General features: G+C 46.3%; 3 protein-coding genes and 1 non-coding gene across 6 annotated transcripts; 3 read left to right on the top strand and 1 right to left on the bottom strand.

The window, feature by feature from the left end:
• Positions 1-20,377: 20,377 nt before the first annotated feature.
• PITPNM3 (PITPNM family member 3) lies at positions 20,378-216,500 on the top strand. 3 transcript variants are annotated; one of them, XM_038759618.1, is made up of 20 exons: positions 20,378-20,463; positions 65,933-66,028; positions 92,878-92,985; positions 116,865-116,912; positions 139,002-139,078; positions 141,386-141,621; positions 159,541-159,730; positions 162,158-162,277; positions 163,255-163,439; positions 166,414-166,586; positions 176,634-176,804; positions 187,121-187,315; positions 189,880-190,028; positions 200,006-200,122; positions 202,798-202,914; positions 209,363-209,511; positions 210,324-210,473; positions 211,682-211,865; positions 214,108-214,236; positions 215,408-216,500. In XM_038759618.1, the coding sequence occupies exons 1-20, from the start codon at positions 20,442-20,444 to the stop codon at positions 215,714-215,716; spliced, it is 2,925 nt and encodes a 974-aa protein (XP_038615546.1). In that variant the 5' UTR covers positions 20,378-20,441; the 3' UTR covers positions 215,717-216,500. The 3 variants fall into 3 exon arrangements, with proteins under 3 accessions (XP_038615546.1, XP_038615547.1, XP_038615545.1); XM_038759619.1 differs by lacking the exon at positions 20,378-20,463 and adding an exon at positions 24,900-24,953; XM_038759617.1 differs by lacking the exon at positions 20,378-20,463 and adding an exon at positions 63,917-64,047.
• Positions 61,092-61,198, top strand: LOC119939874. Its single transcript, XR_005454829.1, has one exon. It is a non-coding gene; the product is annotated as a U6 spliceosomal RNA (small nuclear RNA).
• Positions 216,501-221,341: 4,841 nt separating the features above from the next.
• On the bottom strand, positions 221,342-227,394 carry PIMREG (PICALM interacting mitotic regulator). Its single transcript, XM_038759703.1, has 4 exons — positions 227,101-227,394; positions 225,430-225,746; positions 224,567-224,662; positions 221,342-222,357 (listed from the first exon to the last, which is right to left on the bottom strand). Exons 1-4 carry the CDS (start codon positions 227,392-227,394, stop codon positions 222,249-222,251), a joined length of 816 nt encoding a protein of 271 aa, XP_038615631.1. The 3' UTR covers positions 221,342-222,248.
• A 7,422-nt stretch (positions 227,395-234,816) lies between these two features.
• On the top strand, positions 234,817-250,403 carry AIPL1 (aryl hydrocarbon receptor interacting protein like 1). The gene is made up of 6 exons (XM_038759630.1): positions 234,817-234,957; positions 237,694-237,873; positions 240,312-240,500; positions 245,680-245,856; positions 249,476-249,617; positions 250,087-250,403. The coding sequence occupies exons 1-6, from the start codon at positions 234,862-234,864 to the stop codon at positions 250,287-250,289; spliced, it is 987 nt and encodes a 328-aa protein (XP_038615558.1). The 5' UTR covers positions 234,817-234,861; the 3' UTR covers positions 250,290-250,403.
• The last annotated feature ends 473 nt before the right edge of the window (positions 250,404-250,876 follow it).

Here is a 250,876-nt window from a genome sequence, read left to right as displayed (position 1 = left end):
CATGGATCTGGAAGTCAGAGGACCTGAGTTCTAATCCCAGCTCTGCCATTTTTCTGCTGCATGACCTTAGGGGATTCCCTTCACTTCTCTGAGCCTCAGTTACTTCATTTGTAATATGGGAATTAAGACAGTGGCCCTCACATGAGACATGGACAAGATTAGCTTGTATCTACCCCAGGAGTGCCTGACACATAGTAAGCACTTAACACGTACCAGTAAAGAAAGGAAAAGCACTTAACAAATATTATAAAAAGAAAATTATCTTTTCCAGGTGGAAAGAGCACGAGCCTGGGAGTCAGAGGACCTAGGCTGTAATCCAGCCTCTTCCTCTTGCCACCTGTGTAACCTTGGGCAAATCACTTACTTTCTCGGTTTCCTCCGCTGTTAAAAATGAGCATTCAATGACTGTTCTCCCCCCTACTTAGACCGTGAGCCTCATGTGGGATGGGGACTGTGTCCAATCCGATTAACTTGTGTCTACCCCAGCATTTCAAACAGTACTTGACACACATTAATTGCTTAACACATACCATAATTATTATTACTGTTATTCTCTGGAGGGTTTTTGACATTGTAAAAACAGCTACTGTGCTCCTGTGGGAGAGTATATACTTCTCTTTTTTCTATCAGACCAAAAAAAAAAATGAGGATTCAGAGCTAGGAGCACATTTGTCAAAAAGTTCATTTCTCGTCTCAAGAATTTACCACCAGACTTTGAACTGCAGAAGCCGTAAATTAATCAGAAGAGGCCACATTGCCATAAATCTCCGCCAACAGCCTCTGTGGCCTTCAGAAGAGTCAACCTAGTAGAAGGGAATCTTGCCGACCTTGTTGGAAGCAGCCAAATGACACATGGCCCATTGAAACGGAGGTGGCTTCATTTCAGCTGCAACCTAGCCAGACTTCAAATGGTCTAGGTTCAGGTGAAGAGATTTTTAACTGCTAAATTGCAAAAAGTGCCCATCCTTCTTTGTTGCCTGGGTGTGGGCTTGAAAGATAGAACCTGTCATTGAACCGCAGTGGGTTTTGGGTAAGTCAAATAGCTCTCTGTCTTAATAAAGCCACCAAATGAGAAGCGTAACGTACCCCATGAAGAAGTGTTGCCATCTGTGCGTATCAAATGTTTTGGGATCTACCATCACCAGCACACCACAGAAGCAGTACATATTTACTATTCTATTTATTGTGTTAATGATGTGCATCTAGCTTTTTTTCTATTTATTTTGATGACTTGACACCTGTCCACATGTTTTGTTTTGTTGTCTGTCTCCCCCTTCTAGACTTTGAGCCCATTGTTGGTTAGGGACCATCTCTATATGTTGCCAACTTGTACTTCCCAAGTGCTTAGTACAGTGCTCTGCACACAGTAAGTGCTCAATAAATACAACTGAATGAATGAATGAATAGTGTATAGAGTGCAGGCCTGGAAGTCGGAAGGACCTGGGTTCTAATCCCAGCTTTGCCCCTCATCTGCTGTGTGACCTTGGGCAAGTCACTTCACATCTCTGAGCCTCAGTTACCTCATCTGTACAATGGTGATTAAGATTGTGAGTCCCACATGGAACAACCCGATTATCTTGTACCAGCCCCAGCAATCAATTAGTAAGTGGTATTTGTTGAGCACTTACTATGTGGAGAACATTCATTCAATCGTATTTATTGAGTGCTTACTGTGTGCAGAGCACTGTACTAAGCGCTTGGGAAGTACAAGTTGGCAACATATAGAGATGGTACCTACCCAACAACGGGCTCACAGTCTAGAAGGGGGAACACTGTACTAAGCACTTGGAAAAGTACAATACAGCAGAATTAGCAGACAGGTTCCGTGCCCCTAACAAGCTTACAGTCTTAGTGCAGTGCCTGGCATATAGTAAGCGCTTAACAAATACCATAAAAAAGTAACTTTTTTCAGTAACTATGATGAGTAAAGGGCTCTGTGTTTGTCCACATCTTGACAAGCTGAGTGGACAGCAACAGCAATTTCTGAACAAGTGAGAGTTTGGGGGATGTTCATGTTGGGGTTGCAAGGGGCAGCATGGCTTAGTGGCAAGAGCACGGGCTTGGGAGTCAGAGGGCATGGGTTCTAATCCTGGCTCTGCCATTCATCTGTTGTGTGACCTTGGGCAAGCCACTTAACTTCTCTGTGCCTCAGTTATCTCATCTGTAAAATGGGGATGAAGACTGTGAGCCCCATGCGGGACAACCCAATTACCTTGTATCTACCCTAGTACTTAGAATAGTGCTTGGCACATAGTGAGCGCTTAGCAAATATCATAATTATCAAAGGAAAGTGTGATGGGAGATGAAAAATGTAGAAAAACCTTTGCTTTTCTCAGTCTTTCTGGGTTGACCACTCTCTGGGTTATTTTAGCAGGCGTAACTATTGATTTTATGTTAGTGCAACAATGGAATTGATTATAGTTGTCTCCTCTATCATATTTATTAGCAATAGCCTCTTGTTTTAATGGTAATAAGTGCTTACTATGCTGACAAGCTTATCAGGTTGGACACAGTCCCTGTCTCACATGGGACTCATAGTCTTAATCCCCATTTTACACACGAGGGAACTGAGGCCCAGAGAAGTGAAGTGAATTGCCAAGGTCACACAGCAGACAAATGGCAGAGCTGGGATTAGAATTCAGGTCCTTCCGACTCCCAGGCCCAGGCTCTATCCATGAAGCCACACTGTTCCTCAGTGGCCATCCTATCAGCAGTGCATTGCCAAGAGCCAAGGATGAGAGCAAATTTTCCCTGTCCCAATGTGCACTCAGGTTTAGAGCTGGTTCTAACGGAGAGTTAGTTAGTGAACTGCACTACTAAGAGCTGGTGGAGGGGCTGCCAGGGCTAGTAAATTGGCTGATGAATTGCTACTTTTTTGTGTTTGGTCACAATATCTGACCCACTTGGGGCTCCCAGTCTTAACCCCCACTTTATCGATGAGGAAACTAAGGCACAGAGCAGTAAATTGACTTGCCCCAAGGTTACAGGGTACAGAAGTGATGGAGCTGAGAGTAGAACCCAGATCCTTCTGAATCCCAGGCCCAGGCTCTATTCACTAAGCCACACCACTTCTCAATACCAACTGCCCCAATCACAGGTCTTTCCTGAAGGTCTTCCCATTATCAATGGGTGGGAGGCGAGAGAGGAGAGGCTCCATCCTCAACCATCCAGGGGTATGGTGGGGGCACCCTCTTCCAGGGGCTTCGAGGACCTTACTCTCCCCCTCTCTTTGTGGGGAGAATCAATTGCATTTAATCAATTAATTGTATTTATTGAGCGCTTACCTTGCGCAGAACACTGTAAGAAGAGCTTGGGAGACTCCAATACAATAGAGTTGGTAGACATAATCCCTACCCTCAAGGAGTTTACAATCTAGTTGATGAATAATAATAATCATAATATCCATAGAAATAATAGTAATAATAATGATACCTTTACCTATTGTCCTCTCCCAGGTACTGGTCTCCTAGCAAATGGTTTCACGGACATTGTAACCTGCAGCTACAAAAAACTCTCGGCTGCTTTCTTCTTAAACATGTTGTTTTGTGGATATTTTCTCCCTGATCTGTATTTATCCCAATCTGGCGACCCTGTAAGATGGAATGAACTGTGAGCTGGAAGAGAAATGTATTCCTCTTTCCTGCTTGCTTAAAATATTCCTCTTTCTCTTTCCTAAAAAAATAGTTTGAGAGGCGTTTTCCGGTTGCCATTTTCCACGTAATCAATATGCTCTTGAAACTAAAAATAATTGAAATCTGCAGGATGAAGGGGAAAATGAAGTGCGTTTTAGAGTAGTAGCTGCATTAACTCGGGGGAATTAAGACTGTGCAGCCCGTCCTTCTGGGTTCATGACTGAGTATAAAACTTGGGCAAGGAATCAGTTACAGATTCCTGCCCTTGAATGGGAATAAACAACCTCCCCTTTTCTCTTTTCCCAGTCCTCTGACTCCCAGGCCATGCCACTTCTGAATGGGTGGAGAAGGGGGAATCTAACAGGAATTGGGGCTGGTTTCAACGCTTCCGTCTGTATTTAATCAATCCTTTCTCCGGATTCCAATCCATCATAAATTGCAGCTGGGCAATTATGTTCATTGGATACTGTCAAAGCCCTTTAGAGATTTACAGCCGTGGAGTTTTGCATCGAGTAAGAGGAACAGAGCCTCTCACAGAACTGTCGAGTTAAGCACGATAAATACACGGCCGTGGGAGATCAGGGCTCGGCACAGAGCTAGAGCAAAGGTGGCCTGAAAATCCAAGAGAGAGTCTCGGGAACTTGCTGCTTTCACCATTTATCTACAACTCAGTGATAAATTTTTGGGAGCAATCAGCTCCTTTTTAATAACCTTCAGAAGTGATTTTAGGTAAAGCTGGGGGTTAATCAATCTCCCCCCTTCTAGACTATGAGCCCGTTGTGGGCAGGGATTGTCCCTCTTTGTTGCTGAATTGTACTTTCCAAGTAAGCGCTCAATGAATACGATTGAATGAATGAATGAATGGATTGAGCAGTACTGTGTGCAGAGCACTGTACTAAGCTCCTGGGAGAGTTCTGAAACCCAGGTCTGTGCTCTGTCGATTAGACGACACTGCTTTATTGTTTGGAAAATAGTAAGTTCTTAACAAATACCACAATTATTGTTAGGAATGACTGGTCTTAACTATTCCTGGAATTCCTTTACACTTACTTCATTTGGGGCAATGGATTCCCAGACACCGAGCAAAAATCTACCGCGATATTTTTGTTGCATTTATTTTACAGCCCCAAATAAATCCCTGAATAGGCTGGAAAAAAATGTGGAACTGAACTGTTTGATCTCTGAGTAAATAATCCAGCACCTATGGCTACTTCAGACCAGCCTCATCAGAATTGCATCTATCCCAGTGGGGTGAGAAGCCCAAAATGTTTTAATCCTCATTATATGTCAGAGCCTGGGACCAAATGCAGTCTGATCTTACCTGGAAGAGTGGTGTTACTTGCATGGTTCTGTGAGAAAAGAGGCAGTTAGGAGTGAATGAAATTGAGTTTATGTCACCCAGATCCTTTAGAGTGTAATCGCTGTGAAGGCAAGGAAGGCATAGCTTACCCAACTGTACTCTCTTCAGTGCATAGCGCAGTGCTTGGCACAAAGTAGGCTGTCATTATAGAATAATGATGGTATTTGTTAAGCGCTTTCTATGTGCCAAGCACTGTTATTATTATGGTATTTAAGTGCTTACTATGTGCCAGACACTGTTTTAAGTCTAAGTGCTGGGTTATTACTATTATTATTATTATATTTGTTAAGCACTTTGGGTAGGGACCATCTCTATATGTTGCCGACTTGTACTTCCCAAGTGCTTAGTACAGTGCTCTGCACACAGTAAGCGCTCAATAAATACAATTGAATGAATATGTGTCAAGCACTGTTCTGAGTGCTGGGGCAGATAACCTGTCCAATCACAATCCCTGTCTCAGCTGGGGCTCACAGTCTTATGTAGGAGAGAGAACAGGTATTGAATTCTCATTTTACAGTTGAGGAAATTGAGGCCCAGTGAAGTAAAGTGACTAGCCCGAAGTCACACATCAAGCAATTGGCAGAGCCGGGATGAGAACCCAGGTCCTCTGACTCCCTGTCCCACTAGGAGTTCCTGACTCCTTTCCACTAGGCCACACTGCTTCTGTCAAATCCAGATTTCTAGTGCCACCCTGGGACCAGGCATGCCTCGTTGGAAGGGGGCACTGGTAAGTCTTGGCATGGAACAGAGACCTAGTTCCCATTTAGGGGTAAGCCTAGTATGGGTTGGGGTTAAGAGAGAGGAAGTGTATGGGCTCACGTCTACCAAGCTGTTACTATGTACCAGGCATTGTACTGAGCACTGGGGAGAATACAAGCAGATCGGATTGAATGCAGTCCCTGTCCCATGTGGGGCTCACCATCTCAATCCCCATTTCACGGATGAGGTAACTGAGGCACAGAGAAGTGAAGCTACTTACCTAAGTGGACAAGTGGCAGAGCTGGGATTAGGACGCATGGCCTTCTGAATCTCAGGCCCGGGCTCTAACCACCACGTCATGCTGCTTGGTCAAAGAGGGTGCTAAAAGAAAGACAGAGGAAGACCCCAGCTTTCTAATGTGTTCTGGTCAAGAAGTGGCAAGCAGCTGCTGTCCCTGGAGGTCGCCCCGGTAGGGTGTAAGCCTTTTAGTCCATCCCCGCTTCTTGTGGGCAGGCCTGCCTCCAAACCATCTCAGGGATGTAGCCATCTCAGTCTCCAGAGGAGTATTTTCCCTCTTTTCTTGGAAGCCCTTTGCTGTCTCATCCCCAGCTTTAGAAAGGGATTTCCATTTAATCACCAGCGGCAATTTCCCGAACATCTTCTTAACGCAGACCCAACCCACTTAGGCCAGGACGATGCTTTCTTGACAGACTCCGGTCTCTCGGCCAGTAATTTAATTGGTGTCTTATCGGGCGATTCCTCACCTATGCAGTTGACCGGGAATGCCCCCAAATGGGCCGTTTCCACTTCCGCAAAGGGCCGGAACAACTGGACATCTCCACAGGTCTTCTTTTAGTCCAGCGGGTAATCCAGTGTGTCTCCAATAAGCGGATTCAATTCTTTCTGGGCCTCCTGACCCATTCAAATTCTGAAGTGGATAGCTATGACCCAAGCCATCTCCCGATCTTGAGGGGGAAATTAAACTGGCAGCTGGAGAGGGGGAGAGTTCAGCCAGCCTCTCTGCGGGAAAAACGGATCATTTGGTCTGGTGAAGCATCTCCCGGGCCAAGCGAAGGGAATCACAAAAGGCTGCAGGATGTTGGGGGCAGAGTTATTTCAGCACCTTGGCTTTGGTACCGGTTTATGCCTAAAAGAAGATCTGGGGACTAGACATAATGATAATACTAATAATGTTGTTTAAGTACTTACTTTGTGCCAAGCACTGTACCAGGCACTGGGGTAGATACAAATTAATCAGTTCTGACATAGTCCCTGTCTACACGGGGTTCGCACTCTAGGAGAGAGGGAGAATAGGTGCCGAACCCCCGTTTTACAGAAGAAGAAACAAGCATAGAGAGGTGGAGCGACATGCCCAAGGTCACACAGTACGCAAGTGCGGAGCTGAGATTAGAACCCAAGTTCTTTGACTTCGAAGCCTGGGCTCTTTCCCATAGGCCAGATTGCTTCTCTGATGGTCTAATTTCTCGTCTATTTATGCCCTTCAGACTCTCGTAGTTCTCACTGAGCACTGAGGATCTCCAAGGGAAATGGGCTTGGGCTGCAGTAGATGGAAGGGTGGATTCCATGACTTGAGGGATAGACATTAGTCAATAGTAGTTTATTCAATCGTAATTATTGAGCGTTTACTGTATGCAAAGCACTGTACTAAACACTTGGGAGAGTCCAATACCACAACAAACAGATACATTCCCTGCCCATAACAAGCTCACAGTCTAGAGGGAACAGTGAATAACTGGAAGACAACAATGGCAGTTCTCCCCGACTTCCTTTCTCCCTCCCTCCCTCCTCTTCTCCCTCCTTTCCTCTCCTCTTCTCCCCTCCTTTCCTCCTCCCCCTTCCTCTCCTCTCTTTCCATTCCCCCCCTCTTTTTCAGTCAATCCATCAGTGGTATTTATTGAGTGCTTACTGTGTGCAAAGCAGTGTAGTAAGCACTTGGGAGAGTACAGTGTAGCACTAGGCAGAGTCGGTAGACATGTTCCCTGCCCACAAGGAGCTTATAGTCTAAGGAGGAGACAAACATTAATATAAATAAATTATTTCTAATATATAATTTATAGATATGTACATAAGCAGCCTGGCTCAGTGGAAAGAGCCTGGGCTTTGGGGTCAGAGGTCATGAGTTCAAATCCAGCCTCTGCCACTTGTCAGCTGTGTGACTTTGGGCAGGTCATTAAACTTCTTTATGCTTCAGTTTACCTCATCTAGAAAATGGGGATTAAGACTGTGAGCCCCACGTGGGACAATGTGATCACCTTGTATTGTCCCCAGCACTTAGAACAGTGCTTTGCACATAGTAAGCACTTAACAAATACCATCATTACTGTTATTATTATAAGTGCTGTAGGGCTGAGGGGGGTGCTAATTTCAAATGTCCGAAGGTCACAGGCCTTGTACATAGTAGTTGCTCAGCTGATGCTTCTGGTCTGATTCCGGTGGCTCAGGGAATGCAGGTAGGGCAGAGTAGAAGCAGCGTGGCATAATGGATAGAGCACAGGCCTGGGAGTCAGAAGGTCATGGGTTCTAATCCTGGCTCTGCCGCTTGTCTGCCTAGTGACCTTTCATTCATTCATTTATTCATGCAGTCGTATTTATTGAGTGCTTACTGTATGCAGAGCACTGTACTAAGTGCTTGGGAAGTACAAGTTGGCACCATATAGAGATGGTCCCTACCCGACATTGCTTCTCTGTGCCGTAGTTACCTCATCTGGAAAATGGGGATTGAGACTGTGACTCCCACGTGGGACAGGGACTGTGTCCCACCCCATTTACTCGTATCTGCCCCAGCGTTTAGCACAGCGCCTGGCACATAGTAAGTGATTAACAAATACTACAATTATTATTATTGTTTATTATTGGGGGGGCTGGCCAGCCCCAGCTCTCACAGGAAGAGCAACTTGGGGTCAGAAGCCCCCCTCCTAACCCCCAGCAGCCCCTAACTTCATTGCGCGCGCACACACACACACACACACACACACACACACACGCACGCACATGCACACACACACATGCGCACGCACACATGCGCACACACACGCATATGCGCCCCTGCAATGGACAAGTTCGGCCCTCCTCCCTTGATCTGCTCTGCGTCTGCCACCATCTCGGGCGGCAGTACCATGAGGCCAGAGGCCACCCGGGTTAAATTGCCTGTTATTTTTCCTTTCAATTAGGAAGAATTCTTGTGAATAAAGAAGTTAAATAGCCCCAGTTAATTTAACAGCTCAGAGTCCTAATGCATTTTGCAGGCGGCTGATCATTGGCAGAGCCTGGGGCGATTGGAGTGAAACTCAAAGACCTAGAGATTGGTTATGGGGGTGGGGGTCGTCCCTTTGGTCCTTCCCCCGACAAAAAATGCCAGGTTCTCATCATGCCTGATGGGCAGTCTGAATCCTGCCCAGGCCGGCACCCCTGAGGTCACTGGGGGCAGGCAATGTGTCTGTTTGTTGTATTCTCCTAAGCGCTTAGTGCAATGCTTTGCATGCCGGAAGTGCTTAATAAATACGATTGAATGGATGAGTGAATGAATGAGGATTTTCCAGCCTATAGAGGAAGGAGACTCAGAGAATCATTCATTCATTCTTTCAATCATATTTATTGAGCACTTACTGTATGCACAGCACTATATTAAGCTCTTGGGAAAGTACAATACAACAAAAAACAGTGACATTCAGTCAATCAACCAATCATATTTATTGAAGGCTTACTGTGCGCAGAGCACTGTACTAAGCACTTGGGAGAGGACAATGCAGCAGGATTAGCAGATATGTTCCCTGCGCATAATGAATTTACAATCTAGAGGGGGAGTCCTTCAGACAGCCAATCGTATTTATTGTGCACTTATTGTATGCAGAGCACTGTACTAAGTGCTTGGGAGAGTCCAGTATAACAATATAGTGGGCACATTCCCTGCTCACAACGAACTTATAGGATAGAGGAAGAGATGGACATAAATATGAATAAATAAGAAATTTATAATATATAATTTGTAGATATGTACATAAATGCTGCGGCATTGGAAGTGGAGAGAATTATCAAATGTCCAAAGGTCACAGATTTAGGGAAAGAGTGGGAATGTCCAGCAGTCAGGCACTGGGCAGCAGGGTAGAGTGGATAGAGCATGGGCCTGGGAATCAGGAGTCATGGGTTCTTATTCTGGCTTCGCCACCTGTCTGCTGTGTGACCTTGGGCAAGTCACTTCACTTCTCTGTGCTTCAGTTACCTCAGCTGTAAAATGGGGATTGAGACTGTAAGCCCTGTGTGGGACAGGGACTGTGTCCAACCTAATTAACCTGTATCCACCCCAGTGCTTAGAACAGTGCCGGGCACACAGTAAGTGCTTAACATACCATAATTATTATTATTACTGATGATGAGACTGGACGGACTCAGTCACCCCAGCTGGGAGAAGCAGTGCTGCATAGTGAAAAGAACAGGAGCCTGGGAATCAGAGACCTGGGTTCTAATCCAAGTTCTGCTGCTTGCCTGTTGTGTGACCTTGGGCAAGCCACTTAACTTCTCTGTGCCTCAGTTTCCTTCTCTGTAAAATGGGGATGATACCCTTTCTCCCTCTTAGACTGCCATGTGGGACTGGGATTGGGTCCGACGTAATTATCTTGTATTTGCACAATTCTTGGCATAAACTAAGCACTTAACCAATCCTGCTATAATTCTTATTACTCAGTAAGGCCAAACTCAGAGGGGCTGAACTGGGCTGGACACCTTTGGGAGTGGAAACAGGAGGGGGCTCTGACAGGGCCTCTTATTTCAGGATGGACCCTGGCCTTGGGGTGCAGAGTTGGGGCTGAGTTGGTGGGGGAGATGCCCTGAAACCAGATGGCGGATTCCCCTCCCCAAACCCTGCCACTCCATTCCTCAATTTACCAGCCTTGCAAGGCAGCGGGAAAGCCAGGAGGGGGCAAAAAGGAGCCAGAATGTTCCCAGTCTGTTTCTTCTCCCTGTCTTCCTCCTTCCCCGTTTCCCTTCCTCCCTACCTCCCTCTCTCTCTCTGTCTCTCTCTCTGTCTCTCTCTCTCTCTCTCTCTCTGTCTCTCTCTCTCTCTCCCTCCCTCCTTCCCTCTCTTTCTCTGCTTCCCTATCAATCAATCAATCATATTTATTGAGCGCTTACTGTGTGCAGAGCACTTGTGCTAAGCGCTTGGGAGAGTCCACTAGAACAGAGTTGGTGGACTTGTTCCCTGCCCACCATGAGCTAACAGGCTAGAGGGGAAGACAAGCTTTAATGTAAATAAGTAAATGACGGATATGGACGTAAGTGCTGTGGGACTGAGGGAGGGGTGAATAAAGGGTGCAAATCCAAATGCAAGGGCGATGCAGAAGGGAGTGGGAGGAGAGAAAATGAGGGCTTAGTCAGGGAAGGCCTCTGTCTCCTCCTTCCCTCCTTCTTCTTTCCTTATCCTTATTCATCCCTCTCTCTTTCTCCTCTCCATTCCCTCTCATCCTTCTCCCTCTTCCCCCCGTTTCCCCTCTGCCCCCTCCTCTTTCCCTGTCTCTCCCTTTTCCTTCTCTTCCACCTCTCCCTCTCTCCCCTCTCCCTTCCCTCTCATCCTCTCCCTCTCTCTCCATCTTCCCCGTTTCCTCCCCCCACTTCCTCCCTTCTCTCCCCATCTCTGTACCCCTCTCCCTGCACTCCTGGCTGGAGGAGTGGGTTCAGAGAGAACCATCTGGCACCTGCTGTAGCCTGCCGTGATTTGTTTAGCTTTGTGATTACGGCATTAATTGGCTGCGGCGCTGTGGCTCATCTCGGATCCTATTTATAGACTGGGGTGGGAAAAACCTCCTCCAAACCAGCTCATGGGGGTCGTCCTGGCCTTGGGATAGGAGATCACTAAAGCTGGAGGGGGAAGGAAGGGGCGGTCTGTGCTGGCAACCCACCGGGAGGGTGCTGAAGCCGGTGGTGGGGGTGGGTGGGTGGGTTCATGTTGGCATTCAACCAGGAGAGTACTAAAGCCGGGGTTGTGGCGGGGAAGGTCTGTGCTGGCATCTGACCAGAAGAGCACTAAAGCCGTGGGTTTGCGGTGATGCCTCCGCCCGGACCAGGTGGTGTCTGCAGTCAGAGCCAAGGCCCCTGAAGGGTGGCTGAGGGTCGGGGTTGGGGGTGGAAGCTGGGGTGTGGGGAGGGGTGGAAGCTGAGGGGGAGTGGAGGCCTTCCAGTCGGAGTATGGAAGCCCCTTCGAACCCAGGGGGTGGTGGTCCCCAGGGGTGCTGGGAGTGTGAGATCATCTCTAGAGAGAACTAAGAACAAAGAAGAGGGAGGCCAGACAGGGTGGGAAGGTTTAAGGTCCAGCCTACTTGGGAGCAGGGGAAATAAGATTTGACATCTTAGTACAAGTGCTTAGTACAGTGCTTTGCACACCATAAGCGCTCAATAAATACGATTGAATGAATGAATGAATGAACCTCAAGGTGGCAGACCATGGGAGAGATAGGTGGGGAAAAGAAGATCTGGATATGCCAGGTGGTTTCTGAAGAGATGCCCCCTCCCAAATCCTTTGCAGAGACCCCTTTGGCGGGAACTCTCAGGTGACAGCACTCGGGCCATGGATCTAATAATACTAGTGGTATTTTTTAATGACTTACTATATACCAAGCATTGTACTAAGCTATGGGGTAGATATAAAACAATCAGATCAAACAAAGCCTGGGATGGGTTAAGTCGAGCCTGCTCAGACTGTCCAAGGGGGAGGGAGAACAAGTATTTAATCCCCATTTTACAGATGAGGAAACTGAGGCACAGAGAGGTTTCCTGTCCTGGGGCCAGTAACTTGCCCAAGGTCACAGAGAGGAGGGCTCTGGTAGCCTTATTTTGGGGAAGAAGAGTGAATGGATATGCATGGTTACTCCCCTGTTTTGGGGGGTTTTTTTAATGATATTTGTTAAGTGCTTACTATGTGCCAGGCACTGTAATAAGCTCTGGGCTAGATACAATCCAATCAGGCTGGACACAGTCCCTGTCCCATATGAGGCTCACAGTCTTATTCTTCATTTTAGGCCCAGAAAAGTGAAGTGGCTTGCCCGAGGTCACAAGGGAGACAAGCAGTGGAGTCAGGATTTGAACCCAGGTCCTTGTGAAACCCAGGCCTATGCTCTATCCACTAGGCCATGCTGCTTCATAACAATAATAAGGGTCCTGTTCAAGTGCCTACTATGTGCCAGGCCCTGGGATAAATTCAAGGTTGGACCCAATCCCTGTCCCACATGGGGCTCACAGTCTCAATCCCTAGTCTATGGATGAGGAAATTGAGGTCCAGAGAAGTGAAGTGATTTGCCCAAGGTCACAGAGCAGACGAGTGGCAGAGCCAGGATTTGAACCCTGGTCCTCTGGCTCCCAGGCCTGTACTCTACCCGCTAGACCACACTGCTTCTGTTTGAATCACCTGGGATGGGTTAAGTCGAGCCTGCTCCGAGGCAGGAGATTGTGCTACATGGTATTTGGGGGGTTGGGTGGACATCTGAGAAAATGTCCAAGACCTCCTACCCAGGCTGCTTCCCAGGAAGCTCCATGAGGGAGAAGGCTCTCAGGAAATCTCGCTTTCCATCCCTCCCCTGCTGTCCCTGGCTGGCCGACTGGCTCCTCGGAGCTGCCCTCCTCCTACATCCGCGGGCAGGCTGTGGCCTTCTGACCTTGACCCTGCAGGGACTGAGTTGCCACGACCTGCCCCGAGGCCGACCAGCCCAGGGAGGAGAAGGGAGATGGGCAGCTCCGGCTCAGACCCTGCAGAGGAGAAGCCGAGCACGTCTGCCAGCCAGCGCTCTGCCAGGGCTATTTATATCTTCTCCTGGGCCGATTAAAGCCTCCTCCCAGGACTGGGCCCGGCTGGGCCGCGCTGCAGTTCCCCCCGCCCCCTGAGCCCCTCCAGAAACCGACGAGCTCCCAGTGAGACCAGAAAGCGGGGCTCCTTCCCCGGACTGTGTCACCCAAGTGGGGAGCATGGGGCTCCCCCAAAGGGCCCCTGATAATGCAGCCCTCAGGGGAGGATAGCCTGGGCTGGTGAAGGTGACAGGGTGTGTGTCATAAAAAAATTAAAAAAAAAGACAGTAGGAGAATCTCCAGCCAAATCCTCTGGGCCATGAGCACCAGAGGAGCCTCTCTCCGGTTCACAGCAGGCTTGGAGCAGCACTGAAGCCTGACACTTCTGGAGGAGACAAAATGTCTTCTCCTGTCAGAGCTCTTGGGAAATAAAGAGGGAAAAGCTATTGTAGATTTAGAAATAAGCATGTGTCCGTGTGGAAACTTCTTCTTTTGGGGTGTGCTGCGGATGTAATGTGACCTACACAATGAAAATCTACAGCCTCAGTGTTTGTTATTAGCACAAAGGACACACTCTCTCTCTCTCTCTCTCTCTCTCTCTCTCTCTCTCTCTCTCTCTCTCTTTCTTCCAAAGTCCAGCTCCATTTGAGGAAAACCCAGAATTTCAGGGAATGGTAATAATAATAATAATGGTGGCATTTATTAAGCACGTACTATGTGCAAAGCACTGTTCTAAGTGCTGGGGAGGTTACAAGGTGATCAGGTTGTCCCAAGGGGGGCTCACAGTCTTAATCCCCATTTTACAGATGAGGTAACTGAGGCACAGAAAAGTTAAATGACTTGCCCAAAGTCACACGGCTGACAAGTGGTGGAGCTGGGATTTGAACCCATGACCTCTGACTCCAAAGCCTGTGCTCTTTCCACTGAGCCACGCTGCTTCTCATGGTACAGGGAAGATTAGAGATGCAACATGGTTTAGTGGATGGAGCAGGGGCCTGGGAGTCAGAAGGATCTGGATTCTAATCCCGGCTCCACTGTTCGTCTGCTATGTGTCTTGGGCAAGTCGCTTAATTTCTCTATGCCTCAGTTACCTCATCTATAAAATGGGGATTAAGAGCTCTATGTGGGACAGGGACTGTGTCCAACCTGATTCACTTGTATCTACCCCAAGCATTTAGAACAGTGCTTGGCACAAAGTATGTGCTTAACAAATACCATTATTATTATGCCATCATTGTTATAGAAAGGACCTGGGGTCCTGGGGAGAAAGGAGAGTTCTTGGGCTTGCTTATCTCAACCTCCCCTGGAGCCCTTTCTCCTCCTGGAGGATTTTCTGGGTTCACATTCAGCTGCATAGTACCACAGTCCCCGATTGACACCTTTCTCCCCCTCCCTCCCCCCACCAACTGCCCCCTCCCCCCAACTCATTCTCATAACCCTCCGCTTTAGAGATCTGTGTCAGTCCCTCACACACCACATACTGGGTTGGGAAAAATAATATCTAGGAATCCGCTTGACTCTTAACAGGATCAAGGGTATCTGATTTTTTGGACAGCCTCCCTCCTCCTTCCTGTCCTATCCCCCTCTCTCTCAGCTTCTATATCTATCAATCAATCAATACCATTTGTTGAGTTCTTACCGCATGCACAGCAATGTATTAGGTGCTTGGGAGAGTAAACTACAATAGAGGGTTTCTGACTTTAGGAGTTTACAGTCTATTTTGTGCTGGACATTGTACTCAGACCTTGACTACTAAACACCAAAATAAATTTCCTAAGGGAACTGGAGGGGAAGGATCGGAAGGTAAGTTAGGAAGGGGCCCCCAGCTAGAGATGCTTTATTGCTGACTTTTGGAGAAAGTTTGAAAGCCTCTTTTATCACCCAGGCTGGATTCACTGATAGCCCCAGGATCAGTCAGCAAAGAGCAGGTCAAAGTGGTGACATTTTATAGGCAATCCACCTCTTTGGATATTCCTAGCCACCTAGCCCTGGGATTTACAGTCCTCAGGCCAGCCAGGGCAACAAGCAGGATAATTCCTCTCTGTCACCGCAGGGTTTCTGTAAAGCCATCAGCTTCTTGCCCCGGGAAGCAGGAGCTTTTCCCCAAATTCCAACCCTTTCTCATCATGGATGCCAGGCCCCATTGGAGACGAGAGAGCCGACCTCTTTGTTCAAACCAATGCTTTGTGACTGCATAGGACTGAAGCTGTTTGCAAAGCATTTAAGTGACTTACAGAGCCAGTCCTGTGACATCAGGATACAGCCTGTGATTTATCTCCCGGTTCATCTGCTCTGGACCGTTTGCTCCGGGCTGGCGGAGGCAAGGGAAGGCCGGCAATGGAAGCAGGGGTCAGTCTGGCTGGGGGGTGTCAGACTTCTGAGGTCCTCCCATCTCCCTTTAGGAAGTCCGGCCTGCCGTGTCTTTCCGGCTTGAATTTCAGGCCAGAGGCTTGGCGGGACACGGCTGTTTGCCGAAATGGTTGAGAGGCATGAAGCCAGCCAGAACCATCGGGACTCATCTGCTGGAGGCTCAAGTCACATCTGTCACTGCACCTGGATCAGGGACACAAAAGTGTGCCATACACAGGCGGGTGAGACCTGTGTGTAGAGAAGCTTGTCTACCCATGTGCACGGCTGGAGAGCTGGATGCACACAGTCTCCATTTGGGCACACAGAGGCATGTTTGCAAATGCCTGGATGCCGTGCCTAACTGGCCCTCCTTCTCCGGGCTCCGGTTGGGCTCTGGGTGGGCCGCTGCGTGAGGCTTCCATCCACATCCAAGTACGCCAGCTCCATTCTGGAAGCCGAGACTGCCACCGGCAGCAGGCAGATCCCTCTTGGAGGATGGCAGAGGCCAGTCCGGAGTGCCACCCTCCCCCTTATGTGAGCGGAGCTGGCCTGACACGCACCCTCAGTGACATCTGAGAGGAACAGCGCCCCAAGCCCTGGCACTGCTGAAGAAGCATCACAGACTCTCGCCCACTGAGGGCTAGGGCCAAGCTGAGCAGTGACCGGAGATTGCTGACTCCCAGAACTGTGGAAATGCTTGGCTTCCTCAATGCCGATCTCCCGGGAGTCCTCAGGCTCTAATTCTGGCTCCGCCACCTGTCTGCTGTGTGACTGTGGGCAAGTCACTTCATTTCTCTGGGCCCCAGTTCCCTCACCTGTAAAATGGGGATTGAGACTGTAAGCCCCATGTGGGACAGGGACTATGTCCGATCCAATTTGCTTGTATCCACCCCAGTGCTTAGTACAGTACCTGGCACATAATAAGTGCTAACCAATACCATAGTTACTATTAGTATTATTATTTTCCATCCCCACCACCCACTGGTGCAATCAAGGGGAAGGAGCTCCCACCCTGGTGCTAAATCTCATTCTGCTGGGTGTCCTTGGTAAAGCTGGGAAACCTCTCTGTACGTGAATTTCCTCCTGGAGAGAATACCCACTTCTCCCTAGTTCCCTGCAATACTGGAAGCTGCAAGGAGAGGTATAGTGGGAAAAGAATGAGGAAAAATAAAAACTCTCTACAGATTCAGGATGCTCTTGGGATCGGGCTCTTCCCCTCTCCATTCCTGGGACTCTGTGCATTCAGCTCAGCTTCTCTTTAGCTTCTCTCTTGTCTCAGAATCCCACCGCAGCCTGCTCTCTTCCCAACCTGGATGGAGTGCTTCTTAAAAATGCTGGTGCAGAGACTAATTCCAAATACTTGCTCTTCTTTGCTTCTATTTGTACATTTACTGTCAAAATGAACAAAAATGCCCAGTCATCTGCTCTCCCAAGATCTCAGGTCCTTCCTGACTCCCTAAATGTTCCAGTGCACAAGTCTCTTTGCTCGCTAGCTCTTTGAAAGGAGGGATCGTGCCTACCAATTCTATTGTTTTACACTCTCCCAAGCACTTAGTACAGAGCCCTGCACTCAGCAAGTGCTCAGTAAGTACCATGGATGGATGAAGGTATGCCTCTTACCCCCCCACCCCGCTGGGTGGTGGTGGTGGTGTGTGTGTGTGTGTGCGCATGTGAGTGAGAAAGACGAGTGTAAGTGTCTGTGAGTGGGACACTGGCAAACGTGCTTTGGGATTTTGGAATTTGTAGCTCTATGGAGCTCTGGGTCAGCGAACATCTTGGGCCTTTAACTCAATTAATCAATCAGTAGTTTTTTTGGAAGGCTACAGTGTGCATAGCACTAAACTGAACACTTGGGAAGGTACCATAGAAGTAGTAGACATGGTTCCCGCCCTCAAAGAGTATACTGTCTAATGGGAGAATCAGATACTAACTTCAATTACCCACAGGAGGAAATTAGAGAGTAAAAGGATATGTACCAAAGTGCAATCTCGGGCGGTGTTTAGGTTAAGTGTTTTAAAGTGTTTAGGAGGTGTTGGAATGCTGAAGTGGCAGTCTTGTCTTATATCGTCGAGTTGTTTCCGACCCATAGTGACACCATGGACACATGTCTCCCAGAACGCCCTGCTCTCCATCTGCAATTGTTCTGGTAGTGTATCCATAGAGTTTTCTTGGTAAAAATACAGAAGAGGTTTACCATTGCCGCCTTACACGCAGTAAACTCAGGTCTCTGAGCTCATCTCTCTCCCATGCCGCTGCTGCCAGCATGAGTGAGTTTTGACTTACAGCAGATTGCCTTCCCCTTGCTAGCCAATGCCCAAGCTAGGAATGCACAGGCCTCTGCTTGACTCTCCTTCCCGTAGCTGAGACTGATAGAGTACTGGAAACTCTCCAGGTGTGACTGAAAGGGAGGTGGCAGTAGGAGGGGGAAAATTGGGTGGGGGCATGACAGGCTGATCAGGGATGGCTTCCTGGAGGAGATGTAATTTCAGAAAGGCTTTAAAGATGGAGGGTTGTGGGGGACGGGGACGGGGGTGGGAAGCTGGGGTCTGCCAGATCAGAGTCAGCATCTGACAGGGACTGTCCTGGGTCTTTCACAGTTTCTGTGTCAGTGCATCTGTTCTCTGAGCTGTGGTCTCTATCTGGGTCTCCTTTTCATAGTCTCTCTCACTCTGTCTGTGTCAGCGGTCATATTGTGTTCTGCCAATCCCTGAGTGCAGTGCTCCCACTAAATGCTCAGTAAATACAATTGATTTCCTCTGAATCAGGGCCTCTGGGTGGTTATCACCTTCTGAGTCTCTCCATCTCCATGCCATTTTCTCTTAATCTCTCCATCTCCACGCCATTGTCTCTTAATCTCTCCATCTCCATGCCATTGTCTCTTAATCTCTCCATCTCCACACCATTGTCTCTTTCTGGGTTCTGGGTCATTCATTCATTCAATCGTATTTATTGAGCACTTATTGTGTGCTGAGCACTGTACTAAGCGCTTGGAAAGTACAATGAGGCAAAAGATAGAGACAATCCTTACCCAACAACGGGCTCACAATCTACAAGGGGGAGACAGACAACAAAACAAAACAAGTAAACAGGGTCTGTATTTCTGTGCTGTTGGCTCTTTCTGGGTGTCTGGGTCAGAGTCTCTCGGCATCTCCTGTCTCTGTGCTATCATCTCTTTCCGGGTCTCCATCAGTTGCTTTTTCTCAGGGTCTCTCTGTGCAACTGACTCTGGGGTGGGGGGTGTCTGGGACTGAGTCTCTGGCTCTGTCATGATCTCGTTCTGGTCTCTGTGTCATTATCTCTTTCAGGGTCGTGGTGGCAGTCTCTCTGATCCCGGCTCCGCCACTTGTCAGCTGTGTGACTTTGGGCAAGTCACTTCACTTCTCTGTGCCTTAGTGACCTCATCTGTAAAATGGGGATTAAGACTGTGAGCCCCACGTGGGACAACCTGATTACCTTGTATCTACCCCAGCGCTTAGAACAGTGCTTGGCACAGAGTAAGCACTTAAGTACCATCGTCATCATCTCTAGTCTTTGTGTCATTATCTCCCTAGTCTCTGTGTCATTATCTCTTTTGGGATCTCTGTGGCAGAGCCTCTATGTCACGATCTCGTTCTGAGTCTCTGTGTCATTATCTCTTTCGGGGGTCTCTGTGGTAGAGTCTCTCCAGTCTCTGTGGCAGTGTCTCCCTGGTCTCTGTGTCACTCTTTCTTTCGGCGGTTTCTGTGGCAGAATCTCTCTACTGTCTGTGTCATTATCTCCCTAGTCTCTGTGTCATTATTTCTTTCGGGGTGGCTGTGGCAGAGTCTTCCTAGTCTCTGTGTCACTCTTTCGGGGGTCTCCGTGGCAGAATCTCTCTACTGTCTGTGTCATTATCTCTTTCGGGGTGGCTGTGGCAGAGTCTCCTGGTCTCTGTGTCATTATCTCTTTCTCTGTGGCAGAGTCTCTAGATCCCGGTCTCTGTCTGGTTATCAGTGGCAGTGTCTCTGTGTCTCTTTCCCGGGTCTCTGGCTGTCCCTGGGTCGCCCCGCTCAGACTGCGGGCCGGCCCCTCCCGGACCCGGGGCCTGGGCAGGAGACGGAGCGTGTGTGTGTGAGCCTGTGTGTGAGAGAGAGAGAGAGCGTGTCTACGTGTGTGTGTGTGTGTGAGCATGTCTACGTGTGTTTCTGTGTGTGTCTGTGAGGGTGTGTTTGTGCATGTGTGAGCGTGTGTCTGCGTGTGTCTGTGTGTGTGTGAGCGTATCTACGTGTGAGTCTGTGTGAGCATGTGCCTATGTGTGTGCGTGAGTGTGAGCATGTGTCTGTGTGTGTGAACGTGTGTCTGCGTGTGTGTCTGTGCGTGTGAGTGTGTGAGCGTGTATGTCTGTGTGAGCGTGTGTGTGTGTGGTGGGGGGGTGAGGGGTGCGGGGTCGGGGGTCCTGGCGGTGGGCTGGCGCAGGGCTCCCCCGGCTCGGCGGCTCCTTTAAGGGAGCAGGGAGGGACCGGGACCCGGAGGACCAGCGGGAGGAGGAGGAGGAGGAGGAGGACTAGGACCAGGAGGACCAGGAGGAGGAGCGGGGAGCGGGGTGCAGGGTCCCGGGCTGGAGCCGCAGCCCGCCCCGCAGCCCCCCGGGGGACATGGCCCAGGCTGGACAAGCAGGTGAGGGGAGGCGGGCCCCGGCGGGGGCGGGGGGCGAGGAGGGAGGAGAGAGGGACCCCCCACAGGCCCCCCGGGCATTCCTCCGCTCCCGCTGCTGCTGCAGACTGGACCCCCGGGCCGGGGCCGGGGGCTCGGAGGGGGTCCCCAGCCCCGCCCCGCCCCGCAGGTCCTGTTCCAGAGAGGCAGGTGGGCAACCGCACCCTCTCCCGCTCAGGTGAGACCCCCGGGCGGGGGATGCGCTCGGGCTGTTTGCGGGGACCCCCCCCCCCCCCAGCCCGGTCACTCCCGCGCGCTCCTCTTCCCCACCCCGCCGGCTCTGATGCTCCCCGGGGGAGGTGGAGGAGGGGAGGGGAAAGAGGGGGCGACCGCCCCCCCCCGCGAACCCCAACACCCCGTGGGGGACGGAGGAAGGCCGGGGGGATTTGAGGGTAGGTTGCCCTTTGACTCCATCCTTTCCCCCCCTTCCCTCACTTCGCCCAGGAGACCCCCCTCCTGCCCCCACACCAGAAAAAGAAATCAGGCTGGGATGGGGAGGGGGAACAGCGAGCAGCCTGCCTTCTTCTCCCCTCCACCCCCACCGTGCCTCCCCCACTGTCTTTGGGCCCAGAGGCTTAGGGGTCAAGGGGCACCTAGGAGGCCCCCTGACCCAAACTGGGACCCCGCCCACCTTAATAATGATAATAATGATGATTAATAATGACGGCATTTGTTAAGCGCTTATTATGTGCAACACCGTCCTAAGGGCTAGGGTAGATACGAGGTAATCTGATTGTCCCATTTGGGGCTCGCAGTCTTCATCCCCATTTGACAGATGAGGGAATTGAGGCCCAGAGAAGTGAAGTGGCTTGCCCAAAGTCACACAGCAGGCAAGTGGTGGAGTCGGGATTAGAACCCACGACCTCTGACTCCCAAGCCCGGGCTTTTTCCACATTTTCCAGAGCGACGGGGGGGGACCCCCTCTTTCCGTGCCCCACCTCCTTTTGAAGCCCCGGCTTTCAGGACAAGGGCTATTCTGGTTCAGAGAAGAGGGCAGGGATAGGGTCTATCAACCGCATGGCCCTCTTCCAGGCACTTAGTACAGTGTTCCTCATGCAGTAAATGCTCGATAAATACCTCTGGTGATTGATGATTGATTGATTAGCTCCTTCCCACCCAGTCACATTCAAGAATCCACCTTGATTTATTTCCCCCTCAAGAGGTCAGCTGGCTAGGGGACACCGGTTGCCCTCGCGCTTTGGGGGGAGCCGCTGAGATGGGAGCCAGCTCCTGGTGGGCGACGTGAAGGGTGCGATGGAGATGGTAGGTACGCATCAGCACTCAACCGCTTAATTGCTCCCTCTGATCGTATTCCCTCGGAAGCCCCCCCCATCCTGAAGTCTGCACTTCCAAAATGACAGTCCGCACCGTGGGGAGCCCTGGCGTTCACCCCACTTCCACCCGGCACCCCTCCCTTCCAGCTCCTGCCCCATCGTTGGCGCTGTTATTAGATCGAGGGAGTGGGTTTGCCTTTAGCCGTTCTGGAAAATCCAGCTACCTGTTACATTAAGTGGGACACCCATCGATCAATCAGTAATGACAATGAAAGTAACTGCTATTTATTCAGCGTTTACTCTGTGCCAAGAACTGTGCTAAACCCCCGGATAGGCACAAGAGAATCAGGTCAGACACAGTCCCTGTCCCACATGGGCTGGAGTAGTGGATAAAGCACGAACCTGGGAATCAGAAGGTCGTGGGTTCTAGTCCTGACTCTGCCACTTGTCTGCTGTGTGACCTTAGGCAAGTCACTTCACTTCTCTGGGCCTCAGTTAGCTCATCTGGAAAATGGGGACTGAGACTGAGCCCCATGTGGGGCAGGGACTGTGTCCAACCCGATTTGCTTGTATCCATCCCAGTGCTTAGAACAGTGCCTGGTGCATACTAAGTGCTTAACAAATACCATTATTATTATTATTATTACTATTAATAACACTAATTATTACTATTATTAAAGGGTAGGGAGAACAGACATTGAATCCCCCATGTTACGGGGAAGGTAAGGGATCTGTCCAGGGTCACACAACAGGCAAGTGTTAGAACTAGGATTAGAACCCAGGTCTCCTGACACCCAGGCTCACGCATTTTCCCCTGGGCTAGGCTATGCTGCTTCTCCCATAAATGGTATTTGTGGAAAGCACATTTTATTAAGTGGTTGGTGAAATACTATAAAGTTGGTAGACACGGTCCCTGCCCTCAAGGAGCTTATAGAACAGCTATTTAAGGACTAAAAGACCCTTAAATAAAGCTATTTAAAACCTAACTGAATCCCAGAAACAGCATAATCAATTCATCCCTCGCTGCCTTTTCTGCACAAGTGGAACAGAGACTTTGTCTCATCTGAATCTAATCTCTGCTAGATTGTAAACTCCTTGAAGGTAGAAATGGCATCTCCATTCCGTATTGTATTCTCTGAAGCACTTACTAGTCCTGTCCATACAGTAAGCGCTCAGTAAATACCATTGATTTGCACAGTGATTGGCACATAGTGAGCACTCAAGTGGTGTCATCGTTATTATTTTAGGGAGAGACTTCGAATTAGAAAGAATTGCTGGTCCGAGAGGGGAGGGAGATGAGGTATCTCTTTTTGGTCGCATTCTCTACCGGACTGACTCGCAGACAGCCCTGTGGACTAGGAGGCCTGGCTCAGAGATGATCGCCCATGGGATCCAGCTGACCCCCGCTCTCTGGAATCTCGGCTCCAGGGGAGGCATTGGAAGGGTGTGGAAGATGGAGATGAATGGAACCAGATTTTCCTTCCAAACCTGGGATGGGAAATGAAGACACTCCCAAAGGGGGTGAGCAGCCCCTTCTGTGCTCTCCCCCCACCCCCCACCTAAAGGGGGGCTGGGATTGCAGGAAGTTTAGGTGAACCTCAACTCCCTCCTATGCCACCTGGGAACTCTGGTGAATCTCAGGATGGAGAAATATGAAACCAGCCATTCGGAGAACCAGAACAGCTGAGCAGTAAACCAGCCCTCTGCACAATAATAATAATAATAATGGTATTTATTAAGTACTTACTATGTGCCAAACACTGACACGGCAGGGATCTGAAGCCGATTACTCCCCCCTTTCTCCCCCCCCCCCAATCCAGCAGGGATTCCCATAAGCCTATTGAAAGCACACCTCCTCCAAGAGGCCTTCCCTGACTAAGCCTTACTTTTCCTCATCTCCCTCTCCTGTTTGCTTCACCCTGACTCACTCCCTTTGCTCTTCCTCCCTGCCCCGCCCCACAGCACTTATGTATTTATCTATATTTTATTTATTTATATTGATGCCTATTTACTTGTATTGATGTCTCCCTCCCTCTAGACTGTGAGCTTGTTGTGGGCAGGGATTACTGCTCTTTACTGCTGTATTGTACTTTCCAAGCACTTAGTACGGTGCTCTGCAAACTTTAAGCCCTTAAATTCATTCATTCATTCATTCAATTGTATTTATTGAGCGCTTACTGTGTGCAGAACACTGTACTAAGCGCTTGGGAAGTACAAGTTGGCAACAAATAGAGACAGTCCCTACCCAACAGCGGACTCACAGTCTAGAAGATACAATTGAATGATTGAATACGGGATTTCCATAGTACAGTGCCTGGTACAAAATAAGCGCTTAACATATACCATTAAAAAAAAGGTGCTTATGTCCACTGGCTTGCCTGCTTCCCTGATCTGCAGTTTATTTCTATGCCTGCCTCTCCCATTAGACTGTATGCTCCTCAAGGGCAGGGATCATACCTACCAACTGTATTGGACTCTTCCAAATGCTTAGTACAGTACTCTGTATGAAGTAAGTGCTCAATAACTACCTTTGCTGGATTGATGGGGTTAACTACCACTTGGTGTGCTGTGATTGGCAAACTTCTTGCCCCAAGTGGCCAAGTTCTGCTCAGGACCTGGAATTTGGAGGAAAGAGGGAAGGGACAGCTGTAGCTTTTTGTGATTAATAGCTTCTTTCTCATGGGCCAAGGGAGAGATTTTCCCTCTCCTGAGGGAAAAGGACACACCTGGGAGTGTGAAGTATCAACTCCTTATCCCATAAGAGGGAGGGAAAAGAGGAAAAGCAAAAAGATGTGGGAGAAAATAAGGGGAGTGCTTCTTAGTATTTTTATATTGTACTCTTCAAAGTGCTTAATAGAGGGCTCTGCACACAGAAAGCCCCCAATAAATGTGGTTGATTGATTGCTTCTGTCTCGTCTCTCCTGCAGACTCTCCAATTTCCAAAGACAAGGTATGTACTGGGCTGGTTTGCCCTGTAAATGAGCTTGCGATGACCAGTCCAGGGATAGAGGGAAAACCAGACAGCGGGCCTGGGGGAAATCAGGCTGCGGTCTCTGGCTCTGCTGTTTCCTTTCTCCTTGCTGTTCTCTCCTAGAAATCTGGATCTGAGAGGGTGTCTGCTTCAGGCTGAGGCTTGTGTGCCCGGAGACTTGTCTGACTTGGGGAGAGAAGTAGGGTTGGGTGAGTGAGAGGGATGATTATTTGGGGGGAGAAATTGGAGGGATTAATGAACACTAATTGGTGATAATGATGGTGAAGATGGAAATAAGCTTCTCTTAAATGGGAGAGGTCAGGTGCCCAAGAATCCCCTTCCCTTAGTGCTGGGTGGGGTCCTTGGGAACAGGGAAAGGTGGTTCTGTGAATCTGTTTGTTTCTACCCTTTAGTGGTATGTGTGTATGTACACATAATCACTTCTGCAGCCTATAATTTGGATTACCTGCGTTGTAAATATTTCTGCCTATCCTTAGTGTAAGCTCCTCATGGACAGGAATGTGCCTTGTTTATTTCTTGCATCCGGAGAAGTTGTGTGATCTAGTGGAAAGAGGACAGGACTGGAAGTCAGGATTCCAAGGTTTTAATTCCAGCTCCACCACCTGCCTGCTGAGTGAGCTTGGGCAAGTCCTTGACTTCTCTGGAACTCAGTTTTCTCATCTGTAAATGGGGGAGTAGATACCTGCTCTCCCCTCTTAGGTGCTGAACCCATGTGGGACTGTGTCTAATCTGTCCTCGTTGTATCTACCCTAGCACTTAGCCTAGTGCTTGTCACATAAGTGCGTAGCACATTCAATTATTGTTCTTATTAGTACAGTGCATTGCACCCTGGGGTGGGAGTTAGTAAATGTCATCATGGCTACTACCACTGTGGGGCTAGGAGTGGTGGCTGCCCAAAGCCAGATAATAATAACTGTGATAATTGTGGTATTAGTTGAGCTCTCTTCCTCCCTTCAAAGCCCTGCTGAGAGCTCACCTCCTCCAGGAGGCCTTCCCAGACTGAGCCCCCTTTTTCCTCTCCTCCTGCCCATCCCCCTGCCCTACCTCCTTCCCCTCCCCACAGCACTTGTATATGTTTGTAATAATAATAATAATAATGGCATTTATTGAGTGCTTACTAAGTGCAAAGCACTGGTCTAAGCGCTGGGGAGGTTACAAGGGGATCAGGTTGTCCCACGGGGGGCTCACAGTCTTAATCCCCATTTTACAGATGAGGTAACTGTGGCACAGAGAAGTGAAGTGACTTGCCCAAAGTCACACAGCTGACAATTTGCAGAGCCATACAGATTTATTACTCTATTTTACTTCTACATATTTACTATTCTATTTATTTTGTTAATGATTGACACCTGTCTACATATTTTGTTTTGTTGTCCATCTCCCCCTTCTTGACTGTGAGCCCGTTCTTGGGTAGGGACTGTCTCTATATGTTGCCGACTTGTACCTCCCATGTGCTTAGTACAGTGCTCTGCACACGGTAAGCACTCAATAAATGTGATTGAATGAATGAATGGTATTTGTTAAACTCTTGCTATGTGCCAGGAACTGTACTAAGCGCTGGGGTAGATACAAGCAAAGTGGGTTGGACCCAGCCCCTGTGCCAGGTGGGGCTCACAGTCCCAAATCCCCGTTTTACAGATGAGGTAACTGAGGCCCAGAAAAGTGAAGTGACTTGCCCAAGGTCACACAATAGACACGTGGTAGAGCTGGGATTAGAACCCATGGCCTTCTGACTCACAGGCCCAGGCTCTATCCATTATGCCAGGCTACTTCTCAAATGTGGGTGCAGGCACCCTGAAGCAAGGCCTGAAACCATGTCTCATAGCGGCTGCTGACCTCCTGAATCCCAGAAATGGAGGCTGGGTTCGGGAGGGGTTTAGAGGAGGTGAAATTCCCCAGTGGGCTAAGGGAAGCAGGTGGCCTACTGGAAAGAGCACAGGCTTGGTAGTCAGATGATCTGGGTTCCAATCCCAACTCTGCGGCCTGACTGCTGTGTGGCCTCGGGCGAATCACATCACTTCTCTGGCCAGAATTTTCCTCATCTGTAAAACGGGGGATTCAGTATCTCTTCTCCCTCCTACTCAGGCTGGGAACCGCACGTGGACTGTGTCTGACCTGATTATCTTGCCCAGCGTGGCTCAGTGGAAAGAGCACGGGCTTTGGAGTCAGAGATCATGGGTTCAAATACTGGCTCTGCCATTGTCGGCTGTGTGACTTTGGGCAAGTCACAACTTCTCTGTGCCTCAGTTACCTCATCTGTAAAATGGGGATTAAGACTGTGAGCCCCCCTTGGGACAACCTGATCACCTTGCAACCTCCCCAGTGCTTAGAACAGTGCTTTGCACATAGAAGGTGCTTAATAAATGCTATTATTATTACCCCAGTGCTCAATATGGTGTTTGGCATAGAGTAAGCACTTAACAAATAGCATCATTGTTGTTGTTCGGGTCAGGTGCAGATAACTCAGACTTTGTTGATGGGGATGTGCTGGGGAAGATAAAGGTAGATACCAAACCGGGGACTGTGGCAAGAGGGCTTGGGCCTGCATTTCCAAGAGAGTTCTCCCTCAAGTTCAGAGTGGCAAAGGGGCATTTCTGTTTTCCCTTCCTATATTATACTCCCCCAAGTGTTTAGTACAGTGCTCTGCACGTAAGAAGTGCTCAAATGCGATTGATAGTCGATATTGGAGGTTTGTAGAGCTTTAGTAAAGAGGCCTCCTTTGGGCAGGGGGGATGGAGTGGGAAGGCCCCCCGTTGGACTGGACGGTTTCAAGTCGGTTATTCAGTGGTGTACTTCTTTCCGGATCTGTGTCGTTTCTCCACCCTCAAACTAGGTCACCGCCCGCTGAGGACCCAACCTGTCGCAGTATTGCTCAGGTGGACCCCGGGAGGGAACCGCTGACCCCCATTTCCCTTCCTCCCTCCCTGACCTCGCTGGAGTTGGGAGCCACTGACCCCAATCTGCCTCCCTGACCTCGCCAGAGTCGGAAGCCGCTGACCCTAATCTCCCTCTCTAGCCTTTCCAGAGCTGGCAGTGTCTCTGCCGGGAAGTGCTGAGGAATGAGTCTGATCCACTCAGGGAAGTGGCAGGGGTTGGCTCTGTCCCTCATCGGGAGGGGGTGCTCCCGTCTCTCATCCTTTTGTTCGTCAGTCGGGGGAAATCACTGAGGGGGCCCATATCCCACCCTCTGCCGCCCCGGTTAGCCTGATCCGGGATTGGGGATAACGCGTCTGGGATGTATTCGTTTTCTAAAGGTGATGCTCCCCAAGGAAATGCTGCTCCAAGGTGGGGAAAGGGGGTCCTTCCAGATTAATTTTAATTGCAAAAAAAAACGCCGGACCAACTCAGTGTTCCCTGAGATGTGGAATGTGGGGGGTCTGCTCCTGGGGGGAAATCTGTCCTGGTGGGTTGGAAGGATTTGACTGGAAGTTTATTCACTGCAAGGCCAGATTAAGGGCCAGAGGCTGAGAAAGCTGGGAGCCAGCCCCCCAAGTTCTGCCCTGCCAGAGCCACTTAGAGCACAAGATAAGAGCTGGTTTGGGGGTTGAGGGGAGGCTGCTGACCATCTAGGTGTTGGACCTGGGGCAACTGCCCATCCCTCCCACCCAGTGGCTCATCAGGCCCTCCTGGCCATGAGGCAATAGCCCCTTTCCTCCCCAGCAAGTCTCCAGGTGGGCAGGGGTGAGGGCCAGGGACGAGAGGGTTGGGGTTAATGAGATCCTGGGACCGGCTGCCAGGAGAGTCCACTTCAGAGCCCCCCATGCCTCTGCCAGTGAGCAAGAGGGCACCCTGGGAGGGTCTTTTCAGGTCCCCTAAACACCTAAGCGCTAAAGCTCTCCTGGGAAAATAATTCAGGCCCCTTGTACCCCATGTTGACATGCATGGAACAGTTTTTCATTAAGCCCATCTGGGGCCCAAGGAGCAGCACCGTGAATGCCGTAGGCCACCAGGCGGTCATCACGGTAGCCTCCCTGGTAGCCGCTGCAGGTTTGGTTGCCCACGTATTTACTGTGCATGGAACCCTTCCCTCTGCATGGACCATGTGCTTGGCTGGGTACCTCTTAAGCACTTTGATGATCCCCACCTCCCCAGCGTGGCACAGTGGATAGAACATGGGCTTGGGAGTCAGGAGGTCCTGGATTCTAATCCTGTCTCCTCCATTTGTCTGCTGTGTGACCTTGGGCAAGTCACTTTACTTCTCTGTGCCTCGGTTCCCCCATCTGTAAAATAATAATAATGGCATTTGTTAAGCACTACTATGTTCAAAACACTGTTCTAAGCGCTGGGATGTTACAAGGTGATCAGGTTGTCCCATGTGGGGCTCACAGTCTTACATTTTACAGATTTTACACATTTTACAGATGAGGTAACTAAGGCCCAGAGAAGTGAAGTGACTTGCCCAAATTCACACAGCTAAGTGGCGGAGCCGGGCTTAGAACCCATGACCTCTGGCTCCCAAGCCCATTCTCTTTCCACTGAGCCACAACCTGATTAGCTTGTATCTACCCAAGCGCTTAGTACAGTCCAGCTTTTCTTTGCTTAGCACACAGTTAGCGCTTAACAAATACTATTATTATTATCATACCTACCAACTCATATTGTACTCTCCCAAATACTTAGTACCAGGCTGTGAAGATGGTGAGCTCTTAATAAACACCACTGATTGGGAAACTATAAAACATGACCCCTGTTGTGATTTTAGGGGAGCCTAGAAGATAGTATGAGTGGTGGTCTGTTGGAAATGCAGTGGAAAGGAGTTCCAGGTCAGAGGGAGGACGTGGACAAGGGGTTGGGGTGAGGTAGACGAGATTGAGAAACAGAGAATAGACTGGCCCTGGAGGAGGAGGAGCGCTCTGCACACAGTAAGCGCTCAATAAATGTGATTGATGAGGAAAGCGTGCAGGCTGGGTCATAGTAGGAGATCAGCAAAGTGAGGTAGGAGGGGAGAGCTGACTGTGTGCCTGAAAGCTGATGCTTAAAGAGTTTCTGTTTGATGTAGAGGTTGATGGACTATCACTGGAGGTTTTTGAGGAGTGAGGAGACAGGACTGAACTTCTTTCAGAGAAATGAGCTGGTAGCAGAGTGAAGTATGGCCTGGAGTGGGGAGAGACAAGGAGGTCAGCAAGGAGGCTGATGCAATAGTCAAGGAGGGTTATGATAAATGTTTGGATCAGCGTGGTAGCATTTTAGTTGGAAAGGAAATGGCAGATTGTAGAGATGTTAGGAAGAACCCACAGGATCTGGTGATAGATTGATTGCGCGGGTTGACTGAGAGAAATGAGTTGAGGATAACGCCGAAGTTACGGGCTTGTGAGACAGGGAGGATGGTGGTACTGTCTCCAGTGATGAGAAAGTCTGGGGGAGGGCAGGATTTGGGTAGGAAGATGAGGAGTTCTGTTTTGGACTTGCTAAATCTGAGGAAACAGGGAAATGTCCTGAGGGCAGGAGGAAATGCGAGAACATAGAAAAGGAAAGATAAAAATGGTGACATTAAAACCACTGTAAACTTTTCTGTGGGAGAGGATGATTTTTGGCTGCATAGCCCAAACAAGCACACAGATCCTTGGGGGACCTGAGATTCGACAGCGGCTGTGACGGGGTCTCAGAAGTGACCATTCTTTTCCCTGGAAGCAGTAAAGGGGGCGATGGAAAACAGCCTGGAAGTGGGGGGTACTTTATAAATACTTGAGAAGCAGCATGGCCTGGGAAATAGGACCTAGGAGTCAGAAGGACCTGGGTACTAGTCCTAGCTCTGCCACTTATCTGCTGTGTGACCTTGGGCAAGTTACTTAACTTCTCTGTGGCTGTTACCTCATCTGTAAAATAGAGATTAAGACTGTGAGCCTCATGTGGGACAGGGACTATGTCCAATCTGATTATCTTGTATCTACCCTAGAGCTTAGAACAGTGCCTGGCACATAGCACTTAAATACCATAAAAAAGGACCCATTTTCCTGGCAACTATTCACCATCTGAGTTGTGTGCTTAAATGCTGATAAAAGCGATCAGCAGATCAAATCCTCTCGGCAGAGACACCTGACCATTTCAAGTCTTCCTGGTTTTGAATTGGGGCAGGAACCCTCAAGCCCCTTTAACTTCCCCTCTTTTGTACATCTTGGAAATCCTATTTTTTATAGGAGCCACTCCTGGCTGGGAGGAGATTTTTCTTAGATCGGTGGCTTGTCCAGCCTATTTGAAATGGAAACAGCATTGGAGGATGCAAAATCTGTGGGTTTCGTTCGTCTAAGGTTGCTAGATTGTTGCTGGAAAATGGGATCGAGTTCCGAAGCCTTTGGTGGGGGTGAAGGGCGAGCGAATGAGCTGAAATGCCAATCAGTGAACTTTTAGAATTTCCCTTACTTGCCAATGGTATCTCAGAGGCTCAGGATGGGACTTGAACAGTTGCACAAAAATCTCAAGTGATTTCCTTTCTTGAAGTGCCACACAGATAATGGTATTAGCCACTTATTACATGCCATGCCAATCAATCAGTGGTATTTGAGTGCTTTTTGTATGCAGAGCAGTGTACAAGTGTTTGGGAGAGTAACATACAGTGGTTAGACATGCTCCCTGCCCTCAAGGAGCTTATAGTGAGATGGACTGACTGACTGAATTACAGGTAGGGGAAGCAACAGATGTGGACATGAGTGCTGAGGGGTTGGGTGGACATCAAAGTGGGAAGCAGCATGGCCTAGTGGGAAGAGCGTGGGCCTGGGAGTCAGAGGACCTGGGTTCTAATCTTGGTTCTGCCACTTGCCTGTTGTGTGACCATGGGCAAGTCACTTTTCTGAGCTTCAGTTTCCCCAACTGTATAATGGGGATTCTTTTTTCCTACTTAGACTGTGAGCCCATGCGGGACAGGAACGCTATCCAACCCGAATATCTTGTATCTACCCCTGCACTTAGTACAGTGCCTGGTACATAACGCTTTACAAATTCCACTTTTTTTTTTTAAAAAAAAAGGCTCTCAGTGGGCACCGATCTTAGTTCATAGGTGATGCAGAAGAGATGGAAATAGGGTAGGTAGATGAAAGCACTTATGGCATATCCATTATTTATTTATATTAATGTGTCTTCCCCCTCTAACTGGGAGCTCATTGTGGACAGGGAATGTATCTACCAATTCTATTTTATTGCACTCTACCAAGTGTTTAGTACAGTTCTCTTCACACAGGAAATGCTCAGTAAATACAATTGATTGATTGGATGGCTTCCTGGTGGAGATGTGATTTAGTAGGGCTTTTGAGATAGGGACAGCAGCAAGTTGACGGAGCAAGGTCCTGGGTGTCAAAAGGACCTGGGTTCTAATCCAAGCTCCACCACTTTCATTCATTCATTCATTCAATCGTATTTATTGAGTGCTTACTGTGTGCACAGCACTGTACTAAGCGCTTGGGAAGTACAAGTTTGCAACATATAGAGACGGTCCCTACCCAACAGTGGGCTCACAGTCTAGAAGGGGGATACAGACAACAAAAGAAAACATATAAACCAAATAAAATAAATAGAATAAGTATGTACAAGTAAAATAAATAGAGTAATAAATATGTGCAAACATATATACATATATACAGGTGCTGTGGGGAGGGGAAGGAGGTAAGGCAGGGGGATGGGGAGGGGAGCAGGGGGAGAGGAAGGAGGGGGATCAGCCTGGGAAGGCCTCCTGGAGGAGGTGAGCTCTCAGTAGGGCTTTGAAGGGAGGAAGAGAGCTAGCTTGGCGGCTGTGCGGAGGGAGGGCATTCCAGACCAGGGGAAGGATGTGGGCCAGGGGTTGAAGGTGGGACAGGTGAGAATGAGGCACAGTGAGGAGATTAGTGGTAGAGGAGTGGAGGGTGTGGGCTGGGCTGTAGAAGGAGAGAAGGGAGGTGAGGTAGGAGGGGGCAAGGTGATGGAGAGCCTTGAAGCCAAGGGTGAGGAGTTTTTGCCTGATGCGTAGGTTGATTGGTAGCCACTGGAGATTTTGGAGGAGGGGAGTAACATGCCTAGAGCGTTTCTGCACAAAGACGATCCAGGCAGCGGCGTGATGTATGGATTGAAGTGGGGAGAGACAGGAGGATGGGAGATCGGAGAGGAGGCTGATACAGTAATCCAGTCGGGATAGGATGAGAGATTGAATGAGTAGGGTAGCGGTTTGGATGGAGAGGAAAGGGCGGATCTTGGCGCTTGGTTGAGACCTGCAGGATTTGGTGACGGCTTGGATGTGAAGGGTGAACGAGAGAGCGGAGTCGAGGATGACACCAAGGTTGCGGGCTTGTGAGACGGGAAGGATGGTAGTGCCGTCAACAGTGATGGAAAAGTCAGGGAGAGGGCAGGGATTGGGAGGGAAGATAAGGAGTTCTGTCTTGGACATGTTGAGTTTTAGACTCAACAGACATCCAGATGGAGATGTCCTGAAGGCAGGAGGAGATACAAGCTTGGAGGGAGAGAGGGAGAACAAGGGCAGAGATGTAGATTTGGGTGTCATCAGCATAGAGGTGATAGTTGAAGCCGTGGGAGTGAAAGAGTTCACCAAGGGAGTGAGTGTAGATCGAGAACAGAAGGGGATCAAAAACTGACCCTTGAGGAACCCCTACAGTAAGGGGACGGGAGGGGGAGGAGGAGCCCGCAAAAGAGACTGAGAATGAACAGCCGGAGAGATAAGAGGAGAACCAGGAGAGGACAGAGTCTGTGAAGCCAAGGTTGGATAGTGTGTTGAGAAGAAGGGAGTGGTCCACAGTGTCAAAGGCAGCTGAAAGTTCGAGGAGGATTAGCATAGAGTAGGAGCCATTGGATTTGGCAATGTGACCCTGGACAAGTCACTTTACTTCTCTGGCCTTCGGTTACCTTATCTGTAAAATGGGGAATAAGACTGTGAGTCCCGTGAGGGGACGTAGACTGTGTCCAACCAGATTATCTCATATCTATCCCAACCCTTAGAACAGTGCTTGACAGGTAGTGAGGGCTTAACAAGTACCATAAAAAAGAAACAAACGAAAACACCTGACTGGATCTGAAAAGGCACAGTTACAATACTGCAGGGGAAGCTTTTTCCAGGGTGGTTCAGAGAAATGCAGTTTTGGTATGGTGGGAGTGAGTTTCATTTGTGTTCTCAGGGTCTCTCCTAAGCAAATTGGGTCTCTGGACCCAAGTTTTTTTGTTTTTGTTTTGTTTTTTTCTGTACTAAATCCTTGGTAAGAGTACAATAGAGTTAATAGAGACATGAATCCTGCCTTCAATGAGCTTAGTCTTCCCTAACACTCTCTTCCCAGAGGCTGGAGTACTGCATTTGATTCAGATCTCCAAGCCTCCTCTCTAATAATAATAATACTGATAATTATGGTATTTAAGTGCTTATTATGTGCCTGGCACTGTACTAAGCGCTGGGGTGGATAAAAGCAAATTGGGTTGGTTACAGTCCCTTTCCCACATGGGGTTCAAAGTCTTGTTCCCCATTTTACAGATGAGGTAACTTAGACCCAGTGAAGTGATTTGCCCAAGGTCCCACAGCAGACGAGTAGAGGACCTGGGATTAGAACCCACGACCTAACTCCCAGGCCTGTGATCTAGTCACTATGCAATGCTGCTTCTCTTTGCCTTCATCATTGGCTCAGACACCATCTGGGCAGGTGACCAGCAGGCCCGGCTCATCCAGAGGCCCACAAGAGATGTTCTGTTCTTCTTTCCAGAGCAGGCCCCAACCCGCCTTGGCCTTCAAGCTTGGGATGCCTTTGGAATGTGACTGAACGTGCTCAGTCTGCTCTCTCCCCACCTCTTGAAATTGTCTCCTAGAGCAGGCCCTCCCACGGGACAAACCTTGGGCTCAGGCGTGGCCAGGGTGGACAGAATCCAGAGAAGCTGTGTGGTTTAGCCAGAGCCAGGGAGTGGGAGGGCTGGGTTCTGATCCCAACTCCGCCACCTGCCTCCTGGGAAAGTCACTTAACTTCTGTTCTCCCTTCTCCTTAGATTGTGCATCCCATGTTTGATAGGAACTGTATCTGTCATGATGTCTTCTATCTACCCTAGCACTTAGTACAATGTGTGGCTCGTAGAAACTCTATTATTATTATTTTATTATTGTTATAATTATTATTATTCAGACCCTTCCCTTTCCTGCCCATTCTTCCAGCAAAGAGATGAGATTGAGGTAACAATAATAATTATAATTATGATATTTAAGTGCTTGCTATGTGCCAGACACTGTACTAAGTGCTGGGATGAATACAAAGAAATTGGGTTGGACACAATTCCTGTCCCACTTGGGGCTCACAGTCTTAATCCCCATTTTACAGATGAGGTAACTGAGGCACAGGGAAGTGAAGGGACTTGCCCAAGATCACGCAGCAGCCAAGAGGCAGAACTGAGATTAGAACGCAGGTCCTTTTGGTGCCCAGATCCATGTTCTAGCCACTAAGCCACACTGCAAGATGGAGCAAAGTGTAAGCACTGGGCTGTAGTAGGAAAGGAGGGAGGCGAGGGAGCAAGGTGAGTGTTTTAAAGCTAACAGTGAGGAGTTTTTGTTTGATGTGGAGGTGGCTGGGCAACCACTGGGGTTCTTGAGGAGTGGTAAAGTATGGCCTAAACATTTTTGTAGAAAAATGATCGGGGTAGCAGAATGAAGACTGTGAGCCCGTTGTTGGGTAGGGATTGTCTCTATCTCTTGCCGAATTGTATTTTCCAAGTGCTTAGTACAGTGCTCTGCTCACAATAAGCACTCAGTAAAGACGATTGAATGAAGTATGGACTGGATTGGGGAGAGACAGGAGGCTGGGAGGTCAGCAAGGCTGCTGAGCCGTCCCCTTGATTCCACCTATGAAGGATCCAGTTTGCTTTTCTGTTAACGTCTGGTTAATTCTTCACTGTTCAATTTGGGTGGTTCAGCTTCTTGCACAGATATGTAGCCTAAGGGGTTGGGCAGGGGGAGGGCAGAGGGAGGTGAGGAAGAATTGTAGTTGGAAGTTCCAGCATGGCCTAGTGGTTAAAACATGGGGCTGGGAGTCAGAAGGACCTGGATTCTAATTTCAGCTCCACCACTTGACTGCTTTGTGACCTTGGACACGTCACTTCACTTCTCAATTGCCTCAGTGACCTCATCTGTAAGAAAGGAATTAAGACTGTGAGCCCCATGTGGGACAGGGACTGTGTACAACCTGATAACTTGCATTTACCCCAGTGCTAAGTACAGTGCCTGGCATGTAGTAAGCGATTGACAAATGGCATATATATATATATATATATCTTAAAGGTCCAGATTTGAAGTGGGCCACACTATTTGCAGGATGCCACTCCTTGAAGTGCTCAAACACACCCCAAAAGGCCAACCTGGGCAACATCTTCCCCCAAATCCCGAAATTTGTGTAAATCCTCCTTTGGAGATTTGTATGAGGAAAAGATAGGTGAGAGATGGAGATTGAAGCCCTCCAGACTTGGATCCAAAATGACACTGGATTTTTGACCCTCTCCATTGCAAATCCCACCATCTTGTCCATCCTCAACACCCACCACCACCGACACTCTCAGCTCCTCCCTCTCAACACACTTACCTCATCTCTCCCCATCAAGGAATGGCTTTGTTTTTCATGAAAACTGAATTCCAACGCCACTCTTTCCTTCCCCTCCCCCCTCCCCTTCCCACCTTTGTTTCTCCTTCCATTATTCCCAGTAGTGATTCATCATGAGCTGGGAAATCTTTTGTGTAACAGATGCCGGTTCATTATCATATAATTCCTGTTTCCCTCAGCGATCCTAGATGAGTAACTTTTTCCTCTTGGCTTTCAGCCCATCCCTCCCTCTTTTTTAAAGAAAGGAGGTGGAATGACCAAAGAGACCTGTGAAAGGGCAGGTCCACGGGGTGCACTGTGGGCCAACACTTGGTGTTTACAGTCCCATTGACCCGGAGATATTTCTACCTCGGGGGGGGGGGGGGGGGGGGGGGGGGATGGGGATGAGGAGATGGGGTGTTTCGACTCTCACCACAGATCCTCTCAACCTTTACCTTTCCCCTTCTACTCTAGGTGAGCTAAGGTCAGGAAGGAGGGAGAGCCACCATGCCATAGTACTGTTCATTGGCTGGAGACTCCATTTCCCAGCAGCCTCGGAGGTGTGGCCTTCGGCTCCCGGTCGCCCTAGCTGAGAGCGACGTTTGGGAGGCTGAACTCATGCTGGGTTCCTGGTGCACCCAGATTCCCTCTGGCAAAGGGAGCCAAGCACTCCTAAAATCCCACCTCCTCTGACAAGCCTTCCTTGATTCATCTCTCAGCTCCCTGAGCCCTATAATTCCATCGGTCAACTCTAGCGCTTATGAATTTATTTATAACCCCCCCTCAGCTTTCATATCTTTATCAATCAAAAAATATCTGAGTGCTTACTGTTTGCAGAGAACTGTACTTAGTGCATATATATTGTGTACTTATATGTATAAATTACTCTACATGTATATATCTTTAATTTATCTGTAATTTATTCATAGCAATGTCTGTCTCCCCCTCTAGACTCTAAGCTCATTGTGGGCAGGAATGTCTATTACTGTACTCTCCCTAAAGCTTAATACAGTGCTTTGCACACAAAGTGCTCAATAAATACGATTAAATGAATATAAACATGCACACCTAGTATATTTGCACTTAATTATGATGACCACATGTAAATATTTTCATGTTCATCTCCCTTTTTAGAGAGTTTAAGCTCCTTGTGGGCAGGAAAGGTGACACTTTTGTTATTCTAAATTTCCCAACTGACTAGTATATTGCACTGCACCAAGAGAGGGCTCAATAAATACTACAACTAACTGAGCCACCTCTCTATATTATCATGGAAAATTGGCCCCTGGAATACTACTTTTATCCCTGGAAATTCTTTAGGAGAGTCATAATAATAATACTAATTGTGGAATTTTAGTACTTATGCTATGGCAAATACTGTACTAAGTGCTGGAGTAGGTAGGAGATATTCAGGTCAGACACAATAGCCATCCCACAGTGGGCTCAAGGTTTAAGCATGGGGAGAACAGGTATTGAATCCCCCTTTTTCAGGTGAGAAAACAGAGGCACAGAGCAGTTAAGCAACTTGTCCAAGGTCACACAGCAGGCAAGCGGCAGAGCTGGGATTAGCACCCAGGTCCTCTGATTCCCAAGCCTGCACTCTTTCCACTAGGCCACACTGCTTCACACTACTAGATGAGACAGAGGAGCAACAGGGAGGTGATGGAATGTGGAAACTTCTGTGTGAGGGAAGATGGACAAGGTGAGAGCTCTATAGTATAAGATGAAGGGAGAACGGGTATTTTATCCCCATTTTACGGATGAGGAAACTGAGGCCCAGGGAGGTTAAATAACTTCCCCGTCATCACACAGCTGGCAAGTAGTGGAGCCAGGACTAGAATCAACGAATAGTGCTTACCCTGGGCCGAGTACTGTACTTAGGGCTTGGGAGAGTATGGTAGAGTTTGTAGATGTGGTGTCTGCCCTTGAAAAGATGACAATCTAGTGGAATTCAGGTGCTTTGCTTTACTTAAAGTCTTTTTTAAAAGGGTTTTTTAAAGTCTCCTTTCTGAATTGGAATTCCTTCTTAGCCATTCCCATCCTGTTACACTTGAAAGCTTTTTTTAAATGGTATTTGTTAAGCATTTACTATGCACCAGGCACTGTACTAAGCACTGGGGCAAGATAATCAGGTTGGACACGGTCCACGTCCCACTTGGGGCTCAGTTTTAATCTCCATTTTACAGACAAGGTAACCGAACCATAGAGAAGTGACTTGACTTGCCCAAGTTCACACAGCAGACAAGTGGCAGAGCCAACATCCTTCTGACTCCGAGGGCCATGCTCTATCCACTAGGCCACACTGTTCTCTATGAACACAGCTGTTCATTATGAACTCTTCTGATCCTAATGAACATTTGTCAAATACTCTCACTAAAGTCTTCCTCCTGAAAGTGGTAAATACCCAGAATTCCATGTGCTGACCAGCCTATTCATATTCTTTCTTTCTCTCTTCCCCTCTCTCCCTTTTGCCCACTCTAAAAAAAGAGCAGGTGTTGGGGTGAGGACTTCAGAGGGAACACAAGCTTTTGATCTTTGAAATAAAATTAAAAGCATAAAAATATTAGCAAATGGGCAGCCTTGGCCCCATCTGTAGACCCGGAAAGACTTAACGCAATCAGGGAGTGTTAATGGAGCACTATTAAGTGGGAAACCTGTTAGCCGGAGCCGAAATAAAATTACAGCTTTATTGATGTACTGAAGGATGCATTCGGAGGAAGGCGAGGAATCCATTTAGATGCCAGGGACGGCTGTGGTCTGTTCCCTCCGGGTCACAATGAGAGCCCCTCGTACTGGGAGGGAGGTAGGGAGGGGGTCTCACTTTTTCTTTTAAAACCAGAGACCTTCTTGCTGAACTTCAGCCCAGAGCTTGTAGAATAAGAAATGACTTTCTCCCTCAGAGATGTTCATTGATCCAGAGTGGGAGACTGAGGGGTGGGGGAGGTCTGGCTCAGAGGTGGGGGGGACTCAGAGGCCCTGGGCTCTAATCCCTAGTTCTGCCACTCATCTGCTGTAGGATCTTGGGCAAGACATTTCCCTTTTCTAGGCCTCAGTTCTTTCATCTGCAAAATAGGGATTCTGTACCTTCTCCCTCTTACATAGATGGTGAACGCCATGTGGGACCTGATTGTCTTGTGTCTAGCCTAGCACTTAGTACAGTGCATGACACATAGTAAGCACTTAAAAATACCGTAATTATTATTATTGTCATTATGAGTTGGCCCCTTTAGATTATTTCAATCAATCGTATTAAAAGCATAAAAACAGTAACCTCAGCCCCATCTGTAGACCTGGAAAGAATTAGTGCAGTTAGAAAGTGTTAATGGGGCACTATTAAGTGGAAAAACTGATAGTCAAAATAAAATTGTGGCTTTATTAATGCACAGGACACTGTATTGAGTGGTTGGGAGAGGACAATGAGAGTGGACACATTCCCTGACCACAGTGAGCTTATAGTCTAGTCGGGGAGACAAACATTAATGTAAGTAAATTACGGATATGTACATAAGTGCTGAGGGAGGGGTTATAAAGGGTGAAAATCCAAATGCAAGGGTGATGCAGAAGGGAGTGGGAGAAGAGGAAATGAGGGCTTAGTCAGGGAAGGCTTCTTAGTGGAGATTTGTTTCTAATAAGGTTTTGAAGGTGGGGAAGGTGATCCAGGCCAGAGATAGGATGTGGGTGAGAAGTCGGCAGTGAGTTGAGGTACAGTGAGTAGATTGGCATTAGAGGAGTGAACTGTGTGGGCTGGGTTGTAGTAAGAAATCAAGGAGGTAAGATAGAAGGGAGCTAAGTGATTGAATGATTTAAAGCGTATGGTAAGGAGTTTGATGCAGAGGTGGATGGGAAACTACTGAAAGCTCTTGAGGAGTGGGGAAACTTACTGAGAGAGATCTGTAGAAAAATGAACCAGGTGGCGGAATGAAGTATGGACTGAAGCAGGGAGAGACTGGAGGCAGGGAGGTCAGCAAGAAGGCTGATGCAGTAATCAAGGCAAGAGAGGATGAGTACTTTGATTACCGAGGTAGCAGTTTGGACGGAGAGGAAAGGGTGGATTTTAGCGATGCCGTGAAGGTCGAGCCGACAGGATTTAGTGATAGATCGAATATGTGGGTTGGATGAGAGAGATGAGACAAGGATAATGCCAAGGCTTGTGGGACAGGGAGGATAGTAGTGCTTTCCACAGTGATGGGAAAATCATGGGGAGGACAGGGTTTGGGTGGGAAGGTTTGGAGTTGTGTTTTGGACGTGTTCACTTTGAGGAGTTGAGAGATAATATGAAGGCAGGAAGAAATGCCAGGCTGCAGAGGAGGAGAGCAATCAGGGCTCAGCCTCGGGCCATGGTCACTTCGGCCCTGAATGGATCCTAGACCTCCTTCCTCCCTCTTGTTTCTGGCCTTGGCATCATTCCAGTCTCTGACAACAGGTGCATCGCGACTGAAACTCTGGTGTGAGCGGTGGAGGACGGGGTCCCCGTTTCTGGGCTGGTTGGCTCTGAAAATCTGAGAGACTGGTCTAAATTTATGTTGAGGAAGTTTGGAGGGGCTTGAAGACAAAAGCAAGATGTTCACCCCGTAGGTGATAAATGTATGGAATTCGTGAGAGTGTAAGCACTCAGAGAGGATTGTGTTCTCCCAAGTGCTTAATATATTACTCAGCACACATTTAACATTCGCCACAATTATCGGTATCAGAATTTCCTGAGTGTTTGTTGAGAGCAATGTGTTAAGCGCTAGGTAGCTGCAGGAAATCCGACCAGAGGCAGTCCCCAGCCCACATAGTTCTCAGAGCCTGAGGAGGAGGGAGAACAGTTATTGAAACCCCATTTGACAGGTGAGGAAACTGAGGCACAGAGTGAGCGCTCAGTGCATATCATTGATCTTGCGCTGTCTTGAAAAGCTGAAACTGACAGATGTGCTGTCTGCAGTGGCTGAGGAGAGTTCAGTTGGGGGCACCCTCTCCCGCTTCCCTATTTCCCCGAAGGTGCAGGTGAAAGATCAAAAACTGCTAGTAGCAAGAAGAGCTGTTTTTCGGGCTTTTCATCATTGCTCTGTGGGGAGTATGTTTATTCATTTGTGTGTGTCCTTTTCCCTCCTCTAATATCATCTCTGGAGCTGTCAGAGGCTAAAAATGGCAAGCCACCCAGGGAGGGGTTTCGAAAGCAAAATAATTACCAACAATCATAATTTGGAACGAATGGAACTGGGGGAGAGGAGAGCTGGGAGATGCAGGCATTGGACAGGTTTTTCCTCCTCTAAGACACCAGGGTGAGGGGTTTTATGAGTGGCTGTCCCAGAATTCCTTACCAGTGGACAGAGGTGGGAGGATCAGGGCTACTTTGCCTGGCCCTTGTGGGCTTGAACACTGCCTTGGAGGAAGTAAGGCATCTGATGTTGAAGGGGATATGCTATACTGGCCCTTGTGGTGTTTTGGGTAGTATTTTGTCAAAAATGGGGATAAGATACCTTCTCTCCTCTCTTCTCCCTCTTCTTCCCTTCTCTTTCCTCTCTTTTCTCTTCCCCTTCCCCTCTTCTCTCCCCCACCCTACACATGCATGTTTTAGACTGAGCACCCCCTTATAGTACAGGGACTGTTTCCAATCTGATTGTCTTGAACCCATTTCCAATTATCTTATATCTACCCCAGGATTTAGCACAGAGCTCAGCACAGAATAAACACTTAATAAATTCCATTAAAGTCTGTTGGAGAGAGACATAGAATCGACCCCACTTGCTTTTGACTGAATAATACTTGCGGTATCCTTTAGGTGCTTCCTATGTGCTAAGTACTGGAGTAGGTGTAAGATTAAGCAGATTGGACACAGTCCCTGCCCCTCGCAGGGCTTCCAGTCTAAGAAAGAAGGAAAACAGATCTCGGATCTCCATTTTACAGAAGAGGAAACTGAGGCCCAGAGAAGTGAAATGACCAAGGTCACACAGCAGGTGGATATTAGAGAATGTTGTGGCCCTGAGAAGCTTGGGTTAGGTCACCCTGCTAAGAGGTTCTGCCAGAGGCAGGGTGCTGGTAATCAATCAGTCATACAGTTGCATTTATTGAATGCTTACTGTGCACGGAACACTGTACTAAACACTCAAGAGAGTACTATATAACAGAGTTGGTAGACCCGTTCCCTGCCTATAAGGAGCTTACAGTCTAGAGCATGCTGAGCCAGAGTCACGACCTTCAGGTTGGGAGATCATGAGGTGAGGTGCCCTTTGGTCCATTTCCACTTCCCTCTGGACTGGACAAGGGAAAGATCGGGGTCGGCCTGTCCTCCAGCCCCGCTTATATTCAGCAGACATCTGGTCCTGTGCAGTGACAGACTCAATAATTCAAAATTGTATAAAAGCCTAATTGGCAGCATGAATGAAGAACTACAATGGGTAGCCAAGGCTATTAATCACTAATTATCCAGTAAATGAGGTAATTAACATGTATTTAAATAGGCATATTTATGAGACACCAGGTTTTTCCAAACCCAGGCGTTCCCAAAGTTGGCGACGGTGGCAGACTCTGTCCTGACATTCAAAGGTCGCATTTGGTGACTTTTTCCCTTAAAAGTCCACTGGCCAGGAGACTGGAAGGAAACTTCCTTCCCTCCCTCCTCACCATCCCTCACCTCAATCTTTTTGCCCTTTTACTCCTCCCTTTGTTGCCCATTGATTTTCAGATGCAGTAGGTCTTCAGAGCCTCCCATAAGCTGATCTGAGAAGCAGCATAGCCTAGTGGCAAGAGCACAGGCTTGGGAGTCGGAGGATATGGGTTCTAATCCTGACTCCACCACTTTTCTGCTGTTTGACCTTGGAAAAGTCACTTCCCTTCTCTGTGCCTCAGCTCATCTGTAAAATGGGGATTGGGACTGAGCCCCACATGGTACAACCTGATTACCTGTATCTACCCCAGTGCTTGTAACAGTGCCTAGCATATAGTAAGTGCTTAACAAATACCTTAATTATTATCAGAGGTAAGCTGGGGAGCCCTGCTTTTTTTAAATAGTATTTGTTAAACACTTACTATGTGCCAGACACTGTACTAAGCACTGGGATAGGTACAAGCTAATCAGTTGAACTCAGTCCATGCCCCACATGGGACTCACGGTTTTAATGCCCATTTTACTGATTTCACTTCTCTGGGCCTCAGTTATCTCATCTGTAAAATGGGGGTTAAGACTGCAAACTCTACATGGAATCTGGACTGTGTCCAATCTGATTTTCTGGTATCTAGTTCAGTGCCTGGCACATGGTAAACATTTAACAAATACCATTAAAAAAAAAAGCTCAGGGTGCTGGGATGTTAATAAGGGAAACTGTGTGCCATAAGAAAGGGCAGCCAATATGTAATTGCTTCATGGGGTAGATGACTGCCTCTAATAATAATAATTATGGCTGGTGTTAAATGCTGGGGTAGATAAAGGATAAACAGTCTCAGTCCCCCAAGGAGCTCACATTCTAAAGGGGAGGGAAAACAGGAATTGAATCCCCATTTTACAGATGAGGAAACTGAGGCCCAGAAAGGAGGAGTGATTTGCCCAATGTTCAAAGCAGGCTGGAGGGAGAGCTGGGATTAGTCAGTCAGTTAAATGTATTTATTGAGTGTTAACTGGAGTGCAGAGAACTGTACTAAGCACTTGGGAGAATGCAACATCATAAACCCATTTCCTGCCCACGATGAGCTTACAGTCCAGAGGGGGAGACAGACATTAATATAAATAAATAAATGACAGGTATGGACATGAGTGCCGTGTGGCTGGGAAGGGGGATGAATATAGAGAGCAAGTCAGGGTGATGCAGAAGGAAGTGGGAGGCGAGGACAGGAAGGCCTCTTGGAGAAGATGGGCCTTCATTAAGGCTTTGGAAGTGGGGAGAGTCATTGTCTGTTGGATATGAGGTGGGAGGACATTCCAGGCCAGAGGTGGGACATGGGCAAGAGGCTGGTGGTGAGATCGAGGTACAGTGAGAAGGTTGGCATTAGAGAAGGGGAGTGTGCCGGCTGGGCTGTAGTAGAAGAGTAGTGAGGTGAAGTAGGAGGGGGCAAGGGGATTGACTGCTTAAAACCCACGTCTCTAGACTCCTGCTCTCAATGTTTCTTCCACCTGGCACCCCCTTTCACCCCCATCCCTGCTGCCTCCCTTTGCCCCAGGGGTGCCTGGATAGATGTCACTGGCACCTTCCTCTGACCCCCGGAGTATCAGCCTCTACCCCCAGATCGAGAAGCAAAACTCAGGCACGCATCAGCCTTTGTTCAAAGATTTATTTTTTATTTCTTTCTGTCACAACATATGCTACAATTGGGAGCAGCCTAAGAGTGGGTTTCTATAGCAACTCCAGACCAATACTAATTCCTATATTAATGGCTTTTCTAAAGCAGTTTTTCCCTTAAGCAGTGGGCACCAGACCTGATCCTGGGTCTGCCACAGATGCAGAACTCCTCTGGATCAAAATCCTGGTTGGAGCCAATCTCCGTTTCCCCCTAGGGCAGAGCTCGACTCGATTTCCAGTAAGTGGGCGTGGGTGGTGGTTCTCTAGATTGTAAGCTCTTTGTGGGAAGGGAATGGATCCGTTTATTGTTTTACTGTACTCTCCCGATAGCTTAGTACAGTGCTCTGCACACAGTAAGCGCTCAATAAATGTAATTGAATGAGTGAAGTGAAAACACTTTGAACTCCAGCTGCCCCACTGGCCTGGAGCTTTTTGGGGGTGGAGGGTCAGGGAAACCTGGGGTTTGTGAGGAGGCACCTCTCTGCTGAAATGACAAACACTTGTCTATTTACAGGATTAAACTAATTGCAAGGGAAAAGCAGAAGGTTCAAAAGAAGATGGTCAGGGAGAAAAGAGGTGATATGAGATATCAACACCTATAGAAGCAGCCTGGCCTAGTGGAGAGAGTCTGCGCTGGGAGTCAGAGGACCTGGGTTCTAATTAGAGAAGCAGCGTGGCTCAGTGGAACCAGCCTGGGCTTTGAAGTCAGAGGTCATGGGTTCAAATCCCGGCTCTGCCACTTGTCAGCTGTGTGACTTTGGGCAAGTCATTTAACTTCTCTATGGCTCAGTTACCTCATCTGTAAAATGGGGATTAAGACTGTGAGCCCCACGTGGGACAATCTGATCACCTTGTAACTTCCCCAGAGCTTAGAACAGTGCTTTGCACATAGTAAGTGCTTAAAAAAAGCCATCATTAATTCCAGCTCTCCCTCTTGTTTGCTGTGTGACCTTGTGCAAATCACTTTTTTAATTCTTTTTTTTAAAATAGTATAAGTGCTTTCTATGTGCACTGGGATAGACACAAGCCAATCAGGTTGGATACAGTCCATGTCCCACACGGGTGGGGCTCACAGTATTAAACCTGTGATTAATGAAGTACAGATGAAGTAACTGAGGTACACAGAAGTTAAATGACTTGCCCAAATCACACAGCACACAAATGGCAGAGCTGGGATTAGTATCCAGATCCTTGTGACTCCTAGGCCCTTGCTCTATCCACTAGGCCATGCTGCTTCCTCTGTTTGTCAGTTTCCTCATCAGTAAAACGGGGATTCAATCAATATCTGTGCTTCTTCACCCTCGTACTGTGAACCCCTCATCAGACAGGGAATGTGTCCATCCTGATTATCTTGTATTAACCCTAGCACTCAGCATGGTACTTGGAAGAGAGTAAGTACATAATAAATACCACAATTATCATTAGTATTGCCTATTAGACTCTCCAACAAGTATCCTTCAATGCTGGAACAAACCTCAACTGGCCACCCCTGAGGGAGGGCTCCTTCCTGCTCTGAGTCCATGAGAGGCAGCGGAGGGACTAAGATGGCTGCTTTGAGGGTGACGTCCGTGGGCTGTGGCACGTAGGAGCCATTCCCAAGGAGGTTTGTAATTCCCTCCCTGCAAGACTTTGGAACTGTCAGCCAATCACATTTATTGAGTGCTTACTGTGTGCAGAGCACTGTTCTAAGCACTTGGGAGAGGGCCAGCCTGACTCGCCTTTCCCTCCTTATGGGATGGTGGGTGTGATGGAGATGCTGATACAAGAAGATGTCTTTGGGTTTGGGAAGTTGGGCCCCAAGCTGGGGGTGGTATAAATAGCTGCTTTCTAAAGGCTGAACTCCAGGGAGTTGATGCTGCCAGGAGTTTCGTGGGAAGCAAAAATAGGCCTGAGAAGCAATGTGGCTTAGTACAAAGAGCTCAAGCCTGGAAATCAGAGGACCTGGGTTCCAATCCCGGCTCTGCCTCTTTTTCTGCTATGTGACTTTGGGCAAGTAATAACACATGGGTGTGATGTCATCTGCTTTTCATGTCCTCTGAGTCAAGCACTGGCACCCATTCTAGCTCCATCTGTCAGGGGTCCTGATGACAGGACAAGCAACCTGATGAAGTTGTGTGTCTTTTACTCCCAGGCCCCACTAATTGACAAAAATCCCAGAACCATAGAAGCCATTTTCACTTTCCCAGGTTTCCACCTGATCATGAGATCTGTTTTTTTGTTTTTTAATGTCTCCAAATAATTTCACATCACCTATCTCATTTTTAGCCTCACAACCTCTCTTCTTTAGCGCTCTCTCTCTCTCTCTCTCTCTCTCTCTCTCCTTCTCTGTGAGGTAGGGAGAGGCAGGTAATATTATCCCCATTATACAGATGAGGAAGCTGAGGCTCATAGAGGTGAAGTGACTAGCCCAAGGCCACAAAGCTGGTCAGGGGTAGAGCTGGGACTGGAACCCAGATCTCCTGACCTGGTTAGCAGCATTGCATAGAGGCTAGACCACAGGCCTGGCAGTCAGAAGTTCATAGGTTCTAATCCCGATTCCACCATTTGTCTGCCGTGTGACCTTGGGAAAGTCACTTCACTTATCTGGGCCTCAGTTACCTCATCTGTAAAATGGGGAGTAAGACTGTGAGCCCCATGTGGGACAGGGACTGTGTTCAACCTCATTACCTTATATCTGCCCCGGTGCTTAGAACTGTGCTTGGCACATAGTAAGCGCTTAACGAATACCCTTATTATTATTGTTCATACAATCTTTCCACTAGGCTGTGCTCTCCTGGGTTTTTGAAGGGGAGAGCCCATCTGTGTATATCAATGTGGCAGAAAATATCATTTTGTGACTGATACACACTTATTCATTGTGGACAACCATATATATCCTTGCTTCACTACCGTGTTGGCCTCATACAGTGCAGTGGGGCCTCTAGACTGTAGAACATCGGCCTGGGAGTCAGAAGGACTTGGGTTCTAATGCTGACTCTGCCACTTGTCTGCTGTTTCACCTTGGGCAAATCACTTCTCTGTGCCTCAGTTACCTCATCTGTAAAATGGGGATTAACTTGTGGGATGGGGACTGTACCTACCCAGTGCTTAGTACAGTACTTGGCATGTAGTAAGCGCTTAACGAATTATACAATGCCGTTGAGTCCTTTCTGATTCATAGTGACTCTGTGGATATATTTTCTCCAGAGTGTCCTATCTTCTGCCTTAATCCCTAACCTTGTTAATGGTTCTTTATCATTGTTTAATGAGAAGCTTAACAAATACCATTTAAAAAAAAAAAAAGTGCAACAAAGTTGGTAGACCTGTTTCCCTGCCCACAAAAACCTTATAGTCTTGAGGACTGTTTTCAGTTTTCCAAAGCTTCCATGTGAGATGCTGATCATTCTTGGAAAACCTTTATTTCATTTCTCTAAAATAACTTCTGCAAGGAGCTGCAGGAGCCTTTTTGCAGAGGAAGGCAGTGATGTGGTGATTTTTCTTTTCTTTTTCTTTCTTTTTTTTTTTTTTAAATTCTGCTCCTTTGGGAACCAGGGCAAGGTACATTCTTCCCTTCTTGCTCTTTGTATCCATGAATGCATCTTAGCCTGACAGTCTTTTAAAAAAAGCTCTCCACTGCAATTGGTGTTAGTGCATGAATCCATCCCTCTTTATAGGATCAGAGGAATCCTCAGGCTACTGGCTGGGCTTGGAGTAATTAGTGCTCTAATTAGTCTGGTGTCAATCAAGCCCTCCACCCTCCTGCCTCTTCTCCCTTCAGCTACATTAGAATCGGAGCAGCTGCCTCCTTTAAGAAGCTTTCCCAGATTATCTTCCTCCTCTTCCTCTTCCTCTTCCTCTTCCTCTTCCTCCTCCTCCTCCTCCTCCTCCTCTTCCTCCTCTTCCTCCTCGTCCTCCTCTTCCTCCTCCTCCTCCTCTTCCTCCTCCTCCTCCTCTTCCTCCTCCTCCTCTTCCTCCTCCTCCTCTTCCTCCTCCTCCTCTTCCTCCTCCTCCTCTTCCTCCTCCTCCTCCTCTTCCTCCTCCTCCTCCTCTTCCTCCTCCTCTTCCTCCTCTTTCTTTTCCTCCATTTGCCTCCTTCCAGCCCAATCTAGCAGCACATTCTTGGATTATGTCTCTGCATGAATACTTGTGAGTGCTGGTCTAGTGAAAAGAGCACCGGTAGTCAGCAGACTGGGTTCTAATCCTGCTCCTCCACTTGTCAAATGGGTGACCTTGGATAAGTCACTTCACTTCTCTGGGCCTCGGGTTCCTTATCTGCAAAATGGGGATTAAATCCTACTCCCTCCTACTTAGACTGTGAGCCCCCTGTGGGACAGGGACCGTGTCCAACCTGAGTATCTTGTACTAAACCCCAACATTTAGTACAGTGCTTGTCACATAGTCAACTCTAAATAAGTACAAGTATTATTTATCAAGCATTCACTGCATGCAGAGTGCTGAACTGGGGGGCACTGGAGGTGAAAGAGAGGGAGACCCAATCATTTATCCAGTTCAGTCAGTAGTATTTGAGCACCTACTTTGTACATAGCATTGTGCTAAGTGCTTAGGAGAGTATCATAGAGTGAGTAGATAAGATCCCTGCCCTCAAGAAGCTTATAGTCTAGTGGAGAGACACACTAATAGCTCAGTGGAAAGAGCCTGGGTTTGGGAGTCAGAGATCATAGGTTCTAATCCCTGCTCTGCTGCTTGTCAGCTGTGTGACTTCGGGCAAGTCATTTAACTTCTCTGTGCCTTGGTTACCTCATCTGTAAAATGGGGATGAAGACTGTGAGCCCCACACGGGACAACCTGATCACCTTGTATCCTCCCCAGCGCTTAGAACAGAGTTTTGCACATAGTAAGTGCTTAACAAATGCCATCATTATTATTATTATTAAAGTAAATTACATGTAGGAAGAAGGAATAGAGTTAAGATATATATCTTAAGTGCTCCATAAATACCATCCATGGATTGATTAACCCAAATCGGAAGTGTTTCATTTGGTTGGGGAGGGCCTAGGATAGGGAAGGAGAAGATGTGACTTCAAAGGGCCTTGAAGATGGGGAGAGTAGTAGTCTGCCAGATAGGTTCCCACTGAACTGGGCAAATGCAGATTTATGCCCCCTCCTCCCAGCAGGAAGTAGCACATTCCTTGGGGGCACTGTGTTGTCCATTTAGAGTTTTAAGGCTTTTAGATCAGACTCAACCAAATAGAAGAGCTCAAATTCAAGGTCACCAGAGTCATCCTCAGTCCAAATTCCAGCAACAGGTCAGCCTGGCCGTGCCAGAAACCAGAAGTAGTCCCGCCAGGCTTCGGCCAAGTGTGGGAAATGAAGGGTTTCAGTACCAGGCGTGGCATGACCACGGGAATTCTTCTAGTCCCGAGAAAAGGCGGGAGGTCGGGGTGGGGGTGAGGGTGCCACCCAGCCTGTGAACCAACCTGGTTGGCCTTATTTGGGAGGGTTTGGCGGCGAGTCCCAAGCGTGGGTGTGGGATTTAGGAAAGGGCATTGAGAGATTTCTGGGAGACAGCAGATGGCCCAGGGATGAGTCATTGTTAGCCAGCCTGGGCTTGGCCAATCTTTTTGGGGTCTTGGGTTTGGATGGTAGAATTGGAGGGGGGTCAGGGAGCGGGAGGAGGTGAAGAAGGGACTGATGGTCCTCGAATGACCCATCTTTTGGGGGATCCCCTTCATGAAGGGAATCCACAGTACCTGGGCCCCCACCGGGGGAGTCAGTCAGCCATTTTTACTGTGGGCAGAACACTGTCCTAAGCGCTTGGGAGAGCACAATATAACAACATAACAAACACATTCTCGGTCCACAGTGAGCTTACAGTCTAGAGAGAAGCCCATACCAGGCGCTCAAGACAATGTCAACAGCCACCAAGGAGAGCCTCCTTCACCCCACAAGGGACACGGAGGGCTAAATGTTTTGGAAAAGACTTTCGTCGTCTTCTACCTTCACGCTTCCCAACCCCAGCCTTAGGATCCAGCTTGGACCTGAAGAAGGAATCTTACCTACCTTCCCTCTCATTTATTCATTCAGTCATATTTATTGAGTGCTTACTGTGTGCAGAGCACTGAACTAAGCGCTTGGAAAGTACAATAAAGCAATAAAGAGAAACAATTCCTGCCCAGGAGTTGGTACTAGAACCCAGGTCCTCTGACTCCCAGGCCCCTGCTCTTTCCACTATACCACAGTGCTTCTCTGGAATTTTGCACTAGCCAGTGAGGGAACTGGCACTTCAATTATTTTCTGCAAGATTGTACCCTCCCAAGCGGTTAGTAAAGTCCTTGGCATAGAGTGAGCACTTAATAAATACCACTGATTGATAGCCCAGGGGGAGTCAAGGGCATTGGCGACCCAACCCTAACCCGACCCACCCGTGACATCACACAAGAAAGCACCAATCCCCAGAAGCCTCACTCTTGGGCATTCCATCCAACCGTCTGTTTTCCTGGAGGTTGCCACGGTAAGGCCAGTTCTTATCGGTTGGGTTGAGTTTGGCTTCCCAGGTGGCCGGAGGAGGACCAAGATGACCTCTCGGGTCACTTAGCAATCCATCAATCAATCACTGGTATTTATTTGAGGGTTTACTGAGTTCAGAACACTGAACTGAGCACTTGGGAGACAGTATGACAGAGCAGTTGGTAGGTATGTTCCTTGCCCGCAAGGAGCTTAGAGTCTTCAAGCTCCTAGAGTGGAGGATTTGATGGAAACAGCAAGCTACCAGTGGTGAAACCTCAGACTGCCTTGAAAATTGCAAGCTGACCAGATGGGGTAGTTTGGACCAAGCCTGGGTGGAATTCCTCTTGGGGATGTTGTATTGCAATCTCCTAACTGCTTTGTACAATCAGTCTGTCGTATTTATTGAGTGCTTACTGTTTGCAGAGCACTGCACTAAGTGCTTGGGAGAGTACAGTTTAACAATATAACAGACACATTCCCCGCTCACCATGAGATTACTGTGCTCAACACATAGTAAGCACTCAAGAAATCGGAGAGGTCTGGGCCTCCCATTCAGAACTGAGAGGAGGAGATCCTTTCTCAGAGGTCCTGAAGAACAATAGTGAGCTATTCAACTCTCCTCGAGATCCTTGATGGGTGATGAGAGGCCCCTGGTAAGCTTGAGAGCTCAAGGGGAGAGCTGAAGGCCAAATTCATTCAGTAGTATTTACTGAGTGCTTACTGTGTGCAGAGCATCGTACTAAGTACCCGCACTCTTGGCCCCAGGCCGGCAGACCAGATTGTCATAGGACCTATTTTCCCACCTGAGATACAGCTCCTGAAAAACTGCAAATGAGCCCTCAAAATTCCTGGGCGCGGCTCAAAAGTGGGAAAACTCTAGGTTAACGTGATGTGACATTGGGCCACATTGAGGCAGTTTAAAGGGATCGCGAAGAGACAAGCCTAACGAAAAAGTGTTTTGATCATTAATTATCTGTTGTAGATAATTGCAGAGTCACCAAGGTAGCTGTCAGTCCAGGAGAATCATTTATGTTTATGGGGGCATCAGGGATTTAAACTATGGGCAGCAGGATGATTAATAGTTTTGCCATGTTTCTGAAGCATTGGCATTTTGGTTGAAGTCAGAGGAAAATTCCCCAACATTCTTTGACATTGATTATTGGTAGTGCCAGTGGTAGGCTGCAAGCTTGTTATGGGAAGGGAACACGATTGCTAATTGTGGTATTCGTTAAGCGCTTACTATGTGCTAGGTACTGAACTAAGTGCTGGATACAAGCAAGTTAGGTCGGACACAGTCCCTGTTCCATGTGAGGCTCAAGGTCTCAATCCCCATTTTACAGAGTACAATTCTGTTGTACTGCACTCTCCCAAGGGCTTAGTACAGTGATCTGCAAATAGTAAGCTCTTAATAAATATCATTGATAGCTAAAAGCTCGCTATGTTACAAGTACTAAGGACTCTTGTAACATGATTAGATGAGTCACAGTCCCTGTTCCACACAAGACTCACAGTCTAAAGGGGAGGGAGAACACAATTGAGGCACAATCAATTAATGGCATTTATTGGGTACTTACTGTGTGCAGAGCCCTGTACTAATCACTTGGGAAGCACATTCAGCAACAAATAAGAGGCAATCCTTGCCCACAATGGGCTCACAGTCAAGAAAGATAGACAGACATTAATATAAATGGGAGAAGCAGCATCCCTTAGTAGATAGAGCACGGGCCTGGGAGTCAGATGACCTGGGTCCTAATCCCGGATCTGCCGCTTGTTGGTTGTGTGAACTTGGACAAGTCACTTCACTTCTATATGCCTGTTACCTCATCTGTAAAATGGGAATTAGGACTGTGAGCCCTATGTGGAACATGGGCTGTGTCCAACCTGATTACCTTGTATCTATCCCAGAGTTTAGAACAGTGCCTGACACACGTAATAACTGCTTAACAAATACCCTACAAATATATCAATGAATGATTTGTAGATATGCACATAAAAGGGCAGCAGGGTATTATATTGCTATAGTGTACTCTCCCAAGTGCTTAGGACAGTGCTCTGCTTTGTGTCCAATAAATAGAACAGTGCTCAGTGCTTAGAACAGTGCTTAGCACATAGTAAGCGCTTAACAAATACCATTATTCTTATTATTAAATACGACTGATATTGACTGAAGAGAGCAGACTGGTCAGGAAGAGAGAGCTGCTCTCTCTTGAAGTCTTGAAGAGCCTTGAAGTCTATGCCTTGACTTCTAACATGAAGTTACTAGGAATAAAAGTCTGTGTTTTAAGGGGACTACCTGCTAAATCCAGGACACCTGGAGGTGATCTCCACTGGAAACAGCAACCCTCTGGCAGTTTTCTTCCGGGGAATGGGAAAGTTTCCGGCAATGAGCTCCAGGAGGAAGAGAGCATCTTGGCTCAGTGCCTGCCCTAAGTTGGAGTGAAATGTATCAAATCTTCGATACCATCCAGCTTTGTAGTCGGGTGGAGACATTCCCCCCGACCCGGTTTTAATGGGCTGTGACTGCCTCTTACCCTGGGATCGCTTAGACTGTGATCAGTCCACCCTTGAGACAACAGAGGAGTGCATTTGCAGCAATCAATGAAGGACGTCAAATTGCCTGATGTTCCTTTTATAGTTTTAGCATTAAACAGCTGCCTTGAAACAATCCCCCCACCTAGAATGTACACTTTTGTGAACAACTTCCTGAGCACCTAGCTCTAGACCATGAGCCCGTTGTTGGGTAGGGACCATCTTTATATGTGGCCAATTTGTACTTCCCAAGTGCTTTGTTCAGTGCTCTGCACACAGTAAGCGCTCAATAAATATGATTGAATGAATTAATGCTGGGCCAATAGCCTTATTCTCTCGGATTCATTCATTCAATCATATTTATTGAGTGCTTACTTTGTGCACTGTACTAAGTGCTTGGGAAGTACAAGTTGGCAACTTATAGAGATGGTTCCTACCCAACAACGGGCTCACAGCCTAGAAAGTTCATGGTAGAATGCCAGGCCAAACCATCAGTGGTATTTAATCTAGCACTTACTGAGTGCAGAGCACTGTACTGAGCACTGGGGCAAGTTCAGTGAAACTGAGTTGGTAGACTTGTTACCTGCCCACAAGGAGCTAACAGTCTAAGGGGAGCATAAACAGTAATGGCGAGGTCAACCGAAGCTGCGTCTCCTTGGATGTTGGAAGTACTGGGATGGGATGGGCCCCTCTTTTCCCCTTCTCCCACTCCCTTCTGCGTCACCCCGACTTGCTCCCTTTATTCATCCCCCCCTTCCCACCCCCACAGCACTTATGTCCATATCTGTAATTTATTTATATTAATGTCTGACTCCCCCCCAAGACTCTAAGCTCATTGTGGACAGGGAACATGTCTGTCTGCACACAGTAAGCACTCTTATCCCCAGCTTGCTCTCCATTCTGCGTCGTCTATGCACTTTGATCTGTGACCTTTGGGCATTTGATATTCACCCCAACCCCACAGCACTTACGTACATATCTTTAAATGATTCATTCTACGTATTCATATTAATGTCTGTCTCTCACTATAGTAAGCTCGTTGTGGGGAGGGAATGTGTCTGCTAATTCTGTTGTATTGTGCTCATCCAAGTGTTTAGTACAGTGCTTTGCACATAGAAAGAGATCAGCAAATACAATTGTTCAATTGATCAGCTTCTAGTGTATTTAGTCCGAAGGAGGGAGGACTGTACAGTGAATCCATAACTCTTCGTGATTCTCCTGATTTACGAGAGGATTTTATGAGGCAGGTCTTACCCAGTTTTTCTTGTCGTCTACAAGGACTGGTTATAAGCTCCTCAAACAAGGACCCCTGACTTTTTATGTGTATCAAATTACCTTATGTGCCTCATACCACGCCTTTTCAATGTACCTTCAATTATTTATCTTGATCTCTTGGCAAATATGCCTTGTCTCCGTGAGAAAGTTGGCTCCTTGTGGACAGGGAATTTTTCTTTTTTGAATGATGTTTGTTAAGCTCTTATGTGCCTGGCACTGTACTAAATGCTGGTGTAGATACAAGCTAATCAGGTTGGACCCAGTCCCTGTCCCACATCAGGCTCACTGTCTCAGTCCCCATTTTCCAGATGAGCAAACTGAGGCCCAGAGCAGTGAAGTGACTTGCCCAAGGTCACACAGCAGACTAGTGGCTGAGGTGCTTTTCTGACCCCCAGGCCCGTGTTCTATCCACTAGAACACACTGTTTCTCTGTCACTTCTTTGCTCCATACTCCCCAGACACATGCTTCCAGGGTCTTGCCATCTGTGGACGCTTAATAAATAGCACTGCTGCTGCTACAACTACTTTCACATGAAGGGCACTCTAAGTACTATTGAGTGGATGAATGATCAGGAAACAGTGGGTTTGAATTGAAGCAGGGATTAGTCCAGGGAGACATAAGGAAGAACTTACCAACTGAAAGGGCAATTGCACAGTGATATGGACTGCTAGGAGAGGATGATGAAGTGTGGTTTAGTGGAAAGAGGCTGGGCTTGGGAGTCAGAGGTTGTGGGTTCTAATCCTGCCTCTGCCCACTTGTCAGCTCTGTGACTTCAGTCAAGTCACTTCATTTTTCGGTGCCTCAATTACCTCATCTGTAAAACGGGGATTGAGACTGTGAGCCCCACATGGGACAACCTGATAACATTTCGGGTTGCGATTGGCTTTGTTGTCAACACAGAAAAAATACCTCTGAACCCGTCTGAATTCTATCCTTCTCTGTTTTTGTGTCCTCATCTGTAAAATGAGGATTTAATACCTTTTCTCCCCCAACCTTAGACCGTGAGTCCCATATAGGACAGGGGACAATGTCTGCTCTGATTCCATTGCATCTATTCCAGCGCTTAGCACAGTGCATGGTATGCGTTTACGAATACCATTATTATTATTACACATCACTTTATCACTAATCACGTTATTATTATTACACATCACTTCCAGACTTTATTTCTGAGTCTGGAAATGACCTCTCTGGCTTCATCACACTTGGCATTTCTGCTTGTGATAAGACTTTTCCTGGGGCCAGTGACAAGGAAGGTTGGGAGGAAACAGGAGCCTGAGGTGATTTTTATATATATTTTTCAAATGATCTCCTCTTCTGTGTGTGGCAGGACAGAAATAGCATGGCCTTTGAAAGTCCAGGGCAGCCTGGATTCCCAAACTAAAGGCTTGGGGATAAAGAGCCAAATTGGGTCAAGACATTCCATTTGTTCTGATAGCCCTTTGACTCACCACCCAGTTTGGAGACAGTGGACTGGATCTGCCCTGGGTCACCCCCTATTAAGATGCCCCCATGGTTTTATTGATTTAAGGTCTCACGTGTACTGCTAACTTCCTCCTCGGTCCTCTTTTATATATGTTTATATATCTGTTTATTCAGATAAACAGCCACTTGTTTTCTCTCCCCTGTTGGCAAATATCTATCTCCCCATTCAAGTGTCAACTCCTTGGGCAGTAGTGAATGAGTCACTTCTCTGTTTTGGACTTCCCAGAAGCTTAGAATAAGATCACTGAGTCTGTTTATTGTTCTATTGTACTCTTCCAAATGCTTAGGACAGTGCTTTCCACACAGTAAGCACTCAATAAATATGATTGAATGGATGAATAGGTGCCCAATAGATACATATGGACAACTACTAACTAGCCGACTTTATAGGTACAGTTTCTTAATAATAATAATGATGGTATTTGTTAAGCGCTTACTATGTGTCAAGCACTGTTCTAAGTGCTGGGGTAGTTACAAGCTAATCGGGTTGGACACAGTCCCCGTCCCACATGGGGATCCCAGTCTTAATCCCCATTTTACAGATGAGGTAACTGAGGTACAGAGAGGTGAAGGGAATTGCCCGTGGTCACACTCCAAGAACATGGCAGAGCGGGGATTAGAACCCAGGTCCTTCTGACTCCCAGGCCCATGCTTTATCCACTAAGCGACTCTGCTTCTCTAGGTTATGAAAACCCACCTCTACCCCCGCAAACTGACTTGCGTCTGGTTCCTGTACGCTTGGGTCCCAGTGGCTGCATGATGAATTCCAAATTCTTCTTCATCCTGCTCTGGTCAATGATGTTGGTGTCGAAATTCCTTCATGTGGAACACTCTGGGACTAATGACAGCACTAGGCCGCCTCAGAGTTCCGAAAGCTCACCGGATTCCACACGTCAAAATGCACTTAAAGCACTCTGACTGTTTAATAAGGAAGCAGAGCATGGTTACAGAAACCTAATTACAGCTCCTGTCCTAGCTTTTACTCCCGGGAGCTTTATATTCAGAAGCCTTTGAGGCCCAGATTCTTGCTTGTGGCTCTGCTTTCTTGGTCTAGCGGTCTCCGTTTATACACACCCCTGCCACAAAATGGGGAGCAACTGGGAATTAGGATCTTCTGACTTTTGTTGCAGCGTGGCTCAGTGGAAAGAGCACGAGCTTTGGTGTCAGAGGTCATGGGTTCAAATCCCAGCTCCAACAATTGTCAGCTGTATGACTTTGGGCAAGTCACTTCTCTGTGCCTCAGTTACCTCATCTGTAAAATGGGGATTAAGACCGTGAGCCTCCCGTGGGACAACCTGATCACCTTGTACCCTCCCCAGTGCTTAGAACAGTGTTTTGCACATAGTAAGCGCTTAATAAATGCCATTATTATTATATTATTGTAGTGCAGGAGCTGTTTTTTGGAATAAGAAGATAATATTAAGGGCCTAGGTATAATCAGATTGGACACAGACTCTGTTCCACACTCAGTTCACAATTGAGTGGATCTGCCTAGTTGATAGAGCATGGGTCTGGGAGTCAGAAGGTCATGGGTTCTAATCCCAGCTCTGCCACTTGTCTATAGTGCAACCTTGGGCGAGTTACTTCACTTTTTTGTGCCTCAGTTTACTTCATCTGTAAAATGAGCCTGCTGTTGAGTAGGGACCATCTCTATATGTTGCCAAGTTGTACTTCCCAAGTGCTTAGTACAGTGCTCTGCACACAAGCGCTCAATAAATACAGTTGAATGGGGATTAAGACTGTGAGCCCCATGTGGGATAGGGGCTGTGTCCAACCTGATTTGCTAGCATTTCCACTAGCGCTTAGTGCATTATCTGGCCCCTAGCTTAACAAATAGCATAACTATTACTATTATCGAGAGCAGGTGCCTTAGTCCCATTTTACAGACCAGGAGACTGAGGCCCAGAGAGGTTAAGGGTCTTTCTGAAAGTCATCCAGCGTAGCTGGGGCCAGAACTGAGTTTCCTGACCCTTAACTCTGGGCTATTTCTACTAGGCCATGCTGCCTCCCTTTAATGCTAAAAATATCAATGTCAGTGGTATTTATTGAGTGCTTACTGTGTGCAGAGCACTATATTAAGCACATGGGACAGTACATTACAACTGATTTGGTAGACATGTTCCTTGTCCACAAGGAATATACAGTCTAGAGGGGGAGACAGACATTAAAGTAAAATAAGGATATGGACATAAGTGTTGTGGGCCTGAGAGTGGATTAGTAATAGTGATAATAATAATAATTATGGTATTTGTTAAGCACTTACTATGTACCAGACACTGTACTTAAGCGCTGGAGTGCATACAAGCAAATCAGGTTGGACAAAGTAATAACAATGGTATTTGTTAAGCGTGGCTCAGTGGAAGGAGCCCAGGCTTGGGAGTCAGAGGTCATGGATTCTAATCCTGGCTCCGCTGCTTGTCAGCTGTGTGACTTTGGGCAAGTCACTTAACTTCTCTGTGCCTCGGTTCCCTCATCTACAAAATGGAGATTAAGACTGTGAGACCCACGTGGGACAACCTGATCACCCTGTATCCTCCCCAGTGCTTAAAACAGTGCTTTGCACATAGTAAGTGCTTAACAAATGCCATTATTATTATTATTATTAAGCACTTGCTATGTGCCAAGCACCATTCTAAGTGCTGAACCCAAGTGAAAGGGCGATGCAGAAGGAAGAGGGAGTGGGGAAAATGAGGGCTCAGTCAGGAAAGATCTTTTGGGGGAGAGGTGATTTTAGGAGGACTTTGAAGGTGGGGAGAATGATGATGTGTCAAGTAGAGAAGCAGTATAGCTCAGTGGAAAGAGCACGAGCTTTGGAGTCAGAGGTCATGGGTTCAAATCCTGGCTCCACCACTTGTCAGCTGTGTGACTTTGGGCAAGTCACTTAACTTCTCTGGGCCTCAGTTACCTCATCTGTAAAATGGGGGTTAAGAGTGTGAGCTCCACGTGGGACAACCTGATCACCTTGTATGCCCCCAGTGCTTAAAACAGTGCTTTGCACATAGTAAGCACTTAATAAATGCTGTTATTATTATTATTATTATTATTATTATATGCAGGGGAAGGGATTTCCAGGCTAGAAGCAGGACATGGGCGAGAGGTCAGCGTTGAGAGAGATGAGATCGAGGGAAAGTAAGTAGGTTGGCATTAGAGAAGTGAACGTGCTGGCTTGTAGAAAGTCCTCAGACTCTCAGGTCCAGGCTTTTTCCATTAGACCACAGAGGCTTCAAACACCCTGGGCTTCATACCTAAGGACGGGACCCTCACGTCTCGGCAGAGTTATGAGAACCAGTCAAGTAGGAACCTGCCCTTGCGCTTCCCATTAACAAAGCATATGAAACTGAGAGATACGCTATGGCAGAACTCCAGACAATTTGGAAGCAGACTCTTCCCCTCAGAGAGAATTGATATCTCCCACTCCAGACTCCCTGGGAAATTTAGTGCAGTGACAAGAGCATGCAAGGTCAGAAAGTTGGAATCACAGTATGGGGACAGGTTTCTCCCCCACCGGGTTATAAATGGTCTTAAGTGACAGACAGTAGAAGTCTCTGCCACCTGAAGAGAAATGTTTGAGAGGAGATCTGGGAAACCTGGTATGGAGCGTTGGTCTCGAAGCATCCGTTGTTCTAAGAATAATGATGATATTTGTTAAGCGCTTACTCTGTTTTAAGCACCGTTCTATGCACTGGGGTAATTGGTTTGGACACAGTCCCTGTGCCAAAGAAGGCTCACAGTCTTAATCCCCCTTTTACAGATGAGAAAACTGAGGCACAGAGAAGTCAAGTGACTTGCCCAAGGTCACCAAGCAGACAAGTGGCGGAGACAGAATTAGAACCCAGGTCCTGCTGACTCCCTTCCCCGGGCTCCATCCATTAGGCCACTCTGCTTCTCACCAGCTTGTTCAGACCCAGAACGGCAGGGTTGGAGGCTTTTCCCCCATTAGTGTGTAGGCTACTTTGTGGGCAGGAAATGTGTCTTGTGCTTCTATTGAACACTTGTACTTGTTATTGTGATCACTCAGTAAATACCATTGTTTAATTGATTTGAGCTTGTTATGGGCAGAGGTCGTGTCTGCTTATTCGGTTATATTGTACTCTCCCAAACAATAATAATAATAATAATAATAATAATAATAATAATAATAATGGTATTTACATGCTTAGAAAGTTCTTGGCACATAGTAAGAACTTAACAAATACCATTATTAGATACCACAAGTACCATTATTAAATACCACAAATACCATTATTAAATTAAACGCTTACTATGTGCCAAGCACTGTTCTGCATGCTGGGGTAGATACAAGGTAATCAGGTTGGACACAGTCCTTGTCCCACATGGGGTTCAAAGTCTCAATCCCCATTTTACAGATGAAGTAACTGAGTCACAGAGATGGTAAATGACTTGTCCAAGGTCATGTAACAGACAAGTGGTAGAGCTGGGATTAGAACCCATGACCTCTGACTCCCAAGCTTGTGCTCTTGCCACTAGGCCATGCTGCTTCAGTGCTCTGCTCATAGTAAGTGCTCAGTAAATATCATTGATTGGTTGATTAGAATGTAAGCTCTTCATGGACAGGGATTGCTTCTCCTGCTTTGGAACACCTTCCCCAATCACTTAATAATAATATGATAATGGCAATAATTATTAAACACTTAATAATATGTGTATTTGTTAAGCACTTACTATGTGCTAGGCACTGTACTAAGCCCTGGGATAGACACAAAGTAATTGGGTTGGACACAGTCCCTGTCCTACACAGGGCTTGGGTTCACAATCTTAATCCCCATTTTACTGACGCGGTAACCGAGGCACAGAGAAGTGCTCGCTTCAGCAGCACATATACTAAAATTGGAACGATACAGAGAAGATTAGCATGGCCCTTGCGCAAGGATGACATGCAAATTCGTGAAGCGTTCCATAATTTTCTTCCTCCCTTCAAAGCCCTACTGAGAGCTCACCTCCTCCAGGAGGTCTTCCCAGACTGAGCCCCCTCCTTCCTCTCCCCCTCCGCCCCCTCCCCATTCCCCCAGCCTTACTTCCTTCCCCTCCTCACAGCACCTGTATATATGTATATAAGTATATATGTATATATGTTTGTACATATTTATTACTTTATTTTACTTGTACATATTCTATTTATTTTATTTTGTTAATATGTTTTGTTTTGTTGTCTGTCTCCCCCTTCTAGACTGTGAGCCCATTGTTGGGTAGGGGCCATCTCTATATGTTGCCAACTTGTACTTCCCAAGTGCTTAATACAGTGCTCTGCACACAGTAAGTGCTCAATAAATACGATTGAATGAATGAATGAAGTGACTTGCCTGAGATCACATAGCAGACAAGCAGGATTAGAACCCAGGTCCTTCTGCTTCCCAGGCCCGTGCTCTATCCACTAAGCCACGCTGCTTCTCAGCACTGGACTGTAAGATTCTTGTGGACGGGGATCATGTCTATCAATTCTGTTATATTGTACTCTCCCCAGTGTACTCTCCTACAGTGTTGAGTGCACAGTAAGTCCTCATAAAATACAATAGATGAAATGGACCCTCTTCTAGCCCCACAGAACATATTTCTGATGAGTGGTGGAGTCTTGCCTAGAGCTTATTTCTTACAGGAGTACATGAGCTGGACTGAGCGTATGCAAAAAATGGGCTCACTCATCTTAAAGAACATTGAGGGGTTACATTAATTCATGTCTGTTCACGTCAAAAGCTTACATGGCATTAGCTTTCATCACTGTTTTCAGCGGGGCACTGTGAAATGTTTCTTCTTAATTTTTCCTTTGATACTAGACGGAAGAAAGGGGGAAAGGAAAATACCATTGGATTCATCAGGCGGAAAACCAAACGACCCTTTTAAGTGATAAAACTTAAGCCTCAAAGACTGTAATGAACACGTTGACTGGCAGAGTCCGATTAAAATAAGCAAATTGGCTTCACAGTTGGATTTTTCTTTGACTACTCTTAAGGCTTTGTCAGAGGAAGCTTCAGGAGGTCTTTAAACCTGAACTGGAAAGCAGAAACAATTCTCAGCTCACTGGGGTGTAGTGAGTTTGTGTCTTCCAGCCGGCTGGCTGTTCAGCAATTGTTGCATGTGTCCGCCTTCTCTCTCTTAACTCCCTCCAGTCTGGAGAGTCATAAGGCCAAGGAGAGCATCTCAGGGGCTGCCCATCCCTCATCAATCAATAGTATGTATTGATTATTTACTGTGTGCAGAGCACTGGACTAAGCTTTTGGGAGAGTACAATACAACAGAGTTGGTACACATTCCCTGTCCACAATGAGCTTACAGTCTACCGGGGCCTCATATCCAGTTTGCTACTGTTCTTGAGTCCTGGGATTGAACAATCAACCAATCAATCGTATTTACTGAGCACTTAATGTGTGCAGAACACTGTACTAAGTGCTTGGGAGAGTACGATATAACAGAATTGGTAGACATGTTCCCAGCCCACAACGAGCTTACAGTCTAGAGGGGGATGGTTTTCAACTCATGCAGCCTCTTTCGCCCTGGAAGTCTTCTTTTCCTGCCTGGTGTAGACTGGGCATCAGAGAGGAAATCTAGCCCGAGCCATGGAACTGTTGGTTATGCAAGGCCTCTCCTGAGGTGAAAGTTGCAAAAAATAACATGGGCTTTTTTGTTTTCGCACCTGGTAACAGCTGGACTCGGGTGTTACGAATGGAATCTGGAGGCTTCCATTTGCTCTTACCCTCCACTGGAGCCTGAGGAGACTAGTAGAGATGAGTTCCAATCCCCTCAGAGCTGGCAGCCTGGCAGAGAAACTGCCAACGCAATCAGGTGCGAGTGCCATAGTATGGTAAATGTTTTTTTGGTTTAGGATATTCTTTATGCCTTGAAAACCCCTTCCAGGTCCTGCCTGGGATTTCTCTCTTTGGCAATCCTGAGGCGGTGCAATAAGAGAGATTTCAGGGCCCGTTGGGTGAGTTTATAGGGGGCTCCCTGCTGCCCAGGTCCAGAAAGGACATCAGAGTTTCCAGGAGTAGCTTGCCTGGACAGAGAGGAAACGTTTCGAAACAATAACCTCTCTAGTACTCCATAATAGGGACTATCTGATTCTTTGATCTTCTCTCTCTGCCCTTTAGATCTTTGATGTATCTTGAAGGAAAACTGGGTTGGTGGTAGTACTTGATAATCTTCTCTACCGGGGCAAGGACCTCTCCTCACTTTGTAGGAAAAGCTGACTCAAGCCCCTCCAGCTAGATTGTAAGCCCTCTGAAGGGAGGGATTTTGTCTATCAATTCTCTGTTATCATAAATATGACAACGATAATTATGGTATTTAAGGTGCTTACTGTGTGCCAAGCCCTGTTCTAAGCAGGGGGTAGATACGATAATCAGGTCCACATGGGATTCACAGTTAACGCTTTCTTGAGCGCTAAGTACAGTGGTCTGTACACAGTATGAGCACACAAAAAAAATAGCTTCATTTGGATCATTTATGCCATCTGAAGGTGTTGAAAAGTTGATCGTTACGAGTTGACAAGACTGGAGCTCGGAAACATTCAACTTTTCAATAATAATAATAATAATAATAATGATGGTATTAATTAAACGCTTATTACATGCCAAGTGTTGTTCTAAGCGCAGGGTACTGACCATCAAACTATGAAGTAGATTCTTGGGAGGCTTCAAATGAGTTAGAAGACACTCCCTGACCACCGTCTTGAGTCAGAAAAGTTGGATGATGATTTCGCGCTCTGTGGGATTTCAAAGCCCTTGTTTTGAGGACCATTTCTGGACAAGATGCCTCATAGGTGACTTTGAAAGCTCTTGTGTGTGTTTATGTGTCTGGGTTGCTCTCTCTTCCTGCTTCTCATCTTCCTAGCAATCTCAGTTCTATTTTTAGGTAAAACAGAAATCACGGCATGTCAGTTTGATTGATTAAATTGTCTTCAGGATGTGGGAAAAGTCAAATGAGTTGCCGTGATCGAGCGGGAACGTCTATGTAAAGCTTGATTAATGGAGCTGTTTGCTGTCATGGTGCGAGTGATTCATGTTGGGATTGAACAGAGGTGGTGATGGAACTGCATAGCCCACCCAGATCCCCTTCTCCTTGGTGTAGCCTGAGAGGAAAGCACCTCTTCCCTCCCCTGGAGCGACAGGCTGGGGAGGTCACAGCCTGTCCAGATTCACAATGCCCCAGTGGCTTTTGAGACCCGGCCTGTTGTCAAAGAAAGGGGCAGGCATCTTTTGCTTACACGTACCACTCATCAGGCAGAGAGTCGATCACTCCATCCCTCCAACCCCAGGGCCTGAGCTTAGGGGGCTGGGAGCTGGAACTTTGACTCGGGCCAGGTTGCAAGGCATCGGGATGGGGGTCTTCACAATGATGATAATTATGGTATTTGTTAAGCGCTTACTATGTACCAAGTGCTGTTCCAAGAGCTGGGGTAGATGCAACATAATCAGGTTGGACACAGTCCCTGTCCCACATGGGGCTCACAGTCTTCCATCCCCATTTTATAGGTGAGGTAACTGAGGGGCGGAGAAGTGAAGTGACTTGCAGAAGGTCACACAAGAGACATGTGTGGCTTAGTGTCTGGAGCACAGGCCTGGGAGTGAGAAGGTCAAGGGTTCTAATCCTGGCTCTGACACTTGTCTGCTGTGTGACTTTGGGCAAGTCATTTCACTTCTTTGGGTCTCATCTGTAAATGGGGATTGAGACTGAGCCCCTTGTGGGACAGAGACTGCATCCAACCGGATTTGCTTGTATCCATCCCAGTGCTTAGTACAGTGCCTGGCACATAATAAGTGCCTAACAAACTCCACAGCTATTATTATTATTATTATTATTATTATTATTATTGTTATTTTGTGGCGGAGCCAGGATTAGCACTCACATCCTCTGACTTCCAGGCCTGGGCTCTTTCCACTAGGCCACACTGCTTCCCCTGTCTCTGACATGGGGAAGAAGTTGCAGTATTGCTTCAAAGCTAAGTGGGATGGTGAAGAGGACACCAAGAGGCCTGAATAATTGCTGAAAAATCTCGTTGTTTTTCAAGGTGGTGTAGGAAGAGGCACTGCCCACGGGATGGAGGCGTGGGGCTATGCTCCCTCACTCCCTTTCTCTGACTCCATTTCCTGTTCCTGTACAGGAGTTTCAAGCAACGTGGCCTAGTAGAAAGAGCCTCGACTTGGGAGTCAGAGGACCTGGGTTCTAATCCCAGCTCCACCACTTGTCTGCTGTGTGACCTTGGGCAAATCACTTTACTTCTCCTTGCCTCAGTTCCCTCATCTGGAAAATAGGAGTGGGACTGTGAGCCCAATGTGGGACAGGGACTGTGTCCAACCCGATTAACATGTATCTACATCAGCACTCAGAATGGTGCCTGGCACTAAGAGCTTAACAAAAACCACAATTATTATTATTAATATTATTAATCCCAGTTCCACCTTTGAGCATCCTTGGGCAAGTCACGTAACTTCTCTGTGCACGTTTCCACATCTGTAAAATGGGGATGAGACACCTGTTCTTCATCCCTCTTAAACCCTGAGCTCTAGGTGGGACCAGGGACTGTGTCTGACTTGATCATATTGTATCTCCTTAAGCGCTCAGTACAGCACTTGGCCCATAGTGATACCACAGTTATTCTGCTGATGTTTATTTCCTGGCTCATGAGAAACTGTCTTTAATTCCAGGTGGATCACGGCGATGCAGTGGCTTCCACTGGCAAATGCAGAACATCATTAATGACTCCGTGGAGAGCTCAGATGATGAATTCTTCGATGCCCGAGGTGGGTACCCAGTGACGCCCCTGCCATTGCTCCAAACCGAGGTGGCTCAGTGCAGTGGGACCAGGAGGGATGCTTCCAGGCAACAGAGTAGACAGACAAGTTCCCTGCCCACAACGAGCGTACAGTCTAGAGAGGGGAAAGAGACATTAATATGAATAAATGATTTACAGTATATAATCTATAGATATGGACATAAGAGCTGAGAGTTTGAGGGTGGGGGAAATATCAAATGCCAAAAGGTCATAGATCCAAGCGCATAGGCCATGAAGAAGGGAAAGGGAGCCGGGGAAGAGAGGGCTTCGTTGGGGAAGGTCTCTTGGAAGAAATGTGACCTTAATAAGGCTTTGAAGGTGGGTAGAGTAAGGGTCTGTTATATATGGAGAGGGAGGCACTTCCAGGCTAGAGAGAAGTGGGAAAGGGATCAGTGGTGAGATAGGCGAGACTGGGGCACAGTGAGTAAACTGGCCTAATAATAATAATGGCATTTGTTAAGTGCTTATTATGTGCCAGACACTTTACTAAGCGCTTATATGCAGCACTTGAGAGAATGCAATAGAAGAGACACAGTCTCAAGGGCCCTCTTAGCTTCCTTTAACCCTCCTTTCTTCCTCCTTTTTTCTCGTTACCATTATTGCTAGATTTAATTCCTGCAGTTTGCAGTGTAACTGCCCCAATTTTTCAGCATAATTTTTGCACAGCGAACAACAGTGGGGCAGTTACACCTGAACCAACAAGAATGAAATCATTGCTAGTTAAAGGATTAATTATTAGTGAATATTGATCATCATTAATCAATATTTTGTTTTTGTGATGCAAAGTGGTGCCAAAAAAGTGGGGCAGTTAAGTGAGTAAATGCGGAGGTCCCCGGTGGTGATGGAGCTGTGTTAGCAGAGGGTCTCTGTAAATGTGGTGGTGGTGATCCCTGGGATGGCGGCGGTGTTACCTAGGACCCAGCAGCTCGGCACATGGGACTGCCAACCTGCAGGGCACCTCTCACCAGGCCGGGGAGGGAGGGCGGGGGGCCACCTCCACCAGATCGGGTGGGGAGAAGAGAACTGAGGGAGAGGAGAATGTGGCAGAACAGACAGTGAAGATCAATCGTATTTATTGAGCGGTTTCTGGGTGCACAGCACTGTACTAAACCCTTGGGGGAGAGTACAGTAGAGGGACTCATACATTCAATTCAATTCATTCAAACCCCTATAGCCCTGTACATAGCTGTAATTTTATTTGTATTGATGTCTGTCTCCCCCTCTCTAGACTGTAAGCCCCTTGTGGGCAGGAAATGTGACTGTTGCTGTATTGTACTCTTCCAAGCTCTTAGTACAGTGCTCTGCACACAGTAAGTGCTCTAACAGGCACATTCCCTGCCCACAACGGGCTTAAATTCAAGGTTTTTCTGGCCTTTCCATCAAATGATGGTATTTACTGAGCGCTTACTGTGTGCAGAGCACTGAACTAAGTGCCTGGTAGAGTACAATATGGTAGAGTTGGTTCCCTAGCCTCAATAAGCTTACGATTTCAGTGAGACAGGCAGAAAATGTTCATAAATTCCGGAAGAGTTTGGATCATTTCAGGAGGTTGGGAGCGGGTGCCTGAGAAATAGCCCCAGGTTTGCTTTCTCTCCCATCTCCCTGTGGCCAAACAAGGTAGACACGTTATCTTTACTTTAATTTTATAGTATTTGTTAAGCACTTACTATGTGCCAGGCATGTACTAAGCACTGGGGTAGATAGAAACTAATCAGTCGAACACAGTCCCTGTCCCACATGGGGCTCACAGTCTTAATCTCCATTTTCCAGATGAGGTAACTGAGGCCCAGAGAAGTGAATTGCCTAAGGTCACACAGCAGACAACTGACAGACCTGGGATTAGAACCCAGGTTCTTCTGACTCCCAGGACCATGCTCTATCCATTAGGCCTCGCTGCTTCTTTTCCAAACCACGTGATGTTTTTCTTTTTTTCCCTGTCAACATTTTTGTCTGCATTCATTTATTTGGGGAGCTCTGGAGTTTTTCACTCTTGTGAATCACACCGCAGTCTGGTCGCTTGGTTCCGTCAGCTCATGCCCCATTCTGTTTGGTAGATGATTGAGAGAGGAGTGCGGGGGTGGTGTGAGAACAGCTGCCTTTGGGGGAAAATGTGGTTTGGAGGTGGCTGGATTCTGTCCTCAACTGTCCCAGTCCTCGCTTTACTCACTGGTGACAATCTATAATGATGTTATTTATTCATTAAGGGAGGATGGAGTGCTGAGTATTCTGATAAACCCTTGGGTAGATCAGGAGAATCAAGATGGGGTCCTGTCATCTCCTGGACTCAAACTCTCATCAGTGGTGGTATTTTTTGAGTGCTTGCTGTGTGCAGAGCACTGAACTAAGCACTTGGGAGAGCTCACCTCCTTCATGAGGCCTTCCCAGACTGAGCCCCTCTTTTTCTCTGCACTGTGCTAAGCACTGGGGTAGATACAAGGTAATCAGGTTCTCCCATGTGGGGCTCACAGTCTTCATCGCCATTTTACAGATGAAGTAACTGAGGCACAGAGAAGATGTGACTTGCCCAAGGTCACATAGTATATGTGTGTGTGTGTGTGTGTATACATATGATTTATGTATAGTGAACATAGTGAACATTTTATATATGTATGTATGTATATGGCTGAATTATAGTCAGTGGATTATATTAACTTTTTGGAGAAATAACAATAGCTTTTTGGAGAAATGTTAGCTTTTTTTCTGGTGAAAAATCACCTCCTCTCTGGCTTCTTGATTGGGTCTTCTCCATAAAGTGGACTCTATGGATCACACATTTAGAAGGTAAACACAAATGACCATTCCCCAGGAAATGCATCTTTCGGTGGAGCACTGAAAGAACACCTCCAAGTCTAAGAAGATTCATTTTTAACCTGTGCTGTAGTTCAAAATAGTTCTCACAATCCTTCGTCATTCTGCTTGTGCCTGTGTTATTTTGGAGTACAATACATCAAGGTAAATGAGCCCAGGAAGTCTTTTATTTTTTCCTGTTAATGTTGCTTTTCTTTTTCCTCCAGGAAAAGAAATGCAGAAAGCCCAGTCTCTTGATATTTCAGGGAAAAAATGTATTAAATAAATTTTAAAGTGTTTTCCATTCATCAATCCCCTTCTCTCTTAGTTCAGAGTGAATAGCAGCTATTTCTAGATTAGCTGGGTTATTCCAAGCCAAAACAGTGTCTTTCATCCAATGCTGGTTTTAGTACCTGAGCTGAATCTCTCCATAGCAACTAAAACGCGTTGCGATAATAGCACTTTCAATATTTTGATGCTTAAAAGACTTTTTATTTGAAATATTTTTGCAGTTCATCAGAACTCAGTGAGGTTGGTTTACGCATTAGTCGTTTATTAATTTAGGGGATGTGATGAATGATGCTTTTGCATCATTGGGAATCTATAAAGAAGTAACATTCTGCTTCATTCATTGGAAATGCTCACCCAGTTATGACAAAATCAATACAGGACCATGTCACTAAAAGAAACAGCATGGCATAGTGGAAAAACCATGGACCTGGGTTCTAATTTTGCCTCCTCCACTTGCCTGCTGTCTGACTTTAGGCAAGTCATTTCATTTATCTTTGCCTCAGTTTCCTCAACTGCAAAATGAGGATTCAATGCCTGTTTTCCCTGCTGTTTAAACTGTGATCCCCAAATGGGGCAGGGACTGTGTCCAACCAGATTAACTTGTATCTACCTCCACACTTAAGTCAGTGCTTGACACAGCGTAAGCGCTTAAAAAATATCATTTTTTTTTTTTTAAAAAGAGTTTGGCTTTTGGTCCTGAGTGACTTGTTTGTTATTCAGAATGGGAGTGGTTTGGGTGGATCTCATAAGCGCTTATTATGAGATCTTAAAGGTGTCCAGGAGACCCATCATTATATGTCAGATATGAAGGGAAGTTGTTTCATTTTTTTAAAATCATATTTTTTAAGTGCTTACTATGTGCCAGGCATTGTTCTAAGCACTGAGGTAGAGTCAGCGCTTAGTGTAGAGCCTGGAACATCGTAAGCGCTTAACAAATACCAGTGTTATTAAGGTAATCAGGTTGGACACAGTCCACGTCCCACATGAATGTCACAGTCTTAATCTCCATTTTACAGATGAGGTAACTAAAGGCACTGAGAAGTTAAGTGACTGGCCCCAGGTCCCATTCTGATGGGAGAGGCTGACTTAAAAGTCTCTCCAAGATAGTAGTAGACTATTGAGCCCTCACTAGATGCCCTGCACTGTACTAAGCCCTTTGAAAGTACCAAAGAAGCAGCTAACACATTCCCTGACAGCAGGGAGCTTCCAATCTAACGGGAGAGGCAGACACAAAATTCTTTCCGGATCAAAGTAAATATTCGAATGTTCAACTGACGAAATATATTTGCAGAAGTGCTGAGACCGTACTTGAGACTTGCGCTTAGTTTTGTACCCTTTTTTTTTAAAAAAAGGGTACTTGTTAAGTGCTTGCTATGCATCAAACACTGTTCTAAGTGCTGGGATAGACAAATCAGGTTGGACACAATCTCTATCCCACATGAGGCTCACAGTTTAAACCCATTTTACAGATGAGGACACCTCCCACCCCCTTAGTCTGCGAGCACCATGTGGGACAGGAACTGAGTCCATCCTGATTATCTTGTTTTGATCCCAGCTATTAATAATGTTTATTATTTTGTTATTAAGTGCCGTTGAGTTGTTTTTGATTCATTACGACTCCATGGATATACTTTCTCTGGAACGTCCTGTCCTCTGCCATAATCCACAACATTTCTAACGGTTCTTCCGTTATCATTGTTATGGTCTCTATCCATCTAGCTGCCAGTCTGCCTCTTCCACATTTTCCCTGGACTTTTCCTAGCATTAGTGTCTTCTCCAGAACTTAATAGAGTGCTTCCTGCTTCCACATAATAATTATGGTATTTGTTAAGCGCTTACTATATGCCAAGCACTGTTCACATAGTAAGCACTTAACACATACCACAGTTATAATAATTACCATTATTATTATTGTTGTCGGTTAACAAGAAGCACCATGGCCTATTGGAAAGAACATGGGCCTGGGAGTCAGAGACCTGGGTTCTAATCCCACTTTGGCCATTTGTCTGCTGTGTGACCTTGAGCAAGTCACTTAATCTCTCCATGCCTGTTATCTTATCTGGGAAATGGAGATTTGATACCCATTCTCCCTTCTCCCTCTAGACTGTAAGCTCATTGTGGGGAAGGAATGTGGTCTGTTTATTATATCATAGTCCCACAAGCCCTCAATACAGCGCTTTGCACACAGTAAGCGCTCAACAAATATGATCAGACAGACTGCTTACTTAAACTCCAAGCCCCAAGAAGGACCTGATGATCTTGTACCCACCCTGGCATTTAGTACAGCATTTGGTATATAGTAAGCACTCAACAAATATCATGATTATGATTATTATTATCCTTAACATTAGAGGGGAGGACTTTGCCTTTCAGATGAGAACTTAGAGGCAGATTCCTCCTTCGTGGATGAGAGGGGCATGGGGCTTGGGATATCACCCTAGACAGTAAAGTAATTGTGGGCAGGGAACGTGTCCGTTTATTGTTCTATCGTACTCTCCCAAGTGCTTAGTACAGTGTTCTGCATGTAGTAAGCACTCAATTAAAATTCAACTGAATGAATAACAGGAAGATGCTCGGGAGACTGGTTTTCAGCCACTGGCCATCGCCGAGTCTTCTGCCTCTACGGACTGTTTCAGTGGCGAGTCTGCGTTTATCGAATCTGGGAGTGCATGGTGATGAAAGGGGCTGCCTGCTGTGTAAGTTATCACGGTTATTATTAAATAGGCTTAAACCAAGCTGAGCTGAAAGGCGGACAGAAAGCCTTCGATCGGCAGCTCGCCGTTTTCGTCCGGGTCTCATTGTTCCTGGCATCAAAAGGCAGGGCGCCCACCCCCTGCGCTTCATGCAGGTAATAATCAGATAACTTCTATGATCTCGTAATTGCTATTCCGACACGCCATTCGTTCAAAGTTTGGTTTCGTTCTTTGTACCGGTCTGATTTTAGCCCTGTGGGCTAAAAGTCCTGTGGCAAGGAGATTGGATTTTTTAAAAAAAGTCCTGTTTAGGTGGCTCGCTTTGAAAATTCTGGGTAGAGTTTGGGGTGGAGGGAAAGGGGAGACCCGGCTGTTAGTCCCAGTACAGCCTCTGGCCTGCTGGTTAACCTCAGGTGAGTCACCTAACCTCTCTGGGCCTCAGTTCCAGCATCTGTAAAATGGGGACAAGGTACCTGTTGGTGTCCTCTGTCCCCTGGTTTATCCATCTGGGAATGGTCTTCAGTCCACTGGTAAATCCTTCTGGGAATCTCACCAGCGTCTTCTGTCTCCTGTTTCCGCTGTCTCCTGATCGACTGAGGTTTTGCCACCTTGCCAGAGGGTTCTGCTCCAGCGTGTCGGTAGATATTCCTGGCACTCACCGTGTTTCGTTTTCCCAGTCCAGCAAGCCATACGGCAACTGTTCGGGTATCATGCTGACTTCCATTCTTCATCTTCCTGCCGGGTCCCACCGGAGGAAGTGTTGTTGCGAACATTGCCTCAGGGCAGACCAGCCCTGTCTCAAGGTTCACTCGAAGTATTGTGTTCAGTCAGTGGTATTTATTGAGCGATTACTGCGTGCAAAGCACACTACTAAGTACTTGGGAGAGTACAGTACAACAATATAACAGAAACATTGCCTGCTCACAAGGCATTTAAGTCCAGGCCAGTCCAGGTTTGGTGGCTAGGGGAAGTGGCATGGTGGATATAATCTGGGCATGGGAGTCAGAGGGACCTGGGTTCTAATCCCAACTCTGCCATTGGTTTGCTGGGTGACCTTGGGCAAGTCACTTCTCTAGGCCTCAGTTACTTCATCTGTAAATGGGGATTAAGACTGTGAAGCCCTATGTGGAACAGGGACTGTGTCCAACCTGATGATCTTATAACTACCCCAACACTTAATACAGTGCCAGGCACATTGTAAGTCCTAATACCACAATTAGAACTTTGATCTTGTCTATCTTGCCGCCGACCTCTTGCCCACATCCTGCCTCTGGCCTTGAATGCCCTCCCTCTTCAAATCTTCCAGACGATCACTCTCCCCACCTTCAAAACCTTTTCAAAAGTACACCTCCTCCAAGAGGCCTTCCCTGACTAAGCCCTCATTTCCTCTTCTCCCACTCACTTCGACATCATCCTTGCATTTGGATTTGCTCCCATTATTCACCATCCCGCTCAGCCCCTCAGCACTTATATATATCTGTAATTTATGTATATTAATGTCTGTCTCCCTCTCTAGACTATAAGCTCATTTAGGGGAGGGAACATGCCTACCAACTCTGTTATATCGAATTCTCCCAAGCGCTTATGCACATGTGTAAACACGTTTGATGTGTGCTCTGCACACATTAAACACTCAATAAATATGATTGATGGTATGGTAATGGTTTTAAGAGGAAAGAGAACGAGTAAAGCCAATAGTGGGATGTTCCTATTGAACAATTAATCAATTCTATACCCTTAAGCCAGCATCAGTTCTAGGCTGTGAGCTCATTGTGGGTAGGAATGTGTCTGTTTATTGTTTTATTGTACTCTCCCAAGCACTTAGTACAGTGCTTTCCACACAATAAATATGATTGATTGAATGAATCAAAATTAACAAGGCCCTTAGTACTGTGTAGATCTGAAGGTGGGTATCCTCTTCTCTGGGCCCAGCCGAATCTTATATCGGTGTCTCCAGCTGCTGAAATGAACGCCGGAATCTCAGTTACCCAACTAATTTTGCCCCATTTTCCCATCCCAATCCAGGGACCTGGTGCAGATATTCTCAGAGCAAAAGCTGGGATTGTGGAAAAGTGTAGATGATCCCGGGAGAGTCTTGAAAGAGAACAATTTGAGCTTTCCATTGTTCTCTTTCCATCCGGTCTGGATTCTCTTATGCTGCGAGTGCTTTCTCTTCCTTTTCAAGCGGTTGCACCTGAGCGGATATTTGGCCCTGTTTCTGTCTGAGTCCCTGTGGCTTTGTATTTTAATAGTAGAGGATTATGTGTAATTGGATTAACATTTAGTGCATCAGTGAAAGTTCCAGGAGTTGCCACTGAGGCCAACAACATGAATTGCAAATAGTTTCCTGTCCACCGTTTTATCCCTCTGGGGACAATTCTCTGTCCACTGGTTAATTATATGGGGAGAATTCCCTGCCCACTGTTTTATCCTTCTGGGACCAGTCCTCTGCCCTCACTGGTTTATCCCTCCAAGGATAACTTTCTGACCACTGTTTTAATAATAATAATGATAATAATAATGATGATGGCATTTATTAAGCACTTACTACGTGCAAAGCACTGTTCTAAGTGCTGGGGAGGTTACAAGGTGATCAGGTTGTTTCACAGGGGGCTCGCAGTCTTAATCCCCATTTTACAGATGAGGTAACTGAGGCACAGAGAAGTTAAGTGACTTTCCCAAAGTCACACAGCTGACAGTTGGCAGAGCTAGGGTTTGAACCCATGACCTCTGACTCCAAAGCCCATGCTTTTTCCACTGAGCCATGCTGCTTCTCTTTTTATCCTTCTGGGAAAGGTCCTGGTTTATCTCTTTGGAAAAAGTCCTCTCCCCACTGGTTTATACCTCCCATAAGAGTCCTCTGCCTGCTGGTTTATTCCTCCGGGAACAATTCTCTGCCCACTGGTTTATTTCTCTGGGGAGAATTCTCTGCCCACTGGTTTACTTCTCTGGGGAGAATTCTCTGCCCACTGGTTTACTTCTCTGGGGAGAATTCTCTGCCCACTGGTTTATTTCTCTGGGGAGAATTCTCTTCCCACTGGTTTACTTCTCTGGGGAGAATTCTCTGCCCACTGGTTTACTTCTCTGGGGACCATTCTCTGCCCACTGTTTTATTCCTCCGGGGAGAATTCCCTGTGCACTGTTTTATCCTTCTGGGAAGAGTCCTCTGCTCCCACTGGTTTATCCCTCCAAGGATAATTTTCTGACCCCTGTTTTATCCTTCTGGGAAGAGTCCTCTGCCCCCACTGGTTTATCTCTCCAAGGATAATTTTCTGACCACTGTTTTATCCTTCTGGGGAGAGTCCTCTGCCCACTGGTTTATTTCTTCAGAAAGAGTCCCCTCCCCACTGGTTTATCCCTCCTGGAAGAGTCCTCTGCCTTCTGGTTTATCCCTCCTGGGAGAATTCTCTTCCCACTGGTTTATCCGTCCCACCTGGGTAGAGGGGTATTCCTGTTAGCCTGCCCATCCAAAAATACTCTTCCAACTATAGTAAAAACACTATCATTTGGAAAGCCTGTTACTGAGTCAGGACTGGGCCCCCAGATACTGCCAATAATTGTTAGTCAATCCTATTTATTGAGTGCTTACTGTATAATAATAATAATAATAATAATAATAATGTTGGTATTTGTTAAGCACTTACTATGTGCCAAACACTGTTCTAAGCACTGGGGTAGATATAAGGTTGTCCCACATGGGGCTCACAGTCTTAATCCCCATTTTACAGATGAGATAACTGAGGCACAGAGAAGTGAAGTGACTTGCCTAAAGTCACTCAGCTGACAAGTGGTGGAGCTGGGATTTGAACCCACGACCTCTAACTCTCAAGCCCATGCTCTTTTCACTAAGCTACGCCATTTCTCCTTACTAAGTGCTTGGGAAAGTACAATATAACAATATAACACACCCTGCCCACAACAAGCTTACAGTCTAGAGGGGGAGACTGGCAGACAATATAAATACAACTCTCTCCTACTTAGACTGTGAGCCTCATGTGGGATAGGGACTGATTATCTCATATCTACCCCATGTTAGTACAGTGCTAGGAACCTAGTAAGTACTTGACAAGTACCATAATTATGATTTAATTATGTATGGGGCCTGTTTTCTCATCTGAAATAGGGGTATTCACTATCTCTTCTCCTTCTTAATTAGACTGTGAGCCCCATGTGGGGAAAGGGGTGTGTCCTTTCTGTGGCTATCACATCTACCCTACCGCTTAATGCCACAGTTACAATTATTATCAGTATTAATAAGGCTAAGTGACTTTTATAAAGACTTTATTTCAATGCTGCAGAGCCCACAGGCAAGTCAGAGCTTCCTTCAGCTCTCAGGTCTTTTTCAATCCATAGTTGGCTTCCTCACTGAGTGTATTGATTGTAGAGAGAATCGATGTCTTCTGCTTTAGATCCAGAGATTGGATTGGATTCGTGGATCTAATCAACAGTGTTTCAATAGGCTTGATTTACTGTAAATGATAAAGTTTGGCATAGAGTAATCTCTGAACCTCATCTGGGAGAAGTGAAATGGTCATTTAGCAGTCTCTCTCCACTCCAAAACCCTCATGTGTAAATTGGGTACCCACACTTCTCTTCCTCACTCCAAAATAAAACCACTGGATCATAGCTTTTCCCATCTTCAAAACCCTTCTAAAATCCCAACTCCTCCCAAATCCCTAATTTATTAGAATGCCTGTCTCCTCCATTAGACTGTAAACTCCTTGAGTCCAGAGATCGTGTCTACCAATTCTATTGAATTGTACTTGCCCAAGGCATAGTACAGTGCTCCACAGACAGTAAGCACTCAATAAATAATTGTGATTGATCGAAACTTTCCCCGAGTAAATCTCAACAACCTAGTCTTGTCCCTCCTGCCACTTTTAGCACCAATGCATTTTATCACTAGTTGTGGCACTGAGGTATGTTGCATACTTTTATGTGGCTTTCCATTTGTCGATACCATTATTTCCTCTGCTGTTTCATCCTGTTTTGTCTGTGTCCTTCCTCCCCATCACACTACAAGGAAATCCTTTTTGTCTCTCCATCTCCCCCCATGAGATGTGTGCTCTCTGAGAGTAGAGGACTTTTGTCTTGCTCCTGTCATCCTCTCCCAAATGTTTAGTATGTTGCTTCACAATCAATGGGATTTATTGAGCACTTTCTAAGTGCTTGGGAAAGTACAGTAAAACAGAGTTGGTTGACATGTTCCCTGACCAGAATAAGCTTAGAGCTTCGGTTGGGGGGGATACAGATATTAATATAAATAAATACATTTTGATTATGCACATAAGTGCTGTGGGGCTGAAGGTGGAGTGAATGCCAAGTGCCCAAAGATAGAGATTCATTCATTAATTCAATCATATTTATTGAGTACGTGCTTATTATGTGTAAAGCACTGTACTAGGTTCTTGGAAGAGTGCAATATAATAATAATAATGGCATTTGTTAAGTGTTTACTATGTGCCAAGCACTGTTCTAAGTGCTGGGGTAGATACAGGGTAATCAGGTTGTCCCATTTGGGGCTCACACTTTTAATCCCCATTTTACAGATGAGGTAACTGAGGCATAGAGAAATGAAGTGACTTGCCCAAGGTCACATGGCAGACAAGTGGTGGAGCTGGGACTAGAACCCAGGTCCTCTAACTGAGTTGGCAGACATGTTTCCTGCCCACAATGAGCTTACCGTCTAGAGGGGGAGACAGACATTAATAGAAATAAATAAATTACAGATATGGATATAAGTACTGTGGTGGTGAGGGAGGGGTGAATATAGGGAGCAAAACCAAGGTCAGGGTGATGCAGAGAGGAGTACAAGCAGAGGAAATGAGGATTTAATCAAGGAAGGCCTCTTGGAGGAGATGTGCCTTCAATAAGGTTTTAAAGGTGGGGAGAGTGATTGTCTGTTGCCTATGAAGAGGGAGGATGTTCCGGGCCAGAGGCAGGATGTGAGTGAGGTCAGAGGAGAGATAAGCGAGATTGAGGTTCAGTGAGTAGGTTGGCATTAGAAGAGCCAAGTGCACCAGTTGGATTGTAGGAGATAAGCGAGGTGAGAGGGGGCAAGGTGATTGATTGGTGGCCGGTTAGGAAATGAACTAATTGTAATAAATTTCCTCTCATGGGAATCAATTCCACCTTGACCTCTGATCTGTCTCTGTCTCTTTAGTCACCAGTAATTGCCTTTTGGGATCTCCAAGCTTTGGGAAGAAGTTATTTTAGGCATTTGTCTCTAAGTAGATCTTTACTTGTGCTCTGCTACTTTTCTTGTGTACAGTGCTCTGCACACAGTAAGTGCTCAATAAATATGATTGATTGATTTACTTTGTCTCCTTCCTAGCTGTTCTCCCATTCCCATTTTAAATATTTTACATCTCAAGCACAGAAAGATGTTCCCTCTAAATTTACATGTTTACTTAACAACAATGGTTCTCTCAATTTGGTTAGCAATTAAAAAAATAGCTTTGGTACTGTCGTATACAAATAATTGTCTACATCTGTCTCCCAGTTCATTCTATGTTCAATTCCGGTTGCTTATTAAAAACCTATTAACACATAAGGTAACAACTTAGTCACAATGAAATGTGCATCGTGATGGTGACATTTAATTAAGAGTCTTCAAGAAATAGTTATAGTGAAGTCAGTCTTGCAAGGATTCAGTAATTCACTAGGTATACAGCATCATCATCAGTAATATTGAGTACGTATTGTGTGCAGAGTTCCCTACTAAGCACTCAGAAAGCACAATAGAGTTAGTATATAAGAGGAGTTTACTATCTAGGTGGGGGAAGGCAGATGCTAAAATAATTCACAGATAGGAGGAAGAAGGAGGAGGGATATCTAGATGATTTAGTACTTGTAATGGGGCATGGATACGTACTTGAGAATACATATTGAGAATACAACAGATGCGTAGGTCAGCAACAAAATGCTGAAGTGGCAGTGTGGAAGGGTGGCTATAATATAGGAAGACAGGAAACTTACAGAGAAGACCTCAAGGAGGAGATGCGATTCGGCCCACCTTCAAAGCCCTTCTAGAGTCGGTCCATTGGGAGAGAGTTCCCGGCCGAGATATAGGCTGTGAGCCAGAGGTTGGTGATGGGCTAGACGAGAATGAGGCCCAGTGCCTAAGTTAGCTTGAAAGGAATAAAGAGGGTGAGCTGGGGTGCGGTGGGAGAAGAGAGTGGGTAATTAGGGTCTGAACACAGTAAGCCCTTAAATGCAGTTACTACTAGGAGGGAGAGAATTGATGAAATGGGTCTTCCAGCTCTACTGTGTTTGTACTCTCCCTCGTGCTTGGTGCAGTGCTTTGCACAAAGTAGGCACTCAGTGAATGCTTGGTACATAGAAAGTGTTTAGCAAATACCACAGCTATTATGATAATAAATTACAGTAGAATTAGTGGACCACTGCCTTTGAGGAGTTTACAGTCTGCTGACCAGTGGGTCCAAGTTTCATTACGGTAGAAGCTCTCCATCTTGGTGGTTTCAGATGGGGCTGCTGCTACAAAAAATACAATTTAGATGGGGGCATGTGTGGGTGGGTGGTGGGGAGAGAGGGAGGGTGCAGTGGGCATTGGGGTTAGGAGGAGTCACTCATCAGCTCGATCCACAAGCTAAAATCCACCTTTGAGAGGGAAGGGGATTCCAGGGGCCTGCCAGTTACTGATGGAGGAGTCCAGACTAGAAAATACAGATCACGTAACTCCTAGACTGAGGAGACATTTGACTTTTCAATGAGGGAAATAAAGTGTTAGAACGACAGCATCATTTCGGTCTGAAACACAAAGTTCACCTGCGGCTCTCTGCCAATGTGATGACCTTCTCCTGCCTTCCGATCAGTGACAGCTATCTTGGTTCACAGAAGCTCAAGTTACTCTTTGACCTTGAAAACCTTCAGGCTCCAAGGATTTTTCCCAATTAGGCAGTGTTAATAGCTGCACCCGGGACCCAGCTCTAGAGAACCAAGCTTCTGTCTGGAAATGAATCCAAGAAGTAGAACTTCTCCTAACCTGTGTGGTGGAATTCCTTCTCGGTCATCAGTCAGGTGGACTTTATTAAAGTGTCTACCAAAGGCTAGGCACCATACTAAGCTCTTGGGAGAGTACGACAGGAATAAGGCATACATTCTTTGCCCTCAAGGACCTGACATTCTAACAGAATCCCCTTAATTGTCAAATGCTGAATTGTAGAGACTGGATCCAAGCTATGACAGCTTGTTGTTTTGTATGGTATTTGTAAGGAGCTTACTATGTGTCAAACACCATTCTAAGCACTGGAGTAGGTACAAGTTAATTAGGTTGGACACAGTCCCTGTCCCACATGGGGCTCACAGGCTCAGTAGGAGGGAAAAATGGGCTAACCACTGCCCAGTCTAGGAATGGAATGGATATTCATTCATTCATTCATTCAATCATATTTATTGAGCGCTTACTGTGTGCAGAGCACTGTACTAAGAGCTTAGGAAGTACAAGTTGGTAACATATAGACACAGTCCCTACCCAACAGCGGGCTAACAGTCTAGAAGGGGGAGACAGACAACAAAACAAAGCATATTAACGAAATAAAATAAATAGATAATAAATAAATAGATAAATAAAATAAATATGTACAAATAAAATAGAGTAATAAATACGTACAAACATATATACATATATACAGGTGCTGTGGGGAGGGAAAGGAGGCAAGGTTGGGGGGATGGGAGGGGGAGGAGGGGGAGAGGAAGGAGGGGGCTCAGTCTGGGAAGGCCTCCTGGAGGAGGTGAGCTCTCAGTAGGGCTTTGAAGGGAGGAAGAGAGCCAGCTTGGCGGATAGGCGGAGGGAGGGCATTCCAGGCCAGGGGGATGACGTGAGCTGGGGGTCGACGGCGGGACAGGCGAGAACGAGGCACAGTGAGGGGATTAGTGGCAGAGGAGTGGAGGGTGAGGGCTGGTTATGCCTTCAGCTTGACTCTCCCTCCCATAGTCGAGACTGTAGAGTACTGGAAACTCTCCAGTTGTGACCCTGAGAGGTTCTTAAAAATATTACTATTATTATTGTTACGATTATTATCATCAGTGCTATTTCGCGAGCCCTGCAGCAGGCGGTATCTACTTCAGGGCCTCGGTGTTGGCCCGTTCCTCTGATTCCCAGCTGGCTTAACCAGAGAGACCACTGCTCCCTCTTCTGTTCACTCTGTTATTGGAGGTTTTTGATCCGTTTCAGTCCCGGCCAATGTGAAGGTGCTATCACTCCCTGGAGAGAATTGAGTCCCAGGAATGTCAGTGACAGAGAATGGACTGACTCTGAAGAGTGCAAGTGCTTGGGTTGCAAGTATTATGAGTTCACTACCCCAGTTCCAAGAGAGCTCATCAATGCTCCTTCTCGAGAGATTTGGAGAATAATAATACTAATAATTGTGGTATTTGTTAAGCACTTACAAGATGCCAGGAACTGTTCTACGCACTAGGGAAGATTCAAGATAATCTAGTTGGACACAGTCCCTGTCCCCTGTAAGACTCACAGTCTTCATTCCCTTTTACAGATGAGGCAACTGAGGCACTAGAAGTGAAGTGACTTGCCCAAGATCACACAGCAGACAAGTGGCAGAGCCAGGGTTAGAACCCATGATCTCTGACTCCCAAAGTCTTGTCAGAGAGCTCAGAGAGAGTTCGGCTCGCATAGTAAGCGTTTAACAAGTACCATTATTATTATTATTATTATTAATCTCCCTCACCCACACAGTGCCCTTTGGGGTGAGTACTTCTGCTGTCTTGTACCCATCAAACAGCCCACTTTGAGGGAACTGGCTTTTGGGTAAGGGGCTCCGGCCGTGGGCCACCCAAGAGCAAAGCCTCATGGGACCCGTTGCGCTCCACTCTCCCATTCAGGGCGGGAGGGCCGGCCAAGCCCCTGCCATGGGGTGGGGGTGTCAGAGCCCAAGGGGCCCTGCCCAGAGCAAGATCAGTCCTTGCCGTAGTAATTCATTTGATTTAACAGATTTGTTTTCCTCTCATCTTTCCCCAGCACTTCAATAAAAATGGCAAGCGGACATAAATATGCATCAGGGAGACAAGCCCATGATAATTGCAAAAATGGAAATATTTGCAGAGAATTGGGGACACGGAAAATCCCCTGCTTATGTTCCCAGCCCAGCTAGACAATGCACATTTTGTTGCAGGTGGTGACGCACAGTGTGTGTGCACTGTCCAGAAAGTGAGGGAGAAAGCTTTTAGGCAGGAGAGCAATCAATGTGGGGAATGGGGGTGGGGGGAAAAGGGGAGAATGTGGGCATCTCCCATCGGCTCATCCCTTCTGTAGAGTGTGAGCTTCCTGTGGTCTCAGACTGGATAGGATCTGACTGTATCTACTCCAGTGCTTAGCACTGTCCTTTGGCCCAGTAATAATAATCATGGTACTTGCTGAGCACTTACTATGTGTCAATAATAATAACTGTGCTATTTGTTAAGCACTCACTATGTCCCAGGCACTGTACTAAGTACTGGGGTGGATACAAGCAAATCAGCTCACTTTCTTAATCCCCATTTTAAAGATGAGGTAACTGAGGCCCAGATAAGTGAAGTGACTTGCCCAAGGTCACACACAGAAGACAAATGATGAAGCTGGGATTAGAACCCAGGTTCTTATGACTCCCAGGCCCATGCTGTATTCACTAGGCCATTCCCTCTCCCTCCTGAAATGCACGTATGCCCAGCCTATTTCTGTCTTGAATAATGAATTTCAGAACAGCAAATAAGTCAAAGGAAAGTGGTGGATTGAGCCCCCTTTCTCTCCTGAGCCACGGTGAGCATCCCATTCCTTTTACATTCGTGTTTGTCTTCCAAGTCTCCCCTTCCGGCCGTGCCAACCTGAACTCGTTAGGGCAGCTGATTCCTTTTGATCAAGGCCACACTGGTCTACACCTACTGGTTAAAACAGTCCGTGGTATTTAGTGAGTGCTTATTATGGGTACAGCACTGTACTAAGTGCTTGGGAGAGTAAAAGGCAACAGAGTTAGCAGGCATGTTCCCTTCTCATAACAATATCCTTGACTTCTTCCTGCTCCCAGTATTTGAAAGTCATCTGTTTGTGTGTCTCCCCCATGGTCACTCTGTCTTACCTCCTTTTTTTTTATTGATATTTAAGTGCTTACTATGTACCAGGCACTATACTAAGCACTGAGGTGGATACAAGCAAATCGGGTTGGACACTGTCCCCGTTCCATGTGGGGCTCACAGACTCAATCTCCATTTTACAGATAAGGTAACTGAGGCACAGAGAAGTAAAGTGACTTGCCCAAGGTCACACAGCAGACAAGTGACAGAGCCAGGATTAGAACCCATGACCTTCTGACTCCCAGGCCTGTGCTCTATCCACTACACCATGCTGCTTCCTTACCTCCTTCAGGGCAACCTCCTTCTGGAAAACTCTCTTAAGAACCCAGTTCAGTGCTCTCTGCAAACAGTAGGTGTTCAGTAAATACCATTGATGGATGGACTGATTGATTGCAATAAAGTAACTTTTAGAAGGCTTGATTCTAACCTTTTAAAATGAGATTTTCTGTATGGCGGACTATCAGAATGATGAACGGATTTGACCAGTTGGCAGTAATAATAAGCCTCCATTATGACACACTCCCAGAGGGCTAGCTGGATCTGTTCATTGTTCTGAAAGTTCTTGAAACTGAAAATTCCCCTTTGAAGAAGTTAGACTAAAGCTTTCAAGGGACCTCTTGAATGCCAACTAGGCTGTTGGTCGCTTACACATTTTTGTTTCAGCTTTTTTACTGTTTCCTTCCTTGTGTCAACTGTGATTTTTCCTTATTCCCATCACCCCACCCTAGATACGATTTTCATTTATTGTCTTCATTATTAGAAAGGAATTGTTTCTTCAGATCTGCCACAGATGCTTTTCCTCCTCCCATGTCTAGCAGTCGGCATCCTGATTGTGCTGGGGAATTGCAGGTTTCATCTCCTGGAGCCAAAACAGCACCTTCAAAGCTTTGTTTCCTCACCCTTCTCCACTTTCTAAGACACAGGTCACGGAGCCTGCACCAGGCTCTCTCAACCCCCAGTTTTCATCTCAGAGCCAAAGCATCACATGGCACATTTTTGATGAAGCCCATCCAAACGGAGAGCATTTTTCCAGAGGGACCACTGGCCCTCCAGAGCAGCAGTTCTTCCCTGCCCCAGAGTCTTTGTGAATGTGAGTGTCACTCCGTATACCTGGCTCTCTGGGACAGGAACTGGAAAGGAGGGGACTGTGCCTTGAAAATATAAATACAGGACGGAAATGTATCCAGTGCCCTATCCGGTGCACAGGCCAGCTCCAAAAGCCAAATTGTCCAGTATCAAATTAGCCCCCTTGTAGGGAGATTCTTTCTCCCCTCCTAATTCTCTCCTAGATCCCCTCCAATCTGGCCTCTGCCTCCTTCACTCCACAACAGAAACAGCCCTCTCTAAGGTAACCAATGACTATCTTCTCTCCAAATCTGATGGCCTCCACACCATCCTGATCCGTCTAGACCTCTCAGCCGCCTTTGACACTGTAGACCACCACCTTTTCCTTGAAACTTTATCCAACTTTGGATTTACTGACACTTTCCTCTTAGTTCTCCTTTGCTTCTTCTCAGTCTCTTTGGCTGGCTCCTCCTCTGCCTCCCACCCTCTGACAGTAGGGGTCCCTCAAGGCTCAGTTCTAGATCCCCTCCTACTCTCCTATAACACCCATTCCCTTGGAGAACTCATTCGCTCCCAAGGCTTCAATTACCGTCTCTAGGCAGGTGATTCCCAAATCTACATCTCCAGCCCTGACCTCTCTTCTTCCCTGCAGACTTGCATTTCCTTCTGCCTTTCAAGACTTTTCAACTTGGATGTCCTGTCACCACCTCGGATTAAACATGTCCCAAACTGAATTCCTTATCTTCCCACCCAAACCCTGCGCTCTCCCTGTCTCTCCCACCATTGTAGAGCACAACACTCTCCTCCCTATCTCACAAGCCCCTAATCTTAGCATTGTTCTCTACTGATCTCTCTCCTCCCTCCCACCTATTCAATCTGTCACCAAATCCTGTCCCTTCTACCTTTACAATATTGGTAAAATCCTCCCTTTCCTCTCCATCCAAAGTGCTGCCATTCTGATCCAAGCACTTATTCTATCTTGTCGTGACAACTGTATCTGCCTCAATGACCTTTCAGCCTCCTTTTTCTCCCCACTCCAAGCCATACTTCATCCTCGAGAAGCAGCATGGCATAGTGGATAAAGCATGGGCCTGGGAGGCAGAAAGTCATGGGTCCTAATCCCAATTCCTCCAATTGTCTGCTGGGCCTCAGTTACCTCATCTGTAAAATGGAGATTGAGACTGTGAGCCCCATGAGGGACTGGTACTGTGTCCAACCTGATTTGCTTGTACCCACCCCAGAGCTTAGTACAGTGCCTGGCACATAGCAAATGCTTAACAAATACCATAATTATTATTATTCACTCTGCTGCATGGATCATTTTTCAGCAAAAACTTTCAGTCCATGATTCTCCACTCCTCAAGAGCCTCCAATGACTGCCCATCCACCTCTGCATCAAACAGAAACTCCTTACCATCAGGCTTAAATCACTGATTCAGATTGCCTTCGCCTAACTCACCTCACTAATCTCCGACTAAAACCGAGCCCACACACTCCGCTTCTCTAGTGCTAGTTTACTCACTGTTCCCTATTTCATGTATCTTGCTGCCAACCCCTTTCCCACATCTTTCCCCTATCCTGGAACTCCCTCCCCCTCCATATATGACAGACCCCCCTCTTTCTTCACCTCCAAAGCATTATTAAGGTCACACCTCTTCCAAGAAGCCTTCCCCTGTTAAGCTCCCTTTCTCTTCTGCATCATCTATGTGTTTGGATCTGTGACCTCAGGACCCTGGCTATTCACCCCACCCCAACTGCATAGCATTTCTGCACATATCTTTAAATCATATATTATAAACTATTCAGATTAATGTCTGTCCTTTTCCCCCTAGACCGTAAGCTTGTTACGGGCAGGGAACGTGGCTGTTATTTTTTTGTTGTATTGTTTTCTCCCAAGCACTTGGTACTATTCTCTGCACATAATAAGCACTCAATAAATACTATTGATTGATTGATTCAGTGGCTGAGTCAGAGCAGGGCAAATGTATATTTTAGAAGAGGGAGTTTGGCTGGGTCCATTTTCAAAGCAAACCTGCATGCTCTGTAGGTCAAAAGAAACTGCTGGTGTCAGCCAGTAGTAAGCCTTGAGACTCCGGAGGTGATAAAATGGTAGCTCTGGGGAGTTCTGGCACTTTGGTATCCTCCTTCTCCCTAAAGAGAACACTGGAATCAGCCTGTCTACCCGTCTACCTCTAGACCGTAAGCTTCTTGTGGGCAGGAATCATGTCTACCAACTTTATTGTATTATACTCTCCTGAGTGCTTTTTTTCCCCATGGTATGTTAAGTGCTTCCTATGTGTAAAGCACTGTAATAAGCACTGGGGTAGATGCAAGCTAATCAGGTTGGACACAGTCCATGTCCCACATGGGGCTCACTGTCTTAATCCCAATTTTACAGATGAAGTAACTGAGGCACAGAGGAAGTGACTTGCCCAAGGTCACACAGCAGATAACTGGTGGGGCCGGGATTAGAACCCAGGTCCTCCCAACTCCCATGCCTGTGCTCTATCCACTAGACCTTGCTGCTTCTCAGTACAGTACGTTGTGCCGTGCTCTGTATACAATAAGTGCTCAATATTCATTCATTCAACTGTATTTATTGAGTGTGTACTGTGTGCAAAGCACTGTACAAAGTGCTTGGGAGAGAACAATATAACAATAAACAGACACGTTCCCTGCCTGCCCAGAATGAGTTTACAGTCTAGAGGATGAGCTCTAAGTCTAGAGGGGAAAAACACAGTCAGGCTTTGGTTGACAGGCTGCATTCCCATTCTCCCTCCTGCCATCCTTCCCACCCCCCAAGACCTATCACTTTATATGGCTGACCACCTGGGAATCTCTAAGACAATAAAAGCACCATCACTTAGATAATCCATCCTTGAGACAAAGCAGGAGGACAAGGAAAGATGTTTTATTTACACACTGCATTGAGAGGGCTTCAGCCTATTGTTGGGGCCTAAAAGAAATTGTATTCACACAAAAATCTTGCTTCTCCCGCAGAGGGGTAAAAAGAAAACCATTCCCAGCTCAGTAGCAGATGACAGAGTGAATAGGAGCAGATAAGAAATTGCATACACGGGAATAAGAGCAGATAACGGAGAGTTCGTTGTGGGCCGGGAATGTCTGTTATATTGTTGTGTTGTACTCTTCCGAGGGCTTAGTACAGTGCTCTGCAAACAGTAAGTACTCAATCAATATGATTAATCGATTGTTTGCATTCCAGGCAGCTGGACAATCAGATGGACTCTTTACTCTGGACAATGAGGCATTTTTACTGGAGAAAAACAATCTGGATTTAAAGATGTCAAATGCATAAAGAGTGATATAAACCGAGGGAGGGGGAGACCATTGGATATGAGGCTGAAGATACATCTACCATTCTACCATACCCCCTCTAGACTGTAAGCTCACTGTGGGCAGGGAATGTGTCTGCTATATTGTCGTATTTTACTCTCCCAAGCGCTTACTACAGTACTCTGCACAATACATAAGATTGACTGATTGACTAAAAGCCATATGATTTTGGCAAAAGGACATTTATTTTGCCCTGAGCCTAGACAATTGGCTCAACGTCAGTCAATAATACTAATTGTGGTATTTGTTTAGTGCTTACTATGTGCCAGGCACTGTACAGGGGATATGTACGTTAATTAGTGTGGGATACAGCATGTAAATTGGGAGGTGCAGAAATACCTCAGGGGGTTGTGGCATGCCAGTTAGCATGTCTGCATCCCCTCAAATAATATGTTTGGCACATTTTGTCCAAGAATGTATCAAATCCCTTTTGAATTCAGAGATGTTTTGTGCTAGTACAGCTTCTTGGTGGAAGCAATTCCGCATCTCACCTACTAGGAGAGGTCACTGGGGTGGATACAAGCAAATCGGGTCAAACAAAGTCCCTGTCTCACATGGGGCTCACAGTTTCAATTCCCATTTTACAGATGAGGTAATTGAGGACCAAAGAAGTGAACCGACTTGCCCAAGGTCACACAGCAGACAAGTGGCAGAGCCGAGATAAAGGACGCATGACCTTCCGACTTCCAGGTCCCTGCTCTATCCACTACGTTGTGCTGCTGCTTCTCCGCCAACTGGTCCACCAGTTTCTAAACTACCTGACTGTTGACTTCACCACGAGAATGGGACCTGGAGTCTGGCCCTCAAACGTTATCAAACATTGAATTTAAGCACTAGGTTAGGAATTATCACTGAAGCGGCTCTAGATGTGTTTTCAGACTGGAGTGGGGCTGTCAATCCCAGAGTCTCAGATGATGAATTTTCTCCATCGAAGAGCCGGGGCTAACCCTGCCTTCAGGGATGCCGGTACAGATTAGCGATAACTTAAACATAATCCACTGCTTAATCATGGCGAGAAATGCTTCCCTCTGAGGGTTGCTTCTGACACCTGGAGCTGGCCGTGGCAATTTCCTTTAAACGCCATTTAAAAATAGCACCATACGTGAGTGTCGACATAGCAGTGAGTTTGTGAAGCAAGTGAACTGGGATTTGCTCCTGCTCTTTTTTATTCTTTTGGGTAAATATTGCTTTGTAGGCAGCCTTGAATTAATGTTAAGACTCGCATTCAGTTGGCAGTGATGTTTGCCTGATGTAGAATGGGCACAGACCTTTCTTAAATCCAGACGTTCAGACTGTCCCCATCATCTCCTGCCATTCAGAACCTTGGATCTCAAGGACTTTGGAGCTGTGTTGGTTTTTAGGGATACTCTTTCTTAATGTCCTGACACCTCCATTCCCTTAGGAGAAGCATTGTAGGGCTGAAATCATCATAATAAATAATGATTGTCATATTTGTTTACTGTGTGCCTGGCACTATACTAAGCATTGGGGTGGATATAATAATAATGATAATAATAATAATAATAATAATAATAATGGCATTTAAGCGCTTACTATGTGCAAAGCACTGTTCTATAAACACTGTGATATGAGAAGCACTTAGTACAGTGCTCTGACACAGTCAGTGCTCAATAAATATGATTGAGTGTATATAAAATAATCAGGTTGGACACAGTCAATTTCCCATGTGGGGCTCACAGACTTAATCCCCATTTTCCAGATGAGAAGCGTAGCATAGCGTGGGCCTGGGAGTCAGAAGAACCTGGGTTCTAATCCCACTTTGCCACTTGTCTGCTGTGTGACTTTGAGCAAGTTACTTCACTTCTCTGTGCCTCAGTTACCTCATCTGGAAAATGGGGATTAAGACTGTGAGCCTTAATAACATTGATCAATCGTATTTATTGAGCACCTACCATGTACGGAGCCCTGTACTAAACCCTCTAGTGATCCTCTGGGTCAATAGAGTTAGTAGACATGATACATGCTCTCAAGGAGTTTACAGTCTTGCAGGGGATATAGTCACTCAAATGATGTGATATGAGGAAGAAAGGGGATATGTATGTTAATTAGTGTGTGATACAGCATGTAAATTGAGAGGTGCAGAAATGCCTCAGGGCATTGTGGTATACCATTTACCATGTCTGCATCCCCTCAAATTATATGTTTGGCACATTTTGTCCAAGAATGTATCAAATCTCTCTTGAACTCAGAGATATTTTGTGCCAGCACAGCTTCTTGGGGGAAGGCCACCTACTGGGAGAAGCCACACTTCTTTCTGTGTGTTAGGAGTATCCACCTTTCAAGATTGAGTCCCCTTTTCCCAGAGGGGTGGGATTCGGTGATGAACATTTTTGTGTTTGCCCTGCTCTGTGCCAACTCAGACTGCAGATGAATTTTTGGACACCTCCCTCGCAGAATGCCAGCTGGAAGCAGTCCCGTGAAGAAGCCAGAAAAATATCTCTCTCCCCAAACTTTTCCCTTCCCTCCATGATTTTACTAGCATCCCCAGCAGAGTCAGGGTTGAGAGGATTAGGGTTAGGGTCAGCTCTCTTTCCCCCCTCTCCAGTCTCACTCTCCCACGACTCAATCAGTGATGTTTACAGAGTGCTTACCGTGTGCAGGGCACTGTACTAAGTGCTTTGGAGAGTCTAATACAATAGAGGTGGTAGAAATGATCCCTGCCCACAAGGAGATTACAGCCTATACACTGAGCTACCCTAACACCAACCATACTCTTATCTCCCTCGCCATCGACCTTTTGCTCGTATCCTCTGACTTGCCTGGAATTCCTTCTTTATATTCAACAGACCTTCACTCTCCCCATCTTCCAAGTTCTACTAAAATCATACTGCACTCCAGGAAGCCTTCGCTGATGAACGCTTCATCTCTCCGCCCTAATTTGTCCATTTTTTTAATGATATTTGTTAAGCCCTCCTGCATGCCAGGCAATGTACTAAGCACTGAGGTAGATACAAGATAATCAGGTAACTGCTTAACAAGAACCAAAATGACAATAATAATAACATTAATACTGTTATTATCATTAACTAGGGGTTTCAATTATCCACTTTCTCTCTGGTTCCAGTTGCTGTATGCATGGGAAGCAGCATGGCATAGTGGATAGAGCACAGATCTGGGAGTTAGAAGGTCATAAATTCTAATCCAGGCTCTGCTACGTGTCTGCTGTGTGGCCTTGGGCAAGTCGTTTCACTTCTCTGTGGCTCAGTTACCTCATCTGTAAAATGGGGATTGAGACTGTGAGCCCCACATGGGATAGGGACTGTGTTGGGTTGGACCAATTTGTCCAACCCAATTTGTATCTACCCCAGTGCTTAGCACAGTGCCTGACTCTTAGTAATAATAATAATGATGGTATTTGTTAAGTGCTCACTATGTGTAAAGCACTGTTCTAAGTGCTGGGGAGGTTACAAGGTGATCAGGTTGTCCCACAGGGGGCTCACAGTTTTAATCCCCATTTTACACATGAGGTAACTGAGGCACAGAGAAGTTAAGTGACTTGCCCAAAGTCACACAGCTGACAGCTGGCAGAGCTGGGATTTGAACCCATGACCTCTGATTCCAAAGCCTGGGCTCTTTCCACTAAGTGCTTAACAAATGCCACAATTATTATTATTATTATTATTATTATTATTATTATTATTAGCTATAACTCTATGCCTGCCCCTTTTCTAGGGTACTGTTTGATGCCTTTTCATGACAATTTACCATCAACCTTAGTCAGAGGGGACACCCATTTGGGGCCCCGTGGGGGAGTGAAAGGATATTTCTGTCATTCAACCCCCTTTCCTTCCTCCCAGGGCTGCATTCTTCACGCAGCAAAAATTACATAAGAGAGAAAGTCGGAAGTTAAATTTAGGAAGTTGAATAACTGGGAAAGCTAAGAAAGCCTTCAGGAAAATGATGCCAGAGAATAGATCACTTCTGAGTAGGTTGTGATTTTTTTGGATTAATTTTCATTGCTTCCATACAGACTGTCTTCTCCCAAGCATCATTTTGTTTTTCCTTTATAGATATCTTTCTAGCTTTTGTCCCTTCTTCTCTTGCCAGTGACAAAGGGGTTGGGGAGCATAGGCTCCCACTCAGAGCTTAACCCTTGTGTCTTCTGTGGAACTGCTCAGAGAGCAGAGCCAGTTATTTATTCAATCATATTTATTGAGCACTTACTGTGCATGGAGCACTGTACTAGGTACTTGGGAAAGTGCAATAGAAAAATAGACACATTCCCTGCCCACAGTGAGCTTACAGTCTAGAGGGGGGGAAGCAGTCATCAATACAAATAAATAAATTACAGATATGGACATAAGGGCCAGGGGGTTGGGAGGGAGGAAGAAGAAAGAGAGCAAGTCAGGATGATGCAAGAGGGAGTGGGAGAAAAGGAAAAGAGGGGCTTAGTCTGGGAAGGCCTCTTGGAGGAGATGTACCCTCAATAAGGCACAAACCCTGCCCTCAAGGAGGTTACAGTATAGTGGGGGAGACAGACATTAATGCGAATTATAGATAGGGGAAAGGGCAGAGTATAAGGATGTGGATACTAGCGCTGTGGGGTGCTGTGAGTCTAAGACTGAGAAATTTGGATGGGTTTAGAACCCAGCGGAGGCTTACCTGGATCTGGGCACTCCTGAAGCAATTTAGGGGGAATCTTTTAGCCAGGATTTAGGGCTGATTAGTAATAACAATAATGATAATGATGATGATCATATCTGTTAAGCATTTATTATGTACCAGACACTGTACTAAACGCAGGGGTAGATAGAAGCTAATCAGGCGGGACATAGTCCCTGACCACATGGGACTCTCGGTCTTAATCCCTATTTTGCAGGTGCGGTAACTGAGGCCCAGAGAAGTAAAGTAGTAATAATAATAATAATGATATTTGTTAGCCACTTACTATGTGCAGAGCACTGGGGTAGATACACGGTAATCAGGTTGGACACAGTCCCTATCCCACATGAGGCTCACAGCCTTAATCCCCATTTTACAGAAGAGGTAACTGAGACCCAGATAAGTGAATTGACTCGCTCAAGGTCACACAGTAGACAAGTGGAGGAGCAGGGATTAGAACCTCTGATTCCCAAGTCCGTGCTCTTGCCACTAGGCCATAAGTGAATGATGCCCCCTGCTTTGGTCTACTGTTAGCTCCCTTCTTGGCATCAACTTGGGTGTAAACAGGGGAGAGAGCAAGACAACCTTGTTTTCCTGACTGACAGGACCTGGCTATTTCCTAGCTGGGAGAGGGAGAAGACCCCAACTGATGAGGGCTATGGGAAATTGAGGGCCAGGACAGAAGTCGGTCTCTGACATCATCAGCTGGTCTTCTGTGAGCATCTCCATGGAAGGTGAGGGGAGGGGCGGGAAGCCAATCCAGGCTTCTGAGATCCCCTCCTGGGAGAGCACGGTTTGTTGGCGTTCTGTTTTCCCTCCCTCCCTCCCTCCTTCATGGCAGATGCCTGGACTCCGGATCTGGTCTGCGGCCCCATGACCACTCCACCGTTCATCCCTGTCCTCTCTTCTCCCTTTACAGAGGAGGTGGCAGAAGGGAAGAGTGCGATCCTCATTGGGATGAGTCAGTGGAACTCAAATGACCTGGTGGAGCAGATCGAGACAATAGGGAAGCTGGAAGAGAATCAAGGTAATGCCGCCCGGTCCTTCCCTGAGCCGCTGCCCTGCCCAGCCAGCCGTCCCATGCCAACTTGTGATCCTGACAGAACTCTGGGTAGATTCCAGCACCTCAGTCATGCCGGGTTATAATCCTGGGAGGCAGGAATGCAGAGGCCTTTTCTCTCTTATCCTGCAGCCCAGACTCGTCACTCCTTCAGTCTGGGCCTGGATTTCCCACTCCTTTCTTATCCATTCTAGAATCCCCCATTGAAAGACTTGATACAATAATAATAATAATGGTATTTCTTTAACACTTACTATGTTCCAACACTTTTTAAAATGATATTTTATGGTATTTCTTAAGGGCTTTCTATGTACCAGGTGCTGTACTAAGCATTGGTGTAAGCACAAGCTAATCAGGTTGGACAAAGTACATGTCCCGCAAGGGGCTCAGAGTCTAAATCCTCATTTTATAGATGAGGTAACTGAAGCACACAGAAGTGACTTGCCTCAGATCACATGGCAGACAAGTGGCGGAACTGAGATTAGAACCCAGGTCCTTCTGACTCCCAGGCCCCTGCTCTATACACTTGACAACACTACTTCTCTTTGGGAATGAATGTTCCAAATGCAGCCCAGACTGCTGGTCATTTCTCCTCAGCTTTCCTGTTTTGGCAGCCAATTCTCAAACAGCTTCCGGCCAGTTATCCGGGGGGGAATTATCCAGGCTGCTTTGTGCTTGGCTTCCCCTCCCTTCAGTGTTCTCCTGTATGTCACTTTACGGTTAGCTGATCCAAATGTCAGATTGAGGAGGGGCAAAGTAAGGAGGCAGAACTCACTGCAGTCCAGTTGATTTATTAGGAGCAATTCAGGTGAAAGACTTCAGGGGGTGAAAAGAACTTTTTTGGGTATCTGGGCATTCCTTTTCTTCTTGCTCTGTAGCAGGAAAATAGAGTCTCCTGTGCTTTTCCAGATCATTCTGGATTTTTAAATCCCGGATCAGATTTGGTGGGAGAAAATCCTTGTCCTTTGGCTGGATCCCATGGTCATCATCAGTATTTCCATGCGCATCGTTTTCACAGAGCACTGCTCTAGGTGCTTGAAAATGTACTCTAAAAGCCACATACCCTGCCCCTGGGGGTCCACATGATGGGAAATGTCTTTTGCTATCCTAGGTGCAATGGGATCTTTGATTCCTTTTGTGATGTCTTATCCTGGGAGCTGCCAGAGTAAGAGAGAGCCAAGGGTTCAAGCAACCCAAAGTAAACTCAGGGTCTCACTTGATCAATTAATTAATCAGTGGTGTTTATTGAGCACTTATTACTGCATGCAGAGCACTGTAGTAAGCACCTGGGAGATTACAATCCAATAGAGTTGGTAGACACGATCCCTCCCCTTAAGGAGCTGATAGTCTCGTGGGGGTGACGGACGCAAAAATAAATTAGAGGAAGCAGGAAAGTATAAGGATGGACGTTAGTGCTGTTTGCTCCCTCTGCCTCTTTGGTGATTTGGGGAAGTCCCCTTGAGGCTAGAATCTGCTGGAGGAAGGAAGGGTTGAGAGGGAATTGGGAAGGAGCAGGAATAGGTAGAGACATGGTCTAAGAGAAGGAGCAGGGAGGGACGGAAATGATGTATTGTGGAGAAGAAGGAGAGAGGGCAGAGTCTGAAAGGTCTGGTGGATGAGAAGGACTCCTGGGAGATAAGTAAAATGGAGGAGAAGCAGTGTGTCTCAGTGGAAAGAGCACAGGCTTTGAAGTCAGAGGTCATGAGTTCAAATCCCGGCTCCATCTTGTCAGCTGTATGACTTTGGGCAAGTCGCATCACTTCTCTGTGCCTGTTACCTCATCTGTAAAATGGAGAATAAGACTGTGAGTCCCCCGTGGGACAACCTAATTACCTTGTAACCTCCCCAGTGCTTAGAACAGTGCTTTGCACATAGTAAGTGCTTAATAAAATGCTGTTATTATTGTTATTATTATTGTTATTATTATTATTATTATTAGGAGGGGGAAAGAGGGCTGGGAAAATGCAGATACTGTATTCTCCTAAGCTCTTAGTTCAGTACTCCTCACCCAGGAAGCACTCAATAAATACCATTGATTGATTGATTGGGGGAACCAAGTGAGGAGAGCCCCAGTAAAGCAAAAGGAGAAAGAATGAAGTCCCCTTTTTAAGGGTGGGGAAAACAAGGCCTAGAGAGGATTAAGCTGGTGGTGGGGCTGGGGCTCTGTTTCCAGGAAAACAACCCTGACATGGAGACTTGTCCCAGGTCACCTTTTCACTCTACCAAGGAGGTGGCTGCGTGGGAGATACTTCTGGTCTGCGATTAACAGGGTGTCAGAGTGCCCTATGGGGAGAGAGTACGGGACTGGGAATCAAGACACTCTGGTTCTAGTTCTGGCTCTTCCACCCACATGCCCTATAACCTTGGGCAAGTCATTTAACCCATCCCTGCCTCACTTTCCTCATTGTAAAATGGGGTTAAAGACTGGGAGCCCCATGTGGGACATAGATTGGGTCATTCATTCAGGCATATTTATTGAGCACTTACTGTGTGCAGAACACTGTACTTAGTACTTGGGAGAGTACGATTCAACAATAAAAACAGACACATTCCCTGTCCATAATGAGCTAACAGTCTAGAGGGTCCAACCTGTATCCAGCTCAGAGATTAGCGCAGCGCTCGGTACCCAGAAGCAGCATGCCCTAGTGGATAGAGCACAGGTCTGGGAGTCAGAAGGACCTGGATTCTGATCCTGGTTCTGCCACTTGTCTGCTGTGTGACTTTGGGCAAGTCACTTATCTTCTCTGTGCCTCAGTTTCCTCTTCTGGAAAATGGAGACTAAGACTGTGAGCCCCACGTGGGGCAGGGACAGTGTCCAACCCGATTACTTTGTATCTACTCCAGTGCTTAGTACAGTGCCTGGCACATAGCGAGCACTGAACAAATACCACAATTATTATTATTATCATTCTCACCAGCTAAGCACTTAATCAGCACCGTCATCATTGTGGCGCATCCCATGGTTCTGGGATGGTTCTCCCTTCAGAGAGGGATAAGCCCCTTCCATCCTTGGGAGTCCGAGGGCTTTGGGAATGTCCAGCTCATTGACTCCTGAGGGATTCCTCATCCAGGAGATCCCCACCTCACTAAAGTGGGCATGTTTTGAGCATCTGTTGGATGCGAAACACGGAGATTCTAGGGAGGGGCAGTTTCCTGTTCTGTCCAGAAGTAATACAGCGTCTGGAAAGACACCACAATTCATTCCCCAAAGCTGTATCTTAAGCTGAGACATTCCACGTCTCAGCCAGTTTTCTCACAGGAGCAGTGCTGAACAGATATCCGCCTGGATGCATGCAAACGAGATGGGCTAACCAGTCAGAAAGTATTTAAAATATTACCCCTCTTTAATGAGATTTTTAATTAACTTATTTTGTTAATTGGAAAATCCATTAACAACAGGTTGGGAGTGGTTCGTGTTTAAAAGCCTCATTGTTGGAGTCCCCTAATTGAATTGAGCGATATCACAGCTAAGTATCAATCAAAAGGAAATGACTATAAAGAATGAACAGTCTTTTCCCCAGGGGCCTATGGCTGGGGAACAGGGCATTGTGGGTTTGAATCTTAGGAGTGGCAGGGAAGTGACAAACGGTCCCAGGTCCCCAAAGCAGAACCAACAGATTATAGATTTGAGGAGGAGGAGCTGGAGCCAGACTGTCTGGTTGCTGTTAGAGTGGGCTACCTGCCAGGCTGTTATGAAAAAATCCACAAAAATTGGGATTTAGGTCAATGTTTAGGTTCAACTTCTGAGACACCAAGCCTGGGTTGAGTCCTCAGGGGAAGTCGCAGAATCCTATTTGCTCTGGGAATTATGCAGTTAACCTGAAGTCAGAGATCAGAATAAGCAGGAAAAGAGGGACAGGGAATTAAATAAACCCTTGGAAATCGAAAGGAGTCAGCAGGGCTTAGTGTCTGGCCCAGCGGGGAAAGACTTGCCAAGTTCTATTGGATGTATTGGATGCTTAGTACAGTGCTCTACACACAGTAGGCACTGAATAAATACCCTTGATGGAGTGATTTTGGGGAATGGAAGTGACTGGGTGGTGGCAGCATTCCAGTTCACAGTTTTCGTTGTCTGTCCCTGGAAGGGACAGCTTTCTCTAGGCTGTAAGCTCATTACAGGCAGGAAAAATGTCTGCTAATTCTGTTGTACTCTCCCGAGGGCTTAGTACAGTGCTCGGCACGTTGTAAGTGTTCAATAAATACCATTGGTTAATAGTAAGCACTTGGGGAGAGTCCAAGTGACTCTCGTTAGCGAACATAATCCCCACCTTCAAGGAATTTACAGGCTGGTTGGAATATGTTTCCCCAATTCCAATTTATGAGCGGCCTGGTTTAGTACTGCAGATTACTGCTCTTCCTGATTATGAATAAAGAGCATCTTCTTTTGAGAATTTATGTCTGAAATGTGTTTTTTGTATTTTTTTTTTACATTCCTATGCATAGACTTGGCCAGGAAGGCTGATTACCTGGTGCTCAGCAGATGCCACTGACTGATGAACTGATCGATTAGGGTTGTGTGTTGACAGTGGTTGAGTGCTGTCATCTTTGGGATTTTCAGTTCTGTGGCACTACACTCTCTTAGGGCTGTTAGCACCGAGTCTTAATAGGTGTTTGGATTCAATGGATTTCTGGTTGGCAGGGTTGAGAAGCAGCTATTGATCTTCCTAGCTTACCCCATTAGCTATTCTGATGTATTCTCTCCTTTGACTTTCCTGGCGGAGGAAAATGAATGGAAACTCTTATTAATGGAGCTTGAAAATTTGCAGGTTTTTATATTTAATAATTGCCTATGTATTTTCTGCTCCGATCTCTCTCCCTCTTGGACTCCCCTTCCCTCTTGGTCTCTCCCTATCTCCCTTTTCCTCTCGGTGCCCTGTTTCCGTGCTCCCCCTCCGTCTCTTACTCCCATGCCCATTCATCTAACCGTATTTATTGAGCACTTACTTTGGGAAAAGCAGTGGACTAAGCGCTTAGGAAAGTACAGTATAACAATGAACAGACATATTCCTTACCCACAACTACCTTATGGTCCCCTTCTGTCTCCTTCTCATTCATTCATTCATTCAAAAGTATTTACTGACTGCTTATTGTGTGCGGATTATTTACTAAGCCCTTGGGGAAGTACAATACAATGATAAACAGTGACATTCTCTGCCCACCATGAGCTTACAGTCTAGAGGGAGGGAAACAGACAATACAAATAAATAAAATGACAGATATGGACATAAGTGCTGTGGGGCTAGGTCGGGGGGAAGAGCAAAGGGGGAAAACTGTGAGCCCTTTGTTGGGTAGGGACCATCTCTATATGTTGCCAACTTGTACTTCCCAAGCGCTTAGTACAGTGCTCTGCACACAGTAAGTGCTCAATAAATATGATTGAATAAATGAATGAATGAAATCAGGGTGATGTAGAAGGGAGGAAAAGTGGGGTTTAGTCTGGGAAAGCCTATTGGAGGGGGTTCAAAGTTGGGTAGAGTGGTTGTCTGTCACATTTAGAGGAGGGAGGGCATTCCAGGCCAGAGGCAGGACGTGGGTGAGGGGTCGGGGGCGAGACAGGTGAGATGGAGGCACAGTGAGAAGGTTAGCCCTAGAGGATCAAAGTGTGTCAGTTCCCTTTCAGTCTCCCCTCCAAAAAATTTGATAGGTAAATGCCCCAAAGAGTGGGTAATCGAGCCAGAGCCAACCCCTTGACTTTTCGAGAATTCAGAAAAGAAGGCTTATTAGTTGAAATTCATGTATTTCTGGGTCACCGCCTCTGAGAGTGAAGGGACCATGATTTTTATGGACTTTGACATCTTACAGGGTCTCCCGCTCCAGGGCGCTGCCTAATAAATCGATAATACCTGATTAACCGCCGTTATCCCATTATCCCTGCTGTCAAAACCTGCTCCCAATAAGCCAGCTAATTTCAGGGAAAGCGCTGCAGTCCTTGGTGCATTCTCAGGCCTGCAATCGCAATAGCCTTAAATTATTCATCATTAAGATGTGGCAAATGCTTAGGAAATTGACTCCTTCTGTCCCCCATGTCCTGAAGATTGGGCATGCAGAGTTTTGGACTGATTTCCAGGACTCTCTGGAGGTTGGCAGCTTCTTATGTGTCAGGCCAGGGTTTGAATGAATCATTCAAGCTCGTTCAGAAACAATCAACCCAAAAGTTTCATTAACATTCTAATGCCAGAGGGACATGGAAGGAGAGAGGGCTCCTTCATTCTGTCACTGCTCAACTGGTGGAATTTCTTTGATGCCACCAGAGGGTGAAGCACTCTACAAAGCACCCAGCCCAGCACAAAAGAAGCAAGATACCTAGTCCCTTCCCTCAAGAAGTTCACCATCTACAAAGCAGTCTGGTGGGATCAGAGAAGATCAGTCCCTTTGATTCCTGTAGCAGAATTAGTAGCAATAGCAGTAGAAGTCTTCATTCAATTGTATTTATTGAGCACTTACTGTGTTAAGCACCATACTAAGTGCTTGGGAGAGTACAATATAATAATGAACAGACACATTCCCTGCCCACAATGAGCTCACAGTTGAGAGGGGGAGACAGACATTAATAAACATAAGTAAATAAATTGAAGATATATACCTAAGTGCCATGGAGAGTTTGGAGAATTTTAAGCTCTTGGGAGAGTTGTGGGCAGGGAATGTGTCTGCCAACTCTGTTGTACACTCCCAAGTGCTTAGTATAGTGCCTGGCACACAGTAAGCACTCAATAAATGCCATTGATTGATTGATACAATATAACAGAGTTGGTAGACCCATACTCTGATATTCATTGAATGTTCATTGTGTGCCTTCATCCATTTATTCATTTATTCATTCATTCAATCGTATTTATTGGGGCTTACTGTGTGCAAAGCACTGTACTGAGCACTTGGGAGAGTACTCTCCGTCCAGTGATTTGGCATAATGGGAGTTAACTCAGAGCATTGGGTGGACCTGGATTGGAAACCAGCTGAAAAGTCCCAGGAGGCAGGTGGCCTGCCTTGCTGTTCTAATGACACCATGCCAATAATTACAGTCTTCACTTGGTGTCTACTGTGTGCAAAGCACTGCTCTAGGTATCGGGATAGATTCAAGGCAATCAGATCAGACCCAGTCTCAGTCTCAGCCCTTCAGAGGGCTCATAATCTAAGGGGGTGGAAAAGCAGGGCTCTCTGCCCCATTTTACAGATGAAGAAACTGATGTACAGATATCCCAGCACCTTGCTTTTTCTTCTAGACCACACCACCTCCTCTTAATCCCTCCATTTCCTTTCCTTTCGATTTCAAATCCTCTAAGTCCCAGATAAAGCACTTCCATTATTGTCAGATGTGGAACAAACAAAAATCTCATCTTGCCTTTGGCCTTTAATACAGGCGCTCACACAACTCCCCCGAAATGCCGACATTACATCAAGAGGGAAGAAGGTGCACTTAATAAAATCAGAGGAATTCTGCGGAAGGTAATTTGCCATCGGAAATTACATTTGGAAATGGCCACAGCAAAGAACACGCTGTCTTGGTTGTTAATGAAAAACATCAGCTCTTTCATTTACAAGAAAATAATAATACAACCAAGGCCAAATCATGTTTTTGGGAAATGCTGTGGCTTGTGTTGGGGCAGTGTCTGCTTCACATTGACCTCACCTGAAGCTGGGGTTTTGGCGATGACTGTTAGCTCCCTGTGGGCAAGGGTGGTGTCTACCAATTCTAGATTTATTGTACTCTCCCAAGCGCTTAGTACAGTGCTCTGTAGTGCTTCACACAGTGATCATTCAAGGTTGGTGTGGGGAATTGCAGTCCTTGAAAAGCTGAGGAATCTGACTGTCAAGCTGGTGAAAGCTATGACAGAGTGTATTCTCCCAAGCACTTAGTACAGTGCTCTGCATACGGTATGTGCTCAATAAATACCACTGATTGATTGATTGATTGACTGAGGGATTAAGGTGCAAATGTTGGCTGGGTGGCCCTTGGATCGTTGAGCAATAATAATGATTGTGTTATCTGTTAAGCATTTACTATGTGCCAAGCACTAGACTAAGTTTTGGGATAGATACAAGGTAGTCAGGTCCCACATGGGGCTCACATTCTAGGAAGGGGAGAGAACAAGTAGTAAATCCCCATTTTGCAGATGAGGGGACTGAGGCGCAGTGAAATTAAGTGACTTGTCCAAGGTCATCCAGCAGCCAAGTGGCAGAACTAGGATTAGAACCCAGGTCCTGTGATTCTTGGGCCCAGGCTCTTTCCACTTGGCCACAGTGCTACTCTCCAAGCCGGATGCAGATGGATCATCTGAGGGACAGATCTTTAGAGTGTAAGTTCTTTGTGGGCAAGCAATGTGCCTTGTATTTCTACTATATCTCTTAAACACATAGAACAATTTCCTGTGCTCAGATGTGTAGATTCCATTTCTGCTCCTGCCTTTCCTTGGGCAATTCGCTCCGCTTCTCTGGACCTCAGTTATCCCATCTGTAAAATGGGGTTTAAATCCTACTCCCCACTGAGAGCCCTTTGTGGGACAGGGGCTGTGTCCAACCTGATTGACCTCTATCTAGCCCAGCAGTTAGAACAGTGCTTGGCAATAGTAAGCACTCAACAAGTGCCATAATAACTATTATTATTTCATTTGTGGGGTCCACCACAGGCCTGGGAGTCAAAAGGACCCGGGTTCTAATCCTGGCTCGGCCACTTTTCAGTTGTGTGATCATGGGCAAGTCACTTCATTTCTCTGTGCCTCAGTTCCCTCATCTGTGAAATGGGGATTAAGACTGTGAGCCTCATGTAGGACGTGGATTGTGTCCAACCTGATTAGCTTCTATCTACCCAGTGTTTAGTACAGAGCTTGGCACATAGTAAGCGCTTAACAAATGCCATTTAAAAAAAAGCCTCATTTACTCTTTCTGGCTTATGTTAGGGGAGTTAGGGTTCCTGAAGGTGGAAACTTTTTAATTTTTTTTTATGGTATTTAAGTGCTTTCTTAGGTGCCAGGAACTGTGTATTGGAGAATATCTATATATTCTAGTCCTAACAGTTAGGAAGGCCCACCCTTTAGGATATGTTTTACAAAATCTGTTCATCAAATAATAAGTGCTTTATTCTTTGGACATAAAAGCTATTAGGATCTCTTGCTCAACCAGGTGGTAGGGGTTGAAAAGGAGGAGCTTAGCCTGATATCAGAATGTAAACACACTGGGAAATGAGAGCAAGGGAATGGATTCTAAAATTCAGATACTGTCTTTTACCCTCCCACTCACTCTTGTAATCTTCTACTCATCTGCTTCTTTGCTTAATCCACCCACTCATCCTCTCCCACCTAGCCACTCTCTCATGTCCCGGTCCACACAGTTTTCCCAAAATCTTTATGTTCTCCCCTGTTTTTTGTTCCTTTTGAAGCCTCCTCTCCTCCCACATTCTCTCCCTTCATTTTTAGTTGCGTTCCAGCCTCCTTTTCCCAGTTTCCTTTTATATCAAGTACTTCCCATTTCCTGTAACTTCCTCCTTTCTGTTCTGTTTTTCCTCCTTAACTCTGGTGATATTTTTGCCTCGTCGTTTTGGTTTTTCTGTCTCTTCCCCTTCCCACCCCTGCTGGACTTTTCTCACGCCCTTTGCTCTCCCTTGGTTCGGTTCTGAACTGAGCCATCCCCTGTTCAGTACACTGGGTGTCCGTGTCAGATCAGCTGAGCCCAAGAAGGGAACCAGATCCAGGGAGGGAGTGATGGGGTAGAAACCTGAGGCCTGGTTTGACCACCCTCCCTGCTGCCTATGGCCGGACCAGGACCAGCCCTGTCTGGTTTTGGCTTGGGTCACTGCTGAACTGGAAATGGTGGCAAATCTGATTTCCAGGGGAGAATGTGGAGTGTGTGGTGAGGTGTGGGTGTGTTGTTTCCTAGGGGATGCTAGAATCAGGTGAGGCCTCCAGTGAAAGGGCCTAGAATAGAGGGACCAAAGGGAGAAGAATGTGGAGGCAGAGAAGGATGCTGGCTGAGAGAGTAAGGGAGGGAGAGTGGAAAAAGAGGGGAGTGGGGAAGAGAGAGAGGTGAGGGGTGAGGGAGAGGAGAGGAGAAAAAAAGTGAGGGGAGAGGTGGGAGAAGTGCTTAGTACAGTGCCTGGCACATAGTAAGCACTTAATAAATACCATTATTATTAAGGAGAGAGAAGGTGGGATGAAGGGAGGGGGAGGAGAAAGGAGGGGAGAGAGGAGGAAAGAGGGTAAGAAGAGAAGGTGAAGGAAAAGGGTGAGAGAGGGAGAGAGTAAGGGTAGAAGGAGGAAGGGAAAGGGGATGGGGGAGGGGAAGAAAGGGAGAGGGAGAAAGGGAAGGGAGAGAGACAGGAGGAGAGGGAGGTGAGGAAGAGAGAGAGAGAAAAGAGTGAATGAAAGAGAAGGGAAAGAGAAAAAGAGGAAGATTTTTTTTTCTTTTCCCTCCTATTCCTTCAGTCCCTTTCTACCCCCAGGCTATTGGCTGCCCTTTAAGAGATCCAACAGGTGTCTACTCAGGAATTCCAGTCTAAAAAGGGAGCTTTTTGGAGGGATTTTACTGTCTCCCTCCAAAGATTAATCAAAACAGCCTGCCCAAAGGCAGTGTTTGGAAAAGTGGGGCGAAAACCCAGATTGTTGAAGTCAAACGTAATGGGCATCACTGTCTCTTAGCCAGAAATGCTTTTCGAGGGCAGGGTGGACCCCTCCTGGAAGCTCTCATCAGGTGTGATTTAGGTAATCGTTTTCTGGTTTAAATTGGAGAATGTTCTACATAATTTTGACACTCACCTGAATGTGCTGAGAGTTGAGGCAGGTACAAACTCATCAGAGGGAACACAGCCTCGACCTTGCACAGAGCTCCCCATTCTGCAGATGAGGAGCCTGAGGCCCAGAGAGACCCAAATGTCACCTGCCTGAGGTCAGCAACCCGCGGTATTCTCCCCACAACTTCCACTTGGTGGTTTCTCTTCCTTGAGCCCAAGAAAATTTGGGGAGGCAGTGAATGTTGTTTGCTTTAGGAGCTCTTGAGCTATTAAAGCTCAAGCAATTGACGCTTCAAAATGGCTGACTCTCTGTTAGGCCGGGTCAGCCCAGATCTGGTTCTGGCTGTTCCGGGCATCCCTAGGCAGTCCCAGTCCCAAGCCCACATGCTCTTGTTTTATTCCCACCCTTCCTCAAGGGTGGGTGTCTCTGAATCACATCAGTTTCCCATCTGTCCTATGAAAGGAACCTGTCTTCCGGGCGTCTTGGTGCCATTATAGGCAATGACAGGAACCGTTTCCAATTGACTCTCCTGGTCTCTCCATCTGGTTGCCTGCCAAAAATGATATTTGCAAGTCTGTGAACAAAGCCTGGAGACTAAAATGACTCCTCCGGAGGAATATTGATTTTGAAATGCATCTGTGGATGAAGCTAATTATGTTGTTCCATTTCAGAACAATGCAAAACAAGAGGTGATAGAGTTCTACTCTCTGGTTGAAGTTGTAGGTACCTGGTATATATGTCACCCATTGATTGATTTGATGCCACTTGATCAATTAATCCATGGTATTCATTGAGCACTTACTGTGTGTGGAACACTGTACTGAGCACTTGGGAGACTACAAGATAATTGCTCTCCCCCACTTCAAAGCCTTATTGAAGGCACATGTCCTCGAAGAAGTCTTCCCTGACTAAGCCCTCCTCTCCTTTTCTCCCACTCCCTTCTGCGTCGCCCTGACTTGCTCCCTTCATTCATCCTCTCTCCCATCCCCACAGCACATATGTATATGTATGTTTATTATTGAATTGTACTTTCCCAATCGCTTAGTACAGTGCTCTGCATACAGTAAACATTCAATAAATATGATGGAATGAATGAATATATCTAATTTGCATGTATCTAATTTATTTATTAATGTCTGTCTCCCCCTCTGGATTGTGAGCTTGTTCTGGGGAGGGAATGTGTCTGTTTGTTGTTATATTGTACTCTCCCAAGCACTTAGTACAGTGCTTTGCACACAGTAAGTGCTCAATACATACAACTGAATGAATGAATGAGTTCATTACGACAATATATCCGAGATGGTAGACACTTGGCACTTTTTACTGGCAAGACAAAATAGTCTGAGAAGCCCAGGCAGTTCTTCCATAACACAGGCTTTTAGTACACAATTCTGCAGAGTGCTGTTAAGGATTTAGGGAATTCTCTCCCAACAACACCCTTCTATCTGGATGGTGCCCCACTCTTGTGTCAGAAGAGGTGCCTTTGTGCATGGTGATGGTCAAAGCCTGCTCGCGACAGTCAATCAGTTGTATTTATTGAGTGCTTACTGGGTACTGTACTAAGCATTTGGGAGTGTACAATAGAACGATGTAACAGACGCATTTCCTGACCACAGTGGGCTGACAGTCTAGAGGGGGAGACAGACATTAATATGAGTAAAGAAATTAGAGATATGGACATAAATGTTGCGGGGCCGAGATGGGGGGTTGAGCACAAGCTTGCCCTAACGTGGGATTAGTTGGGCATGTAACACCCACGTTATAAGAGAGCTGCTGAGGGACTGATTTACTGAGGCTCAAAATTTAAAGTGGAGGGAGAGCAAGTAGCTTATTCCCATTTCACAGAAGAGGAAACCCAGGAACCGAGAAGCAGTGTGACCTAGTGGAGAGAGCGCAGGTCTGAGTGTCAGAAGATCTGGTTTCTAATCTCGGCTATACCACTTATCTGCTGTGTGACCTCGGACAGGTCACAACTTCTCTGTGCCTCAGTTACTTCACTGTAGAATGGTGATTGAGACTGTGACCCCAATGTGGAACATGGACTGTGCCCAACCTGATTAGCTTGTATCTACCCCAGTGTTTAGTACAGTGCCTAGCACATAGTAAGCACTTAACAAATACCATAAAAAGAAATAGAACACCGAGTGACTTATCCAAGGTTATACAGCAGGCATTTGGTGGGATTAGAATCATGGTCTGACTCTCCCAAACACTTAATATAGTACTCTGTTCACAATAAGTGCTCAGTAAATACCACTGATTGATCAATTCCCAGTCCTGTGCTCTTTTCACTAGGCCACTCTGCCTATCAAGTGTAGCACTGAATAGTCACCTAATAAATACCACTACTATTGCTTTGCCCAAGCTAATGACAATAGAAATAATACAACGACCCATCTGGCATTTGTTCTGTCCATTTCTAAAGCCATTGTCAATGAAAATAAAGCACATGCAAACCCAGGAAGGCAAACTAGCATCGATTTAGCTTCCACATTACTTTTTGGACTGTGCCTAGGATTAGATTAGAGTTAACGATAGTAATAGGGAAAAGATCAGGTTAAGATTTACACACACTTATCTGTCTCCCCCCGCTAGAATGTAAGCTCCTTGAGGACAGTGATTGGGAATTCTATCATACTCTACTAAGCGCTTAGTATGGTGCTCTGCACCCAGTAGATGCTCAGTAAATACTCCTGAGTGACTGATAGTTTGCAGCTTTCTGTGTTTGTGGGTGGATGCAGTCAACTCCACCAAGTAAGGATCAGCTTCCCCTGGTGCTCCTCACTCTGTGAAGCAGCATGTCATGATGGGAAGTGCCCAGGCCTGAGAACTAGAAGATCTGGGTTCTAATCGTGGCTCAGCCACTGGTCTGCGGTGTGACCTAGGGGAAGTCACTTCACTTCTTTGGGCCTCAGTTCCCTCATTGGCAAAATGGGGATCCAATACCTGTTCTCCCTCCCCATTAGAATGGTGAGTCCCATGTGGGACCAGATTATATTGTATCTACCCCAGCGCTTAGTACAGTGCTTGGCACATAGTAAGCACTTAACAAGTGCCACTATTATTATTGTTAACCCTCCACTCCCACCAGACCTTGGCTAACCTCTCCTCCTGAGGCTCACAGGATGGAACAATTGACCAAATTTGTCAGCTGCAACCAAGAGCCAGCTGCCTTCTACCTACTTTACTAAAGAGTGACATCCATTCTTTCTGAGCAGTGCTTCGTACCCCACCATTAAATGAATCCCTCTGATTCAGTTAGGATTTTTTTGGGTCTTTTACTCCATCTCTCCCTCATGCTGAGTGGAAATGATAGCCCTGTTTGTGGTTTCTGATGCCCTAAGGAGCAAGCATGACATTTACAAGATGTGAATGGATAGCCAGAGAAATCACAAATTCTTAAGCGATGAAGTAATATTCCCCTTTCTGAGAACATTTAGAGTTTTTTGAGGGTCCGGTTTCGAAATGAATATTTGTCCATTTATGGCTAGTCCCTTTTATCCTCACCAAAATTCTAGACAGTCTGGTGAATAATTTCATGTTGGAAAAATGACCTCACCTTCATACAAAAGATCACAATGCCTTCCCTTCTGACGTGCAGTTATTTAAAAAGGCAGGATCCATCAATGAATCATATTTCTAGAGTGCTTACTATATGCTGAAACACTGTATTAAGAGCTTTGGAGAGGTCAGTATAATAGAGTTGGCAGGCATGTTGCCTGTCCACAAGGACCTTACAGTCTACAGGGGGAGACGGACGTTAAAATAAGTTAGGGATAGGTACATAAGGGTTGTGGGGCAGAGGGTGGGGTGAATATCAAGTACTTATAAGGTATAGATCCAAGTGTAAGGGTGATGCAGAATGGGGGTGGAGCAGGGGAAATGAGGGCTTAATCAAGGAAGGCTTCCTGGAGATGTGATTTTAATAAGGTCTTGAAAGTGGGGAGAGCGATGTCTGTTGGATGTGAAGGGGGAGGTCCAGGCCAGAACCAGGATCTGGGAGAGGGGGTGGGGAGCAAGAGGGACCAGAATGAGGGAGAGTGAGTAGGTTGGTATTAGAGGAGTGAAGTGAGCCTGCTGCGTTGTAGAAGGAAATCAGCAAGGTAAGATAAAAGATAAGAATGTTGCCAACTTGTACTTTCCAAGTGCTTAGTATAGTACTCTGCACACACAGTAAGCGCTCAATAAATACAATTCAATGAATGAATAAAAGGGGAAGGTGATTGAGTGCCAGTGGTAAGGAATTTCTGTTTGTTGCACAGTGGATTCATTCATTCATTCAATCATATTTATTGAGAGCTTACTGTGTGCAGAGCACTGTACTAACTGCTTGGGAAGTACAAGTTGGCAACATATGGAGACGGTCCCTACCCAACAATGGGCTCACAGTCTAGAAGGGGGAGACAGACAAAAAAAACCAGATAGGCAAGGACTGGATGTTCTTGGGGAGTGGGGAAACATGGACTGAATGTTTTTGAAGAAAAATGACTTTGGGAAACATATTGAAGTTTGGACTGGAGTAGGGAGAGACCAGAGGCTGGTAATTCACTGAGGAGACTGCAGTAGTCAAAGCGGGGTACGGTAAGTGCTTGCAAATGTGTAGTAGCAGTTTGGATAGAGAGGAAAGGGCAGATTTTAGCTGTGTGGTGAAGGTTGAATCAACAGGATTTGGTGATATATTAAATATGTGGGTTGAGAGATGATTCGAGAATAATGCCAAGGTTATGGGCTTCTGAGACAGGAAGGATGGTTGTACTGTCTACTGTGACAGGAAAGTCAGGGGGAGGACAGGGTTTGTGTGGGAAGGTGAGTTCTCTTTTGGACATGTTAAGTTTGAAGCAGTGTCAGGACATCCAAGTAGAAAGATCCCAAAGGCAGGAGGAAATATGAGATTGCAAAAAAGGAGGAACAACAGGGCTGGAGATGTAGACTTGGGAATCATCAGCATAAAGATAATAATAATAATAATGGCATTTATTAAGCGCTTACTATGTGCAAAGCACTATTCTAAGTGCTAGAAGCAGATGGAAGTTGAACTCATGCATAGCAAATTCACTGTTTCCCGGATGTTTTCCCGATGAGCTCTTTACCTGGAATCACACATGTATTCTACAGGACACATGCTTACTATACACTAAGTAAGGAGCCACTCGATTTACCTCAGTGTCTTTCCCAGGCTAAGGAACTCACCGAGAAGCAATGTGAGCTAGTGGAAAGCATATGGGCCTGGGAGTCAGAGGACCCAAATTGTAATCCTGAATCTACCATTTGTCTGCTGGACGATCTTGAGCAAGTTACTTCTTTGTGCCTCAGTTACCTCATCTGTAAAATGGGGATTAATAGTGTGATCCTTATATAATAGTAATAATAATGGCATTTATTAAGCACTTACTATATTCAAAGCACTGTTCTAAGTGCTGGGGAGGTTACAAGGTGATCAGGTTGTCCCACGGGGGTGCTCACAGTCTTAATCCCCATTTTACAGATGAGGTAACCGAGGCACAGAGAAGTTAAGTGACTTGCTCGAAGTCACACAGCTGACAATTGGCAGAGTCCGGATTCGAACCCATGAACTCTGACTCTAAAGCCTGTGCTCTTTCCACTGAGCCACACTGCTTCCCCACGCTGCTTATATGAGACAGGGACTATGTTCAATATGAATAACTAGTAACTACCCCAGTGCTTTGTACAATGCCTGGCACATGACACTCAACAAGTATTATTACACACACACACACACACACACACACACACACACACACACACACACACACACACACACACACACACACTCCCCCAACAAAAAAACAAAAAACCCCTCCAGGCTTCCCAGACCCTCAAGCATTTTTGTACTCAATTCAGCAGTTGGATGCAAATATGCATTTTCATATAAGTATATATCATCTCTCTCTTTATCTCCATGTTCATTTAATTTGTTCAGCTGTTTCATCTGGATGAATTTGCACAGCTTCCTGCTTTCTACTTGTACTTACTCAGTGTCCTGCACTCAGTAGGCGCTCACTAAATGGCACCAGTTGATTAAGAATTCAGGGCCAAACTCGGTGAGAAAAGAGTGAAATGAGGCTGGGGAGGGAACCCCCTCTGTATGGAGGGGTCCCTGGATCCCACAGAGCGATCACTACCCTCCAAATATCCTGGAAATCAGAAGGATCTGGGTTCTAATCCTGCTCTGCCATTTGTCTGCTCTGTGACCTTGGGCAAGTCACTTCTCTTCTCAGGGCCTCAGTTACCTCTCTAAAATTGGGATTAAGTCTATGAGCCCCACATGGGACAGGGTCTGTGTCCAACCTGATTAACTTATATCTATACAGGTGCTTAGCACAGTGCCTGGCATATAGTAGGCATTTAACAAATACCACATGTACACATAAAAATTGTGTGTTAAGTGAACACAGAATGATTGCAGTCTGGTAATCAAAGGAGTCTTGGCCCAATTAGCTTCCAGGGTCACAGAGAGACCCAGGTTAGGGGAAACTGTGCTGTGGAGATGAGAGACATGAATCAACCAATCAATCCGCCATATTGAGTGCTTACTGTGTGCAGAGCACTATTCTAAGCATTTGGGAGAGTACGGTGTAACAGAGTTGGAGACGCGTTCCGTGCCCACAACGAGTTTGCCTTCTAGAAGTCTGCATCTTGTCACTCCCACCCCAGTCTTTCTGAACCCCAACTCTCTCCCCTCCACCATGGCTCCGAATAATATCTCAACTGCCCCCTCCTGTCTCCCCAAATTCCTCTCCCTTCCTCTCCCCACCCTATGTCAGATGGGGTTTTAGATCTAGTTACTCTAAAGCTGCCAAGGACTGTTTTATGATTTAAATGAGAAACCAGGATCGCAGTGCTAAAGCGACGATCTGTCTTTTTAACGTTTATGTGTTCACAAGCACAGACTTTAAGATCAGGTCACTGAAGCAAATTCGTTTTCTGGAGCGTCCCAAAAACAAAATCCTAAGCGCTTTTTCTCCGCACATTTGTCACCTATAGACAAGAAATACTCGTGTTTTCCATTGCCCTTTTAAGGAATAACGCTTGCCAGGGTCAAACGAATGAAGTGGTTTTGAGGGAGTTTGACATAAAGGCAAACAAAAATAAGAGAACAAATTTATTTCTGGAATGAAGGACTTTTCATCATTTTCAAAAGGCAGAAGGCAGCCAGGACCAGGATCTGTGTCTTCTGGAATAAAACGTCTCGTTGCAGTGGAGAATCCAGCTCAATCCATCCATTAATCAGTCAATCAACAGTATGTATTGAGCGCTTACTCTGTGCAGAGCACAATATGACAGAAATGGTAGGTATGTTCTCTGTCCATGATGAATTCCATTAGGGGTATTGGACTGAGCACTAGACCCTGCACTAAGTACTTGGGAGAGAACACTGCAGTCAGAAGACAAAACTCCTGCCCTCAAGAAGCTGACAATGTAATAAGCAATCAATCAATCAATGGTATTATTAAGGACTTAATGTGCACAAGAGCACTGTACTGAGCACTTGGGGGAAAAAAATAGAGCATGATCCTTGCCTTCAAGAAGCTTACATTCTAGTGAAGGAGATAGACAAATTATAGGTGGGGAAAGCAGCAGAGCATAATGATAGAGGAGGCAGACATAAAAGACATCTTTAGGATAGTGAAAGCAGGAGTAAGAAGAAGGAAAAAAGCAGGATAAACACCAGGATGAGGTAGTCAAACACCTAAATGTACCAATAAATATGCAGCCATAAAAGTTTGCAAATGGGCAGAAAAAAACTGTACATATGAGCATATTCCAGTTTCCCTCAAAGGCCTTCTGAGACTAAGCCCTCTTTTCCTCTTCTCCTGCTCTCTTTGGTGTCAAACTTGCCCTTGGATTTTCACCCTTTATTCACTTCATTCATCATTCAATTGCATTTATTGAGTGCTTAGTGTATGCAGAGCACTGTCCTAAGTACTTGGAAAGCACAATATAGCAATAAAAAGAGACAATCCTTGCCACAACGAGCTCACAGTCTGGGGTGGTGGTGGGGAGACAGACATAAATACAAGTAAACAGGCATCACTATAAATAAATAAAATTATAGATATACACATAGATACATAAGTGCTGTCAGGCGGGGAGAGGAGGGAAGAGCTACCCTCAGCACTTAGGTACATAGCCATAATTTATGTATTTATATTATGTTTGTTCCTCCCCCCACCCAAGACTGTAAGCTCACTGTGGGCAGGGAATGTGTCTACCAACTCTGTGATATTGTACTCGCCCAAGCACTTAGAGCAGTGCTCTGCACACAGTAAATGCTCAATAAATACCACTGATTGATCAACTTGCCAAATGGAACCCCAAGAGAGTTAAGACATTTGTTTCCACTCTCGTGAGGTTTTGGTTAGATGTTTCTGATTTGATCTGGCCAGTATGGAGGGGTGGTGAAGGAAAACTGGGAGTTCTACATGTGAAAGCAGAATAATTCCACTTTGAAAGTTCACAGTGGTCCTCCTCTCTGCCCAAGGAGTCTGGTGTGTTCCTTCCTCCGTGTTGGGCATTTAGGGCCCCTGGGGATTTTAGAAGCAGGGGATGGAATCACCTGGACTTCAGGGAGGGATGGCATACCCAGAGTGCTGCCTTTGGTTTGAACTTTGAGTTCTGAAGGAAGAGGATAATAACAATAATAATAATGATACTTGTTAAGTGCTTACTATGTGCCCAAGCACTGTTCTAAGCACTGATGTACATACAAGTTAATCAGTTTGGACATAGTCCCTATCCCCCATGGGGCTCACACTCTTACCCCTCATTTTACAGATGTGGTAACTGAAGCCCAGAGAAGGGATGTGACTTGCCCAAGGTCACACAATAGACGTGTACTGGAGACGAGATTAGAACCCAGGTCCTTCGGACTCCCAGGTCCATGCTGTATCCACTAAACCACACTGCTTCTCCAGTCTCCAGAACCCTTTCCCTATGGGCGATTGCACTGGTCCTCCCTAGGATGAATGGCCTGAATTAAGCTGGGGTGTTTTTTTTCATTTTTTGCCCCCAGAGCTCCCCTGATGGGGTGTCTGGAAGGCCAAGATTGACTCAGCCTTTCGGAAATTTTGCTCCTGCCCCCTCCAGCATAGGAAGAAAGTCGAGACCCCAAGACCTTATAAGAAGAAAGAGTCACTTTCAGATTCCTCTAACCCATGTGAGCAAGCTCTCAATTCAGCTTTTGAATGCCTGAGCTTTTATTCCCATCACTTGTTGTTCCACGAAAGTTTCATGCCGTTTTGTCATCATGCAATCCTCCGCTGCCCTCCCCCCTCTCCCCATACCCCCAAATCTCCAAATCAGGGTCTTCCCCACAGGACTACATCTGGAGTCTATCCCGCCATCGACCCCTGGCCCACGTCCTACCTCTGGCCTGGAATGCCCTCCCTCCACACATCTGCCAAACTAGCTCTCTTCCTCCCTTCAAAGCCCTACTGTGATTGCCTCCTTCAGGAGGCCTTCCCAGACTGAACCCTCCATTTTCCTCTCCTCCTCCTCCCCTCCCCATCGCCCCCTCTCTCCCTCTGCCTACCCCCTTCCCCGCCCCGCAGCACTTGTGTATATTTGTACGTATTTATTACTCTATTTTATTAATGATGTGTATATAGCTATAATTCTATTTATTCTGGTGGTATTGACATCTGTCTACTTGTTTTGTTTTGTTGTCTGTCTCCCCCTTCTAGACTGTGAGCCTGTTGTTGGATAGGGATCGTCTCTGTAGGTTCATTCATTCATTCATTCAATCATATTTATTGAGCGCTTACTGTGTGCAGAGCACTGTACTAAGCACTTGGGAAGTACAAGTTGGTAACATATAGAGACGGTCCCTACCCAATAGCAGGTTCACAATCTAGAAGGGGGAGACAGACAACAATACAACACATATTAACAAAATAAAGTAAATAGAATAGTAAATATGTACAAGTAAAATAAATAAAGTAATAAATCTGTAACAGACATATATACAGGTGCTGTTGGGAGGGGAAGGAGGTAGGCCGGGGGGGATGGGGAGGGGGAGAGGAAAGGGGGCTCAGTCTGTGAAGGCCTCCTGGAGGAGGTGAGCTCTCAGTAGAGCTTTGAAGGGAGGAAGAGAGCTAGCTTGGCGGATGTGCAGAGGGAGGGCGTTCCAGGCCAGGGGGAGGACGTGGGCCAGGGGTCGACGGCGGGGCAGGCGAGAGTGAGGCACAGTGAGGAGTTTAGCAGCAGAGGAGCGGAGGGTGCGGGCTGGGCTGTAGAAGGAAAGAAGGGAGGTGAGGTAGGAGGGGGCGAGGTGATGGAGAGCCTTAAAACCAAGAGTGAGGAGTTTTTGCCTGATGCATAGGTTGATTGGTAGCCACTGGAGATTTTTGAGGAGGGGAGTAATGTGGCCAGAGTGTTTCTGCACAAAGATGATCTGGGGAGCAGTGTGAAGTATAGATTGAAGTGGGGAGAGACAGGAGGATGGGAGATCAGATAGGAGGCTGATGCAGTAATCCAGTTGGGATAGGATGAGAGATTGAAACAGCAGGGTAGCAGTTTGGATGGAGAGGAAAGGGTGGATCTTGGCGATGTTGTGGACGTGAGACCAACAGATTTTGGTGACGGATTGGATGTGAAGGGTGAACGAGAGAGCAGAGTCGAGGATGACACCAAGCTTGCGGGCTTGTGAGACGGGAAGGATGGTAGTGCCATCAACAGTGATGGGAAAGTCCGGTAGAGGGCAGGGTTTGGGAGGGAAGATAAGGAGTTCAGTCTTGGACATATTGAGTTTTAGATGGTGGGCAGACATCCAGATGGAGATGTCTTGAAGGCAGGAGGAGACATGAGCCTGAAGGGAGGGAGAGAGAGCAGGGGCAGAGATGTAGATTTGGGTGTCGTCAGCTTAGAGATGATAGTTGAAGCTGTGGGAGCGAATGAGTTCACCAGGGGAGTGAGTGTAGATAGAGAACAGAAGGGGACAAAGAACTGACACTTGATAGGTTGCCGATTTGCACTTCCCAAGTGCTTAGTACAGTGCTCTGCACACAGTAAGCACTCAATAAATACGATTGAATGAATGAGAAGGCCATTTCTCTTTTAGGCAGGGTTGCGTGGTTTTATGGAGAGGTGAGGCACTGTTCTTCAGGCGGTGGAACAATTAGACCATGTTTGTATCAAGATGATCAGATTGCAAAGTTTATGCTGCTAATAATTTTATTGCAGTAGCATCTGTCATTGCTTAATGACGTGAATCACATCAAATAGCCTATCTGGCTGGGTAGAGCGAACAGGGGCGGCAGGAAGACAAGCCGTTTAATGAGCAGAAGCATTCCGGAGGTTCTCAGATGGTGGCTATAAACAACAGATTTCCTTTCCCGAGCTCTGCAGATCAAGATGAAACCTTATTCCTGCTGTCTGTCCATTTACACCAGTGGGGCTCCTCTTCTTTTTTTTATGGTATTGGTTAAGCGTTAACCATGTGTTCAGCACTGTTCTAAGTGCTGGGGCAGATACAAATCAGTCAGGTGGGACAAAGTCCCTACCCTACATGGGGCTAACAATCCAAGTAGCCGGGAGAACAGTTTCGAGCTGGAAATGTCTGTTTATTTTTCTATTGTACTCTCCCAAGCACTTACTACAGCGTTCTGCACACAGTAAGAACTCAAAAATAATGAATGAATGAAGTTTTCACTCCCCATTTTATAGATTAGGCAACTGAGGCACTGAGAAGTCACAATTTGCCCAAGGTCACTCAGGAGACAAATGATGGACTAGAACACAGGTCTGCTGACCCCCAGGTCTGTGCTCTATCCACTAGGCCACACCGCCGCTCTTCTGTTCCTTCTCTGCCTTCCTCAGAAAAGACCCCCTCTGCTTGTCTACTCTGTGACCTAGGGCAAGTCGCTTAACGTCTCTGTGCCTCAGTTACCTCATCTGTAAAATGTGGGACAGGGACTGTGTCCAACCTGATGCCCTTGTATCTATCCTAGCACTTCATACAGTGCCTGGCACATAATAAGCACTTAACAAATACCTAAAAAAAAAAGAAAAGAGGTGGGTGGAACTAGAGGAAGCTGATATCCCTCCTCCAACCCCATTGGCCCTTTTGGCAGTTGCTGAGGATTGTCTTGCCAGCCACACATCTGGAAGAACAAGGCTCATGGAGCAGCATGGCATAGAGGATAGAGCACAGGCCTGGGAGTCAGAAGGTCATGGGTTCTAATCCCGGCTCCGCCACTTGTCTTCTGTGTGGCCTTGAGTAAGCCATTTCCCTTCTCTGTGCCTCAGTTACCTCATCTGTAAAATGGGGATGAAGACTGTGAGCCCTGTGCATGACAGGGACTGTGTCCAACTCTATTTATTACTCTTTGTTTTACTTGTACATATTTACTATTCTATTTTATTTTGTTAATATATTTTGTTTTGTTGTCTGTCTCCCCCTTCTAGACTGTGAGCCCATTGTTGGGTAGGGACCATCTCTGTATGTTGCCAACTTGTACTTCCCAAGCACTTAGTACAGTGCTCTGCACACAGTAAGCACTCAATAAATATGATTGAATGAATGAATTTTCTTGTATCCACCCCAGCTTTTAGTTCAGTGTCTGGCACTTAGTAAGCGCTTAACAGACACCATAATTGTTGTTATTATTATGGGAGTTGTATTTAGCTCTGTGATACTGGTGCAGTGGGGAACAAGTTGATTCTGAAGACAGCCCTTCTTACCACAAAGGACCCCCATCTAAATCTAGAGAAACTCTACAGCTGTTTTACACTCACGTCAAGTGAGAGTGAAGGTGTTCATGGGTAATTTTATACCCACTCTCTAACTACTCAATCACCTCACCCCCCTCCTACCTCACCTCGCTACTCTCCTACTATATAACCCAGCCCCCACACTTCATTTCTCTAATGCCAACCTACCCGCTGTCCCTCGAGCTCATCTATCTCACCCACATCCTGCCTCTGGCCTGGAACGCTCTCCACGTGAGCCCCACATGGGACCTGGACTGTGTGCAACCAATGCCTAATAAGGGTCTAGCAAATATATTTATTATTATGATTTCAGCTGCACCTGCTTTGCAAATTGCCCATGCTAATCAGAAAGAGCCGAATGTTGGTATAACAAAGTTTATTTTGCTTTTTCAGGAGAAGAGCCGGCATTTTGTACCTCCAGCCTTCTTCAGGAAAAACAACGTGAGTTGATGGAGTCTGCACTTTTTGACTCTTTTTCTTTGAATTTATTCCCATGAGAATTGTAATGCCAGGATCAATCTCAAATATGAATCAGTTTCCACATGTCACTTTGGGTTGTGGTAATTTCTTTTTTTCACTGGGGAGGTGGGGGGTCAAATGGTGAATCAAATGAGCAACCCATTTTTAAGGAATTATGGTAATGAAATCTGTGACCTTGGGCAAGTCACTTAACTTCAAAGTGCCTCAGTTTCCTCATCTGTGAAATGGGAATTAAGACTGACCCCCCTTCCCCTGCATGTGGGTCCCTTACATTTTCCTGAAAAGGCCCTGCTACCTCTCTAAACCTTTAGAAGTAAAGATGTGAATGACCTAAAATCTGGCCAACGTTTAGTATTGACTTTCCTGAAAAGCTCCAAGAATCTGGGATTCATAGGTTCACAGGCACCCGGTTTGAGCCCGCTGTATTTTTGAAAACCTGTTTTCAGGCCAGCCCATTGGTGACCTTGTTTGTTACTCCGAGATATTGAAACCGACCCATTACAGTGTGCTATTCAGCCCTCACCCTGTCTGTGAGGAAACCCGAGTTCAACTTGGTGCACTTCAACATCAACCGTTTCACAAGCTCCTCTCTCGCTGCTGTTCAATCCCGAATGGTTTTCTGCGTCCAAGAGATAAGCCGGAAGTTGGGCAGTGAATGTGTCTGTTATATTGTTATAGTGTACTCTCCCAAGCGCTTAGTACAGTAGTCTGCACACAGTATGTGCTCAATAAATACAATTGACTGACTGTTAAAAAAATGACTGTTGGGCTTGGTTAGTCAAAGGTGTTTGTTGGCTGTATGTGGAGTGCAAAGCACTGTACTAAAGCAGTGAGAGAGAAGCAGCTTGACCTAACGGAGGGAGCCCAGGCTAGGGAGATAGAGGACTTGGGTTCTAATCCTCACTCTATCACCTGCCTGCTGTGTGACCGTGGGCCAAACACTTCACTTCTCTGGGCCTCAGTTGCCTCTTCTGCAAAATGGGGATTCAATACCTGTTCTCCCTCCTACTCAGACCATGAGCCCACATAAAACCTGATGACTTCATGTCTACCCTGGTACTTAGTCCAGTACTTGGCACATAGCAAATACATAACAAATACCACAATTACTATCCGTTTGATGATCTAGGAGCTTTGGGAATAGATTGACAACAAAGCAGCCAGAGGCAAACAGCTGCTTCTCTCCAAAGGAGACAGACTCCCTCTTGGTTTCCTCTCTTCAGTGCATCCCAGGCATCCTATTATTTTTGTGGTATTAAGGGCTTACTATGTGCCAGGCACTGTTCTAACAGCTTGGTAGATACAAGCTAATCAGGACACATTTCCTGTCCCACTTGGGGCTCACAGTCTTAACCCCCATTTTACAGAAGAGGTATCTGAGGCACAGAGAAGTGAAGTGACTTGCCCCAGGTCACAAACCAGATGAGTGGTGGAACTGGGACTAGAACCCAGGTCCTTCTGACTCCCAGGCCCATGCTCTATCCATCAGGCTGTACCTTCCAGCTATGCCTTTCCCATGACCAACAAGTTTCACCGTTTTCGCCTCCAAAAGCAGATCTCAGACGGTGAGGGACCCAGCTCTGAATCTATTAAAACATTCTTTATCATCGGCAGAGAGAAAACATATGTTATCAGCTTTATGCGAACATATTTGTCTCGACAGATTAAGTTATTATAAACAGCTCGGCAGGGTAGGAACAGATGGTCCTCCCGACATGATTTCGGGAGGGAACCCAGCAGTGAAGATGTGGTTTTCCTCAGGGAGCAGGCTACCATTTGCTGTCCATCATGTAGTTTCTGAATTTATTTAAGGTTAAGCCTCTTTTTTCTTAAATGGTATTTCTTAAGCGCTTACTCTGTGCCAGACACTATATTAAGCGCAAGGGTAAATACCACTTAATCAGGGTAGACACAGTTCATGACCCACATGGGGCTCACTGTCTTAATCCCTGTTTTACAGGTGTGGTAACTGAGGCACAGGCTGCAAAATGACTTGCCCAAGGTCACACAGCAGACAAGTGGCAGAGCTGGGATTAGAACCCAGATCCTTCAGACTTGCAGGCACAGGCTCTGTCTACTGGGCCATGCTGCTTCTCTTCACTTGAGTTTCTTTATTGTCTGCTGGGATAGATAATGGGGGTGGTAATACTATTGCATCTGACCTGATTATCTTGCCTCTACTATAGTGCTTAATACAGAGCTTGGCTCACAGTAAATGCTTAGCAAATACCACAGTTATTACTAGGCGGGTCCCCTATCTCTCTCCATCTCTCTGGAATGTGGGGAGAAGTTGAAGTTATGATAAAAGGTGAACAACATGGCAGATGGCAGGATCTAACCAACTTCCACTTGGAAAGCAGCGTATGGGTAGGATCTTCCTCAGGGACTCAGACTCCATTCATTAGGTATCCATCACACGGCCTCTGGCTGCTCCCTGGGAGATCTGAGGAGACATCAGCCTGAGGCGCCAAGCCGGCTGGCCACGGAACCGTGTTGGCTCAGGAAGTGATTAGAGGTTGGATTTAATCGACGAGGAAATGGAAATGAATGGCAGCCTCAAGTGCAGTTCTGTCCTAACAGGTTTGAATGAAAGAAGGATTAAGTTTTCTTAGGGTCTGCAGGCAGATTAAGAGAAGCAGCGTGGTGCAGTGGAAAGAGCTTGGGCTTTGGAGTCAGAGGTCATGGGTTCAAATCCTGGCTCCACCAATTGTCAGCTGTGTGACTTTGGGCAAGTCACTTCACTTCTCTGGGCCTCAGTTACCACATCTGTAAAATGGAGATTAAGACTGTGAGCCCCCCCCATGGGACAACCTGATCACCTTGTAACCCCCCCCAGCGCTTAGTACAGTGCTTTGTACATAGTAAGTGCCTAATAAATGCCACCATCATTATTATTGTTATTATTGCAACTTGCTTCTTTTAAGGTCTTGTCTTATGCTATCAAGTCATTTCCAACCCATAGAGACACCACAGACACATCTCTCCCAGAACACCCCGCTCTCCATCTGCAATCATTCCGGTAGTGTATCCATAGAGTTTTCTTGGTAAAAATGTGGACGTGGTTTACCACTGCCGCCTTCCACACAGTAAATTCGGGTCTCTGCAGATTGTAGCAGATTGCCTTCCATTCGCTAGCACTGCACAAGCTAGAAAAGGACTGGGCAGGCCTCTGCTTGACTCTCCCTCCCGTAGTGGAGACTGGTAGAGGACTGGAAACTCTCCAGGTGGGACCCTGAGGGGGTTCTTTTAAGGTACTGCAGTTTAATTTTTCTGGTCAGAGAGAACATTAAAAGGCCTTTCCCCCCACCCCACCCCCGCCAAATGCCTGTTTTTCAGGCTACTTGGGGATTTCATTCATCACTCCCTTTTGTATGTGGTTGCTTGTTCCTGGCAATGGGCTTTTTATTTATTTATAGTATTTGTTAAGCACTTAAAAATGTGTCAAACACTGTTCTAAGTGCTGTGGTATGAGAAACAGCGTGGCTTAGTGGAAAGAGCATGGGCTTGAAAGTCAGAAGATGTGGGTTCTAAACACACCTCTGCCACTTGTCTGCTGTGTGACCTTGGGCAAGCCACTTAACTTCTCTATGCTTCAGTTACCTCATCAGTAGAATGGGGATTAAGACTGTGAGCCCCATATGGGACAACCTGGTTATCTTTTATCTACCCCAGCACTTAGAACAGTGTTTGGCACATAGTAAATGCTTAACAAATACCATTATTATTATTATTATTATACATTAATTAGGTTGGGCACAGTCCCTGTCCTGCAAGGGCATCATAGTCTAAGTAGGAGGGAGAACAGATATTTAATCCACATTTTGCAGATGAACTGAGGTACAGAGATGTTAAGTGACTTGCCCAAGGTCACTCAGCAAACAGTGGATGGATCTGGGATTAGAACCCCGGTCCTTTGATTCCCAGACCCGGGCTCCATCCACTAGCCTATGTTACAGGACTCCAGTGTCAATTCCAAGATTTCACAGCCTCTTTCTGCCAAGCCCCAACAAGTACGTCTTAATTGTGATTATGAACACTGCAAACAGTTGCAGACCTGCTATATTTAGCCGCGCTTTAATGAGCTTAATGGTGGTAGACAAAAGTTTCATGCATGTTCTCAGCCTGTCTGTCTCCCAGAGAGGCCTAGAAGGCCCTGCTGTTTTCATAATTACTCCTTACAGTTTATAAATAAGAACTGCACATGCTGCTAATCAGAGAGACCAAATCTGGAGGGGAGGGAGCCTGTTTTGGGGGTGTGTAACTTAATACAGTAATCCCTGAATTCTGTCCTATTTTACCCAATCTTTGACGATCATATAAAGTTTCTGTGATCTTGATAACTACAATGGGAAGTGGCTAGTTGAAGAGCAACAGTGTGTTAATTGGGAGAAAAATCAGAAGACATTTTATAATCATTATTATTATTATTATTATGGTCTTTGTTAAGCACTTACTACACATCAAGCGCTGTGTACAGTCCTGGGTTAGATACAAGCTCTTCAGGTTGGACACAGTCTCCACATGGGGTTCACAGTCTAAGTAGGAGGGAGAACATGTATTTAATCTCCATTTTACAGTTGAGGAAATGGAGGGACAGAGAAGTTCATCATCATCATCATCATCAATCGTATTTATTGAGCGCTTACTATGTGCAGAACTGTACTAAGCACTTGGGAAGTACAAATTGGCAACATCTAGAGACAGTCCCTACCCAAGTTCAGTACCCCTCGTCCCCCTCTCCATCCCCCCGTCTTACCTCCTTCCCTTCCCCACAGCACCTGTATATATGTATATATGGTTGTACATATTTATTACTCTATTTATTTATTTATTTATTTATTTTACTTGTACATTTCTATCCTACTTATTTTATTTTGTTGGTATGTTTGGTTCTGTTCTCTGTCTCCCCCTTTTAGACTGTGAGCCCACTGTTGGGTAGGGACTGTCTCTATGTGATGCCAATTTGTACTTCCCAAGCGCTTAGTACAGTGCTCTGCACATAGTAAGCGCTCAATAAATACGATTGATTGATTGATTGATTGACTTCCCCAAGGTCACACAGCAGGCTGTTGGAAGAGCCTGGTTTAGAACCTAGGTTCTCCAACTTCCAGGCCTGAGCTCTTTCCACTAGGCCACGTTGCTTCTTTTGTGATCATTATCATCAATGGTATTTACTGAGCACTTACTGTGGGCAGAACACTGCACTAAGTAGTTGGGAAACTACAATTCCACAGAATCTGTAGACTCGTTCCCTGCCCACAACAGTCTAGAGGAGAAGAGTGTTCTTCGATCAAAGAGCGGTGTGAACAGAGTGAGTCAGGAGTACAGTCTGTTGAATGAAAGCATGCAGCTCTTTGTGAAATTCATGAGCAGAATTGACTCTTGACCACTCCTTAGGTCTTAATAGTATTTGTTAAGCAAGGTCACACAGCAGACAAGTGGTGGAGCCATATTAGAACACATGTCCTCTGACTCCCAAGCCTGTGCTCTTTCCACTAAGCAAGAGCCAGAGGACCTGGGTTCTAATTCTGACTCTGCCATTTTCCAGCTGTGGCGAGACTTTGGGAGAATCATTCAACTTCTCTGAGCCTCGGTTTCCTCATCAATCAAATGACAGTTGAAGGCCTGTTTTCCTGCCCGCTTAGACTGCAAGGCCCATATGGGAAAGGGACAGCATCCGACCTGATTATTGTGTACTTACCCCAGCCCTTAGCACAGTGCTTGACATGTAGCAAGCTCTTGATATATACCACCATTATCATTAACTCTCCACATCTACCTGAATGGGTTCAGTTTATGCTGAACACAAAGCAACAGGTCTAAGTGCAAATCTACCAAGAAAGCTGAAGTCCCAGATGAGGCTTATTTCTCATTCTGAGGGAGAATGCAGAGGTGCAGTGGGTAATCTTGGCTTTTTAAAGAGTGGTATGGTACATCGATAATTATAGGCAGCTCTCACAGTGAGTATGTTCTCATAGGCTGTGATTAATCGGGGCAAAAATAGACACTCCTTGCAGCAGTTGGTGGGAGATGATTTTGCTGAGCACACTGTGATCGAGAGGGAGAAAGGGACAATGGAGAAGCAGCTTGGCTTATTGGTTGGAACCTGGGCCCTAAGTCAGAAGGACTTGGATTCCAATCCCTTCTCTGCCACATGTCCACTGTGTGACCTTGGGCAAGTCAGTTCACTTCTCTGTGCCTCAGTTACTTCATCCAAAAATGGAGATTAAGACCGTGAGCCTCATGTGGGATAAGAGACTGTGTCCAACCTGATTAGCTTGTATTTACCCCAGTGCTTTGAACAGTGCCTGGCACATAGTAAGCACTTAAAAATTCCATTAAAAAAAAGAGATACATGATGGTCCAGGCCCATAAATTCAGAATTTTCCGAGAGAAACATGATTGATACCCCCCACCCCACCCCGGGGATTGCAGGACAGGAGGCTCCTGAAGTTGAGAATAAAGAGCTTTCTCGGCTTGGAGGAGAGTTGGCTTCTTGGAGGGAATTTTCAGATCTTGGGGCCCTTGTCATAAATAGGGAAGGAATTAAATCCAGTTTATGTGCTCTTATTCTTCCGGTAAATAGATCGCAGTTCCCCAAGTTGTGCATGAGCTTGTTTGAGAGCTTATAATGGCCTCTCCGTTTCTCTTCACTACATTTCTAGGGTATTGTCTCGGCTTTCTCAAGCACTTAGGAAGGCTGGAGGAGAGTACGTGCTCTATAAGAGCCTGTTCTGTTTAAACAGGAAATAAATAGCCGGAGCGACTGTGGGGATGGGGCATCAATTCCTCCATGACAGCACTGTACTAAGTGCTTGGGAAGTGCAACAGAACCAAGAGACATGTTCCCTGCCTACAAGGAGCTGACACTCTGATGAGTGTCAGGGGCAGATATAGTTCCTCCTGAGACATCCTGTTGCCATCGATGGAAGTAGAATATGAGGCTGTGTGGACCAGTTTTCTGACCCAATAATAATCATAACATTCAGTGCCTATTATATGTTAAGCCCTGGGGTAGGTACAGTCAGCTCTAACACAGTCCCACGCAGTCTAAGGTGTGGGGAGAATGACATTTAATTCCCATTTGACAGATGAGGAAACCGAGGCCCAGAGAAGCGAGGACTGACATCACATCCCAACTCTCCTGCTTGTCTACTGTGACCTTGGGCAAGTCACTTCACTTCTATGTGTCAGCCAGTCATATTTATGGAGTGCTTAGTGTGTGCGGAACACTGTACTAAGCACTTGGGAGAGTACAATATTTATTCAATCGTGTTTATTGAGTCCTTACTGTGTGCAGAGCACTGTCATAAAAGCCCTTGGAAAGTACAGTACGGAAATAAAGAGAGACAATCCCTGCCCACAATGGATTTACAGTACCAGTTACCTCATCTGTAAAATGGAGATTACAGCTGCAAGCCCCGCAGGGACATGGATTATGTCCAACCTGATTAGCCTGTAACTACTCCAATGCTTAGTACAGCATCTGGCACATAGTAAGCACTTTACGAATACCGTTAAAAAATAAGTGGCAGAGACGGGATTAGAACCGAGATAGCTTTACTCCCAGGCCTGGACTCTTTCTACCGGGCCCTGCTTCTATTCAGAAATGGGTTTTTCATGTACTAACGCAGGTTCTGAAATGACAGTCATCGGGGCAGGATCTTGATAATTGCAAAGGAATCTATCCCTTCTGGTCTTGACCAATGGCTTCCCCTGCTTCTCACCCACCCCCATATCTTAATGGAAGATATGTGTCTCAGACAAATCAGAATATTCTTGCTGTCTCATGGGAATAATGAGCTTGTGTTTGGGAAGCACAGTGCCTTTGTGAAATAATATTACCATCGGCGGGTGTGAAAACAAACACCTCCAGGTCCCTGCTATGCCAGCAAATCCCAACCCTCTACCACGAACCAAAATAGGAACCCAGACGGCCTTTTATTAATTGCCTCCCGGAGACTGATTATTTTCCCTTTCCCTTTTATAACTCTCATAGAAATGCAAAACTCTTCCTTGGTTACGCTTCCTCCCATGGCAGTGGGATGAGATAATTGCCCACAATTATCACCGAGAAGCAGTGTGGCTTAGTGGAAAGAGCCTGGGCTTGGGTCAGAGGTTGTGGGTTCTAATCCTGGCTCAGCTACTTGTCTGCTGTGTGACTTTGGGCAAGTCATTTAACTTTGTGCCTCAGTAACTTGATATGTAAAATGGGGATTAAGACTGTAAACCCCACATGGGACAACCTGCTTACCTTGTATCTACCCCAGTGCTAGAACAGTGCTTGGCACATAGTAAATTCTCAACAAATACCATAATTATTATTATAGTTATCATTATTATTACTGTCAAGTTTCAGAGGGAGCATGTGTTATTGGGGAGCAAGCAGGAATCATAGTCAATCAATGGGATTTGCTGAGTGCTTACTCAGCAGAGCTCTGTACTAAACTCTTGGGAGAGTATAAAACAACAGAGTTGGTAGACACATTCCCTTTTTTTTATGGTATTTGTTAAGTGTTTACTATGTGCCCAGTTGGACACAGTCTCTGTGCCCCATGGGGCTCACAGATTTAATCTCCATTTTACAGGTGAGGTAACTGAGCCACAGAGAAGTGAAAAGACTTGCCCAAGGTCACACAGCAGACAAGTGGCAGAGTCAGGACTAGAACCCAGGTCCTTCTGACTCCAAGGCCCATGATCCTAACCACTAGGCCATGCTGCTTCTCCTCTCACAGTGAGCTCACAGTCCAGGTTGCGGCTCAGAAACCATTAATCAATCAATCAATCATATTTATTGAGCGCTTACTGTGTGCAGAGCACTGTACTAAGCACTTGGGAAGTACAAGTCGGCAACACATAGAGACAGTCCCTACCCAACAGCGGGTCATTGCAAACCATTCTGCTTTGCTGTCTCCCCCTCTCATCTTCGTTGTACTTTCTCCCCAGAGCTCCCTCTTTTTCTCCCTCTCCTCTCCCCACAAAACTGTCTCTTTCTCTCGCCTCACCTTGCACCAAAGCTCACATTAGAGAAGCAGCATGGCCTAGTGGATAGAGCACAGGCCTGAGGGTCAGAAGGACCTGGGTTCTAATTCTGGTTCTGCCACTCATCTGCTGTTTGACCTTGGGCAAGACGCTTCTCTTCTCTGTGCCTCAATTACATCATCTGTGAAGTGGGGATTGAGATTGTGAGCCCCATGGGGAACAGAGACTCTGTCCAATCCAATTTGCGTGTATCCACCCCAGCGCTTAGTACAGCGTATGGCACAAATTAAACACTTAACAAATACCACAATTATTATTATTATTGTTGTGGTTGTTCTCAGAATTCCTACAGCTTTAGAACATGGAGCATGGTTTAGTGGAAAGAGCACGGGTTTGGGAGTCAGAGGTTGTGGGTTCTAATACTGGCTCCGCCACTTGTCAGCTGTGTGACTTTGGGCAAGTCACTTAATTTCTCTGTGCCTGTTACCTCATCTGAAAAATGGGGATTAAGACTGTGAGCCCCATGTGGGACAACCTGATAACCATATATCTACCCTAGTGCTTAGAACAGTGCTTGGAGCATAGTAAGCGCTTAACAAATACCATTATTATTATTCTGAGCTGTTACCCAAATCCCTTGTGACGACCCACAGGTGATTCTAAGTTGATGGAGTGGTGGATGCAAATTCCATCAGCTTTCTCTTTCAGAAAATCACACTTCATATTCCCAGACTTGTCTGTTCATGTTCACTCCTCTGCCCAAAGTAGACATTCGATAGATTGAATTGATAGTGACAATGATGACTCAGGAAGATGGGAACCAAAATATCCCAGAGGCCTCTGCTTTTGTCTCATGTGACTGGAAGGAGAGAGAGAGAGAGAGAGAGAGAGAGAGAGAGAGAGAGAGAGAGAGAGGGAGGATGGACAGGTGTTTGTTTTTTTTAAAGGAGGAAGAAGTTCTTCAGGACAGTTTTTGATCTTTTTGTTTAGGACCAAGAGGACAGTTGAGAATGGATTTTAAGTTTCCTTGGGGATTTGCCTTCATCCTAATTCCTTGAATTGGTGGATGGCTTTCATTTTTTCAAAGGTCTTCCATGCCAATAATAGTAATAATTGTGGTATTCGTTAAGTGCTTACTACATGCCAGGCACTGTACTAAGCACTGGGTTAGAATCAAGGAAATTGGATTGTACACAGCCTGCACCCCACATAGGGCTCACAGTCTTAATCTCCATTTTCCAGATGAGGTAACTGAAGCCCAAAGAAGTGAACTGACTTGTCCAAGGTCAGACTAGTAGCCGAGCCGGCATTAGAACCCAGGTCCTTCTGACTCCTAGGCCCGTGCTTTATCCACTAAGCCATGCTGCTTCTCCTTTTGTCTCACAACATTCTTGTGAGGTAGGGAGACTCAGGTATTTTAATTCCCATTTTACGGTGAGGAAGCTGAGGCAGAGAGAGGTGAAGTGACTCACCTGGGGTTACACTGCAAGCCACTGAGGGGAGCTGGGAGTAGAACTCAGGTCTCCTGGCCCCCAGCCTGATGATCTTTCCAGCTGCACTCTCTCATTGTACTAGAAAGCTGGACTCAGGACGAACTCTGACCTCTAACCCTGAGGTGGCCGATCTGGATGCAAAACCTCGAGGACTACTTTCATGTCATGTAAACTTGGGCAAGTAATTTAACGTTGCACCGAAGCTCACATTAGGCAAGCAACGTGGCCTAGTGGATAGAGCACAGCCTGGGAGTCAGAAGGACCTGGGTTCTAATCCTGCTCTGCCACTCATCTGCCGTGTGACCTTGGTCAAGACACTTCATTTCTCAGTGCCTCAATTACCTCATCTGTAGAATGGTGATGAAGACTGTGATCACCATGTGGGACAGTGACTGTGATCACCATGTGGTACAGTGACTGTGTCCAACCTGACTGCTTGTATCTATGCCAGCCCTTAGTATAGTGACCGGAATATTCATTCATTCAATCATATTTATTGAGCACTTACTGTGTGCAGAGCACTGTACGAAGCACTTGGGAAGTACAAGTTGGCAACATATAAAGATGGTCCCTGCCCAACAGCAGGCTCACAGTCTAGAAGGGGGAGACAGAGAACAAAACAAAACATAGGAATTGCTTAACAAATACCGTAGAAAAAAACCCAAAAAATGAGTTTACAGCCTGGGTACCGGGAGGTAATGAGGGAGCAAGTTTCTGCAGTGGAAATGGTATTTACTGAACATGCCCTTTGGGCAAGGCACTATACCAAGGGCTTGGGAAACCTCATAAGGAGCTTACACTCTCACGGGGGCAGGGAAGATCCCAAATTATTTGCAACTAGGGGTTGTTGGCAGAGGGTCATCAGAAATTCTGGTAGGGGGGTGGGGGCTTGGACAAGAGGCCTGTTGTTCAGGAGTGACGTGGAGAGCTTTGCACATTTAACTAAGAAGCGGCAGGGAAGTTGGATTGACAGATGTCAGGCCGAAAAGGAACCACAAACACACCTCTTTGTCAAGAGCTAAAGATACCCGTCATCGAGCAGGGGCGTCTGTCACTTGGAGAACTCAACAGAATAGCCCATCTTCGTCGTCTCTGGAAACACAGCCTAACTTATTTTCTGTAATTATACTTTTTTATCACAGTGATTACGAGCTGAGCGAATGGACCAAATTGCTAGGTTCCTCGGGAAGGCAGATTGTTTCAATGCCAAGCCACTCGGAAGCGGGGGAAGGAAATCTCCATGTGAATAGAAGAGTTATTGTACGCTCGGGCAAAGATACTCACTTGGAAAGGCTTCTGGAGAAACTCGCCCTCTGGAATTCATCGTCCTAGCAAGGCACCAGTTATATATGTGTATATATATATATATATATATATATATATATATATATATATATATATATATATATATATATATATATATATATACACATATATATGTGTGTGTGTGTGTGTGTGTGTGTGTGTGTGTGTACATGCTTGAAAGCACACCTGTTCTTTTTTCTTTAATGGCATTTAGGTGCTTACTAGGTGCCAGGCACTCTACTAACTGCTGGGCTGATTACAAGGTTGTCATTTTAGGATACTGTCCCTACCACACATGACATTTAGCGTGGCTCAGTGGAAAGAGCATGGGCTTTGGAGTCAGAGATCATGGGTTCGAATCTCATCTGTGCCAGGTGTCAGCTGTGTGACTTTGGGCAAGTCACTTAACTTCTCTGTGCCTCAGTTACCCCATCTGTAAAATGGGGATTAAAACTGTGAGCCCCCCATAGGACAACCTTATCACCTTGTAACCTCCCCAGTGCTTAGAACAGTGCTTGGCACATAGTAAACGCTTAACAAATACCATCATTATTATTATTATTATTTACAGTCTTAATCCCCATTTTATTTACAGATGAGGTAACTGAGGCACAGAGAAGAGAAGTAAGTTGCCCAAGGTCACGCAGGAGACAAGTGGCTGAGCAGGATTAGAACCCAGGTCCTTCTAACTCCCAGGCCCGTGCTCTATCCACTAGGCCACGCTGCTTCTCTAGCTACACTGGTTTTCTAGCAGCATTCATTTTAGACTGTGTGCTGAGAAATTACCATCATTTTCGATTATTAGTTTATTTGGACCGCTATGAATCAACACCTTATCGGGGCAAGAGAGTTTGCATACGCTAATGAAGCTTAGAGCTATGCCATTGAGAGATATTCTCTCATCAGGGTTACCAATAACGGAGAGGTCTAAGCCAAAGCATCCAAGTTGATTCGCCTTCTAATCCTGGCTCCACCACTTGTCAGCTGTGTGACTTCAGGCAACTCACTTAACTTCTCTGTGCCTCAGTTCCCTCATCTGTAAAATGGGGATTAAGTCTGTGAGCCCCATGTGGGACAACCTGATTACCTTGTATCTACCTCAGTGCTTAGAACAGTGCTTGGCACATAGTAAGCACTTAACAAATACCAACATTATTATTATTATTATTATATGCTGGACAGCAGCAGCATGGGAAAGAGTCAGATGTGGATGATCAAGTGATCAAAATGTTGATCAAAGACAGGGGCAGAGACTAAAGTTTTTATTGCGCAGAAGGCGGCAGTGGTATACCAGTTCTGTGTTTTTTACCAAGAAAACTATGGATACACATACCAGAATGACCATAGATGAGCAAAGATAGGATGATCTGGAGAAAATATGGCCACAGAGGCCCTAAGGATCGATAAGGATTCGACGGCATTTGATGATGATGATGAGCGGTGTTACATCCATGTGCTTACCTTTCTGGTGCTTAAGGCCGAGCAGATGGGAGAGTGAGAGGGACAAGAAGGATGGAGACGGGAGAAGGAGGTGATGTTAGTCACTTAACTTCTCTGTGCCTGAGTTACCTCATCTGTGAAATGGGGATGAAGACTGTGAGCCCCACCTGGGACAACCTGATAACCTTGTATCTCCCCGAGTGCTTAAAATAGTGGTTGGCACATAGTAAGTGTTTAAGAAATACCACCATTCTTATTATATTAGGGTCAGCAGTCTGGACAAAGGCCACTGGCCAGAGAGGAATCCTGGGTTGGGCCTTTGTTCAACTATGTCTCCCGGAATTCCTTTCTGTCCTCAATCGGCAGTCCCTGCCCAAACTTTCTCTTCTTCTGGCTCCTCCCTCTCCACCTTCTCGCTCCATCTTCCTAAGCACTCAAGCCTTTCTGATCTTGGGAGAAGCAAAGAGGCCAAGTCTGTATTAGTTAAGAGTGGGGGCACTTTTGGATGGGAGAGGGAAAGAATGAAACACGTATATCTATCGGTTGCTCTGAATCTCCCTGATTTGAGCCATTCTCTAACAGTCTGCAGTCAGTGATCAAGGGTCTGTTGCTTCGTTCAATCAATCAGTCAGTGGCATTGATTGAGTGCTTACTGTGTGCAAAACACTGTATGAATGGGTAGGGAGGGTACAATACAATAGAGTTGGTAGACAAGGTCCCTGCCTTTGTAAATCATTTTCAACTCTCCCTCACAACTTGAATTCCCCTTTTAGATTTTAAATTCCTGGAAGGCCGGTATAATGTCTACTAACTCTATTGTATCAGTCAATGGTATTTATTGAGCTCTCACTGTGTGAACAGCACTGTACTAAGTGCTTGGGAGCCTACAATACAACAGAGTTGGTAGACATATTCCCTGCCCTCTATGAGCTGACAGTCTATTAGAACAGTGTTTGGCACGTAATAAGCGCTTAACACGTATCATAATTATTATTGTACTCTCCCAGATGCTTAGTTCAGTGTTCTGCCCAGAATAAGCCCTCAGGAAATGCTATTGATTGATTTTTTTTTCCTCTCCCGCATGATTCCGTTTAGAATTACAATCACGACTGCCCTTTGGTCGAAAGCTCAGCCTGGTATGTGATTACTTTATTCACAACCATAATTTGAATAATGATGCGATTAGCATACATTGCAATAAAGAGGCTATAAATAAAGTCACAGAGAAATGTAAATCACCACAATCCCTTCAAAGGGGCCCACTCCATTAAGATCAGCCTTATTTTTGCCTCATTAAATGGCTCTCGGTGGTAATAAAACACATAGTTTGCCCTTATTCCGATTCGTTTCAGTGGTTAATGCGATTTTCCTGCCATCTTCCGGAGTGGGTCAGATCACCGCCGTTCCCTCTTCTGTGGAGCTACGGCTGTGGGATTGTATAGTGCACAGTCATTGGCAGTTGACCGTGGAAGCCTTTGGTTCATTTGGCTTCTGGGACAAGGTCCCAGGTCACTATGTTCGTGATGGTGAAAGTTTCTGTAGTTGCAAATCCCCTTATGCCCTGGCCAGCGGCTAAACCATTTCTATCATCCACTTGGGCATTACACCAGGGGATGTTTTGGATTCAATGGCATTTGGGGTGGGACACCTGGCAAGATGGTGCCCCTGGAGTAGGAGTCGTACTAATAAATAATTGTGGTATTTATGTGCTTACTGTGTGCCAGGCACTGTCCTAAGCGCTGGGGTGGTTACAAGCAAATTGTGTTGGACCCAGTCCCTGTCCCACGTGGGGCTCACAGTTTCAATCCCCATTTCACAGATGAGGTAACTGAGGCACAGAAAAGTGAAGTGTCTTACCCAAGGTCACACAGCAGACAAGTGGCGAAGCTTGGGATTAGAACCTTCTGACACCCAGGCCAGGGCTCCATCCACTAGGCCTCTGTGCCATTGCACAGAGGGTACATGTCTCTGTCTCCTCCTTGGCAGCCCAGTTCTTACCCTAAAAGTCAGGAAAACTCCTTTCACAAGTGTCTAAAGCCCACCAAAGGCCCTCTGGCTGAACTGACTGCCCACCACAAAGTAGCAAGATGTTTAATCTCTTTTTTTAATGGTATAAATTAAGCCCTGACTATGCCAGGCACTGTACTAAGCAGTGTGGTAAATCCAAGCTAACCAGGTTGGATACAGTCAATATCCCACATGGGGCTCACAAGTTTAATCCCCATTTCCCTCTAGACTGCAAGCTTGTTGTGGGCAGGGAATGTGTCTGTTATTATATTGCACTCTCCCAATTGCTTAGTACAGTGCTCTGCATACAGTAAGCACTCTGTAAATATGATTGACTATCAGATGAGATAACTGAGGCACTGAGAAGTTAAATGACTTGCCCAAAGTCACACAGAAGACAGGAGCAGAGCCAAAATTAGAATCCAGGTCCTTCTAACTCCCAGGCCTGTGCTCTAACCATTAGACCACACTCCTTACCTTATCTGATGATATGAGATCCCAAACCCAGCAACCAGCACAAAGCAGCAGGCAAAGAAAGAACCCGGTAAAATTTGGTCACTAGCTAATTGATTACCCCATCAATCAATCAATCAGTGACATTTATTGAACACTTCCTATGTGCAGAGCACTATAGTAGGTGCTTGGGATAGTACAGCACAACACACTTAGCAGTGCAAGAGTTTCTTTCTCAGCCCTTTGTCTCCCAACAGAGATGTTATCACTTCCAGTGCACAAGCTCATAAAGGAAGTCACAGGCAAAGTTAAAACCTCATTAAGCCTTATCAGTTTATTCCAAATAGCACAGAACTTGAAGCAAATACTTATTTCCCCAGATGACTAGATGGCCTATCGTTCTTTAATAAAGATATCAGATCACCCAACCTGATATTTTTCGATGTCTATTTTTCCCTGGAATGATGAGGGTCTATAGAATCCCGATTTCACAGCAGCGAAACCCATGCTGAGACCGAGATGATAATTATGGTATTTGTTAAGCGTTTACTACATGCCAAGCACTGTTCTAAGTGTTGGAAGATACAAGGTAATCAGGTTGTCCCACGTGGGGCTCATAATCTTAATCCCCATTTTACAGACGAGGTAACTGAGGCACAGAGAAGTTGAGTGATTTGCTCAAGGTTACACAGCAGACAAGCGTCGGATTGGGATTAGAACCCATGACCTCTGACTCCCAAGACTGTGTTCTTGCTTCTAGGCCATGCTAGGCCATCCCTAGGCCATAGATATGAACTTTAGGTCCCAGGGTTAGGTCAGGGTCCTTTGGGGCAAGGAGTTTTCAAGCTAGGACATTTCCCAAATGTTCTCACCACATTCCTTTTCCTAACAATCTATCAACAGTACTTACTGAGCGCCTCCTCTATACCAAGCACCTGGGAGAACACAGTAGAATAAGTAAACATGATCCCCTCCCTGAAGGATCTTACAAGTCTTGTAGGGGAGAGGAAAACACTAAAGTCTTCACATTCAGGAAGAAGAAGGAAAAGATACGTATGGAGTCAATGCTTTGGTTATTGGGTATAGAAGATATGTAGAGCAAAGCTATGTGGGAATGTGGGGTGTGTGTGTGTGTGTGCGCATATGGACCGGTGTTTGTGTTTACATCTTGCACACCCATTAACCTTTCCTGACTTCTGAAAAATGTGGAATTCACTATGTAAATCAGCTCTGGTGAGGTGTCAGTTCAAATCCTCTTCTGTAAGCAATCTCAATGTTTTTCTTCTTTTTAAAATCATGCAAGTCTGGTGCCTCTAGTGCTGTCAGGTACTGTTTCTCTAATTCATCATGGAGTTATCTAAGGGGAAGCTGACTTCTTTTGTTGGAGAATACTGGATTTCCTTGGGCCTTCCTCCTACGTAAAGATGCTTCCTCTCTAAGACTTTATGTGGAGAAGACATGAGAAGCAGCATGGCCTAGAGGAAGGAGCATAGGTCTGGAAGTCAGAGGTCCTGGATTCTAATCCTGGCTCTGCCACTCACCTGCTGTGGGGACATTGGGAAAGTCACTTAACTTCTCTGTGCCTGTCTCCTCATCTGTAAATAGGGATTCTATACCTGTTCTCTCTCCTTCTAGAGCGTTATCCCCACTTGGGACAGGAACTGTATCCAACCTGATGATCTTGTATCTACCATAGCACTTAGTAGACTTTTAGCATGTAATAAGCCCTTAACAAATATCATTTATTTATTATTCATTTCGTCCTTCAGCCTTTCCAAGTAGTAGACATTTGAGAAGTGGAAATGGAATCCTGTTTATTTCTGTAATATTGACACTTCACCTTGTTACACTGTGAACCTGGCATAACACGTGCAACAATGATCATTGTGACATTTGTTAGGTGTTTATTATAGTCCAAGCACTGTGCTAATCACTGAGATAGATACCATGCAAGCAGATCAGATGCAGTCCCTCTCCCAAATCAAGCTTACTGTCTACCCACCCTACTCCTCCCCCCTATTTCTTCAGGAGGTTGGCTCCTTTCATTATCAGCAGCATGCGGAACCCTGGACAAGACACCTGGAGAAAACAGAGGTGCTGTATAAAATACGATCTCTGCCCTTCAAGGGCTGTCAATCACAAGTTTCTCTCAGACTCCTTTTCTTTGCCATCTTCTCTTCCCCACATTCATTCCACGCTGTGAGTACTGGATCTTCAGAATCAGAGGAGAGGGTTTTCTTTGAACAATTCTTCAATAGCTGGGGCTCGTGCTTCTTTCTCTTTTCTAAGTTTGGCCTAGGTAAATCGATGTGTCAAACAGAGGATCAAGAATCTGCCAACACCCTTGACAGATACAGTCTTCCTGTGGAATTGTATTGGCATGAACTCACGTAGTAACAGTACAGCCACTCCCAAATATTGAGCCAACAATCTTTAATTGAAAACACTATAACTTTGGTTGCTCTGGGTTTCCAGCTGGTGAATTTTTTCATCTGAGGCTCTGTCCTGATCAGGAAATGGAGATTCAGGACCGCCTCCTTGGACACAGATTTTTGCTCTCTTTACTTTATGGGATCTGATAATAATAATGATGATATTTAAGTGCTCACTATGTTCCAGGCACTGTTCTAAGCACTGAGATAGATACAAGGTAATCAGATTGTCCCATATGGGGCTCACAGTCTTCATCCCCATTTTACAGATGAGGGAACTAAGGCACGGGGAAGTTGAATGATTTGCCCAAGGTCACACAGCAGACAAGTGGCAGAGCCGAGATTACCTCTGACTCACTAAGGTTTCCAGCAACTTCCTTCTGGGCAGATTCAATAGACTTCCTCCTCTAGTCTTTCTAGACCTCCCTAGCAGTGGTAGTAATGGTCCTAACTGTCCTTCTGGATAAAGCTGATGTGGTGATAAATGGTATTAATTAAGCAACTACTGAGTATAAAATTCTGTAGTAAGTGACTGGGAGATGCAACAGAAACACAAGGCACATTCTCTACCCAAAGGAGCTTACACTCTGTGGGGAGACATATAGAGAAATATAACTATATATATGTGTGTGTGTATATATATATATATATATATATATAATCACAAGGGGGATATGCCTGTTTACTTGTTTTGATGTCTGTCTCCCCCTTTCTAAACTGTGAGCTCATTATTGGGTAGGGATTGGGGAAGCAGCGTGGCTCAGCGGAAGGAGCCCGGGCTTTGGAGTCAGAGATCATGGGTTTGAATCCCAGCTCCACCACAAGTCTGCTGTGTGACCTTGGGCAAGTCATTTAACTTCTCTGGGCCTCAGTTACCTCATCTGTAAAAATGGGGATTAAGACTGTGAGCCCCAGGTGGGACAACGTGATCCCATTGTATCCCCCCAGCACTTAGAACAGTGCTTTGCACATAGTAAGCGCTTAACAAAATGCCATCATCATCATCATCATTGCCTTTATTTGTTGCTGAATTGTACTTTCCAAGCACTTAGTACAGAGCTCTGCACACTGTAAGCGCTCAATAAATGCGACTGAATGAATTCATGGATTCAGTTGTATTTATTGAGCGCTTACTGTGTGCAGAGCCCTGTACTAAGCGCTTGAATGAATATGAACTGTGACCAACCTGATTAGCTTGTATCTATCTTACCACTTAGTACAGTGCCTGCACTTAATAAGCGCTTAACTAATACCATTAAAAAAATGTCAGGGTTCATGTTGTTCTTGCCTAGGGAGGGTCTCAATGATCTGTATTTTCTGCTCATATCATCACCATCATCATCACCACGGATTGTACATATTGAGCGCTTTGTGTGGAGCACTGTAGGACACTCTGTAGGTTATGTAATGTTTGCTCTTTCAAGGCAGTCCTTCACTTTGAGGATGAAAACATCTTACCTGTTGGGGTGAGGAGGTCACTGCATTTCTCTCAAGATCTGAGAGAATCCATCAGTTCCCTCCTCCCACTACCCCAGGTTGGTATGAGAGCAGTCCCTCTCAGAGACAGAGGGAATCAGTCAAATGGCCTGGATGACCTCTTGATCCACCTCTGGATCAGTTCAGGAATTGACTGGGTGACCTCTTGAGCTCCTTTCCAACCCTTGGATTCCTGGATCAAATTGGGTTTTCGGCCCTAGCCGGGTTGGTGCCTTCTCCGAGAAGAAATCAGGTCGCATCTCTTTTAGGTCCCGAGAAATGTATTTTTAAATGACATCTCTGTCTGCAGAAGCTAACGATTAAAGCTCAGCTCTGTCGACGAGGTTGGTCTCATGACCTGAAAAATCCTAACCACGTTTAACAGGAAATTGCTTCCTAAGTGATGATGTGGTTTGGCTTTTATACTAGAATGAGGGAAAACTGACACTGAGGCAATAGTTTGCCTTGAGTTTGCTAGGACCGTAATCTTCCCTTTTATGCAGGTAAAGATAAATGACAGGCTCATTACCAGAGCTATTTCTGAGGGATCCAATTTGCATTTTCTGACACTCCCACCATCTCTCTAAGGGAAATTTCTTCCAGATGCTGCTAAAGGAGGAAATGGGAGACATTGGTGCTTTGGGGTGTGGGAATTGCAGAACGCACTGAAGTGGTGATGATAATAATAATCATAATAACAATAACAATTTCAGTATTTGTAAAGTGCTTACTATGTGCCAGGCTCTGGGATGGATACAAGCAAATTGGGTTGGACACAGTCCCTATCCCACATGGAAATCAGGGTCTTAAACCCCATTTTACAGATGCGGGAACTGAGGCACAGAGAAGTTAAGTGACTTGCCTAAGGTCACACAGCAGACAAGTAGTGATTAGAACTCAGGCTCTTCTGACTCCCAGGCCCATGCTCTATCCACTAGGCCACACCACTTCTCATAGGTGGAGAGCCAGCCATAATAGTAGCAGTGGTACTATTGGCTGAGCATCCACTGGCACAAAGCACTGAAATAAGCACTAGGGCAGGACAAAACAAACAAGTGACATGTCCCCTGCCCACAAGGAGCTTATGCTTTGTTAGGAGAGAAGACAACTGTTAGGTCCAGGGTAGGGCAAAGCTTCCACCACATCATCCTGGGTTGAGGCGGGTATCCAACTGAAAGTTTAGCATAGTATTAGTAGTTGTTGAGCATTTACAGAGAATTTATTTAGTGAAACAGCATGCCTAATGGAAAGAGGAGAGAACTGGAGGTCAGAAGATCTGGGTTCTAATTCTGACCAAGACATTTGCCTGTTGTATGGCCTTGGGCAAATCTCAATCTCTCTGAGTTTCCATTTCCTCATCTGGAAAATGGGGATAAGATTCTCATTCTTCCTTCCTTGGGCCACAAGCCCTGTGTCTGATCTGATAGTTTTCAATCAATGGAATTTAAAAGCTCAGTAAGCACCATTGATGATGGTGATTGATTGAGCACTTAGTGTGTGCAGAGCAATGAACTAAGCACCTGGGAGAGTGCAATATCACAGAATTGGTGGACACAGTCCCTGCCCACAGTGAGTTTATGTTCTACAGTGGAAGACCCATATTAAGTATAAATGAATTATGGATATGTACATAATTGCTCTGCAGCTGAGGATGGGAGTGAATACCAAGTGCTTTTAGGGTACAGATCCAAATGCATTCACGACACAGAAGGGTGAGAAAGTCAGGGGGAAAAGAGGGCTTAACTGGGGAAAGTCTTTGGAGTAGATGTGACATTATTAATTAGGCTTTGAAGTGGGAAGAGTGGTGGTCTAGAGTTTATGGAGGGAGAGGGAAATCCAGATTACAGGCAGCAGCTGGTAAAGGGGTTGGTGGTGAGGGAGATGAGATCTAGGTACAGTGAAGCAAGCTGCCACCAGCAGAGTAAATTGTTTTACATTTACTCTCACTCGGCCCAGCGCTATGTTGTCAATCATCAATGGTATTGAGCCCTTACTGTGTGGAGAGCCCTGTGCTAAGCACTTGGGAGAATACAGAACAACAGAGTTGGCTGACAGGTTCCCTCCATATAAGGAGTTTACAGTAGCACTTTAGTATAAGTACTTCCGACAAAAGGATTATTATTAGAAGTAATAATAATAAAAATTGTAAGAATGAAATATGCCCATCTTCATTCAGTTCTTCTTGCCTGCTGCATTTCATAGAAGAAAGCTGAGAATTGGACCGGTTTTGGTTTTTCGATCAGGGCCCGAAATAGATGACCTTTAGAAACCCCTTCCAGCTGTAAAATTTTCTGAACCTAACCTAATTTGAAACGAATCTCCAATTTTCTCTCAGTCCTCCTACATATTCATGTCAGCTGAAACTCTTCGAGGGAGAGAGCAGATTTATTTGCCTGCAAAGCCTGTCAGATTTCTGCATCAGTCAAGCTCTGAAATATTTAGTTTCTCTGTTTTCTCTGCAGGAGAATTATACCGAGTGTCACTGAGAAGGCAACGATTTCCAGCACAAGGGAGCATTGAAATACATGACGACAATGAGGTGAGCTGTTTTTTTCTCCCCCAGAGGAAGCTATATTGCTTTCCTGTGTGCGTTGGTCCAATCTTAAAATATATACTAACCTGGATTCTCCTAATAATAATAATTTTAATTATAATGGTAGTATTCGTTAAGCACTCCTAGACTGTAAGATGACTGTGGGCAGGGAATGTGTCTACCAACTCTGTTATATTGTAATGTTGTATGCTCCCAAGCACTTAGTCCAGTGCTCAGCACACAGTAAGTGCTCAATAAATACCTATTGATTGAGAGACACGATCCCTGCCCTCTGGGAGTTTTCAATCATAACCACGTAATGGGTGACCATGTCTCCTGTTAGAATGACTCTCTCTGAGGGCAGGGGAGCATTGTAACATCACATAAAAGATGGAGAATAGAGCCCAGACCTGGGAGTCAGAAGGTCATGGGTTCTAATCCTGGCTCCTCCACTTGTCTGCTGTGCTGTGACCTGGGTAAGTCACTTAACTCCTCTGTGCCTGTTACCTCATCTGTAAAATGGGGATCAAGAATGTGAGTCCCACTTGGGACAAGGGACTGTGTCCAACCCGATTTGCTTGTATCCACCCCAGTGCTTAGTACAGTGCCTGGCACATAATAAGTGCTTAACAAATACCATAATTGTTATTATTGGCTCACTGTCCAAACAACTGAAGGCCATTTGTTTGCTGACCGAAAACCATATTTTTCTGGCCAAGCCCATCTCCTGGCTTTGAGGCCTTCTGGGAGGTTGTGAATTCTTCTCCTTCTTCAGATCTGGGTCTTCCTCCACGGGGAGAGGAAGAAACATATATTAATCTATCAATTATCAATATTTACTGAGAACCAGCTGTGTTCTTAGCACTTGGGAAATGTACACTAGAGTTGATAGACACGATTTCTGCCCTTATTGAGCTTTCAGCCTCATAGGAGAGATGGACACTAAAATTACAGGCAGAAGGAGGAAATAAAGTATAAATATAGGTACATAAATGTGTGTGAGTCTCCAAATGATTTGGTAGCACAGAAGTGCTGAAGTGGCAGTTGGGGGATGAGAAAGTAATTGGGGAAGGCTACTTGGAGGAGATGTGATTTCTGGAGGCCTTTGAAGATGGGGAGAGCAGTGGGCTACTGGATGTGGACGGGGAAGAAGTTCCTGGAAGGAGGAAGAGTTTGAGCAAGAGGTCGGCAGTGGGTGAGAGGAGAACAAGGCACATTGAAATGGGAAGGCTCGAGAGGAATCAAGTGTGTCAGCAGGGGTGGAGTGGGAGAAGAGAGTGGATAAGTAGGAAGGGGAAAGCTGATGGAATGCCTTACAGTCACGAATAAGAAGTTTCTGTTTCATGAGATGAGGATGAAATAGAGATACACTCAGAACCCCTAGTAGAAATGCTGTCCTTTTCTAGGAAAAGGGAGAAGCGCATTAAGGCCCCAGAGGGTCCTGGGAAGACTAGGATGATAGTTGCTTTCTTTACATTACATTCTCTTGGCTAGGGATGAAAATTCTAACAATGTTCTAACTTTCCCTTCTAGTACTCCATAATGGGTCACTTGTCCATGAACTGATCCTGACCCACAAATACCTTTACAAAAGAGATCAATTACCCATAATTCACCTCACCCTCCATTCCAGCCTTGGTGATTTAAAGGGCCATGTAAGAGTGGTAGGCCTACGGAGCACTTGGGTTGACTCTGGGAGATTTTCCAAGTGTGAGAAACAGCCATTCTCCATCGATGATATTTTTCCTTTCCAAATCAGGCAGGGGGCTGATCTGGCAGAGGAGATGCATTGTCCATTTTGGGCCTCCTGGGAGTTGAAATGCCTCTTGAGTCTGGTTTTCTGGCCCCTGCCATATGTTGCCAATTTGTACTTTCCAAGCGCTTAGTACAGTGCTCTGCGCACAGTAAGCACTCAATAAATACGATTGATGATGATGATGATGATGAATATCCTTCTTTCATCATCAGACACTTCCCCTGTCTTGGACCCTGACTGTTGGCCCTAAGCCTAAATAGGGGAGGGAGTTGGGTGAATCACAAAGTACGGCTATGTGCTGTGACTTAAGTAGAAATTTTAGAAAGAAACTGATATTTTCAAAGTGAAATGTCACAAAAGACCAAGGGGAGGGTAGTGCGAAGGTGAGGGAGGCCTCTCCAAAATTACTAATGATTTTCTGGCGAAGTCCCACAGACCCGACCGCTTCTCTTTGGCAGAAATCGCTTCCTGAAAATGTCCTCAAGCCTTCCCGCCACCGTTTTCCCCGTGTTCCTCCCCCTGCCTCTCCCACATGCTGTTTCCTTCCTTCCTTTCAGGACGGATCTCAGCAGCGGGCCTGCAAAACTCATGTTCTTCTGCTGGTGCTGCACGGTGGGAATATCCTGGACACGGGGGGCGGAGACCAGACTTGCAAGGCGGCCGACATCAACACTTTCAGCTCGGTGTTGGAGAAGGTGATGCGGGCCCATTTTCCAGCTGCCCTGGGACACATCCTCATCAGATTTGTCCCTTGCCCGGCCATCTGTTCCGAGGCCTTCTCTCTCGTTTCCAAGTAAGTCGGATTTGCATTTTAATGAAGTCATTCTAACAGAATTGGAATTGATGTGGGTGTCACCCTGCTGGCATGGACTGTTGGATGAGTCTTTTCTTCCTAGAAGCACAGATATCTTGACATTCACTTCTCTGACCTCTTCTCATTCCACCTCCGGCTTTCCTCTAAAATGGAGAAGTTCCTCAAAAACGATCTCACCGCGGGCCCCTCTCTAGATTTTGCATTCCTTGAGTGAGCATGAGCCCAGTAAAGGCTCTTTGGGACCAAATTGATATTTGTTTTTTTTTTGTGTGTGTGTGTGTATGTACATAACACACACTGCAAACTATTGTGTGTGGAAGAATTGTTTTTTCCATTTGTTTCAGCCCATCTGCAGTATTTATTGAGGGCTTTCTGTGTGCAGAAGCACTATAGTAAGAGCTTGAGAGCCAGCATTAGTGTTGTTCGACATGACCCAAGGAGCTCACAGTCTAGATTTTATTTTTCTAGGCTGATCTGTTCTTGGGAAGTGGTAAACAGTTCATTCTGTGATCACAGAGGTGGGTGGTTACATTGGTGTCTGTTGATTAAAGTGAAAAGTGAGTGAAGAATTGACTGCTATAGAATTGCGCTTTGGTTTGGGAATGGAGTCCTAATTAACCCGGGGAAAGCATCTGAAGGAGGCACATAGTACCTCAGGTCATTCATGCATAATCTGTCTCAATTATTTTGGGGAAAAATAAATGTGAAGATCTCGTAGCCCAAAACTAAATATGTGCTATAAGAATAGTAATAATAATAATAATAATTGTGGTACATGTTAAGTGCTTATTATGTCAGGCACTGTACTAAGCACTATGGGGGAATACAAGCAAATTGGGCTGGACACAGTCCCTCTCCCACAAAGGGCTCACAGTCTTCATCCCCATTTTACGGATGAGGTAACTGAGACACAGAGAAGTGAAGTGACTTGCCCTAGATCATACAGGAGACAAGTGGTGGATCCAGGATTAGAACCAGATTAGACCTTCTGACTCCTAGGCCCATGCTGTATCCACTAGGCCAAGCTGCTTATGGTACTTGTTAAATGCTTTCCATGTGCCAAGTACTGTACTAATCACTGGGGTAGATTTAAGATAATTAGGTAGGGCACAGTCTAAGTAGGAAGTAGTAGGATTTAATCTCCATTTTACAGATGAGATAACTGAGGCACAGAGAAATTGAGTGACTTACCCAAAGTCATACAACAGATGAGGGGCTAGGCCGTGATTGAAACCCAGATCCTCTAAACTCCCTGGCCTGTGTTCTTTCCATTATTTCACGCGTCTTCGCTAGTCTTAACTTACTTGTTACTAACAAGAGTTATAATCTCAAATTGCTTTGGAGTTTTGAGACCGGTTCCTACTCTGCATTCATCTGTCATAGTTAGATTGTATAACTCTAGATTGTAAGATTCTTATGGACAGGAAATATGTCTACCGACTCTTCTGTACTCTTCCAAGTTCTTAGTACAGTGCTCTGCACACAGTAAGAGCTCAATAAAGACCCTTGATTAATAATTAATTTTGCACACGCCAAGAGAAAAAAAACATGCAGGTTCATCTGAGCTATTAAGAACGTTTTAAGGAACATTCATTGAACTTGGAGTGATGAAAGCATATGTCAAGCCTGCAGACTGTGGATTATCATCCTGGATTAGTTCTGGTGAAAAAGCCATCCGACTTTGGAGAAATTGCTGTAAGGAGAGAAAAAAATGGATGGATGGAAGAGGTGTCTTTAGAGTGGGCCCTCGTTATGAGGAACTGGGAGATGAAGGGGTTTTGGGTGTCTGAATGGAGCATGAAAAAATAATAGATTGCAAGTGTCGGCAAGTCAAAGAGTATTTTAAAAAAGGGTTTTCCTGTTGAAAATTCCTTTAGAGGCCCAAATGCAGCTAAGCACGATCTAGTGGGGATTGTGCCATTCAGGAAGGCAATCTCTCTCTATTCCTGTTTACAAGACACCCTTCCCCTGCCTTCCTGCCCGAGGAACCCAGATGCCGATGTACCTGACAATGCGGGGGGCATACGGGCTTGGGGCTAGGCTCCCTGGAGATGTCCGAGTCTAGCCTGCATGGGGCGGGGGAGGGAAGCCCGGGAAACCTCCTGAACTTCCAGGAGATTTGACTGGGCCAGAGTATCTGCCCCAGGGCCGGAGGAATCCCTGAATGTACCCAAGCAGGTTATCATGATAAAATGCCAGTCTTGTTTTATGCTGTCAAGTCGTTTCCTACCCATAGCGACTCCATGGACATATCTCTTCCAGAATGCCCCACTCTCCATCTGCAATCATTCTGGTAGCATATCTATAGAGTTTTCTTGGTAAAGGTGTGGAAGTGGTCACGAATCTCCACCCTCGACTCTCTCCCATGCTGCTGCTGCCCAGCACAGGCAAGCCTTGACTTGTAGCAGATTGCCTTCCACTGCTAGCCACTGCCCAAACTAGGAATGTAATGGATATGCCTCTGCTTGATTCTCCCTCCCATAGATAAGACTGGTAGAGTGCTGTAAATTCTCCAGGTGCCATCCCGAGTGGGGGAAGACGCCAGTCAGCTAATGTCATTTGACATTTCTGCTCATGACATTTCCCCTCTACTCCCTCCCCTGTGCATCGATTTTGAATTCGGCTGCATACCCCTTAAGCACTTTGATAGTCACCTCAGCCCCACTGCACTTATGTCCACATCCTTTTGGGACGTGGACTGAGTGGAATCTGATTATCTTGGATCTACCCTGGCACTTAGTACAGTGCTTTTTTTTCCCCCTTCGGTATTTGTTAAGCACCTACTGTGTACCAGGCGCTGTACTAACTGCTGAGGTAGACACAAGCTAATCAGGTTGGACACAGTCCATGTCCCACATGGGACTCACAGTCTTAATCTCCATTTTACAGATGAGGGGACTGAGGCCCAAAGAAGTGAAGTGACTTGCCCAAGTTCACCCAGCAGACTAGTGGCAGAGCCAGGATTAGAACCCAAGTCCTTCTAACTCTGAGGCCCGAGCTCTATCCAAAGACCATGCTTGTATTTACCCCAGCACTTAATTCAGTGCCTGGTATGTAGTAAGTGCTTAACAAATATCAAAAAAAAAAAAGAGAAGCTGTTATGTAAACATTGGAGAGTTACCCAGATCTTGCCATTTCAGGCTATTCTTCTTGACAGTTTTCTCTGGGTCCATGACATGCCTTTATTTTGTGTTTAGAAGTCTGTTATGGAAAGCCACAGACTGTTCCAGGAATGGTTTCTCTTACTAAACAGAAATGCTTTGTCTGTTTCCTCAACGCTGCTCCACAGCGGGAAACCGACCATTACTGCTAATTGCAAAGATGACAGGGTGTCTTATCTGAAAGACTATCTGCTGCTCTAAAAGAAACCTATGGCTATTTTTTTCCATTCCCCAAGGACCCCAAAGGAAGCGTGAGTATCGATTTGAGTTCCAAAGTTGGAGGTCATCAGAATCAGCATGACCTTTCTCTGGATGAATAGCAATGAGCAAGTTTTCATGTTCCCCTTGGATAGGTCTCCTTTTGTTTTTGAATACTGCTGTTTTCTGTTTCAGCTAGTTACCTCAGTAACCTTGCCTGTGGTAGAGAGGTTAGGCTATTATTCTTTCCCGGATTTATTTAAAATGTGAAAGGTTTTTGGCATTTCTGTGTCTTGGATAAAGAAGAGAGAAAAACAGCTGGAAGCGGTTGCCTTTCTTCTGGAAGTGGGTTTAATCACTGCTGAATGTAAAAAGTCCATCCACGCTGTTTAGAGAAGCTGCGTTGCCCAGTGGATATAGTACAGGCCGCGTTTCTAATCCCAGCTCTGCCACTTGTCTTCTTGTCACCTTTGGCAAGTCACTTCACTTCTCTGTGCCTCAGTTACCCCATCTGTAAATTGGGGATTAAGACTGTGTGTCCCATAAAGAATAGGGACTGGGTCCAAACTGATTATCTTCTATCTACCCCAGCACTTAGAACATAGCCTGGCACATAGTAAGTGCTTAAAAAATACCATTAAAAACAAAAACGGATTTCCATACTGCCGAAATGTCCCTCGACCTTGAAATCCTCTCTGGAGAAATGTCTTCTTCTCCCCTGAGGCTGCAGACCCGGGTCGAAGGAATTATTTCTACAGGCTAGACCCAAGGCATTTCATATTTCTAGTTTCGGGAGAAAGTCTCTGGGAGGAAAAGGAATGTGCCTGTTAATTAGGGTTGATATAAAAGACCAACACATCACCATGTGATTAATGATTCCTCTCAGTGGGATCCAGTACTTGGCACACTGTTAGACCCAAGAGGAGCATCTAATTGGATATTTATTGCTCACTCAAGCAGAAAGGTTTTTGACTTCATGCTGTTGGGTCAGCATGGGTAACTGGCCCATCCCAAACTCCCCCAAAGTTTCCTCTAATCTCCGTTCCTCTTTGTTGTAATTATTTGCTTCATCCATGACTGGGGGCATCAGCTGGGACATTATTAGGGAGGGCAGTGATAGCCCAGCCCAGGTTTTTTTATCAGGAGGGAGGACGGCAACTCAAATAATCAGATTTAGGGTGCAGTGAGTTCCTGAAAACAACACTTTCAGTCATAATGTTGGAGATCAATGTGGGATAGTGGGTAGAGTATAGACCTGGGAGTCAGAAGGACCTGGGTTCTAATCCTGGCTCCATCACTGTGTGACCTTGGATAAGTCACTTTACTTCTCTGAGTCTGTTAGCTCAGCTGTAAAATGGGGATTAAGACTTTCAGTCCCATGTGGGGCAGTCCCAAGTGGAACTGTGTGGGCACCATTCTGGGCAAAGGCTCATTTGCTTTCAGGCTGGCACCCTTTCAACTGTATCAGAGTTGGCAAAGAGTTAAAGAGAGTTCCTTGAATCTTGCACCGGTTGGCTCTGATGCCAACTCTGCCTGTATGAGATTGGACTTTGACCATTCCTCCAGCAGAGAAGGCCAAGGGGATGGGTAAAGCCCAGCAGAAAGTTGCCCTAAGCCCCTGGCCATTTGTCCAGGTTGATCTATCAACCTATCAGTCATATTTATTGAGCGCTTCTTGTGTATGGGGCACGGTACTAAGTGCTTGGAGAGTGCAAAACAACAATAGAACAGACACATTCCCTGGTGTGTCCTCTACTGATTCTATTGTATTGTAAGTGCTTACTGCAGAGCCCTGCCCACAGGAAGCAGTTAATAAATGCTACTGATTGATGCAATGATTATTGATTTGTTGATTTTCATCTGCAGTGTAAAGCACAGGGTTGAATGAATAGTGGCATCACTGTAGGGCATGCATTGACTTTGCACCTTGAATAAAAAGGATTGATTGATTGCCAGTCCATCCGTGATACTTACTGACCATCTACTGAGTACAGAGAACTGTACTAAGCACATAGGAGAGTACAACAGGAATCCAACAGGTATGCCCTGCCCTCCGAGACAAAAACCCCACAGGTTTTCTCCCTGAGTTCCCCTGGAACGAAGGAGCAGCATGGCCTAGGGGAAAGGGCACAGACCTGGGAGTCGAAGGACCTGGGTTCTAATCCCAGCTTGCCACTTGCCTGCCGGGCGACTTTGGGTAAGTCACTTCACTTCTCTGCACACTGCAGAGAAGCAGCGCGGCTCAGTGGAAAGAGCACGGGCTTTGGAGGCAGATGTCATGGGTTTGAATTCTGACTCCGCCACATGTCTGCTGTGAGACATTGGGCAAGTCATTTAACTTCTCTGAGCCTCAGTTACCACATTGTAAAATGGGGATTAAGACTGTGAGCCCCACATGGGACCAGGTGAGGAGTATTTGGTATTTATTCAGGGTACCCCCTTCACAAAGCTCCCTAAACATGGCCAAGACTCAGATAGCACGAACGTTTTTGCCTCTTCTAAATCAAGGACTTACTATAATCATGTCTCTGATTAAGCTTTCCATGAACTATCACAATTGCTTTTCCCTCCATTTCCCCCCGCTGCCTCTTTCAATGGCTTCATCTGGGTAGTCCCACGGTATTATCTGGGAGAAAATCGAGGAATCCAAGCACCCACTCAGGTTCTGCTTTTCCGCTCGTGTCCTCAGGTGGGGCTGAATGGAGCCATCGCTGCTCCATTTGAGAGGTTTCATTTCCTAGGATGGTTCGCGACAGCTCGTTCCAAGAAAGAAAGAGCCCGGGGAAGAGTGATCCAGTCACAGTCGTCCCCATCTCTCTGCCTTTTCCCCATCTCCTCGATACCTAGGGAACTGAGCTGAGACATTACATCTGGCTCCATTTCAGCTCATCCCAAAACAAAAGGGGTCCGGTTGCCTCGACACCGCTGCCCCCGTTCGAGACAAGATCTCAATCCCCATTCCCTAACCCCTTTCGGCAGGGGAACCCTGTAATAACAATAATAATAATAATGATAATAATGGTATTTCTTAAGCACTTTCTGTGTGTCAACGCATGAGAAGCAGTGTGGACAAATGGAAAAAGCACAGGCCTTGGAGTCAGAGGACCTGGGTTCTAGTCAGGCGGTCAATAAATCACATTTATTGAGAGCTAACTGGGTGCAGAGCACTGTACTAAGCACTTAGATAATTCCAGCTCTGCCACTCTCTGCTGTGTGAGACCTTGGGCAAGCCACTTCTCTCTCTTCTCTGTGTCTGAGTTATCTCATCTCTAAAATGGAGATTAAGGCTGTGGACCCTATATGCGCCTAACCTGATTATTTTGTATCTACCTCAGTGCTTAGCATATAGTAAGCACTTAACAAATTTTTTTTTTAAAAACCCACTCTCCTAAATACTGGGGTAGATACAAGATAATAAGAACAAACACAGCCCCTGTGCCACATGGGGCTCACTGTCTAAATGGGAGGGAGAATGGGTATTTTATTACCATTTTACAGATGAGAAAACTGAGGCACAGAGGAGTTCAGTGACTTGCCCAAGGTCGCACAGCAGGCCAGTGGCAGAACTGAGACCAGGCCCAGAGTCTTGTGACTCCTAGTGCCATGTTCTTTCCACTAGAGTAAGCTGCCTCATTTTTTTGTTTGCCTGTAGAAGAGCGAGCAGTCTGGGCGAAAAATGTTGGGCTGCTACAGTTTTAGATGAACTCACATTTGTATTGATTTGCAAGGGCTGCAACCCTAAATAACCAAGAGCCAAATTCCATTTTTAGGTTCTCTGCAGCGTGAGAAGCAGTGTGGCCTAGTGGATGGGGCCTGGACCTGGGAGCCAGAAGGACCAGAGGCCTAATCCCGGCTCCACCACTTACCTGCTGCCTTATGTTGGGCAAGTCACCTCGCTTCTCTGTGCCTCTATTACCTCACCAATGAAATGGGGATTGAGAATCTGAGCCCTCTGTGGGGCAGGGACTGTGTCCAACCTGATTATCTCGAATCTACACATAGTAAGCGCTTAACAAGTACCATAAAAAAAGAGCTAAACTAATCCAGGTAACCGACACACATTTTGTATGCCATGCAGGGTAATCTCCCCTTGGCTTTAAAATTACCAGCAGAGACTCTTGATGTACCAAATGCAAAGTCAATGGGAAGAAAATTCGATCCAAGCCCTGACTGACTGCTCCACAGGCTCTGCGATCCCGGGGTCTTCCCTTGGTAGAACTGAGTCGCCCGCCCGCCCCCCCCCCGCCCCAATCTCTGTCATTTCCAGGAGCCTGCTCGCTGCTGTAACTGGAGCAATCAAAATGAAATAAATCATGACAGGGAGAAGGGAATCTATTCCCCTTATCAAATTCCAAGACAATGCCACAGAATTGAAAATGGGTTATAGCTTCCTTGAAACGCCGCTCCTGCCTCAGTTCCTGGCCCAAATTCTCGAGTTTTATTACAGGGTAAAGGGATCACCTGGAATAGGAACAGTTTTTAATAAGCTCCCAAGGATGCTGTATCATTTGTCAGCAATGCAAGAAGTAATATTTTTTTTGAGCACTGTAGTAACCCTGCAAGAAGGAATGGGCTTTGTCCAGTGACCAAAGTGCTTTTTGCACAGAACTGCTGATAGTTTTTTAATGACATTTAAGCATTTACTTTGTGCCAAGCACTATAGATACAAGCTAATCAAGGATAGATAGAGGCTGATTGGTTCCGAAACAGTCAATGTCGCACACAAGGCTCAGTTTATTAATCCTCATTTTACAGATGAGGTAACTGAAGCAGAGGGAAGTGAACTGACTTATCCAAGGTGACACAGCAGTCTAGTGGCAGAACTGGGGCTGGACCCAAGTCAGTCAGACATATTTTTTGAGTGCTTACTGCATGCAGAACACTGTACTAAGTGCGTGGGTGGCATACCTTCCGACTTCCAGCCCCGTGCTCTATCCACTAGGCCAGGCTGCTTCCTTTAAGAACAGATAGGCCCAGGATTGACTGGAATTCCAAGGCTTTTTTAGTTTTGGCTTGGGATCTGCTCTCAGTACAGAATATAAGAATACTACTAATATTGTTAAGTGCTTACTCTCTGCCAAACTCTGTACTAGACCTTGGGCCTTAGAAACAAATATGGGACTGATGGTCTAAAGAGAGAAAACAGGTTGCGAATCCCCATTTTGTGGATGAGGAAACAGACCCAGAGGATTTGTGACATGCTCAAAGAAACACTGAAATGGTGGCAAATTGTAGGCCAATTGACGTCAATTGGACCTTCCCAGACTTCCTGCTTCATGGGTTCCATTTCCCAAGTTTTAAAAATAATTCTGGGAAGGTTTTTAAACCATCACAGAAACTGACAGTGGGCTTGAAAACACCCTTCTCCTCCTATCAGCTTCCAGCTATCACCCTCCCTGTAGGATCAGGAGAAATGAGATTATGAAAGGTACTTACTCTGACCGTTTTACCCAGAGGATATTATGAAAGGTACTTACTCTGACCGTCTTACCCCAAATGTAATGTATCACTCAAATTCTCCAAGCAGTGAATACATGAAGTTGTATGCACTGAAATTGAAAGATGAACAGCACAGAGAAATGGGGTGCCGACAATGGATGATGTGTGTTCAGTGCTGTGAGTCATACATACAACACTAAGATGCTTTGTTTTCCACACCTCTTATTTCTCCTTTCATATGAAGGGGCAGCTAGCTACCTCCTGTGACAAATGGCAAAGCCGGGATTAGAACCCATTCCCAGGCCCGGGCTCCATCCACCACACCATGCTGCTTCTCTGTTTCTCATGTTGTTGCATATGACAACAAATATGATTACAAATAACCTAGAGAGGGAATAAGAGTAGAGCACCTCCCTGGAGGAGAATAGTGAATGTGTCCTCCTTGGACTAGGCCGCCTCGTCACAGATGGGTAATGACTTTGTCCCAGGGGGAGGATGTTCAGACAACAGATTGAGAGCAAGACCCGTAAAAGATGGCCCGTTCTCTGCCAGCTAAGTGAATTTGATTCTCCGAAGCCCTGAGCAGTCTGGTGGGCATGATTTTATAACTCTTTTCTTCCGAGGTACATTGAAGTCTTCTCCCCCACACATTCTCTCATTTATTCACACAACCTTCCTCGGATCTGGGATCTAAGAAACAGAATTGTGGGTTGTTATCCCCAGAGAGGGCAAGCAAAGTAGCCTGAGGTAATCCAGCAAACAATCTATCAATCAATCAATATTGTTTATTTTTATTATGGTATTTTTTTTAAATTGCGGGATTTGTTAAGCACTTACTATGTGCCAGGCACTTTTATAAGTGCTGGGTTAAGATACTAGATAATCAGGTTGGAAGCAGTCCATGTCCCACTTGGGGCTCACAGCCTTATTCCCTATTTTACAGAGGAGGGAACTGAGGCCCAGAGAAGTGAAGTGACTTGTCTGAGGTCACACAGCAGACGATTGGCGGAGCTGGGTTTAGAGCCCAGGTCCTTCTGACTCCCAGACCTGTGCTGTAACCACTAGGCCACACTGCTTCCCAAGGGCTTGTTGAGAACTTACTGTGTGCGGAGCACTGTACTAAGCGCTTGGGAGAGGATGAATCAACAGACTTGGTAGACATGTTCCCAGCCCACAGGGAGTTTGCAGCCTTGAGAGGGGGCTATCAATCAATCAGTGGTATTGTTGAGCACTTACTAAGGGCAGAGCATGCTACTGAACACTGGGACCACTGTACTAAGCACAAAGCATCTAGACTTGTTAGACCCTATCCAAAGGCAAGATCTCTTGGATTAAGGTTGGATCTTCTTAGGTGGACAATTTGGTGCCAACCTTACGAAAAACACATCTACTCCAAGAGACCTTCCCTGACTAATCCCTCATTTCCTCTACTCCCACTCCTTTCTGTGTCACCCTTGCACTAGGATTTGCACCCTTTATTCACCTCTTCCTCAGCTCCAAAGAACTTAACGTACATCAACATAATTTAATCTATTTATACTAATGTCTGTCTCCCCCTCTAGAGCGTTAGCTTGTTGTGGGTGAGGGACATGTCTACCAACTTGTTACTGTATTGTACTGTACTGTATTGTACTCTCCGAAGTACTTAATACAGTGATCTGCGCACATTAAGTGCTCAATAAATACAACTGATTGATTGATTGACTGGTGCCTTAATTCTACTCTGCTGGGAAGACAGGAATATTATGTGAGGGTGAGAAGCAGTATAGTCTAGTGGATAGAGTGAAGGTCTGGAGTCAGAGGAACTTGGGTTCTAATCCCTACTCCATCTCTTGTCTGCTTGGTGACCTTGGGCAAGTCACTTCACTTCTCTGTGCCTCAGTTACCTACTCTGTAAATGGAGATTAAGACTGTGAGCCCCATGAGGGACATCGACTGTGTCCAACCTGATAACTTTGTATCTACCCCAGGGCTTAGAACATTGCTTGGAACATAGTAAGTGACTTAGCAAATACCATAAAAAATAGCTCCTTGTAAACTTCTGGATACCCAAATTCAATTATATTATTTGTTCTGAGAAGTTCTAGAGCATTTACTATAGCGACAATGTCATCCCCCAAATCACCTTATTTCTTTTACCAGAGCCGCTTATGGGAACTGCAGTCAAGTGCCTTTCCTCTCTTTCTAAACTAATAACCGTCCCGGCACTTAGTACGTGGCCTGGCACGTATAACAAACACCCTTAAAAAAATAAAAATAAATTTCAGGACATGAAAAGCTTTGGGCAGGAGCTGGAATTTGTCTGTGCTCATGAATGCTAACTATTAGCTCAAAGCCAGAGATAAACACCTCCCTCCTTCCCGCCCCTGTCTGTTTTCAGCATGATTAGTTTGGGAGGGAGAAAACTAGGCCTCTTCAAGCTCAAGGCAAAGATAAACTGCTCCTCTCTCCTGGCCCCACTTATCTGGGCGATTGAACAGTTATGGAGAGTCACTCCATTTGGAGAAAAGACCTTCTGGCTAAGCCTATTTGCCTGCCCGCCTGAAGTCACTGAGGGAGGGAGGATGCATAGCTCCTGAGAAGAAGGCATTCATTCATTCATTCAAGCGTATTTATTGAGCACTTACTGTATGCAGAGCACTGTACTAAGCGCTTGGGAAGTACAAGTTGGCAACATAAAGAGACGGTCCCTACCCATCAGTGGGCTCACAGTCTAGAAGGGGGAGACAGACAACAAAACAAAACATGTAGACAGGTGTCAAAGTCATCAGAACAAATAGAATTAAAGCTAAATGCACATTATTAACAAAATAAATAGAAGCATGAAGCCGTACACTTGCTTAGGAGTAGAACTTTGGAGCCAAAATTCACCCTGAGTGTGGAAAAGTGGCTGTGTAACCCCCCTTTTTTACAGTAATTGTTTAGTGCTTATCATGTGCCAGGCACTGTACTAAGCACTTGGATAGTTACGGTTTAATCGGGTTGGACACAGTCCCTGCCCCACATGGGGCTCATGGTCTTAATCCTCATTTTACAGGTGAAGCACCTGAGGCACAAAGAAGTGAAATGACTTGCACAAGGTCACGCCACAGACAAGGGGCAGAGTCAGGACTCAGGTCCTTCTGACTCTCAGGCCATGCTCTATCCACTAGACCATGCTGCTTCCCTTGGATGTGAGCCCTGGGTGGGATAGGGACTGTGTCCAATCCGCTGACATCGAGTCTACCCTAGCGCTTAATACAGCTCTGGGCACATAGTAAGCCCTTAAAAAAATACCACACTCATTATCAGTGGTACTATACGATGGCCCATCTTGAAGCATTGGTTTCCCCCTTCCTTTGAGAGCCTTGGTTCCTGCCCAATCAAAGAAGTCGATTTCTCTGAGAGGAGAATGACTTGTTCCTCATTCTGGATGTGTCTCAAGGAGGTCATTTCATCCGGCCCTCTGCAGCCGGGCTGGGGGTTGGAGGGAGGCACTCGGCTTAACAAAGGTTATTTGTTGTCCTTCTATTTCTAGGACCTTTCAGCGAAGAAAGGTTCTCCATGGTAGCCCATTCCAGAGGCAGGAAGGTCAATCCTGTCTCCAGTTTAAAGCTCTCTTGCCGCACATTGAACCTACTTCCCCTTGCTGTGGCCTCAGTGGGGAGAGAAGGGTGTCTACGGGTGGCTTCTTTCCAAGTCCAAGGAAACACTGCAGGCACATGGCAGAGCCGGGATTAGAACCCAGGTCCTCTGATTCCCAGGCTCGTTCTCTTTCCCCAGCCCATGCTGCTTCTCTTGAGAGTTGACGATAGCTGAGGTGAAATGGGTGCCCTGATGTAGTTGAATACAAATTGTAGGTTGTATTCAACCCCCACTCCCACCTTTCTGATTTCTCTTATCCAGTGACCTGACACAATATTGATTTTTAGGTTCCCAGCTTGTTCAGAAGTGAAGTGGTCTATTAAAATATAATGCCTCACAAGCTTAAACTGCTTCTGAGGTTTTCTGATGGAAATTTTGTCTGAAATATAGCGTGTACTGTCCAAATTAACCTTTGTAAAACAGACCTGGAATCCGGGGGAGTGGGTGGAAATGAAAGGGTAAAACTAGAACATGGCACTTAGTGAAATGACACTGAGGTAATGGACTGGGGGTCATTCTTGACAACATCTGACAGGATGAAAAAGTGGGGAAATGTTTCTCTCATTAAGGTAGTAATGAATTTCATTTCCATTGTTTGGGATTCATTCTGTCACCTTCCCCTTTGTTTGGATGATGAGAGGTGACAAAAATACTCAGTGCTTCTCTCCCAAACATCAATGTAAAATTGCTCCCAGTCAAAAATTTCCCTTTTTCACCTTTGCCAAGGTGGCAGCCTAACAGGTTGACAGCTTCTCTTCTCCTGCAGCAAAGTTGTCCTCCGGATCCATCTCCAGAAGCAGAGTGGCTTAGTGGAAAGTGCATGGGCTTGGGAGTCAGAGGTCATGGATTCTAATCCCTGCTCTGCCACTTTTCAGCTGTGTGACTTTGGTGAAGTCACTTGACTTCTCTGTTCCTCAGTTCCCTCATCTGTAAAATGGGGATTAAGACTGTGAGCCCCATGTGGGACAACCCGATAACCTTGTATCTAACCCCCGAGCTTAGAGCGGTGCTTAGCACATAGTAAGCGCTTAACAAATACCATCATTATTATTATCTCCCATGAATCAGTTTATTCATTCATTCATTCAATCGTATTTATTGAGCACTTACTGTGTGCAGAGCACTGTACTAAGCGCTTGGGAAGTACAAGTTGGCAACACATAGAGACGGTCCCTACCCAACAGTGGGCTCACAGTCTAGAAGGGGGAGACAGAGAACAAAACAAAACATATTAACAAAATAAAATAAATAGAATAAATATATACAAATAAAATAAATAAATAGAGTATTTACAGCCACAGGCTTGTGACTGTCTCTGTTTCTCTTTTTGTTTTTACTTATAGTATTTGTTAATCGCTTATTATGTGCCAGGTACTATACTAAGTGCTATCAGACACAAGCTACTCAGGTTGTACACAGGTCATGTCCCAAATAGAGCTCATAAATTTGTATCCTCATTTTACAGATGAAGTAACTGAGGGTCAGAGAAGTTAGATGATTTTCCCAAGGTCACACAGCAGACAAGTGACGGAGTCAGGGTTAGAATCCAGGTCCGTCTGATTCCTGGGACCATACTCTATCCATTAGAGCACACTGCTTCTTCCTGCCCTTATCCAAAGACCTAGACCAGATATCTTATTTAATGGAAACTTGACCAATGGCCAGAGTATTGCTATTCCAAAAACAATACCAAGCATCTTCTAATATAACCCCTCCCTGGTTCTTCTCCCTTCTTCCCCTCAGAAAGCATGTTAGTAGTGGTATTTATTAAGTGCTTAATCCTGTACTGAGTGAGCACTGTGCTGAGCACTGGAGGAGCCACTTGATTCATTCACTCGTTCATTCAATCATTTTTATTGAGCGCTTATTGCGTGGAGAGCATTTAAAAAGTGCTCGGGAGAGTAGAATACAACAATAAACAGACAGATTCCCTGCCCACAATGAGGTTGAATGGCAGTAATAGTGAAGGGAATCCAGGAGGGCTTTGTTTTCTGGAATTTGGGACTTCTGGCATTGCTGAGACTTTCCCACTGTCCTATCCCATCTCCGGGAAAGATGCGCTTTGACACATGGATGCTTGGAAGGCCTCTAGCAGTCCATCACTTTCATCATCAAACAGTCAACAGAGTAGCACCATGATCTGCAGGGAAAAGCATGATTCTGGGAGTCATAGGACCTGGGTTCTAATCTGGGCTCTTCCTCCTGCTTGCTGGGTGACCTTGGGCAAGTCACTTCATTCTTCTGGGCCTCAGGTTCGTTATTTGTAAAATGGGGATACTATACCCTTTCTCTCTTCCTTTTAGTCTGGGAGCCCCATATGTGGCAGGGGTGGTGTCTGTCCTGACTATCCTACCCCAGTGCTTAGTACAGTGCTTGGAGCATAGTAAGTGCTTAATAAGTACTACAGTTATTATTATTAACATTATTACTATTGTTCACCGACCACCCAATCCCAGACTCCTTTCCCAGACCACCCAATCCTTGATTCCCTTTCCCAACCACCGGATCCTTGAGTCCTTTCCCAAACCACTCAATTGGGTGTTTCCACTGGGAAGCATTATTAATTGACAAATTGCTGTGTCCTAGAAAGGCAGTTTGGTCCCTGAATAGAAATCTGCTGTGTTTTCTTATGTCACACAATGTCCATCACTCGAGAACTTTAGCCCAGAAAAAGGGTGAAAATGTGCACAGTCACGGAGAACAGAATCACACTGCTGTTTCTAATGGCAGGGCTATTTTATTTTGGGGCACCTCTCATGTCCTTACTTACATTATTGCCTCTCTAGATACAAAGGCATTGAAACTGTCCATGTTATCTGATGGGACTTCAAAGGTTACCTCATTTTTAATCTAGGAATTTGCTGCCAGGTTCTCTGGAACTGAAAATGTTTTGATTTTATTTTCAGTTGAACACAGATATATTGGGCTATAATTCAATGTAAATATGGAGGGATCAGGTGGAGAGTTTGCCACAAGATTAATCTGGCAGCAGCTAGACCTTTTAGTTATTGAAGAGTAGGATGCAGTACATGGGATAATATATCATCATAAAATTCCGTGGCTCAATTATGCCTTTACCCTGCACTGAGGCAGTTAAGACTCACTACTAAACTTTATTGCTCTGTGGCAAGAGTAATATCTTGCAGATCAAATCTTGTGTCTTAGCTTGGCAGATTCGAGCACCCCAGGCTCAGCTCCTCCCTGACCAAATCCTAGGGTAAAGGATTCAGGTTGTGATAGATACTTAAAGCTGGCCATTAAGGAGGAATACTTATCATCTTTGGAGGTCAGTGTCTTCATAAATCCTTCTTGCAGTTGTGCTTGGCACCCCCTGACTGTGCAAAGAAAAAAATATATTTATGGATGTTTGATTAACAGACCCCATGTAGCTAAATAGGAGTGTGAGAAGTGAAGATGGGAGAAGAAAACTTGTTCTTTGTGAGCTCAAATAGGAAAAGACGTGATCCCCTAGTAAATCAATTAGTAATATTAATTTAGTGCCTAATGTATGTAGAGTGCTCTAGTAATTGCTTGGGAGGGTACAAGAGAGTTAGTAGACCCAATCTTTTGCCCTTCAGGCCCTTATATTCTAGTGATTGTCATCTAAACCCAACAAATGGGCTCTATTCTACTGAAGCAGAATTCACTCCCTAGAAAATGGATCCATTTAGTTATGAAGCTGCTATTCAGTCCATTTAAAGGCGATGTTTGTCTTGCAAAAGAGGTTGAGGTAAATAGGGAAATTATTTCTTGCCTGAAGTATGCCATCAGTGGAATTGACCACAGGCTTCCATATTGGAGCAAAAATCACTACTTGCATCTTGCCTCTTGGTTTGAGTTGGGCTTACTTGAACAGTCTTGGTTTCATAAGAAGTGCGGAGTGAGGCTAGAATCAGATAACTCAGATCAAACTCAGTAAGAGCTCAATGAGAACCACTGATTGATTGATTTGATTTAATAAAGCCTAGATGGAGTACCCAACCAATCAATAAAGTGCCCTCGTAAACACATTATCCATTCACCAAATCCCTGGGTTGGTTTTCGTTCAGGTTCTGATACTCTGCCTGCTTTCTCTAACCTAGAGTATTTTTCAGGCCGAAACATGAATTCTGTTGCTTCTTTCCCTTGCTTCCATCAAATGTCCTCTTCCTTCAGTTCTTGGGGGTGACTCAGCCTCTTTGCCATGTAGTAGTAGTATTAGAGGCAGTAGCAACATTTATTGAGCCCTCTCTTGCACTGGATAAGTGTTTAGTACAGTGTTCTGCACACGGTAAGTGCTCAATAGATACGACTGGCTGACTGACTGGATTAGGCACTTAGGAAGTACAGAATAACAATAGTTACTTATACTCTAATGGGCAAGATGAGTAGGAAAATATTTACCATATTGTCAAAGTACATCAATTTAAGCATGTGTAATGTATATGAGCTCAAATTATGTATTTAATAATAATGATGGTATTATTATTAAATGCTTACTACACACACGCACAAACACACACACACACACACACACACACAAACATTTGCACATGAGTGTTAAGCAGGGGACCTTGAATTTCCTGGATCAAGAGGGTTGCACCCCAATTAATATACTCCAGTTGGGAGTTGAGAAATCAAGAGAAACAACATGCCCTAGTTGATAGAGCACTGGACTGGGAAGCAGGAGACCTGGGTTCTAATCCTCGCTCTGCCACTCCCCTGCTATGTGACCTTGGGCAAGTCACTTAACTTCTCTGGGTCTCAGTTTCCTCATTTGTAAAATGGGGATTAAAGACCAGTTCTCCCTCCCTTAGCCAGTGAGCCCCAGGGGAGACAAAGATTGGGTATGATCCAATGATATTGTATCTACCCCAGAGCTTTGCACAGTGCTTAGCACATAATAGGTGGTTAACAACTACCACCACCATTATTAAGATGATTATTCTCATTCATTCATTCAATCATATTTATTGAGTGCTTACTGTGTGCAGAGCACTGTACTAAGCACTTGGGAAAGTACAACACAACAATAAACAGTGGCTTTCCCTGCCCACAAGGAGCTTACAGTCTGGGTCAGGGGGACAGATATCAATACAAATAAATAAAATTACAGATACATACATAAGTGCTGGGAGGGGGGAAGTGCAAAGGAAGCAAGTCAGGTTGTCTCTTTCTACAACCCAACCCATACACTTTATTCTTCTAGTGCTGTCACAGTGCTCTCACTGTGCCTAGATCTCACGTGTCTCACCGCCAACCCCTCGCCCACATCCTGCCTCTGTCCTGGAATGCCCTCCCTCCTCAGATCTGACAGACGATTAGTCTCCCCAACTTCAAAGCCCTATTGAAGGCACCTCTCCTCCCAGAAGCCTTCCCAGACTTAGCCCCACTTTTCTTCATCTGCTACTCCCTTCTTTTCTCATTCCCCTGCAGAGGCCGCTGCCATTCACTTCCTTTCTTTGGCTGTTTTTCCTCCCTGTGCTTCCTCCTTCAGCCTGAATCCATACAGCTACGATGAAAATTGCCTCAGCAGCAGCGAAGACCACATCCCTCTGGCAGCCTTGCCTCTGCTGGCCATCTCTTCCCCACAGTACCAGGATGCGGTTGCCATGGTGATTAGCCGAGCCAACCATGTTTACAGCGAATTCCTCAAATCTCCAGATGGAATTGGCTTCAACGGACAGGTAATGCCAATCCCTCTCTTTCACCTTGGGCCGGTTTAAGGATAGATGATGACAATGGTATTTGTTAAGCGCTTACTATGTACTGTACTATGCGCTGGGGTGGACACAGTCCCTGTCCCGTGTGGGGCTCACAGTCACATTTTGCAGATGAGGCATACAGAAGCGAAGGAGCTTTCCCAAGGTCACACAGCACACGGTGGTAAAGTTGGGATTAGAACCCAGGTCCTTCTGACTCCCAGGCCCGTGCACTTTCTACTAGGCTATGCTGCTTCTCTACAGAAGAGGTGGTAGTCACATTTCCTGACCTCAAGAAGCAGTGTGGCTCAGTGGAAAGAGCACGGACTTTGGAGTCAGAGGTCATGGGTTCAATCCCAGCTCCGCCACTTGTCAGCTGTGTGACTTTGGGCAAGTCACTTAACTTCTCTGGGCCTCAGTTACCTTATCTGTAAAATGGGGATGAAGACTGTGAGCCCCACGTGGGACAACCTGATTACCTTTTATCCCCCCAGCCTTAGAACAGTGCTTTGCACATAGTAAGTGCTTAATAAATGCCATTATTATTATTATTATACAGTCAAGTGGAGGAGCTGACAATCTCAGACAAAAAGCCACCTTCAGACTGAAGAATGTTGGACGGTGTTAGTTGTTGGATGTAGGAGTGAAAGTCCAGGAGGAGATATCTGGGAGTTCCTTGTTTGGTGATAAGCAACTTTTGAGCAAGAATCATGTCTTCTAACTCCACTGAAGAGAAGCAGAAGCTACTCCATTGTCAAGAAGCAACATGGCCTAGCGTATAGACCTTGGTCCTTTGAGTCAGAAGGACTTGGGTTCTAATCCCGGCTGTCTCACTTTTCTGCTGTGAGACTCTGGGCAAGACACTTCACTTCTCTGGGCTGCACTTTTCTCATCTGTAAAATGGGGTTGAAGACTGAGCCCCATGTGGACTGGGTCCAACCTGATTAGGTTGTATCTTCCCCAGCACTTAGTACAGTGCAAACACCATTTTTTTTAAACTGTATTCCAAGTGCTTAGCCCAGTGCTCTGCACATAGTAAGCACTCAATAAATACCATTAATCAATTGATTGATTGATCTGTGCTGGGCCTCTGGGTTCGCCATCTCCCAAGGCCAGCAGCGAGGACATATGTGATCAATCCACTTGGTCTTAACTATGGAATTCTGCTTCTAGATCTGGGATTAGGATTTCTGTCTTGGTTTAAGGCTCTTGTTGATACCAGTGGACAGTTTCAGACACAGAATGAGTGCATCAGTTGGCCCTTCAGGCTTGTTGCCATTGGAAGTACTAGGGGATCCAAAGTACAAAGTCTGGGGAAAACCAAAGAAACCGACAAACGGCACGGGGCAGCCTCCGGAGTTTCTGAAAATAGCACCGAACGAATTGTTGAGGCGAATAATTTGTTAGTGTGATATCAATAATAGGATTATGCTACAGCCCATCAGAATCTTAAAACTACATTTGGTTGGAAGCCAGTTGAACAGTGAATTACTGTGGCCTGAAACACAAAAAAAATTTAGAAAAATACCCTGGTGGAACAATTATGGTAGGTGAGATTGATGGTAAGAAAAACTGTACCAATTACAGAAGTAATTACAATAATAGGCAAATCTTCCCAAAGAGATGGAATTTAATGAGGTTTGTTTTTCTTAATGTCAAGACCCCCTGAAAGACCGGAGGTTTTTAATTCTGGTGGGGACAGGTCTGTTGTTGGCTGACACGAATATCTTTTTGGCAAATGAGTGTAAAATGACCTGCATTTGTCTTACAAACTTCTGGTGGAAGTCTGGTCGAAGGAGCACTAATTGGGAGAAAGTGGTGGATTCATAGGGGGTCAAAATGAGAGCTCTCTTTCCAAAGCCCCCTGCTCTAACCTCTCATCTGTCAGGGCTGGAAAGATGAATGCAGTGGGTGGGGCCCATGATAAAGGTTTCCTCACCAGAAGGAATCATGAGGGAAAAGGCTCAAAAGGGCGATTTTAGCCTTGATCATGTAACAGGGAGCAGTGAGTGGAGAGACATGGGTGACCTTCCCTACCATGTGTGTAATAACAATAATAATGATGATGATGGTGTTTGTTAAGCACTTACTATGTGCCAAGCACTGTTCTAAGTGCTGGGATGAATGCAAGGAAATCAGGTTGTTCCACATGGGGCTCACAGTCTTAATCTCCATTTTACAGATGAGGTAACTGAGGCACAGAGAAGTTAAGTGACTTGCCCATGGTCACACAGCAGACACGTGGCAGAGGCAGGATCAGAACCCAGGTCCTTTTGACTCCCAGCCCCACGCTCAATCCACTAAGCCATTCTGCTTCCACCATCCCCCCCCCCTGCCGCTGCCCGGGTGTCATCCCCAAACCTGATTCTGCATATAGAGGCCCGACCCACACTGACCCTGTTGTTTTCCTAGGTGTATCTGATCGGGGACTGCATCGGAGGCATTTTGGGCTTTGATGCCATCTGCTACAGTACCACTGCAGCCGGGGAAAGCCAGGACAGCAGTCGGAGAGGAAGCACCAGCAGCACACAGGTAAGAGAAACCAGCTGAATCATGGCATAGTCGACGGAGCACGGGCCTGGGAGCCAGAAGATCATGAGTTCTAATCCTGGCTCTGCCACTTGTCTGCTGTGTGACTTTGGGAAAGTCGCTTTGCTTCTCTGGGCCTCATCTGTAAAATGGGGATTGAGACTGTGTGGGCCCCATGTGGGACAGGGACTGTGTCCAACCCGATTTACTTGTATCCACCCCAGCGCTTAATACGGTGCCTGGCACATAGGAAGTGCTTAACGAATGCCACAATGATTATTATTATTAGCTGATACTCCTGGGGGGCTCCCAACTTTCAAGAAAGCAGCTAACCAGTGCTGATGGGGTGTGAAGTATGGTCAGGAGTTCATTCTGGCCTGGACCGGATTGTTTTTTAGAGGAAAATATGGACGTTATCTGTTGGGACTTTTGAGAAGAAGTGTGGCCATGTGGAAAGAGCTCAAGCTTGGGATTCAGAGGACCTGGCTTCTCTCTTCTGTCTCTACCCATTGCTTGCTGTGTAACTTTGAACAAGGTGCTTCACTGTGCCTCAGTTACCTCAACTGTAAAATAGGGATTTGACACCTGTCCTCCCTCCTACTTAGACTGTGAGTCCCATGTGGTATGGACTGTGTCCAACCTGATTAACTTTTATCTACCCCAGTGCTTAGAATGCTGTTTGACGTATAATAAGCTATCAGTACAGTGCCTGGCACCTAATAAGCTCTTAACGAATACCATAAAAAAATTAACTCCCCCTCCAAAATGCACACCCATCCTCAGCAGGGAAGATGCTGTCCTGTATCTCAAGCTCTGGGAAGGGGGAGTGAGGAGAAGATCAAACTTCAACACCAGACCTGTCCCCTAGAGAAACTCAAACTGAACGATAAGTACTTAGAACTTTTCCTTCCAAATCTGATGAATCTGGGGAAACTTGGGTCGCTTTTCTCTCCTCCCCTATATTCTGTTCATTATTAAAGGATAACCCCATTTTATCGGAAGAAGATTGCGGTCTCAGTGGCAGTAAACGCCTAAGCAAAAGCAATATTGACATCTCGGGAGTCTCAGAGGACGAGGAGCCAAGGAAACCGTTGCTCCGGAAACAGAGTGACTCATCCACCTACGACTGCGATACCATAACCCAGCATCATGCCTTCTTGTCTAGGTAACCTGACTTTTGAAGACTCAATTAAACCCACAGCATAGAAATGCGACTTGGGCCATCGCAAACGCTCATTATTGGGGCCACTGGAATGGATATTTGTATGTTTCTTAACACAGTTCTTTCCCAGAGCTGTTATTTCTGGACATTCTGCAAAGACCCTGGATAGAAAAGGTCTTAATGGCCGGACTGATGTGTGCTGGGTTGTGGGGGTCGGGGAGAGGGTGTATTTCCAGTGGTCACTTGGAGCTGGGGATGGAAGCCCATGCTTCAGTTTGGATTCCCCTGGGACAATTTAACAGATAGGACTTCCTGGAAGATTTGGAGGGAGTCATCAAATTTTCTCTCATCTGCTACCCCAAATAAGCAGACACAGATTTCTAGTGCCAGTGGTGTTTCTTAGCTTCCTTGAGTCATCATAATGGTAAAGTGAAGCTTTTCAAATTGGTCAAGAGCCCTATATATAAGGTGTTTGTAGAAGATTAGAGGTAGAAGGTCTTTGTTTCCTTCATCCTCTTATCTGTCTGCTTGTCTCCTACTGACCTAGTTGACTGGCTGCTTAACTATCTGTATCATCTATGCTTTATTTGGCAGCTCCTCCCTTGGTTTGGGGATGATGCTGATAGAACATCAAAGCACCATTTTCTGCTCCCAAATTTCAGTTCTGTGAGAGCTCAGGTTTGGTGCAGACTTCTATAGTGTCTAATGTATTTCTTTCTAACCTTTTTGTTAATACAGTTCAAGGTAAAAATATTCCCTCTGTTTCCCCTGCCCTTTTTTTTATCATTATTGTTATGGTACTTGCTAAGCCCTTATTATGACTAAGTGCTTGAGGAGATTCAAGTTAGTCAGGTTGGATGCAGTCCTCATCCCACATGGGGCTAACAGACTTAATCCCCATTTTATGGATGAAGTAACTGAGTTACAGAGAAGTCAAGTGACTTGCCCAAGGTCACACAGCAGACAAGTGGTGGAGCAGGGATTAGAACCCAGGTTCTTCAGACTTCCAGGCCCATGCTTTATCCACGAGGCCATGCTGCTTCCCCTCTTTCTCTTCCCCTCCCCTCTCTATCTCTCTCCAGCTGCTGTCAATGCATTCTTTGTTTTTGGGGGCTTGTGAATTTTCTGTTTGATTTGCACATCTGTTATGCCATTGGTTTCTCCTTTATCACCCCAATATGCCCACCATAACTGCTCCAAAGCCAATCCTTGACCCTGATTTTTAGCTCCAGGATTTAGAGAAACTCCCAAGCCATCTGATGGGCAGTGAGCTCTATCTTCCGTTCTTGGAAAATTTAGCTTTCTGCTTACAAACCCAATCCCCTGGGTCATCAGGGGGCACGTTGTGTTTATTCAGTCTTTCCAGCCCTTAATTCCTCCCCATCCCAAAATGCAATAGCAGGTCTCCGATTTAATTAGAAGAAGTAAATCTGGCTCAATTGAACTGTTTTACTGGCTCGTTAGTGTGCTTGCTGCAAAGTCAGATTTTGAAAAAGAAATGAATTACAAGGAGAAAGAACATTAGCATTACAGAAACCAGCCACAAAGCCCTCATTTTCAAAGTAGTACAGAATGGTTATAAATTACACATACAATGGCTTTTTTTTTAGCCTGAGGGTACATAAGGTTTTCATAACAGCTTAGTGGGATAGGGAAGCATGATGCCTATTTTACAGAGGAGGGAAATTGATGCCCTAAAGGTGGGTAATGATTCCTTCAAGTGTACAAGGTGGGCGGTCCAGGTGTCCTGTCATCCCAATCCTCAGTAACCACCCTTCTCCAGGAAACTGTCGAGACCTCAGCCTCTTCAGAACTGAGACTGTAAACTCCTTGTGGGCGGGGAACGTGTCTACCGGACTCTGTTATACTAAACTCTCCCAAGTGCTTATTTTAGTGCTCTGTACATAATAATAATAATAATGATGATGATGATGGTATTTGTTAAGTGCTTACTATGTGCAAAGCACTGTTCTAAGTGCTTGGGGGATACAAAGTAATCAGGTTGTTCCACGTGGGGCTCACAGTCTTCATCCCCATTTAACAGATGAGGGAACTGAGGCCCAGAGAAGTTAAGTGACTGGCCCAAAGTCACACAGCTGACATGTGGCGGAGCCGGGGTTTGAACCCATGACCTCTGACTCCAAAGCCCGGGCTCTTTCCACTGAGCCACGCTGCTTCTCTAAGTCATAGTCAGCACTCAATAAAAACCACTGATCAATTGAGAGGATGAGACAATGAAGCCCTAGTCTCAGAAATTGTTGTTCAACCCAGCCAGGTGGAGATGATCTTTCAACAGAGGATTTCCAGAATCGGAGGAGGAAATGATGTATTTGATGAGCCAAAGGTTGGTTGAGTCCTCTGAGATTACAACAGTCCACTTTCCACTCATCAGCCTACCCAAGTGTCCTGTGGAGTCCTAGAAAGAATTAGTTTCCTGGTGGCTGAGAAATTAACATGGGGACTTGAGAAGAACCTCAAAGATAGAAATCTGCTCAGTATTTTCTTCCTCCTCACACCCTGCAATAGAAAGACTCAGATTCATTCATTCAATTGTATTTATTGAGATTAAAACGAGACAGTAAACTAAAGAAGCTAGAGGAAGGCAGTTTCCTTCCAAACTGAATGGCACCAAACGTTTGGGACTTAGCCTGGTTTGGGTGCATTTTTTTTCCCCTGTACTTCTAGTTGGAGAAGCAGCTGGGACCTAGGGGAAAGAGCACGGCCTGGATGTCAGAGGGCCTGGGTTCTTTTGCTGTCTCTGCCTTCTCTGGGCCTCTGTTCCCTCATCTGCAAAATGGTAATTCAATACCCATTCTCCCTCTTACTTAGATTGTGAGCCCCATGTGGGACCTCATCATCTTGTATCTACCCAGCACTTAGCGTAGTAAGCACTTAAAAAATGCCACTATTATTTCTCTTCATCATCTTATTATTATTATTATTATTATACTTAAAGAGATTCATTTTTCTTGCTCAGTATCCACTCAAGCGTGCTGAAGGACGATGGGGATTTTCCACCAGCTGGCAGCTCCCAGGTCTTGGAGGTCAACTTGGGGCGGTTTGACTTCGAGGTGTCAGACTTCTTCCTGTTCGGGTCTCCACTGGGCTTGGTGTTGGCCATGAGGAGGACGGTGCTTCCTGGGCTGGACGGTAAGGGGAGGAAACAGATCCAGATTTGAGCGGTGCATCTCTGTGTCCACCCTCAGGGGAGGCTGCCGAGAATGGGTGATATTGGGTGGAGAAAGCTGACCAAGAATTCACCTCAAACTTGGTCAGTGGTGTGATATCCTGCCACAGCTTCCTGGATATTTCATGAAGAGAGTGGGAAGAGCAATTTCCATTGGCCATGTGGGCACAAGAGCCTTATGCTGCCCCTAGCATAGAAATTCTGACTCCCAGGCCCATGCTGTGCCATATTGAAGCCCTCTTTGACAGTTGAGGAAACAGAGGCATAGAGAACTGAAGTGAAGCAGCATGGCCTAATGGAAAGAGCCTGGCCAAATTATTTAAAGAGCTAGATTATTTTTGTATATTGATGTCTGTCTCCCCCTCTAGACTGTGAGCTTGCTGTGGGTAGGGAATGTGTCTGTTTGTTTTTGTACTTTACTCTACCAAGTGCTTAGTACAGTGCTTTGCACACAGTAAGTGCTTGTTAATACGATTAAATGAATGAATGAATCATATGATGCCAGTGAGATTGTAAACTCCCTGCTTGATTGTAAATTCTTCGAGGGCAGGAATCATGTCTGCGTCCTCTCCTGTACCCTATTCCAACGGGGAGCAGTGTGACCTAGTAGAAAGAGCACAAAACTGAGAATCAAAGGAGGTGGATTCTAATCCTGGTCCTGCCACTTGCCAGCTCTGTGACATAGGACAGGATGTTGGCTTCTCTGGGCCTCAGTTTCCTCACCTGTAAGATGAAGATGCAACACTTACACTCTTCCATTCAGTCAATCATTCCAGGATATAGAGTGCTTATTAGGTCCAAAGTATTGTAGCAGGGGCTGATAATCTTAGGATGCAAGGTTTTTGCCACAGACCTGGTGGTTCATTGGCAAAACCCTCTACCGTCTCTGGATTTATTATCGATCAACTCCATTTTGTCTGCAGAGAGCGGGTCGTCGTTTCTGAAGCCAGTTGATCAATCATATTTATTGAGCGCTTACAGTGTGCAGAGCACTGCACTAAGCACTCGGGAGAGTACAGTATAACAGAGTTGGTAGATATGGTCTCTGCCCTCAAGGAAACAGACATTCTTACAGTCCAGAAGGGGAGACAGGCATTAATAAAAAATGACGAATACGTACATTGGTGCAGTGGGGCTGAGGGTTGGGTGAATACAAGATACAAATCAAAGTGCAAGGGCGAAGCAGAATGGAGAGGGAGTAGGAGAAATGAGGGTTCAGTTGGAGAGGTCCTCTTGGAGGAGGTGTGATTTTAGTAAGACTTTGCAAGTGGGGAATCAGTGGCCTGTCAGATATGAAGTGGGAGCGAGTTCCATGCCAGAGTCTGCTGAGTCTGGCTAGTTGGATTCTTCCCATCTACCAGAGTAGGAGAGACCCCAATGAACAAAATGCACATACGTCATTGCTCATGTCATGTATGATGCAGGGGTACAGATCCCCACCGTTTATGGCTGATTTAAGGAAATCCATACCAACCAATGTTTCGTCCCCCTTGAAGACATAAATGTAAATGAAGAAATTTAAACTGGGTACAAAATGGCTCCATGAGGATAGAAACTGTTGCACATTGCCATCAAACAAGATTGACTTAATAAGATGAAGAGCTGCTCAAATGATTAACCCCAAATTACCCGTCTGGATGCCACCTTCCCCATTAAAATACAGTGTGTTTTCATTCTGGAAAGACGCAAGCACTTCTTTTCAAGATTAATTACACTGCGATGGGGTTTTTACACTGAAGGGAACACAGTGGCAATAAGGCAAGGCATGGGGTGGCCGAAGTCAGGGAATCTGAAAGTTCGTCTGTTAAGAGCTGTCCCTCCACCAGGGCGATAGACATGTGTAATGCTGCTAAGACTAACATTCTTACAGTGGGAGTGAATGAAAGGCCTAGGGAAACTGGCACCCTTGGGTTTGAATGAATCTGAATGTGGAGATTGGAGTATTGCCACTTTGCTGCTGATGCCACTGACTCCTGTTTCGAACAGTCAGCCTGACTTGCAGTGATGTCATTCATTCATTCATTCATTCATTCATTCATCTAATCGTATTAAGCATTTACTGTGTGCAGAGCACTGTACTAAGCGCTTGGGAAGTACAAGTTGGAAACATATAGAGACGGTCCCTACCCAACAGTGGGCTCACAGTCTAGAAGGGCACTCACAGTCCAGAAGGGGTGACCAGGAAAGAGGTTCCATGTTGCCCCATCTGAGGGTACAGGATCCCATGGGGTGGCAGCTCAGAGTAGATGCAGGGTCCCTGAAGGTAGAGGCAGGGGTTGGGCTGGTCCAACTCCCAGCTCCCTTCCCTCTGGGTAACAGAAAAAGTTTCAGTCTCTCAATTGCCCATCAACAACTTTATGGCTCCAGAGGAAGTGTAGAGCGGGGAATGTCTGGGGGCCCAGCCCCTGGCCTTTAGGCAGCCACCACCAGGCCCTGCAGGTACTCGCTGGTGTGGGGGAGCAGCCCCCAGTCATCTGTCCTCAGAGCCACCCGCGCCCTAGTCCTGCCAGCCCCCTCCACCCGTAAGAGCAGGCGGGAGGTGGGATGTCTCGCATCACATCATCCCCATTTCCTTGCCCAGGTCCCCCTGGGCCTCAGGGATTTCCACCTGATCAGTTAGGTGCAAATGAGGGTGGAGATGAAAGATTTCTCAGTTTGACCTTCAGCAGTGGCCATGGTGACATAGCCACATTCAGCTGTGAGTCACGGGACACTCATTTAGTTTGACTGTCCGGCCTCTTCCTCGCCCTGTCCAAAGTCAGAATCTTTGTGGACCGTGGAAACAACCACTGAGGGGCAAGAGTCAGAAATCATCCATCAGAAATTATTAAGGACGAGTTGACCTTTCTCGAAGACCAAGTTTCGAGAATACCTAAGAAGCTTGGCTTCTGAAAACGCTTGGTTTGTCAACATCAAGTTTGGCTCTTAATTATCATTCCCCACAGCATCTCTAATTTATGCTAGTAAGTGTAAGTCTTAGCAAGAAGATTCATACAATTGTCTTCAGCTGTTCATCTAGAATCCTTCCGAATGGTTAATGTGGCGGGGCAAAGGGAGGGGAGGGAAAGGATGGATAGATTGAAACTAGGAAATAAAATCCAATTCAACAGGATTAGGCTTAGGTCTCCTAATATCAAATGCACATAGAAGGTTGGCTAAGAGTGTTGTCCCAATTATAACGAAATACACATCTTTATAGAATTAATTTTCAGCTGCCGGCTTTCCTTCAGGGAATAATTCTTGACATGTAGAACGGCAGAATGAGGTAGTACTTTTTAAATGCTGAGATGCTTTTTTGTAGCTTCTGGGAACGCTGTTCAGAACCAAAGAGAAAATGTTGGTTAATGACAGGTCAGGGAGTAGGAAAAGTGCGCCTGAATTGTCAAATTGCCAGGTTTTCTCATCTTGTGCCACACATGGTACCTCAGTGGAAAGTGCATAGGTCTGGAAGTGAGAGGACCTGGGTTCTAATCCCTGCTCTTCCATTTACCTACTGTGTGACCTAGGGCAAGACATTTAACTTTTCTGTGCCTTGGTTTCCTCATTTGTACAATGGGGATTCAATACCTGTTCTCCCACTCACTTGAACTGTGAGCCCCATGAGGGACAGGGACTGTCTGACTTGATTATCTTGTGTCTGCCCCAGGACTTAGTACAGTGCTGGGCACATAGAAAGTGCTGAACAAATACCACTATTATTATTACTGTTATTGTTATTATTATTAATATTAGGTCAACTAATGCCTATCATCATCATCATCATCATCAATCGTATTTATTGAGCGCTCACTATGTGCAGAGCACTGTACTAAGCGCTTGGGAAGTACTACCCAACAGTGGGCTCACAGTCTAAAAGGGGGAGACAGAGAACAAAACCAAACATACTAACAAAATAAAATAAATAGAATAGATATGTACAAATAAAATAAATAAATAAATAGAGTAAAAAATATGTACAAACATATATACATATATACAGGTGCTGTGCGGAAGGGAAGGAGGTAAGATCGGGGGGATGGAGAGGGGGACGAGGGGGAGAGGAAGGAAGGAACTCAGTCTGGGAAGGCCTCCTGGAGGAGGTGAGCTCTCAGCAGGGCCTTGAAGGGAGGAAGAGAGCTAGCTTGGCGGATGGGCAGAGGGAGGGCATTCCGGGCCCAGGGGATGACGTGGGCCGGGGGTTGATGGCAGGACAGGTGAGAGCGAGGTACGGTGAGGAGATCAGCGGTGGAGGAGTGGAGGGTGCGGACTGGGCTGTAGAAGGAGAGAAGGGAGGTGAGGTAGGAGGGGGCGAGGTGATGGAGAGCCTATGTGGATTGTATTAAACTGATCCTCCCCTTGCTTCTCAGATATTAAAACTGGCATAAACAGTGAGTGGAATAATGCCAAAAAATGTTCATTTTCACATATGAAGCCTTATTGATTGGCCTGGGTTTTCGGAAGGGGAGTCAGGATTCCTGCTCCACTGATTCTTGTTTCTAACCCGACTTTCTTGTTTCAGTCATCGGAGAGCAGTTTGGCTGTGGGGGGTGGGGAGGAGGAAGGGGAGGGGTGGGGATGAGGAGGAGAGGAAGCAAGCAGCTTACCAGTTGGCCAGTTGGCCATTAAATCAAGTCTCTTCTTCCATGCCCTCTGTGTCTAGGACCTACCCTGAATTGGAGCCCGTGAGGATGAACAGCTTTCAGTGTCTCTCTTTGTCAATAACTTGGGCTCTCCTGTTATCCAGGAGAGGCAAAAATGTGCCCCAAATCTCAGCCCGAGATTGCATTGTTCTGAAAAATATGAATAATAAGAATAAGAATAATTTTCATGTTATGGGCTTGCTCTGTGCCATGCACTCTATTAAGCACTGGGGTAGATGAGATAATCAGGATGCAAACAGTCCTTGTCCCACATGGGGCTCCCAAGTCTATGTGGGAGGGAGGACAGGTATTGAATCCCCATTTTACAGATGAGGAAACTGAGGCCCTGAGAAGTTAAGCATCTTGCCCAAGATCTCACAGCAGGCCACTGGCAGAGCAGGGATTAGAACCCAGGTCCCTGAACTCTCAGGCCCAGGCTATTTTCCTTAGGCTGCCCTGCTGCTCTGGATTGGAGACGCTCTTTCATTTTATCTCCTTCCTCATGAGAGAGGAGGGAAAAAAGAGTCTCTTGGACTTCTCAAAAAGCCACTTCTCAGACAATCAATCAGGGGTATTAATCAATCACCTACTTAGTCCTAGGCACTGTACTGAGCACTCGGGAGAGTTTGAAACACGGTCCCGGGTCTCGAGAAGCTGACAAAGAAATGATTCCCAAGAGAGCGAAAGTGGAAGAAAGAACAGGGGTGAAGTAGGAAACCATACCAACCCACAAGGATGAAACAGATGAACAATTAACTAAATGAGCAGATCATTATGTAACTAAAACAGGTAAATAAATAGAAATACACATATGTACAGGAGGGCTAAGGCTAGGGATAGAATACAGAAGAGCTAAGGGTAGGGGTGGGGTTAGCTCAGCTGGGGGGGTTTGGGAAGTGAATCCCTCAGGCTGTTCTGTGAGAGCCGCAGGTCCTAATCTTGGAAGTTCACCCTCCTATCAGAGAGGTGACTACTGCTTTAGTGAAGGTTTTGGCCGCTGCTACTTCTGAACCCACAAGATTTACTACTGCTGCAGGAAGTTAGAGAAACAGCATGGCTCAATGGAAAGAGCATGGGCTTTGGAGTCAGAGGTCATGGGTTCTAATCCCAGCTCTGCCAATTGTCAGCTGTGAGACTTTGGGCAAGTCACTTGACTTCTTTGTGCCTCATTTACCTCATCTGTAAAATGGAGATTAAGACTGTGAGCCCCTAGTGGGCCAACCTGATAACCTTGTAACCTCCCCAGCACTTAGAACAGTGCTTTGCACATAGTAAGAGCTTAATAAATGCCATCATCATCATTATTATTATTATTAAGAAAACACCCCCAAACGCAGATGACAAGCTTTCAGTCTTTGGCAGCTCATAGTGATGACACCCCAAAGGTTCTTTGATCTGAGACATAGCTGCTCCTGCATGGTCTAACGCCTCCTGTTTGTTCCCACATGAGCTTTTCTCATTATCTCTTAAATAAAAAAAACCCAAAAACTCCTCCTCTCCGCCATCAAAAATATATGGAATCAATTTTTTTTTCTAGTTTTCTGGGGCTGTGGGTTAGTCTTTTTGGTCTCTACTGAGTGTGATCTCCAGAAGCAGCTGAATTCCTCAGAGTTCTGCTGTCTTTAGTTCGGAGTGTCATGGACCCTGAATTTTTCTTAGGACCACAGTGCTCAAGGGTTTTTTGATAATCAATAATAAGTTGATGATGATAATAATAATCTGACACTATATTAGAGATCCTGACTCCTTTTGAGATGGATCGAATCCCAAGTGCTTAGTATAGTACTCTGCACACGGTAAGCGCACAATAAATACGATTGACTGACTGCATTCAGCCGCATAGGCATCTGATATAATAGTAGTGATACTTGTTAAGCACTTACTATGTGCCAAGCAATGCTCTAAGCACAAGGGAGGTACAAGTTAATCAGTTTAGACACAGTTCCTGTCCCACATGGGGCTCACACTCTTATCCCCATTTTACAGATGAGGTAACTGAGGTACAGAGAAGTTAAGTGACTTGCCCCAAATCATACAGCAGACCTGTGGCAGAGCTGGGATTAGAATTTAGGTCTTTCTGACTCCCAGGCCCATGCTGTATTCACTAAGCCACACTGGGGTTTCTGTGGGCTCTAAGGTCAGACAACGAAGCTCATTCAAACATGCCTGTGCTGTTGTATTATACCAAGTCCATTAGCATAATTAGTCTGTAATGGATTGATCCACTCATGCTAAAGAGGTTCAGGACGATCCAAATGCAATTTGGATTGACGGCAAAAGGACACATCTGCTGGTTCGCAGGCACAACCGGGGCAGGAAAACATCGCCCATTAGGAGCCTGAGAAATCACTCTGATCTGTTGCCCTCGCATCAGACTGGGGAGAAAGTGGCTCTCTGTGGTGTGAGCATTTTCAGATAAGGCATTCCGGTTTTGCCTCTGGATTACCACTGGCAGCTCCTCCTTGGCTCATATAAAAAAGCTCTGTTCTTAGCTCAGGGAAGTTCACTGTGGATTGTTTGCTTCCACCAGTTTCTTTCATATGTGTGTGTCTCTCTCTCTTATGATATTTGTTAAGCGCTTACTATGTGCCAGGGACTGTACTAAGTACTGGGGCAGACACGAGATTGGACACAGTCCACGTCCCACATAGGGCTCCCAGGCTTAATCCCCATTTTACAGATAAGGGAACTGAGACACAGAGAAGTTAGATGACTTGCCCAAGGCCAAACAGCAGACAAGTGATGGAGCCGGGATTAGAATCCAGGTCCTCTGACTTGCAGGTCCATGCTGTACCCACTAGGCAACACTGCTTCCCCTTCTTTCTCTCTCTGGGGGGGTCTTCCCTCGGTGAATCCACTTTTTTTCCAGATTCCCCCATCTACTCGTCCTTCTTTGTTTTGTTGATGATAACAATGATCTGCGTTAAGTACTTACTGCGTGCCGAACACTAAGCATCAGGGTCAATATAATATAGTAAAATCAGACATCGTCCCTCTCCCACATGAGGCTTGCATTCTAAAGACACACATATATTTCATCCCAGTTTTACAGATGAGGAAACTGAGGCACATAGAAGTTAAGTGACTTGCCTAAAGTCACACACAAGTGAATGGCAGAGCCAAGATTAGAATCAGCGTGGCTTAGTGGATAGAGCACGGTCTTGGGAGTCAGAAGGTCATGGGTTCTAATTCTGGCTCTGCCACATGTCTGCAGTGTGACCTTGGACAAGTCACTTCACTTCTCTGGGCCTAAATTCCCTCATCTGTAAAATGGGAATTAAGAGAGTGAGCCCCATGTGGGACAGGGACAGTGTCCAACCTGTTTAACTTGTATCTACCCTAGTGCTTAGAACAGTGCTTGGCACATAGTAAGTGCTTAACAAGTACCCTAATTATTATCCAGCCCGTTAACTTCCAAGCTCATGTTCCTTTCAGTAGATTCAGGGATTTCCATGTTTCATATTGTTTCTCTGATTTCTGGGTTCAGGTTCAAGCCAGGTGTCGAACACGGTGGGACTTAGGTGGCCATTCTTCTGGTTTTCAGCTGTTTCTGTCAGTCCGGTCCATCGCCAGCTGACTTTAGATCTGATATTTTTATTTTTGGTGCCTCAACTCCTGTCGATTTCCATGGTTTATAGGTGCCCCCCCCGTTCACAGGGACCGAGTACAGAAATGCAGATGTTCTGAAGCAAGCGGGAGTACGGGGGGAGACCTGCCTGGAAAAACACTCTAGGTGCATGCGAATTAAGCAAACTCCACCAAATGGCATAGACACTATCATCACAAAACTCTGTGGGCCAAACAGTCAATCAGTTGTATTTATTGAGAGCTTATTGTGTGCAGAGCACTGTACTAAGCATTTGGAAGAGTGCAGTGTAACAAAGTTGGTAGAGACTGTGAGTTCACTGCAGAGAATGTGTCTGTTGTACTCGCCCAACTGCTTAATACAGTGCTTTGCACACAGTAAGCGCTCGATAAATACGATTCAATGAATGAACACGTTCCCTGCCTGCAGCAGCTTACAGTGTAGAGGAGATGGGTGTTCTTCAGTCGGAGAGCATTAGGTAATGTGAGCCATGAATACAGTCTGCTGAATGAAGGCAGGGCGGTTCTTCATGAAATTCATGCGTAATACCTGACGTCATATGCGTTCTGATGCCCGGTGTCCCCAAGGACTGTCAGTCAGTCATTCGTATTTATTGAGCACTTACTGTGTGCAAAGCAATGTACTAAGTGTTTGGGAGAGTATGATACAATAATAAACACAGTATCTACCCACAGAGAGTTTACAGTCTAAAAGGTCTAGTGGGCTTAGAGACCCCACTAGAGAGACCCAAGCTAGTCCAAGCCCCATGTCTGGTGACCATTCAGAGGAAATTTGTTTTTATTATTACAAAAACATATTACACTAGATTGTAAGCTCCTGTACACAGGCATCCTGTTTGCCAACTTTACTGTACTCTCCCAAGTGCTTAGCACAGTGCCCTGAACCAAGTAAGCGCTGACTCAATACTGTCGTTTGATAGTTTCCAGGCAGAGGCAAAGGACAAAACTACTCAATCTTCCTTAGGGATTGTGCCTCCTTTGGGAAAATTATTTCCACTGAGAAAGTGAGGGTTCAGGATGACTAGGGGCCAGGGTAATGTAATAGGAAAGATCATTTTTCTTGGCTACATTGAAGAAATGGTTCCTGGGGTCTCAACAAGGCAGGGTTGCTGTGAGCTATATTGCTCTTATCACCTATAATAGAAGACAGGGATTGAATGAAGAATTCAAATCCACAGGACATCCAACACCCCCAATTGATCCAACGGCTTCAACTTCTTTTTCCAACAAAATCATTTTCCTGCGCTGTTAGTGGGAACACCACGGACCTATCCATGGCCGAAGAGGGAGAATGTTTACAGGCCACCAGAATCACCAAGAGGAAGGAAAAGATCATGCACAATTTGTTTCTTCCGCCCCAGGAAATCAAAGTTGTCCTTTTTCTGCTTACCTAGGGGCCCCAGAAAATGTCCCTGGATTCCTGTCTCTATTCTGAGTAGAGGGTAATAATAATAACAATAATAATTATTATGGTACTTGTTAAGTACTAACTAGGTGCCAAGCACTGTTCTAAGTGCTGGAGTAGATGCAAGTTAATCTGGTTGGACACAGTCCCTGTCCCTAGTGGGGCTCAACACTCTTATCCCTATTTTATAGATGAAGTAACTGAGGCCCAGGGAAGTAAAGTGACTTGCCCAAGGTCAGGCAGCAGATGAGTGGCAGAGCTGGGATTAGATCCCAGGTTCTTTTGACTCCCAGGCCCAGGCTCTATACACTAAGCCCCGAAGTGGGGGGCAGGGTGGGGAGGTTGTGTCACATGAGTTACCACACCTGTTTTTCTCCCAGGTTGCCAAGTACGTCCCGCCTGCAGCCAGGTGTACAGCTTCTTTCACTCTGCCGACCCCTCCGCCTCCAGACTGGAGCCTCTCCTGGAGAAGAAGTTCTGCCTCTTGCCTCCGTTCAGCGTGCCCCGGTATCAGAGGTACCCCCTGGGAGACGGACGGTCCCACCTGCTCGGTAAGGGACTTGTACTTGGAAATACAAAGTTGTCTCTCCTTTCCCCTCGACGGCTTCTCTCCATTGGAAAGTGGCCAGTAGAGTTCCAGCACAGTCTTCTCCAGCTGGCAGAGAGCTCAGGGAGTTCATTTAGTCGTATTAATTGAGCGCTTACTGTGGGAAGAGCACTGTACTGAGTGCTTGGGAGAGTAAAGTATAACACTAAATAGACACATTCCCTGCCCACAATGAGTTTACGGTCTAGAGGGGAAGAGAATCTCAGACATGGTGACTCAAGGAATGGGCACTGTACGATGGGGCAAATGGGTCGGAGAGAAAGGCAAGGGGGAGTTTGGTATTAGGTGCTTAATACAGTCAATCAGTCAAGCGTATTTATTGAAGGCTTACTGTGTGCCTAGCACTGTACTAAGCACTTGGGAGAGTGTACTAGAACAATAAACAGACACAATCCCTGCTCACAACAAGCTTACAGCCTACAGGGGGAGATAGACTTTAAACTAAATTACAGTTAAGGAAAGTGACCAAGTATAACCATGTCGGCATAAATGCTGTGGACAGAGTGGTGTGATAAGTACCTATGTGCTTAGAGGTTGGGAATAAGTGCAACCGCTTAGCGCCCTGCTCTGCTCATGGTAAGCGTGCAATTCATATGACTGATTGATTGAAGGGTGAGGCAGTAGGGAGGAAAGATAGAGAGAGGGGATGAAAGCTTAGTCGGGAAGGCTTCCTGATGGAGATATGATTTGAGTAGGGCTTTGAAAATGGTCTATAAAATAATGTAGGGGGAGGGAGATACAGGCCGGAAGGTGACGTGAACAAGGGGACAATGAAGGATGAAGCGAGAGCGAAGGTACAGTGAGTAAGGTGGTGTTGGAAGGGTCGAACGTGTGGGCTGGGGTGAAGTGGGAGAGGACCAAGGAGAAGTAACAGGGAGAGACATCTCACCCAAGGAAGATGCAAGCCTCAAATAGCCTGGGTCATCAGTTAAAAGAGCAGAGGTGAAGAGATTCTACATGTGTAGTTTGTTTTTTTTTAATGGTATTTGTTAAGTGCTTACTGTGTGCCGGGCACTTTACTAGGTGCTGGGATAAATACAAGGTTGTCAGGTTTGACACAGCTCCTGTTCTGCAAAGGCCTCACAATCTTAACCCCCATTTTACAGTTGAGGAAACTGAGAGACAGAGAAGTGAAGTGGTCAGACTAAGGTGACACAGAAGACGATTGGCTGAGCCAGGTTTAAAACCTAGGTCCTTCTGATTCCCAGGCCTGTGATCTACCCATTAGGTCATGCTGCTTCTCTTGGTTTTATCTTGGAGGCTCCAAGGCTACTAGGCTGCCCTATACCTTTGCCCAGCCACTCCCAGTAGTAGCAGCTCCTGGATGGATTGACGCAGGCTCTTTTCCTGGGATGTCAAAATTTCCATTCAGTCCTGCTAACTTCCAGAGGGCCTCGGGAGTGAGGGATTTCCCCAGTTCTATTTTGCAAGGGGCTGTCCACGACGAACAAGACCTTTCCTAGATCTCTGTGGGCTCTTCAGAAGTCCTTGTGAGGCATCCTGGGTAGTCAAACTCACTTGCCCTGTGGTCTAGAAAACGAATAGGAGGGCATGCAGTGGCAGGAATGTTTTTCTTCTCATCTTAAGAGTCCGACTTATAGAGCTTTACATCTTCCCTCGCCATTTGCTCTGTGGGAGTCCTGTTGAACAAAGCACCTCTCCCGTTTGAACATCTGAAATGAAAGTTCGGGGTTTTGCCCTTGATCTCCCTTTGCCTCGGTTTCCCGGCACTTGAAAGAATGGGGAACCGGATTTGGAAATGCTGGGCATTTTTGCCCATGCTGGGGGGAGAGGGGATTGGAGAGTGGGAGAGATTCTTTAACTTTGTTGCAAATCTGACAATTTTGCCGCCAACCTCTCGCCCACGTCCTGCCTCTGGCCTGGATTGCCTTCCCTCTTCATATCTGACAATCATGCTCCCCACTTTCAAAGCCTTATTGAAGGACACCTCCTCTAAGAGGCCTTCCCTGGCTAAGCCCTTATTTCCTCTTCTCCCACTCCTTTCTGTGTCACCCTTGTATTTGGCTTTTCACCCTTTGTTCTCCCCGCCCTCAGCCCCACAGTGCTCATGTCCATATTCATAATTTATTGCTATTAATGATTGTTTTCCCCTCTAGATTGAAATTTCAGTGTGGGAAGGGAATGTCTCTACCAATTCTGCTATATTGTACTCTCCCAAGCCCTTAGTACAGTGCTCTGCACACAATAAATAAATACCATTCATTGATTGACTGATTGATCTGATAATGGGTCCCAGTCTCTGCAAGATGTCTTGCTCTCTGGTGTGGGCAGGGAATGTGTCTGTTTACTGTGGTATTGTGCTCTCCCAAGGCCTTTAGTACTGTGCTATGCACGCAGTAAGCACTCAATAAATACTACTGAATGAATGAATGAAACCCAGAGTAAGTGGGTGGAAAGGTCATTTGTTGGACAGACTAGATTTCCTATCTCCCGGATTGAGTGAAGTACAAGTCAGCATCAACCTATTTCCCTCCTTAAATAGGAAAGCACTACATACGCAAATTAGTCCCGTTTCTCAGAAAATGTGTGGTGCCCTAAGAAAAACAGCTGCCTTATTTCAGTGCTCGGGACTCTAAATAACCACATTTAATGCATTTGGTCATTGAGATGGGAGAACAGAGCCACAACTTGGTAAATGCCTGGTCATTTGAAGTCACAGATCTCACAAATCCCACCAAGGTTTTGCTGTACTAACATCTGTCTAGAACATCTTCTAGACTGTGAACCCACTGTTGGGTAGGGACCGTTTCTATATGTTGCCAACTTGTACTTCCCAAGCGCTTAGTACAGTGCTCTGCACACAGTAAGCACTCAATAAATACGATTGAATGAATGAATGAATCTGTTATGCACAAAGGAGCCAACAATATTTTCTCTGTTATCGGGTATCGAACCCTGGATATTGCTTTTCCCTGATGATAATAATAATTATAGTTATTATTATTATTGTGTTATTTGTTAAGTGCTTACTCTGTGCCAGACACTGTACTTAGCACTGGGATGGATACAAACAAATCTGGTTGGAACAGTCCCTGTCCCACATGGGGCTCACAGTCTTAATCCCCATTTTACAGCTGAGATAACTGAGGCCCAGGTAAGTGAAATGAGTTGCCCAAGGTCACACAGTAGACAAGTGACAGAGCTGGAATTAGAACCCATGACTTTCTGACTCCCAGGCCCATGCTGTAGCCACTATGCCTAGCAGCTTACATGATGATAGCATGACTTACCAGATCTAGACACCTCATTCAGCTTTTTTTCCTGGAAGTGCTTAATTATTTTATGGTCTCCCTTTGCTAAAAGCTTAAAGACAAGTGAAGAGTCCCCTTGATGGTGCTGGGGTCTTAAGACCTTTAACAAATGACTTGAAATCGAATTTTGATCATTCCCCCATCTTGCTTTGAAATGAAGAGAAGCTTTTCTTTTCCCCATGCTTGAAGTTAATTTTTTCTGCCTCCCCACAAGGGCTGTAGCCTTAGAAGAATTTGTCTGACACTTTGCATTGCTGATCGTGGATGGCTATGTGAAAAAACATCTTAGAGCCATCGGAGAGGAAGATGTAGCAGAAACCATGTAGATTTCCAAGCCAGGTATTCATCTATATAATATAAGTGGTGGTAGTATTAACATTTATTGTGCACCAAATACAGAGTGCTTGATACTGTACTAAGCGCTGAAGAAAATACAACAGAAGAAAATGACACACTTCCTGCCCTTGCAGAGCTTACAATTTAATGACAGAGACAGACATGAAAATATACACAAAGAGTGAAAGCAGTATGAGACCAACTATCATTTAGAGAGTAAAAATGGGATGATAGATCATTGTGTCAGACACATTTAGTCTTCATGTAAGGACTCATTTCCCATGTAAGGATTCTGTAGGGGGCAACGGTAGGAGGTTAAAACTGAAAATTGCTGAAAATTTCTTTTCTGTCTCTCCTTCCCATATCGCCACTCCTGTAGTCAGATTTAACAACTGCTTTGGCCCACTGAGAAGATGCATCAGCCTGTGTTAAATTGGACAAAATCAATAGCAAAGAGGGAATAGAAAGAAAAGAAAATTAGAAAGATGGTGTGAAAGATTGCAGCCTGACAAGACATTGTAACGTTGTGGCTACGCTATGCTCTCTAATGGATAATGCGCACCCATGAGGTGACTTGAAATGCCGTCTTTCTCCAGGAGCAAAACCAAACCAAAATTAGAGTTAATAATTGATGAAAAACTCCAGATCTGTTATTCTATAACCTTTACAAAAAAGGTAATGGAGCCCAGCTTCTTTTGACATTGACCTTCTTTCTCCAGAATATTAACTTGATTTCTAATGCACAGGGAAGAGAAGTTGATTTATAATTAATTTGACACTGCGTTACTCTAGAGCTTAGGAGAAGGGAAGAGTTAAGGAGGGTGCTGTTTGAAATAATAATGATGATAATAATAATAATTGTGTTAATTTTAAGCACTTACCTTATGCCAAACACTGGGCAAGCTAGTAGACGCAGGACAGGTTATAGAAACCAGGAGACTTAGCAGGGGGAGAAAGTCCAAGGAGGATCTGAAATCAGGCAGTTGTCTTTTGGTGTAAGGTGGAGCCAAGCTTTGAGGCCTATCATTCTGCTCACAGAGCCGATTAATTAATATAGTTATTTCCTAAGTGTTTACTCTCTACTCATTCATTCATTCATTCAATCATATTTATTGAGCACTTACTGTGTGCAGAGCACTTTACTAAGCTCTTGGGAAGTACAAATTGGCAACATATAGACACGGTCCCTACCCAACAGTGGGCTTACAGTCTAGAAGGGGGAGACAGACAACAAAACAATACATGTGGACAGGTGTCAAAGTCGTCAGAACAAATAGAATTAAAGCTATATGCACATCATTAACAAAATAAATAGAATCGTAAATATGTACAAGTAAAATAAAGTAATAAATCTGTACAAATGTATATACAAGTGCTGTGGGGAGGGGAAGGAGGTAGGACAGGAGGGTTGGAGGAGGAGAGGAAAAAGGGGGTTCAGTCTGGGAAGGCCTCTTGGAGGAGGTGAGCTCTCAGTAGGGCTTTGAAAGGAGGAAGAGAGCTAGCTTGGGTGGATGTGTGGAGGGAGGGCATTCCAGGCTAGGGGAAGGACATGGGCTGGGGGTCAAAAGCAGGACAGGTGAGAACAAGGTACAGTGAGGAAGTTAGCGGCAGAGGAGCGGAGGGTGCTGGCTGGGCTGTAGAAGGAGAGAAGGGAGGTGAGGTAGGAGGGGGCGAAGTGATGGAGAGCCTTGAAGCTGAGAGTGAGGAGTCTTTGCTCTACAAACCTGAGACACATCCCCCATTAAACTCTAGGCTGGTGTGGGCAGAGAGTGTGTCTACCAGTATTGTTATATTCTCCCAAGTGCTTAGTATGGTGCTCTGTGCACTGTAAGCACTCAATAAATATGACTGATTGATTGATTGACTGAGTACATGATAATCGGATCAGACAGTCCCTATCCCATGTGGGACTTCTAGACAAAGGGGGAGGAAGGGCGAGTAGGTATCTTGCTCCTATTTTATGGAGGAAGAAAGTGAGCCCCAAAGAGGTAGGCTAGTTGTAAAGTTGGGCTGCAACCCAGGCTTCCCTTCTCCCAGTTCCTAAATGGATGGAGCCCGGGCTTGGGAGTCAGAAGGACCTAGGTTCTAATCCCCGTTCCACCACACGTCTGGTGTGTGACCTTGGGCAAGTTACTTTACTTCTCTGGGCCTTGGATACCTCATCTGGAAAATGGAGATTAAGATTATGAGCCTCATGTAGGACAAAGACTGTGTTCAACCTGATGAACATGTACCTACCCTAGTGCTTAGAACAGGGCTTAGCACATAGTAAGTGTTTAACAAGTACCATAACTATTATTATTATTACAGCAGCACTGCATCCCTCTGGGTAGTATTCTAAGGCTGGAAGAGACCTGAGAAGATCATCTTGTCCATTCCCCAGCCCTTGCATCCTGAGATCTGTGTCAACTGATACCCAAAGACTCCGCCATTTCCCTGCAGGGTGATCTTGGACAACTTCTTATCTTCTCTGTGCCTCAGTTTCCTCATCTGTAAAATGGGGTTTTGATCCCTGTTCTCCCTCCCCTTTAGGCTGTGGGACCAAGGTGGGATAGGGACCTTGACTGACTTGATAACCTTGTATGTTACTCCAGTGCTAAGTACAGTGGTCAGCTCATAGTGAAACCTTAACAAATGCTACGATTATTATTGTCCTTGTTAGCATCCTTCTTGTTATTTTGGGGAAGAAAGGATTGAGTAGAGGAATGTGGGGAGAGCGGTGGTCTGTTGGATTTGGGAAGGGAGGGAGTGTTTTCTCAGGATCTGAGAACGCAAATCCCCATGTGGCGGAGAATGATTTTTCTGAACGAAGACTCTACAATGGATTCCATTAAAGAGAATGCACCTCTTTCGGGGTTTCCATGGAAACATCATTTTCATATGTTTGGCCCAAGATCTCAGCTCCCTTATTGGGGCTGCGATTTAATTGATTTCTCAAGCTCAGCTGCAGTGGGGCTCTTGTGTAATTGTATTTAGGCTGAAATCAGAATCTTGGGGAATTCTTCCACACTGTTGTCCTTTATTTCTGGATTCAGAATCCGAGGCAGTGTCTCCGACCTAGTAACCCACAGACATGTATAGCCTCATCTCTGGGGTGAACCTGAAAGTGCTTTGTATTACTTCTCCTTAATCAGGATCAGGGGCTTTTACCCACCAAGCCCCCGTGGACTATGCATTTAATCTCGCATCCTCTAGACTCTGTTGTATTGTACTCTTCCAAGCTCTTAGTACAGTGCTCTGCACCCAGTAAGCATTTGTGGCCTGTGAGAAGCAGGATGGCCTAGCAGAAAGAGCCCAGGCCTAGGAATTGAAGGGCCTGAGTTCTAATCCCGACTCCGCCACTTGTCCGCTGTGTGACCTTGGGCAAGTCATTTCACTTCTCGGGGCCTCCGTTCCCTCTTCTGGAAAATGGGGATGAAGACTGACGTGGGACGGGGACTGTGTCCAACCTTATTATCTTGTATCCATCCCACTGCTTAGTACAGCGCCTGGCACATAGTAAGCACTTAACAAATACCATGAAAAGTTACTAACTAAATAAATAAAGAACATCAGTTGAGTGGTCTCTAACAAGTCGGTATGAACTCTAGCCTCTTTTGGGACCCTACGTAGCCAGGTTTTCCATGATTCCTGAGGCGATTGGCAGAATGGCCAACACCAGCCCATGGCTAGTTAGGTAAGGAACAGCCAGGGAGTCCTTAGAAAAAGTCCCTAGAAATAGTGGTATGGGAAGAGGCAGCGACTGCATAGGGAAATTATCCATGTAGTTCAGACCAAAGTGTATCTGTGGGCAGCGGCCCCTTTGGTGGTTGGGGTGTGGACATGTGCAGAGCGGAATGCTGCAGCATATTGGTGTAATCTTGCACTTTCTAGTCTGTAAGCGCCTTGCAGGCAGAGGTCAGGTCTGCTAATTCTGTTGTATCATCCTCTTCCAAGAACTTAGTCCAGTGCTTTGCACAGGGTACAACTCAATAAATACGATCGACTGATATTGGTGGAAACCAAGGCATTCAATGTTCTGGGTCCTACGGAGAGACAGACAGGACATTGGCCAAACAGAAGAAGGAGTGAGAGGCAACCCACACATGAAAGAGGCTATCTGTTCCTAAGCTTGATTCAGAAATTGTACCCACCACTGTCAGGCTTGTCCTTCGGGCAGGTGAATCAGCTCTTTATGAACAGGGTCATGTCTGCTAATTGTTTTATTGTACTTTCCCAATCGCTGGTACCATGCTCTGACCATAGTAAACCCTTAATAAATATAGTTGATTATTTGATTTGTTTTCAAGATCTCATTTTAGCTCAATATGCTTAAGTTTTGGGCCCTTGCTTTAAATTTGAAGAGCAGTTAGAGTTGTTTGTTGTTGTACTGCACTCTCCCAAGCACTTAGTATGGTGCTTTGCACAAAGTAAGTGCTCAATAAATACGATTGAATGAATGAATGAATGACTCCGGGGGAACTGAGAGAGAATGGAGTCAATAACCATGCACTAACACTGATTATTGGACAAGCATTCTAGACCATTTTGTAGAACACTTATTGGTGTACCTCTAGCATTAACTAGTCAATCAGTGGTATTTATTCAATCAGTCAATCAATCAATTGTGTTTTTTGGGCACTTAGTGTGTGCAGAACACTGTATTAAACACTTGGGAGAGGAGAATACATCAATTGACAGACACTTTTCCAGTGTGTGCAGAACACTGTATTAAGCACTTGGGAGAGGACAATACATCAATTGACAGACAATTTTCCTGCCTATGAGAAACTTGCAATCTAGAGGGGGAGACAGACATTAAAATAAATTACATTATATGTACATAAATGTTGTGGGGAGAATATCAAGTATTTTTAAAGTGCATAAGTGTTGCAGAAGGGACAGAGTGTGCACTCCATCAGTGGTATTTGTTTAGCCCTTACTGTGGACAGAGCACTGTTCTAAGTGCTCGGGAGGGTCCAATACAGTAGAGCTGAGACACGATCCTGCCCTCAAGCATAACTTATATGGTGAGATGTGTGTTCACTTGTATGTTCAGTTATTTATTCCCGGTGACTTTATTCGCAAATATGGTAGCTACCCCAGTTAGAACGTAAGCTTCCGATGGGTAGGAAATGCATTTCTGGCTTTGGATATACTTTCCAAGGGTTTCGCAGTGTTTTGCTCCCAACAGTGGCACGGGAAATACTATTTACTACTACACATATTACTACTTAAGGGCAATGTAATTGGACAGGGATCTGGGTGATAGATATTTCTTTCTTTAAATCAATGGGCCAATATGCTCCCAGAACTTACGTGCCATCACAGAATTCATTAATTCATTCATTCAATCGTATTTATTGAGCACTTACTGTGTGCATGGCATTGCACAAAGTGCTTGGGAGAGTACAATACAACAATAAACAGATACATTCCCTGCCTACAATGAGCTTAAATCATACTTTCCCCCAATTTGCAGAGATGTTTCAGGTGAGCGTAAGCAGACTTTGGTCCAGGATTTTGTTTTGGGCTCATCTTTCAGCATACCACCTCCGCACTGACTCCACTGCAACAGGAAAAGGAATATATCCGATGATTAATAATGCAACGTCTGGAATGAGGGCCAATATCTCTCTTCCTTTTCTGAGGAAAGTAAAAAAAGCCAAGAATTTCCCCTGTGTAGGTCTAGAATTTGAGTTGCTCAATTGGAAGTTTCCTGCCATTGCTCACTCTTACGACTTTGATTTGTCTTAATCAAGTCCAAACTACTCCCCCTCTTTTGACATTATTGCAAGGTTAGAAGCACTTTAGACTGTGGAACCCACAGAGGATCCATAAACCTCGTTCATCCTAATGGAGTTGACCACATCACCCCGCCAGCTTGAAACTGATAAGCAGTAATTTGATCTGATCTGAGCTTCCCTTTCATTTATTTCCTCCGCTCCCTTTAGTAACCAGTCAATCAGTGGTATTTACTGAGCGCTTCCTGGGTACAGAGCACAGTCCTAGATGCTTGGGAGAGGACAGTATGACAGAGTTGGTAGACACGCCCTCTGCCCACAAGGAGCTTACAGTTTAGAGAGGATCTTATGGTCTAATGAAATGGCAGGGAGGTAGGAGCGGTGTAGCCTAGTGGAATGGGCATGGGCCTCGGAATCAGAGGACCTGGGTTCTAATCCAATTGCCTGCTGTGTGACCTTGGGCATGGCACCTACTAGGGTTTCAATACCTGTCTTCCCTCTCAGCCCAATATGGGACAGGGTCTGTGTCCCTACCCCAGCATTTAGAACAGTGCTTGTCACATAGTAAGTGCTGAACACATACCACAATTATTAATCATCATTATTATTATTAGGAAGTAGGAGGGATGAGGAGGGAGAAAAACAGTAAAAGGCCTGGTTGGTCCACCCTGAGAGCTGGTTAGAGCTTGTTTGGAGTCTTCTTTCATCTTTCCCCAAATTGCCCCATCTGGATGGAGGAGGGGCGGAATGGCTCCTTCATTCATTTAATTGTATTTATTGAGTGCTCACCATGTGCAGAGCACTGTACTAAGCTCTTGGGAGAGTACAGTAAAACAATAAGCAGACACATTACCTCCCCACCCCGAGCTTACAATCTAAAGGGAGAGACAGGCATTAATATAACCTCGCTTTTCTGTTTGAACGCACAGTGGACACGATCCAACACCACAGCTCCCTGTTCCTGGAGACCAGTGCAGCCAATAGCCCTTCTTCCCCTGACACCCCAGCCTCACTTCTTCCACCCAGTCAGCCCCGGACACGAGCGAGGAGGTCGAGCTTGGTCAGCATGAACAGTGAAATCTTGGGCTCCACCGAGAGCCTCTCCTCGGCTAACATCGCTAACAGTAAGTAAAAGACCCTGTTCTCCCCTGCTCCTGCCAGCCCAAGCCAGAGAGACTCTTTCTGAGACACCAATCGATCAATCAGTGATATTTATTGAGTGCTTGCTGTGGGTAGAGCACTTTACTAAGAGCTTGAGCACTACCATCCTTCCCGTCTCACAAGCCCGCAACCTTGGTGTCATCCTCGACTCCGCTCCCTCATTCACCCCTCACATCCAAGCCGTCACCAAAACCTGCCAGTCTCAGCTCCGCAACATTGCCAAGATCCACCCTTTCCTCTCCATCCATACCGCTACCCTGCTCATTCAAGCTCTCATCCTATCCCGTCTGGACTACTGCATCAGCCTTCTCTCTGATCTCCCATCCTCGTGTCTCTCCCCACTTCAATCCATACTTCATGCTGCTGCCCGGATTATCTTTGTCCAGAAATGCTCTGGGCATATTACTCCCCTCCTCAAAAATCTCCAGTGGCTACCAATCAATCTGCGCATCAGGCAGAAACTCCTCACCCTCGGCTTCAAGGCTCTCCATCACCTCGCCCCCTCCTACCTCACCTCCCTTCTCTCCTTCTACAGCCCACCCCGCACCCTCCACTCCTCTGCTACTAATCTCCTCACCGTACCTCATTCTCGCCTGTCCCGCCATCGACCCCTGGCCCACGTTATCCCCCGGGCCTGAAATGCCCTCCCTCTGCGCACCCGCCAAGCTAGCTCTCTTCCTCCCTTCAAGGCCCTACTGAGAGCTCACCTCCTCCAGGAGGCCTTCCCAGACTGAGCCCCTTCCTTCCTCTCCCCCTCGTCCCCCTCTCCATCCCCCCCATCTTACCTCCTTCCCTTCCCCACAGCACCTGTATATATGTATATATGTTTGTACATATTACTCTATTTATTTATTCATTTATTTATTTTACTTGTACATATCTATTCTATTTATTTTATTTTGTTAGTATGTTTGGTTTTGTCTCCCCCTTTTAGACTGTGAGCCCACTGTTGGGTAGGGCCTGTCTCTATATGTTGCCAATTTATACTTCCCAAGTGCTCAGTACAGTGCTCTGCACACGGTAAGCGCTCAATAAATACGATTGATGATGATGATGATGATGACACTGATAAGAATTATGTTATTTGTTAAGCACTTACTGTGTGCCAGGCACTAGACTAAGCACTGGGGTGGATACAAGCAAATCGGGTCAGACGCTTTCTCTGTCCCACGTGGGGCTTACAGTATCAATCCCTGTTTTACAGATGAAGTAACTGAGGCCCAGAGAAGTGAAGTGATTTGCCCAAGTTCATAAAGCATAACAGAGTTGGTAGACACGTTGCCAGCCCACAACGAGCTGACAGTCTAGAGGGGGATCTGTCAAGTGCTGACTATGTCAGTCAGTTGTATTTATTGAGCACTTTCTGTGAGCAGAGCACTGTACTAAGCGTTTGAGAGAGTACAGTATAGCAATAAATAAACATATTTCCTGCCCACAATGAGCTTATAGTCTAGAGTCTACGTGCCAAGTATTATATTAGACGCTGGAATAGATATAAGAAAATTAGGTCGGACACAGATCAATCAATCATATTTATTGAGCGCTTACTGTGTGCAGAGCACTGTACTAAGCGCTTGATACAACTGAGAACTTGGTCTGCTGGCTGAAGTTTGTTGTTTCCCCACGATTTGTGCACCATTGCCCAGTGAAATGAGCCAAGAGTCAGGGATCCCTCGTTCCTCAGTCCCCTCAGTGGCTGCCTGCTGGGGTAACCCTGCTGGAAGTCACTTTATGATTCTGAAACTCAGTTTCCTCATCTGTAAAATAGGGAGAGTGGTACTTCACAGTGATAGAGGGCAAGATCAAAAGCCCCATGCAAGCACTTTAGAAAAATAAAAGAGCTCTGCAAATGTATGGAATCTTTTTTTATGGTATTTGTTGAGCACCCACTATCTGCCAGACACTGTTCTAAGCACCGGGGTGAATGGAAAGTAATCAGGTCGAACACAGTCCATGCCCCTCATGGGGCTTACGGTCTTCATCCCCATTTTCCAGATGAGGAAAATGAGGTTCAGAGAAGTGAAGTGTCTTGCCCAAGGTAGCACAACAGACCAGTGGCGGATCCGGGATCAGAACCCAGGTCCTTCTGACTCCCAGGCCCAGGCTCTATCTGCTAGTCCATGCCACTTCTAATAAAACACAGCATAATGGAGAGAGCGTGGACCTGGGGGTCAGAAGGTTATAGGTTCTAATCCCGGATCTACCACTTGTCTGCTGTTTGGCCTTAGGCAAGTCACTTTACTTTTCTGTTCGTCGGTTCCTTCATCTATAAAATGGGGATTAAGACTGTAAGTACAGCACAGAGCCTGGCACATAGTAAGCACTTAACAAATGCCACAGTTATTATTATTATTATTAGAACACAGCAGGTCCCATGGCGATTCAAACTTGGACCGCTGAATTCAGAGTTCAGAGTGTTAACCATTACACCAAGGAACCAGAAATAATCCTTGCTATTAGGTTGGGAGTTGGGCAGGGGGCAATCTCGAGTGTCACCGAATTAATCTACATTGTTCATCCCGCACAGTCACTGCTAAATGGTGGGGCACCAAACGGATAGACTACGCCTTATATTGTCCGGACGTCCTGACAGCTTTCCCCACTGTGGCCCTGCCCCATCTCTTCCACGCCAGCTACTGGGAATCAACTGACGTGGTGGCTTTCATTCTGAGACAGGTAACTCAAATTTCCCTAACCAGCGGTTCACCGTTAAGGAGGCGGGCGATCTGCTGGCTCACCTCCCTGTGGGGTCCCCTCCGAGGGAAGACCACTTCAAACAGAAGTGAAATGATATGATGGATGGATAGCGCTCTTGACTTAAATGGTGTATCACCTTGCCCCCTCCTACCTCACCTTGCTACTCTTCAACCCAACCAGCACACTTTGCTCCTCTAATGCCAACCTTTTCATTGCATCTCAATCCCATCTATCTTGTCGCCAGCTCCTTGCCCACATCCTCCCTCTGGCCTGGAATGCCCACTCCTCAAATCCAACAGACAGTTTCTCTCCTCTCCTTCAAAGCTTTATTGAAGTCACATCTCTTCCAAGAGGTCTTCCTTGCCTAAGCCCTCCTTTCCTCTTTTCCCACTCCCTTCTGCATCGTCCTGACCCTCTCCCTTTATTCATCCCCATCCCAGCCCCACAGCATTAATGGACATATCTGTAATTTATTTATATTAATTTCTGTCTTCTTGTCCAGACTGTAAGCTTGTTATGGGTAGGGAAAGTGTCTGTTTATTGTTATAGTGCACCTCCCAAGTGCTCAGTACAGTTCTCTGTGCACAGTAAATGCTCAATAAATGCGATTGAATGAATGAGTGAATGAATGAATGAATACTACTGCATCCACTGTAGCTCTTACTGGGAGAGTAGAGACAGGGCCAGGGGAGGGTCTGCCAGGGATGGTCTTGGGAGAAAGCTGGCTTGATATGGCTCTCCTGTGGGCTTATTCGCTTCTGTATTTAACTTTGTTAAAAGGAGAAGACTCACTGATGTGATTAAAACTACTACTTCCAGGGCTTCACGCCTAATTACAAGGTTTGATTCTTTTTTAACAAGGCTTGGAAGTCATTTTAATCCTGCTTTGTCTGAAAACGCAGGTGATCACTGGCCGTTTCCAGATGAACGGTTTCCTAGGAAGTAGGATTGCTCTTCCCTGCCACCGTTTGATTCATTCATTTACTCATTCATTCATTTAATCGTATTTAAATGAATTTATCATTTACCACCATTATAAATCGAGGGAGGAAGTGGTATCTTGGTGGAAAGGGCAGGAGCGTGAGGGTTTAGCCCCAGTTATTGAGAAGCAGCATGGCCTAGTGAAGAGACCATGGGCTTGGGAGTCAGAATGTTCTAATCCTAGCTCTGCCAATTGTCTACTGTGCCCCCTTGGGCAAGTCACTTCACTTTTCTGTGCCTCCATTACCTCATCTGTAAAATGGGGATTAGGATTGTGAGCCCCAGAAACTGTGTTCAACCCGATTTGCTTGCATCCACCCTGGCCCTTAGTAAAGTGCCTAGCACATATAAGCACTTAACAAATACCACTATTGTTGTTGTTATTATTATTATTATTATCATTGTTATTATTAGTCCTCTTAGGTCATGAGCCCCATGCAGAATGGAGAACGCATCCGATACAATTGTCTTGTATCTATCCCGGGATTTACGACATAGCATGAAAGCTTGGCACAGTAAATGCTTCGACTCTTCTTGTTATAGAAGCAAATTTCCTCAGGTAGCCAAAGTGATCTCATTCATGAACTAATGTTTGTTGCCAGGGTAGGCTGAATCCCTCACCTTGCAATATGTGGGTTTTGATCTTCCAGCAGAGTGTCTCGGGTTGTATCAGTCATCGATCAGTGGTATTTATTGAGTGCCTACAGTTTGCAGAGCACTGTACTTGGGAGAGTACCCTATAACAGAGCTCTTTTTCCGTGTAAGTGAGCGTCAGTGAAACCCTGTGCGTTCATTTACACGCCTCACCTTTTTCCTCCCTTTTCTCAATGACTAATTTGGCGGTGCTCACCCAGAGCGCTATCTGCCCACCTGTCAGTAAATGCTTAGAAGCAGCTCCACAGCAAGGGCTGAATGAAAATAAACAGTCGGGCAGAGCTCCCAACTCTCTCCTCTTGGCATCGACGAAATTGACATTTGGAGCTAGCCTGCGCCTCTCTGGGGTTTAATTGAGTTTCTGTGTCGCTAGCGTCCTGGCCGGCTGCTGCTCAGCTTAGACGCTTTCCAGTTCTTGAGGCGACTGACTGTCATCCCCCTGCCCACCCCCTGGGGTTAGATAGCAGCCTGGCCTACTGGAAAGAGCTCAGGTAAAGGGGATGGAAGACCTGGGTCCTAATCTTGGTTCTGCCACTGTTTGATCCTAGTAGGGATTATGTGAATGCCATCATCAATGCTATGGACCCAAAGATTTTTTTCTCTTAGTGGTATTTGTTAAGCGCTTACTATGGGCCGAGCGCTGTTCTACCTGCTGGAGTAGATACAAAATAATCCAGTTGGACACAGTCCCCTACCCCGGCAGGGCTCAAAGATTTTCCAGATGAGGTAACTGAGGCCCAGAGAAGTGAAGTGACTTACCCAAGGTCACACAGCAGGCAAGTGGCAGAACCGGGATTTGACCCTAGATCCTTCTGACTCCCAGGCCTGTGCTTTATCCACTATGCCATGCTGCTTCTCTTGGCAGATACCAAGGGAGTAGAGATTAGCATTTCAAAAGTTGGCGATGGGGACCATGTTCTTCAGCTGGCCCTTCCAGCCTCAGATTCATCTTCAAGGGCAGATGTCAAGGTCGGGGACCAGACGCTCCAACAAGCCTTTTGGAGAATAAATTTCCTGACCTTGAGCGCTTCCAGAATCTCAGGGAAGAAAATAAACGATGTTATACAAATGCTCTGCCACTTGCCTGCTGTGCAACTTTGGGCAAGTCACTTCACTTCTCTGGGCCTCAGTTACCTCAACTGGAAAATGGGGATTAAGACAGTGAGCCCCATGTGAGATATGGACTGTGTCCAATATGATCACTTCGTATCTACTCCAGCGCTTAGAAGAGTGTCAGGAACACAGTAAGTGCTTAACAAGTGCCATTTAAAAAAACAAAAATCACCCCCATCCCCACCACCAGATCTTAGGTTTCTCTGGGGCTCCCACTGTAAAATGGAGGTTATCAGAACATTCCAGAGAATGTGTCTACCAGCTCTGTTGAATTGTACTGTCCAAGCACTTAATAGAGTGTTCTGTACACAGTAAGCATTCAATAAGTACCAGTGATTGATTCTGGCCTATGGGACACAATACCAGGTGAAGGGCTCTGCTATTAATCTTTCATTTATTCATTCAGTTGTATTTATTGAGTATTTACAGTGTGCAAGGCACTGTCCTAAGCACTTGGGAGAGTACAGTGCAACAATAAACAGACACATTTCCTGCCCACAATGAGATTATGGTCAAGGGTAGGGACCATCTCTATATGTTGCCAACTTGTACTTCCCAAGCGCTTAGTACAGTGCTCTGCACACAGGAAGCGCTCAATAAATACGATTGAATGAATGAATGAATGAAGAGGCAATCCAAGGCAGAATTCTCCAATGGGTGAGATTACTCTGCTAGGCAGTCTTCGTTAGGTCAGAGACCATATCTACTGACTCTGGCATACTGTACTCTCCTAAGCACTTAGTCCAGTGCTCAGCACACAGTGTGCACTCAATAAATACCATCAACTGACTGAATACCCATCCGCTGAGGAGCAAGCTGGGGAGCGAATGTTGTTCAGCCAAAATTGGGGCTCAGCCCTCCGTCTGACTCTCTTCTATGCCATGGACTCATGAGGGATAATGGATTCACAGCCCCCAATCAATCAATCAATCAATCGTATTTATTGAGCGCTTACAGTGTGCAGAGCACTGTACTAAGCACTTGGGAAGTACAAGTTGGCAACATATAGAGACAGTCCCTACCCAACAGTGGGCTCACAGTCTAGAAGGGGAAGACAGAGAACAAAACCAAACATATTAACAAAATAAAATAAATAGAATAGATATGTACAAGTAAAATAAATAAATAGAGTAATAAATATGTACAAACATATATACATATATACAGGTGCTGTGGGGAAGGGAAGGAGGTAAGACGGTGGGGATGGAGACGGGGGCGAGGGGGAGAGGAAGAAGGGGGCTCAGTTTGGGAAGGCCTCCTGGAGGAGGTGAGCTCTCAGTAGGGCCTTGAAAGGAGGAAGAGAGCTAGCTTGGCGGATGTTGGGAGGGAGGGCATTCCAGGCCAGGGGGATGACGTGGGCTGGGGGTCGATGGCGGGACAGGTGAGAACGAGGCACGGTGAGGAGATTAGCGGCAGAGGAGCGGAGGGTGCGGGCTGGGCTGTAGAAGGAGAGAAGGGAGGTGAGGTAGGAGGGGGGCGAGGTGATGGAGAGCCTTGAAGCCGAGGGTGAGGAGTTTCTGCCTGATGCACAGATTGATTGTTAGCCACTGGAGATTTTTGAGGAGGGGAGTAACATGCCCAGAGCATTTCTGGACAAAGACAATCTGGGCAGCGGCGTGAAGTATGGATCGAAGTGGGAAGAGACACGAGGATGGGAGATCAGAGAGGAGGCTGATGCAGTAGTCCAGACGGGATAGGATGAGAGCTTGAATGAGCAGGTTAGCGGTTTGGATGGAGAGGAAAGGGTGGATCTTGGCAATGTTGCGGAGCTGAGACTGGCAGGTTCTGGTGATGGCTTGGATGTGAGGGGTGAATGAGAGAGCGGAGTCGAGGATGACACCAAGGTTGCGGGCTTGTGAGACGGGAAGGACGGTAGTGCCATTCACAGTGATGGGAAAGTCAGGGAGAGGGCAGGGTTTGGGAGGGAAGACAAGGAGTTCAGTCTTGGACATGTTGAGTTTTAGGTGACGGGCAGACAACCAGATGGAGATGTCCTGAAGGCAGGAGGAGATGCGAGCCTGGAGGGAGGAGAAGAGAGCAGGGGCATTCAGCCCACATTCGGTCCTAGAATATTCATTGGATCATATTTATTGAGCGCTTACTGTGTGCAGAGCACTGTACTAGGCGCTTGGGAAGTACAATTCAGCAAGAGAGACAATCCCTGCCCACAACAGGTTCACAGTCAAAAGGGGGAGACATTCATTCATTCAATGGTATTTATTGAGGGCTTACTGTATGCAGAGCACTGTACTAAACACTTAAAAACATTCCAACAGGCATCAGTAGCATCATTATAAATGAATAGAATTATAGATAGACTAGACACCAGCTTGGATTATATTCTGTCCACGTAGCATCTGAATTCATCATTATTGTAGACTCTTCTAAATATGCCGAGTCCTGCTGAAACCGAACGGCAGAAGATTGCTTCCCTTTCAGAAGGGCTTTGAAATGTAAAAATAACACCCGGTAATGCCACAATAAAAGATACCACAGAGCAGGAATAATTCATTTAGCAACAACCTTTCCCATTTTTTTTTGAACCGACCAGATCAGACCCACTGAGCCGTCAGCTAAATTAAAGACCAAAATCCAGCTTTTGTCCAAAGTTTAAGAAATGCTGGCCTCTTGGGGCTTAGCACTATCATATTTAAAGCAAAAAGGCTTAATGCGTAGAAATGCCTGGTGAACAAACTTCAGATTTCATCTTTATTACATGAAAAATCAATGAGGCATTTGACACCTGGCGAGGAAATGATATCCAGGTTGCAAGTCTGGGTTGGGTTTTTGTTGTTGTTGTTGGGGTGTGTGTGTGTGTGTGTGTGTGCGCGCGCGTATGTGTGTGTGTTCTTAAATTACTATCATTACTGAGAAGAAAAATAGAACATAGAAAAGAAAGAAGAAGAAAAACATACTGTTAAGGAGAACTCAAAATAGCAGCTTTTAGATGGTGATCAGGGTCAGAGAAGGAGCCAGATTTCAAGGAGATGAAGTGTTAACCTTGTAGGCTGAAGGAGCCTCAACCCTTTCTAGAATCAAACAGCGACTGTAAGCTAACAAATAGTTGTTGCTTTGTGGTTTCAGGAGGGCCATAGGTTTGGAAGGCTGCAGCTGAAGACGGATTGACTTCATAATAACAATACTATTATAATGAAAATAATAGTAAGCTACTTTTAAAAAAATATGGTATTTGTTAAGCGCTTACTTGTTAAGCACTGTACTAAGCAATAGGGTAGATGAAAATTGGATTATATCCCTGTCCCACTTGGGACTCAAAGTCTAAATAGGAGGGAGTAGGATTGAATCCCCATTTTATGAGGTAACTATGGCATGGAAAAATTAAGGTCACACAGCAGACAAGTGGTAGAACTGGGAATAGGCCGCAGGTCTTCTATTTCCAGGCCCATGCTCTTTCAGTCAGTTGTATTTATTGAACGCTTACTGTGTGCAGAGCAAATATATTAAGCACTTGGGAGAATATGGTACAATAAACAGACACATTCCCTGACCACAGTGAACTTACAGTCCAAAGGGCTATGCTGCTTTCCCATGATCCTCATGGATGGGAATCTGGTTTATCAACTCTACTGTATTGTGCTCTCCCAATGCTTAATACAGTGTTCTGCTTACAGTAAGTGCTCAATAAATATCATGGATTGTTAGACTGATGAACCTAAGGCATATCCATTCCTCCTGAACTAGGCTGGTCTGCAGTCCCTCTCTGCTTCTGAACAGATTAATAATAATAATAATAATAATAACAATAATAAAAGTATTTGTTAAGCACTTACTATGTGCCAGGCACTGTAATAAGATTTTCACAGATTTTCCAGATGAGGTAACTGAGGCCCAGAGAAGTGAAGTGACTAGCCCAAGGTCACACAGCAGGCAACTGGCAGAGCCGGGATTAGACCCCAAGTCCTTCTAACTCCCAGGCCCATGCTCTATCCACTGTGCCATGCTGCTTCTCTTGGCAGATGCCAAGGGAGTAGAGATTAGCATTTCAAAAGTTCCATGTTCTCCACCTGGCCCTTTCACCCTCATATTCGTCTTCAAGTACAGATGTTGAGGTCGGGAACCAGACACTCCAACAAGCCTTATGGAGAATGAATTTCCCAACCTCCAGCACTTCCAGAATCTCCGGGAAGGAAATAAATAATGTTATACAAGTGAGCATGCCAAAGGAGAACAAAGACAGGCATGCTGCTCTCAGTGCTGAATTCTTGGCAGGAACGAGTGGTTTATTTTGTCCTGCAAGTGAGTAGATAGTCTGGTCCATCTGCCACCCTAAGAACTGCCCTGCTGGGCTGGAGGTTTGGACCCCGGGACTGAGTTTCATTTGCAGATCGAGTCACCGCCCACTGGAGATTTGGCAGAGATCTCTGACAGGATGACGTGGGCTTTTGTGTGGATGGAGGCTCAAGTGTTTTCTCCGAGCTCCCGAACTTTAAGAGGGAGAGTTTTAAATAGATTTAACGGGGAATGATGCGATTATGCTATCTTAGTTGTAGGCTATCCTGAGATCCAGAGGGAGGGGGCGGTTTGGTGTCATGGGTTGAAATCGTGATGGAGGGGAGATCAATCATGAATGCGTTCCACTCTCAGTTTGGTGACTGGCCGACCACTTGGAAAGTTGAAAATTCTTCCCTCCCTAGCTTGTCTTTTCAGTCAATTGGTGCTAGGTACTGAGCACTCACTGTGTGAAGAGCACTGTACTAAGCAATTGAGAGAGAGCAATATAAGTTGGAAGATATGTTCCCTGCCCACAGTAAGGTTTTCTGACCAAGGCTCGCGGAGGGGCAGAAGACCATCCCAAGGGAGGAAGGGGTAGCGGGGTTCCCGTCGACCTCCAAGCCCACAGCCGGAAAGGGGTCCACAGGATGTCAGGATGGAGAACGGTCTGGAGGCAGAACTTATTGACACCTTATTCACCCCCTGAAGTTGCACTAGGTTCCCATCTTTGCCCCATGAAGCATGGCTTTAAAGCAGGGCTCAACCAGGTGAAGAAATATCTAATCTGGCCACCGAACCTCAAAATTTGGTAAAGAGCCATTTCATTCATTCATTCAATCGTATTTTTTGAGCATTTGCTTTACGCAGAGCACTGTACTAAGTGCTTGGAAAGTACCATTCGGCAACAGAGACAATCCCTACCTAACGGGCTCACAGTCTAGAAGGGGGAGATTCTATTTCATTCTCCATTTCTCGACTAGGGTGAGGGAAATTGATCAGGGCATCTTTCCAAGCGGAGAAGATGTGCTCACTGAACACGTCTAAAAGAATCTGTTCCTCTTAGGAGGATTGCATTTGTGAAGCGCTTAGTACGTGTCAAATGCTGTCCTAAGTGCTGGGCTAGATACAAGGTAATCAGGTTGGACACAGTCCCCATCCCATGTAGGACTCACAGTCTTAATCTCCAGTTTACTGATGAGGTTACTGAGGTACAAAGAAGTGAAGGGACTTTCCCAAGGTCACACAGCATTCAAGTATGAGCCCGTTGTTGGGTAGGGACCATCTCTATATGTTGCCAACTTGTACTTCCCAAGAGCTTAGTACGGTGCTCTGCACACAGTAAGCGCTCAATAAATATGATTGAATGAATGAAGTGGCAGAGCCGGGATTAGAACCCAGGTCCTTCTGACTCACAGACCCATGCTCTATTCTCTAGGCCATGCTGCTGCTTATATCTGGGAAAGCGTGTGACATATTTGTTCACTTGAATCTCCAGACCGGGGAGTACCATACATGGATTGCATTGGCCGTATTCATTCACTGAATCATATTTATTGAGCGCTTACTGTGTGCAGAGCACTGTACTGAATCTTTGTGAGGCAGAGATGGAGGTAGCAGAGCACTGTGGCACAGCTTTTGGAGTGCGATGAGAATAGGCAGGGGGTTGCTGAAGATTGACCCTTACGAGAACTTTCTGTTAACTTCTGCATTCCAGTCACTATCAGTTGCACCGAAAGCCCACAGGCTCTTGCCCGAGACCTGTTAAATTATTCAGATTCAAAGGCAGCGACTCAGACATGTGGAACCAGCCAAGCTTCCCTGATCTGCCTGTAGTTTTCTCTCTCTTCTTTTTAGCTATTATTTTCCATCAGTCAATCTGTTCCTCTGTTAGATAAAATTTCCCTGCAGAGTTCTTTACAAGTTAAGATGAAAACATATAAACCTCCAGAAAAAGGAATGGAAAAATCTGGTGGAAACATTTAAGCATGAAAGAGTATCTCCAGTGCCAGCTGTTCCATGCAATATTATTTTGCTTGAAAAGGAGTTCATGTGAGAACATTCTCTTTTTCTCATTTTCCCCTAAAAATGACGGTTAGCAAAACCCCATGCTTTCAGCTCTAGACCCAAGCTCTTTATACGAAACACTATATAAATGTCAGGATTGATTCCAGTAGGATGAATCTCTTCGCTATTTCCTGAATAGCACCTCTAAAATGAAATTCAGTCAATTTTTCAGGCCCCCTAGTCCTTTGTAAGCTCCACTGGCCGGAAGTGGGAGAGAGGAGAGCAGAAGTGGGTTAATCACATAATCGATTGTTCCAGTGGCTCGACTTCGTACAACTTGCCGAGAAGACTTACTCCTCGCCCTCCTGCGAGGGGAAAACAGCCTCAGTGACTGAACTCCCCGCCCTCTCCGAGAAAGTATTTTCTTTGGGGTTGGAGAAGAGGCTTCTGAGTGATGAGAGCAGTGGATCAAAACAGGTTGAAGGAGCAGTTGCCTTGGATTCCGGGGAAGTGGTCCTTTCAATTTCTCATCAGGATAATAATAACTAATAATTGTGGTATTTGTTAAATGCTTACTATATGGCAAGCACTGTACTAAGTGCTGGGGCAGAGACAAGTCTATCAGGTTGGATACAGACCCTGTCCTACATGGGAGCTCGCTATCTAAGTAGGAGGGAGAACAGGTATTGAATCCCCATTTTACAGAAGAGTAAACTGAGGCCCAGTTAAGTGAATTGTCCAAGGTCATGCAGCAAGCATGTGGCAGAGTTGGGATTAGGACCCAGGTCCTTTAAATCCCAGGCCTGGCCTCTCTTCACTAGGCCACTCTGCTTCTCTCCCAAGTGCTTAGTACAGTGCTCTGCACACAGTAAGTGCTCTTTCTAAGAGCAAAAGAGATGACATCTCTCAAGGGAAGTGGGGAGAATTTTAACAGGTGGCACATAGTTACTGATGGTTGTGTTTTATTCCAGGTCATGAGGTATGAGAGTGTGAACGTCAAGGAAATTGATGGTCTTGACCCTGCCACCCTCAGCCCTTCGAATCCCCGAGAAAAATGGCTCCGAAAGAGGACACAAGTCAAACTGAGAGTAGGTAGCAGCCGTCAATCCGGTTACCTGGAGGGAATTCGTTCTGCTCTCCCTCAATGGTGGCTATCTGCTCTCAAAATCAAAATCTGTCTTCAGAACAGGAGCGATTATCTAAGACTTTGTGAAAAACAAACCAAGAAACTGGAGTGGTTGACATTTTTGTATTAACGATGAATCGCTCTGTGTTATATCTTCACTGTACTCCCCAGGAGGCCCATGGCATCTCTTACCCTAGAGATCTTTAGAAAACAACAAGATAAACACCAGTGTATTGCTTTGTTTTTCTTCCTGTCCAGAGTCCAGCATTAGCAGGACCCCACCTACCCACCCAGCTAAGTGATCAACAGTAGGACAGGGGCCTGAGCAACAGTCCGTTTCCAATCTTTTATCTTTTATCTTCGTTTCTGACAGTCACTCTCTCGACCTTCAAAGCGTTATTGAAAGCACATCTCCGAGAGGTCTTCCCCAACTAAGCCCTCATTTCCTCTTCTCCCACTCCCTTCCTGTATCACCCTTGCACTTGGATTTGCTCCCTTTATTTACCCCTCCCTCAGCCCCACAACATTTGTATAAATACCCATAATTTACATTATATTAATGTCTGTCTCCCCATCTATAGACTGTAAGGTCACTGTGGGCAGGAATAAAGTTTCCCAACTACATCATATTTTTGCATTGTATTCTCCCAAGCCCTCTGCACACAGTAACTGCTCAATAAACACAACTGATTGCTTGATTCAGGTTGCGTTAAAAACCAACAACCCTCTATTAGATTCCCAAAGGGTCTTCTTAGTCTCTGTCCAGCAAACGACTCTTTGTTGTTGTTTTTTATGGTATTCGTAAAGTGCTTTCTAGGAGTCAAGTACTGTTCTAAGCTCGGGGTAGGTACAAGTTTATCAGGTCAGATACAGTCCTTGTCCCACATGGAGCTCACAGTCTAAATCAGGCTCTGAAAATTGGGGCAGCTGAATCATACGAAAGAGCAAACTAAAGAAATGCAACACTGCCAAAGGGAGCAGAGTCTAGAGACTGAACTCCAGAAAACTTCAGTACTTTCTTTTCAGGCTATAGAGTCAGACAAATTAACCCTGCTAATAGCTTGATTTAATATATGATAGCCAGGAAACACTGGAGAAGAAACGAGATAAACAGTGTTTAGATGGAGCAATTAGGAATCCTTAATAAGCCAGTTTGAATAACCAGAGTCCGGAACTCCCTCTTTGTTAGTCAGAATCCTGAATTATGACTCTTAATTAGCTTTCAGACAACTTTTTTGGGGGTGTGCTCTCTTTTCTCCTTCCTTCGCTCCCTGAGTCCTTTTGTTCTCTAAGCCCCTCTCTCCCTTTCTCGGTTTCCATCACTCTATCTCAGTTCCTCTCTTTGGCCCCTTTGCCAGGTAAGTTCCAGTACTTTTTTTATGGCATTTATTAAGCGCTTACTATGTACAAAGCACTGCTCTAAGCACTGGGGAGGTTACAAGGTGATCAGGTTGTCCCATGGGGGGCTCACAGTCTTAATCCCCATTTTACAGATGAGGTAACTGAGGCACAAAGAAGTTAAGTAACTTGCCCAAAGTCACACAGCTGACAGTTGGCAGAGCCAGGATTTGAACCCATGGCCTCCGACTCCAAAGCCTGTGCTTCTTTCCACTGAACCATGCTGCTTCTTTATTTCATTTATAAGGTGCTACCTAGCCTCTCTCTCCAAGAGTGCTGGACTCATTTTTCTCCTCCCAGCATCTCAGGGAGTTCAGAGTCTAAGAAATTTCTTCCAGGGACTTTCCAGTTTGTTTTTTATTCATTAAAATGATTTGGCTTTGTAGCTTTGGAAATTATTCCAGATTCACTGGAGCTTTCTTTGTAGACGAGGCAGGAATGAGGGTGGGCACTGAGTCTCAGGGAACACAGGCCTTGAAGTCAGAAGGACCTGGGTACTAATCCCAACTCCACCACTTGTCTGCTGTGTGACCTTGAGCATGTCACTTCACTTCTCTGGGCCTCAGCTACCTCATCTGTAAAATGGGGATTAAGAATGTGAGCCCCATGTGGGACAGGACCTGTGTCCAACCTGATTTGCTTGTGTCCACCCAGCACTTTGTACAGTGCCTGGTACATCATAGTAAGCACTTAACAAATACCACAATTATTAATATTATTATTATCCCAACCTAGACAACAAACAGCGATCTCCATCCCTGGCATGGACAGCTTTAATGGGTGCCATTTGGGGGCAAGGGATGCTCTTTCCCAGGCAAGCTTGGCACCTGTGATGCCCTTCCAAAACAGCACTCGACCTTCTTTTTTTTCCCCAGTGGTACTTCTTAGGTGCTTACTTTTTGCCAAGCCCTGTACTAAATGCTGAAGTAGATACAAGATAATCAGGTTGGACACAGTCCCTGTCCCACTTGGGGCTCACAATCTAAATAGGAGGGAGTAGAATTCAATCCCATTTTAAAGATGAGGAAACTGAGGCATAGAGAAGTGAGGTGATTTGCCCAAGCAGACAGCAGGTGGGGAGCTAGGTTTAGAACCCAGCCCCTCTGACTCCTAGGCACTTGCTCTTTCCACCAAGCCACACTGCTTCCTCCTGGCAGGAGGACACTGACTAAGGTTTCGGGAGAGATATTTAAAATATGTAATTTACAAGGCTGAATGAACATCTCCCTGTCCTTCCAGAACGTGACTGCCAATCACCGAGCGAATGACGTGATCGCCGCAGAAGATGGCTCCCAGATATTAGTTGGGCGCTTCATGTATGGGCCCCTGGACATGGTAGCCCTAACCGGAGAAAAGGTAAAGTGTCATCTGCTTTTCTTTCTCCTCCTCTTTCTCATACACTGTTGGATTGGACTCACCCAAGCACTTAGTACAGTGTTCTGCACAGAGTAAGCACTAAACAAGTACCATAGATTGATATACGTTGAACGGCCTGGCAGGAAATGTGACTGGGAAGAAGCAGCATGGCACAGTGAATAGAGCATGGGCCTGGGAGTCGGTCAAGGATTCTAATTCCAGCTCCACTACTTGTCTGTTGTGTGACCTTGGGCAAGTCACTTCACTTCTCTGTGTCTCAGTTACCTCATCTGTAAAATGGGGATTGAAACTGTGAGCCCCACATGGGACAGAGATCATGTCCAATCTGCTTTGTTTGTATTCACCCCAGAGCTTAGTACTAGTGCCTGGGATATAGTAAGCACTTAACAAATACTGCTATGATTACGTGCTGAAAGGTTGCAGGATGGTCAGACTGGCCCAGGTTTCCGAGCGGGTCAGGGATTAGAATCCACCGGGACACTTTCCACTGGGCCTCGCTGCCTCAGTTTCCCTGTGCTGCCTCCATTCGGACCACGTCTCTGTCTCCATCACTGATCCGGTTCCATTTCTTGGCTCTGTCTCCTTGCAGCATCCCCGCCTCTGTCATTTGTTCCTCTCCATCTGTCTCTTAAAAGAGCAGCATGACTTCATTAAATATAAAGAATTACCCACTGATGCATAATTTATGTAAATGCATACGAATGAGCATGTGTCACTTGAGGACCCCGAACTGCATTCACCTGCATTCAGCATCCTACCTCTCCCTATTTCCCATCACCCTCCTCCCCCATGCCTCCGCTGGGTTGGTTTAGAAAGAGAGGGATTTCTCCGCAGAGGAAATGCTGAATTGGCCGAAAAACCACCCATGTCATGAAGTACTCCGGGAGGACCACTGGGAAGCTTCATCTTCAGTTTCCTTCACCTTCTCTTCACTTCTTGGAGCCGAAATAGCTTAAACTGCGGATCTGTGGGCCCAAGACTGTGGAATCCTGAATCTGAATCAATCAATCCATCAGTGATATTTCTAGACTGTGAGCCCACTGTTGGGTAGGGACGGTCTCTATATGTTGCCAACTTGTACTTCCCAAGCGCTTAGTACAGTGCTCTGCACACAGTAAGCACTCAATAAATAATATTGAATGAATGAATTGAGCACTTTCTATGCACAGAACACTGCACTAAGTCCTTGGGGGAGTACAATGCAACAGAATTAGTGTTTTTCCCTGCCTGTACAAGCTTGCTGTCTAGAAAGGGAGATGGACATTAATATAAGTAATTTATAATATATAATTTAAAGATATGTAGTTAAGTGTGGTGGGGTCAGGGGTGAATATCAAATGTGCAAAGGTTTCAGATCCAAGATCTTCTAGACTGTGAACCTGCTGTTGGGTAGAGACCGTCAACTTGTACTTCCCAAGTGCTTAGTACAGTGCTCTGCACACTGTAAGCACTCAGTAAATACGATTGAATGAATGAATCCAAGTGCATAGACAGTGCAGAAGGGAGAGCCAGCTGGAGAAGAAAAAGGGCTTAGTCAGGAAAGGCCTCTTGGAGAAGATACGACTTAATGATGCATTACGAACCTAGCCTATCCCTGGAAGGAAAAATTCTTTAGGACCCTGCAGATACCCTTGGGAGTCCAAACCAACCTTCAGTTAGCCCCGGGGCTATTTCAGCTTGGAGTGGGGCTAAGGAGGCCTGAATCTTTCATAGGTATGATTTGTTTTCTTTGGGGCCTTTGGTCCAAATACAGCACAGCATTTTTTCAGAGGATTCTCCTCAGTGCCTGGAGTTGAAATCAGCGCTCTGTAGAAATTGTTACCAGGGATGTGATTCCTGCCCTCTAGGAGAATTTTCTCTAACGGGACAAGAAAAGGTGCCCAACTGCCTTTTCAAGTGCTTTTTAATAGTAATAATGGTATTTGTTGAGCACTTACTAGGTGCCAAGCCCTATTCTAAGCACTGAGCACTGCTTCAAGCTTATTCCAATGCTTAATACACAGTAAGCACCTAGTAAGTGCTTAATAAATATGACAATCACCATTCAAGGGCATAGAGTGCAAGAGAGTCTCAAAGTCAGGCAGTCATATTTATTGAGCACTTACTGTGTTCAGAGCACTGTACACTTGGAAGAATACAGTATAACAATATAACAGACACATTCCCTGTCCACAACAAGCTTTCAGTCTTGAAGATGAGCTTTCAGACTAGAGGTCTGAAGTTACAGTCTAGAGGGCGAGCTTACAGTCTAAAGTGACACTATCATTCAATCAATCAAGGGTATTGATTGAGCGCTTACTGTGTGCTGAGCACTGTACTAAGAGGTCAGGAGAGAACAGTATAACAGAGTCTGTCAGAAGTATTGGCATCTTCAAATTGAAGGACCCCGCCATCCTCTAAAGAAGATAGCTTCATGTGAAGATCAGAGTCTGGAAGTCAGGAGACCTGGTTCTCATCCTGGCTCTGCCCCTTGCCTGCCATAGGACCTTAGGCAGGTCACTTAATGCCTCTGGTCCTCAGTTTCCTCATCTGTGAAATGGGCATGAGATACACTCTTAGATGGGGAGCCACGTTCAATCTGCTTTTCCCGTATCTACCCCAGGGCTTAGCACATAGCGAGCGCTTAATAAATATGGGAAATAATAGATACGGGGCAGGGTGTATTATCACACAGGACAAGGGAAGGCAGCTAGCCTATGGGTATGTGTCTGAATCGATCTTTGCTCTAGAGAAAACAGCCAAACACATCAGAATATTTATTCTGATCGCTAAACCTCAGAGCGTTTCATCACCCTATGTAAATAGTCGCCAGCTCTACTGCCTGAGTCTCTACCCTCTCGGAGCCCTCTGAGCTCCACTGAAGGGAGGCGATATGGAAAATAATAATAACAATGATATTTTTCAAGTGTTTACTATATGTCAAACACTGCAGTAAGCACAGGGGAAGAGACTAGATAATTAATTCCCTTACAGGACTCACAGTCTGCTTAGGAGTGAGGACAGACATTGAATCCCCATTTTGCAGGTGAGGAAGCTGAGGTCCAGAGAAGTGACTTGCCCGAGGTCACGCAGCAGACGAGTGGTGGATCCAGGATGAGAACTCAGGTCCTCCGGGATGACTCCCAGGCCTGGGCTCTTTCCACTAGACCATGCTACTTGTCTTGCATGATTGCCAGCCCACACAGCAGCTATCTCCTCACCTCTCAGGGTCTCCCCCTCTAGACTATAAGCTCATCATGGGCAGGGATCGTGTCTGCCAACTCTGTTGTATTGTACTCTCCCAAGCACTTAGTGCAGTGCTTTTCACTTAGCAAGCACTCGGTAAATACCACTGATTGATTGATAGGGAGATGCCACCAAGGTATCTGTGGTTGGACATTTTTCCTCCCCAAGAAGCAGCCATCACTCCTGCTTATAGCAGGAAGGTGGCAAAGGACTCTAGCTCTTTGGACTATCATTCCAGGACAGTATTTACCAAACCTGTCTCTGGGTAGATGGAATTGGAAAGGCCCTAGCGCAGTCCCGCTCCTATGAATTTAGCTGTCAGTGGCGAAGAAGTCATCATCTGGCAGTAGGTCAGGATTATAATTACCCCACACCCTCAGGTCATTCCATTCATAAATATCCCCGGCAGCCACGCTCTGCGTGATCTCCGGCTTGATGAAAACACAGATGAGCTCTGAGTTTTATTGCTAATTTTTATCAGATGTCTGTATTAGGTTTTCCCTGGCCTTCTCATGTGTGGTCAACTGAAAGAGGCCTTCTCTGGATTGGGTGACAGGGAGGAAGGTGGGGAATTATGGTGAGGTGTGATGCATTTGCTGTTTTGGGGAGACATCTACTCCAGAGCTTAGTACAGTGCTTGATACATAGTAAGCACTTAACAAATAGCATCATTATTAGCATTATTCATTATCAGTTGATTTAATGGGAGCATCTGAACTTGTGGAACCAGCTCCTTGTGCATAGGGAATGTGACTTACCATCTCTGTTCTATTGTACTCTCTCCAAGTACTCTCTCCAGTGCTTAGTACAGTGCTCTGGACACAATAAGCTCTCAATAAGTACCACTGAGTGATTAGTTGATTGGAGATCTGACTGGAATTCATGCAGTCTTCCCACTCCCTCCCTCCCCAACTGCTTGTCAGCAATGGGACTTTTTACCTCCAATATGTAGGTATTGAACAAGTGCTTATCACAGTCCATGGCACCCAGAAGGTGCTCAATTAATACCACTACTGCTGCCAGTGAAAGTCAGTCATGGGTAGACCTGGTTCATCCCTTTGGATCCCCCAAGGACAAAGCTGCCTGTTGGGGAGAAGTCTGCAAAGCCTGGATTTCTCCCAAGTGTTTGCGGACTGGAAGATTCTTAATTTTCCGGAAGCAGCGGGGCCTAGAGGAAAGAGCACGGGCCAAGGAGTCAGGGGGCCTGGGTTCTTATCCTGGATCTGCCACTCGTCTGCTGTGTGACCTTGGGCAAGTCACTTAAAATGACCTCTCACCTACATCCTACCCCTGACCTGAACTACTGATGATCCCTCTCCCCACCTTCAAAGCACATCTCCTCCAAGATGCCTTCCCTGACTATGCCCTCTTCTCTCACGCCTCTGTCACCTTTTCACACAGATTTGCATCCTTTATTCACCCCTCTCATCCCGACAGCATTTATGTAGATTTTCGTAATTCATTTATTTGTATTAATAACTGTATCCCCCTTTAGACTATAAGCTCATTGTGGGCAGGGAACATGTCTACTATCTATGTTACATTCTACTCAAGTGCTTAGTACAGTGCTCTGCACACAAGTGCTCAATATATATGATTGATTGGTAGTATTATTATTTATTAACAGTAGTATTTGTTAAGCACTTACTGTGTGCCAGGCAGTGCTTAGCACTGTGATGGGAACTTAGTAAGAGCTGAAAAAATACCACAATTATTGTTATTATTGTTATTATTATTAATGTGACTGATGGGAGAATGAAAATTTTCCAAAGCCCCTCTATTTCATGAGTCAGTCATGGAAGAGTGTGGTCTAGTTAATATCCATTGAAAGTCACTCTTCTCCTTTGGTGAAATAGACTGTTACACATTTTGGTTTCTCCACTGGCCCAGGGAAAATGCTGTTCCCTGTCCCCCTTCCCGAGTCCCCCTTGAAGAAACCAAGAGACCTCTATAACCCTCCTTTCCCACCGCTCGAGTTTGTTTTTGTTTTTTTCCCTCTTTAGGCAAACAACATCTCCATCTGCTGCCTCTAAAGTGTGATTTCACTCTCGGGCTCCTGATAGAGCAAGTGTTAGATGATAGGATCACCCTCCTTCTTCCTTTCCTTGCTGATTTCCTAGTACAACCCAGACCTCACACTTCACTCCTCTAATGCCAACCTACTCTCTGTCCTTCCATCTCATCTCTCTCACCTCTGACCCCTCACCCACTTCCTGCCTCTTGCCCAGAATTCCCTCCCTCTTCATACAATAATAATGATGGTATTTGTTAAGTGCTTACTGTGTGCCAAGTTTTAAGCACTGGGGTAGATACAATCAGGTTGTCTCACGTGGAGCTCACAGTCTTAATCCCCATTTTACCGATGGTGTAACTGAGGCACAGAGAAGTGAAATGACTTGCCCAAAGTCACACAGTTGACAAGTGGTGGAACCGGAATTTCGACTCTCCCCACCTTCGAAGCCTTATTAAAAGCACATCTCCGCCAAGAGGCCTTCCTCGACTATGCCCTCATTTTCCTCTTCTCCCAATCCCTTCTGCATCACCCTTGCACTTGGATTTGTACTCTCTATTCACCCTTTCCTCAGCCCAATAGCACTTAAGTATATAACCGTAATTTATTTATTTCTATTAATGTCTGTCTCCCCCTCTAGACTGTCAAGTTGTTATAGGCAGGAAACGTGTCTATCAACTATATTTTACTTTCCCAAGCACTTAGTATAGTGCTCTGCACACAGTGCTTAATAAATACCATTTATTGATTGATGGTGGTGTTGCCTTATATTCTTCTCTCTCCTCCTTCTCTTCCACCTCTTCCTATTCTTTCCCCTCCTCCTATTCCTACTCCTCTTCCTCCTCTTTCCCCTTCTGTTCTCTCTCCTCCTCCTCTTCCTCCTTTCTCTTCTTCTTTTACCCCTCACTTTTCTACTAATTCTCTTTCTCACTCTCTTTTTTCTTCCCCTTCTCCTTTTCCTCCTCCTCCTGCTCTTCCTCCTCCTTTGTTCTATGTCTTTCTCCCCCTACACCCTCCCCATTCATTCATTCAATCATATTTATTGAGCACTTACCGTGTGCAAAGCATTGTACTAAGCACTTATCCCCATCATCATCCACCCTCTCCATCCCCTTCCTTTCTCTGGAAAAAGCTGTTGACCCACGAGAAATGTAATTTGAGGAACTGAAAAGATATTTTGTCCCTTTGCAGGTGGATATTCTCATCATGACCGAACCCTCCTCGGGGAGATGGGTATATTTTGATACAGAGATAACCAATAGCAGCGGCCGAATTTCCTACAATGTCCCCAAACCCAAGAGGCTTGGAGTGGGAGTATACCCCATTAAGATGGTTGTGAGGTGAGCCACTGACATTTGAGGGGGAAGGAAAGGGAATGGGGGCAAGAGGTGAGGATGGGGTGGGGAGACGGAGAGAGAAAAAAGATGGAAGAGGAATTGAGAAGTATTGAGAGGGTAGGGATTGTCTCCATCTGTTACCAAATTGTACTTTCCGAGGGCTTAGAACAGTGCTTTGCACACAGTAAGCGCTCAATAATTACAACTGAATGAATTGAGAGGCTCCGCAAGTGTGGGCATCCTGTGGGAGCCCTCTACTTTCTCTTTGCTTCTGTTTAATGGAGGTGCCATGTACTGGCCTAAAGAGTTTTAAAAATCTCATCTGCTCTGAATGGAGCAAGGGCTCTGAAAGGAGACGTCTTGGGAGGGCGGAAGTGGTTAAGGAGAGTCCAATAAGGACAAGAAGTTGGCCTAGTGGATAGAGCACGAGCTTGGGAGTCAAAGGTTGTGGGTTGTAATCCCGGCTCCTCCCCTTGTCAACTGTGTGACAAGTCACTTAACTTCTCTGTGCCTCAGTTCCCTCATCTGTAAAATGAGGATTAAGACTGTGAGCCCAACATGGGACAACCTGATCCCTTTGTTTCTACCCCAGTGCTTAGAACATTGCTTGGCACATATTAAGTGCTTAACAAATACCATTATTTTAAGTGCTTAGTACTGTGCTCTGCACACAGTAAGCGCTCAATAAATATGAATGAATGAATATTAGGTGCAGAGGATGAGTCTAAACCCTGGGTAGTGTCTTGTAAATTAGAAGGCTTGAGCCCTGCCCTCTACTACTAAACTCCAACTATCTTGGCCCTGGTTTCTTTCAGGGGCGACCAGAGCAGCGCAGTCAGCTACCTCACGGTACTGCCGCGGGGGATGGAGTGCGTCGTGTTCAGCATCGATGGCTCCTTCGCGGCCAGCGTCTCCATCATGGGGAGCGATCCCAAAGTCCGAGCTGGAGCCGTGGACGTGGTCCGGTAAGGAGGAGAGTCTTTCTGCCCAGAGTCCCCCTGCTTTCTGGTCCAATGGGAGAGAGAATTCTGAATTTCCAAGGCATTCCAATGAATACCTTCTCTGTAATAATTGTTTGGAATTCTTTATTCCTTTTTTTTTTCCTCACAGAGGGTTGTGGGGAAGGGGATGGTTTGTGGGGATTCCTGAGAGCTTGTCCAAAAAAAGAATCAATCCATCAATCAGTCAATCAATAGGCTTTATTGAGCATCAACTATGAGCAGAGCACTGTATTAAACACTTGGGAGAGTACTAGAAAATTAGTAGATATGATTCCTGGCCTCAAGTAGTTTACAATCTAGTGGCTGGGATCTGAAATCCCTTTGTGTGGTGAAATCTAAAATGGCGCCTTGCAATCTGTCATATTTTCCCTACTTGTCCCTAACTTCCAGAATCTTAATAATAATACTGATGGTATTTGTTAAGCACTTACTATGTATCAAGCACTGTTCTAAGCACTGGGGTAGAAACATTTTAATCACATTGGAGGCAGTCCCCATCCCACATGGTGCTCACAGTCTAACGGGGAGGAGCGGACTTGTATCGAATCCCCATTTTACAGATAAGAATACTGAAGCCCAGAGAAGTGAAGTGACTTGTCAAGGTTACATACACAGCAGATAATCGCCAGAGCCGGTATTAGAACCTAGGTCTACTGACTCCCAGGCCCATGCTTTTCCCACAAGGTCACACTGCTTCTCTTAGCACCTTGGCTTAATCAATTACTTGTATTAATTGAGCACTGTACTAAGTGCATGGGAGAGTACAGTATAAAAGAGTTGGTACACGTGTTCCCTGCCCACAGCAAGTATACAACCTAGAGGAGGATACAGAGATTGATATGAAAAAATAAATTATAGATATGTACATAGGTGCTGTGGGGCTGAGGGAGGGATGTAAGTCCAACAGCATGAGTCTCTCCAAAAGTGCCCTAGTTAGCAAGCTTAGAGTAACAGAACTCATTTCTTTTCAGCCATGTCAGTTTGGGATAAGAATCGGCTCCAAACTCAGTCTGACCAGAGGTCTTTTGCGTCAGGACCAGAGTTTTCCCCTTTTATCGACTTGAGGGGCCACCAACAAAGTGATTTAAGCAGGGGGTCATGTAGAGCGAGGTGCTAGGTGACAGGGAGCTCTTATTGATGACGATAAAGATCTCTCTTTGCTCCAAATGCAGACATTGGCAAGACCTGGGATACCTAATTATCTACATCACTGGGCGTCCAGATATGCAGAAGCAGAGGGTGGTCTCCTGGTTGTCTCAGCACAACTTCCCTCAAGGGATGATCTTCTTCTCAGACGGTCTGGTGCACGATCCACTGAGGCAGAAGACCATTTTTCTCCGAAACCTCATGCAGGAGGTAAGGGGTTAGTAGCTCCCTTGCCGGACCATCCTTGTGGGGCTCCAGAAAGAAGGGGCCTTGGAAAACAGAAGTGGGATTCATTGTCCAGGGGCAAGTGAAATGATAATTGTGGTATTTTTTAAGTGCTTACTGTGTTCCAGGCTCCATACTAAGCACCTTTTGTTATATTGTCCTCTCCCAAGCGCTTAGTACAGTGCTCTGCACACTGTAAGTGCTCAGTAAATACCATTGGTTGATTGATTGGATGCTAAGCATTGGAGGTCTGGGGGCCAAAAGGAGACAGGGATTTTGGGGCCGGGGGGTGAGGACTGGGAGCTTTGGAGAGTTGCTAATCCTCCCATCAGTGGTATTTACTGAGCGCTTACTGTGTACAGTCAGTGCTGTAATAAGCACTTAGGAGAATACAATAGAATTGGTAGACACAATCCCTGCCTTCAAGGAGCTTGCCGTTTTGTGCGGGCAGACAGACATTTGAATGCATTAGAACTTGGGGTAGGAGCAGAGGATCAGGATATGGACCTAAGCACTAGGGGAAATACAAGTTAATCAGGTTGGACACAATCCCTGTCCCGCAAGGGGCTCACACTCTTAATCTCCATTTTACAGATGAGGGAACTGACGCACAGAGAAGTGAAATGACTTACCCAAGGTTACACAGCAGACATGTGGCAGAGCTGGGATTAGAACCCAGGTCCTTCTGACCTACAGACACACGATGAAGTCACTAAGCCATGTTGCTTCTCTGGGTTCTGCTCCTGGCTTGTGTGATAGGGCTGGGGTAGGGTGTATTTCAAAATGTTTAAGGGGCATAGGGACATAGGCGATGCAGAAAGGAGGGAGAATAGGGTACGGTGATGAGATGGAAAAGCAGTGTGGCTCAGTGGAAAGAGCACGGGCTTGGGAGCCAGAGGTCATGGGTTCTAATGCCGACTCTGCCACTTTTCAGCTGTGTGACTTTGGGCAAGTCACTTCAGTTCTCTGTGTCTCAGTTACCTCATCTGTAAAATGGGGATTAAGACTGTGAGCCCCATGTGGGACAACCTGATCCCCTTGTACCCCCCCAGCGCTTAGAACAGTGCTTCACACATAGTAAATGCTTAACAAAAGCTATCATTATGAGATGATAAGGAAAGCTTCCTGGTGGAGGTGTGATTTTAATAGGGCTTCGAAGGTGGGAAAGAGTGATGGTCTTTTGGAGGCGAAGGAGGGGGGAACCCCAGGCAGGAAAGAGGAGGTGGACAAGGGGGCCGATGGGGAGAGAGAGAGAGAGATGAGAACATGAGGCAGAGTGAGTAGGTTGGTGTTAGAACCAAGTGCGTGGGCTGGGAGAGGAGGAGTGAGGATAGGTAGTGGGGAAGAGAGGCTGATTTAGAGCTCCAAAGAACTTACAGTCTAACTGTGGACACCTCTGCACCAGAAGTAGTAGAAGTAGCAGTGATAATGAGTGCAGCATGAAAGGCACATGTATCCCTTTTTATGGTATTTATTAAGCGCTTATTATGTACCAGACACTGTACTCAGCGCTGGAGTAGATAAAAACTAATCAGGTTAGACCCTATCCATGTCCCGCATGGGACTCACAGTCCTCATCTCCATTTTACAGATGAGGGAACAGAGAAATGACTTGCCCAAGCAGTCACACAGCAGACAAGTGGCAGAGCTGGGATTAGAATGCGGGTCATTCTGAACCCCAGGCCTGTGCTCTATCCACGAGGCCACACTGCTCCTCCCCTAAGGAGTTATCTCAAAAACTGGTCAGAGGTTTCAGGTGAAGAGGAAGATGATAGTGTTTAAGAGCTAACTCTGTGTTAAACACTGTTCTAAGCACTGGAGAAGATAAGCACAGTTGTGGTCTCACATGGGGCTGGCTCACGGGCTAAGGGTGAGGGAGAAAGGGAATTGAATCCCCATTTTACAGATGGGGAAACAAAGGTACAGAGAAGTGAAGTGACTTGCTCAAGGTCACACGCCAGAACCGGGATTTGAACCCAGGTCCTTTGATCCCTAGGCCCGAGCTCCTTCGATCCCTAGGCCTGAGCTCCTTCCTCAAGGTAAAGTCGAGATGAGCCTTGCTTAGCATATCCGGTGTGAACCGTGAGCATAGCTCTTCAATCCATGGTATTTATTGAGTGCTTACCATACTGCACTAAGCGCTCAGGAGAGTACACTACAACAAAGTAGATCGGTTCCCTGCTCATCTGGTCTTCTCTCTCACCACTCTCTCTCCATCTCCGTATAGTGCTTCATCAAGATCTGTGCGGCCTACGGATCCATGAAGGACATCTCAGTGTACAACGTCTTGGGTCTGTCCTCTTCTCAGATCTTCATCGTCGGACGTCCCACGAAGAAGTACCAGAATCAGTGTCAGGTAAGGGATCCGATCAATCAACCAATTAATTAAGCGCCTACGGCGTGCAGAGCCCTGAACTGAGCACTGGGGAGAGTACACCAGAAGCAAAATGACATAGTTTTGTCATTACTTTACCTCCTTCCCTCCCCACAGCACCTGTATATATGTTTGTACATATTTATTACTCTATTTATTTATTTTACTTGTACATATTTATTCTATTTATTTTATTTTGTTAATATGTTTTGTTTTGTTGTCTATCTCCCCCTTCTAGACTGTGAACCCGCTGTTGGGTAGGGACTGTCTCTATATGTTGCCAACTTGTACTTCCCAAGTGCTTAGTACAGTGCTCAGCACACAGTAAGTGCTCAATAAATACAATTGAATGAATGAATGAATAGTCCCTGCCCTCAGAGTGTTTCCAGTCCAATGGAAGAGCAGGAGATGATCCCTAGGTATAGGTAGAGGGGCAAGGTGGAAGAACAAGAAGATAACAGGTAACAGGGAGAGGGCTGAGCACATCAGGATGAAATAGTGGAATGGATTATAGAATGTGCGATTATAAAAATAATAATAAAAATAATAGTATTTATTAAGCGTTTTCTGTGTGCCAGGCACTGTTCTAAGTGCTGGGGTGGATACAAGCAAATTGTGTTGGACACAGTTCCTTGTCCCACATGGGGCTCACAGTCTTAGTCCCCATTTTACAGATGAGGGAATTGAGCTAGGATTAGAATGGGATTAGCGCTTGGGAGAGCTCAATACAACAGAGTTGGTAGACATGCTCCCAGCTCACAGTGAGAATTAATGAATGCTGAGTACTTGCAGGAACCAAGCAGCTTGGCCTAGTAGATAGAGCATGGGCCCAGGAGTCAGAAGGCCATGGGTTCTAATCCCAACTCTGCCACTTGTCTGCTGTGTGATCTAGGGCAAGTCACTTCACTTCTCTGTGTCTGTTACCTCATCTGTAAAATGGGATTAAGACCGTGAGCCCTATGAGGGACACAGACTGTGACCAATCGGTTGATCTTGTATCTACCCCAGTGCTTAGAACAATGCTTGACACATACTAAGTGCTTAACGAATACCATCATTATCACTGATTGAGAGGTGCCCGACCTGGTTGGGGCTAACCGCCCCGGACCCCCAAATTGGTAACTTTGCCCCCTCCCCACTTCTCCCCTTTCAGTTCCTCAGTGAAGGCTACGCTGCCCACCTGTCCTCCCTGGAGTGCAGCCACCGCTCCCGCCCCAAGAAGAGCAATCCGCGCATGATACTGCGGAAGGGCAGCTTTGGCCTCCACTCCCAGCCCGACTTCCTGCGGAAAAGGAACCACCTGCGCAGAACTATGTCCGTCCAGCAGCCCGACCCACCCGCCACCAACCCCAAACCTGAGAGGGCCCAGAGCCAGCCAGAGTCTGACAAAGACCATGAGCGGCATGCGCCCACCGGTGGCTGGGGGCGGAGTGGACCCCCCAAATTTGAGCCCGTTCCTTAATGGGGTTCTGGGGGCGAGGTCTCGGCCCCTCTCATCCAGGGAGGGTGCGTCTGGGAGATTAGGGGCGGGGTCGGCTTCGAAACCAGTCGGCATGGGGGGACAGATGGAGGAAGACTCCCCCAAGCCGGGAGTCCGTCTTCTCCCAAACCCGGGGTATCCCCCGCTAGCGGCTCAGCCTGTCTCCGCACGTCTCCTGAAACGTCCAAACAGAGAAGTGGTGTCTGACGCCCCGGCCATGGTTCACAGAACTGTGATTACTGAGACATCTTGAGATTTTTGAGGGTGGGGGACAGGATCGTGGGAGCATCCACAGGTGCCCTGAGGGAAAGGGAGGGGATTGCTCTCCGAAATCTGATTCTCAAGGAGAACTCAGTGTCTGTAAGCAGAAGCAGGTGCAATTCACAGAGGCCCAAATGCTTGATTTCCCTGGGGGGTGAGTTGTGAAGAAGGCTGGGTCGGGGGATGTCCAACCAGTTTTTCTGTGGTTAGGGGTGTGGCCCATTTGTTTAATCCAGAGCTGGGATGATCTCCCTCAGTGACATCAGACACAGAGTCCCATCGCCCGAGTTCAGGCCTAGTGACGCCACACTAGCGAGGCCTTTGCCACACGGGAAGTGTCTTGGAAGCCCAGGAGATGGAGGGGGGTGGGTCTATCCAAATGAGTTGACTTCTTGTGATGTAAAGCTAGGTCACAACATGGGTCCTACTTCAGGCAAGCCAAATCCTGGTGGAATCCCAAGTGGATGAACGCCAAAAAGATTAAACACAAGTCGCTTTTCAGATTGCTGGTGGGGTCTGTTTTTCTGTGATTCCCTCTGAAGCCTTCAGATGACAGGACTTTCGCTGAGGCTGACCGAGTTTATGTAGCCACTAGGTCACTACCTTCTTGTCGCCTGGGCCGCCTTAATAGTTGATCGCATTACACCTCATTGTACACAAGATACTCCTTCGTTCAATGACAGCTTACTAGCCGTGAGATGAATTTCGATCAACTATGATCATCTTTAAAAAAACAAGAAAATATACATGCAGGTTACTTGCTGTAGATTTAACATGGAGCTGCCACGTGAAGAGAAACTTGAGCAAACACTGCATTTCTTCACAAGTGAGTTGTTCAAGCGCTTCATATGTTAACTTACAAATTAGCTGAGTCACTCTTGCTTGTTTATCTTCTCTTCATTCTCTTTTCCTCCCTCTCCTGCCTGACATGTTTTTCCTTTCTTGCTGGAGCGAAGGGAGACAAACCCCATTCTTTCAATTTGCTTCCCTGTCTCCCTCTCTGCTCCTGTCCCCCAAATCTCTCATTCTCTCCACTTTCTTTTTCTCCCCGTCTCTCTCCCAAAGTCTCTTTCCCTCCGTCTCTCTCTCTTTCTGTCTCCTCCCTCGCCCTCAGCCTCTCTCTCTCCCTCTCTCTCCCAGTCTTTTTCCCTCCCTCTCTTGCCCGTTCTCTCCTCCAATGTTTTTCCCTCCCTCTCTTCAACAATCTCTTTTCCTTCCTCTTTCCCCCCAATCTCCCTTTCCCCCCAATTCTCTCTCCCCAACTGGGGAGAGAGGCGGGGGGGGGGGGGGTGAGTGAAGGGCTGAAGGGTCAGCCTGTTTCAGATGAAAAAACAAATGAGAACCCACCTTCTGCCCACATCTTGAAAACTGTTGGAAGAAAGCAGAACTTGGAGCTTCTCTCTTCCTCTCTCTCTCCAATGGCCAAGCTAGAGGGCACCCCACAAGAACAGGTAAATGACCTGTTCTTTTAGCAACAGGACTGGGGGGACCACCACCCTGGGTGGTGGGAGGTGGCGAAGCCTGCTGGAATTCGCTGTTACTCTCTGCTCGGGCCTTGCCCGAAACAGATTTCTGTTGCTTGATTTCTCCAGGAGCCCATGGGGGTGGAAGACAGCGCTAAGCACCTGTCATATTTACAAATCGACGGGCAATTGCAGGTCTGGGGGATTTTCATTTCCTTGCCCTCCCCATCACCGGCCTCACGCGGAGCACCAGGTCTGGATCTGGGAGAGCTCCACTCCATGGAAGCTGGTGGCAGTTGAATACAAAGTTGGATCTTTTTCCTGACTCCTGGGGCGTAGGCTCCCCCGCTCCCTTCCCTGGGATTAGTTGTGGCTTCCCCGAGAGAAAAGATCCTTCACTCAGCACTTTTAACTACCCCCAATCTTCCTGTCCTTACTCCCAGGGCTCGCAGCCTGCCAACATTCCCTGTCTCCCCTTTAAGTCCGGGAGAAGAGGGAAGGGGGAGTGGGTGTTGGGCAGTCTGATAGGTCACCCTGAGTTAGCCCAGGGCACAGACACCCACCACAAAAAGCTCCTGAGTCTGGAAGTCGGGGTCCATATGGTTCTTCTCCCCTCCCTGCCGCCAGAAGACCCCCAAAGAAGAACAGTCCACGCTTCCAGGGAGCGGCCCTCCCCGTTAGATGGAAACGAGAGGCCTTGAACTTGTGTTGCTTTCACTAAATGTCTACCTCTGCCACACTCCCACTACCAGCTCCTCTTGTCACCATTGACTACTCCTAGGAGCCAGATTCTCCTAGTGGGTTGGGGGTTGGTGGTCAGCTCACATTCACCTTTCACCATTGCATTGAATAGAGTGATCGGAAGCATTCCTCATTGGCTTTCTGCCATGGCCCAGGCAGGGGTCTTGGGCCCAGCTCAACGAGACCCCTTCCCTGTGTCAGAGGGGCTTGGTCCCTTCCTGTCCTGGGTGGCAAGCCAGCCAGGGGACCAGGATGGACCTGCATCCTGCCCCCTGCCTCGCAGTGGACTCTGGCTGCAGCAGGGAGGCAAAGAGATGGACGTCGTCTGCGTTCACTGGTCCGCTTCCCAGCCCTCGGATCAAGCTCACAATTCTGGACTGCTCCCAGCCAGACCCAAAAGCTCACATCCACCATGTTGCTTCATTAGGACAGCCCCATGGCCTTCTGGGAAGGGATGTGGTAGCCCAACCTGGCCTGGTCCTGGCACCCAGACCAGGCTGTTCCTCCTCTTGCCGAGGCCGAAGGCTGGTGGACATCTTTCCCGCCTGAGGCACCAGGTGTAGATGGAAGAATTAAGGCACGAGAGAGGGGAAGCAGACAGAGTCCACGGGCTGATCCCAGAGAGAAAACCCATCCCAACTTACCTCCAAGCCCCTCATCCTATGCCGTCCCCTCACTGCTGTGCCATGAGACCGTCTCCTTGGTAAAAAATCACGAGGGGTTAGGAATCTTATAGACCCTCCTCACCACATAACCCCAGCCCCCACGACATCCAGCTTTCTCCTGACGGAGCAGCCCCTGATCCGGGATCTTCTGCCCCTCCCTCACCCACAAGTGGCATGGGGGCTCTGAGCGCATTTTCTCTTGAACCACGAACCCCAGGCTCATGTGTCTGCTGCACCTTTAGTGCCTCCCTAGGGGGAGAATGGACCTGAGTGACCCAGACTGGGCACTGCTGCCCTCAAAGAGGAGGAAGGAAAAAGCGACCCTGAGTAATTCCCTCACAGACAGTAGGCAAGGCAGGTGGCACTTACAAGGAGTTCTCACTTCTGCCTGGTGGCTTCTTGAGAATTGTAAAAATCAAGGCAGTGATTTAAATATAGCAGTGGTGGACTGTCCTCTGAAATCTTGTGAAAACACCACTCTCAGAGTTGTGGGGTTTTTTTGGGGTTTTTTTTTTTTGTGTGTGTGTGTGTGTGTGTGTGTGTGCACGTGCGCAAGCACGGGTTTTCGTACGTGCGTGTATTTATGGGATTCGTAACCACTTAACGTGACGTTTTAGTACGGCTTCCATGGCATCTTTATAACCGACTCGCCTTTTTATGATTGCAGTTTGTTCAGTTTTCTCGCCCGGTTAAGTTTCAGTGGGGAAAAAAAAGAAAAAAAACTGTAGCGTCGCGCGAAGTGCCGAAATGCTGCCAACCACGAATAGTAAACATGCATCTGAATTTGATCATTCTTAAGACCCTGCGTCTGCCTACAACGCGCGTGCCGTTGGAACAGCCGATATCTTCTTGCTTGACCAGTGTTGTTTTCTTGTGTGGCATGTTTCCTCTATCCTACAGGCTGTTTTTGTTCAGTGTTGAAGTGAGGCAGCGTGGTGTTTCTCTCCCTCCCCTCCTGGAGTCTCCACAGCCTGTTGGTTAGCCTGATTCTCCCTTGGCCTTTTGCTCTAAATTGGGTCTGGAAGTTGGAGAGGAGGCCCCTCAGCCTTCTCCAGAAATGCAAGTCACTACCATATGGGCTAGGGGTGTAGTCAGGAGTCCTTTTTTTTAAAAAAAAAATCCCACTTTTAAGCCCAATTAAGCATGCTGCTCACTCAGGGTGAGATGCCCTGGCAGTGAGCTGCTGGGGGCTGTTACCTTGCCTGGTCTCCACACCAATGGGATACCCACAATCCTCTTTGCTTTTCTGAGTAGACCCATCTCCTCTTTCCAGGGTGGCATATTCGCTGAAAGGGGTCACCTTTACTTTGTTCTAATACACATACACACACACACACACACACACAAAATCACACACACCTGGTCACCCCTTAGGACAGATGGAAGACACAGGCCTCAGCTCTTACCAGGAGGCACCTTGGGCTATTGTCAACGGTAGATGGGAATGCTAAGAATGGAAACATCTCAGTAAGGTTATCACTCAGTTCTATTTATGGATTGCTTAGTGTGGGTAGAATACTGAATAAAGCACTTCAAGACATGCAACAGTCCTTATGAGACTTAAAACGGCCTGAGAGCCACTGATTTTGTTCAGCAGCCACTGATCCCCCCAAGCAGGAACCACAAGGGACCCCAATTTTAGCTCCTACCACCCATCCCTCCCTTTTCTATTGCTGGGGGAAAACCAACTCCCAAACTGTGTGACGAGAGTGCACTTGCATCTGGTCTGAGTTTTACTACGTATAGAGTTTTCGATATTGTTTGTCGGTGGGACGGTTCTACGGTGAAAAATGTTTATATTTCTTACAGCTGCCTTGTAAAAAATGGAAACAAAGTTTAAAAAAATGTATAATATCCAATTTCTAAAACCCTGATCTAAGTAAGATTTTTACAACTGGTAGATTTTGATGTGAGCTGGTTTTTAAATCTTCCAAGTTAAAGTCACTTAAATAAAGACCTTATTTGCCTTTAGTTTTTTATGTTGCTTATGGGCTCTTAGTGAGGGGGCTGGAGTCCCCCAGACCCAATCTCACTCTGTTTGCCCCTAGGATGTGGGTTGGAAAGGCTGACTGAGGGTGTAGACCACGACTCTGGTAGTAGAGCTGGCCTTTGCCCACATCCTCTTCAAGGCCAACGGTGAAATTGGACCCCTGAGTGTATGCCCCCATTCATTCAATTGTATTCATTGAGTGCTTACTGTGTGTAGAGCACTATACTAAGAGCTTACATCTCTTGCCTGCAGAAATTAGTCATGTCCCTTCTCTGGACTCTTGTTGCTCAGGCCCCAGTAGGTGCTTAAACAAATGCCATTAAAAAAACATGAGTGGTAGGTAAGCAAGGTTCTAAGACTTCAACAGCAGCAGATGACAACACATATTGCCCACCCCATTGGATTTACCTGTCCCCATAAAGACCAAAAAAACCCCTAAGAGGCTGAATTGGTTGAAAAGAGAAGGGAAATCTTTTTAATGTGTCAAAACTGGTAACAAGTATTTCTATATAAAATCAATTACTGGTGGATTTCAAAAACGAGGTGGTTTGTTTCATTTTTTTGTTAAAACAGGGCACCACCTTAAACCCAGAGAAAAGCTTGTTTCAGAACACAAGCCCTTATTTAGTGTAAATCCGACCCCAACAAGGGGGAATAAAATCCACTCAGACCAGAGTTGTCAACAGGTAAACAGTCTCAACTTTAAATATGTAGAATATATATATACATATATATCTATAGAGGCATATATATGATTTTAGCTTATTCCTGAGCTCCCAAGGACTATTCAGACTAATTCTTTGTCACAATGACCTAAGAGAAAAGGCAACATGTGTATAAAAAGCACTTAGGTTGCTTACTCTGACACTTTCCGTTCTTCGAAAAGGACGATATTGGAAGAGTATAGCTTGTTTTTTGGATAAACAGTGCAGCAGGCAGAGTACATTGAGGCGCATCAACGCCATCACCAGCTAACTGCCAGTGGGCTTATTGCACCTCTGCTTGTTTAAGCAGCAGTGTTGATGGGGCGCTTGGGGCCCAGGGTGTTTTAGTGTAAAGAGGTTAGTGTGAATTCTGTTTTGGCTGAGACTCGCATCCAAGTCTCAGGAGTAGGGTCTGTACGTGCTAGAGTGACAAAGTTAAAAGGAAGCATGAGGAAACTTGAAGGCAAAACTCCGTCGAGCAGAGGAAGCCTAGCCCTGCTGCCTCATGATTTTTCAATAGGGCTGGGGGAGTGGAGATTCGTGGAGGGAGAGGGAAGGTCGTCCCCCAGAAGCTGATGTGAGGGGGGGACTGAAAGGAAGAGCAGAACCACCTGACAGCTTGTTTGTCCTCTGACCCCTGAAGTTTTCCCTCCCTCCGTTCACACGTTAATTATCCTGGTTAGAGCCGTGTCAGTTCAGCCGCAGCTTCTTCAGGGATGATTGAAAGAGTTTCTTGGACTTGCGAGCAGCCTGCAGGTTCCGGGACATTAGGAGATGGTAGTTTGTGATCGCTTGTTTCCTGCGGAGGGAGGAGGGTCATGAGGGGAGGGCGGTCAGTGCGGTGGGCTGGGGGCTGTGATCTCCTGAGCCTTAGTTTTCTTAAACAGGGATTAAGTTTTGTTCCCCCGACCCTTAGTCTGCAAATCCAATCAGGGTCAGGGGGCTTTGCCAAGCCTGATTACCTAGTACTTACTCCAGTTCCTGGCCCATAGTAATTGTTTAATAAGAACCAATATCATTATTAGGATACAGTGCACTTTGAGGTCTGAAGGTGTGCTAAGCCAGCCAGGAAAATGGGGCACTCTGCTTTCCTTTTTGGACTGGGAGGCCTCCCCAAGTTCAGCCCTCCTAACTGAAGCGGCGATCTCATGGTGTCGGGAAGTGCCGGGGCTGATATCCCCAGAAAGATTGGTGGAGAGGGCAAGTTGCGGCCTAGCCATGTGGTGTTCAGGTGGTTGTGCTTGGGTTAGTTACATAAGAAGGCCAAGCAGGGAGTCTGAAGGAATTAGTAGCTGTGGTCCTAGTTGCTGGTTGAGGGGTTTTGGGGAGGGAAAGGGCAGGGGGAGGGAGAGAGAAAGAGAGTAAGAAAAAGAAATCGAGAGACACACACACATACACACACCAACCTACAGGTTTGAACCACAGGTCTGCTGGGGGCCAAGCCCCAAGGCGGGTGGAGCCCAGGACCATGGAAATACCAGGAGAAGATTTGAGCAGAATGGCTGCCTGGCCAAATCCCCTACGCCTCTCTGATCCATCTGTAGTTCTGGAGGTGGAAGGGGAAAGCAGAAGTAGCTCCAGGACCAGGAGTTTGGGAATTATTTTTGTATTTGGGGGTGGGGTGTGTGTCCTCCATTGGCATTTCCAAAAGGAAGCCAGGTCACCCCCCTCTTTCCCTTCCCTCCTGCCAGGCATGCAAGCAAGCAACAGGTGGGGAACAAGACGTTACCTGGCAGACACGATCTTCAGTTTCCAATGAGAGAAACTGTCACGTCACTACCAACAAGATGAAGAACACAAGAGGTGAGTGAGGCTTGGCTGCTCAGACATCTGGAGGGCCCCAGCTGGGCCTGGCTCCCCTGGGCAGGTGGGCTGGGATCATGACATCCATCCAAGGGGGCCATGCTCACCAAATGCGGGGGAGAAAAGGGAAGGGGTGTCTGCTAGACCGAGACTACCGGGTGCCCCGAGCGCGAGGGGTCGACTGGATGGACTACGGGTAACCCTGGTGGCTGTCTCATCCTTTCCCCCTCCTACGTGTGGAGTGGGCAGACTGGATGCGGGCACTATGGATGTCAGAAAGGAGTTCACTGTAGACAGGCAGGCAGCTGGGAATCTCCACCAAGCTCCCAGGAAGAGGGAGATGAGAGCCTTGGGACCCAACCCCTCACCCCCCATCCCCCCAACAGCCGTAAGGCTTTGGGGAGGGGGTGGAAGGGCTGGGCTGGGGATGTCCCTCTGGGGAGCTGGAATGACTCCTAATGGTTCTCGGGTTGCTGGGACGTGTCCAGTTTCTCAGGGAGTGAGCGGCACCATGGCTTAGTGGATAGAGCAGGGGCTTGGGAGTCAGAAGGACCTGGGTTCTAATCCCCGCTCCACTATACGTCTGCTGCAGGACACAGGGCAAGTCATTTCACTTCTCTGGGCCTCAGTTACCTCATTTGGAAAATGGGGATTAAGAGTATGAGCCTCATTTGAGACAGGGATTGGGTCCAACCTGATTAACTTGTATCTTCATTGCCTTGATTTGATCCCTTTATTCAGTTCCGCAGCACTTATGTATATATCCATAAATTATATTAATGTCAGTCTCCCCCTCTAGACTGTAAGCTTGTTGTGGGCAGGTGTTTTGTACACCGCTACAGCATAGAGTATGTGCTCAATAAATACAATTAATGATGATAATGGGAGGGAAATGGGAATTGAAGCAGCATGACCCAGTGGATAGAGCACGGGCCTGGGAGTCAGAAGGACCTGGGTTCTAATTCTGACTCTGTTCTTGTCTGCTGTATAACCTTGGGCACGTTGCTTAACTTATCTGTGCCTCAGGCACCTCATCCATAAAATGGGGATTAAGACTGTGAACCGCATGTGGGATGGACTGTATCCAACCTGATTAGCTTGTACCTACCCCAGTGCTTAGTGCAGTGCTTGGCACAAAGTAATATTTAACAAATACCATTAAAAAAAATTGGCTTAAAAAAAATGAAGGGTGCAAGGATGGTTACCTTTCTTCTCTGGCAATGGCATCATCAAATTCCTGGGAGAGATACTGGAGATCCCGGATCCCTCTGGAGACGGACTCCAGGTCTCTGTTGAATTCTCTGCACAGAAAATACAAGTCCCCTGTTGAGTCATGGCTCTTGACAGACCAAGCCCCTGCTTTGACCCTTTCATTAAGAGAGGTTCCAGGGCCTGTGCTGGTTGAACATGAATAAGCTGCTGAACCATCTGGGCCCCAGGATCCTCATCTGTAAAATGGGGGACGAGATCTCTGCTCCTCGTCCCCCTTGGACGGAGAGCTCTGTGTGGGCACATGACATAACGCAAAGGGCCTTTTCAGTCAGTTAAAAATGTTCCTCAGAATCTCATATTTATTAGAGACATCAGACGGGCCATGATAGGACACAGGCCTAGAAGAGCTTCCCCCACTAGATAATGATCTCCTTGTGCCTCTCAAGTGGCCCAGAGTTTGGCCTCTCCGCCTGCCTGGTCTCTCAGTGCCCGCAGTGTGGTGGTGAGACTAAACTCCTTGTGGGTAGGGAATGTGTCTGTTTATTGTTGCACTGCACTCTCTCAAGGGCTTAGTACACTGTTCTATACACAGTAAGCGCTCAATAAACACGATTGGCTGGTTAACTGAGGAGGAACCACCACACCACACTGCTCTCTGCCTTCCTGTCAGGCCCGCTGATGGTTGGGGGCTAGTCTGAGGTGAGTGCTAGCCATGGCCAATTGCAGGCTAAGTGGGGGGCATGGAGGGAGGTGGTTTGGCTTGCCCTGAGCAGGTCGAGGCACACGAAAGGACTTCCCACCAGATTGCTGCTTTCCCTAAATGTGCCTCAGGGGGTGTACCAGCAAGCAGACTCACCTGGAGGCCAGGCGGGACCCTGTCTGCTGGTGGCCAAGCAGGGGGGCCGGGGAGGAGTAGGGACTGCTGAGGGCAGCGGCTCTTTGAGACCTCCTGAGGGGCAGCGTGCCCCCGTCCTTCCCGAGCCAGGTGGACAAACATCTCCACTCCACTCCTCTGGGCCGAGGGGGGCACCGGCGGGGCCCGGACCTTGGCGGGGTGGCAGCGGCAGAGGCCGGCCGGGGGCCCCGCCGGCGAGGTGTGCGGGGGGTGGGGCTTCTCTTCCCAGGGGAGACCATCAGGTGGTGGCCATGAGGCCTCTGGGACTTCTGTAACCTCTGCAAAACAGAAACAGTGGTGAAGCGGGGGCCATATATCCATGCTACCCCCCCCGGAGGAAGTTTCCCTTTTTTGGGTTTCTGGGCCACATCCGCCCATCCTTGAGGCTGATTCTGGAAGGTTGTTTCTCAGCTCTCCACCTGCTGGTGGACCCCCAACCCCCAGGGGCCTGAGCCCACCTACCAGAAGGGTGGCAGGGGGCAGAGAAGGGGTCACTGTCGACAGCAACTCCAAGCTGGGTAAGGGCAGATGGCCACGATTGCTTATTCTCCAAGTCTGTGAAGCAGCGTGGCCTACAGGAAAGACCACGGGCTTAGGCGACAGAGGATCTGCATTCTAATGCCATTTGTCTGCTCTGCAACCTTGAGCAAGTCACTTTACTCTTCTGTCCCTCAAGTTCCCTCATTTGTAAAATGGGGACTAAAACTATGAATCCCATGTAGGAAAGAGACTGTGTCCAACCTGATACCTTGTATCTACCCCAGTGCTTAGAACAGTGCTTGACACACAGCAAGCACTTTACAAATTCCGTGTTTACCAACAATAATAATATCAGATCTTGAGCTCCTGGTTTTTTTTTGATGTTGATGGCATTTATTAAGCACTTACAATGTGCAAAGCACTGTTCTAAGCACTGGGAAGGTTACAAGGTGATCAGGTTGTCCCACGGGGGGCTCACAGTCTTAAGCCCCATTTTACTGAAGAGGTAACTGAGGCACACATAAGTTAAGTGACTTGCCCAAAGTCACACAGCTGACACTTGGCAAGGCGGGGATTTGAACCCATGACCTCTGACTCTGAAGCCCAGGCTCTTTCCACTGAGCCATGCTGCTTCTCTGGTTTATCCTCCTCTGGCCCACTGAGGATGGATTTTTTTTTTCCCCTTTCTTAATGGTATAAATTACCCACATCCTTCTGACTCCCAGACTTGGGCTCTCTCCACTAGGCCATGCTGTTTCTCAGTGGTTAGCAGATCTAGATTCAACTGTGGTCTAACGGAAAGGCCACAGGCCTGGGAGTCAGAGGATCTGGGTTCTAATCCCAGCTTCTTCGCTCGCCTGTTACTTGGCTTTGGTTAAGTTGCTTCACCATACCTCCATTTCCTCCTCTGTAAAAGGAGGATTCGGTACCTGTTCTTTTCCCCACAAAGGCTTTGAGTCCCATGAGGGGCAAGACCAGAATCTAAGCATCTCCCAGCACCGGGCATCTAGTCAGTGCTTAACAAATACGCCAGTTAAATGGGGTTGGGGGCCCAAGGACAATGGCTGCTCTGCAGGAAGGGATATCCACTTCTAGGTGTCCAAGTGCCCTTCTCAGAAGGCCAGGTTGGAGGAGGGGGGCGAGAAGGGGTACCTGAGCCACTGCCCCAAGGGCATTCTGGGCTGTGCGGCAGACAGATTGTAGGCTCTGCCTCCCCTTCTCCGGGGTTTCCAGACGCTCCCAGGCTGTGGTCTCCCCGAAGTTGACGTCCACCTGCCGTAGTGCCTCCCGGGTACGGAGACTCCTGCGCAGGGCGCTCAGGCCGCTGGCCCTGGGTTTCCACCGGGAGCGGGTGGGCGGCGGGCTGTCATTCTCATCAGTCTCTTCCAGCACCCGGTGAGCCCTCCACCCTAGGGCGGCCCCCACCCCCTGCAGTACCGAGGCCATCTCTCCTCAAGGCTGCCTCTCGTCCTGGCTGAAATCCCTGCGGGAGACAAGGTGGGTGGTCGGTGGCCAGCCAGCTTGACCCAACGGAGGCCCCCGACCCACAGCGGCCTGCCTGGCTTGGCCCCCTGGCTCTGGGCATCCCGTCAGAGGGATCCTCCCCAGGCCCGGTCTTTTTGGACTGGCATAACCCTGGAATCCCAGCTTCACCCAGTCAAACATTTGTATTTATTGAGCACTTACTGTGTGCAGAGCACTATAGTAAGTGCTTGGGTGAGTACAATACAACAATGGTGCTATTGATGCCTGTCTACTTGTTTTGTTGTCTGTCTCCCCCTTCTAGACTGTGAGCTTACTGTTGGGTAGGAATTGTCTCATCAAACTGTACTTTCCAAGCGCTTAGTACAGTGCTCTGCACACAGTAAGCGCTCAATAAATACGAGTGAATGAATGAATGAACAATAATCAGTGACATTCCATGCCTGCAACAAGTTTCCGGCCTAGAGGGGCCAGTCGAGGACAACTCTGGCCTAAAGGGCAACGCCCCAGAACCCATTCCCTTCCTACGATGGCTTGTGGGGCCTCTGGGGTCACGGCCCCTATCAGCCAGCCCGGGGGTGGGGGTGGGGGGTGGGGTGGGAGGCAACCCAATTCCCTCTCCCGCCCCGCAGGGCTGAGTGACTTGGTCAAACGGCAGGACCAGCAGCCAGGGGCCGGGTGGTCGCTCACCCGGCTGCCATCCCTGGCTCGTCCCTGATCCCTGAGGGACGCCGGTGCTGGGGGCCGGGGCAATCCCCTTCCAGAGGGTAGTCGTTCGCAGACTCGGCCGAGGAGGGGTCCACCCCAACCCCCAGGACCGGCTTCTCCCCTCCGCGTTAGCGGCGACCCCCAACTGCTCCGCCAATCCCCCGCAGCCCGCACCCACCTGAGACCCCCGCCTCCTCCCACACCCATCTTCGACCCCCAGCGCGGCTTCTCCAGCACAGATCTGCGACCCCCACCAACTCCCACACCATTCTTTGACCCCCAGCCCGGCTCCTCTCACACAGACCTGCGACCCCCGCCTCCTCCCAAGCCATTCTTTGACCCCCAAGCCCGGCTCCTCTCGCACAGACCTGCGTCCCCCTGACTCCTCCCGCACCCATCTTTGACCCTCGGCCCGGCTCCCCTTGCATGGACCTGCGACCCCCGCCTCCTCCCACACCTATTTTTGATCCCCCGCGCGGCTCCTTCCGCACAGGCCTACAACCCCCACCTCCCATCTCCGATCTCTGGTGCAGCTCCTCTCGCATGGGCCAACGACTCCCACCTCCTCCCGCACAAACCTGTGCCCCCCGCCTCTTCCCGCCCCGATCTTCGACCCCTAGCACAGCTCCTCCCGCCCCGATCTTTGATCCCCGACACATCTCCTCCTTCCCCGGGTACAGACCTGCACCCCCCGCCCCGCTCTTCGTCCCGTGGCCGGCTGCTGTCTCTCCTCCTCTGCGTTTAAACGGGGCGCGGCCTCCGCCCGCCGCCCCGTCCCCGCCGCCGATTGGCTCCCTCGGCGTTCGGGCTGATTTAACCCGAGGCTCCCGATTGGCCCGCCCGCCCCGCCCGCGATACATTCGCGGCTCTGATTGGCCTGTCCCTTCAGAGGCCCCGCCCACTCTCCCATTCACAATTTAGGACGTTCAACCTCCCACCCCGCCAACCGCTCTTAACCCTGCTGAACCGTACAGTGTGGACGCCGGGCCCTCGGATTCCGGGCTTCTCGAGGGCGGGAAGGACCAAGAGTCGGGGGGCTGTGGACTGTGGATAGGGAAGCAGCGTGGCTCAGTGGAAAGAGCCCAGGCTTGGGAGTCAGAGGTCATGGGTTCTAATAATAATGATGGCATTTGTTAAGCGCTTACTATGTGCAAAGCACTGTTCCAAGCGCTGGGGGGGATACAAGGTGATCGGATTGTCCCACGTGGGGCTCACAGTCTTAATCCCCATTTTACAGGTGAGGTAATTGAAGCTCAGAGAAGTTGTGACTTGCCCAAGGTCATACAGCAGACAAAATAATAATAATAATTTTAGTATTTGTTAAGCGTTTACTATGTGCAAAGCACTGTTCTAAGCGCTGGAGAGGATACAAAGTGATCAGGTTGTCCCATGTGGGGCTCACAATCTTAATCCCCATTTTACGGATGAGGTAACTGAGGCCCAGAGAAGTTAAGTGACTTGCCCAAAGTCACACGGCTGACAAGCAGCAGAGGTGGGATTTGAACCCATGACCGCTGATTCCCATTCTTTCCACTGAGCCACGCTGCTTCTCCCGGTTCCGCCACTTGTCAGCGGTGTGACTTTGGGTACTTCACTTTTCTGTGCCTCAGTAACCTCATATGTAAAATGGGGATTAAGATTGTGAGCCCCACAAGGGGCGACATGATGACCTTGTATTCTCCCAGGGTTTAGAACAGTGCTTGACACATAGTAAACGCTTAACAAATACCATCATCATGATCATCATCTGATCGGGGAAGGGCTCATTTCGGGGTTCAGATCTGGCCGCCTGCTCTCATAGTGTGCTCTCCCAAGCGTTTAGTAGAGAAGCAGCGTGGCTCAGTGGAAAGAGCACGGGCTTGGGAGTCAGAGGTCATGGGTTCGAATTCCGACTCCGCCATTTAGCTGTGTGACCTTGGACAAATCACTTAACTTCTCTGTGCCTCAGTTACTTCATCTGTAAAATGGGGATTAAGACTGTAAACCCCACGTGGGACAACCTGATCACCTTGTATCCCCCAAGCGCTTAGAACAGTGCTTTGCACATAGTAAGCACTTAACAGATACCATCATTATTATTGATTGATTCTTCTAGACTGTGAGCCCGTTATTGGGAAGGGATGGTCTCTATCTTTTGCCGAATTGTACTTTCCAAGCGCTCAGTACAGCGCTCTGCACCTAGTAAGCGCTCAATAAATACCATTGATGACGCTAAAATGCAGCTCACCGCTGCCCTCTCCTGCCCTCCTGTGGTCATGGCTGGGATCGCTACGCTGCGGACCTCAAGCCTTCCCAGTGCTGCCCTCATGTGGCCTTAGGCTGAATTGCAGCGCGGGCCAAGGCCTTTTCGGAGTCTCAGCCCCCGCGTTCTCTCCCTGCTGCTGGCTTGTGGCCATGATCCCATGACAGTCGCCGGGTGACTTGTGGCCTCAATTTCAGCATGACCAGTCTTTGCTCAGGTCTTTCCTCCTGTGGCCTTAGAATGAATAGCAGCCCGGCCCATGTCCCGATAGCCACATGTACGTGTTCATTCAATCGGATTTATTAAGTGCTTACTGTGTGCGGAGCACTGTACTAAGCGCTTGGGAAAGTACACGGCTGTCTTGAGTAACCAAAACCCTACTAAGCAGCCTGGCTTATCTCCCTGATCAGTACTGCACCCCTATGGCCACAGCTTTGTTTGCTTCTGTCCACTCGCAGAAGGAGTTTTCTTTAAATTTAGCCCTAAAGGAAGTGGATCTGGGGAAGCTAAAGATTCTAGGGAGAAGCACCCAAAGGTCTGACTTGCCCAGCCTGATAATAATAATAATAATAATAATAATAATAATAATAATTGTAGCTTCTAGACTGTGAGCCCACTGTTGGGTAGGGACCATCTCTATATGTTGCCAACTTGTACTTCCCAAGCGTTTAGTACAGTGATCTGCACACAGTAAGTGCTCAATAAATACGATTGAATGAATGAATGAATGAATTTGTTAAGCGCTTTCTATATTCCAGGCACTGTTCTAACGGATGGGGTGGGTACAAGCTAATTGGGTTGGATGCAGTCCCTGTACTACGTGGGGCTCACAGTCTCAATCCCCATTTGACAGATGAGATAACTGAGGCCCAGAGAAGTGAAGTGACTTGCCCAAGGTCACACAGCAGACAAGTGGCGGAGCTGGCATAAGAACCCATGACCTTCTGACTCCAAGGCCTGTGCTCTATACACTATGCAATGCTGCTTCTCCCAGGACAGGGCAGGGCAGGAGCCAGGCCAGTGTGGAGAGTGTAGGGAGACCTGTCAATCAATCAATCAATCAATCACTCTTATTGAGTGCGTATGGTATACAGAACATTAAACTAAGTTCAGCATTTAGGAAAGTACAATAGAGTTGGAAAACATGGTACCAGTCCTCAAACTCTTTATAAGCAAGAGAGTAACTGAATATAGTTAGGAGGAGAAAGAGAATGGAAAAATGAATATGTGTGTGAATGAGTGCTTAAATAGCATCAAGACGTCTGCTGAAGTGCTGTAGTGTAAGTATGTAAGTGCAAAAATGTTGAGGAGGTACAGAAGTATTTGGGAGGGTATGACTTGGGTAGAAGAAAAAATACTCAAAAGGCTTCCTGTGGGAGGTGCGATTTCAGAAGGGCTTTGAAAATGGGGGAGAGCTGTAATCTGGTGGATTGAATAAAGAGAGGGTTCCAGGCAGAGGTGATTCTCCTGGAACGAGGAAATCTTGAGCTGAGCTATATGTCCTGGGAGGTGGGAGATAAGGTCAGGAGAGGTCGGTCCTCCTGCGCCAACCCCCAAACCTTGGGGGTGAGGAGAGGCTGAAGTTGAAGCCCTGCTGGAGCCGAGAGGAAAAACAGCGATCTGCCCGATGTCTCTAGTTTCCCTTTTATCCCTGCAACCCTACATGCCAGGAGGTGAGGGGTTCATATGTTCCCCACCCTGCTATACTTGTCCTCAGAAAAATGCCAGATGATCACAAATGTCTGTTCCCCGAGGCTGTGAAGCAGTGTGGTCTAGTGGAAAGAGCACGGGCTTGGGAGTCAGAGGACCTGGGTTCTAATTCCGCCTCTGCCACTTGTCTAATCTAGTATAATAAATGCCATTATTATTGTTATTATTGTTATTATTGTCTGCTGTGTGACCTTGGGCAAGTCATTTCCATTCTCCAGGCCTCAGTTCCCTCATCTGCAAACGGGGGATTAAGAGACTGTGACCAATCTGATTAGTTTATATCTACTCCAGTGCTTTGTACAGTGCCTGGCACATAGTAAACACTCAAGAAATACCATAAAAGTTCTGGAGGGGAAGGGGCAGGGGTCAGGGAGCATGGCCCAGCAACACACTCTATGCTTCTGTGCATATCTATGAGCTCTTCTACATGATGTCATTGCGTTTAGAAACCTGCATTATATCCGGCATTTCTGGTCAGCCAAGGGGGCATCCAGGGTTTATCTCCTCCAAGAGGCCTTCCCAGATTGAGCCCCACTTTTCCTCATCTCCCGCTCCCTTCAGCATCGTCCTGGCTTTCTCCCTTTGCTCTTCCCCCTCCTCCCAGCCCCCCAGCACTTAAGTATATAGAGAAGCAGTGTGGCTCGGTGGTAAGAGCACGGGCTTTGGAGTCAGAGTTCATGGGTTCAAATCCCAGTTCTGGCAATTGCCAGCTGTGTGACTTTGGGCAAGTCACTTAACTTCTCTGTGCCTCAGTTACCTCATCTGTACAATGGGGATTAAGACTGTGAGCCCCTCGTGGGACAACCTTATTACCTTGTAACCTCCCCAGCACTTAGAACAGTGCTTTGCACATAGTAAGCGCTTAATACATGCCATCATTATTATTGTTATTATTCATAATTTTATTTATTTGTGCGGATGTCGGTTTATTTGTATTGATGTCCATCTCTCACCCTCTAGACTGTGAGCTCGTTGTGGTCAGGGATTGCCTCTCTTTAGTGTTGAGGTGCATTTTCCCAAGCGCTTAGTACAGTACAAAGTAAGCGCTCAATAAATACGATTGAATGGATGAATGAATGATGTCCACCTAGTAGACCAGTCTCTGCTGGGGAGAGGACTGATGAAAGTTGGCCATCAGGTGGCGCCCTGCACCCATACAAATCTGAATTTGAGAGGAAAATAGTGATGATGAAAAGTGGGAAAGGGGAAAAGTGGAGAAGGGGACCCAGATTTTCCATGCTCAAATGGCCTCTAGTTGCAGCCCCATTTATCTTTGCTATTTTTCCAAATGATGAGCCTCTTCTCAGAGTCCCAGAGGCTCTGGGGCTTTATGGTGGCTTTCCTGATCAATCCATCAATCTGTGGTATTTATAATAATAGTTCTGGTATTTGTTAAGTGCTTACCATGTGCCAGACACTGTACTAAGCGCTGGGGTGGGTACAAAAAAATAGGGTTGAACACAGTTCCTGTCCCATGTGGGGCTCATAGTCTCAATCCTCATTTTACAGAGGAGGAAACTGAGGCCCAGAGAAGTGAAGTGACTTGCTTGAGGTTACACAGCAGATAAGTGGCAGAGCCAGGATTAGAACCCAGGAGCTTCTGACTGAAGGAGTTTATGATTGGGGGGGGGGGGGAACAAACATTAAAATGAATTAGAGATAGGAGAAACAGCAGAGTGTAATGGTATAGGCCTAAGTGCTGGGAGAGTGAAGTGACATAGAAGCAGCATGGCTTAACGAGAAAAGCACGGGTTTGGGAGTCAGAGGATGTGGGTTCAAATCCCAGCTCCGCCACTTGTCTGCCATGTGACCTTGGGCAAGCTATTTAACTTCTCTGTGCCTCAGTTACCTCATCTATAAAATGGGGATTAAGACTGTGAACCCCACTAGGGACAACCTGATTACCTTGTACCTCCCCCCCCCCCCCACCACCACTTAGAATAGTGTTTGGCACTTAACAAATGCCATAATAATAATAATAATAATTATTATTATTATTATATCATGCAAGGGAGAAAGGAATCATTTTATTGAGCATTAAGTCAAAGAGTTTTTAAGGATCGAAAAAGTCTGTTTTTTCTCAGTGGGTGGGAATAGAGAAGATGGACATCACTGACTCCACAGTCTTTCCCCACAATTGCAATTTTCTAAAACTGGATTTCTGAACAACCGAGCAGAATTATTTAGTACTTATTCTGCACAGAGCAGTGTGCTAAGCTCCAACAGTCAGTCGTCAGGATCCCTTCCCTCGAGGACCTATCAGTTTAAGAGGGGGAGACAGTAAAATAAATCACAGTTCAAAGAAAGCCAGAAAAGGGTGTGTTTAGTGACAGGGGACTCAAGGACACCAGACTTGAAGTGCCTTGAGGACAGGGGATTGTGTTGACCAACTCTGTTTTCTCCCAAGTGCTTCATATAGTGCTCCTCACACAGTAAGTGCTCAATATATACCACCGATTGATTGGAGGTCTTCCCGGCTCTCCTTTGAGCTGCTTAGGCTGTAGGGCAGGGACTGTGTCTGATCCGATTATCTGTATCCACCCTAGGATTCAGCACAGGGATGAGCGCTGGACGAGAATGTCATGCCTGCTCTAATTATGATAACAAATAATCATGCTCTGCGGGGCATGAGCCCTGGCTGCCTAGTTAAAACTCCGGGCCACCTGTGCCAACCAGGGACTCTTTCCTCCCCACAAGGCTGAGCCCTAGAAGGAAAATCTCCATCACAGCCAGCCAGAAGCAGAATTGTCTGTCCAGTCTTTTGGCCGAGAATGGAGAAGACGATGCTTCTGAACGTGGAGGGGGTACGCAAAACCATCATCCATGGGGGGATGGGAGACCTCCCCAATTTCATCAGTGGATCCAAGGTCAGTGGGACTTCTTGGAAGGGGGTTGAGGGAGGATGGAGGGTGTGGGCTCTGAGGCAGAATGAGAACTCATTGCAAACATCCCCGATCAGACCCTTCTGAACACCCCATCCTCAGAGTGAATCGAATCTGGGAGTAAAAACTGAAGTTTGGTCCATTTTCTTCTGTCCAGCGGGACCATTGGCATCTTCCTGTTATCTTGTCCAATCAATCGTATCTCCTGGATCCTTCACTTGTCTGCTGGGTGAATCTGGGCAAGTCACTTAACCTTTCTGTGCCTCAGATCCCTTATCTGTAAAATGGGGATTGAGATTGGGAGCTCTGTGTGGGACAGGGACTATGTCCATCCTGATTATCTTGTATCTACCCCACCGCTTAGGACAGTGCCTGGCACATAGTAAGCCCTTAACAAATTGCACAGTTATTATTATTATCGATTGAGCACTTACTGTGTGCAGAGCACTGTACTAAGTGCTTGGGAGAGTACAGTATAACACAGTTGGTAGACATGTTCCCTGCCCACAACATTTGGGAGAATATAATATAATTGGTAGACATGATTCCTGCCACCGAGTTCTTACAATTAGGTCTTACAATTAAGCCCTTGTTGTAGACCCCTGTATTGTAATAGACACAGTCCTGGTCCCACATGGTCCCACAGACTCTCCCAAGCGCTAGGTACAGTTCTCTGCACAATGTAAATGGCTCAGTAAATACCACTGATGGGTTGATTGATGTCATTTCTGGAGAGGAAATCAAGGGTTTTCAATCCACAATGTCTTGGAAGCTTGGTTGGAGAGTCGAAGGCAAAATTCCAAGAAAGGGAGGCTGTTGCTCACTCAAAATATTCAGCGACTCTTTGCTGAATTTATTCATTCATTCATTCAATCATATTTATTGAGCACTTACTGTGTGCAGAGCACTGTACTAAGTGCTTGGGAAGTACAAGTCGGCAACATATAGAGATGGTCCCTACCCAATAACGGGCTCAGGGTCTAGAAGGGGGAGACAGACAACCAAACAAAACATGTAGACAGGTGTCAAAATCATCCATTCACTTTGTCCCTCTTAAAGGCTGAACGAATCTGGGAATGAGCCCTGGCAGATTAAAAGAAAAAAGAAACAGTGTGGCCTAGTGGAAAGAGCACTGTCTTGGGTCTCAGGGGACCTGGGTTCTAATCCTGCTCCACCACTTGCCTGCTGTGTGACCTTGGGCAAGTCACTTCACTTCTCTATGCCCGAGTTTTCTCATCTTTAAAATGGGAGTCAATACCTGCTCTCGCTCCTACTTAGACTTTGAGCCCCATGTGGAACAGGAACAGGTCTGACTTGAATACCTTATATCTACCCCAGAGCTTAGTACAGTGCCTGACACATAAGCACTCAACAAATAGCACCATCATTATTATTCTCATTAACAGGAATTGTAGATTCCCCAGACAGGGAGCTCACAGTGTGAGGGATCATGTCTACCAACCCTACTATCTAAGAGAAGCAGCATGGCCTAGTGGAAAGAACATGGGCTTGGGAGTCAGAGGATGTGGGTTCTAAACCCGAGTCTGCCACTTGTCTGCTGTGGGACCTTGGACAAGTTACTTAACTTCTCTGTGCCTCAGTTACTCCATCTGTAAAATGGGGATTAAGACTGAGAGCCCCATGTGACATGACCTGATTACCTTGTATTTACCCCTGTATTTAGATCAGCTCTTGGCACATAGCAAACACTTAACAAATACCATCATTGTTATTATTCATTCATTCATTCAATTGTATTTATTGAGAGCTTACTGTGTGCAGAGCACTGTACTAAGCACTTGGGAAGTACAAGTTGGCAACATATAGAGACGGTCCCTACCCAACAGTGGTCCCACAGTCTAGAAGGGGGAGACAGACAACAAAACTAAACATATTAACAAAATAAAATAAATAGAATAAATATGTACAAGTAAAATAAATAAATAGAGTAATAAATACGTACAAACATATACATATATACAGGTGCTGTGGGGAGGGGAAGGAGGTAACGCGGAGAGGATGGGGAGGGGGAGGAGGGGGAGAGGAAGGAAGTGGCTCAGCCTGGGAAGGCCTCCTGGAGGAGATGAGCTCTCAGTAGGGCTTTGAAGGGAGGAAGAGAGCTAGCTTGGCGGATGTGCGGAGGACATTCCAGGCCAGGGGGGTGACGTGGGCCAGGGGTCGATGGTGGGACAGGCGAGAACGAGGCACAATGAGGAGATTAGCGGCAGAGGAGCAGAGGGTGCGGGCTGGGCTGTAGAAGGAGAGGGGGAGGGGAGGTAGGAGGGGGCGAAGTGATGGAGAGCCTTAATAATAATAATTATTGCAATAATAATAATAACAATAATAATAAGTGCTTAACATATACCATCATTATTATTGCAATAATAATAATTATATTTGATAAGCACTTATTACAATTGTTGTTATTATTGCAATAATAATTATTATTATTGTAATAACAATGATGGTATTTGTTAAGTGCTTACTATGTGCCAAACACTGTTCTGAACACTGGCACTGTTTTAAGCACTGGTTGCACTCTCCTAAATGCTGAGTACAGCACCCTGCACACAGCAAGCACTCAATAAATACGATTGAATGAATGAATGAATGCTCTACACACCGTAAACATTCAATAAATACCATCGATTGATTGATCGATCGATAGAGGCTTAGTTGAAGAACGGGGTGAAGAAAATCAATGTTTCTTCCTTCCCCAAGGTGACTTTTCATTTCCGCACGATGAGATGCAATGAGGAGCGAACAGTGATGGATGACAGTAAGAAGGTGGGCCCTCCCATGCACATCATCATCGGGAACATGTTCAAACTGGAAGTTTGGGAGATTCTGCTGATGTCCATGAGGATCGGCGAGGTGGCTGAGTTCTGGTGTGACATCATTGTAAGTCGGAGAGGCCCCTCCCCACTCCCTACACCTCCAGTCTGTCCGTTGCCCCTACTCTTGATCTGTTTCCTGCTCTAAACTTTTGCTAACACCTTCTCCCCATTCACAGCTCTCTACAGCTGTTCGATACATTCGTGCTACTTATAGAAGCAGTGTGGCTTAGTGGAAAGAGCACTGGCTTGGGAATCAGAGGTTGTGGGTTCTAATCCTGACTGCCACGTGGCATCTTTGTGACTTTGGGCAAGTCACTTAACTTCTCTGTGCTTCAGTTATCTGTAAAATGAGGATTAAGACTGTGAGCCCCACCTGGGACTACCTAATTACCTTGTATCTCCCCCAGTGCTTAGAACAGTGCTTGGCACATAGTAAGCACTTAACAAATACCATTATTATTATTATTATTATTATTATTGTTGTTGCTGTTACGTCCTCCTCCTTCTTCCTGCTCCCCTGCAGTGTAGGAGATTATTGCCTCCTGGAGGAGAGGGAAAGAGTTTCATACTCTCCCCAGCGCTTAGTACAGTCCTTCGCACGTGGTAGATGCCCAATAAATACCGTTGATGACGATGAGGTTGCAGAGAAAAAGAAACCCTGGCTAGAAAGGGGCATAACCTAGCATAACGACCATGGGGCTGGAGTCCTTTGACCTTAGAACCCAGGTCCTTATCCTGACTCTGCCATTTACCTGCTGTGTGACTTTGGGCAAGTGATTTAACTTCTTTGGGCCTCACGGTTTCCTCATCTGAAAAGTTGGGGTTCAACACCTGTTCTCCCTCCCCCTTAGGCTGTGAGCCCCACGTGGGACTATGTCCAATCTGATTGCCTCCCCTGTAGACTGTGAGCCTCATGTGAGACAGGGTCTCTATCTGATTGTATCACTTCAACCCCAGGGTTTAGTTCAGTGCTTGGCATATAGAAAACACTTAACAAATGCCATGCTTATAGGAGAGAAGAGAAGCATGATTCAGTAAGGAGATATAATATCAGGTCTGTAAATCTCTCCGTTCAACAGCGCTACATGTGCTTAAGTGCAGAGTTGGCATGTCTATTCTAAGCCCTGACGATTTACCCTCATTCTTAGCAGATTATTTAGACACTCCTTGTGCCCTTTCCTCTCCCTCTGCTGAGTCATTAAGCTGGAGCTAATTTTAATCGGATCTCAAGGGTTTCTGTGGCTTCATCATCTGACTTGCTCCCTTTATTCATTCCCGCTCCTAGCCTCACAGCAGTTATGTATATGTCTGTAATTTATTTATTTATTTCTATTAATGTCTGTCTCCCCCTCTAGACTGCAGACTCACTGTGGGCAGGGAATGGGTCTGTTTATTGTTACATTGTACTCCCCCAAGCGCTTAGTACAGTGCTTTGCACACTGTAAGCCCTCGATAAATACGATTGAATGAATGAATGAATAAATGAATGAATGTGGGCTGTTTCATCCTTCTGGGTTGGTATTTGAGTTGGGAGGGACAGAGGGGTAGGGGCAGGAAATCAATCAATCAGAGGTATTTGTTGAGCACTTACTGTGTGCAGAGCACTGTACTAAATGCTTGGGAAAGTATAATAAAACACTAAACAGTGACATTCCTTGCACACAATGAGCTTACAGTCTAGAGTGGGAGACAGACGTAAATATAGATGAGTAAATTATTATGTGACTGTAACCTAGAGGCCTTGGAGGGAAGCAAAAAACAATGGGAAAGATGATAGTTGGTGAGCTTTCAGAAACCTAGGGTAATTGGCTATGGAAGCTTGAATGGCCTAATAGCCTCTCTCTCTCCAAGTATTAGGATCCATACTTTCCGAGGTAGGTTGGAAGGCTGAAGGGTGGAAAGGTAACGGAGTCTAGTAGGAGAGCTTGGGCCTGGGAATCAGGATACCTGGGTTCTCATCCCATCTCTGCCCCTGGCAAGCCACTTCACTTCCCTGTGCCTCTGTTTCCTCATCTGTAAAATGGGGATTAAATTCCTTGTCCTGCCTCCCTCTAAGACTGGAAGTCCCATGTGGGAGGGGGACTTGGTCTGATCTGATTATCATGTATGTACTCAGTGCTTAGTATAGTACTTGGCATAGAGTAAAGATCTATTATTATCTGGGGGCAGTACAAAGGGCAGTTCAAAACATTTTCAGCCCAACTGCTCTGTTTCCTTCCCACAAATCAGAATTCACTTCCAAACCGGGGGAGTGAATCCCTTTACACTGTAAGCTCACTGTGAGTGGGGAACAAGTCTACGGACCCTATTGTATTGCACTCTCCCCAGCACTTAGTACAGTGCTCTGCACACTGTAAACTCTCAAAAAATACCATTGACTGATCAGAGAAGGGCAGTTCTCTCTCTCCCTCTCCATCTCTCTCACACTCTCCATTTCTCCCTCTTCATCTCTCTCTCCATATCTCTCTTCCTCTCCATCTCTCTCACTCTCTATCTCCCCAGCACACAGGCATCTACCCCATCCTCTCCAGGAGCCTGCGGCAGATCGCCGAAGGCAAAGACCCTACCGAGTGGCACATCCACACTTGTGGTCTGGCAAACATGTTTGCCTATCACACCCTGGGCTACGAGGACTTGGATGAGCTACAAAAGGAACCTCAGCCTCTCATCTTTGTCATCGAACTCTTAAAGGTGAGGAGGGGAGAAGGGGATTCCCCTGCTCTCTGACTTCCTGTGCTGGGCAGAAACCTTCCTTTCAGTCAGGCAGTCATATTTATGAGTGCTTACTGTGTGCAGAGCACTGTACTAAGCGCTTGGAAGAGGACACCATAACAATATAACAGACACATTCCCTGCCCACAGTAAGGTTACCTACAAAATGAGTCCTCATTTCAAAGGGCTTCACTGGGCCTCTGTGGTTGAGGGTGAAAGCTAGACTGTAAGTTCGTTGTGGGTGGAAATGTGTCTGTTTATTGTCCTAAGAACTTAGTACAGTGCTGGTCACACGGTGAGCGCTCAATAAATACAATTGAATGAGTGAATGAGTGAATGAAAGTGCCAGGGGGCTGGGGGAAGCATCAAAGTGCTGAAGAGGTACAGAATCAAATATCAAGTGGGAAGCAGCATGGCCTAGTGGATAGAGCTCAGGGCTCAGGTCGCAAGGACCTGGGTTCTAATCCCGGCTCTGTGGCTTGTCTGCTTTTTGACCTTGGGCAACTTACTTCATTTCTCTGTGTCTCAGGTACCTCATCTGCAAAATGTAGATTGAGGCTGTGATCCCCTTGTTGGACCTGGGCTATGTCTAATCTGATGATGATGATAATAATAATAATAATAATAATAATAATAATATTTGTTAAGCACTTACTATGTGCCAAGCACTGTTCTAAGTGCTGAATCAGCTTGTATCTATCCCAGTGCTTAATACTGTGCCTGGCACATAATAAACACTTTACAAATACTGAAAAAAAAATTGTATAGTTAATGCAGAGGGGAGGACAGATGAGGTGAAATAAGGGCTTAGTCAGAGAAGGTCTCTTGGAGGAGGTGTGCTCTTAGTAAGAATTTGAAGGTGGGGAGACAGATTGTCTGCTGGATATGAAGAGGGAGGGCATTTCAGGCCAGAGGCAGGTCATGGGTGAGAGGTTGGTGGCACGATAGACAAGATCGAGTTATAGTGCATAGGCTGGCACTAGAGGAGCAAAGTGTGGAGGCTTGGTTGTAATAGAGCAGCTAGATGAGGTAGGTGGGGGCAAGATGATTGAGTTCTTTGAAGATGACGGTAAGGAATTTCTGTTTGATGTGGAGGTGGATGGGCAACCACTGGACATTCTTGAGGAGTAGGAAAACATAGAGTGAATGTTTTTGTAGAAAAATTCATTCATTCATTAAATCATATTTATTGAGCACTTACTGTGTGCAGAGCACTGTACTAAGCACTTGGGAAGTACAAGTTGGCAACATATAGAGATGGTCCCTACCCAACAAAGGAAGGGCTCACAGTCTAGAAGGGGGAGACAAACAACAAGACAAAACATGTGGACAGGTGTCAAGTTCTCGCCTCATTCTCACCTGCCTCATTCTCACGGCCCACGTCCTCCCCCTGTCCTGGAATGCCCTCCCTCTGCACATCTGCCAAGCTGGCTCTCTTCCTCCCTTCAAAGCCCTACTGAGAGCTCACCTCCTCCAGGAGGCCTTCCCAGACTGAACCCCCTCCTTCCTCCCCCCCTCCCCATCCCCCCTGCCCTACCTCCTTCCCCTCCCCACAGCACCTGTATATATGTTTGTACAGATTTATTACTCTATTTATTGTACTGGTAAATATTTACTATTCTATTTCTTCTATTTTGTTAATATATTTTGTTTTGTTGTCTGTCTCCCCCTTCTAGACTGTGAGCCCGTTGTTGGGTAGGGACCATCTCTATATGTTGCCAACTTGTACTTCCCAAGCACTTAGTACAGTGCTCTGCACACAGTAAGCACTCAATAAATACGATTGAATGAATGAATGAATGAAAGTCATCAGAATAAATAGAAATAAAGCTAGATGCACATCATTAACAAAATAAATAGAATAGTAAATATGTACAAGTAAAATAAATAGAGTAATAAATCTGTACAAACATATACAGATGCTGTGGGGAGGGGAAGGAGGTAGGGCAGGGGGGATGGGGAGGAGGAGAGGAAAAAGGGGGCTCAGTCTGGGAAGGCCTCCTGGAGAAGGTGAGCCCTCAGTAGGGTTTTGAAGGGAGGAAGAGAGCTAGCTTGGCAGATGTGAGGAGGGAGGGCATTCCAGGCCGGGGGAGGATGTGGGCCGGGGGTCGACGGCGGGACAGGCGAGAATGAGGGCGAGAACGAGGCACGGTGAGGAGATTAGTGGCAGAGGAGCGGAGGGTGTGGGCTGGGCTGTAGAAGGAAAGAAGGGAGGTGAGGTAGGAGGGGACAAGGGTATGGAGAGCCTTGAAGCTGAGAGTGAGTAGTTTTTGCTTGATGCGCAGGTTGACTGGCAGCCACTGGAGATTTTTGAGGAGGGGAGAAACATGCCCAGAGTGTTTCTGCACAGAGATGATCCGGGCAGCAGCATGAAGTATAGACTGAAATGGGGAGAGACAGGAGGGTGGGAGATCAGAGAGGAGGCTGATGCAGTAATCCAGTCGGGATAGGATGAGAGATTGAACCATCAAGGTAGTGGTTTGGATGGAGAGTTGCATTTATTGAGTGCTTACTGTGTGCAGAGCACTGTACTAAGTGCTTAGCACTGTACTAAAAATTATCTGGGCAGCAGAGTGAAGTATGGACTGGAGTGGAGAGGCACAAAAGAAAGAAGAGGCATGTTCTCTGCCCACCGGAAGCTTACCCCATAATGGAGGAGATGGAATTAGAGTATTCAGAATAAATCATCAAATGTACAAAAGACTGAGAACCATGATGAATAAGTAAATAGGTGCTAGAGGTGGCTGGTTCTATGACTGCCCCACCTTGAGGAGTTTGGGGAATTGATCAGGGAAGGCTGGGTGGAGGAGGGGAAATTTCCAGAGGGTTTTGAACAAGGGGAGAGCAGTGCCTATGAAAGAGTTTGTGTACTTGGGTACTTGTAACACTCTCTCTCTCTCTCTCTCTCTCTCCCTCCCCCACAACCTCCAACCACTGGTCCAGAGATGGAACCCTTTTAACACTGATCAGGCAAATATGCAGAACTCAGAGTGGTAGCAATGAATGGTAATGTGTTGGGAGACAATTAGCCTAGTAGAAAGAACATGATACTGGGTGTCAAGAAACCTGGGTTCTGGTCCTGGCTCCACCTCCTGCTGGCTGGGTGACTTATGGGTAAGGTGCCACTCTGGGCCTCAGTTTCCTCATCTGGAAAATGGGGATTAATCACCTGTTCTCTCCCTGAACATAGACAGGGAGCCTTGTATGGGGTGGGAACTGTATCCATTCTGTCTTGTATCTCTCCTTGGGCTTGGCACGTAATAAGCGCTTTATAAAGGGCATCATTATTCTTCTAGAGAAGTTTCCTTTGCCTGTGGTGCTCTGAAACCAGAGAGTAATGAAGCCCTCCTTGATCTTGCTGGCTGGTGCTACCCATAAATAGAAAAAAAATGCAAGAAAGAAGACACCTCAGAGAGCTATCTGTGCCTGGGTTTGTTTATTCAGGAGCACGATGATGACAGGAATTTGTCCCTCGCCTCTGTGCTGGCGGAAATGGGGAGGCTGGGTAGAATCCTCAAAAGCTTTGTATCTCTTCAAACAAAATTTTTCTCCAGAGTCTCTCTCTCTCTCTCTCTCTCTCTCTCTCTCTCTCTCTCTCTCTCTCTCTTATGGATAATTCAGCCATCCCATTAGCCAAAATGCCCTCGCTGAACTGGCAGTTCTTGACAGTAATCTTTACCCAAAACAGACAAGGCAAGGCATGTGTGGAGATGGGGAGAGAACCATGGACGTGAAAACCATCTGAAATGCCAGGGAGTCTTTCACTTTGTGAGGCAAGCGTCGGTTCTTTGCTGCCTCTGAGCTCCCTGGAGTCAGATTTACCAGTTTCTAACTCTCACTCGGGTAAAATTCACCACCACCGTGTCATCTTCAAACTCTAAACTTGTGAACAATCTTGTTCATGACAGAGAATCAGAATCTAGTGGAAATGACATAGGCTTGGGAGCCAAAGGACCGGGGTCATAATCCTGGCTCTGCCACTTGCCTGCTGTGTGACCTGGGGTGAGTTACTTAACTTCTCTGGGCCTCAGTTTCCCCATCTGCAAAATGGGGGTCAGGTACCTGTTCTCCTTCCCCCTCAGACTGTGAGCCCCATGAGGGACAGGGACTGCTTCAACCTGATTATCTCATCTCTGCCCCAGCACTCAGTACAGTACCTAGCACATAGTGAGTGTTCAAACTGCAAACTCCCTCCAGACCATAAGCTCACTGTGGTCAAAGAAAGTGTCTACCAACTCTGTTGCAATGTACTCTCCCAAGTGCTTAGTTTAGTGATCTGCATCCAGTAAGCGCTCAATAAATACCTTTGATTGATTGATTGACATATCTGACAGTTTTTTTCAAGATATTTGCTAAGTTATTCCAAGTATCAAATGCAGTTGTAAGCACTGAGATATATACAAGATAATTAGGTTGGACACAGTCCCTGTCTCACATGGCGCTCATTGTCTAAATAGGAGGGAGAACAGTTTTGATTGGAAACTTTCTGGTCTTATCAGAAAGCTGGGATGAGAGGCTTGAAAACTCCAGTTTGTAGAGTGGTGGGGCGGTGGGGAGGGGGAACTACTGTTCCATTGCTCCCCTGGAGTGGACTGCAAGATTTGGGGTGCAGAGATTTCTGGGCAATGGTGTGTGTATTTGTGTGGGGGATGAGGAGGAGAAGGGACGTCAAGCATGGATCAAGAGACCTTGGTTCTAGTCCTGGCTCCACTTCCTGCCATCTGGGTGACTTATGGGTAAGATCCTGCTCTGGGCCTCAGTTTCCTTACCTGGAAAATGGGAATTAAACAGCTGTTTTCCCCTCCACCCCTCTCACCCAATTTGGTCTGGGAGCTTTGTGTGGGATGGGAACTGTGTCCAATCTGTCTTCTATCTATCTTTGGGCTCGGCACAGAATTTATGCTTTGTAACGGGGGTCATTATTCTTCTAGAAAAGTTATCTTTGCCTGTGGTGTGTGTATGTGTGTGGGGGAGGGGAGGGAAGTGAGGTCAAGCAAGAAATCCCTTAGTCTCTCCTCCCTTTCCTCATATTTAGTACTGATCTCATTGACACTTAACTGTACTTTCTCCTCCCCGACAATGGCATCACTTCTGAGGGAAGGGCCAAGGGGTAAAGAGAACTGCTGCTGTAGTAGATGCCTCCTTCCCTTGCCAACAGGTGGAGGCTCCAAACTCTTATGAGCGGGAATCGTGGGCCCTTAGCAATGATGAGAAGATGAAGGTGGTTCCTTTGCTGCACGGGGATGGCAACAGGCTATTCAAACTGGGCCGCTATGAGGAGGCGGCAGCCAAATACCAGGAAGCCATCATTTGTCTGAGAAATATCCAGACCAAGGTAATTGAACAGCAGGGCCACAGAAGCCCAGTTCTAGAAGACGGTGGGGAGGTGGCGATTCATTAATTCCTTCATTCATCCAATCATATTTATTGAGTGCTTACTGCATGCACAGCACTGTACTGACTGCTAATGATAAATGATACATTCCTAGCCCATGGTGAGCTTACAGTCTAGAGGGAGCTTACAGTTCAGAGGGTGATCTGGACTGATGGAGAAGGCTTCCTGGGAGTCAGGAAGCTTGGGTTCTAGTACTGGCTCTGCCACTAGCCTGCTATGTGACCTTGGGGAAGTCACTTCACTTCTCGGTGTCTGTTTCCTCGTCTGTAAAATGAGGATAAAAATTCCCATCTCCCTCTCTTTGAGACTGCAAGGCTCATGATGGGCAGAGACAGTGTCCAATCTGATTATCTTGTATTAGCCCCAGAGCTTTGGATAGTGCTTGGCCCCCTCCCAATCCCACAGAATTTATGTCCATATCTGCAATTTCTTTATTTATATAAATGTCTGTCTCCCTCTCTCGACTGTAAGGTCACAGTTGGCAGGGAATGTGTCTGTTTATTGCTGTATTGTACTCTCCCAAGTATTGCCAGTTGTTGGGTAGGAATTGTCTCTATTTATTGCTGAATCGTACTTTCCAAGTGCTTAGTACAGTGCTCTGCACACAGTAAGCGCTCAATAAATGACTGATTGATATAATAAGCGCTTAATAAATGCCATCATTATTTGCTTGCAGCTTAAACACATCCCAGACATTGCTGATGAGTGAAAGAAGTCAAAAGCAGGGGACACAGGGCTCAGCCACTTGTTTGCTTTGTGACCATGGGCAAGTCACTTCTCTGGGCCTCAGTTACCTTATCTGTGAAATGGGGATTCAGTCAATATCTGGTCTTCCTCTTACTTAGATTGTCAGGCCCGGGTGCATCGGAACTGATTATCTTGAATTTCCTCCAGTGCTTAGAACAGTTCTTGACACATAGTGATCCCTTAACAAATAGCGCAGTTATTAATATTAATATTAATGCTTTTCTGTGGGGTCTTTTGAGGGGAGAGAATGGGGAGGACCAACTAGATTTACTTAAATGACTTTTCCTTGATCATCTGAGCATGGAAGAAGAGGATAATTCTTCTAAACGCCCCAAACCTCAAGGGGAGTGTTTCATTTTCTAGACTGCAATAAAATGCAGCAAAAAAGTATTCTTTTTTAAATGGAAATGCCGGTAAATTGTTTCTCCCAATATAAAGCTGATATGTGTAAACACATATCATAACACATGGAAATGAATTCACTTTGAAATTTTCACTGCAGCAGCAATGAAATGCCTTAAAAAATTGATGCCTGACATGTATGTTTATTTAAACATTTCCTTTTTGGCATCAGCAAATGGAAAAATAGATGAAGGTGTACCAATCAATTCAAGGGGACATTAGAACTGAATGAACCTTCTCCAGTTGTTAGGTCTGGGTGGTAATTTTTAAACCTTAATATTCCAGACATTATTAAAACATATATAATCTGGCCGGTGAAGTTTCCTAATAAATGGATTTAATTCTTCAGGTGCTGAATTCTTTTATTGCATTTCCCTGTCGAGAGTTTGAATTTTTATATCTTGAAATAAATCCATTTTAAGACATCTCTCCGTGGGACACTCCTTATACATTGCTCTGGTTCACACTTCTCTTTTAAAAGTGAAATTGGATCTTTGGCCCCTTGGCTTTTCCTTTTTTTTTTTTATAAAAAAAAAGAGATCATCAAAAGAGATGGGGACATCAAATGAGAAGGCCTCCAAGTCAGGAGACCAGAGTTCTCCCAGATATATATATATATATATATATATATATATATATATATATATATATATATAATGGTACTTGTTAGGCGCTTATTATGTGTCAGGCACTGTACTAAGCCCTGGGGTAGATACAAGGCAATCAGGTTGAACACAGTCCATGTCCCTCATGGGGCTCACAGTCTTAATCCCCATTTTATAGCTGAGGGAACTAGGCAAAGAGAAGTTAAATGACTTGTCCAGAGTCACACATCAGACAAGTGGAGGAGCTGGGAATAAGAACTCAGGTCCTTCTGACTTCCACACCCGTGTTCCATCCACTAGGCCACCCTGCTTCTCAAATTGATATTCCCTCTAGCCAGTCCGGAAGGCCAACTGGTCCATTCTTGATGACCTCAGGGTGCCAGGAGGCTTAATTAGCAAGCAAGATTTGTATGTTCCCATCAGGGCTTCCGGAAAATCACCTCCAATTGGTATAAGTCATCCCAGCCTTAATCGATTGATCGATAGTATTCTGCAGAACATGCCAGTAATGCTTCTGAAATTTCAACAGAGTTAGAAAACATGATCTCTGCCCTCAAGGAGCTTGCAATCTAGCAGGGGTGTCAGACAGAAAATAATTTGCAGGTAGAAAGGAGAGAGAAAAAAAAACCAGGTATGTGATGACAAAGCACTTAAATAGACGGGAAGTTGATGTGAACAGAAATGCTACGGGTAAGTGAGAGTATTTAAGTGTATAATTGGAGTGGGAATCCTGAGGATGCAGTTGGGGGAATACGATTTGGGGGGAAGAGAAATAGGTTGGAGAAGGCCCCTTGCAGGAGATGGGGTTTATGGGGGGAGTTTGAAGATGAAGAGAGTTGTCGCCTGCTGGCTTCAAAGTGTATAGGAGTCTTGATTCACTGATCAGGATTTTCCAGGCACAGGGATAAGATAAATGATATTGTGAAATCCTGAAAGGCCAGGGACTATATCTAAACTTGCTCATGTGTTAATACAGTGTTCTGCATACTGTCCATACTTAATAAATACTATTACTATTACCCCATTCATCTGGAATTCTCCCACAGTCTCCAAGCCTTGTATTAACAACTGTACGTATCTCATTGCCTTTCTCTCCCTGGGTTCTGAGGCCTTTAAAAGATAAAAATCCAATTAGCATGAGGGAGAATACTACTACTACTGTTACTAATATTTGTTAAGCCTTTTTCAAATAACACTTGCTAAGTGCTTTCTATGTGCCAAACACCTTACTTAGCGCTGAGGTAACTGCAACACAATCAAGTCAGACACAGTCCCTGTCCATATGGGGCTCAGTCTTAGGAGGGAGAACAGGTGTTGACATTTTACAGATGAGGAAACTGAGGCAGAGAGAACTGAAGTGATTTGCTCAAGGTCACACAGCAGACAAGTGGCAGAGCTGGGATTAGAACTCAGGTCCTTCTGATTCCCAGGCCTGTGCATCTTTTTGTTGCATGGCTCAGAAGCAGCATGGCCTAATGGGTAGAGCCCAGGACTGGGAGTCAGAAGGACCTGGGTTCTAATCCCATCTCTGCCACTAGTCTGTTGTGTGACTTTGGGTAAATCACTTCACTTCTCCATGCCTCAGTTCCCTCATCTGCAAAATGGGGATTAAGACTGTGGGTACTATGTGGAACAGGGACTGCGTTCAACCCAATTACCTTGTATTCTACCCCAGTGCTTAGAACAGTGCCTGGCACATAATAAGTGCTTAACAGATACCACAATTATTATTTTTAATATTATTCAGAGCCTGCTTATCGAAAACTGAGAAGCTGGGAAGCAGGACTGATGCTCGTGTGTTTCAGGAAAAAGCTTGGGAGGCCCCATGGCTGAAGCTGGAGAAGATGGTGAACACCCTAATCCTCAATTACTGCCAGTGTTTACTGAAGAATGAAGAGTACTACCAGGTCCTGGAGCACACCACTGACATTATCAAATACCATCCAGGTATGTGGGTTCCTCTTGTGCTGGAGGCCTCAATTCCCTCATCTGTAAAATGGGGATCAAGACTGGAAACTCCACGTAGAGCAGGGACCCGATTTGCTTGCATCCACCCCAGTGCTTAGTAATAATAATAATAATGATGGCATTTGTTAAGTGCTTACTAAGTGCAAAGTACTGTTTTAAGTGCTGGGGAAGTTAGGTTATCCCACGGGGGGCTCACAGTCTTAATCGCCATTTTCCAGCTGAAGTAACTGAGGCACAGAGAAATTAAGTGACTTTCCCAAAGTCACACAGCTGACAATTGGCGGAGCCGGAATTTGAACCCATGACCTCTGACTCCAAAGCCTGTGCTATTTCCACTGTGCCACACTGCAACCTGGCACACAGTAAGTGCTGAACAAATACCACAGTTATTATTGTTATTATTATTTATGTTTTCCTAACCACTCCCCCCCATTCTCCCGTCTCCCAGGAATTGTGAAGGCTTATTTTGTGCGAGCCAGAGCCCATGCGGAGGTCTGGAATGAGGCTGAGGCCAGAGCTGACCTTCAGAAAGTGCTGGATCTCGATCCACAGATGCAGAAAGCTGTCAGCAGGGAGCTGGGAGTTTTGGAGAGCCGGATGGAGGAGAAGAGAGAGGAAGAGAAACTCAGATGCCGAAGCATGTTTCGCTAAAGGATGAGGCCTGCGAGCCTCCCTGTGGCTGAAATTTGTTTGAAATCCACTTGGAATGATATGACTCCCCTCTTCATGCATAACCACTCCAGCCTCCTGTATCTTCTCATTAGTGGAAGGAGATTAAATATGATTTAGCAAACAACCCCAGGTGGTTCTGTTTTGTTTTGTTTTTTTCTCTGCCTTGCATCTCCTGAGCCAGAAACAGGGTGATCACTTATCCAGTTTTGCATTGGGCAGTCCGGTTTTCAACTGGCTTGTCCATGGTATACTTTCATGTCTTGGTTTTTATTTTCAAAGACAGACTTCCCCCTGCCAAGGTCCTCAATCAATCAATCAGTCGTATTTATTGAGCACTTACTGTGTGCAGAGCACTGTACTAAGCACTTGGGAAGTACAAGTTGGCAACATATAGAGACAGTCCCTAACCAACAGTGGGCTCACAGTCTAGAAGACTGTGTCCAGCTCGGACACTGCGCTGGACTTCACCAGGAGGGCAGTGCAGAAGCTTTGGGGGATGTTGGGGGGCTCAGGGGTCCTCTCCTTCCAAGGAGAAATGCTCGAGATTTGGGCAGCATCAGGGGACC

The sequence above is a fragment of the Tachyglossus aculeatus genome, chromosome 17 (assembly GCF_015852505.1).
Source record: "Tachyglossus aculeatus isolate mTacAcu1 chromosome 17, mTacAcu1.pri, whole genome shotgun sequence".
NCBI lineage: Eukaryota > Metazoa > Chordata > Mammalia > Monotremata > Tachyglossidae > Tachyglossus > Tachyglossus aculeatus.
This window is presented reverse-complemented; position numbering and strand designations above follow the sequence as displayed.

What these genes read in the sequence shown, in the direction of transcription:
- AIPL1 (XM_038759630.1), top strand. Translation starts at nt 234,862, where the DNA reads ATGGAGAAGACGATGCTTCTGAACGTGGAGGGGGTACGCAAAACCATC. An exon ending in TTGTCATCGAACTCTTAAAG is followed by an intron (nt 240,501 to 245,679) that starts GTGAGGAGGGGA and finishes CCTTGCCAACAG; the next exon opens with GTGGAGGCTCCAAACTCTTA. An exon ending in CATTATCAAATACCATCCAG is followed by an intron (nt 249,618 to 250,086) that starts GTATGTGGGTTC and finishes CCCGTCTCCCAG; the next exon opens with GAATTGTGAAGGCTTATTTT.
- PIMREG (XM_038759703.1), bottom strand. Translation starts at nt 227,394, where the DNA reads ATGGCCTCGGTACTGCAGGGGGTGGGGGCCGCCCTAGGGTGGAGGGCT. An exon ending in CCCTTGGGGCAGTGGCTCAG is followed by an intron (nt 225,747 to 227,100) that starts GTACCCCTTCTC and finishes TCTGTTTTGCAG; the next exon opens with AGGTTACAGAAGTCCCAGAG. An exon ending in GGGTCCCGCCTGGCCTCCAG is followed by an intron (nt 224,663 to 225,429) that starts GTGAGTCTGCTT and finishes TTTTCTGTGCAG; the next exon opens with AGAATTCAACAGAGACCTGG.
- PITPNM3 (XM_038759617.1), top strand. Translation starts at nt 63,975, where the DNA reads ATGATGATTTCGCGCTCTGTGGGATTTCAAAGCCCTTGTTTTGAGGAC. An exon ending in TGAATTCTTCGATGCCCGAG is followed by an intron (nt 66,029 to 92,877) that starts GTGGGTACCCAG and finishes CTCCCTTTACAG; the next exon opens with AGGAGGTGGCAGAAGGGAAG. An exon ending in TGGCTTTCATTCTGAGACAG is followed by an intron (nt 190,029 to 200,005) that starts GTAACTCAAATT and finishes GTTTTATTCCAG; the next exon opens with GTCATGAGGTATGAGAGTGT.